Here is a 288,358-nt window from a genome sequence, read left to right on the forward strand (position 1 = left end):
GATGATGTTGATGGATTTTCAAATGTTGTACCATCCTTGCATCCCTGGGATGAATCCCACTTGGTCATGGTGTATGATCCTTTTGATGTATTTTTGAATTCGGTTTGCTAATATTTTGTTGAGTATTTTTGCATCTATGTTCATCAGAGATATTGGTCTGTAATTTTCTTTTTTGGTGGGGTCTTTGCCTGGTTTTGGTACTAGGGTGATGTTGGCTTCATTAAATGAGTTTGGGAGTATTCCCTCCTCTTCTATTTTTTGGAAAACTTTAAGGAGAATGGGTATTATATCTGCTCTGTATGTCTGAGAAAATTCTGAGGTAAATCCATCTGGCCCGGGGGTTTTGTTCTTGGGTAGTTTTTTGATTACCAATTCAATTTCTTTGCTGGTAATTGGTTTGCTTAGATTTTCTGTTTCTTTCTTGGTCAGTCTTGGAAGATTGTATTTTTCTAGGAAGTTGTCCATTTCTCCTAGGTTTCCCAGCTTGTTAGCATATAGGTTTTCATAGTATTCTCTAATAATTCTTTGTATTTCTGTGGGGTCCATCGTGATTTTTCCTTTCTCGTTTCTGATTCTGTTGATGTGTGTTGATTCTCTTTTTCTCTTAATAAGTCTGGCTAGAGGCTTATCTATTTTGTTTATTTTCTCAAAGAACCAGCTCTTGGTTTCATTAATTTTTGCTATTGTTTTATTCTTCTCAATTTTATTTATTTCCTCTCTGATCTTTATTATGTCCCTCCTTCTGCTGACTTTAGGCCTCATTTGTTCTTCTTTTTCCAATTTTGACAATTGTGACATTAGACTATTCATTTGGGTTTGTTCTTCCTTCTTTAAATATGCCTGAATTGCTATATACTTTCCTCTTAAGACTGTTTTGGCTGCATCCCACAGAAGTTGGGGCTTTGTGTTGTTATTGTCACTTATTTCCATATATTGCTTGATCTCTGTTTTGATTTGGTCATTGATCCATTGATTGTTTAGGAGCATATTGCTAAGGAAACCTGATTCTTTTATAATGGGCAGTAAGCCCACCTAAACTTTGGCCCTGAAGGAGACACTATCTTTGTTATACTGAGCAGCAAACAAATCTACCTTTGCCCTGGAGGTAGACACTATTGCTATCATCCGGCTACTTGCTATATACACATAGCATCAAAAATAGCCTAGAAAAAGACAGTCAGTGTCCCTGCCTGCAAGACAGGCAGATGTGTGAGAGACCCAGGAAGAATCTCCTGGTAATATCCTGTGACCTTGCTAAATTCACTTACTAGTCCAAGTTGTTTTCTTCAGGAATTCGAATTTTCAGTGTTGCCAATGTACGTGATCATGAATGGAGATGATTTTCTTTCTTCCTTTTCAATATTTGTCTCTTATTTTTCAGTTTTACTGCACTGCCTAGAACCTACAGTACAATGTTAAATGTAGTGAGAAGAAAGTTGTGCCTTGTTCTCAAGCTTAGGATTGAGTTCAGTCTCTTGAGTATAATATTCCTGTATGTATTTTGATGCTGCCTTTACCAAATAGAAGAGTTTCTTTCAATTCCTAGTTTGCTGAGAATTTTACCATCAATAGGGGTTCAATTTTTGTCAAATGTTTTTTATCTGTACCTTTAGAGATGATATAATTATCTTTTAATCAGTTATATGGTAAATTATATTGATTTAAAAAAAAAAGTTAAACCAACATCAGATTCCTGGAATAAGCCCCATATAGTCATATGCATCATGCTTTTATATATCATTGGATTTGGTCTGATATTAAGAACTTTACATCTATTTTCATGGGGGATATTGTGCTATAATTCTCTTTTTTTTGTAATGCATTGTTGGTTTTGGTAATACCTCATAAATGTTTTGGGAAGTGTTCCCAGAATTTTCTGAAAGTTTGTCTCAAATTGATTTTTTTAAAAAAAGAGTCTGGTAACATTTACCCGTAAAGTCATCTGTACCTGGACTTTTCTTTGTGGGAAGGTTTTAGTCAAGAATTTGATTTATGTAACAGATACAGAGCTATTCACATTTTCTATTTCAGTTCTAGCAATTTGGGTTTTTCAAGCAATGTCAATTTCATCTAAGTTTAATGATCTTTTTAATATCTGTAGGATCTATAGTGTTATCTCCTTGTTTCCCTGATATTTAATGAGTTTTTTGATCGGTTAGTCTGAATGTTTGTCAAGTATATTGATCTCTTTAAAGAACCAACTTTTGGTTCCATTGATTTTTCTCTATTGTTTTCTGTTTCATTTCCACTCTTTATTTCCTTTAATTTACTTTGGGTTTAATTTGCTCTCTTTCTACCTTCTCAATGTGGAAGCTCAGATCAATTTTTTTAAGCTGTTTTTTTTCCTCCAAATAAAAGCAATTTAAAACTATTGATTTGTCTCCAAGCATTGCTTTAGCTTTACATAATTTCGATATGCTGGGTTTCTATGATCAATTTTCTAATTTCCCTTGCAATTTATTTTTTAATCTATGATTTATTTAATATAAGTTACTTGGTTTCCAAATATCTGGGGTTGTTCAGCTATCTTTGTTAATGATTCTACTTTAGTTACATTGTGACTAGTAAACATAGACTATGTTCAATCCTTTGGGGGTTACTGAGACTTGTTTATGGCCAGTATATGATCCATCTTGGTCAATGTTTCATGTGTCCTCAAAAAGAGGTATATTCTGGAGATATCGGGTGTGTTGTTTAATAAATGTTAATTAGGTTAAATTGTATAATGTTTACATCTTTCAATCCTTTCTGTCATTCTGTCCCTTCTATTATTAAGAGAGAGGTACTAAATTTTTTGGCTACAACTGTTGATTTGTCTATTTTTTGCCCTTTTGGTCTGTCACTTTCTGCTTCATGTATTTTGAAGTTTTGTTATTAGGGATATAAACCTTGAAAATTGTCATCCTGAAGGATTGATGATTTTACTATAAAATGCCATTTTCAATTTTTGGTAATTCTTTTATTTTGAAGTCTACTACATCAGAGTTATGAATGCTTCAGTTAATGATCATTTGTTTTGTGTGAAAATACACATAACATAAAATTTACCATCTTAACCATTTTTAAGTGTATAGTTTGGTGATATTAAATACATTCACATTGTTGTCAGCCATCATGGCTATCCATCCCCATAACTCTTCACCTTGTAAAACTGAAAATCTATGCCTATTAAACAAAAATTCCCCATTATCCTCCAGCCCCTGGTAACCACCACTCTACTTTTGTCTCTATGATTTGGACTACTCTAAGTACCTCAAATGTGGACTCACACATGGACTCATACACTATGTCCTTTTATGATGGGCTTATTTCACTCAGTACGATGTCCTCAAGGTTCATCCATGTTTCAGCATGTGTCAGAATTTCCAGCCTTTTTAAGGCTGAATAATATTGCATTGCATGTATATCTACTTATACCTCAGTGGACAATTGAGTTGCTTCCACATTTTTAACTATTATGAATTATGTTGTTAGGAACATGGGTGTACAAATATCTCTTCAAGATCCTGCCTTTAACTCTTTTGGGACTGTACTCAGAGGTGGAATTGCTGGGTCATATGGAAGAAAATACTATTTTTAATTTTTTGAGGAACTTCCATCTTGTTTTGCATAGTGGCTATACCTTTTTATATTCCCACCAACAGTGCACAAGGGTTCCAATTTCCCCATATCCTTGCCAACATTTGTTTTCTGATTTTGGATAATAGCCATCCTCTTATGATTATTTGCATGGGATACTTTTTCCACTTTTAGTTTTAACCGTTTGTCTTTTTATTTAACATGTCTCTTGCAAACATCATATACTTGAATCTTGCTGTTTTATCCAATTTCATTTAGTTGGTCCTTAGTCATTACATTTAATGTAGTAACTATTGATATGGTTGGATTTAAGTCAACTATCTTGTTTTCTCTTTGTGCCATATGCTCTCTATTCATTTTTTTCCTTCCTGCCTGTGTTCTTTCAGATTAAACAAGCATATTTAGTACCACATTTTACTGCTTTTTTTTGCTTTGTTTTACCTTTTGATTTTTTAGAAAATTGTTTCTTTAGGAATTACAATATGTATGTCCAGTGACCTCCGTGAGAAGTCCACAGTCCTTATTATAGTTTATTTACAAAGATTCATGAGCTGACCCCTGCTCATATCTCCAGCCTTTCTCCCAAACCCTGCAAGTTCCAGTGGTGGTAGATTTGTTGCTGTTCATTTATGTTCTATACTGACTCTAATCTTCAAAGGCCAATACATGCTTCCTTCTGTTTCTAACACCCCACCCTTAGCTAACTAGGACTTATCCTTTAGAAATCAACCATCACTTCCTTAGTATTCAGGGTGAATGTGTGTATGTAGGCATAAAGGCTTCCTACATGGGGCATTGCATGTGTTTGTGGAGGAGGGGTTAAATTTCCCAGCAGCATGCTTCCATGGCACCCAGTAATCCTTATCTTAATAGTCATCACATTTGTATATCCACCTTCACAATCAACCATGCAGGCCCACTGTTTTGTTCATCACTATATCCCAGCACTTTGCAAAGATCTGGCACAAAGTAATCATTTAACAAGACTATTTATCAGAATTAAATAGAATGATATGACTTAAATGGAGAGAACTGCCTTATTTTACAGAACATAACATTGAGTTCCAAAAAAGTCATGAGAGCCACTCAAGGTCACAATGTTTGGGGCAAGGGCCAAATGAAGGCAAGAAGTGGAGTGGTCAGGAGACAGCCAAGTTTTCCCCACCATCTTTGCACTGAGGGCTCCTACTTATTTCTTTTCATGGAGAAAGGGGACGACTGTTCCTATTCAAGGCTCTTGGAGGACCTGTAGCTTGAGTTGTCTAGCTCACTTCCAAAACCCCAGAGTGTGTGGGGTCCACGTCAGAGTTCAACAAATCTAGTGTTTGTAGAAAGAAAAGAGGAGAAATTACAGACTCCAGTGAAAAACTCTTACAGGGGAAGGATGTTTTAACGATGCCCTCGCCTTAATCCAGAAATGGTTTTCCATCGGCCACAACCAGACATATATTTGCCAAGTAATCTCTGTAACTTTACCTCAAAATCGAGAAACTAAGGTCGGGAGGCCGAGGGCGGCGCCCCCACGTGCCCGGGAGGGGAGGGGAAGGCTGGCAGGCCGCCCAGGGCGCTCGGGCCCCAGAGCGCGGGGTGGGGAGTCGGCGGCCCGCCCCTTCCGCGCGGAGGTCTCAGCCCTGGGCGCCTTCCGTTTCTTCCGCTTCTCTCGCTGCTCCTCGGGCAGGCCGGCCAGTGGCGGGGGTCGGCGCATGGGGAGGGTCGGGGGAACCCCGGTGCGACAGCGTGTGCGCCCCCTAACGCGCAGGCCACACCGAGGCGGCGAACTGTGCCCGGGAGGCCGGGACCGGCGCGGACCGCCCCGCGGGCTTCGAGTCCGGGTGCCGAGACACGGTTCACGGCCGTCCACCCCCAGGCACAGCCTCACAGAGGAAAGGCCACAACGCACGATCGCCACGCGTCTCCTCCAGCTCGGCCAAGTAGGTGTGACCCCCGCTTTGCAGAGAAAGGAGTCCTCGGGGCCCCCTTTGTGCGCAGGGTCGAGGACCCTCTACAGAAGCCGCTGCCCTTCTGTCTCGAAGACCTAAGCGCCGACTGACACTTTCCGCTCCGGCAGCCCGGAGCGGCCTCTCGCCAGGTCTCTCGGGGGCCCGGGCGCTGCGAGCTCCCGGGCCCGGGTTCCAGCCGCGGGACCCGCCAGCTCTGCGAGCTCTCGGGCCTGAGGGCGCACGGGTGGGCGGTGGGCCCGCCGCCGCCATCTGCCCTTCGCTTCCGCCGCGCTGCCTCCCGCGGGCCCGGGCTGACGGCAGGGTCTGCCTGCGGCGAGCGCTCGCGGAGCCCCGCCAACTGGGGGACGACCCCACGGAAGACTTCGTGAAACAAAATTTAACAGCGGGGCCCCCTGGGTTTCTGGGCAGCCGGCTGGCTGTCACCCTTCATTTGGTGTGTGGGGCTTGTTCCTCAGGACTAGGAAAATCGGCGAGCAGGTGTGGTTTAGGCTGTGAGCTGAATTGTGGCTGTGAGCCAGGATTTGTTGCGAGTGCTTTTATCTACGTTAACTCATATATTTATATCCTCACTGCTACCCAATGAGTAGTTAAGGTTATATCTACTGTGCAGATGAGGAAACTCGCTTACAAAGTAGAGGAGCTCGTATTCGCTTGCAGGATGAGACCATCCTCTCCTGGCGCCCATGCTTCTCTCCATCCTGAGTGAAGATTGGCTTATGGAGCTCTGCCTGCGATGCCTGCAATTATGGAGACCACCACTCTTCCTCTTCTCAGTTCCCACCCATCATCTGCTCCAGACCACCAAATAATCTCATGCTGCCCTCTCCCCGTGTTTTCACCAGTCACCACCAGACCCCGGGGACTCGATGCTGTTCCTGTTTTAAGTCAGACATTTTTTTTTTTTTTGAGAGGGCATCTCTCATATTTATTGATCAAGTGGTTGTTAACAACAATAAAATTCTGTATAGGGGACTCAGTGCACAATCATTAATCAACCCCAAGCCTAATTCTCAACAGTCTCCCATCTTCTGAAGCATAACGAACAAGTTCTTATATGGTGAACAAGTTCTTACATGGTGAACAGTGCAAGGGCAGTCATCACAGAAACTTTCAGTTTTGATCACGCATCATGAACTATCAACAATCAAGTCAGATATGATTATTCGTTTGATTTTTATACTTGATTTATATGTGAATCCCACATTTCTCCCTTATTATTATTATTTTTTTAATAAAATGCTGAAGTGGTAGATGCAAGATAAAGGTAGAAAACATAATTTAGTTCTGTAAGAGGGCAAATGTAGATGATCAGGTCTGCCCTTATAGACTAAGTATTAATCCAAGCTAGACAAGGGCAACAAAACATCCACGGATGCAGAAGATTTCTCTCAAAACGGGGGGTGAGGTTCTAAGCCTCTTAAGTCAGACATTTTTAACCTAGCTTTTTAAATTGAGGTCAGCAAGAATGGAAAAAGAAGGTTGGTGACCCTTAGGCTGTGGAATGAAAAACTACCACAGAAGTGAAACAAGTTGATAAGCTATATATTAGCATCGTGTAACAGTACAACCTCTGGTACCAAACAGATCCTTAGCAGGATTTGCTTGCTGAAGCCAGTGCACCCATGGGTATGATTAACAAGGTACACAGGAAAGGGTGAGTGTGTAAGCTTAAGGGGGAGGCAGATAGAGAAGAGGGAGATAGAGAAGACTCCCAATTCATTTTTGATGCTATGGAAGGCCCTTGAACAGGCATTGAGTGCTTTTGTCTTTTTACAGATGTTCTCCCTCCCTCAGAAGGAACCCAAGGCACCTACTACCTGTCTGGGCCCAGCCTCCACACAGGACCTGGACAGTAACCATGGTGATGGTCTGGAAAGGGAATGCTCCAGAAGACCAGCCCAGAGGCGGCCAGAGGTCTATGGAGTCGGTGATCCCCTTGCCATGTTTTCCTCTGACAGCTCCCACCTGTCCTCTAGAGGAAAAATCATCAAATCGTTCTGGGATTCAGCTGAGGAGGGCTACAGGACCTGCCGCAAGGATGAGTACGATGAGGATAAGAACCCCAGTGTGAGTGAAGCTCCCCTCTGCTGTGGCACCTGAGAGAAGATCGTAGGGCGGGACACCATGACCAGTAGGGCAGCACCCAGCTTGCTCTTGTCAGCTTGGAGTTATGGTCCTTTGATCTCTAAGAGGCTTCTGATGTAGCTCAGAGAGGCCCCAGTTTACTGCCTGGATCAGAAAATGGCCTATTTATAATTAAGGGGATGCTGATTTGTGAAGGAGGAAATTAAGAACCATGGGATGTTCTTATATGAATTCTGACCCACTGCCCATCAACCATCCAACTTTAGAGCTGGGACAAAACTAGTGTTCAGGTCACAACTGTTTCACTCATGGGTTATGTATCCGTGAGTTAATTACTTACCCTCTTTGAACCTCATTTCATTTCTAAAATGAGATAATGATACTCATTGTATAGAAGAGTCACAATTAAATGAGATCAGGTTTGTAAGATTATTAGTACAGTGCTTCCACATAGAGCATTCAGTAACAGGTAGCTGGTATTGCCTGTCCTGATTTTAAGATCTCACCCTCAGATGTCTCATGATAACCCTTTGATAACCTTTATTTGTTGAGCACCTGATCAGGTGCCAGGCATTGTTCTAAATGCCATGGTCACAGCAATGAGCAAAAACAAAGTTCCTGCCCTTATGGAATTTATGTTCTAATGGGGAAGACAGATAGTGAACAGACCAAAAAAAAACACATAATATGGGGTGAAATGTGCTGTAGAGAAAAATAAAGCAGGGTAAAGAGGAAAAAGAAGGATAGGGTAGCCTGGGATATTGCTGTTTTATGTAAGGTGGTCACAGCAGGCCTTTCATAAGGGGACAGTTGAGTGGAGACTTGAAAAAAGTAAGAGACCGTATTAGTTATCTATTGCTGTGTGGCAAATTACCTCAACTCTTAGCAGCTTAAAAATAAGCATTACAATTTTGGGGGTCCAGGAACAGAGTCAAAATCTGCTGTGAAGTTGCAGTGAGGCAGGGCTGTGGTCTCATCTGAAGGCTTGACTTCGTAGGAGGACAGGAGAGAAGATCCACTCCCAAGTTCACTCACATGGTTGCTGGCAGGCCTCAGTCCCTCCCCACAGGGGCTTTTCTGTAACTGCCTCATTACATATCAGCTGCCTTCTTTCAGGGCTCGTGATCCAAGAGAGAACAAGAGATCATGAGTACCCAAGTCAGAAGCCACAGACTATAGCCTAATCTTGGAAGTGACACTTTTGCATACTCTATTCACAAGTAGTGGGTCACTACATCCAGCCCACACTCAAGAAGAAGGGATTCCACAGGGTGTGAATATCGGGAGCTGGGGATCACTGGGAGACCTGAGAAGCTGCCCATCACAGTAAGCCCTCTGGATGTCCCGTGGGGAAATGCTCCAGACAGAGGGAATAGCCAGCGCAAAGGCCCCAGGTAGAGCTGTGCTTACTGAGTTCAAGGACAACACGGGGACCCCTGTGGCTGGAGCAAAGTGAGACCAGCAGGAGATGAGATAAGAAAGGTAATGGGGTGGGGATGGTAATAGATCCTGCAGGCCCTCATAGAACATGCTAAGTTTGTGATTTTAGTAAAGTGTTCAGAGGAGGAGCAATGTGATCTGATTTTGGTTTTAGAAAGAATGTACAAAGTAAATTGGTGCTCAGGGTCATTGTGTGGAGATCAAACTTGCAGGGTGAGAGAGTGGGCAAGAAAAGAAGTAGGGAAGCACAGACATATACAAGAAAGTTGGGTGGCTTGACCAGGGTCTTAGCAGTAGAGGGTGAAGGGTGCTTGAACTGTGAATGTATTTTGAAGGTGTCAGTGACAGGATTTGTAGACAGAAGGCTGGTGGTGGAGGAGGCTACTGGTTCCACTGAGGCATGAAAGAGCACTGCCTTTTATTCAAGCTCTACTTTTATATCCTCCCTCCTTCCTCATCCCTGCCAATAACTCCGGGGTCAGGAGTTACAGTGCTTGGGTCTCTGGGGACTCTGCAGTGGACAGCTTGAGCTGTGTCTTCCCCTCTTCTCTTCTGAGAATAAATGCTGTAGAGGGTGGGATCAAGGTGTTGTGTGATACTCTGTGGGTCACCTGGGGAGCATTTCCACCAGCACAGGGGCTCCTCTGGTTCTACATTCACCCTTGTTCTTGCCTGAGCACCAATTTACTTTGTACATTCTTTCATCCTAAACTGAGTCCTACTGAGCCCCTTGAGAGTTACAGTGGCATCTCAGGCTTGCATCTACCCTGCAGGGATCTCACCATCTAGTAGGGGAGATAAAACATGTACACCAGTGCCTGCGACTTGGTTGCACAAACTGAGCCATACTCTGAAGGGTGACAGATAAAGAGCTTTGGGGTCCAGAAGAGGAAAAGATCTCTTCTAGATGGGGTTTTGGAGGCCTCCTGGAGGAGATGGCATTCAAACATAGCTTTAGAAATGGGAAGTTGGGATCAGGGAGCTGGGTGGAGGGCATGGCTGGAACAGAAGCAAAGAAGGGTGGTGGGAAAGGCAGGATTGCAGAGAGCTGCCACTTGGCTGCCCTGGGCTCCTCGGGCCTCTCATTGGCACTGCTCAGCCATGCTCACCCTGCCTCTGTATCTCTGTCTCCAGGGCATCATTAACTTGGGCACTGGTGAAAACAAGCTCTGCTTTGACCTTCTGTCCAAGCGGGTAAGTCCCAGTGCACCTCTGGGTGGTATCAGCTGTAAGGGGCTGTCTTTTCTGAAAGCCAGAACCCTTCCCGTATGAGAGCCTGCTACTTGCCTTGGCAGCCCTGGCCTGCCCCAGGTTCCAGGTCTGCCTTGGGGACAACTTTCTTTGTGACCTTGTGCAAGTCATTTCTCTGCTCTGATCCTGCTTCCTCATTTCATCAGGCTCCTCTCCTCACATAGTCCCTCCTGCCTGCTGGGTCCCTGCTCTCAGAGGGAAACCTCAGTACTGTATGGCCAGTATTTAACAACTGGCTGCAGGAGAGAAGGGACCCTGGCTTGTCATTTTTGCCAATTCCCATAGTGTAAATACCCCTACCATGACTGATTTCAAGCTGCTGATGTGACATTACTGCATGAGGCATTGGGAAGAGGTGCAGTGGCACTCATGGGGTGGTGTCCTGGCCCTCTGGCACATAAGAGGACATAACCTCAAGAGCATGGATGATAGTAAAATGTAGAAACATCATGAGAAGCAATGATGTTTGAGTTATTACCTTTATCACCTTTGTTTTAATGCAATTTACTTAATTTTAAGTTTATATAACTTAATTTTTTAAAATGGCTGCTTTTTAACGCAGCTTGCAAAATTCCTGAACATTTAATAAGCAGATTTCCTGAGCTGGTGGGAGCCATCGCTAGCAAATCACTGGAAATACCTGATCAATATGTCTCCCAAGGCCTTGGAGTCAAGAGTTTGGTGTTCTACAGGGAGCAATGCCTAATCCAAAGGAACATGTTTACAAAGGTGACAGATCCAAGCCCCAAGGGGAGAAGAGCATTAGGAGTGCATTTGAAAGGCCTGTTTTTCTTAAAGCCAGCCCCTGACTCACAGGTAGCTCAGCACCATCCAATAGGAATAAAATGTGAGCCACATATATAATTGAAAATTTTCTATTAAGTCAAAGAAACTGGTAAACGTGTTTTAATAATATGTTTTATTTAGCCCAATATATCCCAAATAGGATCGTTTCAACATATAATCAACGTGAAAAAATTAGAGGTATTTTACATACTTTTTTCCTATCAAATCTTTAAAATCCATTGTGTCTCAGTTCAGACTAGCCACATTCCAATTGCTCACTAGCCACATGTGACTAGTGGCTTCTGTGTGGGACAGTGCGGCTCTGAGGAATGAAGGGAGGGAGGGTAAAGGCTGGAGTTATAGACAAGTGGCTGATTATTTCTCTCCTTTTGGTCCCACTGCCCAAGGCCCCTGCCTTTGCTTGGCATTGGGTGTATGATGTCCTGGGATTCACTGAGCCAGCATCTAGTCAGGGTAGCAATGGTCTAGAAACTGCCATGTTTTCAAAGGTGTAAGGTCGGGTTATCCTGCAGGAAGACCCTCCAGAAGTCAGAACCATGGCTGAAGTGATGGGACCTTTTCTGTCACCCAATTGAGAAGCTGAGTAGCATGGTCTCCTATCACTGTTCCACAAACAAACCTCTTTGCTTTCTTAGGTGGCAGTATTATAGAAAGGGCACTGGATTAGGAGTTGAAAATTCTGGGTTTTGTCTTAGCTCTGCCATGTGCTAGCTCTGTGACTTTGGCTGAGTCACCTCACTTTTTTGGACCTAATTTTCCTCATCTTCAAAGTGGGCACAAAAATGCTGTCACTATCCCACTTTCTCTGAAGAGCAGACCAAGCCCTTGGCTTTGGAGACCCTGGTGCTGTGTGGACTCAGGGGGCAGCATGGGCCTCACTGTGAAGGTGCATGGCCCTCAGCCCTGCTCTTCGCTCTCTGTCCCTAGCTGAGTCAGAGCGACATGCTGCATGTGGAGCCTTCCCTGCTGCAGTACCCTGACTGGAGGGGACATCTGTTGTAAGTAATTGCCATAAGCTGGTAGCTCTCAGCCCTGGGTGGTTTTGCTCCTCAGAGGACATATGACAATGTCTGGAGACACTTTTGATTGTTATTGCTGGGAGGTGGGTGCTACTGGCATTTACTGCATGCAGATAAGAGGTGCTGCTAAATCTCCTGTGATGCCCAGGATATCCCCCACAGCAAAGAATTATCCCACCCCAAAAGTCAATCATGGCAGCTTGAGAAAGCCTGCCATAGGCTGAGGGCCTAGTCCTGGAGATCTGGCCTTCATGAGGCTTCCAGGAGCGTTTGTGGGAAACCAGTGCCTCTGCCAGGCCTGTGCTGGCTCAGGAGCTCCCCAGTTTGGTTTCTCTAGGTCTGAGGCAAGGGAAGGGCCTTCAGGTATAGAGTCTTTGTCCCTACTTTCTCAGAGCTTTAGAGAAACCAGAGTCAGCTTTGGGTGAGCTGGCTGGGGCCTCTTCCTCCTGGTAAGATGGGAGGTGGTACATAATTATTAAGCACTTGCAAGGGGCCAGATGCTATTCTAAGGGCTTAGTGGCCAAGCAAGACTTGATTCCAAAATACATGTTCTTACAGTATTTAGGATGGTGGCCCCTGAAATCAGACCACAGGGCTTGAGTGTGGACTCTGCCTCTTACCAGCAAATGACTTAATTCCTTCAAAGTCTCAGTTTCCTTATCTGTTAAATGGGTATAATAATAGTTATGGGTAATAGAATAGGAGTGTGATATATGGGTATAGTGTGATTGTAGTATAATATGACAGGTAATAAAATAGTAGTAGTTGTATCATATTGTGATGAGAATTAAATGAGTAAAATTCTCCAAATAATGCCTGCATAAATGCTCAATAAATATTAGCAATAATAACTATAATAGTTATTGTTATAATAACATGCTTATTATTTTTAAAAAATTTTTACTATTAGCTACATCCACATATAAAATGTTACTTTTGGTGTCCCTAGGTCTGCTGATTTGGTGGGGTGGGGTTGGGGTGGGGTGTCCTAGAACTACAGAGAATGAAGGTTTCCATGTGTGCTGGTTATGGTGGGGGCAGGAGGGAAGGTGGATGGCCAGGAGAGCCGCCAGAGGAGCTTTGGAGCAGACTGTGGGTTGGGGGCCCACTGACAAACACTGCCCACCTGTCTGTTCGATTTCTAGCCTCCGGGAGGAAGTGGCCAGATTCCTCTCTTTCTACTGCAAAAGCCCTGCACCCCTTAAACCAGAGAATGTGAGTAGCTCCCCGCCCCTGCTCTCTCCTGCTCTTCCGCCTACCTCACCAACTTTTGGCTGGCCAGGACTAAGGTGGGATTGGGATCTGCCTTTCACTTTGTTTTAATTTGTTTCCAAGTGGATTTAGGAATACCTCTCCCTTTTTTCTCCTTCATCCTGTATATTTAGAGTTTGGGTATAATTTCCGCCCCACTTTGTTCTGTGGTCCCTTTTTACCTCCCACGTGTGGGAAAGACCCTCAGAGTGACCAGCTCCCTCTGCCTTACTTAGTTGATCTCAAATAGGGTCCCCACGAATGAGCCATGTAAATGAATTTGGCTGTTAGGAAGGGCTGTCGGGTGCCTCTGGTGGCCTTGCAGTGATAGACCCCAAAGGGCACTGAGCTGGGACCTGGCTGTGCCCTGGATGGAGCCACAGGTCCTTGCTGCCTCCTGGAACAGATTTTCATCTTTGTCCCATGGATGTGTCACCCTCAGGTGGTGGTTCTGAATGGCTGTGCATCTCTCTTCTCTGCTCTGGCTACGGTGCTGTGTGAGGTGGAGGGTATGTGAAGTATGGCCTGCTTGGCATTGGGGGTCCCCAGTTGCCTGTCCTCCAGGGCTGCATCAGGGTGTTGTTGGTCTATTATGATAATAGACTACTAGACTACAGGGGCTTAAATAAGTGGCTTGAAAAGACACCCAGGGGTCAGCAGTTTCTGGGCAAGTCATTGTGACGCCAGGGTTCTGGGCTGCCTGGGATGACCTTGGCCTTTCCTTCACATTCACTGATGGCTGCTGCATCCACCCTTGACAGTGAGGCCTAAAGCAGGAAGAAAGGGATGAGGTGGTGTGTTGTCTGGTCTCTTTTTTAGCAGGAGTAGAAAAGGGGGCACTCTTGCTCAGAAAAGCCCCAGCAGAGCTTCCCCACGTCTTACTGCTTACTGGCCAGAACTGACAGACCCACTGCAAGCAGTCTCTGGCAAAGGGTACTAAGAACCAAACCAAACTTGTTTCATTCCCCAGGGCTGGGGGAAGGCCCACCTTCCTCAGACTTACTGCTGCTCATATCTGAAAAATCTGGCACTGTCTTAGCAAGGAACAGCATTGGAAAAGCTGCTGAATCGGCAGCCAGCGGTGCCCGCTATGAGCGTAGTCATTAAAGCCGGGGTTATTAGTTGCCAGGAACAGAGAGAGGCCCACTCATGCTAGCTCCACTAATACTGAAACTGTTAGTAACATTTATTGACCACATACTACATTGCAGGCACTGGCCAAAGGCTTTTCACATAGTCTGTCATTTACCCTCACAACACCTCTGTGAGGTGGGTTCTGTGGTTAGCCACACTTCACAGGTGAGGAGATTAAGGCACAGGTGTTAAGTAACTTGTCAAAATCCCAGAGAGAGAGAGTGAGCACCAAGGGTTTGAACCACAAAAGGAAGATTCATTGCAAGGATATGATAGGCAATTTCCTACCCATTCCAGGACAATGGAGAACGAAGTCAGCGTCACACTCTCCACCTCTCCTTTAGGTAGGCAGTTTCTACACCTGCCTCACACTTTTTTTTAATGCCGGCCTCTCTCTGGACTTTCCTCAGCTCCTCTGTGGCCCATTGTAGCTGCTCCCGCTCCAACTCTATATGACCTTTCAGTTCAAGAGCACAAGAACTTTTGTTTTTATCTTATGAGCGTCTGGATTCTTAGAGCAAAGTCCTGAGGGAGAGGGAGCATGTGATGGGCTTCTTAGAGCAAGGCCTTGAGAGAGAGCATGTGATGGGCTTCTGGCCAGCCAGTGGACTGACTCCCTTGGGTCATTGGTCTTCCTCTGGTCCTATCCTCCTGGCCAGAGGAGGGAACATGGAAGACAAAGGCTGCCCCTTTCCAGGCTGCAAGGGGTGTGGATTGTACTAAAGGGGCAGTTGGTGAGGGAGGGCAGCTTGACCTGTGTGTCCTCTTCAGAGCTGGAGGGATGCCTTGACCTCTGTTAAAGTAGATCTTGGAGGCCATCTCATCAACCCCTGCCCGCAGCTAGAGTCTTCTGCATGACATCCCCTCCACACCAAATAGTCTCAGCCTTTTGTTCAAATGCCCCCAGCGAGAGAGAATCCACTCCTCATGAACACATTCTATCTCTGGGCAATTCTATATGTTGTCAAGTGTCACTCTGCAGCTTCAGCTCACTGTATTCAAGTCTGCTTGGGGAGTGACCCTGCTTCAGAGGGATGCTCTAAGCTTCCATTCCCTCATCAGTAAAGCTAGGATGATAATAGTACCTACTTCGCAGAGTGATTGTGAAGAGCAAATGAGATAAAATGCAAATAAATGTTTTTTTAATTGGGCACATAGTAAGTGCTTAATAAACACTGGTGACAAATCATTAGAAAAGGGACTGATCTCAGTGGATCCAAGCTTTAGAAAGAGTTTGGGAGGTAAGAGAGGGAGGATGCCCCAAATGTTCCCCCCAGGGTGTTTAAGGCTTAGAGAGGTGTGGGGCTAGTAGACGGGGTGACTGGGCATTCAAGCTAGAGAGTAACAGGTCCTGGCCCACTTTTGTCCCCAGAGGCTTTCCTGATCCCTGCCCCTTACTATGGAGCCATCACACAGCACGTCTATCTCTATGGCAATGTCCGACTGGTCTATGTCTATTTGGACAGTGAGGTAAGAGTTCTGGGGACCCAGGTAGGACCTGGGCCATCCTGAGCCCAAGACTTTCGTGCATTGGTTTGAGGGTGGATATGGAGAAGAAATCCATGCTGAGGGCTCTGGGGTTACAGCTGAAAGTGGGGAGTAGAGCCTTCTGGGTTCCTGGCTGCCTGTGCCTGGCTTATCCAGGGGCTCCCATGTTCCCAGTTCTGAGATCCCTGGGGTTGATGTAGACACCAAGGGCAGCCCAAGGCAATGATAAAAATGGTGGGGTGAGAGCAGGGCAGATCAGACCTCAACACAGAAGTCCTTGGACCCCAATCAAAAGATGCCTGGGGGCTCTCCCTGAAACCTAAGAGTGATGAGGGGTATTCCTGATGGGATGGAATGGGGTAGATGTCAGTGAGAGAGGGGACACCCCACCTGTGTCTTTCCAGAGCCTGTTATAAGGAGGCTGGAGATGCTGGGTGGGAGAGGTCCCAGAAGTTCAGGTTTGCAGGATCACTGAATTTGGCTGGTGGTTTCTGTGCATCATTTTTCAGGTTACTGGGCTGGACACACGCCCCTTCCAGCTCACAGTGGAGAAACTGGAGATGGCCATGCAAGGAGCCAATTCTGAGGTCTGGGGATCAAATCAAAGCCAAGGGTGGGAGTAGGTGGGTCTAAGCAGGTCATGGACTTCCTGTGGTTGGTCTCCTCCAGCAAGTAGGGTTAGCCCTCTGTGATAGGGGTGGGGTATAGGGTGGTAGCGTGGAACCATTCTGAGGGTCAAGAAGGAGCCTGCCCACGGAGGGGCTTCCCACTAGAGAAAGACTCTGAGACCTCGTTGTACAAGGAATCAACCAGGGAACTTGATCAACAATCCCACCCCTCAATTCTGATTCATCAGGTCAAGTGTAAAGCTTAGGAGTCTGTAGTTTAACAGTCTCCCTGGTGGTGTGGGAAGGTGGTCCTCCCTCACTTTGAGGGGCTCTGAGCCTCCTGAGGAAGGGCAGAGACCAGCAGTACTCCAGCAGGTCCTTTCCAGTCCACTTTTCAAAAATCTGTCAACCTGTTTTTTTTTTTTACCATGGTCATTAAAGCTGTACATGTCCACTGTAGTGAGTTTAAAAGTACAAAATCCCTCCCTGTAATTCTACCAACAAAGGCAACCTTTCCTGGTGTTTGGGCCTATTTCCCTCTGGGTTTTGTTCTGTGAGTTACTTTATTTTGTAGTTGACATGGTACTGCAGATGTGATTCTCTGCCTTGTTTGCATTGTGCTGGGTTCATGTCACATTTCCCTGGGAGCCCACTCAGTGGCTGGCCCCATCCAGTGGGACTGTGTGGCTCTGGCCATTGGGAGGAACTGAGGTCCTCCTACCCCATCAATGGTTTTAGGGTGTGAAGGTCAGAGGCCTCATCCTCATTAACCCCCAGAACCCACTGGGTGACATCTACTCCCCAGGAGAGCTGCTGGACTACCTGGAATTTGCCAAGAGGTGAGACACCCCACACTCACCAGACAGAGCTATGGGAAAGTCAGGGTTCTGATGCAAGCCCTTATGACTGCTTCTACCTGTTCTGGCCCCTGCCCTGCAGTGAGGTGGGGGTGAGGATTTGTGGAAGGCCAGGGCTTTCTCTTTCCCTCTCTTTTTATAACAACAGCTATTGTTTAGTGTACACTCTAGGGGCAGGCTCAGCACTTCACGTGCTGTATCTCATCTAAGCCTCCCAACAACCCAATGAGGTTGAGATACTGTTATTATCCCCAGTTTACTGAGCCTCAGAGTGAGGGCTGGAGCCAGCCTTGAGTCTGAGTCTGTCTGTATTTCACTGTCTTGCACTTGACTGTGACCTTCCTCCCTGGAGGTGCCTGAGGGCTCTGTCTCCCCCGCAGTGCTGTGAAAGCCCCACTGTTACCTGCTTTTTGTGTGTGGCTTCCTGTTAGAAAAAATAGACAAAAGAAGGGTGTCTCTGGAAGTTTGCTAACCCTGGGCTAGACTGGGGTCCATCTCGATTTCTAATTCACTGCTACCCCACCTTGCGGGACATATTTGGCCTACAAACCGAGTTCTTTTCTCCCCGATATCTGCAATTCAGGCATGAGCTGCACGTGATGGTGGATGAGATCTACATGCTGTCCGTGTTTGAGGAGTCGGCCAGGTATCACAGTGTCCTAAGCCTGGAGAGGTGAGCTGTCCTGCCAGGGCTCTCTGCTGAGTCCCTCCTGCATAGTGCCCTGGCCCCTCTGTGGCTTGGCGCATAGGACATGACCTGCTGTAGGGTGATTCCTCCTCCTTCAGCTGATCCCTGTCCTCACACCCTCTAATAAGAAGATGGCAGGGCTAGGTTGGGTCAGTGGTTTTCACACTGTTCTGTGGGGTTTCTGAGAGCTCCAAGGAATAGCCTTAGGATTCCTTGAGGGAGCACTGTGTGTGGGGAAACTGGCCTCCTTTGCTGTTTTCTTCTTTACCAGAGTAGCTCCAGTTTCATTCATTCATTCATACAGCAAAAAAACTGCTGGAGCCCCTTGTATGTGTCAAGCATTTCTGGCTATTTGGGCTTTTTCATTAAATTAGGTGAACTAAGAATTTGTGGCCAAAACACCCTTGGAAACACATGGACTAGATAGTCTTAAGCCTGTGAATCCGACATTCAGAGATTCTAACAGTTGCTGATATTTGTTCAGATCTTTTGACCCTGCTACATCCTTCTTGTTAGTTTGTTCAGCCAGTCCTCACAAAGACCTGCCAAGCAGATGAAGCCTGTGTCATTACTCCTCTTGACTTATGCATCAGGAGAGTGAGGCAGAGAAAATGTTAATTTTCACCTGCTGTGCTCCAGACACTGTGCTAGGTGTTGGGGATTCAACAGTGAACAAGAAAGGCATAGATCCTTCTTATGTGGAACTTTTATTTCCAGCCAGAAAAAAACATTTTAGCAGCTAAATACACAGCTAATCATTTGATGACAGTTGTGTTAAGCACTAAAAAGGGGAAATGTGAGAGCCATGAGACGACCTGCTTGGGGAACCTGGTTGGCCCGGTCTCCAGGAGATGATCCGAGAAGGGTGTTTGAGGAAGTGACACTTGAGCTGTACTCTAGAGCAGAGGTTGGCACATATTTTGGGATCAGATGCAAATATTTTAGGCTTCATAGGCCATATGCTCTCAGTCAATTCTGTCATTATAGCATGAAAGCAGTCATAGAGAGTACGTACACAAAAGAGCATAGCTGTGTTCTGATAAAGCTTTATGAACAGGCAGCAGGCCCAATTTGGCCTGTGGGCTGTAGTTTGCTGCTCTAAAGGATGCACAGGAATTGGTGATTCAAGAGGTGAAACCAGGGCTTGACACAGAACCAGAACCAGATTCATACATGCATCTCCTCATTTGTTCAACTAAATACGTGGGGTGTGAGCTCCTGTGGGTCTTTGTGGCTTCTGCTCCCATGCTGTGCTCTCTGCAGGCTGCCTGACCCCCAGAGGACCCATGTGATGTGGGCCACGAGCAAGGTGGGTTCTTGGCTGGCCTCAAAAGTATCAGAGAAGTGGGAGGGCAGAGATGTGGGGGTGACCGGTGTCCTCCAAGGAGGGCCGCCATGGGTGCCTTTCTCCTGCAGGACTTCGGGATGTCCGGGCTCCGCTTCGGCACGCTGTACTCAGAAAACCAGGATGTGGCCACTGCAGTGGCTTCCCTCTGCCGCTATCACAGTCTCAGTGGCTTGGTCCAGTACCAGATGGCACAGCTGCTCCGGGACCATGGTGATTACCTGGGCCTGGTCACTTGAGAACGGGGACAGGGTGGTGGTCAGTCTGGGACTGGCCGGGGACCAGGAAAGCTTCCTGAATGAGAATAATTTAGGGTGGTGGTTGAGGGTGCCAGCCCTGGGCTCAGGCTGGGTTCATCAGCTACTCGGTCAGTTCCTGGCTGGATGGCACATTCCTTCACCTCCCTGAGCTTCAGTTTTCTCATCTGTGAAACAGGGGTCATGACAGTACCTGTCTTGTATGGTTAGTGTGATTTGTCATTCAATTAGTACCTGCCATAGAATGGTACTTGGTCAGCGTGAACTCATTATTAGCTGTGAGCACTTGGAAAAAAGAGAGTAGAAGCTACAAAGGGAAAATTATTATAATGGAAGTGTCTCTCTCTGTGTGATCTATTCTGTTCCTAGGTTCAGAGAGTTTAGATAGCAAAGGTTACCCATAATTGCCACCATTTATTGAGCCCTGCTGGATGCTCTCAATATACCATCTTTTTTGCCCCTCCTTAGAACCATGTTCCTATGTTTTCCCCATTATTTTATAGATGAGGAAAATGAGGACCAGATACTATATACCTGCTACAACAGTAAAAAAAAAAATAATGACAACATCAAGTATTGTTAAGGATCTGGAGCAGCTGGAATGCTTATACACTGCCAGTGGGAATGTAAGATGGTACAGCTGTTTGGGAAAACAATTTGGCAGTTGTTTAGAAAGTTAAACATGCATACCAAATGGCTCAGCAGTCCCAGTCCTAGATATTTACCTTTATGGGTACACAAAAACCTCTATGTGAATGTTTATAGCTACTTTAATTGTAGTCACCCTAAACTGAAACAAACCAAATGTCCTTCCACGGACAAAAGGAGATGCAAACTCTCGTCCATCCACACAATGGATCACTGCTCTGCAGTAAAGTCCATGACTGCACAGTAATCTCAAAAGCATTGTGCTGAGTGAAGCAAGCCAGTTTCAGAAGATTACTGCATGACTTCACTTATAGGACATTCTGGAGAAGGCAAAACTCTAGTGGTGGAGAACAGACCAATGGTCATGTCAAAGGGGATGATGTGACTACAAACAGATAGCACGAGGTGCTCTCTGTGGCATGGGAGCTGCTCATATCTGCCTGTGATGGGGGTTACATGAATCTATATACATGTTAAAATTAATTGAATGGGACACCCGAAAATTTTTTTTTAATGAGGACAAGGGAGGTGAAGTTGCCCAAGGCCTCACACCTTGTCAGTGGCCACGCTGGCATCTGAACGTCAGCCTGTGTGTCTCAGAAGCATCACTTTATGAGTGGGTCAACCTTTGGTGAAGGTCTGCATCCAGAGGGAATTTGTGTCTGTGGGGACTGAAGTTGTCAGGGCCAAGTATCTGGATTTCAGGTGCTTTACACCGAATACTGAATGTTCCCATTGCCCCCAGTCAACCAACCTCAGGGGGTGGATCTTGGCAGCTCATGGTCTTTTTCTTTTCATCTATGCAGGACAGAAGGGAGAGTTGATGGGATATTTATCTTCTGGCTTATCTTTCCCTCAAACAGACTGGATCAACCAGGTGTACCTGCCGGAGAACCATGCCCGGCTCAAGGCTGCCCATGCCTATGTCTCAGGGGAGCTCAAGGCCCTGGGGATCCCCTTCCTGAGCCGGGGGGCAGGCTTATTCATCTGGGTGGACTTGAGGAAGGTAATGCATGTGGAGCTGCAGGCTGAAGGGAGGTTAAGCCCCACCAGTAGGGGAGGGCCAGGGGTGTCTCGTCTGCATCTGAGCCCCTTCCACCCTCCCAGTACCTGCCTGAGGCCACCTTTGAGGAGGAGATGCTGCTCTGGCACTGCTTTTTGGACAATAAGGTGATGCTGTCTTCTGGCAAGACCTTTGGGTGTAAGGAGCCTGGCTGGTTCCGCTTGGTCTTCTCAGACAAGGCCCCCCGGCTTAGTGTGGGTGAGCAACCTCACTTCCTAACTGCATCCTTCATTCTGTCCCCCTCCTCTGGTGCTGCCCAGGGGCAGCCTCAGCTGGTTCACCGCCCACCCCTCCGCCCAGCCACCAGTGCTGATGGGACTGTCACTTCCCCTTCCCAGGGATGCAGAGGGTCCGGCAGGTTCTTGAGGGCAAATCCCAGGTGGCAGAAGACCCGCCTTCCTGTCAGATCCAGGAGCCACGGGCCAGCACAGGTGAGCTGGTGGTTGTATCGTGAGAGGCCCTGGCAACCACTGCTGACCGGGCCCTTTTGAGGCCGCAAAGACTGACAGAGAAGCCGTTGGCCAGGAGGCCGTCCGGTTTGACCTCGGCTCCTGAAGAACTGTTCCCTGCCTCTCAATGGCAGCAACAAGCTCCTTAAGCTGAGGTTTGACCACACCCATCCCCCTTCCTCTCTATTAAATAAAACTGGAAGAAATGAGAAGTCTGTATTGTGGTGATTTACAGAATGGAGGAGTCGTGACTGCTCCTGAGCACAGCATTCAGCCCCCGTGAGTATGTGAAAAGAAAACAAACAACCTGTACCCGCTTTTGCTAGCGGCTTCCTGCCTCCTCTGTTGCCAGGGAAACAAGTCAGAAGAACAACACATAAGAAAGAGTATGTCCCCTCCCCCGCAAAAAAGCGTGATAATTCCCAAACTACAAGAAGAAAGGAGTACTTCTGTACAGGTTGTACGTATGACGTGTGGGCCCACAGCACCTCTGGTACCTAGGACCTGGGACAAGCCTCTGCTTGGGATGTGGTAAACAGGAAGCCATTGCGGGAGTCAGGAGGGGCCTCTCTGACTCCAGGATGCTCTTCCTCCTCCTCCCTGGCAAGGGGCTGCCAGGTCACTGCTGATCCTGAACCAGATGGCCTGTCTGTGACAGGGGCAATGGTCTGGGGCTGCAGCCCGAACCAAAGCTGCTGTGGAGAGGAGCTGGCATTTCCACCCTAGGCATGCAAAAGCTGCCCACCCCCTTCCCAAGGGTGCATTCGTTCAGAACCTAAAAGAGCTTTTTGAACGAAGCTTAAAACTTGCTGAGGACCCTTCTCTGTTGCCAGCACTCCTCTTTAGAATAGCTGTCCCTTTCCTTGTTCCTCTTTAAAGAGAATGTCTGTGAAATCAGTGTTTACTTTCTGTAAACCAGCTATTTGGTTCAGGATTTGTTTTCCTTTTTCTTTCTGCCTTTCATTCTTTCCTTTTCCCCGTCTTTTCCTGAATGCCTTCCATGTGGCAGACACTGTGCAGGATAATTTACATGCATTATTTCTAATTCTAATAACCCTGGGAAACTGATATTATGCTCCATTCTAGAGATGAGAAAACTGAATATGAGATGGAATGATGTTCCCAAAGTCATGTAGCTAAAAAAGTATCAGAGCCAGGATTCAAAGTCAGAGTAGTTCGGTTCCACGTTGTATACTCTTTCCACTCTGCCGAAGCAGGTACCAGCAGGGTCCTTGCCTCTTTCCAGTCCTGAGACTCAGGCTTCGTGTTGTCATCATCATCACCTTTAATTACTTCTCCATGTCCTTGGCTAAGTAGCACTCCTTTCTAACCCACTTCCAGGAAACAGTGGTACAAGGATTTGTTTTGCTGGGATGCCTTCAGTTCTTACAGTGGGTGAGAATGGGACATCCATGTTGTGAGCCCTCTGCCTACTCTCCAAAAACCCGCTGCGCCACTGCCATTGTTATTCAAGCTCCCACTAGAGGGACCCATGTGATAAGTTCCATTTGGAATTCTCAGAAGAATGACTCCTGGTTCTTCCTTAGAGGAAACCCAAGCTGGCTTCCCTGCAGAGGCTGTTTGAACCAGGAGTCTGGGCCTGAATTAGCTCACCTGTTTAAAGGGGCAGGAGGAGTCCTTCAACCCCAGCTGGCTTGTGCTCTGCTGAGTGGATGTGCCCCATATGATCCCTTTATGGAGTATAGATCAGACTATTCCACACCTTCCATCTCATATCCTCTCTGCTCACCTTTCTGCTCTGCCTGTTACTGCAGCCAGTCAGCTAGGTGTGTGTGCGGCCCGATAGCACCGCACCTGCACTGCACGTAACTTTCTGTCCCAGGCTTCTCTCTTGCAACACCATGGGATATGTGCAGACTGGGACTCTAAGGGTGTTTACAGTTCCAGGCAATCCCAAAGCAATGGGGGACAGGAGCCAGTGGGTAAATAGCCCTCTCCTCTGTGCAGGTAGATGGCTGTGCAGTAGACAATTCTGGCATTCTGCATGGCCCCTCAAAGATCTCCAGTGGGTATGACTCTGGTGTCCACAGCAGTAGCCAGCTCTGTAACACACCCCTGGATTACCTTGCTCTTTTTTCCTGGTTCACTCATTCCCATCTTTTCATTTTTCCTTAACATTGTGTCCCAGCTTAACTACATGCATCAAGCTTCTCTCTCAGGGAACTCAGCAAAACTCATAAATGATAGGTGAAGAGCATCCACCAGGTTTCCACCAGGCTCGAGCTACTTGCCCTAACAACCTTGAGAAGCAGTGCTAGGTTTGCACATCAAAGGCAGCAGATGCTTACCTAGTGATTTCTGTGAATCCTTGCAAGAATCTTCTACTACTGACAATTACAAAGGAAATGTTTTCCATAGGGAAAAAATGTTCCCTTTTTTCAGTGAGAATCCCTAAGCTATCATACTACTTGAGACTCTTTTGTTTGCAGATGAACTAAACTGGTAGAAATATCTCATATTAAACAAAAGCAGAGTTGGAGGATTTACCAAATTAACTAGGAAGGGAAAAGATAGATGTTTCAAGCCAGTAGTCCAAATGATGCTGTCAGATTTTGTGTTCTCTTCTTGTTTTTTTCTATATGGCTTCATTTCCAGACATGTTCCATTCAGGTGATGGAAAGATGGCTTCCAGATCGCTCCAAGTTACATGGTTCTGACAGCAGACATCTACAGGATATTAGAAAGATAACCTTTCTTACTCTGCATTCATTCCTCTCTTCCCATAGGAGGCCAACTGGCCTTACCTCAGTCATCTGCCCATCCAAGGGAATGTGGTAGTTGGAACTCAGGTTCTATTCATCTGTGTTGGCTTTTCTCCTTCAAGCTTATTTCCTCATGGTCTCAGTCTGGCTATAGAAGCTCCAAACATCACCTCCTCACCAACCACTTCCACAGACACTCTGGCAACCACCAATTTATTCTCTGTAAGTTTTGTTTTGTTTGTTTTTAGATTCCACATATAAGAGAGATCATATGGTATTTGTCATTCTCTAATGATAGGCTTTATTTTTGGCAGCATGATGTCATCAAAGTCCTCTCACGGTGTTGCAAATGACAAGACTTCATTCTTTTTTATGGCTGAATAATATTCTAGTGTGGTGTGTGTGTGTGCCACAATATCTTTATCCAGTCATCCACATATTGTGACTATTATAAATAATGCTGCAGTGAATATGGGGGATAAACACCTAGTTTTAATCTCCAACTTTGTTATTATTATAGTTTTATAGTCAGTATTTGCTTTGATTTATGCATGAGTTTATCAGTTTCATTGTTTGCCATCCCTACTTCATCTCAGTACTTTCTTCTGGTTTAATATTCTTTTTCCTGAAATACATCATCAAGAAATTCTGTTAGGAAGGATTTATTGATGGTAAATTCTATTTGTGTTTATCTGAAAATGACTTTCTTTTTCTTGAAAGATAGGTATACAATTGTACTCTGACTGCTATCTGCTCTTGGCATTTTTCCCATGATCTTATGATTTCTGTTTCGCTTTTGTTGAGAAGTCTGCTGTTAGTCTTATTGGCTATCTATTATAGGGGCTCATCTCTGCCCACTAGTGGAAAATTCTTAGTTGTTATCTGCTTGGATACTGCTTCTACTTTATTTTCTCTGTTCCCTCCTCTGGATATATGCCATGCTTTTTTTCCTTTACCCTCCCCCTCTTTTAACTTCCTGGTCCTGTATTCCACCTCTTTATTTCTTCTCTAATTTGCATTCTGGGTAATCTGTTCAGTTCTATATACCAGTTCTTTAGTTGTGTATTGTTTAACTTATGCCTTGAGTTTTTAATTTTAATTTTTATATTTAGTACTTTTTGATTCCCTCAGTCTTTTGAAAAAACATATCTTGTTTCTGTCTAATGTTTACCAGTTCCATCTTTTGAACACCATAAACTTACTTATTTTGTATTTAATTCTCAGAATCCAATTATCTGTAGTTCTTGGAGAGTTCTTAAATTTCTGCTGTTTGTATTTTCTGATGACGGGTTTATTTTTCACATTCTTTGGCATTCCGGACAGTGAGCTTCTGTTTGTCAGGGGTTTATCTGCAGGATCCTGGGTGGCTTCTACTGAGGGTGTGACCGTCCAAACCAGATTTGTTTCTTTCCTTCAGTTGCTTTCAGGTGCTACCAATCTGGGTTAGTAACACTTCATGATACTCTCTAGGCTTGGAGCTTCCTGGACCAGGCTTGTAGTATAAATTAAAATCCTACATTGTTGTGAAGCTTGATGTTAAAAATTCTCAGCAGGGCCTCTCCTTTTTCCACTCTCTGAACAAGAGAGACAGATTTTTTTGTTTGTTGCAGTTACTAATGTGGAGCAAATTTTTCCAGCCATCTCAGCAGCCACACTTTACCTATGTTTCTCTGTATCAGCTCTCACCTTATAGACCCAAGCTGTAGCTTCCACACTGAGTTCTCTCACTTCAGCTTCCTTTTTGGCTCCTGCATATTTTCTATATGTGTTTTGTGAACTTAGCTGCCCATTTGAGAGAATGTTCATTATACTTTATCTGGTATTGATGGGTGTTTTCTAGTCCACCAGGCCACCTTCCAGTATTGTTTGAGCTGAGGCAACATAAAATACCACAGAAGAATTCTTTCTTGGGGCCTTTTTCCTTGAAGAATATACCTTTTTCCATCTTAAAAACTGTTATTAAAGAAGTGGTAGATCTGGGATTTAATTCCACAGTAGCAATTCCTCCTAGTTGTAAACTTGCTTACCCCTGAAGATGCCACTTTCCTTGAAAACCATGCCTTTTCTAACCCTCATGCCTCTCTTGCTGACTTACTGGGTAAATGTGTATCTCTGTGGTCTTTGCTTTGTCCTGTAACTTCAAAGTGACTAATGAAACATCTGTCTACAGCCTCTCCTGTTTTAACTACTGACTACCAAGACTTTTCTACCTTCTGAGAGACTTCAGATCCTGGCTCATAATTTTCTTTCCCACTCTTTTGCCATCATCTTGAGCTACTTTAGCATCAGGTATCTTCTAATATCACAGCTTCTACACTTTCTCACCTCCAATTACTTCATGATTTCTACCTCTAGAATGTAGCTACACCATTTTAACCACATTGCGTGAAAGTCATCTTGCTCTTTCTTCTTCCTTCTTTATCACATCTGTGCCTGGGCTCCTGATTTTTCCTCTGCCTGGAATGCCCTATTCAACTCTCCATTTGTCAAAATCCTAAATATTGTCCAGGATCAGCAAATATATCAACTCTTACATCAAATCTTCTTACATCTTTCCACTGGATGTGATTGCTTTCTCTTTTGGACCCTATAGCATTTTGTTTATATTCTCTTATGCCACTCTTAACTCTCTATTCTTGCTAAGCTTATGTGTGAAATTATCTTCTTTCTATTGAGTTCCTCCCAGTGTCTAGGCACCCTTTATTCATTCAAAAAATAATCATGGAGCTCTTACTATGTGCCAGGCACTGTGCATGTTCAGGATTATAAAAAGTGAATAAAATAGGGACCTCAAAGGCTTTGACACAGGAAGTTCTTGTTTAATGAAAGAATGAATAATTTATGTATATATATATATATACTCATATATAAATAAATATTTATACTTAATACAGAGAAAGACAAAGAAGAAAACAAAATGCTCTATACCTGTCTAGTTCTCAAATGGAGTGCATACATGCTAAATTTCCCATCATTTTGGGTGTGTGTGTGGATTTGGAGGGCAGAGCCAGGCTGTTTTGGATGTGGAGAAGCAGAATGTGGGTTTCTCATTCCAGAATACCCTCGTCCCAATCTTCCTGGATCTGTCTCAAGTTGACATTAACTGACAGGAATCACTGTTGCTTCTGGACGCCCCTGTGGGTCTGCAGACTCAAGCATCTCTGTTAGTATTTAAGCTGCGGAGCCTCCACCAGATGGCGCTAAGGTATGAAACCAGAAAGAATTGGGATTCTGTAGCCAGTCTCTGCAAACTGCATAGGGTCAATGGGGTCATTTTTATTTATTTATTTGTTTATTTTTTAATTTACTTTTTATTATTTTGGTATCATTAATCTACAATTACAGAAAGAACATTATGTACAACACTAAACTATGTTTTCTACCTTTATCTTGTATCTACCTACCACTTCAGCATTTTATTAAAAATAATAATAATAAAGAGAGAAATGTGGTATCCACATATAAATCAAGTATAAAAACCAAATGAGTATTCATATTTGAACTGACTGTTTAGAGTTCATAATGCATGAGCAAAACCGAAAGTTTCTGTGATGACTGCCCTTGTACTGTTCACTATGTAACTTATTCATTATGTAAGAATTTGTTCTACATGTAAGAACTTGTTTGTTATGCCTCAGAAGATTGGAGACTGATGAAAATTAGGCTTGGGGTGGATTAATGATTGTGCATTGAGCATTGACTCCCCTATACAGAAATTTATTGTCGTTAACAACCATTTGATCAATAAATATGAGAGAGGCCCTCACAAAAAAAAAAAAAAAAAAGGACAGACTTCCAATGGTAAAATAAATAAGTAACCGGGATGTAATGTATAGCATAAGGAATATAGTCAAGATATTGTAACAGCTTGGTAGGGTGATAGCTAGAACCTAGAATTATGTATATAAATGTTTTACCACTGTGTTGTACACTTGAAACTAATGTAATGTAATACTGTGCGTCAACTACCCTTCAATAAAAAATAATTATTAAAAATAAATAAATAAATAAATAAATAAAATGGAAAAAAAAAAAAGAAAGAACATTATGTTTACTAGGTTCCCCCCTTCACCAAGTCCCCCCTACATACCCCTTCACAGTCACTGCCCATCTGCGTAGTAAGATGCTGTAAAATCACTACATGTCTTCTCTGTGTTGCGCAGCCCCCCGTGTCCCAGTGGGGTCATTATTTTAACCTCTCAGTAACAGTCTGCATTTGGATGGGATGTTCAGACTTCACTTACTGCCTTATGACAGGGGTTTTACTGTGCACGTATAAGGCTAGATCAGGTAAATAATACAGAAAGAAACGTAATGAAAATGAGTCTCTTTCCCTCACGTCTACCTCCAGAACTACTCCCCTTCAAACTGTTCATTGCTTCTTGGATTCCTTCCAGAAAAAAATATTATACATATGCCTGAATGTAAATATCTACGTATGTATTTTCTCTCTCCTGTTTTTGCATACAAAAGGAGCATACTTGTCCACTTTTTTGGACTATGCTTTCATAGTAATATGTCTTCGAGATATTTCTGTATATATGTATGGTATTATTCCATTCTAATCATAATTTGATTATTATAAATATTTCCATAGTTCATTTTGTTTCCAGTTTTTCGCTATTGGAAACAATGCTATAATGAATATTTGTGATAAATGTCGTTAAGAATACCCATAAGGGTAAACTCCATACAGAGGGATTGTTGGGGGTTTACCGGCATAGCCCGTACCCAGGAATGTGCCACGCTCACCAGTACCGATTATAATAAAACATTTACATTTTGTCCGTTTGTAGCAGTTGTATAAGCGTGGCATGGTGCCCCGTTGTTTCGGTTTGCAGTTTCGTTAACGAACCAGGCTGCTGCTGGTCTTAGAGTCGCTGTGGAGCCAAGAGCTCAGCGCTTGCTCGGCAGAAACCTGAAGCGGTGCCCTTACTCCTCCTGTCCAGCAGGGGCGCGGGCCTGGCCCGCCCCCGCCTGCGCAGTGCGCTCGTTGTCAGACGCCGCCGAGCCCGGTCGCTGGCGCCGTTCTCCCTGCTCGCTCGCTCAAACCCGGCGCCGGCGGTGGCGGCCGGCGACTCGGTGCGATCACGCCCGGGCGGCCGTGGCCCGCGCTCTGCGGCATGAGCAGGTGACCGCGCGCGGGGCCAAGCGGGAGGCAGCCGTGGCCGAGGTAAGCGCGGCGCTGAAAGGCGGGGCGGGCGCCGGGTGCGGGTTCGGGCCTCAACGGGTCTCGGCGGAATCGGGCCCCGGCAGTCGAGGAGCGCGGGCCGCTCGGAGGCCCCCCGGCCCTCGGGGGGCAGCTCGCGGTGACTTCTCGCTTTTGGAGCGCTTTGATTGTCGCACTCCTTTTCTCTCCTTGGTCTTCCGGCCTGTCCCGCACCGTGCTTCCCACCTGTCTCCCTTGCCCGCTCCTACCCCGGTCCGCTCCTTCCCTTTCTCTCAGGAGCCCGCAGCCTCCTTTCCCCTCCAGGCCCACTCTCCACTAGGGTATAGCTGGGACCTCTCCCTTCCCGGGAACTGCAGGGATCTCTTGCCGTCAGCGGGGATTTCTTGCGCTCTGGGCTCTGCGAAGGGCGGGACTTGGTGCCCTGCGTCCCAGCTCGGGAAGGCTAGGTGGGCAGTGGCCGCGGGTGTCTTGGCCCTGGGCACGCACTTGAAGCTCAGAAGCATTTGGAGTTTTACTACGGGCGGTGGGAACCATGTCTACGTATACAGTTTTGAAACTAAAATAATTGCTTTGGTGTAATTTGAGAAGTTGCAATCTAAATGGTCCTTGACTTATTTGTCTGAAGATGTCTTGAAATAGAAATATGTCAGTTTTAATTCTTTTTTGAGTCATTTGATTACTCTGTGGACTTAAGACTGGACCTGGTTTGTAAATTTCAGAGTTTAAAGGCTGTTCAAGGTAACGCATGAATCAGTTCCATCATTCCTCTCTTGTGTTGATTTAAGCCTCCTGGTTGCGTATGCTGGTATGAATGGATAGATTTGGGTCTGTCAAGTTACGTTGGACTCTGCTAATTGAGGAGTGAGAAAGGTAATTACTTTTAAAGGTAATGAGGAATGGCAGCTTGGCATGGGGTTAAGAGCTCAGGCCCCAGAGCCAGACTGCTATCCTCTACATCCTAGCTTTGGCATTTTCTAGCTGTGTGACATTGGGCAAGTTACTTAGCCTTCCTGTTGCATGAGGGTAATAATAGCTTGTCACATGGCACTATTAGGAAGATTAAATGTTAACATGAAGTACTTAAAACAGATCCTAGCATGTTGTTAGTTCTCAGTAAAGTTCAGTTATTACTTAATTATACACATTGTACTAATTATAGTATAATTCCCACAGTCAAAGGAGCACAGATTTTTTATTTGTGTGTGTGTGTGTAAATCATTTTTAGGGGTGGCCAGCTGTAATATAACTTTAATTATAAAGAACTCTTATCAGGTAAAGCAATGAAGATGTTCCTGCTTTTGCTAATGTTTGGGTTCTTTGTTTTCCGGCCCAGTTGGGTTAAGTTCCAGTGTAGTGATGGCCCTGGGAATTCAGCTGTGCAGGCTTTTCTAAGAAGGTTAGTAAGACAAGAGATTATGACTCAAAACATTGGATTAAATAGATTGGTGATAGTCTGAAGCATCAAGGAAAGGTTATTCAAGCAAATTTTAGGAACAAATAATTCCAGGAACAGAAAATGCATCTCATCCTGACTGTGGAGTGGAGTTAAAATATTTTTCCAGTGACTCAGTGCTTGACATCTAGCCAGATGATTCCAGCGTTCCACAGGGGCAGGTTTGATGTGTTTCAAGGAGATAAAGTTTGTAGGGCTTTGTGGTGAAATTCTTGTTTTGATTCAGGTTATATTATATGGAACATTTGATTAGTAGAAGAATCCTTTTGGTTAATCCTCTTCAGGGAAACTCAGTTTAACATGGTGTCAGTGACTGTCCCCCTTGGATGGTCTGATTATGACTTGTGTCCTTGGATGAGGGTTTTGGGGCTCTCCATCTTTCTGTGCTTCAGCATGTGAAACTGCTGTGGGAGGATTGGGTCTGTGAGTTACAGGGTTGAAGTCAGAGTGTCCAGAGTCAGGAGCACTGTCCCTTTAGTCTTGGCTGGGAGTTAAAGGGGTAAGGTTTGGCACAGGTTTCTAAAGGCAGGGGTGGGCAGAGTAATGGTGCTCTGTGGTTGGGTTTGTATGGGAGGGTGTTCAGGGTGAATATAGAAAACTCAATTTGTGGAAGTACCTAGCTATTTTCTTTCCTCCTTGAAACTCCAATTCAAGAAGTAAAATAATCAGAGCTTGTCACCTTATAATAACTCAAAATTTGGTCCCTGAACAGTGTTTGCACTGCTGGGATTGGGAATGGTAGAGACATTCAGTGAACATTTATGTTTATATGAAATGTGTTCTAGACATGGTTTTAGATGCTGGAAAAACTGAGCAGAGATGCGAAACTGCCAGAAAATGACAACCAGTAGAAGAGACAGACTTGCAAATACTTAACTAATTACTATACTGTGGCAAGTGCTGTAATGGTGCAAAAGGTATGTGGATACTCACCAAGAAGGTTCTCTTTCCCCCTTCCCTAATTTTTTATACTTTTCTTTTTCATTTGAGGCTTTTCCACTCATTTCTTTTATTAAAAGTCCTTATTATAACTCCAGTGTTCACCATACCTCTCAGCTGTTTGGCATGGACTTGTGGGAGCTTGCTGTGTCTCAGAAATTGTTTGGCAGAACATAGACTAAGATGGTTGGTATTGTAAGTGGTACTACAGTCTCTCAGGATTTAATGACCCATGTAGGGCACCTGGAGCCCATCCTAATATGCTGTTGGGTAGCTTCCTTGAAGCTTGGACATCACAATGACCTATACCATTGTTTCTCAGCTGGGGATATTTGCCTCCCCAGGGAATATTTGGCAATGTTTGGATACATTTTTGGTTGTCACAACTGGGGGTTGCTTCTGGCTCCCCACAAAAAAAGAATGATCTGGTTTAAAGTGTTGTAGTGCCAAGGCTGAGAAACTGTGTCCTATAAAAGTAGGTGGGGGTTCCAGAGCTCTCTTGGCAGAGTATTGAGGAAGGGATCAGAGGGGTAGGGAGTTAGAGATTTGAAACAGATTTATTACTTGAGGCTGGAGATACTCCACCTGTGCATGTTGCTGGGAGGGCTCACTCCACTCTGGATATATGGAATGCCCATTGAGGAGACCAGCATCTTTGAGAAACTCAGTGTTGGCTGTCCTCTGTAGGCCAGGGTTGATTTGAGGAGATGTGCCCATGGAACTGGGTTCCCATGTATCTATAAGAATGACAGCATTCTGAAATAGCGAGGCTAGGTGGTGACACTAACCATCAGAGCCAAGGGTAGACACAATATCTGTAGTGGGCAAGAGGGCCTGACTCAAAACCGATGTGACTTAACCTACTATGATGCTAACAGACCATGTTGTTCTAAAGGGCAGTATAGATGGGCAGTCAGTTAGGGTATTGCTTGACTTTTATAACGAGAAAATGAATCAAGAGCTGACAAGTAGAAGGCTGATGTCAGCTGTTACAGTAGAAAAACCACTATCACGTAGTTTTCAGACATGAGTTCTCAGACCCATATCCCATGGATTGAAAGGGAGCCCGGATCCCTTTGAAGAAGGACTTCTCAACATTCCTGCAAGTGTAGACAAACGTTCGTCTACTTCTTCCTTAAGGGACTGCACCTCTTTATCAGACTATGGTACCTCAAGGAAAGGATAATATCAAGTCCTTTTGCAGGCTCTTGAGTCAGGGTCTGAGCTAATAATAGTACCAGGCGACCCTCAAGCAATTTTTGATAGGAGCTGGGAGATAAAAGCCCTAGCCTCTCATCTGTCTCAGAGATAAGGCATAGTCTCTACATGGTTCTTCAGAGGGTTCCTAGCACTTCTAAGGCCCCTGTTGCCCATAGCAGGAGCTTAATAACACACTCCTTACTGGCTTTTCCTGGTTCCCTGTCTCTCTCTTCTTGCACTGTCATTCTACCTTTCTGAGATCACCTCCCAAGTATGTGAACTACATGTACACTCATCCTTGTGTTGGCTTATATTTATATTTTTCAGGGGTTGGTGGAGGGAAGGGAGGACCAAACTATGACAGGAAACAAAATGTGATGCCTAGGACTCTGACATAGGGGTGATAGCCCCTCTTCTTTCCAGCCCTACTGCTGACCACTTAAGGACTCTGGAACCATGGCATACACCTACCAGGGGAGTTCCTGTGGCTGCAGGTCCCTGTCTACGCTTGGTGGTGCTTGACTCTTAACATTTCTCCTTCCTATGCTGGTGGGTAGAAGACATTTCATTCTGGTTTTACTTTCTCATTAATGAATGAGACTAAATGTCTTCTCAGAGGTTTATATGCATTCCCAAATGTTTTTCTTTCCTTTTTTGTGAGATTCCTGTTTCTGCCTTTTGCCCAGCTATTTTTTGTTTGTTTTTGTTGCTCTGTAGGACTTCTGGTTGCTAGTTCTCATTGGTTGTATGTATTGCAAATATCTTCTGGTTCGTTGATTCTTTTTTTTTTTTAAATTTATAGTGTCTCAGTGAACAAAAGTTTTTAACTGTAACACAAAATTTATCACTTTATCTTTTTATGGTTTGCACTTTTTGTATTTTGTTTTAGAAAGTCATTTTCTGCCCAGAAATCATAGATATTCTCTATTATGTTCTAAATATTTTCTAGTTTGCCTGTTACAGAAAACTTTTTAATCTGTGTTGGATAGATTTTTCTAACTGCACTTTTATTTTTCTTTGGCTTTCTTCTTAGTGGTTTTACTTTGACATACCTAGGTGGGGTTTTCTTCATATGTATTCTGTTTGGACTTGAGCATCTTGAATCTGTGGGTTGATACCTTTAATTACATTTGGAAGACAGCTGGATTCTCTTTTCTACTTCATTAGTCTTTGCAGTAACATTCTGTAGCCTCTGGAAAATTAAAGTGACAAAATAATATCAGTATTAGTATAAAAACATTTCAGACCCTTTGAAAGGGTCATGTGGACCCCTTGGAGTCCCCAGACCATGCTTTGAGAACCATCTGTCTAAGGTTTTGGTATCAAGGTTACACTAGCTTCCTCAAATAAGCTGAGGGTGTTCCCCTCCTTTTTCTGAATTCTGTAATAATTTGTGTAAAATTGGAGTTAGTATTTCTTGAATGCGTAGTAGAAGTTGGAAAAATCTTTGGGTCCGGAATTTTCTCTATAGGAAGATTTTTTAACTTGTGATTCCTATAGATTTTTTAACTTGTGATTCGGTTTCTTTAATGATATAGAACTATTCAGGTTTGCTATTTCTCCTTGAGACTGTTTTGAGAAGTTACAGTTTTAAAGAATTTTTCTGTCTAAGTTTTCAAATGACTTGGCATAGTATTATTGATATCATCTTATCTTCTAAATATATGCATATTTAGATTTATGTTCCCCTTTTTATTCTAGATAGTTGTGTTTTTTTCTCTTTACCTTGATTAATCTTATCAGAATTATATCAAATATCAATTTTATTCATCTTTTAAAAAAAACAACTTTTAGCTTTATTGATCCTTTTTTGTTTCTTAACTAAATAATTTCTGTGTTTTTATTTATTGTCTCCTATTATGTTTGGGTTTATTTTTTGTGATAACACCTTTTTATAGGTAATCTGTAATTCATGAAAATTTGTAAAGCTCATCCTTGCATACTATTTTTGTTCCATTAATCCTAGTTTTATCATATGCAAAATCAGTATTTTTCAAACTATGGGTGACCCATAATTGGGTGGTACAATTGATCAAGTGGGTTTGGACCATCATTTTTTTAAAAAAACAGTAGACAAACAGAGTAGAAAAATATAGTGTCCCTCACACTTTTATGGCTTAGGTCACACATTGTCTTGTGAAACTTTTATTTCAAATACCTACCTGTATACACATACACACATATCTGTGTTTGTATTGAGTCACAATATAAAATGTATTTCTTATTGTAGGTTTTAGTTAAATAAAAAGAGCTTGAAAGCCACTGTGTTTACAAGGTAACGGTTTGTCTAATTTTAGTAAAGATTCAAATCTGATTGCACAAAATAAACATCTGAAAAGCCTGCTAAAATGACAAATTCTGTGACCCTATTTTAGATCTGCTAATATAAACCTTCAGTGCTGGAGCCAAGGACTCAGTGTTTTAGCAAGCTCTCTGTGTGAAACTTGCCCTTTGGGCGTTCCAGAAGCATGATTCAGGATATAATAGTCCTAGAGAGCCTGTTAGGAAGTTCTAACTTGGGGCAGTGTAGGGTACAGTTCCTTGCCTGCATTTGTCCTGAGACCTCCAAGAGGGACATGTAGGTGGCAGGAAAGCTATGGTGGGGCAGGGGCGGATGCCTGGAGGTAGGGAGTGGGGGCAAGCTGGGAACATCTTGCTGGTTGGTAGAATGAAAGAAAGAAAAAGTGAAATAGCCCACATTTCTGTCACAATCATCATATATTGAATGGCTGATGCCTATACCCCAAAGATGATAATCGATGAGCTTAAAATGTAATGAACTTTCATACATTAGACCAGGACAAGCAGATTTCTTATGTTCCAGCTCATGGTTTCAGTGATACATATTGAAATCATTCATGACTGTCCAGCACGTTTTATCCCAAAAGCTGATAATGACTGCAACATTCAAGGCTTGGCAATACCCTGCCAGCTAGACAGGATACATTTTACAGTGTGGGCAGTGATTGGGCAGAGCTCCATTTAACCAAAGTAAAAATGGTTGATAAACCTTAAAATGGCCTATGAGCTGTTATTTCCCTTTAATATTAAGAGCTTTTCTGAAATATCATTGAGTAGAATGAGACCATTTGGTAGACTGGGACTTTGACATGTGGAATGCCAAAGTAGCTTGTTGCAGTAATACGGCTAAGTTCATCGAGTGTGACACGTGATGCAGGTGCACTCAAGGCTCTACTCACCACCCCCTAAACACACACACACACACACACACACACACACACATCTAGGTCTCAGAAGGAGGAGGTTTGCTGAGGGCTGAGAATTTTCTTTAAATCAGGTAGTGATGCTCCTTGACTGTTTCATTTATCTACTGTTCTATAAGAAAACTTGGTGCTTGCTTTTGCACAGCTTGGTGGTGGTGGTTCATGTCTGTACCACATGGTTTCCACTGGGGTCTGCCTGAGGCTGCCTTCAGCTGGGAGCTCAGCGTCCTTACAGCGTGGCCAGTGGCAGGGGGGTTCCAAGAGAACAAAAGCAGCACCTATAGGGTTTCTTAAGGCCTGGGCTCAGAAGCCCTAGAATATCACTTCTGCCACATCTCTTGGTCAAAGCAAGTCACATGCTAGTCCAGATTCAGGGGGATGGGAGATAGAGTCACCTTTTGATTGGAAAAGTGGCATGCACCTCACTGATGAGAAGACCTGTTGGTAATTGACCCACCACGCTGGCCATTTTTCTCTTCCTATCTCCCTATTCCTTTCTTCATTCCTTCCTTCCATTAAATGTGTCAACTGTCACCTTCATTACAAAATGTCAGTGTATATTTTTTCTAAACATTAAATATCAATCTTTTCTTCTTTCATACCCCTTGGCATTTTATTGATACTTTCTCAGTTGTATTTTTACATTTTGCATTTTTTTTTTAGATAATTATTTTTTATTGAAGGGTAGTTGACACACAGTATTACATTACATTAGTTTCAGGTGTACAACACAGTGATTCAACATTTATATACATGATAATTCTAGGTACCAGCTATCACCATACCAAGTTGTTACAATATTTTGACTATATTCCTTATGCTATACATTACATCCCAGTTACTTATTTATTTTACAGTTGGAAGTGTGTACTTTTTTTTGTTGTTGTTGTGAGGGCATCTCTCATATTTATTGATCAAATGGTTGTTAACAACAATAAAATTCTGTATAGGGGAGTCAATGCTCAATGCACAATCATTAATCCACCCCAAGCCTAATTTTCGTTAGTCTCCCATCTTCTGAAGCATAACAAACAAGTTCTTACATGGAGAACAAATTCTTACATAGTGAATAAGTTACATGGTGAACAGTACAAGGGGAGTCATCACAGAAACTTTTGGTTTTGCTCATGCATTATGAACTATAAACAGTCAGTTCAAATATGAATACTCATTTGATTTTTATACTTGATTTATATGTGGATACCACATTTCTCTCTTTATTATTATTATTTTTAATAAAATGCTGAAGTGGTAGGTAGATACAAGATAAAGGTAGAAAACATAGTTTAGTGTTGTAAGAGAGCAAATGTAGATGATCAGGTGTGTGCCTGTAGACTATGTGTTAATCCAAGCTAGACAAGGGCCATAAAACATCCATGTATGCAGAAGATTTCTCTCAGAACAGGGGGGGTGAGGTTCTAAGCCTCACCTCTGTTGATCCCCAATTTCTCACCTGATGCCCCCCCCTGAGACTGTGCCTGTCTTAGGTTGTTCCTCCCTTGAGGAATCTTACCCGTCTCTGGCTAACCAGTCATCTTCCGGGGCCATACAGGGAAATGTAAAGTTGGTAAGTGAGAGAGAAGCCTTATTGTTTGAAAAGGTTAGCTTTTTACTTCTTTGCATATTTATGCCCTGTGGCTTCTATGCCCAGCATTTGTCTTGAGGTATCTTTACCACTTGGAAGAATTATGATACTCGGTAAATTTGATATGAGGCACGAATTCTATTTAAGGGTTGTAATTAGGAAGGAAGAAGAAAAGCTATAGAAGTAGCAGGCGGAAGAAAACATGGGAAGATTGATTATTTCTTTGACATATCTTCTTGTAAAGTAACTTCAGCATGTATAGGTTTTAAACTACTACTTAAATTGCACACACACATTAACATAATAGGAGTATAGTTACATAACCAAAGCGTACCTGTAATTACCATCCATCTCCAGTGAAACCAAGAAAACCAGTTAGGCACCTTAGGCATTTGTGAAAACTTATCTATGATATGGTGGATATTGTCCAGCTGAGCTTGAACAGTCTGAGAGAAATCGACAAATTAAAACAACCCATTCCTGGGGACTGTTCACATCCCATATGTTCTTTTAACAGTAAATAGTCTGTAGTTGTAAGATTTTGGAGTGCTACAATTTGCACTTCTCTTAATTCTTGGTTGAGTTCCAACAGTATAGATCCAGTAAAATTTGTTGTTTTACTGTATGCACAGGCCAGCTTAGATATCTCCTTCTTCATTCCCATGGCAAGTCCAGGAACTGGTGGGATGAGTGCATCTACACCTGTAGCAGCGCCTGGATCTTTGTTGGGGTTTTTTGGTGATCATCTTCTGGCATGAGTCTTCCAGAGAGTGCTGATGTTGGAAGTTCTTTTTCATATGGTATCTTAGTTCATTTTTGGGGTAGCCCAATTAGGCTTTGATCCTCTGTATAAACACAAACAGACCCTTTGCCTACACTTTTATATGCCCTTTATACCCTTGTGTAGGACTCATTGGAGGTCTCCACACAGGAACTGCCTTTTTTTTTTTTTTTTGGTATCATTAATCTACACTTAAACATGATGAATATTATGTTTACTAGGCTCTCCCCTATACCAGGTCCCCCCTATAAACCCCTTTACAGTCACTATCCATCAGCATAGCAAATGTTGTAGAATCACTACTTGCCTTCTCTGTGTTGTACAGCCCTCCCCTTTCTCCCACCCCCCCATGCATGCTAATCTTAATACCCCCCTTCTTCCCCCCCCATCCCTCCCTACCCACCCATCCTCCCCAGTCCCTTTCCCTTTGGTACCTGTTAGTCCATTCTTGAGTTCTGTGATTCTGCTGCTGTTTTGTTCCTTCAGTTTTTCCTTTGTTCTTATATTCCACAGATGAGTGAAATCATTTGGTATTTCTCTTTCTCTGCTTGGCTTGTTTCACTGAGCATAATACCCTCCAGCTCCATCCATGTTGCTGCAAATGGTAGGATTTGCCCTTTTCTTATGGCTGAGTAGTATTCCATTGTGTATATGTACCACATCTTCTTTATCCATTCATCTATCGATGGACATTTAGGTTGCTTCCAATTCTTGGCTATTGTAAAAAGTGCTGCCATAAACATAGGGGTGCATTGGTCTTTCTTATACTTGATTGTTGCATTCTTAGGGTAAATTCCTAGGAGTGCAATTCCTGGGTCAAATGGTAACTCTGTTTTGAGCATTTTGATGTACCTCCATACTGCTTTCCACAATGGTTGAACTAATTTACATTCCCACCAGCAGTGTAGGAGGGTTCCCCTTTCTCCACAGCCTCGCCAACATTTGTTGTTGTTTGTCTTTTGGATGGCAGCCATCCTTACTGGTGTGAGGTGATACCTCATTGTGGTTTTAATTTGCATTTCTCTGATGACAAGCGATGTGGAGCATCTTTTCATGTGTCTGTTGGCCATCTGTATTTCTTTTTTGGAGAACTGTCTGTTCAGTTCCTCTGCCCATTTTTTAATTGGGTTATTTGTTTTTTGTTTGTTGAGGCATGTGAGCTCTTTATATATTCTGGACATCAAGCCTTTATTGGATGTGTCATTTTCAAATATATTCTCCCATACTGTAGGGTTCCTTTTTGTTCTATTGATGGTGTCTTTTGCTGTACAGAAGCTTTTCAGCTTAATATAGTCCCACTTGTTCATTTTTGCTGTTGTTTTCCTTGCCCGGGGAGATATGTTCAAGAAGAGGTCACTCATGTTTATGTCTAAGAGGTTTTCGCCTATGTTTTCTTCCAAGAGTTTAATGGTTTCGTGACTTACATTCAGGTCTTTGATCCATTTTGAGTTTACTTTTGTATATGGGGTTAGACAATGGTCCAGTTTCATTCTCCTACATGTAGCTGTCCAGTGTTGCCAGCACCATCTGTTGAAGAGACTGTCATTTTGCCATTGTATGTCCATGGCTCCTTTATCAAATGTTAATTGACCATATCTGTCTGGGTTAATGTCTGGATTTTCTAGTCTGTTCCATTGGTCTATGGCTCTGTTCTTGTGCCAGTACCAAATTGTCTTGATTACTATGGCTTTATAGTAGAGCTTGAAGTTGGGGAGTGAGATCCCCCCTACTTTATTCTTCTTTCTCAGGATTGCTTTGGCTATTCGTGGTTTTTGGTGCTTCCATATGAATTTTTGAATTATTTGTTCCAATTCATTGAAGAATGTTGCTGGTAGTTTCATAGGGATTGCATCAAATCTGTATATTGCTTTGGGCAGGATGGCCATTTTGACGATATTAATTCTTCCTAGCCACGAGGATGGGATGAGTTTCCATCTGTTAGTGTCCCCTTTAATTTCTCTTAAGAGTGACTTGTAGTTTTCAGAGTATAAGTCTTTCACTTCTTTGGTTAGGTTTATTCCTAGGTATTTTATTTTTTTTGATGCAATTGTGAATGGAGTTGTTTTCCTGATTTCTCTTGCTGTTGGTTCAATGTTAGTGTATAGGAAAGCCACAGATTTCTGTGTGTTGATTTTGTATCCTGCAACTTTGCTGTATTCCGATATCAGTTCTAGTAGTTTTGGGGTGGAGTCTAGGGTTTTTATGTACAGTATCATGTCATCTGCAAATAGTGACCGTTTAACTTCTTCTTTACCAATCTGGATTCCTTGTATGTCTTTGTTTTGTCTGATTGCCGTGGCTAGGACCTCCAGTACTATGTTATATAACAGTGGGGAGAGTGGGCATCCCTGTCTAGTTCCCGATCTCAGAGGAAATGCTTTCAGCTTCTCGCTGTTCAATATAATGTTGACTGTGGGTTTATCATAGATGGCCTTTATTATGTTGAGGTACTTGCCCTCTATTCCCATTTTGCTGAGAGTTTTTAACATGAATGGATGTTGAACTTTGTCAAATGCTTTTTCAGCATCTATGGAGATGATCATGTGGTTTTTGTCTTTCTTTTTGTTGATGTGGTGGATGATGTTGATGGACTTTCGAATGTTGTACCATCCTTGCATCCCTGGGATGAATCCCACTTGGTCATGGTGTATGATCCTTTTGATGTATTTTTGAATTTGGTTTGCTAATATTTTGTTGAGTATTTTTGCATCTATGTTCAACAGGGATATTGGTCTGTAGTTTTCTTTTTTGGTGGGGTCTTTGCCTGGTTTTGGTATTAGGGTGATGTTAGCTTCATAGAATGAGTTTGGGAATATCCCCTCCTCCTCTATTTTTTGGAAAACTTTAAGGAGAATGGGTATTATGTCTTCCCTGTATGTCTGATAAAATTCCGAGGTAAATCCATCTGGCCCGGGGGTTTTGTTCTTTGGTAGTTTTTTTATTACCACTTCAATTTCATTGCTGGTAATTGGTCTGTTTAGATTTTCTTTTTCTTTCTAGTTCAGTCTTGGAAGGTTGTATTTTTCTAGGAAGTTGTCCATTTCTCCTAGGTTTCCCAGCTTGTTAGCATATAGGTTTTCATAGTATTCTCTAATAATTCTTTGTATTTCTGTGGGGTCTGTCATGATTTTTCCTTTCTCGTTTCTGATACTGTTGATAAATTTTGCATTTTGTGATAGTTTCTCTTATCTCCCTCATTAGACTCTATGCTCCTCTAAAGTAAGGTCATTGCTTTCTTCTGTGTTTCCCTCAGTGCATGGTAAGTGCTCGCACAAGAGAGGGTTGAATGAATAAATGAATGAAAACAGATATTAGAATAATCAAGCATCAGTTTGTCCAGATGAAGCATCAGTTTATGTTAGACAAGTGTTTAAGAACAAAATGAAAGAAATCTTCAGCTACTCTACTTTTGATTTTTCTTCCTTGATCAGCATCCCTCTCCCTAGGCCCCACACATGTTTATGCTTATGTTTTCAGTGATTGTGTATTTATAGAATATAGTTATGTTTCTATGTTATGTGTCAATATTTATATTAAGTAGTATATATAGTTTAATATTAAATATATAGCATATGTTCATACATGCAAATATGTAAGGATCAAAAATCCCTTTTTATTCACCAAACCACTTAATGGAAAGAAATACGTATATTAAAGTTAAATTATCCTTTCAAGTGTCATTTTCCACCCTGCAGACTTTCTCATTTCTCCCCCTGGTGCCCAGGAGTGTGAGGAAGAGGCTGTCTGTGTCATTATGTGTGCGTCGGTCAAGTACAACATCCGGGGTCCTGCCCTCATCCCAAGAATGAAGACCAAGCACCGAATGTACTACATCACCCTCTTCTCCATTGTCCTCCTGGGCCTCATTGCCACTGGCATGTTTCAGTTCTGGCCCCATTCCATTGAGTCCTCCAATGAGTGGAATGTAGAGAAACGCAGTATCCGTGATGTGCCCGTGGTCAGGCTCCCCACCGACAGTCCCATCCCTGAACGGGGTGATCTCAGTTGCAGAATGCACACGTGTTTTGATGTCTACCGCTGCGGTTTCAACCCAAAGAACAAAATCAAGGTGTATATCTACTCTCTGAAAAAGTATGTGGATGACTTTGGTGTCCCAGCCAGCAACACCATCTCTCGGGAGTATAATGAACTGCTCACGGCTATCTCAGACAGTGACTACTATACTGATGACATTAACCGGGCCTGCCTGTTTGTCCCATCCATCGATGTGCTTAACCAGAACACGCTACGAGTTAAGGAGACAGCACAAGCATTGGCCCAGCTCTCCAGGTACCTAGCACTTTCAAAGACCAGAGCCAAGTCCTTCGGGGAACTGAAGGAAAGGACAGGGAGAAGAAATGGTTCTTTTGAGCTGGCTTCTAGCTGCTCTTTTCCCATAGGAGGGGGTGGGGTCCATGCTGTAAGCATCTGGCCTCTGTTCCAGTGACAAGCAGCCTGCTGTTGGTGCGACTGCTGTGGGCTCTTGGCTTCTTAGAAGGATGGCTAGTCTTCCCATACTTCTCCTTTTTTAAATTTAAATACTTTCCCCCCTTTGATTACTTACATTATACATGTTCACTATAAAAAGCCTTAAAATAGAGGTAAGCAAAATAATGTAAGATTCATTTCATAATCCTATCTCTAAGAGATAATAATTAATATTTTGATGTTACTTTTCAGTCAGTTTTTATATGGAAAATGCTTACTGTGAATGTATATATATATTTTGTATAAAAAAATACAAATGCATGTGTATACTTACATTTTTGTCAAGAATGGGATCATATAGTACATACTCATTTGCTGCCTTTTTCCCTTAATATATTGTAAGTATATTTCCAATAGTTCATATTCCTTACTGTATAATTTTTACAGGTTTTGTAGTATTCTGTAGTATTCCATTTTGCATCATGTTCCATGATGTATTTAACCAGCCTTCTATATTTTATTTCTTACTTCTTTAACCAAATGGTGAACATGCAGACTGTTTTCAGGTTTTCATTATTCAGAATGCTTTCATTCTGAAGAGCAGTTCTGTAGTGGACAAGCTTGAAGTACATATCCACCCATTTTTCTTTTCAAGAGCCAGGCTAGTGCCTGATATGCTGTTGGGATTTCTAGGAGTTCCCTTTGCACACCTGAGAAGTGGCCCAGTTTTGGGTTGGGGATACTTGCTACTTACCATCCAGTAACTGACTCTTGTTTTTGTTCCTTCATAGTTGCCATGTGAATTCTACATGTTTACTTTCTTACTAGGTGGGATCGAGGTACAAACCACCTGTTGTTCAACATGTTGCCTGGAGGTCCCCCAGATTATAACACAGCCCTAGATGTCCCCAGAGACAGGTAGGTGTAATGGTGGTTGCCCTGTGATGGGTTTCTGAAGAATAAGTAGATGTAAGACCCTTTTGTTCATGTGAAATCGTATTCCTAAGCCTGCTGGGACATACTTTGTCATCAGAATTGTTTGGCAAAATAAAAAAACTGTCTTGGGCATTTCCTTTCTTAAAACATCGAAGTATTAAGACCTACTTAATGGGTGGAGTATTAAGACCTACTTAATGGGTGGAGAACCCATTAGAGCTTATGTTCTAGCAGCATCTTAAAAAACTATCTTTTTTTCTTAGTCTGGTTATGCCCTCCTGAATGCAGCACTCTCACCCTCTAAGGCCTGGCTCATGATTGGCGGGTGTCCGCTCTCTCTGAATTTGGAGCATTTGCCAAGAGCAGAGCTTACTGAGGAAGAGGGCCTGGGTGTAAAGTGATACCAGGAGCCTATAATGCCGGAAGGAGGACACTGTGATTATCATGTGATCTCTGTTGTTCATTCAGTGGGATTCTTCTCTCCCTTCCTTTCTTCCTTTCCTTCTTTCTCCCACTACCCCCAACTTCTTTCCTTCCTTCCTAAGAAAACCTTCCAGACAGGCAGATGTGGTACGGGAGCCACCACTGCATGATTATGAATTTGAGTTCACTTACTGTATTTATCAGCCGTTTTACACACTGACTGAACCACTTGGGCTGGAGGCGTCCTACACCTGGAGGAATGAGGTGCTACCTACGGCTCCTCTCCTGGTACTTGGTTTGGGGCTTTGAGGAGAGCAGAAAGTTTGAGCCCAAGATAAGGGTGCTGAACAACACTCATAGTATAGGGTTGTCATAAGTTTATGTAAGAACTCATTTATAACCAAATTATGATAGTTGATGTTTAACTCTTAAAATCATTGTTACTGAAAAAGGAGAGACCAGCTGTATTCCCAGTGTTGGAAGCCTCCCTTGTCAATTAGGAAAATTTACACTTAGTACTACTTTTCCCCAGAAGATTAAGCCTAAGCCCTCTTTGCTGTAAGTGATTATCTAGAGTCAGTGTTGTGTTTCTATCTGGAAATATAATTAACAATAGAGATGACATATACCCCAGGCCCACTCTTCGACTTTGGTGTAGGAGCCATTTTGGACGGTAGAGGGCAGTCAGGTCACACACATTCTGTAGATACCAGCTAAGCACAAGGTGATCCTTGATTTGGCTCTCAGCCCCAGTGTTCCTGAGTGGGCTACTGTTTTGTGGATTTGGTTGTTCTGGGAAAGTGAAATACTTTAGAGAATAGCAAAGGGAGGGAAAAGAGCTGTTAGGAGTGCAATGTCTTCACCTGCTCTGGGTTTATTTTGAGAAGGGCTTATTTCTGTTCAGGACATATCACTTTTTGCTGACATTTTAGTATATATATATATATCTGCATGGAAGAAGGATTTTATTTTTATCAAATACACATGTTAAATGGGGCTTCATTTCTCTGCAGGAAAGTATCAAGTAGTTAGGAGAAACTTTTGTTCTTGCTGGTGCTTAGGTATTAAGGATCAAGAAGGCTAAATCATTTTCCCTATGCATGTAGTTTTGTAAGTGATTATAGGCAATCCTATAGCAAGTAATAAATCACCATATAGTCCTCCTTTATTTTGCACATGGGAAATTTCATTTTGAAACTAGGTGGTCTCCGGGTTGAGGTAAGGAATAGATTTGTTTGTTAACTTTTCTTATTCTTTGTCCCTGCCCCTGGATTCAGAGGAGGCAAGAACCATGAGTACAGAATGGTTTTAGCAGGTGCTGCATATAAGATTATTTGAAAATCAGAGAACAGGCTAGATTAGATGCTTCTAAGAGCTCATGAACTCTATAGTCCATAGTTGTGATTGCTTAAGAATCATTTTACTCAGAGAAATGCAAGGACCAAGACTGAAGGAAATGTCTGCTCAGCACATATAACTTTTATGCTGCTTAAATCTGTTTTTATTTCTCTTTTAGTTTTAAAAAATCATACACATAATACACATACACTTTCTTTATACAAATCAAAAATGTACAAGTATATGAAGAATGAAAATAGCTTTCAAAACCTCTATTTTCACTCCCTTACTGAAAAGGTAATTACTGTTCTCAAATACTGTCATATGTATTTTTCTAGGCTTTTTTCCTATGGACTTATACACACACAGACACACACACACACACACACACACACACACACACACACATACACATTTTATTTTAAGTGGGAGAAAATTATACCTTTTCAATGCCTTACTTTACTGATCTTTGTTTTCTCAGATCTGTTCTGTAGTATACTTACTATCTTGGGTTTTTATTATCCTTTCTTTTCACATATCTCTCACAAATTGCTATAAATTGTGTGGGTCTATATTAACTTATTTAAATTATTATGGAAAATTTCAAACCTCTGTAACAGAGATTAGTACTATGCTCCCCTGTCAGCTTTAGTAATTGTCAACTCAAGGCCAGTCTCCATTCATCTGTATTCCTACCCCCATGTTGGCAACAGATTATCTAGAAGCAAATCCCAGGTGTTGTATTACTGTATCTGGAAATATTTCCACTTGAATCTCTGCATGAAAAGGGCTTTAATAAAAATACAACTACAGTACTATTACCATAGCTAAAATATTTAGTTATTCTTTAATATCATCAAATATCTAGCAGTTGTTCAAATTTACCTGTCTCATAAATATGTTTTTACAGTTTGTGTGATTCGGTAAACAAATAAGGATGACCAATAGAATTGGTCAGCTTTTTTTTTTCAAAACCTGAGGCTTTGTATTTCAGGAATTTGCATTACATGCCTGGTTTAAAAGAAAGCAAAGAATAAACCTGCAGATGAAATGTGTTTTTTAGGCACTGTGAGTACTCAGATAGGAGGAGGACAGCTGTAAGAACATCTGAGGAAAGACCTCAAGTAGAGGTCTCAAGTCACGATGGTGGAGCGCATGAGGCCATTGCGAGGGCTTGGACGCAGAGGACATGTTCTAGAGTCAGGAAGTCCTGCAAAGTGCTAAAAATGCTGCAGGATATTTAGAGTGACAGAACACTTGACCTGGCATGAGTCTGATCATCAGTTAGTACTTTTTTAGCAGCAAGTTTTCTATTCAGTCTCTTGCAACTTTGGAACTGATCTCTGATTTTGAAATATATAATGGGAAAACAGAATGTGCCTCTTAGAAATTCACTCTTCAGTCAATATAAAACATGTGTTCAGTAAAGAAAGGAATCCTTACAATATTTTCTCCATTATAATTTTATGTGGAAACTTTGGCAGAAGAAGATACAGTGACTTGAAGTTGAAGTCTTGTCAGTAGCAGGATTGGTGTGAGGCCTGTTGACTAATTGCAGTCTTGGCTCTTTCTGAGATCCCAAATGGTGATTGCATGTGTGTGATCTGTGACATAAGGCATGCTTCAGATGGCGTGTTTCCCTACTACCAGTGCAAACCCCCCACCAGCACCCTGGGACAGAATAACAGTTTGGGGCCCTCAGGAGAGAACAACAGTAAAAGCTGGCATGATCTACATCTGCTTCCTTTTTTGCCACATAGGCACACCGCTCCCTTCTGGGGCTGTGGGTGTAATTACCAATCCCCCACTGCCCTGGCTTACCTGGATTGTGTGGTGCCTGTGTATTGTATCCGTGTCTGCTTCCTGCATGTAGGTCGTGGGGGCCCATACAGTCTGCTTGCCATCATGGTCATGGAACCTGCCCAAATCCATGTTGGATGGATTCATTGCTGAATGCTAATCAGGAAATATAAGACTGTATGTTGGCACTAAGGATAGTCATTAACTTTTACAGAATAGACTGGCAGCTGGAGAGGTTTTTAGCTTGCACATTACCTTGCTAACCAGCTCTTGGTTTCATAAAGCTTAAACAAATAGATTGGGATTTCCAGGGGTGGTTTGGAAATCTTTGAACTTAAACTGGTCATGTTCGAAGGGAATGCAGGCTGTCATCAGGTCAGGGAGGGGATTGGTAGCAATCAATATTGAAAAAAATGTGGTTTCTCAGTTCAGACATTTTGGCTCAGAGTGTGCAGTGCATGGAACTGGCAAACCTTGCCCCAGTAAGTGATTTTGATGGGTTTGGGGCCCCAGGGACAGAATAACAGTGAAAGTTGGTGTGATGTACACCTGCTTCCTTTCTCTGATGAAGTGCCATCATACTACTTGCTGGATCCAATTAAAGCAATGTGCTCTTGGCTTTCTCATTAAGGAGAATAAAAGTAAGTGCATGCAAACTGTTGGAGAAACACTACAGGTCCAGTTCTGGTTTCTGCTTCCTGTATAGGTAACTGGGTTAACAAGACTGAGTAGCTGGCATGGGTGGTGCAAATTGGTAAAGGCTGTCAGATTCACAGGTAGCTCTGGGATGGCAGTGGAAAGAACTGCTTGGGGCAGGAATTGAAGAGGAGTGAGGGTATATGCAGTGTGAGATGCAGTGCTTTGCCGTCACGCTGCCTTCATGTGCCCATTGGCTCCTGAGATTCCAGACAGTAGGCTGGTAAGTGACTGCCCCAGCCAGTCTTCCTATGCAGACCTATTTTTATTCCTTTTATTGTAAATGTGTTTAAAGAGTAGGATATGACTTTTGGGAAGGCTCAAATGGGATCTGAATAAGGTAGCATAGGAGCTGTTTATAGGGTATCCTCTGGGCTGTGATATATTTTAAAAAATGGAAATTAAGAAAAGGCTTCTTAGGATCCTAGAGGAAGGGACTCAGGGATAAACTACAGCTGATGTCCAGGAGATGAGAACGTAAATCATTTAGTACAGGGTTTTAATAGAAAAGTGACTCAGTGAATATTAGCTGTTGTTGATATTATTAACACTCAAGTTACTTTGATCCCTTTCCACTGAGCTTATCAGAATGAAGACCTTTCTTTCTCATTATTTGACAAAGTCCTTTGCTTTCAGGGCTCTGTTGGCTGGTGGTGGCTTTTCTACATGGACTTACCGGCAAGGCTACGACGTCAGCATTCCTGTCTATAGTCCACTGTCAGCTGAGGTGGACCTTCCAGAGAAAGGACCAGGGTAAGGTGCCATCAGCATGGCCAGGTGTGCTGTGAGCTGCCAGCCAGGTTCAGCATGTGGGTATCACAGCAATCAAAGCATCGATTATGGGCCAGGATCCTTGCATTTACCATGTTTTCTCCTCCACTCCAATTCTGTTTATCCTTCCTTTTTCTCTATCTCAGGAACTTACAGGGCTATCCCCCAAGCTTTCCAAATCAGAAATCTATGGGGTATCCTTAACTCCTTCCTCTCCCTTACTTCTTATATCAAAAAAGTAAGTCCCCTTGAGTCTACATCCTAAATATTTCCTAGGTCTATTTCTTCATCTCTTCTGTCCTCTTCTTCCACTGGTTTATTGTCCTCCCTTCCTTGGATTAATGAAACAGCCTCCTGTGTGGCTTCCCTGCCTCCTGTCTTGCTGCCCCCAAGTCTGGTCATTGGCTTCACATTGCCTGTAGAATAGAGCCCAGACTCTCAGAGTCTTTCAGGACTGTCAATCATATGACCACTGTCTCCATCTCTAGCATGTTTTTTCTTTCAGGTTGAAACTGAAAAACCCTCTGAGTTTTCTGGGCTGTAAATACTCCATTGTCTGGAAATCTTTTTTCTCATTTTCTTCAGACTAATGATCTGCTTGTACTTTAGGTTTCAACTTGAATACCTCTTACTTGAGGGGCACTTCTTAGCCCCTGGAATGGCTCTTCTGCTTTATGCTCCCCGAGCAGCTGGCACATCTAGTGTACCACTCACTATGCTCTGTTGTAACAATTTGCTCAGAGCTGTTCTTTGGATTTTAGATTTGTAAGTGCAGTGGAGCTGGTGCTGGGTCTGTTTTAACTGCCCTATCCTCTGTTCCTGGCGCTTAAGTGCTCATGTTTTTGATATGTGAGTGAGTAGATGAAAAGAGCTGATGGCATGGATGTGCAGATATTTTGTCTAACCTGCAGTAGTCTATTTAAAATTGTCCTAATTCACAGTGAGAATCTCAATAAGCATTAACAAACATGATGACGATAATAGTATTCCTTTGTGTGCCAGATGTTCATGGGTGAAGGTGACCGATTTGTGTATTGCCATGCTAGAAATGTAATCCTGGGTGAGATTTAAAAACTCACACATAGCATTGGTCTCAGAAATGAGTCTCAAGGAAATAGTTTGCTTATAAAACCTTAAAACGATTCTCAAAATATTTCAACTTCCGTTAGAAACCTTTATGGATTCTTTGAGAAATAAGAGAACTTGTCCAAAGTGAAGACATTTCTCTCTAATGCATTTGTGTTCCACAGTGTGGCCAGAGACCAAATTCTGGAACTTACATTAGACATAGACATTTTTGTTATTTGGAGAATGTATAAAGCCCAGGTGAGATATGGAAACATTGTTTCTTTTACCCTGAGGCAAATGCAAAGAAAGATTAATTTATTCAAGAACTTGTTGCTTAAGTCAACTTTTGGATTTTTCTCTGTTAGTGGACTCCTGTAGTTGACTTAATTTTTTTATTAAGCTACAATTCATATATCATAAAATTCATCCTTTTAAAGTGTTCAATACAGTGTTTTTTTAAAAAATTGAGATGTAATTGACATATAATATTTAGAAATTTAAGGTGTACTGTATGTTGATTCAAGACAATTCAGTGATTTTTAGTATATTCACAAAGTTGTACAACTATCATCATGACTGCTGTCTAATTCCAGAACATTTTCATCTAGGCCCAATACCTGTCAGCCATCATGCCCATCCCTGTCCCCTGTCTTCACACCCACTGCCCCCAGCAATAACCTGTCTCAATGGATTTGCCCATTCTGGACATTTCTGATAAATGTAATCATACAATGTGTAGCCTATTGTGGCTGTTGTCAATTAGTGTAATGTTTTCAAGGTTTATCCATTTTGTAGCATGGAAGCAGTAATTCATCTCCTTTTTGCCTGAATAATATTTCATCATATGGATATACCACATTTTATTTGTCCATCAGTTGATGAACATTTGGGTTATTTCCATTTTTTTTAGCTATTATGAATAATATTGCTATCAACATTTGTACAAATTTTTGTTTAAGTACAAGTTTTTAATTCTTTTGGATGTATATCTAGGAGTGGAATTGCTGAGTCATGTGGTCACTTTATGTTTAACTTTTTAAGGAACTGCCACATTTTTACCAAAGGAGCTACACCATTTTACAATCTCATCAGCAGTGTTCCAGTTTCTCCATATCCTCGTCAGCACTTGTTATTGTCTTTCTTTTTTATTCTAGCAATCCTAGTGGATGTGAAGTGGTATCTTATTGTGGTTTTAATTTGCATTTCTCTAATGACTAATAATGTTGAGTATCTTTTCATGTGCTTATTGGTCACTTACATAACCTCTGTGGAGAAATGTCTATTCAAATTACTTGTCCATTTTTAAATTGAGTTTTGTTTTCATTATTGAATTGTAAGAATTCTTTATGCAGTTTTGGTACTAGACCTTTATCAAACATGATTTACACATTTTTTTTGCCCATCCTGTAGATTGTCTTTTCACTTTCTTTTTTTTTTTAATAATTATTTTTTATTGAAGGGTAGTTGACGCACAGTATTACATTACATTAGTTTCAAGTGTACAACACAGTGATAAAACATTTATATACATAATTCTAGGTTCCAGCTATCACCCTACCAGGCTGTTACAATATCTTGACTATATTCCTTATGCTATACCTTACATCCCGGTTACTAATTTATTTTACCATTGGAAGTCTGTCCTTTTTTTTTTTTTTTTTTTTTTTTTTGTGAGGGCATCTCTCATATTTATTGATCAAATGGTTGTTAACGACAATAAAATTCTGTATAGGGGAGTCAATGCTCAATGCACAATCATTATTCCACCCCAAGCCTAATTTTTGTCAGTCTCCAATCTTCTGAGGCATAACAAACAAGTTTTTACATGTAGAACAAATTCTTACATAATGAATAAGTTACATAGTGAACAGTACAAGGGCAGTCATCACAGAAACTTTCGGTTTTGCTCATGCATTATGAACTCTAAACAGTCAGTTCAAATATGAATACTCATTTGGTGTTTATACTTGATTTATATGTGGATACCACATTTCTCTCTTTATTATTATGATTTTTAATAAAATGCTGAAGTGGTAGGTAGATACAAGATAAAGGTAGAAAACATAGTTTAGTGTTGTAAGAGAGCAAATGTAGATGATCAGGTGTGTGCCTGTAGACTATGTGTTAATCCAAGCTAGACCAGGGCAATAAAACATCCACGTATGCAGAAGATTTCTCTCAGAACAGGGGGGGTAAGGTTCTAAGCCTCACCTCTGTTGATCCCCAATTTCTCACCTGATGGCCCCCCTGCGACTGTGCCTGTCTTAGGTTGTTCCTCCCTTGAGGAATCTTACCCGTCTCTGGCTAACCAGTCATCTTCCGGGGCCATACAGGGAAATGTGAAGTTGGTAAGTGAGAGGGAAGCCTTATTGTTTGAAAAGGTTAGCTTTTTACTTCTTTGCATATTTATGCCCTGTGGCTTCTATGCCCAGCATTTGTCTTGAGGTATCTTTACCACTTGGAGGAGTTATGATACTCGGTAAATTTGATATGAGGCACGAATTCTATTTAAGGGTTGTAATTAGGAAGGAAGAAGAAAAGCTATAGAAGTAGCAGGCGGAAGAAAACATGGGAAGATTGATTATTTCTTTGACATATCTTCTTGTAGAGTAACTTCAGCGTATATAGGTTTTAAGCTACTACTTAAATTGCGCACACACATTAACATAATAGGAGTATAGTTACATAACCAAAGCATATCTGTAATTACCAGCCATCTCCAGTGAAACCAAGAAAACCATTAAGGCACCTTAGGCATTTGTGAAAACTTATCTATGATATGGTGGATATTGTCCAACTGAACTTGAACAGTCTGAGAGAAATCAGACAAATTAAAACAACCCATTCCTGGGGACTGTTCACATGCCATATGTTCTTTTAACAGTAAATAGTCTGTAGTTGTAAGAGTTTGGAGCGCTACAATTTGCACTTCTCCTAGTTCTTGGTTGAGTTCCAACAGTATAGATCCAGCCAAATTTGTTGTTTTACTGTATGCACAGGTCAGCTTAGATATCTCCTTCCTCATTCCCATGGCAAGTCCAGGAACTGGTGGGATGAGTGCATCTACAGCTGTAGCAGTGCGTGGATCTTTGTTGGGGTTTTTTGATGATCATCTTCTGGCATGAGTCTTCCAGAGAGTGCAGATGTTGGAAGTTATTTTTCATGTCGTATCTTAGTTCATTTTCGGGGTAGCCCAATTAGGCTTTGATCCTCTGTATAAACACAAACAGACCCTTTGCCTACACTTTTATATGCCCTTTATACCCTTGTGTAGAACTCGTTGGAGGTTACCACACAGGAACTGCCCTTTTTTTTTTTTTTTGCTTTGTTTTTGCTATCACTAATCTACACTTACATGACGAATATTATGTTTACTAGGCTCTCCCCTATACCAGGTCTCCCCTATAAACCCCTTTACAGTCACTGTCCATCAGCATAGCAAAATGTTGTAGAATCACTACTTGCCTTCTCTGTGTTGTACAGCCCTCCCTTTTCTCCTACCCCCCCATGTATGTTAATCTTAATACCCCCCTACTTCTCCCCCCCTTATCCCTCCCTACCCACCCATCCTCCCCAGTCCCTTTCCCTTTGGTACCTGTTAGTCCATTCTTGAGTTCTGTGATTCTGCTGCTGTTTTGTTCCTTCAGTTTTTCCTTTGTTCTTATATTCCACAGATAAGTGAAATCATTTGGTATTTCTCTTTCTCCGCTTGGCTTGTTTCACTGAGCATAATACCCTCCAGCTCCATCCATGTTGCTGCAAATGATTGGATTTGCCCTTTTCTTATGGCTGAGTAGTATTCCATTGTGTATATGTACCACATCTTCTTTATCCATTCATCTATTGATGGACATTTAGGTTGCTTCCAATTCTTGGCTATTGTAAATAGTGCTGCAATAAACATAGGGGTGCATCTGTCTTTCTCAAACTTGATTGCTGCGTTCTTAGGGTAAATTCCTAGGAGTGCAATTCCTGGGTCAAATGGTAAGTCTGTTTTGAGCATTTTGATATACCTCCATACTGCTTTCCACAATGGTTGAACTAGTTTACATTCCCACCAGCAGTGTACGAGGGTTCCCCTTTCTCCACAGCCTCGCCAACATTTGTTGTTGTTTGTCTTTTGGATGGCAGCCATCCTTACTGGTGTGAAGTGATACCTCATTGTAGTTTTAATTTGCATTTCTCTGATAATTAGCGATGTGGAGCATATTTTCATGTGTCTGTTGGCCATCTGTATTTCTGTTTTGGAGAACTGTCTGTTCAGTTCCTCTGCCCATTTTTTAATTGGGTTATTTGTTTTTTGTTTGTTGAGGCATGTGAGCTCCTTATATATTCTGGACGTCAAGCCTTTATCGGATGTGTCATTTTCAAATATATTCTCCCATACTGTAGGGATCCTTCTTGTTCTATTGATGGTGTCTTTTGCTGTACAGAAGGTTTTCAGCTTAATATAGTCCCACTTACTCATTTTTGCTGTTGTTTTCCTTGCCCGGGGAGATATGTTCAAGAAGAGGTCACTCATGTTTATGTCTAAGAGGTTTTCGCCTATGTTTTCTTCCAAGAGTTTAATGGTTTCATGGCTTACATTCAGGTCTTTGATCCATTTTGAGTTTACTTTTGTATATGGGGTTAGACAATGGTCCAGTTTCATTCTCCTACATGTAGCTGTCCAGTTTTGCCAGCACCACCTGTTGAAGAGACTGTCATTTCGCCATTGTATGTCCATGGCTCCTTTATCAAATATTAATTGACCATATATGTCTGGGTTAATGTCTGGATTCTCTAGTCTGTTCCATTGGTCTGTGGCTCTGCTCTTGTGCCAGTACCAAATTGTCTTGATTACTATGGCTTTATAGTAGAGCTTGAAGTTGGGGAGTGAGATCCCCCCTACTTTATTCTTCTTTCTCAGGATTGCTTTGGCTATTCGGGGTCTTTGGTGTTTCCATATGAATTTTTGAATTATTTGTTCCAGTTCATTGAAGAATGTTGCTGGTAGTTTCATAGGGATTGCATCAAATCTGTATATTGCTTTGGGCAGGATGGCCATTTTGACGATATTAATTCTTCCTAGCCACGAGCATGGGATGAGTTTCCATCTGTTAGTGTCCCCTTTAATTTCTCTTAAGAGTGACTTGTAGTTTTCAGAGTATAAGTCTTTCACTTCTTTGGTTAGGTTTATTCCTAGGTATTTTATTTTTTTTGATGCAATTGTGAATGGAGTTGTTTTCCTGATTTCTCTTTCTGTTGGTTCATTGTTAGTATATAGGAAAGCCACAGATTTCTGTGTGTTGATTTTGTATCCTGCAACTTTGCTGTATTCCGATATCAGTTCTAGTAGTTTTGGGGTCGAGTCTTTAGGGTTTTTTTATGTACAGTATCATATCATCTGCAAATAGTGACCATTTAACTTCTTCTTTACCAATCTGGATTCCTTGTATTTCTTTATTTTGTCTGATTGCCGTGGCTAGGACCTCCAGTACTATGTTAAATAACAGTGGAGAGAGTGGGCATCCCTGTCTAGTTCCCGATCTCAGAGGAAATGCTTTCAGCTTCTCGCTGTTCAATATAATGTTGGCTGTGGGTTTATCATAGATGGCCTTTATTATGTTGAGGTACTTGCCCTCTATTCCCATTTTGCTGAGAGTTTTTAACATGAATGGATGTTGAACTTTGTCAAATGCTTTTTCAGCATCTATGGAGATGATCATGTGGTTTTTGTCTTTCTTTTTGTTGATGTGGTGGATGATGTTGATGGGCTTTCGAATGTTGTACCATCCTTGCATCCCTGGGATGAATCCCACTTGGTCATGGTGTACGATCCTTTTGATGTATTTTTGAATTCGGTTTGCTAATATTTTGTTGAGTATTTTTGCATCTACGTTCATCAGGGATATTGGTCTGTAGTTTTCTTTTTTGGTGGGGTCTTTGCCTGGTTTTGGTATTAGGGTGATGTTAGCTTCATAGAATGAGTTTGGGAGTATCCCCTCCTCCTCTATTTTTTGGAAAACTTTAAGGAGAATGGGTATTATGTCTTCCCTGTATGTCTGATAAAATTCCGAGGTAAATCCATCTGGCCCGGGGGTTTTGTTCTTTGGTAGTTTTTTGATTACCGCTTCAATTTCGTTGCTGGTAATTGGTCTGTTTAGATTTTCTGTTTCTTCCTGGGTCAATCTTGGAAGGTTGTATTTTTCTAGGAAGTTGTCCATTTCTCCTAGGTTTCCCAGCTTGTTAGCATATAGGTTTTCATAGTATTCTCTAATAATTCTTTGTATTTCTGTGGGGTCCGTTGTGATTTTTCCCTTCCCGTTTCTGATACTGTTGATTTGTGTTGACTCTCTTTTCTTCTTAATAAGTCTGGCTAGAGGTTTATCTATTTTGTTTATTTTCTCAAAGAACCAGCTCTTGGTTTCATTGATTTTTGCTATTGTTTTATTCTTCTCAATTTTATTTATTTCTTCTCTGATCTTTATTATGTCCCTCCTTCTGCTGACCTTAGGCCTCATCTGTTCTTCTTTTTCCAATTTCGATAATTGTGACATTAGACCATTCATTTGGGATTGCTCTTCCTTTTTTAAATATGCTTGGATTGCTATATACTTTCCTCTTAAGACTGCTTTTGCTGTGTCCCACAGAAGTTGGGGCTTAGTGTTGTTGTTGTCATTTGTTTCCATATATTGCTGGATCTCCATTTTGATTTGGTCATTGATCCATTGATTATTTAGGAGCGTGTTGTTAAGCCTCCATGTGTTTGTGAGCCTCTTTGCTTTCTTTGTACAGTTTATTTCTAGTTTTATGCCTTTGTGGTCTGAAAAGTTGGTTGGTAGGATTTCAATCTTTTGGAATTTTCTGAGGCTCTTTTTGTGGCCTAGTATGTGGTCTATTCTGGAGAATGTTCCATGTGCACTTGAGAAGAATGTATATCCCGCTGCTTTTGGATGTAGAGTTCTATAGATGTCTATTAGGTCCATCTGCTCTACTGTGTTGTTCAGTGCTTCCGTGTCCTTACTTATTTTCTGCCCAGTGGATCTATCCTTTGGGGTGAGTGGTGTGTTGAAGTCTCCTAGAATGAATGCATTGCAGTCTATATCCCCCTTTAGTTCTGTTAGTATTTGTTTCACATATGCTGGTGCTCCTGTGTTGGGTGCATATATATTTAGAATGGTTATATCCTCTTGTTTGACTGAGCCCTTTATCATTATGTAGTGTCCTCTTTATCTCTTGTTACTTTCTTTGTTTTGAAGTCTATTTTGTCTGATATTAGTACTGCAACCCCTGCTTTCTTCTCACTGTTGTTTGCTTGAAATATGTTTTTCCATCCCTTGACTTTTAGTCTGTACATGTCTTTGGGTTTGAGGTGAGTTTCTTGTAAGCAGCATATAGATGGGTCTTGCTTTTTTATCCATTCTGTTACTCTGTGTCTTTTGATTGGTGCATTCAACCCATTAACATTTAGGGTGACTATTGAAAGATATGTACTTATTGCCATTGCAGGCTTTAAATTCGTGGTTACCAAAGGTTCAAGGTTAGCCTCTTTAGTATCTTACTGCCTAACTTAGCTTGCTTATTGAGCTGTTATATATAGACTATCTGGAGATTCTTTTCTTCTCTCCCTTCTTGTTCCTCCTCCTCGATTCTTCATATGTTGGGTGTTTTGTGCTGTGCTCCTTCTAGGAGTGCTCCCATCTAGAGCAGTCCCTGTAAGATGTTCTGTAGAGGTGGTTTGTGGAAAGCAAATTCCCTCAGCTTTTGTTTGTCTGGGAATTGTTTAATCCCACCGTCATATTTGAATGATAGTCGTGCTGGATACAGTATCCTTGGTTCAAGGCCCTTCTGTTTCATTGTATTAAATATATCATGCCATTCTCTTCTGGCCTGTAGGGTTTCTGTTGAGAAATCTGACGTTAGCCTGATGGGTTTCCCTTTATAGGTGACCTTTTTCTCTCTAGCTGCCTTTAACACTCTTTCCTTGTCCTTGATCTTTGCCATTTTAATTATTATGTGTCTTGGTGTTGCCCTTCTTGGATCCTTTCTGTTGCGGGTTCTGTGTATTTCTGTGGTCTGTTCGATTACTTCCTCCCCCAGTGTGGGGAAGTTTTCAGCAATTATTTCTTCTAAGATACTTTCCATCTCTTTTCCTCTCTCTTCTTCTTCTGGGACCCCTATAATACGGATATTGTTCCTTTTGGATTGGTCACACAGTTCTCTTAATATTGTTTCATTCCTGGAGATCCTTTTGTCTCTCTCTATGTCAGCTTCTATGCGTTCCTGTTCTCTGATTTCAATTCCATCAATGGCCTCTTGCATTCTATCCATTCTGCTTATAAACCCTTCCAGAGTTTGTTTCATTTCTGCGATCTCCTTTCTGGCATCTGTGATCTCCTTCCAGACTTCATCCCATTTCTCTTGCGTATTTCTCTGCATCTCTGTCAGCATGTTTATGATTCTTATTTTGAATTCTTTTTCAGGGAGACTGATTAGGTCTGTCTCCTTCTCTGGTGTTGTCTCTGTGATCTTTGTCTGCCTGTAGCTTTGCCTTTTCATGGTGATAGGAATAGTCTGCAGAGCTGGGACGAGTGACGGCTGGAAGGACTTCCTTTCTTGTTGGTTTGTGGCCCTCCTCTCCTGGGAGAACAGCGGCCTCTAGTGGCTTGTGCTGCGCAGCTGCGCCCAGACAGGGTTTCTGCTTCCTGCCCGGCTGCTATGGAGTTAATCTCCGCTGTTGCTGTGGGCGTGGCCTGGCTCGGGCAGCTACTCCAAAATGGTGGAGTCGCGTTGGAGCAGGAGCGGCTGGGAGGCTATTTATCTCCGTAAGGGGCCTCCCTGCTCCCTGCAGCCCAGGGGTTAGGGTGCCCAGAGATCCTGGATTCCCTACCTCTGGATTAAGTGACCCGCCCTGCCCCTTTAAGACTTCCAAAAAGCACCCGCCAAAACAAAACAACGCCCACCAAAAAAAAATGAAAAAAAAATTTTTTTAATTAAAAAAAAAAAAAAGTTTTTAATTAAAAAAAAAAAAAAAAAGGTGGTCGTTCGTTTTTCTTTATTCTGCGGTGCCAGCCTCAGGCCTCTGCTCACCGGTCTTTCTGCCCTGTTTCCCTAGTATTGGGGTCCCTATCCCTTTAAGACTTCCAAAAAGCGCTCGCCAAAACAAAACAGCAAAAAAGCAAAAAAAAATGGTCACGCGCTTTTCTTATGTCCTCTGTCGCCCAGCCTCCAGTGCCTGCTCACTGTTCTTGCTGCCCTGTTTTCCTAGTATCGAGCGCCCTGCACTCTGGCCCGGATGGCTGGGGCTGGGTGCTCGGCAGTCCTGTGCCCCGTCTCCCTCCCGCTCTGCCTGCTCTTCTCCCGCCGGGAGCTGGGGGGAGGGGCGCTCGGCTCCCGCGGGGCCGGGGCTTGTATCTTACCCCTTTCGCGAGGCGCTGGGTTCTCTCAGGTGCGGATGTGGTCTGGATATTGTCCTGTGTCCTCTGGTCTTTATTCTAGGAAGGGTTGTCTTTGTTATATTTTCATAGACATATGTTGTTTTGGGAGGAGATTTCCGCTGCTCTACTCACGCCGCCATCTTCTGCCCCTCTCTCTCTTTTCACTTTCTTGATGGTGTTCTTTTATATACAGAAATCTCTGATTTTAATGAAGTCAAATTTGTCTGTTTTTCCTTTGGCTGCTTGAGCTTTTGGTGGCATACTTAAGAAACTATTACCCTATCCAGGGTCACAAAGATTTATGCCTGTGTTGTCTTCTAGGGATTTTATAGTATTTTCACATGTTGGTTTTTGCTCCATTTTGATTTAATTTTTGTATATGGTATGAGTTATGGGTCCAATTTCATTGTTTTACCTGTGGCTATCTAGTTGTCTTAGCAACACTTGTTGAAGACTATTCTCTTCCCCTTGAATGATCTCTGCACCCTTGGTGAAAGTCAGTTGACTGTGGATATGTGTGTTTGTTTCTGGATTCTTAATTCTATTCTGTTGGTCTGTATGTCTGCCCTTATGCCACTACCACACTGTCTTGATTACTGTAGTTTTGTAGTAAGTTTTGAAATAGGTAAGTGTAAGTCCTCCAACTCTGTTCTTCTTTTTCAAGGTGTTTTGGCTATTCAAGGTCCTGTGCATTTTTATTTTTAAAAATAATGCAACTTGAATAGGCACAAATAAAAAGTCTCAACTCTCTTTGAGTAGTTGCTTTACAACTACAAAACTAGAACAAACGTACAAATTGCAGTAGCCCTTATCCTTGGTTTAGCTTTCTACAGTTTCAGTTGCTTGCTGTCAACTGTAGTCTGGAAGCATCAGAAGGTCAGTAGTAGCCTAATGCTGTGTCACAGTGCCAATATCCTTCCCCACTTCATCTTATCACGTAGACATCTAATGATCTCACCTCATCACAAGAAGGGTGAGTACAGTACAGTGTACAGTAAGGTATTTTGAGAGAGACATTCACATAACTATATCATGGTTATGACAGTATATTATAATTGTTCCATTGTATTAGTATTGTTCTATTTAATTATTAGTGATTGTTGTTAATCTCTTACTGTGCCTAATTTATAAATTAAACTTTATTGTAGGTAGGTACATATAGGAAAAAACAGCAAGCATGTCTAGGGCTTAGTACTATCTATGGTTTCAGGCATCTGCTAGGGATCTTGAAAAGTGTACTCTGTGGATAAGGGAGGACTACTGTAAATACAAACAAATGGACAAAACAAATAACCTTTTGATTAACATAATGTGATAGCTGAGTCTTTTGCTTTGAAATGGAATTGCATCTTTTAAGGTGAATATGGAGTTAATAATGGCTTTTGGGTTTTGGCATGCCTATACTGTTGCATGCTGAGTGATGTACTCCTCCCTACCACTTTCTCTATTTGAACAACTAGACAGCTTCCCTTTTTCTAGCATATTGTGCCATCATTTATCTTCATTTAGAATAGAGTCATTATTTATGTTTTTCCCCAACATTTTGCTATGAAAATCTTCAGACAGCAAAGTTTAAAAAATTTTAACAGTGAATATGTGTATACCCATCACTTGGATTCTGTCAGTATTTTATTATACTTGTTTTACATGATACACATTTTAAATCTTCCTCTTCTCTCATTAGTCCACTAAGTACTAACTTGGACATTACAATTTTTTTAGTAGTATTCATCATTAAATTAATGAGCAAAAATACGCCTATACTAATATTTTTCATCATCATCAAGATGAAAATACAAAAATAATTCTTATAGAGAGCTTGTAGACAGGAGAAAGTGCTAAAGTTCAATGCCATGTTTCAAGGCTGGATTTCCCTAAATTGAGAAAGGGTGATCTGTGGGCCCTGCTGGTACCATTTGGGGCAGTGTAAGTTTCTGCCATGTACCTAGGATCTTAATTTGGCATACTTGTCTCACTAGATACGAATAACTGTAGTAAGTAGAGATGTTGAATGAACTTGAAAAAAGTTCACTCCTCTGCTTACTGCTTCTCTGGGCATTTACTTAAATTTAAGTCAGTCATGTAATTTTTGAAAAAATTTTTTTAAACCTTTGCTTTTTTTCCCCTTAAAGTTGTTCTGGAAATTGTTTAATTTAGTTGAAATCAAACCTTCATTGAGGGTCTATTTGGACTAAGTATGGCTAGACTGCTGGTTTGCAACAGGGGAGGGGGTTGAGTTTGTTCCCCCAGGGAATTTAGCAATATATGGAGTCATTTTTCACTATTATGACTAAGGGTGTATGTGTCAGGGTCCCCAAGACCACCTCCAGTTTTGATGTTTGCCAGGAGAGCTCAAGACTTGGCATATAGTCATACTTGTGGCTAGGATTTATTAGTGCAAAAGGATACAAAGCATAGTCAGCAAGGAAGAGGGCGCATGGGGTTAAGTCCAAGGAAACCAGCTGCAAGCCTCCAAGAGTGCTCTCCCAGTGGCGCCATACCGAATGTGCTTCATTCCTCCCCCAAAAAGTGTGACGTGTGTGAAATGTTGCCCCCAGCACCCAGAGTTTTTGTTAGGGGCTCATCACATTGGCAGCCCCTGCTTGGCATGTGCCAAAATCCCACACTCTCAGAAGGAAAGCAGGTGATCAACACAAGCCATATTATTTGTACAGACAGTCAGCACAGTATGCCACTCTTACCGGTTCTGGAGATGGTGGAAACTCTCTCAAAATTGAAGTTCCCATACACCAGCCCAAGGCCAGTCTTTCAAAGGAGAGCAGCCAGACCTGCTATAACTGTTCTGCACAGGGTGCTTCTGCCTGGTGGAAGCCCAGGATGCTGCTCAACCTCCATAACGCACAGGGCCACCTCCCATGACAAGGAATCACTGGGTCCAGATGTCAGCAGTGCTGCGGTTGAGGAAGACTAGGTGAGGCAGAGAGAACCAGTCTGTTAGGTCAGCTTGGCTGCCTCTGGGCCTCTGTCTTTCTTAAGACTGCTAGAACTAAATCTCTCTATTATCTGATCTCTCCAGTATAATCTAGCTCTTTTATATTGGTTTAGGATTCTTAATTCCCTTCAGATTTAATGCAGGGAAGAAAACATACTGAAAAAGAAAAGATTTAGTGAAAACAAAGGAGAACAAATGACTGAACAATAAAACGTATTTTCAAATATTTAGTTTCAAAAATTTAAGCTAGTGGTGTTTTCTAAGTAATTTAATCTCAATTTTTTTGGTGTAGACTTAAGATCTTTAAGTAGATTGCTTAAGGTTTTCGTTTCTGAAATTCTTGGTTCAGTAACTAGATAGAGTAAACATCTGTCTTCAAGGGCAGCAGGAGGAAGTGAAAGGCTGCAGTGGGCATGACCTTCCCTCTGTTGGCTGGTTGGTGGTTTCTGTAACTCAGCTTGGACCCCAACTCTCCATGTCCCCTCCAGCTTGCAGTTTGGCCCTACAGATGTGATGTTTTCTTTTATAAATAACACTCACCTCCCTCCGAGAAAAAAAGAAAAGAAAAAAGGCCAAGGCAGGCTCCAGACTCACCACCCTTTTTAGGGACTTGGGAGGAGGCAGGGTGGGTGACTTCATGACAGCATTTTGGATGTGCTGCTCTTAGTGAGAGTTGTTTCTTAAGGGAATTCCCACATCTCTTGAGGGCAACATAAGAGTAGTGAGAGCTTTGTTTTTATTTTTATTTTAAATCTCTCTTGGTATTTTTTCAATGTGAAGCTGAGGATTGTTGCTATTGATAGTTTCTTCTCACAGCTGTGTTGGCCTCAGCTGGAATTCTTGTCATTTTTCTCTCTGAAAGGAACTAAATTGGGAGTGTACAACTGTTACACTTGAGGGATACTTCAAGTTCTCAGCATGATTTTACTTAAACTTAGCTATCAGCACTGCTGGGAGGAAACATGAAAGTCATAGCTAGTAATTTTAGTCTTTAAAAGAAAAACAAATCCACCTTTAAATTTTGTTTTCTTAAAACTAAAATGGGGATAACACATTCACCATCTGTCAGATTGGGGGGAACCACCATGTATGCAGGGGGACCATTATTGGAATCTTGTTTGCATCTGCACATTTATGTTGAAAAGTAGTGATAGAGTAGGGATCCAGTGATCCTGGTGACTGAATGTCTAAAATAGAACTTTGTTTCTTCATGGGAAAATCTAACCCAGAGTCTTCCTTTACTTAAGAGTTTTGTTGAGCACCACACATTAGGTTCTGCATTTGTTTCTATATCTGTGTAGATGCATTTCTCTCTCTCTGCATGTTGAAAACTGCATTCGTAGAGGTAGCTCCAGCTCCCTCCAACACCACAGGAGCATTCTAGTTTTCTCCCTTGCTGTGTGTGTAACTGCTTTCTCTGACAGAAAGAAATCTGGCTCCGATTATCCTCAGTACTCTTATTTATCTTGCCAACCCTCTTGCATGTAACTGAAATTCTGTTGGCCGCCCCCCGCACAGAGGCCCTCTTCACCCCCACTCAGGCTCTGGTCCCCTCACATAGTGGTCCTGCTGCTCTCTCCTCCCCAGGCCCCCTGGCACAGATATTCTCACCCTTCTTGTTTCAGCACCCCATGCTTGGATGAGATCACCATTGCCATCACCTATCCCACAAGTTGGGCCCTGCTCCAGCCTGCCCAGGCTCTACTGCTCTGTGCTGGGACCCCCAGATGCCTCCCTGACCTCACTTGGTCTCCAGCATCCCAGCTGGGTTGCCATCACTGCCTCTACCCCTGCCCCCAGTGCAGAAACCTTAGTCACCCAAGGGCTCTCATAGTCTGTGTGGGCCCCCTCCTCACTCTTCCCCAGCTTGCAGCTCTCATCCCACACAAGGGCTTCACATTCCATGTGTGCCACCTCGGTCTCCTCCTTCCCCATGCAGAAATGCCCTTTTCTCTCTAGGACTCCAACACTCTACTTTTCCTGCGCATGGACACTCATGGATGCCAATGTCTATTCTTATTCCAGGCAATGAAGAACACCAGTTTTATGTTAGCAGCTCTACTTACATAGGTCTCTAGAAACATCCAGCAAATACCAGTGCTCCATGAGATCCATCACAGAGCCAGTTTCTTATGAATGAGAAAGACCATTAAAGGCCATTTAGCCCTAACTTGATACATGACTTTTCACTATAACTTCTTAATGAAAAGTTTCCTAATTTGTTGTAAAAAATAGCCCATTTCATTTTCAGATAGCTTTAATTGTTAAGGTTGTTTTTCTGCTTGTCTTGTGAGTTTGCCTATAAATCCTTCTTCTGTTTAAACAAACAAGTTTGATTACAGAACTACTTTGAGATGATCCAAGAGTGCTGCCGATGTGTAATCTTCCCATCTAAAAGTCATCCCTCTGAAAATTAATGGTTTTACAAAAGAAAAATTATTGAGGAATCCAAGTGTCTTGTTTCAGGTGTCCAGAAGGGATTTGTTTGGCTCTGAATATTCATTATATTGTTCAATAAATTGTAATTTAGGGGGAGATTGTTCAGGATGAGAGGAACCAGTCTGTACAGCTGATCCAAACTGTCTCCTTGATGGGCTGCTATTCTGTGTCTTTCTTATCTGCACTTACTACACCAGCCTCTGGGTCTGAACTAACAGCTCCATCTCATAGAGCTTTCTGTGGTGTCACATGCTCACTAGCCACATATGGCCCTTGAGAACTTGAAATGTGGCCAGTGTGACCGAGGAACTGAATTTGAAATTGAATTAAATTTAAATTTAAATGACCTCATGTAGCTAATTGCTGTTAGAAAGTGAAGTTCTAGGGAATCTGCTTACCCCTTTTTTCTTAACTGTAGTGTGGGAAATACTCTGTACTTTTAGTTGAGCTGTTTAAAGAAATTACCAAAAGAAATGGTTCTGAGGCTTTAAAAGCAATCTTGCTTTGGTATGTGTTGTTCTGTTTTCTGGTTTATTTAGTTGATCTGGCTGGTTTCATGAGTGTTCACCTTCTTCACTCATTGTCCTATGTGTTTTAACCTGAAGCTTAATCCTTAGTAAAAGATGTCTTTCAGTTAGAGAATCATTATTCTTTGGCCATAGATGTATGGTTAAGGTGTCCCCCAGGTAGAATCTCCAAATAAGCCTAAGAAACTAAAGGAAAATAAAACAATTATCCTTTCTTTCTCCCCAACGCAAATTTTTTAAAAAGTGGGGGGTGGGGGTAGGGAAAGAAAAAGACGGGTTCCCAGAGAACAGGTTTTTGGTCCCTTCCCATGGACAGAATCCTATCAGCTTGCCTATGAGATGCAGGATCCTCTTACGTTCCCTGGTCTCTACTGGCTGGAGGTAGATGTAAGTGAGTACTGGTTCTTAGTCTGATGGTCTGACGGGTGTTTCACTTCTTCCTGGAACCTGCTTTATATGATTCCTTTCTTTGATGGTGATTCCCAGTGGCCCCTCAGCCTAGGTGGTGTTAGAAACCTCTCTGCTTTATGGGAGTCTTGCCTTCAAAAGGGAATTAGTTGCTATCTGGTCTCCCCAAAATTTTCTCAACTTCTGGCTACTCTCATTGTGTTCACATTTTTGTCTCTTGTGGAGATCTTAAATGGTATTAAACCCTTGGAAATCCTTTCTTCACTCCATAAGTTTCCTTGCTCTCCAGATGTTAAGACTGGTTTTATCCTTTCATGAAGATAATTTTTTCCACTTGTTCCCAGCTACCAGTTTGGTCTTCCTAGTGTCTGGGTGGACTTGATGATGGGGGCTATATTTCCCCGGACTTCTCCATAGCGTGAGGATGCCATTCAACAGCCAGAAGCAGTCTTCACCTCTTCTGATTTTACAGCCAATGTGTGCCTGTTAACTTTCTCTCTTTATCTTTTGGGAAGATGCAACCAGCTCTCAGTTCCTTTCAGGTCAGAGAACTCAGCTATAGTGAATGATAACGTGTTGATGTTTCTTCTGAGTAATCAACAACCAATCACTCAGTTTCTCTCTTTTTCCACATGCACGCGCACATGTGTAAGTGTTATTTATCACATGTTCTCTAAGTTTGGCATATTACAAGCATTTCCTCAAAACATCAAGAGCTTTTCCCAGATAAAATCTTTAATGATTGTGTAATATTTCAGCACGTGAATGAGTCATGCCTTACTTTCTTACAGTATATAATACTTTAAATAGTCAGCAATGCTACAGAGTATATTTCTAAACACAAGGGTTGTGAAAACTGGTGAGAAAATACTTATTGCCATCAGTTTAATATCAAAGTTTGTCTTATTTTGGCTAACATATCAGCTGCAACTTGCCAGTCACTTTTTTTTTCTCCTTTGTAGTCCACGGCGATACTTCCTCCTGTCATCTCAGATGGCTCTCCACCCCGAGTACAGAGAGGACCTGGAAACCCTCCAGGCCAAACACAGAGATTCAGTGTTAGTCCTAGACAAATGTACCAACCTCTCTGAGGGTGTCCTTTCAGTCCGTAAGCGCTGCCACAAGCACCAGGTCTTCGATTACCCCCAGGTGCTGCAGGTGAGTGTCATCATTACCTCTCTCAAGGCAAAGTAGAGGTCGTTTCCACGAGGTAAAATTGACCCCCACAAACAGGAGTTGCTTTCTACATGGGACTAGAAGGATTACCCAAGGGGAGAAGAAAATGTAGAATTGTTTATACTGGATATGTAGACTTTACAGGTGCTTTGATGTCTGCCATACTGTTTGTGCAAAGCTGCTTGGCCTATGAGTGTTCATACTCTACTCAAGTAATATTCCTCATACTTTAAAAACACAAATCTGATAGATTTGCAGAAAAGCCACATAGACAACACAGGCAAATGTATTTTGCTTTTACCCCTGTATTCATAAGCCAGTCTGGAGAAATTTCCTTCCTTAAGGTGCAACTTATACTCTCTGACTGTGCTAGCCCACAAGGCCGTAGTCAGCTTTTCCTGGGAGTGGAAGTTTGTGTTTTTTTGATACTATTTTGTCTTGGTATCTTTGCCACCCTTAGCATATATCCTACTGGTAGAACGTCCTTTACTTAAAGGAATGGCAGGACTTCCATAGGCACAGGCAGAGCAATCCTTTTGGGGATGTTTTATAAGCAGGGTGTTTGACATTTCAAGGGCATGGGGGTGAGAAAGGATAAAACAAGTTTTGTTTACTTAAATATTTAAAAAACAGATTAGTTCGAGAAGAAATATCAAGGAGCTGGTGTGATTTTTTTTTTTCTTTCCTTTGCTTTTTAAAAAAATCTCCAAGGAGAACTGGCCCATGCTGAGATTGTTAAAATACTTTCCCCCAAAAGTGCTGTATCTCCTCTGGAATGTCTGACTGATAACAGTGGTGATGTGAGCAGGAGTATTTATAGTAACCTTTGTCTAGACAGGAAAAATGGTTATCAGCACATGTGCCCACATCTGGATGCCGACTCTCCAGGCTGGCTGAGCCATCCACCTGCACCTCCAGGAGCCATGACGGAGTCTCTTCTTTGGCCCTTGCTGCTTTCACATTCCTCCTCAAAGGAGTTTGGCATATTGAGTTTCTTCATATTTTTTCTGAACTTATCTTTTCTCTAGCTTTAAAGATTAAACAGTGTTTTTTCTTTCTTGTCTTTTTTTCTCCTGAAGAGGAATTAACTGGGAGAAACACTATTAGAGACATAGTCTTTTCTTACTTCAATTTATCTTATTGCAACTGTTTTTTCTCCATACATCTGTCACTTCCCCCTAATTGTTTCTCACATTATGTGAGTTTGAGGAAGTGAATGGGGGAGGACATTTTTTGAGATTTTGCTTTCTGTTCAATTTGTTGTTTCTAAATAGAACATACCTGTCTTAATGTGTTTTCAAAGACACTGCATTCATGAAATGAGTATCTTCCTTATGCAAAGCACACTGCTAGATGTGTGGGGAATGGAAAGATGAAAGGAGATTTGATCCCTTTCCTTTACAGAGCCTGATATGCTCAGACAAAATAATTGTATTGTAAGGTACTCTGAGGTAAGTCCTATAAACAGTGTTTAGCCACTGTGCTATGGTGTGTTTATGTGATATATTAGGGCTAAAAGAAACCAGTCTGTGGGGGGTCATTTTACTGAGTGGCCAAAGGAAGACTTGGACTTTGGTTTTGAACATTTTCAGAATGCCAACAGTGAAGTAACACTGAAGAGTGGGAATATGAAATATTCCAACCAGTTAAGCTTTTATGTTTTATTGGTGTGAGCTCTTGTCTTTCAGCATTTTTGTGTCAGGATGCCTCAATATTGCTTGGCTTCAGCCCTTGGGAGGACTTCATGGCCTGCAGAGGTCAAAATAAGTGGATCAACAAAATTGGTTTGTAATCTCCTACCTCTGCTTGTGTCTTCACAGGAGGCTACTTTCTGTGTTGTCCTTCGTGGAGCTCGGCTGGGCCAGGCAGTACTGAGTGATGTATTACAGGCTGGCTGTGTTCCAGTTGTCATTGCAGACTCCTATATTCTTCCTTTTTCTGAAGTTCTTGACTGGAAGAGGTGAGTGTTAACTTCTAATAAACTTTACACAGTTGTTCTGCTTGTATTAGGTTTTAACCACCCCCCATCCTCAGTAATTGGAATGCATACCTATGTTTGAGAACTATTTGTTTAGACTCTTTTGCTATATTTCCTGAGCAGAGGTTGGAAAACTGAGACCTTTGGGCTAAATATGACAGGTTGCTAGTTTTTATAAATAAAGTTTTATTGAAACACAGCCACACTCATTTTCTTTGCTGCGTTTGTGCTACAATGGCAGAGTTGAGTAGTTGGGACAGAGATTATGTAGCCTGCAGAACCTAAAATATTTATTCTCTGATGCTTTATTATCTAGAAAATGTTTACCAACCCTTGGCCAACTGCAGTGGTTCTCAACTATGACTGCAGAGTATATTCACCTGTAGAACTTAAAAAATTCCTGGGCCTTATCTTCAGGAAAGCTGAATTTTAAAGCTCCCCAGGTGTGGTTTATAGCTACAGTTGAGAGCCACTGCTCTAGAGTTTCTCTTGAATTTTCAGTGTTGCTAGATGTAGGTGGGGTGCCTCCACATGAGTGACAGCTGAGAAACATGCCCAGTGTACAGATGGACAAATGTAAGCTCTGCTTGGCTTATGGCTGTCAGTGCTATAGTGAACAGATAGCCCTCCAGTCTCATGCTGTTTCATTTCCCTAGGACTTTAGATTATTGAGAATTAGGTCTTTTATATATGCCTCTCAGGCCTGACTTTGCCTCAAATGCTTACTTGCTTTCTTTTCTTCCAACCTGTTTGATATTTCTGTCCAAGTCTGATCACCACAGGTATTTGAACAAATTAAGTGTATACTGATTGATCTCACATTTATTGAAAGCCTCTGGTGAATAATACAGCTTCTGCTCATAAAGAGGTTAGAATTTGGTGGAGAAGACTAACCAAGAGTCCTAGTAATGTGTGCTAAGGGCCATAAAAGATATATGGACGGAGGGCGGTGGAAGCCCAGAACAGAGGAGGGGTCTCATGCAGCCTGAAAGACGAGGGTATGTAATTCTTTATCCCTAAAGAGAGGTGGTGAGCCCCTTCCAATCATGTATTCATCCACGAAAACCTTATTGAGTGCCCTTTATTTGCCAGGTACTGTGTTATGTATGGGGATACAAAGATGATCAAGGTCAAACCTTGCTTCCAAGAAGCTCAGTCTAGTGGTGGAAGATAGGCAAGTAAACCAGCTGTTAACCACATGCCTTGATGAGCTACATCTCTGGCTGGGTGGGATGCTGGGAGAAGAGTGAGAAGGGGTCACATACCATTGCTGACAGTGGAGTTGAGGAGGGCTTCTCAGAGGCAGGGATCCTGAGCAGAGTCTGAAAAGATATTTCTATGAGAATGTAGATTGGCTTGGGTGGTTGTAATAATGGATACGTGGTAGAAGGGCTTTGGATTTGGAGCCAGAAGCCCTTGGTTTGGATGATCAGCTGAGTTACTGGCTAGCTTTGTGGTCTTAGAAAATCATTTAATCTTTCCTGAGTCTTAGTTTTCCCATCTGTATAGCAGACATCATTTACTTATTTAACAAATATTTATGAGGTGGTAACTGTATGTGCTAGGCAGTATACCAGGTGCTCAGAGGATGCTGGTGGTTTAGGCATGGCTTCCATTCTAGTGACTAGTCTATTGGGGGAAGGGGCCTCAGATTTTAATAAATTGTCTTATACAAAAGGATCCCAAACCCTGCTAAATGCTGAGAGGGGTTGGTGCTCATTGGGTGCTTGCATTCCCTTTCCCACTGTATCTAATCCGTTCCCAAACCTTGTTGGCTGCTCACTCTCCCCTGTGCTCACTGTCCGTCTGGCTGGCTGGCTCTCATCACTTCCATCAGATTCTCCTTCATCATTCTCTCTTGCCTGGGCTTTGCGATGGTCCCTTGCTGTTCTCCCTGCTTCTGTTCTTGATTTCTGGAGTTTCTTCTGACACTGCGGGCAGAAGGACTCTCTTGGCCTGTTATCATACCATGCCATGCTTTGCCTAAAACCTTCTAATGGCTATCTCAGAAAAGGCCCACATCCTTACAGTGGGCTGCAAGACCATCCACCCTCTCTGGGACCCTCCTTCCCCATTTCTCATTGTCCCTTGGTATCTGAAACTCCTTTACAGCACCCCAGCCATGCTGCCTGCTCACTGTCGCCTGAGCATCCCTGACATGGTGCTTCCTCAGGGCCCTTTGCTTGCTAGTCCTTCTGCTCGGAATGTTCTTCCTGCGGATATTTGTGGGGTTTCTCACTGCCTAGCCTTCTTTGTCTGACTTGGTCACTATTGCATCCAATTAACCAGAACCCAACACAGAATAGGGGCTCCATAAATATATGCTGGATAAATGAAGGCATTGAGTAGATAGCTAAAGGAGAAAAACCATGTTAATTCAGAGTGGGCAGAGAAAAGGCAAGAAAAGTATATACCAGGTACATGGAATGTCACACACAAAGACCCTGTGGTGGGGCAGGATGAAGGTGGCTGAAAGGGTAGCAGTGTGGCTAGAGTACAGCGGTGGGGTGGAGGGAGGGAGAAAATGGAGCTGGTGAGAGAACTCCTTTGAGAAAGCTGGTGGTGAGAAAGGGAGGAGGAGGAGGGACTACTCACTGGGGCTGAAGGGGGTTTGGGTTCTTGATTCTGCCTGTGAGAATTCAACAAGACAATGAATCTTGAGGTGTCTTGTGTAAAGGGCTCTGTGTATAAAAATTGTTTCGCTATTGTGTCTAGAGCGTCTGTGGTGGTGCCAGAAGAAAAGATGTCAGATGTGTACAGTATTTTACAGACCATCCCCCAAAGACAGATTGAAGAAATGCAAAGACAGGTAAGAGGCCAGGCAATCCTCCTGGAGAGATGACATGGGAGGTATGAGAAGGTGGCTTTGACAGCCTGGATACAGAGCGACAGCAGCTGGATGCGTGAGTGGGGTTTATTTCCTCCAGTATATCAATGGACCACACTTAAAAGAGGAAAGCAGTGTTAGGTGACTTGCATCAAACAGGTTTGAAATAATATCAGAGATTTAAAAACTCCTACGGTAAGCCTACTATGATTTGAGGGTCATACCAGAGCAGTGTGTTCAGGAAGCAAAGCTGAACCTCTTCGGAAGGTTGCGTTCATCGCAGGTGCTAGTTCTAGTGACTGGGAGCTGGGATGCTTCAGGGTGGTGCTTCTGAGCAGTTGGCACTAGGAGTGTGTTGTATCGTGTAGGTTCCCTGCTTGCAGGATCTCTGTAACTCAGTGGGCCTCCCCTCACCCTGGGAGCACTGCCACACTCCAGCCTCCCATTCCAGTCCTTCAGCCTCGACGCCCCTTTCTCTGGGCTGCGCTCAGCCTTCTAAAGCATTCCCCTGTGTGTCCTGTTCAGCCCTGCTTCCCTTTCTTCTTCTTGAAAGGAATTTAGTTGGCCTAAATATCAAGCAGGTTTTTATGTTTGTTTGTTTGTTTGTTTTTTTAACCAGCAAAGATTTTAATGAGAAGTGAAAAGGTTTCTAATCATGAGGGGCTCCAAGAGAGGATGCAGCTAAAAACGACGAGTCTAGGAGTTTATATAACTTCTTGAAAGGAGCAAGTCCCACTCAGCGGACCTAATAAACAGCTGAACTAATGATATCACAACACACTGCTGATTGGCTGAAAGTACAATGCTTCATTTGCATAGGGCATAGCCAGTCAGAGCTCAGGTTTATCTAAGGGTACTTTTGAATGGCTGAGTTGGACTGGAGCTTTTTTTTTTTTTTTTGAAATTTACAAGGGCCTTGAAACTACAGGGTCCCTGAACTCTCTTATCTGCCTGCTTCCCACAATCACCAGCCTCACACAAAGGGATAAAAATCCAAACACATTTAATGTTTTTTTACTGTTATTCTTGGACATCAATCAGAGGACTGGTGCCAGGCCTCTGATCCTCTGATTCCTCAGGAGGAATCAGATAACGAGCTGACTCTGTGTGAGAGTTCCCCATTTGTTTAAGTGGAGGCAACTCATTCCCATTTTCTTTGTGGGCTGCATAGGAGCAGGTAAAGCTGTTAGGAGCTGCATCCTGTTCACTGAAGAGTTCTTCACAGATGCATTAGAATGTAAATATATATAAAATTTTCGGCATAATCTCTTTCTCCACTGCATGCTTATTCATGCACAACATGGCTGCAGCATAATTTATTTCACTGTTTGCTGTTGATGGAAATTTAACTTGCTCCCAATTTTCACTACTGCATTATTGCTGTGGCTATGTCTGTACACGATCTTGCAAACTCCTATGAGTATATCCATACCATAAATCCCTTAAAGTGGATTGCTAAGTGAAAGCATATGTACATTCTACATTTTCATAGACATTTCTGATTATCGTCCAGAACGTGGTACAAGCTTACACACCTATGAATAATCATGAGAAGCAATATACTCAAAACATACCATCCATTAGAATCACTGAGAGCTTGTTGGGAAAGGCCATTGGCTTGACCCCACTTGCCCAAAGTTTGAGGTGGGCCCTGTATGTGTGTTTTTTGTTTTTGTTTTTTATTTTCACACAGTAAGTTTGACTTTTAGGGAGGTGGAGTGTATAGTTCTGTGAGGTTTAACACAGATAGCAGATCTGTGTAACCACCACATCCAGCACACAGAAGGTTCCATCACCTATTAGGCACAGGTGATGACTATAGCAAGCTCACCCTACCTCAAACCCCTTGTGAACACCAGTCTTTTCTCTGTCACTATTGATCTTTTTCTTTGTAAGTCGGGAATCACTGGGCATATAAACTTTGAAATTGGCTTCTTTCACTCAGAATAATGCCATTAAGATTCATCCAATTTGTTGCCTGTACTGATGACTGTTCCTTTTCATTGCTGAGTAGTATTCCCTGGTGTGAACTTGACACACTTTGTCAGCTCAGCCATTGAAGGACATCTGGGTTGTTTCCAAGTTTTGCTGATTGCCTTTCAAGTAAACCCACTAAATGGTTCTGATGAAAATTGTCTGCAGGTCATGCTTAGAGAAACAATGCCCAACATTTCCACAAAAGTAATAGATATTAGCAATATTTTACATTTTTTGCTGATCTTATACATGGAAATGCTGTCTTGTTATCTGATTTTCAGGTCCTTAATCCTAAGGAATCTTTAAAATCCTTATCAACCACTTCTAATTCTTCTATGAACTGTCTACTCATATCCTTTGTTATTTAAAAAAAAAATTGAGTTGTTTTTGTTTATCATGTTTGGGGAGCTTTGTATGTTAAGGATTTTAACCATTATTGCATTTTTTTAATGGAGTCTGCTGGGGTTTTTTTACTGTGTTTTGATCTGTTGAGGAATAATTGGTGGCTCACGCTGACCAAACTTCCTGGAACTGTGGCCTCGGATGGAATTCCAGCCAAGCACTGGCAGTCACATAGTCTATCTGGATGACTAAGTGGACCATTTTGAAACATACCGCCTCATCCTTTTTTTTTTTTTTTTTTTTTGGTATCATTAATCTACAATTACATGAAGGACATTTTGTTTACTAGGCTCCCCCCTTCACATCCCCGTTCACAGTCACTGTCCATCAACATAGTAAGATGCTGTAAAATCACTACTTGTCACCAAGTTCACAGTCACTGTCCTTCAACATAGTAAGATGCTGTAGAATCACTACTTGTCTTCTCTGTGTTGCACAGCCCTCCCCGTGCCCCCCCAACACTATACATGCTAATCATAATGCCCCCATTCTTTCCTTCCCACCCTTATCCCTCTCTTCCCACCCGTCCTCCCCAGTCCCGTTCCCTTTGGTAACTATTAGTCCATTCTTGGGTTCTGTGCTTCTGCTGCTGTTTTGTTCCTTCAGTTTTCTTTTGTTCTTATACTCCACATTTGAGTGACATCATTTGGTACTTGTCTTTCTCCACCTGGCTTATTTCACTGAGCATAATACCCTCTAGCTCCATCCATGTTGTTGCGAATGGTAGGATTTGTTTTTTTTAGGGCTGCGTGATATTCCATTGTGTATATGTACCACATCTTCTTTATCCAATCATCTACTGATGGACACTTAGGTTGCTTCCATATCTTGGCTATTGTAAATAGTGCAGCGATAAACATAGGGGTGCATCTGTCTTTTTCAAACTGGAGTGCTGCATTCTTAGGGTAAATTCCTAGAAGTGGAATTCCTGGGTCAAATGGTATTTCTATTTTGAGCATTTTGAGGAACCTCCATACTGCTTTCCATAGTGGTTGAACTAATTTACATTCCCACCAGCAGTGTAGGAGGGTTCCCCTTTCTCCACAAGCTCGCCAACATTTGTTGTTGTTTGTCTTTTGGATGGTAGCCATCTTTACTGGTGTGAGATGATATCTCATTGTGGTTTTAATTTGCATTTCTCTGATGACAAGCGATGTGGAGCATCTTTTCATGTGTCTGTTGGCCATCTGAATTTCTTCTTTAGAGAACTGTCTATTCAGCTCCTCTGCCCATTTTTTAATTGGATTATTTGCTTTTTGTTTGTTGAGGTGTGTGAGCTCTTTATATATTTTGGATGTCAACCCTTTATCGGATCTGTCATTTTCGAATATATTCTCCCGTACAGTAGAATATGTAGAACCTTTTTGTTCTATTGATGGTGTCCTTTTCTGTACAGAAGCTTTTCAGCTTGATATAGTACCATTTGTTCATTTTTGCATTTGTTTCCCTTGCCCGGGGAGATATGTTCATGAAGAGGTCACTCATGTCTATGTCTAAGAGATTTTGCCTATGTTTTTTTCTAAGAGTTTTATGGTTTCATGACTTACATTCAAGTCTTTGATCCATTTCGAATTTGCTTTTGTGTATGGGGTTAGACAGTGATCCAGTTTCATTCTCTTACAAGTATCTGTCCAGTTTTGCCAGCACCATCTGTTGAAGAGACTGTCATTTCCCCATTGTATGTCCATGGCCCCTTTATCGAATATTAATTGACCATATATGTTTGGGTTAATGTTTGGAGTCTCTATTCTGTTCCATTGGTCTGTGGCTCTGTTCTTGTGCCAGTACCAAATTGTCTTGATTACTGTGGCTTTGTAGTAGAGCTTGAAGTTGGGGAGTGAGATTCCCCCCACTTTATTCTTCCTTCTCAGGATTGCTTTGGCTATTCGGGGTCTTTGGTGTTTCCATATGAATTTTTGAACTATTTGTTCCAGTTCACTGAAGAATGCTGTTGGTAATTTGATAGGGATTGCATCAAATCTGTATATTGCTTTGGGCAGGATGGCCATTTTGACGATATTAATTCTTCCTAGCCAAGAGCATGGGATGAGTTTCCATTTGTTAGTGACCTCTTTAATTTCTCTTAAGAGTGTCTTATAGTTTTCAGGGTATAGGTCTTTCACTTCCTTGGTTAGGTTTATTCCTAGGTATTTTATTCTTTTTGATGCTATTGTGAATGGAATTGTCTTCCTGATTTCTCTTTCTATTAGTTTATTGTTAGTGTATAGGAAAGCCACAGATTTCTGTGTGTTAATTTTGTATCCTGCAACTTTGCTGAATTCCGATATTAGCTCTAGTAGTTTTGGAGTGGAGTCTTTAGGGTTTTTTATGTACAATATCATGTCATCTGCAAATAGTGACAGTTTTCGAATGTTGTACCATCCTTGCATCCCTTCCCTGGATTCCCCTTGTATTTCTTTGTTTTGTCTAATTGCTGTGGCTAGGACCTCCAGTACTATGTTGAATAACAGTGGGGATAGTGGGCATCCCTGTCTCGTTCCCGATCGCAGAGGAAAAGCTCTCAGTTTCTCTCTGTTCAGTATGATGCTGGCTGTGGGTTTATCATATATGGCCTTTATTATGTTGAGGTACTTGCCCTCTATACCCATTTTGTTGAGAGTTTTTATCATGAATGGATGTTGAATTTTGTCAAATGCTTTTTCAGCATCTATGGAGATGATCATGTGGTTTTTGTCTTTCTTTTTGTTGATGTGGTGGATGATGTTGATGGACTTTCGAATGTTGTGCCATCCTTGCATCCCTGGGATGAATCCCACTTGGTCATGGTGTATGATCCTTTTGATGTATTTTTGAATTCGGTTTGCTAATATTTTGTTGAGTATTTTTGCATCTATGTTCATCAGGGATATTGGTCTGTAGTTTTCTTTTTTGGTGGGGTCTTTGCCTGGTTTTGGTATTAGGGTGATGTTGGCTTCATAGAATGAGTTTGGGAGTATTCTCTCCTCCTCAAATTTTTGGAAAACTTTAAGGAGAATGGGTATTAAGTCTTCTCTATATGTCTGATAAAATTCCGAGGTAAATCCATCTGGCCCGGGGTTTTGTTCTTTGGTAGTTTTTTGATTACCGCTTAAATTTTGTTGCTGGTAATTGGTCTGTTTAGATTTTCTGTTTCTTTCTGGGTCAGTCTTGGAAGGTTGTATTTTTGTAGGAAGTTGTCCATTTCTCCTAGGTTTCCCAGCTTGTTAGCATATAGGTTTTCATAGTACTCTCTAATAATTCTTTGTATTTCTGTGGGGTCCGTCGTGATTTTCCCTTTCTCGTTTCTGAATCTGTTGATTTGTGTTGACTCTCTTTTCTTCTTAATAAGTCTGGCTAGAGGCTTATCTATTTTGTTTATTCTCTCGAAGAACCAGCTCTAGGTTTCATTGATTTTTGCTATTGTTTTATTCTTCTCAATTTTATTTATTTCTTCTCTCATCTTTATTATGTCCCTCCTTCTGCTGACCTTAGGCCTCATTTGTTCTTCTTTTACCAATTTCAATAATTGTGACATTAGACCATTCATTTGGGATTGTTCTTCCTTCTTTAAATATGCCTGGATTGCTATATACTTTCCTCTTAAGACTGCTTTTGCTGTATCCCACAGTAGTTGGGGCTTTGTGTTGTTGTTATCGTTTGTTTCCATATATTGCTGGATCTCCATGTTGATTTGGTCATTGATCCATTGATTATTTAGGAGCGTGTTGTTAAGCCTCCATGTGTTTGTGAACCTTTTTGCTTTCTTTGTACAGTTTATTTCTAGTTTTACGCCTTTGTGGTCTGAAAAGTTGGTTGGTAGGATTTCAGTCTTTTGGAATTTACTGAGGCTCTTTTTGTGGCCTAGTATGTGGTCTATTCTGGAGAATGTTCCATGTGCACTTGAGAAGAATGTGTATCCTGTTGCTTTTGGATGTAGAGTTCTGTAGATGTCTGTTAGGTCCATCTGTTCTTGTGTTGTTCAGTGCCTCTGTGTCCTTACTTATTTTCTGTCTGGTGGATCTGTCCTTGGAGTGAGTGGTGTGTTGAAGTCTCCCATAATGAATGCATTGCATTCTATTTCCTCCTTTAGTTCTGTTAGTATTTGTTTCACATATGTTGGTGCTCCTGTATTGGGTGCATATATATTTATAATGGTTATATCCTCTTGTTGGACTGAGCCCCTTATCATTATGTAATGTCCTTCTTTATCTTTTGTTACTTTCTTTATTTTGAAGTCTGTTTTGTCTGATACTAGTATTGCAACACCTGCTTTCTTCTCTCTGTTGTTCACATGGAATATCTTTTTCCATCCCTTGACTTTAAGTCTGTGCATGTCTTTGGGTTTGAGGTGAGTCTCTTGTAAGCAGCATATGGATGGATCTTGCTTTTTTATCCATTCTGTTACTCTGTGTCTTTTGATTGGTGCATTCAGTCCATTTACATTTAGGGTGATTATTGAAAGGTATGTACTTATTACCATTGCAGGCTTTAAGTTTATGGTTACCAAAGGTTCAGGGTTAGCTTCTTTACTATCTTACTGTCTAACTTAACTCACTTGTTGAGCTATTATAAACACGGTCTGATGATTCTTTATTTCTCTCCCTTCTTATTCCTCCTCCTCCCTTCTTCATATGTTGGGTGTTTTGTTCTGTGCTCTTTTTAGGAGTGCTCCCATCTAGAGCAGTCCCTGTAAGATGCCCTGTATAGGTGGTTTTTGGTAGGCAAATTCCCTCAACTTTTGCTTGTCTGGAAATTGTTTAATCCCTCCTTCATATTTAAATGATAATCGTGCTGGATACAGTAGTCTTGGTTCGAGGCCCTTCTGTTTCATTGCATTAAGTATATCATGCCATGCTCTTCTGGCCTGTAGTGTTTCTGTTGAGAAGTCTGATGATAGCCTGATGGGTTTTCCTTTGTAGGTAACCTTTTTTTTTCTCTGGCTTCTTTTCATACTTTGTGCTTGTCTTTGATCTTTGCCATTTTCATTATTATGTGTCTTGGTGTTGCCCTCCTTGGATCCCTTGTCATGGGAGTTCTGTGTACCTCTGTGGTCTGAGAGGCCATTTCCTCCCCTAGTTTGGGGAAGTTTTCAGCAATTATTTCTTCAAAGACACTTTCTATCCCTTTTTTCTCCTCTTCTTCTGGTTCCCCTATAATGCAGATATTGTTCCGTTTCGATTGGTCACTCAGCTCTCTTAAAATTCTTTCATTCCTGGAGATCCTTTTATCTCTCTCTGCATCAGATTCTCTGCGTTCCTGTTCTCTGTTTTCTAGTCCATTAATGGTCTCTTGCATCTTGTCCATTCCGTTTTGAAGTCCTTCGAGAGCTTGTTTTATTTCTGTATTCTCCTTCCTTAGTTCTTGCATATTTCTCTGCAAGTCCATCAGCATGTTTATGACTTTTTTTTTGAATTCTTTTTTCAGGAAGACTGGTTAAATCTATCTCCCCAGGTTCCTTCTCAGGGGAAGATGTAGCAGATGCCGAAGCTGTCTGGGTTAGTCTTGTCTGGTTCAAATTTTTTGCCTTTTTATGTTGATAGGTGCAGTGGAGTGCTATTGACGTGTCTATCAGCTTTCCCCTTGGCTCCTGGCCTTTCTTTACTGGGACAACTGCGACCCCTAGTGGCTTGTGTTGGGCAATTGCGTGTAGACTGGGTCTCTGTATCTTGCCTGGCTGGTATGTAGGAAGCTCCCTTGCTGAGGGCGTGGCCAGCCTCAGGCTGCTTCTCTGCTATGGTGAGGCCCCGGAGGGGTAATAGACAGGGGGCTGTTTGGCTGTTTACCTCCGTGAGGGGTCTCAGAGCTGTTGCCCAGGGGGTTAGTGCGCCCGGAGTCCCCTGGAATTTCCTGCTGCTGGACTGTGACCTGGGATGTTTCCTTCCAGCTGTGGCATCCCTGTCCCTTTAAGACTTTCAAAAAGCACTCGCTTTTCTTTGTCACAGGGGCATTGGCTTCGGGACCTGCCCAGAGGCCTTGCTGTCCTATTTCCCTAGTTTCCAGCCCTCCACACATGCACTGTGTCTGCGCTCTGGTGTGGATGGCTGGGGCTGGGTGTTTAGCAGTCCTGGGCTCCCTCTCCCTCCCTGCTCCGACTCCTCTCCTCCCACCGGGAGCTGGGGTGAGGGGTGCTCGGGTCCCGCCGGGCCGGGGCTTGTATCTTACCCCTTTCACCAGGTGCTGGGTTCTCGCAGGTGTGGATGTAGTCTGGCTGTTGTCCTGTGTCTTCTGGTCTCTCTTTTAGGATTAGTTGTATTTGTTGTATTTTCAAAAATATGTATGTTTTTGGGAGGAGATTCACACTGTCCTACTCACGCCGCCATCTTGGCTCCGCCTCTCAAGCAGGTTTAAAAAATTAAAAAGACTTAACAAATTGGTACTGTGCTTATTGTTTCTGTTTCTTTTTTTTCTTTTTAAGGGATTTAAGTGTTTTAATTTTTATCAAAATTAAATGAGCAGAAGAAAAGGTTTGGAAGGTTTGGAAGTCACATACATTAAGTATGTGACTATCCCATGCGCCCCCAGTTATTGGTTTGGCACCCCCACCTTTGGTGGAGAGCCTGTATGTAACCTCTGGAAAACGGGTCTCAGGCCTCTTCCAGGTGAGAGCAGGGCAGTCACCTGGCTGTAGAATTGAGAGGGGCTCTGGGCTTCTAGCTGCTGCTTAAATACATTTTCAGTCCGTCCTCCTGTTTTGAGCCCCATCTTTGCCCCCGCCTGCGGTTCTGCACTGTGACTCAGGGTTTCTCAGCTGATTCAGGATGCAGCTTTCTAGGACTTAGTCAGCTATCTTGTCTCCTGTCGCTTTTCAGCTTCCACATTTTGTTACTCCCATTCTGTTTACCTTAGAGTGATTATGCCTTTATTTTTTAAAATTCGCTTTGTCCTTTTAGGGTCTTGGAGGAAGTGAAAGTTAGTGGATGTGTTCAGTCCACCCTCTTTATTATTATTACTGAGCTTTTTAAACCCAGTGGCATGGCTATCATTGAATAGTTAAGTCTGTAGCTTCTTACCTCACACTGCCTGGGTCAGATGCCATCTCTGCTGGCTACTAACTGTGCTATTGGCCAAGGATTTGCCTTCTCTGTACCTCAATCTCATCTATAAAATATTTTGGCATTCTGATTTGAAAACAAATCACTAGTTGATTTTAGCTTCCCCATTGTGTTTCATAGCATACTCATTCATTTTGTTTCTGGACTTCTCAGTTGTGACTTAATTGTTGACCGCATCTGCGTTCTACTGAATCAGAAAATCAGTCTTACACTTCTAGATTCTTGACCTAAACCTGTGGTTCTCACAACTTGTGTAGAAGAAAATGTTCCTTGAAGAGTCCTGGTGTTTGTGCTCTTTGTGTTTCTCTTTATGGCATCTAGATTTACTAACATAACTAGAGAATCATCTGTTAAATCAGATACCATTTCTTACTAGATTCTAGTTTTAAAAAGCCAAGAAAAACCCAACACCTTCATATTGGTAAAGAGAATCACCTGGTTTTTGGAGCAGAGCACCTACACCACCTTAAAGGTTACTGCCTAGCTGGTCATCAGCATGGCAGGCTCAGAATCATAGAACCATTGGGGTGGAATAAGTAAATTATTGGTTATTTAAAACAGTGTACTTTTAGGTTATTTGAGTTCAAAGGAACACAGTTGGAGTCAGAAGACTTGGATTTTAACCTGTCTCTGTCCTATTAATTGTACAGTAATGACAAGTCACCAAAGCTCCCCTGGGCTTTCATTTCCTCATTTATGAAACGAAGGGGTTGGCTAGATCATCTCTCCAGTTCCATTCAGCTGTTTAAAAACTCTATGAAACTCTTGTCTTTAGCAAGAATTTCACTCTCCTTGACAACATTAATGATTAAGTGGTCATCTCTTCTCCCTCTGCAAACCTCTTTCAGGAGGACCAGTTACCTCCTCTGGTGGTGAATGCCCCACATTATGTCAACTTGCAAAAGAAAAGCAGTCTAAGCACTTTCTTGCCTCCCTTTCTAAATCTCTCTCCTGCTTTCTGAGCCCTTTTCTCTGTACTACTTTCAGCCCTGCTAAAACAGTCCACTGCTGTGCCCCCATGTTTCCCTTCTCCCCTGTCTGAATATTCTGTGCTCCAAAAATGACGTCTTTTCTTTTCCTGACTCCAGATTTCTAGACTGGACTGATCTCAGTTAGAGGTGAGACTGGCTGAAGTGATAGCCAGATTAGTATAAAGGATGAATGGATTCAACTACTAGATACCAATAGCATACCCTCCTTCCAAAAATCTCTAGACATTGCCAAATGGCCCTTGTGGACAACATTGTTTGCTTTGATTGATTGAGAACCACTATTCTGTTGATAGTGAAGGTCTTATCTTTCTTTTGTTCTATAGGAAGCTTTCCAGAATATGCTTGTCATTTTGCCTTCTCTTTGCCATCCATCAATGTAACCTGACCTTGGCAGGAATCACTGAAAAAATAGCATACGTCTGGTTTGGGTAGTTTTTACACCTTAGTGACTTCTTAGGAAAGTAAAATGGGATCTTCTCATAAGACATGCATAAACTTTTAGGGGCAAACATGTTGCATCAGGAGCTGATACCTAGGAGCCCCTGGTTGATAGTCAGAATGAGCTGAGACTGAGGAATAAGCAAGCATCTGTTGCTGAGCAGGTCAGAACTCGCTTTCGGAGATGCATGGACAATTGTAACCAGCAGAGGTCTCCATCCACTTTTAAGTGACTTATTTTCCTTCTGACTGTTTAACTGTTTCCAAGAAATCTTAAATGCTGTGACCTCTTGTGCTTCACACTAATGTTGTCCTCATAGCCAGTCTTGAGAGACTGGTTCTTTCAGATGTGGAAGAAATAGTGTTTAGCACAGGATTTTGCTTTCCCTAGCTGGAATAGAGCTAGAGTTTCTGAATTGATCCGAAAATGTCGGGTAGCATCTTGGTGACAAAGGCATTGCAGCCGCAGTTTGCACCTTAGAGTTCAGGATCCGAAAGTGTGCGAGCTGACTGATGTACACAGTGGTGAAAGTCCTTATCAGGACTTGGGGATTAGGATGCACCAAGGGGGGAGAGACATTTTGCCTGATAAGGGTAAGTAATTAAATTTTCCTCCTGACCTTAGATTTGATAGTGAAACAGCCATAAAGTTAAATACAGGGCTAAAGCCTAAAGTAAGTAAGAGCTGTACTTAAGCTAAGATTTTTGAAGAAAAGTGTAACCTGTGTCTCTGTTATGTATTCCTAAAGGTCAGCAATGAGATTGCCAGCATATGTGGCATAGAACAAACTAGGAGTGGCTGATAGGGTTTTTTTGTGTGTGTGTGCAGGTAAGTTAAAAAACAAATTCCTTCAATTAGGAGAGGATAATAGTTATAACGGTTTAAAGCCAATTTACCAATTGGCCTTTTATTGTCCTATAAGCTAAATTAACTAGCTAATTAATTTAGTGGAACCTTAATTAAGTGCTTTTTTTCCAAGGGGAAATGATGGGAGATAGTAAGAAACCTGTCTCCCCCACTCACAAAGGCCTGACAGTCATCCTGTGGATACATGGGTATATATATAAGTCGAAGGAAAGTCGAGATGATTGTGCAGATTTTCCAAAGTATTTTAGGGTCTGAAATGGAAGTAAGAAGGTATGGGCTGAAGTTGTCAGGGACAGATTTAATGGGAAGGTAGAACTTAAAGATTGAGAGTCACATCAATTATGTTTCTCATTTTGGAAAGTAGGAAGAAGTATGCAGAGTAATACTTTTCTATAGTCAAATGGAATATTTGTATCCCCATCTCCCTTCAGTCACAATGGAGAAGAAAGCAATTGAGGATCTCAGAAGGCTGGATAGACACTGGACTAGTGTAGTTAGAAATGTTTGTGTGCATAGGGAGGAAGGTGTAAATGGATCTCCAGTTTATCTGTTGAGCGGAGTTCCCAAACATTCTTTTATTGGTCAGTGGCTCCACCATTAGTGACCTCTAACCTCACCCACACTAGGTGGTGGAAGCCAGGAGCCTGTTTTGCCTTTGAACTCTTCTTTGTACTCAATTGACTAGGAGCCTTTGAGGTGGTAGAAACATTCAGCATCTTCTTTTCTCTCTTGTCTTTAATGCTTGGGTGAGTTAAAATACCAGTTTATTTCCAGTCTATTACACTGACCCATCTCAATTTGCCTTTGTATTTTCCTACTAAGTGTAATAAATATTTGTGCTGCAGAGGAGTACTCAGATATAATGGGCTGATTAGGAGAAAGACAAAACACTTCTATTTAAGAAAATAAAACCCCAGGTGTGTGGTCCCCTCACCTACCAGGACTACCCACCAGATGGGCCTGGCTGTAATGAAAGAGAGCAGAAACCATAGCATGGCCATGTGTGTGAGCACACCGGAGTTCATGCACTTTATTCACAGGAGAGCCCCCAAAATGAGGTCCTTATTTTATCTTATGTATGCATAATTCAACACATTGAATTATCTGGTTTCTGAAGCCATGGTGGTATAGAAGTCACAATTTGAAGGGGAGAAACTCTACAAGTGAGGATCTCTGAGATGGGTCATCTTCCAGTCTGGCATGAATATAGAGAAGATGGAAAAGTTATTTAAAAAATAGAATTCTTGGCGCATTGATTATATGGCAGACAACGTTGCAGGCTTCACTATATCCTGGGTGTATCACTGTAATGTGGCAGAGTTCTTGATTCAAAGAAGTACATATGTGTTTGTTTTTCATATTTTGGACTCCTGACATCTGAATGTAGTTTTTTTGTATTTCTTCCCCCTAGAGCTATTATTAATGGGACATCTTGAAATTGAGGAAATACAGAAATTGTTTATTCTTGGTGATCGCCCTGAATCTTTAAGTGAAAATTAAAATTTTGTTTAGCATGTGTATATTTTTAAGTGTAGGTTCTTAAGTAATATATTTTATAAAATTTCTATCTAAAATGTTGTATGTTTTTATTAAAAAAAAATACTTTGTGATTCACTTAAAGGTATAAACCTTTGGATGCCTGGGAACCTCAGCAGCCCAGACAGATGTATTCTCTGAGGGTTCCCTGTGCTTGACTGTTCAACAGGCTTGACTGTTATGTCGACTGACAGTTATATAGCAGTCTGTGTCCATTTCCCTCACTCCCCTGCCGCCAACACACACACCTTTAAAAAGCAAAGTCTTTAAACAGAGCAGTGAGATAGGCAGTTAAAAGAGTAATCTGAATTTTTTAATGTGAAGAAACTGGGGGTGAAGAGAAATAACTCTCCTAAGACCACCACATAGTATGTGAGGGACAGACAGGGGGCACACTTTATTCTGCTGCCCACAGCTTCATTCACATTGCAGAGCTGTGTGGACTGGATTGAGGCTAAAAATCAGAACAAACTTCCCAATAATTCAAGCCTACTGCTTATTGGATAGTTTTCTAAAAAAAGTAGATGCCTGAGACAGTTAGGACTGGACACATCCCTGGAAATGTGTTATGAAGAATGTGGAAAGGATTTCACTTCTTATTTCCAGGGTCAATATTGTAATGTCTGTCATTTTATCCCCACACTGTGAAACCGAAAATTTGTTTATATACATAAACTGAACTCTCAGAGCTGTAAAAAAAAGGCTGAATATTCCCTGCCTCTTTTCCTCCCCCAGCTCTCCAGGCCCGACATGCCACTCCAAGCTGTGTTTCTCAATCTCTGCTTTTGTACTTGCCCTAAAAAAAGCTACTGGATCACTTACGCTTAATCAAAACACACTGACCTGGCCCCTGGAGCCCCTCCTGTGAAGCAGCCAGCCACGGTTCTGATACACAGCCAGGCTCCTTGGCTGTCGGAAGAGCCTCAGGGATGATAGTGATTACCTTGTAGGGAATTTTGAATTTCATAATTGTTTTTTCAATAGCACTGGATACTCTGCGTTTTGAGTTTTCCTGAATGTATAAATCCATGTGAGGAGACTGGTCAATGTATGTTGAATAGGATAAAATAAGGACTCATTTAATTGGAGCTTTTAAGGAAGAATATTTTTATGTGTTTAACTTTTTTTTTCAACTTTAATATTAAGAACCTTATGGGGAAAAGTCTTTTGCCAAGTATCTGATGGGAAGCCAAGAAAAGCATTTTAATAGAACTGTCTCAAATTTATAGTGCACTAGGGCCTGTAAATAAATTTTCCTGTCTTTAAGGTTTGGGCTGATTTGCAGTTGCTTTGTATAGTTTCTGAGATTTAAATTCTCACAGCCCAGATGGAGAGACCATAAAGCTGCTTTCCTTGGCAGCCATGGCATACCTTGTCCACAGGCAAACATAAATGAGTAGTACATGGAATGTCATCTGCAAATGCTGACTTATCCTATTGTGATGCCAGTTTGAATTGATTTGCCGACTTTTCCTAGAGCAACCCACCTAAATATTCTCTAAATTTAAGAGAACTAGAGTCCTTAGTTTCATAGTGCAAACCAATCAAGTATGTATTTAACATCTGCTTTTGTTCCTAGTATCATACAAGCAATTGAGGAGAGATTAAAAGAAAAAGTGGAGGACACAGATTCTGTCTTTAAGAAAGGTCATCAGGTTGCTGGGGAGTCTACTTTTGCTAATACAAAAATTTAAAGGCCAGTGGTGCTGTCACTCAGTTGTGCTGGGATGGATCAGGAGGTGGAAGGAATCTTCACGACTGGGGAGTCTCAGATGGGAAGAGAGGGCACTCTTGTGAGGTTATCAGCCTCCACCCGGAGGTTGGCTTCTGTGAGAAAGACCCAATAGGGAAGATGGAGCAGACCACGGGGCCTTTGAATACTAGCAGCAGAGAACTTTGTAGAGGCTTAGCAGAAAGGGAAGGTAAATGACAAGTGGAGAGTAATGAAAAGATGTGTGATGAAAGGGAAAGCAGTATCAATTTAGGAGATTTAGGGGAAAAAACAGAGTTGGGAAAGACCTTAGAAATTATTCAATACTTCCTCATGTTTTGTAAATGACAAGTAAGCCCTAGAGTTCAAACAATGAATTGTTAGGGCCAGAGTTGAGCCTTGCTGGAACCTAGGTCTCCTGACTCCCACTCTGACATTTCCTTTATTTTTGGCATTGTGTACTGCAGTGTTTTCCAAACTGAAGGTCATGACTCACTAGTAGATCAGAAGGTCAATTCAGTGGGTCATGACTGGCATTTTTTAAAAAATGAAATATAATAGAAAGGAACGTATCAGCAAGTTACGCAGGGTAAACAATGTTTCCAAAGCTTCTGTTTTAGTTACATAGGCATATTGTAGTGAGTTGCGGTATAGAATGTGTTTATGTGTTTCTTAGTGTGGTTCCAGTCCAAAAAGTATGAAAGATGTTGGTAGTGGAAAGCACATGGGCTTTTGAGATGGAGAGACCTGAATTTGAATTCTAAGCTGTGCCATCTGTCTACCAGCTTTGTGACTGTGAGCAAGTTACTTCATTTTTCCAAGCTTCAATTTTCTTATCTCAGACCTGGGGCTAATAATATCATAGACCAGTTGTATGGTTTAAATGAAATCATTTACTTGGAGCGTCTTGGTTCTGCTCTGCCTGCTCTGTGCTGGCAGTCGTTTGGGAGAGTGCCGCCTGGCTCTGTGTTTGAAAACTGAACGGAACCTCCTGGCATGGAGCTTGGTCTTAAGGAACCACAGTGAGTTACCAACACGAATGTATTATGCATTTACTTCTGGACTTGGAAACTGAAAACAGAATTTATTCCTGTGGGTCTGGTGTACTTTCTACATCTTGGCTTGGAAGGAGGGTCACCTCTCTGTTTTTCTGGTAGGATCAGAGTAGCTTATTAACATCAGTGGTTCTCTAGCTGGCCTTAAAAAAATTCATTGGCATATTTGGTTAAACTACTATTACTTTTTCCCCTTTCCAGTGAGAAAAAGTTTTATACTATCTTTTTCCTCTCTTCTAATATATTTTTTGCCAAGTCATGATTTTATTCATTCCTTGGACTGAAAAATTAAAAAAGTAAGTACACTTAAAGAGAAAAGTTAAAATCAGAATTGGTATTTGGTAAACAGTTGAAGTAGAGTTTTCCTGGGTATGAACTAAAAATAAGGGCAATTTTTGCGTGAATTTGAGAGGACTGGTCAGATAGCTTTTAGAAATAGCTTGTTCACATCCTCTGAGACGAGAATGAGTTCTATTATAAGGTTTTCCTGGTATGCCTTCCCTTTTCCTCTCCTCCTCCTCCTACCTCTGCCCCCTTTCCCCATTCCTTTCTAGCAAGCTTCATCCCATATTTAAAATCCCACTGGAGAGCAGAGAGGAGTGCTTCATCCCTGAGGTGATTTGGGCCAGGGGCTAAAACACTTGCCATAAATCTGCAGCTCATTTTAATGCCACGTTAAAACAGTGTGAGCGGCTGGTTTCCGTGGCCCCTGCCCTCTTTCTTTATGGGCTTCTTTGGCTCTTCTTTATAAACAGGCCCTGCGGAGTCATTTGAGAGTTCTTATCAGTCTGCTGACAGCTATATGGGCCTTTCTGCCGAGTCCAGGAGCTCAGGCAGGCGTGTGAAACTTCTGATATTAAAATTGAAGGAAAATGCCAGGCAGAAGGGATTGGGTAGTGCAGCCTTGATGTGGAGGTAAAAGACTAGCAAGATAATTAAGCTTTGCAGGTCCAGGACCTCGCCGTTGGCTGGACACATATCTCTCTTGGTTGGTGGGGGCAGGGCAATAAGGGAGGGTTAAGCAAGGGAGAAGTTTCCAAGGGCTTTTATTTTTATCCTCTGATTAGAAATGCCATTCCATTGACAGCCTGTGCTTTCAAGCTTCAGCAAGTGAGTTGGGCAGCCCAGAAGCATTAGGGGAGCCAGGTTTACAATGTATTTTTTTCCTAAAGGCCGTCTAATGGGCTAGACCTCTGCTAGCACGTTTTTTGCCGGCTCCAGCTTGCTGTCTCTGTGTCCACGGCATCAGTTAGTGAATTTAAAGGGACTTTCATCCATATGCTTTGCTGCCCCTTTTAGTCCGGATTGCTAACCCCCAGTAATCCTTGTGGAGGGCTTCATGGAAAAGCCAGGCATTCTACAAATGTCAGCCTGTGGTGCTTGGCCCTTTTACCCTCTCAGTCCCAGAGAAATGGACTGGAAGCTGCTGCTCCTCCTCTTCCCTGCCACTTTTCCTTTCTTTTTTTTTTTTGCTGGAAAACTCTTGCTGCAGACAGCTGAGGGGACGGAAAAGCCATTACCTGGATCAAGGCCAGCATTTGATGGGAGCTTCAAACTCTCTGGCATCTCCTGACCAGAATGTTTTTCCAGGCATTTCAAAGAGTGCATCCTTACCCTCCTTCTCCTTTCAGTTTTCCAGCCTTGATTTCCAGTGGGGCTCGGTGGATGGAATATCCCCCAGAATGTACTTTATATCTGCCTGCTCTTCTTTTCTTAACTAAAGCTTTCAGGAAGAGGTTATTAGAGATAAGCAAAATCTATTGGATATATATTTTTTAACTGTTGTTCACCCTTTTGGCACAAACACATTATTTTTCCTTTTTCAAACAGTTTTGAACCTAAGCACTTTTGCAAGTGTGCTCAATTTTAAAAAGCTGTTTGATTTGAGGTTCAGGCAAAAGCAAGGAATTTTCATAGAAGTTAGTCAGATTATATAGCTATTGATGTAGGTGAATGATTTTGACTGAACACACAATAAAAACTACCAGTTTATTTTATTGCTCATGTAGCTCCTTTGGGGAAAGTCATTAGGTATAAAAACCAAATGGGCAATAAAACAAAATAAAATGCCCCAAAATCCAAAGCAATAGGACTCATTTTAAAATACATTTCTGGGGCTAAATCAGTATCTTGCAATTAGTTAGGTTTAAAGAACTAGTTGTTATTGCTTATAGTATAATTTTAACAAACTTGTTAGAAATATTTAACAAATGATTTATATTAGAAGTTCTTAGTAAACATATGATAATGAACAGTCTTCACTGCATAGTCTTTTCAAGGGGTCAGAGTTGATGGGATGGTCACAGTTTCCTCTTTGGCCATCTGTTGGAAAGCTGTGTCTAAAGTTAACCATGGGTTAATCCCTTATAATGAGTCCCAATATGGGGCATTACTTCAGGAAATGGCCTCTCTAATAAACGTGTTAAATATTAATTTGCAGCCTACCTAAGAATTGTCTGATTCTCCGCGGCTGGTTTCCCACAAGATGAGACCGTTTGTGAAGCATTTCTGAGAAATAGTTGCTTTACAGGAAACACTGTACAGGTGAATTCATTATATACCTACTTAGAAAAATATCTATGTTTTTTTACACAAGAGTAACTTGTAAATTATCAAGTGTTAAAATGTTTGGTAAAGAATTCACTGTTTTGAAGTCTTCAGTAAGGGTTAAACTGATCCATAGGCTTTCTGACTATAAATATTAATATAGATTATTATGTATTTATATATATTCTGTCTCCTTCAGCATTATAGAGGTTGAGAGAATTTGGAGTAGCATAATTATATTTGGCATGGTATAATTTTGGATTTATAATAACATAATTAATCTTATAATTCCATGCTACTGTTCTTGGGAATGTAGCACAACAACCACATAGATTAATTTATCTTCGCCTGAAGACCTTTAATACTGAATCAGACCAGGATTGGTTCAGGAGTAGCTCCATGTAAACCATTTCTGATAAGAAAGGTATTTCTCTCCTTGTAACTTAAAGGCTAATCTGTTATATTTAAATGTGTCCTTCTCATTTTGATAAGAACTTTAATAGGAGAACAGTTCACCTATTATCTTTCAGATTCCAGTACTTTTTGTTAAAAGGAGGAAGTGGTTCCTCATAAGTATTTGAAGTCCATATGGATATTGAAGTATTTTCAACTTTCAGGTGAATTTGACCAGGTCTTGATGATCTTATATATGTATCATTTGTATTTTAGAAAGATCTTTGAGGGTTTTTTTTGTCTTCAGTTGCAGACTGAGGGTTGTGTTCAACAGTGAGGCATTTTGTCATTTGGTGGGAATGAGAAGACCTAGGAGCTGGTGGCACACTGAAGGGTTTGAATAACATACTCAAGGATTGCAGTGCAGTGCATAGGGAACAGTGGGCTTGACTGTACTCCCTTTAGCTTAGAATAACCACACATCAGTGTTACCCTAAATGTCTTTGCCTAGTAAGTTGTAGATAGCTACATATCACATAAAAGCAAGTAAAGATTTTGGGAAATCTTCTTGGTATAACTTGTGGCTTGGAAACTATAGAAGGGAAATATTTCAACTGTCTAATCAGCTACCATAGCAATTTTTAATTGCGAAATAAGGGAGGGATCAGAATGCCCTGTGGGGATTTTCAAAGTTCACATACCTCTGTCGCTCCTACTTACATTCTTAAATGCTTTCTGGGTGGAGGATGGAGACATGGGTTTCTCTGAGAATCCCTGCTGTGATGAACCTCAGTTACCCTTACTCATAGGCGTTTGTCTGCATCAGGTGAGAAGGGGAGGGGTGAAAAATTGAGAATCACTGATAGAGCAAGTGTAGCTATTTCAAGCTTTTCTCCCTCTGTTCCCAGTCCCAGTTTGGGGAACGTACACTGGGGTTTCCACTCAGGATCAACAGGAGAGCCTGTCTTAGTAACCCTCAATCAGAAGGTGGAGCTTCCCAGCAGCAAGCACTTGGTAGAGGATGCATGCCTCTGACCAGGTGGAACAGCGATAGCAACCTTGGCACCACACTACGCTGTTTCTCCTTTTCTGGGAGTGTGTAGGGATAGTGGAAAGCGCTCACATGTGACCTGGCTGCTGAGTTACTGTCTATGGCCCAAAACCAAACCAAAACAAAAAACCCTGCCACAGAGTATCTTGTTAGCCTTCTCTGGAATTGTTATTACATGGGAAACAGAATAGAGGAGAGAACATCACCCTAACGTGTCCTGACATGCTGATAGCTTTTTCAGAATGAACTAAGCCTTCAAATGTGTACCTTAATTAAAAGGGGCAGGCCTTTCAAGTGTGCCTGTTCGGAGTGAGGCTTGTTTTTTATTTACCTTCTCTAAATCAAACAAAGTTGTGCTTGCCTTCTCTTGGTTTCAGCGTAGCAAACATGGGAAATCTCACCCCAGGCAGATTCCTTTACAACTAGTGACCCAAGTTGTGCTCTTATTTATTTATTTTTGATGACAGAGCTTGATTAAAGGTTTCCAATCCACCCTTTAGCCATTCCATGCAACCAGCCAGGAGAAAGAGCTGGCTGCTAATCACTAAAGAAGCTTCCGCATCTGACCTAGGGAACAGTGGGATCCAGAGGCGTGGATAACTCTGAAGACTGGGCACAGCAGAAATGAATCACTAGTCTCTTTGCTGAGAAGGTTTGACCAAGCATAGTTTTATTGGTCAGTGGCTCCTGCTTTAGTAACCTTTCACCCCTGTGGCTCTTGGAGGTGCGAGCCACTGACCGGCCTTGCCTTTGAACTCCTCATGGCTCCTGCTGCCTCAAAGGCTCCTAGTCAGAGGCTTGTGTTTTGCTTGGGATTTCTCCTCACAGCAGGGTATCAGCAGTTGAGAAAAATGATCCACCCTTAGAACACTGACATATTTGAAGGTGATACCCCTGAGACTTGAAACCTATGGCTTTCTATTTCGGGAGCTGTCTGTCATATGTCAAGAACATGGCTCAGGCTACCCCTTCTTCTTCCTGTATCTCTTCTTGTTTCCCACAGGACAAGAGATTGTCACATTTGAGCATTCCCTACAAATATTCACACAGTCCTCCCCTGTCTTTGAGCTCTTTTACCCTTGTTTCTTCTGACTCACCCCAAATAGCATCTATTTTGGAAGAATTTTTCTTTTAAGTAGGGCTAAAACATGAAAATCATAGCTATCTGGTGTCTGGGAGCATGATGAATGGTGAACATGGCATAGCGCAAGTGTCATTGGGCTTGTGTGTTCAATCCTAATGCTGCCAGATCAGATGAGCCTTCTTTGTACTTTTCACTGCCTTCTTCTAGAAAAGCTAGATCTTGCAAGAAGACAGAAATAACATAGATTGCCTCCCACATCTGCCTGGCTTCCTGCCTGAGGAATAGGAGCGAAGACTTTAGTCTTGAGAAGCAAATGCAGGTACCCATAGATAGTAGATGACTTCAATATAGCTTCTTTGGCAAGAAATCAAATTTCTCTTTCAAGAATATTGAGTGGAAAATATCTTTTCTGCTCATGATACTTTTAGCTTAGAAAAGGAGCAAATGATTTCCATTGAGGTCTTCTGCTTTTCTAGAATTCAGACAGAGAATTACTGATAATAGTTAGGAGAAAGGACACTCTGGCAAGGTCTTTTTCTGCCTTAGCACAAAGATTGAGTTTTTAGTAGGTACCCAGGTATGCAAAGAGCCATGCCTGACTCCACTGCCATTTTGTTCTGTGTTCATGAGTATGGTAAAGGGAAAGGGAGAAGTAACATTTATTTTAACTCCTGTGTCTGGTACTGGTAGGGGCTTCCTCATGAAGACCTGATGAAGTAGCTGTTATTTTTCTCATTTTTATAAAGAAGGACAGTGAACCTTCTAAGTTAATAGATGGCCCAAGATTACAAAGCAGACTTCCCAAGTGGCATACTTGGGAAGAATTTGTGATGTATCATTAAAATGTGTGAAGTTTATTTATAAAGCTTTATCTTTATTTGTGTAGAACACCTTTTGAACTATCATAATCATATAAAATAGAAAATACCTGTGTTGAGTAAATACTGTACATGATTCAGAGCCTTACAAACTATGGTCTTGTTCTCAAGCAGCCAGTAGTCTTGAAGGGGCAGGTATGTAATTTCTGTATTAGTTTGCTAGGGCTGCTATAACAAAATACCATAGACTGAGTGCCTTAAATAATAGGCTTCTATTTTTTCTCCTGGTTCTAGAGCTGGAAGCCCAGTACTGAGGTATCAGCAAGGTTGGCTTCTCCTGATCCCTCTCTCCCTGACTCACAGATGGTCACCCTCTTGCTGCCTCTTGTCCCTCTGTGTATGCATCCCTGCTGTCTCTTTGTGTCCAAATCTCCTCTTCTTATAAGAACACCAGTCATACAGGAATAGGGCTTGCCCACACAACCTCATTTTACCTTAATTCCCTCTTTAAAGATCCTGCTTTCAAATACAGTCACATTCTGATGTACTAGGGGTAAGGGCTTCAACATAGGTATTTTGAGGGGACACAGTTCAGCCCTTAACAGTGTCTATATAGGGTATAAGAGCCAAAGTCAACAGTTGTTATTTAGTGGCTCCATTGAGACAGAGTATCACTCTCTCTAACTGTGGGATCCACTTCCAAGGTGTTTTTTCCTAACCCCATTCTCACTTCCTTCACAGGTATAAGCAGTGGTAATAGTGTAAGTCCAAAAAGGGGGTGAGCGAGGGTGAAGAGTAATGCTTTAAGCCCTACCTCATTGCACTGCCCATCAAAACACTGAAAATTGGCCTATTGTGCTAACCTCAGGATGTATAAGGTAATTCTGCCCTAGACACCACTCATTGAGGTGGGACTTATGTTATGGTCCCTAATCACACAAGAAGATGACAAGTATATTATTAAAAGAGTTTATTAAGCTCTATAAAATCTTAGTTTTTATTTTATAAGTGGAAAGATTCTTAGAGGTGAGACTTTTTTTCATTGAAATTGGGAGTGTCACCATTCATGTTTTAATTACAGAAAGTGAAGGTTTAAAGTATAGGGTTATGCATTAGATTGAGAGGTTTAGGACTTTACAAATACTTGAGACTTTTAAAAAGTAATGCAGAAAACCTCTTGTTTGTGATAAGAGTCATTCTTCATTCTGAAACCTATGTTACTCAAGATGTATTGATTCGGGGGTAGGAGGAATGGAGTTTGGTAGAGGAAATAGATACATGAAAATAATATGTTCATGTTCCTAAGGAGAGGTTTATTATTTTATCCTTGTAACTGTACATGCCTACTATTTGTTGCCTCCCCTAAGTACCTCATCTGAATCAACCCCACCCCCTACCCCAACTCATATGTGGACACCCTGGCCCTTGGAGTCAGGTTGTCTGTTAATTCAGTAGTGGATTATAATAAAGAAGAAATCTGTTGAGCAATTGTTCTTTCACTTTTGTTTTTGTTTTTAATGACAAAAGCCTTGTCTCCTTGGCCAAGGTAAGTTCATTGCCTGTAACTACTTCGTCAGATTTTTCTTGGCTAATAGCTAGAGCACAAGTTCTGTAGAAAACTAAGGAGGAACAGAGCTCCTAAGTTTATCTTTTGTAAAACATATAGTCTCCTCAAAAGTTTTCTCTATTGATCCATTAGTAAACCAGAGTTTACTACTACCACACTTTGTCAACAGCAAGCCACAATATGTGCACTGATTACTGATGGGTTAGGCCTTGGAGAAGGGGATATCTGTCTCTGGCTGTTTGGCTTTTTTTCTTGTACTGTGCATTGTTTTTCTTTCTTTTTTTTTTCTTAGAGGGTCCTTATTTCTTTTACTTTGAAGTATGGGTGATATACAATATTATTATCAGTTTCAAGTATACCACAAAGTGATTCAACACTTAACTATCTTATTAAATGTTCACTCCAACTAGTTTAGTTACTATCTGTCAAACTAGAAAGATGTTACAGAATTACTGACTACATTCTCCATGCTGAACTTTCATTCTGTGACTAATTTATATATTATGATTGAGATTTTCTGCCTCTTTGTCCCCTTTGCTTATTTTACTAACCCTCACCACCCCTCCACCATGGTAACCATTGTGACTTATCAGTGTCTATTAGTCTACATATAATATGTTTGATTGTTATTTTCTGTTTTCTTAGACTCCACATGTAGGTGAAATCACATGGCATTTGTCTCCCTCTACCTGGTTTATTTCTGTTCTGTTTTCTTAGATTCCACATGTAGGTAAAAATCACATGCCATTTGTCTTTTTCCACCTGGCTTATTTCACTTAGCACATAATCCTCTAGGTCCATCCATGTTGTTATAAATGACAGGATTTCTTTCTTTTTTTATGGCTGAATAATGTTCCATTGTGTCTATGTTCCATCTTTTTTTATCCATTCATCTGCTGATGGTCATTTTGGTTGTTTCCATATCCTGGCTATTGTAAATAATGCAGCAATAATCATAGAGGTTCTTCATAATCTTTTCAATTATGTGATTTTGTTTCTTCAGGTAAATTCCTGGAAGTGGAGCCTCCGTACTGCTTTCCACATGGTTGCACCAATTGATTTTCCCTCCAACAGTGTAGGAGGGTTTCTTTTTCTCCACATCCTCACCAACACTTGTTATTTCTTGCCTCTTGGATAGTAGTCATTCTGACTGGTGTGAGGTGATACCTCATTGCAGTTTTGATTTGCATTTCCCTGATGATTAGCCATGTGGAGCATCTCTTCATGTGCCTGTTGGCCAACCATTTGTCTTCTTTGAAGAAGCATCTCTTCAGGTGCTCTGTCATTTTGCAGCAGTGTTGTTGTCAAAGCAGTTGTTCTGCATCTCTCTCCACCCAGCTGCAAAAGCGTGTGCATTGTTTTTCTATAACAAATTTCTTGACATTATTGGTGCATTTAACATTTTATATTTTTGGACCTGAGAGATGAAATTTCTCTCTAATGATGTAGTTTCTTTAATTTGAGGAGCTAAGCTACTTTTCAGGTCATGTGGGACCCTTTCCCCTCCAAAGAAATAACTCCCAAAGTAATTGTGAGCTGAGCATCAAGCCCTAAGAAAGGCACATCTGAGTACCAAAAACAGGCATGAAAGGTGATGGGATGGTAGTTGTATGCATCTCTTTTCATCCTGTCCTTTTCCCTGATTCCTAGTGTACGACTTAGTAGAAGTCACTTGCTTCAGATAGCTTCCATTTTATCACCTGTTTGTTTTTATAATCTCTAATAAGGACTCAGTCTTAACTGTATTGTAATCACCAATGAAAAAGATCAGGGGTGAAGGTGGATATTATGTTGTCTAGACAACTATTCCTTAAATGTTGTTGAATATAGTTATTCTCACAAGGGCCTTCCAATATCACTCAAGATAAACTTGTAACAGTTCTTCCCACTGTATTGGGTCAGATTTTAAATGCGTCTCTTAAATTGGCAAAAGGCATTGTCTTGCCAATGGATTTCAGCCCCGGCCAAGTTCATTATGGATTCAATGTGACCAAAGGAATTGACAGCAAAACGTTCTTGGGGTGAAAGCGTTTTACCCAACTTTATTTCCAGGTGGCAGGTCAGTCACTAAAATCCCGTTCACTCAGAGCGACTCAGCATGCAGCAAGCCGGTCTCTGCCTCTGGGCCCCTCTGTCTGCACAGCCATCCTCCAGGCCTTTCTGCCCAGTCGTCCCACACAGCCATCCTCTGGGCCTCTGTCCTTGGAGCTGGCACCACTCCAGCCTCTGCTCTGCTCTCCTGCAGCCTTGTAGCTGTGCCACCATGTCGTGCCCAGAGCACTGGGCAGAGAGCTCTTTATATAGAGTCAACAGCCATGTATTGCCCACAGGTGTGCAGTGAACTAGTCAACCATGGCCAGCTGAGAATCCTGGCCACAGAAACTCTCATTTTATCCACAGGCATACAGTACTATGGTTGGGAAAGGGAACCTTCTGGAAATGTTGAGCATCCTAGAGAGGTAGGAATCTTGAAGTCATTGATTGATCCCTTTCGTAAGCTGTGAGAAACCACAGCTCAACACTGAGGTAAATCAGGAAGTGTAGAGAAAAGCAGGACCAGTAAACCCCCATGAACCTTTCCATGGCCCCATTTTCTCATCTGTAAAATAGGGATAATGTCCTTGGGCTATGAGGATTAAATAAAATAAATAACAGGTTTCTATAAGTTAATTAGATGAAGCACTTAAATACTGCCTAGTACACAGTAAGTGCCTAGTTTAATCAAATATTTATTGAGTGCCTGCTTTGTCTTAGGTACAGTTCTGAGTACTAGGGATGCACCATTACCAAAACAGATGAAATCCCTGCCTGCATGGAGCTTACATTCCTCTGGGAGGAATGAATGTTAAGTGATGATGGTGGTAATGTTGATGATCAGCATCATATGGGGTCAGAAAGGTTAGGAGCAGAATTAACTGTAAGCATTGTTCACTTTGCTCACCCTTTCCCATGGGCGTTTGTCTTTTACATTGATGTAAGTATGTCTTTCAGGACATTTCTGTATTGATGATGATTTATAGATTGTTTCTCCTTGCCTTCATTTTATTGAACATTTGCTCCTCCCATTCTAAACTTATTGCATGACTTAGGGAAAGAAAGGAATTTGAAAAAAAAATTTTTTTTGAAACCCCATTCTTTATTTGCCTCTCTTTGTCCCATGTTCTAGTTCTTTCTCTGTATCTTTTCTCTAATGATAAGTCAAGTTTTTAAATACTTTATAGGAATCAGTCATGTAACATGCCTTGTGAGCTTATAAGGAGCTTGTAAGTATGTACCAGTCCTTGAAAAAAACACCTTGTCTAATTGAAAACTCTTGTGGAATTTAAGTGAGCACACTATTTTGCCATCAGAAAGTATTGGTCTGCACTTCATCATTCAGACCTCTTCCTTATATGTTTGTGATTATTAAGAAATATATGCTGTAGTTATTTTCTCTGGTTAACTACAAGTGGAACTGTCTGCACGTTAATTCTTTAATCACTCCCCATGAATGTAATACTGAGACTGGAAATGAACAGAAGGAAATCTTTGCTGTGAAATGGGTGACATATGCTTATGGGCTTTTGGGAATTTTCTACCCAGCTCTGTTTCAGAATAGGATTTGAGTATACTGGTCCATGCACTTGCTTGTTCTCGTAACCTCTGAGAGACTTAGATGAAAGAAAAAGAAGTAGAACTCCTATAAGTAAGCTATACGAAGGGGAAGTTGTATACTCAGCTATTGATATGAGGATGGGGCTGCCGCTGGTGTTGAGAGTTCATCAGAAATTCTTGTTAACATGCTAGGGAGGCATGGCCTGGAAGGCTGCATAAAGACTTCTTCATCTAAGCGCCAAGAAAATGGGATTAAACTGGGGGAAGTTAATTTTTGCTTAACAAAAATGCCAGGAGTGGAGAAAGTTAGGTTTAAAGGACTAGGTCCTCTGCAGCCAGTGAAGGGCAAATGTTATAAGCAAGGTCTCAGAACCCCGAGAAGGGTGAGAAAGAAAAAAGGGTCCACTTGGTATGGCAGAGTTTTGTAACTGTGTTTGTTAATATTAAGGTGATTTTTTTTTCTTTTTACTACCTATGTGCCAACTTGGTAGAGACTATTTTAAACAAGACAAACAATAACAACAAACATATTCTGGATTCTGAATTCTAGTATATTTTTAGAGAGCTGGGAATAACGTAAAAATACAATTGAGATTAAATCCTAGGAGAGACTAATTCCTACCAAGAATTATTAGACTCTATATGCAAAAAAAAGTCCAAGAAATGGGCAGGGTTTTGCAGCTGTGTGCTGTTGAGGAAATCTCTCTTTGATTTCCTTCCCTGCCCTTATCCTTCTCAAGAACATCTGGCAGAATACAGCCTGGCAGAACACAGGCTCCTCTTGCATCTAGAACTTCCAAACTGTCCTGCTAGCCCACACTAATTCATTAAATTCTTTAAGAATTTATTAGAATAATAGCTGGTTTATTTTGGCGGCTTTTACAGCAGCCACCTCTACTTTCTGTGCCTTTCTGAAGCTGAAATAATTTGTGGGTCCTGTTGCTCCTGAAGGAGCTTATCACACTTTGAAATTTGGTTCCCTTGGTTGCCTTATGACCACAGCTCTCTTGATGAACCCAAGATAAGTTATGATGTTAGTGGGTTATCCAGTTGTTTTTTCTCATTGTTATGATGGATTCCACGTTCTTGTGTGGTTTTCTACATCCTAAGCAGAAGCAGATACTTTTATGTTGTGACCAGCCAGTGGTTTGGGGAAGGTGAACAGAGCAGTATGGGAGCAAGTACTGATACACAGTTACATGCCACTGTCGATTGTTTGGACAGCATTACCACTTGGAATTTGGGACAGAAGCATAGCTGGCTAGTTTAATGTTTTGTTTTATTTTGTGGTTTTCATTAGAAAGATCCTTTGATATAGTAAAATGAAGCCCATTGATCTGAATCACATTCAGGAGGTTCTGATGAAAAGTTCAGTGCAAAGTTGGCCGACTGATTAGAGGACATTGGAGAGCCATCATTGTGCTTTTGGGATCGAGATGCTCTTGGACTACTCTTAGATAGTTGGGATTCTTATGTATAGTATTTTCACTGTTATATATCCTGACCACCTCTAGTTAGCAGACTTTCTCAGCATAATTTTACCAACTGTTGATTTCTCTCATAGCCTATACATGCATACCATAAGGGGCACTCTTAGTCTCATATCTGCCTTGCTGTTCTATCCAAGAACAGAGTGTCCTTCCTCTCTCTCAAATCCACTTCCCCATCTTTCACCTTTTAAAATTCTGTATATGAGATATGATCATTATTATTAAATGATGGTTTTCCCCCCTTTAACTATGTGGGTTGGTACTTACAAGATTGGGTAAGTTCCATGAAATGTCTCTGGTGCCTGTGCCACCATGTGCCTGTGAGGGAGTGTGGTTAGTTGGATTCGTTCTTCCAGCAGCCATTTGACTGCCTACTCTTTGACAGGCACTGTGCTAAAGGCTGGAAGTTCAGTGGTGAGCAAAACCAGATGTACTCCCACTGTCATGGTTTCTGGAGAGGTACTGTCCTCTTCCTTGGAAGCTTGGAGATTAGAAGAGACATGTTATTGGTTGCTCTATTTCTAAGTATAAAGTTCTGTCATACTCCCATTTGATGTATTTTTATTATTTTTAACTCTTCTCTGACCAGTTGGATTTCTTTACTATCTTCAAGAATTGAGAAGAGTGGAGTACAACATTGAGATCCCATTCTCTCTCCTCTTTCCCGTCCCCCATCCCCACCCCAAAACATTGTTGAATGAAGTCCATTGTAAGTGACGAAGACCGTAAGGGGACAGGATGGATGTGAGTGCTGAGGGGAGAGCTAACACTTTCTGATTGTTCTGCACTAGCACTGATCAAGGAGCTTTATAAACCTCATTGGATCTTCACAGTTCCATGAGGTAGGTGGTGTGATCTCCATCTTAGAGATTCAGAAAACACAGAGAAGTTAAGTAACTTGAAATTGTGCAAGATGTTCATAGCCATGATTCTTTCTATAGGACTTCACTGGCTTCTTTTAAACACTTGCCATTGCCAATCCTGCTGGCTTTATGTTACCGAAAATTAAAGAAATTAATCACATTTAATTGATATATAAACTAAAGTCATATTTTCAATTTGAAGTACCTGTTTGGCCCACTTCCTACCTTTAAGGAGCTTTATAATTCTCCTGTTTGAAAGCATCTAGGAACTTAGTAGTTCTTATGCTTTGAAATCTGCATGTTTTATAAAATTACAATGGTATATGTTTAATGAAGAAAGGTAAAACACTTTGCTCAAGGTTATACTGGTATGACCAATAAATATGTGACTTAGCTCTTCAGCTTAGAGTGACTGGGGATTTTGCATAGCTGCTGAAGAATCCCTTATTTAAACTTTTCAGATGGAGGTAAATATAGCCCATGTTTTAGGGGAAAAAAACACTCCAGAACATAATAAGCACTTGCATTTGCTCACTGGATGAGAACAGTGGTGCTTTCGTGCCTTGCCAGCATAGCTGAAAACTCCTTTCTCTCTGCTGACAAGTAGCTGACACTGAGTCTTGGAAGGGCTGTAAATTATAATGCCCTCTAAACACTTTAAGGTGTTACAGAGTCCTACAGAAACAGTTAAGCCTAAGCAGTTCACTATCCTCTGTCTGAGATACTTACGCTACGATGATTAGCAAAGCTTTCTTCCTTTGAGTGAAATGCAACTTGGTGGACAGGGTGAGATGATTTGAGACATTTTAAATTAGATGCTTTGTCCTGCAGTTGTGCCTTTGGCTGGCATTCTAGGTAGATTTGTTACCAATCATTGTTTCCTATAAATTCCCAAAGCTGCTGTCTGCAGTGTGATTAAATGTGAATAAAGTTTTACAATGCTTCGGTTTTGAGTATTGCTTAATTTAAGTATGATTTAAGCTAAAAGAACATATGATGAGGCACCCATTTGGGGAGGAAAGGAGGTAAGTATTTAAGATGTGTGTTCCCATATGTGATGACTGCCCTTGTAATGTTCACCATGTAACTTATTCACTATGTAAGAGTTTGTGCTCCATGTAGGGACTTGTTCGTTATGCATCAGAAGATTGGAGACTGACGAAAATTAGGCTTGGGGTGGATTAATGATTGTGCATTGAGTATTGACCCCCCTATACAGAATTTTATTGTTGTTAACAACTATTTGATCAATAAATAAGAGAGATGCCCTCAAAAAAAAAAAAAAAAGATGTGTGTTCTGTTTGGGCTCATGCTCCTTAGTGAATTTTTATACCTTTCAATTTCTAGAAAAAGAATAATTTCCTAAAACTCACTAGCTAGTACTTTTACTACTCTAGAATGGGGTGGGGAAATGTCTGAATTTAGAGGTAGGGATCATGGATTTGAGTTGTGACTTTGTATCTTGGTTTACCCACATATAAAATGTCCCAAATAAGTGGCAAGCTGGTTATAAAGAGCAGATGAGATCATGGAGACAAAAGTGCTTTGCAGCAAGTAAAACATTGTAATATCTACAAGGATGCCAATAAAAAGTGCCAATTTCTATACCCAAGGAACTCATAATTTAGCTGGAGAGAAAAGTGATCATCTGAAATAACAGTGAAACAATTACAGAGTGCTGTATAACAGATCCACCCTATAAGGTAAAGTATCTACTGTGGGATTCCATAGTTAGAGGAGATGTTGATATTTGAGGTGATCGGTAACGTTTTCACAAAGAACATAGATTCTTTTAGGTTTCATGTAAATAGTTTGGCTGGATGACTGGAGAGAAAACTGTAGTATGACTTTAAGCAGGAATGAGACTGGAGTGTTAGGGTATATTTAAGAAGCAGCAGGCAACCAGCCAGCCATCAGGCTGTCCCCAGATGATAAACTATAGGACAGCTTAAGTCAAATGTCATTGGAAGCTAAATCTGTTTCAACTTTTCTTTCAGTAGGAGAAATTCTCATTGTGATACTTGGCCTTTTCCTTTTTTCAAATGAATCCATAAACTTTCTTTTTTTAAAATATATTTTTATTAAGGTATCATTGATAGATACTCTTATGAAGGTTTCACAAGAAAAACAATGTGGTTACTACATCCACCCATATTATCAAGTACCCCCCCATACCTCTTTGCAATCACTGTCCATCAGTGTAGTAAGATGCCACAGAGCCACTATTTGCCTTCTCTGTGCTACACTGTCTTCCCCATGATCCCCTCCCACACCATGTGTACTAATCATAATACCCCTCAATCCCCTTCTCCCTCCCTCCCCACCTGCCCTCCCCCACCCCTCTCCTTTGGTAACCGCTAGTCCCTTCTTGGAGTCTGTGAGTCTGCTGCTGTTTTGTTCCTTCAGTTTTGCTTCGTTATACTCCACAATGAGGGAAATCATTTGGTACTTATCTTTCTCTGCCTGACTTATTTCACTGAGCATAATACCCTGTAGCTCCATCCATGTTGCAAATGTTTCTTTCTTATGACTTTGCCTTTTTCTTATAATTAGTGGAGGGAATAGTTGTCACATCACTCAGAAGTTATCCTAGGCTTTGAGTGAAGAGTGGACTTGCCCAGGAAACAGAACCAAAGTTGGCAAGTCATGACTAGAAAGTGTCTTTGCCTCCACCTCTTTTCAGTTATGCTTTCAGTTTCTTATGTTAAATTTTCATATGTTCACCCCCTTACATAAAATAGCCTTTGAATTCCGAGTGCAGTGATAGGTCTGAGTGAAGCTGAAGAGGTCATCTAGATCAGCATCCTGCCCTTCTTAGGAAATGAGTTTAAACTCTGCTAGGGTAAGGAACTGTCTTCTTTCAAAAGATTATTGGGCTAGGATGGAGTAGCTAATACTAGAGTAACTCTCCTGCCAAAAACAGAAAAGTATAAAAGCTTATTAAAATAGATAAAACAGCAGTTGAGAGTCACTGAAGAGCCATCAATGCAGTCCGTATGCTTAAAGAACTATACTCCCTCCCTGAGAGAAAGGAAGCACACTGAGTTTGCTCTTTTTCCCTGAGGGCATTTTCTCATTTACAGCCCAAGGGTATGGCATCCTAGCAGAAAGCTGCAGTCCCACAGAGCTGAGAGGTTGGAGTTAGGGATAACCAAAATATTCGATTTGAGGAGCAAAATCCCGGGAAAAAGGGAACCCCAGGGAGGTAGGCAAAAAATTGGCATGCAGTCTTCCCTTGAGGTGTTTGCCTTCCCTTGACATGTGATCAGAGCAAGACTCCAAAAATCCCTGCAGAAAGAAGCAGCTGGGAGTCTAAGTAAGTTGTGCAAACATTCCAGCAACTGTATATAGTACTGGGAGCTGGCAGTTGGTGTTCAATGCCTACTAAGATGTAGGGGTTCCTTGTAAACACCCCAAGCTTCACTTGAAAGCCCAGAGGACCACACCTTAAGAGTAAGGGACAGGTGAAGAGTTGGCCCTGACAAAACTTAAAACCAGCCACTGAAAGGATTACAGTGGTATGACTGCATTCTTTGCCTGCCAGAAGAATGTTACACCCTTAGGAGGAAGATAATCCAATCATCCAGAGCCTCTACAATTTTTAATACAGAATGTCTGGTGTCCAATAGAAAGTTAACAGGTGTGCTAGACATTGAAAGCAAATAACCAAAATGAAGAGGAAAAATAGATGGTCAAAAGAGGCCCACAGGTGATTCAGATATTGGAGTTATCAGTCAGGAACTATGTTCAATAAAATAGGAGAATTTCAACAAACATGAAACTTCTAAAAAATCAAATGGAAATTCTGAAACTGAAAAATATAAGAACTGAATTGAATTCAGTACATGGGTTTAATAGCAGTTTAAACACACAGACACAGACACAGAAGGATAGAGGATTGGTGGGATAAGTACAGAGAGCCACATCTAGGGATATAATAGTTGAATTGCTGTAAGCTAAAGACAGAGAAAGGTTTAAATGCAGTCAGAAATAAAAGGCATATTATCTTCAAAGGAGCACCAGTAAGGCCAACAGCTATGTTGTTAGCAAAAATTGGATGAAGCTAGAAGACAGTTAGAATTTCATCCTGCATGTACTGAAAATAAGTAATCGCTCACCTAGAATTCTCTACCTGGCAAAAATATCCTTCCAAAATGAATGGGGAAAGAAAAGAAACTTTCAAATGTAAAGACAATTTGCTGCCAACTGACCTGCATCCAAAAAAAAAAAGTTCTTCAAGCATTAGGAAGATGATTTGAGATGGAAGCTCAGATGTGCATGAAGGAAAGAATACCAAGAAGGGTAAATATATGCTAAATATAAATGCAAATTTAAAATCAATAATGATGGCTTGTGGGGTTTAAAATATGTAGAAGAAAACTACTCTACAGTAATAGCACAACAGATGGGAGAGGATAAATGGAGTTTCTTGCATTGCTTGTTAAGTTGTAAAATTACTAATTTGAGGTATATCATAAATCAGTGATACTTACTTTAATTGCTAGGATAGCTATTAAAAGAATAACAGAAGACTAACTAACCAGTGAGCCAATGAAGGAAAAAAGCATGGAGTAATAATTGGATCAATTCTAAAGGCAAGAAAGGAGAAATGAAGGAATAAATAGATGAAACAAATAGAATGAGCATACACTTAAACTCAGTCAAACTCATCAGTAGCTATATTATATATAAATGGACTTGGTGTACAAAAGCCAAACATTTTTGGTTGGGATAAAATATTAAATTCATTTTTAGTGATACAAGAAACAATCTTGAGACAAGCTTTGAGAGCACAGATTTGAAAGTAAATCTTTGGAAATAAACACACACAAGCAGAAAAATATCAGGGAGATGTAGAATATTTAAGCAATACTCATAATCAATATACTCTGCTTGACAAGTGTAAAGCATTACACTGTCAAAGCATCATCAACTGCAGGATACACCTTTTTAAATGCACATAGGTCATATACAAAGATAAGCAATGTGCGGGGCCGTAAATCAAGTTTAAATAAGTTGCAAAGTTTTTAAATAACACATGTATTCTCTGAGCACAGTGCAATCAAAGTAGAAGTCAGTAACATAAACAGAAAATCCCAAAATACTTATAAATTAAACACTATACTTCCAAATGACCCATGAGCCAAAGAAGCTACCACAATGGAAATAAAAAAAACAAATGTTTACCCACATTGTAGTTAAAATGATATATAAATGTATAGGATATGTTTAAAATAGTGCATAGAGGTAATTTATAGCTTTAAATGCATATATTAGAAATGAAAAAAGGTAAAAATCAATTATCTAAACTTGAATCTCAAGAAGCTAAATGCAAGATGAATTAAAGTCCTCCAAAATAGAATAAAATAAAACAATAACAGCAGAAAGGAACAAAATAGAAAAAAAAATATGATAATCAATAAAACCAAGCACTAGTATTTTTGAAGAGATTAGTACAATTGATAAATCTCTAGTAAGGCTGATCAAGTACAAAGAGAATACAAAATTATCACTGCCAGGATTGATAAAAGGTATGTTACTATAGATCGTACAAGCATTAAGTAGATGTTAATGCACATGTTTAGTCTAGTAAACTAAAAAACTTAGATGAATGTATTCCTTAAAATACTATAGATAAAACTGACACAAAAATGAGCATATGCATAATCCTATGTCTATGAAAGAAAATTATTTAAAACCTTCATACACCAAAGAAACGCATAGCCTAGGTGACCCTTTGATGGATTCTTTTAAAACTTTGAAGGAAGAAATAATGCCAACCTTGCATGAAATTTCTTTGGGAATAGAAAAAGAGGGAGAACTTTTCAATTCATTTTATAAGGCCAGAATAACCTTTACACCAAAACCTGGTTTAAATATTAGAAGTGTTGAACAAACGAAGTTAGAGACGAAAGAGTAAATACTGTTTGATTCCATTAATATGAAGTTAGCAGAGCAGGCGCAGGAACAGTCAGAATAATGGTAACTCTTCAAGGGGTGACATACTGCTTGGGAAGCAGCATAAAGGAATCTTCTGTGGTGCTGGAATGTTCTATAATGTTATCTGGGCAGTAGTTACAAGAGTATGTACATATGTAAAAATTTGTTGAGTTGTACACTTAAGATTTATGCACTTTATTGTATGTATGTTTTCTGAAAATATTATAAAAGTGCTCTGGTATAACAAGTTGATATTTTCATCATCACATAGTTTCTCTTATATCTAAATTGAATCCAGTGTGCATTTCACTTGCTTACAGTCTATTTAGACTGCATCTGATTAGTGCACACTTCTGATGGAGCTGGCTTGAACAGCAGGGAGCATTTGCTGTCGGTTTCCCCCTCTTTGGGAATAAAGTAATTGCCCAGACCCGAGTTGGCTTTGATAAAGCAACTGTTCTTCCATTCTGTCTCACTTGCTCACTTAATACTGTGTTGTTTTCTTTACAGGCACGGTGGTTCTGGGAAGCATACTTCCAGTCAATTAAAGTCATTGCCCTGGCCACCCTCCAGATTATCAATGACCGAATCTATCCATATGCTGCCATCTCCTATGAAGAATGGAATGACCCTCCCACTGTGGTAAGTGAATTCCAGTGCTAGCCATGTCGATTCCAGCACAGTCCACAGCTTGTCAGGATGACCAAAGGAAAATGTACTACATTTATAAAGGTTATTTAAATTCTAACTTTCTAAGATGGGAGTGTGGTGTTAAACTTCAGGTCTGATACAGCCAGCTTAATTTTGAAATGATAGCAAAAGTAAGAAATACAGAAGCAGCATCTTCCAGTTTGTTTAAAATGGGCTCTGGAAGACAGTATGTTTGTTTATTGCAGGGATAGAAGGGGAGGCCTTGGTCTTGTTGGAAATCAAAGACTTTCCGATGACTTTTGCTGTTGTAGTGCTTAGAACTCTTGAAAAGATTCTGTAAGCTACCTAATAATAACATATTTTGAGTGCTTACTTTCCCAGGGACTGTGCTAAGTGCTTTACGGGGATTGTGTCAATTAACACTTCTAACACCCTGTGAAGAAAATAATGAGCAAAAGTGAACTAGAGGAATTATAGATTGCTAAAGTCAGGACTTGCTCAAGTGGTGGCTGAGGCCCCTGGGTATTTCCAGCAGAGGGATGGGGTGGTCAGAAGCAGCCCTCAGGGCTTCTTCCTTGCTCCAAGGAGTCACAAGGCACTTGGCGGCACTGTAAGGATTGTGGCGATAGCGGCACCTTCTTTCTCACTGAAAATACCTGAAGTTCTTGGGTTGGCAGTCATTAATTCTTCACTGCTCTGAGCACACCTGGCTGTCTTACTTGCAGCCCTCAAGGCTTTCGTGTGAGAGAACTCTCCTTGGCTCTTCATTCTGATCGTTGCTCTCTTGCCTGTCAGCGCTCCTTGTCTTCTGCCTCTGCCTTCTCGGGATAGTGCTGTATACTGCCACCTGGTTCACAGTCTTGTAGGACCCTCCTTCCCTCTATCCTTTATTAAGTGGTTACTGTGTGTCAGGCATCCCACCAAGATGCTGAGAAGGCCGAAGAAGCCGGACTGTCTTCAGAGCAATGCTCCACCAACGTGGGAAGCCAGCAAGTAAGGCAGCAATTGTATGAGAAGTCCTGTGATGGAGCGGCATACAGGGTGCTGTGGGAGAAGGGGAAAGGCAGTGCTCCCCGCTGGGAGGGGTCAGGGCGCTTCTGTAACTGGGTGCCTGAGAAGAAGTATGTGTGTGTTTTACAGTGAAATCAAACAAAGCAACAACAAGCACCTTCTGTTTTGCTTGATGTAGTTTTCTTCTGTGCGTCTCTTCTCTTGAGCCCATTCCCAACGGTAGCCTTCCAGAATGTTTCTGTTCATGTAATTTAAAATACAAATGGATCATACTACACATATTGTTCTGCATTGTGCCTTTTTTACTTAACAGGGCATGGACTTACTTCCACTTCATTCTATACAGGCATATTCGGGTCTAGGGATGGCTATATAGTGTTCCATCGTTTATGTATATCTTACATAGCAGACATGTTATTGATAGAGATTTACATTGCTTTTTCTTTTTCTATTTTCAAATGGTAATAAAAGGGATATACTTTCATTCATCTTTGCACATAAATGTGTGGATATATCTATAGAACTAATTCCAGTTGAGAAATTGCATGAAGAGTATGTACATTTTGAATGTTGATTGATATTAATTAATTTACCTTTCAAAAGACTGTACCAGTGTATAGTTCCACCAGTAACATTTTGGTTTTTTTGGTTCTCCATGCCTTCAGTAATACTGAGTACTTGAATTTTTGCTCTTCTGCCTGATAAAAAATGATCTTACAGGTGTGTATTTTTCAAGTGGAAGATTGATACCTCTTAACAGTTTTCCCCAGAATACAAATACAAATCCTGTTTGTATTTTGATTGGTCAGGTTGGATTGTAGATTGCTTGAGACATTTATTCATTCAGTAGGTATTTCCTGCATGCCTGCTGTGTTCCAGGTAGTATACTTGGTACTTGAGATATATTTGTCAATAAAGCAGAGAAAAACTCATGCCTTTGGGGAGTTTACATTGCAATGGATCTTGCCATCTGGAAGCAAGATTTGTCTTTTTAGTAGAATTTTGAAGTTTTCTTTATGTAGGTCCTTCAGAAGTCCTGATATATTTTTTCTTAGATATTTTATCTTTTTTATGTTCTGATAAATTTCTGATATGGGTTCAACTGGTTATCATTTGTATAAAGACACATTACAGGCTTCTGTATGTAAATTTTGTAACTACTCTTTTACTGAATTCTACAGTTGTTTCACCTTTTTTAAGTTGGTTCTTTTGTGTTTTCCAGATACAGAATCATACCTACAAATGCTAATTTTGCTTCCTTTTTCCAAAATTTGAACCTTTTATTTTCTCTTATCTAATTGCTTTGGTTAATACTTATGGAACAATGTTAACTGATGATCTGAGTATTAAAAGAGAAGGGTAGGTATTATCCAGTCAGAGAAAGGGGGAACATTAGGATCCACCAAGAACTAACAGCCAGTTCAGAGGTACAGAGGAATAAGACAGCATGGTGATTTAAAGAACTTCAAGGAGGTCAGTGTGGCTGGAGTGAAGGAGGCATGTGAGGGAGAGGCAGAAGATGAAGCCTAGTGAAGGCCCAGATCATGAAATAGCTTTTATCTTACAAGAGGTGTTGGAGTGTTATTGGTGGGTAATGGGAAATCACTGAAGCATTTAAACAGGGGAGTAATGTGGTGAGGTTGCATTTTAGATCAGTCTGACATCAGTGTGGAGGATGGATCAATTGCAGTGGGGCAAGACTAGAGACAGGAGGCTATTTCAGGAATGCAGGTGAGAAGTAATAGAGGATAAATTTGAGTGATACCATGGAGAATTGACTGTTCTGACTGGCAAATGAGGGAGTTTTTAGGAAGAATGAAATATGTGATGTAGTTTATCTGGATAGAGAATGTGGATGCAGGGGGTCATGGGTGAGGATGGTATTGGGGTCCAAACTCACTCTAACTGCAGGGCCTTCTGCAGTCTGGCTTTAGTTTACTTTTCTATGTTTATTTCCCTCTTCTCCTTTCAGGGAGTTCTAGGTTTCTGGCAACACCACTTTGTCCTTCCCATGTAGACTCCATGCTTTCCCCTCTCTGTGCCTTTGTGAAATGGTGGCCCTTTCACTGAGAGGCCTTTCTTCACCATCACCTCCAAGTACACATTTTATCCATATTTCAGTGGCCTGCTTATACACCCCTTCCTCCATGAGGAGGCAGGAAATAAACTTTCCCAGACCCCCTACCCAGGAAGTAATCTTTGGTTTTTGTAATTCTTAGAACGTATTATCTGTATTTCTTTCCTGTCACTTAACATGCATAGAAGCATAATTTCCTGGAAAGTTTTAAGCTGCTTAAGGGGATTTCTGAGTTATCTTGGTATTCCTCATAAAACCTAGGACAATTAATTCAAATTAATTCAGACAGGACAATTTAAGTCAGACTGTTTAATTCAGCCCTTGATACATAAAGGAAGGAAGGAGGGAGGGAAGGAGGAGGATTGGGGTCCCAGGCAGGGCTTGATCTGTCCAAGGTCCCTTCTTCACATGCTGAGTGACATCCATTGTTTTATTTGGCCCTCACCCTGTTGGGAAAGTGAGGAAAGTGATAGATTCTTTCTCATCCTTAAAGTGGACATACTGAGATTCACTGTGCCTTATGACTTGGCTAAGTTCATATAATTGTCAAGTCATGTAAACAAGTGAAAACTTAGGTCTTCTACCTACAGACTATTTTGAATTGCTTATGGAATTTTATGGGAGCCGTTGAGCCACCTCTGGGCTGAAACATTTCCACTATTCCAAGCATATGGTACAGGTTTGAGACAGAATATCACATCTGTTTCTCTGCAGGAGAATTCATACAGGTGGGATGGTTATGATGCGGTGTAGAAATAGTGAGACTTTATTCTGTGCCTTTACCTAAAGCTCTAGGGAAAGTTTAATAAGAAAAAAAGGTTGGAATTTTGGTTCTCTGTCTTTCATAAGAATATAGATTAGGAGGAAATAGTACATGAAATTTTGCAGTTTTGAAATAGATTTGTTTCCATTTAGGGAAAAATGGTGAAAGTGCTGAACTTTATCAGTTTGGGAAAGAGCGTAAGAAGTGTAAAAAAATCTGGATATGCAAGTAGAAAATATATTCTATACTTTTTTCTTTAAGTCTCTCTTAAGTAGTCCTTTTTAGAGTAATTTAGTGTTTACCACATTTTTAAGAGCTCAGGTGATGAGAGCCTTGATTTAAAGCACTGAGTTGTATATTTCTTCATCTTCAGTGAAAGCAACTGACAGGAGGCTTGAGTAGCACTGATTTATTTATAGTTAACTTTCCTCCTCCCCTTCAGAAACATTTAACCTACTCTAGATGTGATTACCATGAGTGCAACTGCAGGGGAGTCTCCCTTCTAGATTTCATCAAATTTACAATATCAGACACCCCGAGGGGGGAGTAGGTGTGGATTTTGGTCAGCAAATGAAGGGATGGTCTGGCTTGTTCAAGGATGTATGGTCAGGGCCTCCAGCCATGCATTGAGCTTGCTCAGACTGGGTATGAGTGGGTGAGAGCAGTGAGCCTGATTTTGGCCAGATGTTGCTACCTTAGTTTAATGTAAAAACAAAAAAAAAATGGCCTGTGTGTGTGGATCATGAAGACTGCAAGGGGTGGCCTTGCAGAAACCAAGCATTTAGGGCACCAGCTGCTTTGCCATTCTTACCTGTAACTAGTAGGAGGCCAAGTACATTCACCACGTTTTGCGACACCTTAAAACTTGAAAAAGCTTGATAAAATAATTCTTTAGCATAACTTTAAGGCAGCAGATCTGTCGGTTTGGAGAGATTGGCCCTTGTTTTGAGTCTTCTCTTTGGAAGGAATTAAGATTCTTCTTGCAGGAATAACAAGTTGGTGTTTATCATTAATTTCCTCCTCATGTCAAGGCTGCCTATATTTTACTACCCTTTTAGTCTCTCCATCCTTTCTCTCCCCTCCACCCCTTTTTTTTGCAGATATCAGCAAAACTTGATCATCTCCCCAAGTACTCTACACCTTTATCACTTCTAATGATAGTGTCATTTCTGGTCTCACCCCTTGGCAGGCCTCATCTCTTTTTCCGGGACTAGCCTGTTTAGCTAGTGATCTCCTTGGACAGCTTCCCTTGCCTTATCTTTGATTCTCTGCCAGAGGTGAGCATAACTGGAAGACAGAGACTGAGACAAGTGAGTATTAAATGTGATATTGGGATGGAGTGGGCCAAGAACTGTAAATTTTTGGATTTCTGGCATATGCCACCAAAACCATATCCTCTTAGTGACAATATTTAAACTGAATAATATATTCCTAAAATCATACAGAGTGGAATATTCTCCCATGTTTTTCTACAATATGATTTCAACGATTTTACCCCATCTTATCAGTATGTCATAATTTTATTTACCCAGTTCCTTTTGACACAGTTTTTTCAAATTTGTTATCATAGATAACACTTATAAAGATACCCCAGATTTTTTTCTTTTCTTTATTGACCATACCAGACCTAGAACAGAAAGGGGAGATAATGGGTCCCATGACCAGTGACAAAAGTTGATGTGAAAAATGGGGAAGTGATTTAAGATGGATTATCGTACCCAGCATAAGAACATAGTTAAAGAACAAGTTTGTTCCTATGAAATCTAGCCAGAGTGGCAGCTTAGCTGCAAGTGAGGCCCCAGGTGAAGATTATGTCCTTACCTGGACTTCCTATAAACCTCATCCAAGTCCAGTTTTTGAAGATAGGAATGGCAGGGGATTGGTAGATGGAAGTATTGCATAAGAGCCCTTAATGGGCAGTTACCACCGGTGAGGAGCAGGAATCAAGAGTTCTGGGTTAAATGTGACAGAGCTTGCTGTATCCCCTAAGTTTTTCAGGAAGTGGCTTTCCCACTTTAGTATGCACCAGAATCTTCTGGAAGGCTTGTTTAAGAAGACTGCAGCTTCTCCATCCCAAGTGGAGGTTGAGTAGGTCTGAGTGGTGTCCTAGAATTTGCATGTCTAGCAGGTTCCCAAGTGGTGCTGATGCTGCCGGTCCAGGGACCATATTTTGATGTGCTATTGATTCACTGTGTATGTCCCGACTTCCCGACTGGAGGAGGCTCTCCATCCATCCCCATCTAGTTCCTCTCTGGACCCCTGGGACTTGGATGAGAAGCATCCAGAGACTGGGTTCAGGCTACATCTGTCTCAGCTACATGAAGAACTCAGGACTGGCTGTACTTAGATGTCCAGATGGCAGCCCTCCCTCCTAGAGGTTGTGGTTGTACCTGTGGCTGAAAATACCACTCTGCTGTAAACACTAACAAACAGTAAATCACTCTACAGACTGAAGAAGTGCCAGCTCAGATGCATGAAGAACTCTAAGTTGAAAAGATACCAGGTCTGTTTAACTCAACTCAGTGCCCTTTAACTTCCAGGCTGTGGAATGTTTCTCTGGAATTTGAAAGCCTACCCTGCCCCCCTAGGAGGCCTTCTTGGCCTACTCTCCCCTTCTTCCTCCCACTGCCTAGATATGACTGAAGTATGTATGGAATTTAGAAATTTCAGCTTGAATTATAAGTTTAGGCTTTTTGAAGTCTTTTGTTTTTTAGAGGTATCACATTTATAGGATCACAGTTACACAAGCAGTCCAGTATACTACCGTAAATTCCAAACCTTTCCTTGAGGAGACTTTGCCATTGAGTTCTGTCATTTCTGTAGTTGCTTCTGTGGAAACAACCTAGAAAGCCTCAGGTCATTAGTAGCTAGGGAATAAAGAAAGCTGACATGTATCTGTGGATAGAGAGAGATGCAGGAAGGGCCAGAGAGTTTGGTCTGCAGCCCCAAGCAAAAATGGCTGATTCTGATGGTGAGAAAGAAAATGTGACAGACGAGGTCACACTCCAGCTCCAAGTGGGGGGGATATATAAGGAAGATGAGGAGACAAACCTGGGGGTGCTGTGAAGATGATTGTGTCAATCAGAGCTTGTGCATGAGCATCCTAGATCCTCCCTACTAGACGAGTTTACCTGTGTAACACACATCCACATGGTGACACCAGGGCTGGTGGTGGGTGAGTCTGCACATTATTTCCCTGGATGTGACCCTGCCTCCATTGCTTAATATGGTCCACTTTTATGGCTCTGGGTTTCATGAGTCAAAACCTGATTGCTTCCTTCCGTCACAGCTTGCAGTTTTTTGGAGTCTGTGAGAGCTCGATCTGGCAGCAGATTAATTAAGAACATGTTCAGTGTTTTGGCAGACTCATCCTTCATGCTCCAGCTATCACTTAGCACATCAAATTCCCTTTCCCCATGTTCCAGGGGCCATTTTAATTCTTCCTTGAGGTTTGCTTATATGATCCAGTAGCAGAAGTTACCAGGAAAATGTAGTTGTTATGTCTTATATCAGGATATGAATTTTGTTTCCATTTCTAGTATCCTATTAGTTACATGTCTCCCAGTTAATTAATATTTGAGTGTAATCTTCTAATAAATGGGTTGTTATAGCTACAGAGTAGAAAAATTTCTATACGGTTCCAACTAGAGGTTGATTCTTGATTTTTGTTTTTTTCTTGTATCTCAGCTGTATTTCTTAATTTTATATTTAAAAAAATACTATGGCTTAACACGTGTGGTTTAAAAATTTAAATAGTAAAGCAAAGCATAAAACTAAAATTAAAGCCTGTTTCCAGGGGCAGCTGCATTCAACTCTTAGCTTATCTCTGATACATATCTTTTTATCTACCCATAAAATATTTACAGTACTATTTTTTAATTTCTTAATCACAGACATTTTCTTTTCACTTCTTTGAGTTAGATCTTTGTCTCCTATTCTCTCTTCTTCCTCTACACACTTCTCCCATCTTACCAGTAGGGCTGTGTCATCATTTTTCATTAAAGCAGTATTTATTGTACACATTATTAGGACTATATAAAGCTTGTTTCCAATTGAACCAAGTCATAAACCATGACTGTTTCCTTTCTTGTATAACGTTTTATTTTCTAGAGAGTTAATAACGGCCTCTTTTTTCCCCTCTTAGTTTCTCATGTTCCTGTCACTAATTAATTTTCGCTAAATTATCCAACAGAAGAGTAGGAAGGTCAAGCACAAGTAAACTGTAGGATTTTTCTCCCTCTCTCTTTCTTTGTCAATTTCTCTCTTTCTCTCTCTCTCTCTCATCTTTCTTCCTCTTTCTCTTCTCTTTCTTTCTTTCGCTCCTTTAATGTCTCTCTCTCTCTCTCTCTCTCTCTCTCTCTCTCTCTCTCTCTCACTCCTGCCTCCCTCCCTCCCTCCTTTCTGCCTTTCTTTTGTATAGGTTTCCATCTCCGTCTTAAGCTCCAGTCTGGGTTGTTTGCTCCCTAGGTCTCCTATACAGTGGTCATCCCAAATTCTCAGTTCACCATTATTCTAGGAATTCTCCTTTTCTCTCTTATGTTTCTAAGTTCTAACATCTTTCTCTTTTTTGGCTTATTTTTTCCAATAGCTACCCAAGAAAATTTATTGGGAGATAAATTTGCTGTCATTTAGCATGTCTGAAAATGTATTCTATTTCACATTTGTTTAATAGTTGGGCTAGTGTAGAATTATGGTTAAAGTAGGTTTTCTTCAGAATTTTGAAAACATTGCTCCATTGTCCTCTGGGCTTCCCATTTTAATCTAAAAAGTAAGATGTCATTCTAATTCCTAATCCTCTTATGTAACATTTTTATCTTCCTGGGAAAGTCTTTGTTTTGAAATTTTATGATGATATGCCTTGATACAAGTGTTTTGTTTTGTTTTGTTTTTTTACTGGATACTGATTTTGGTCCTTATTAGCTGGAAATTCATGTCCAATTCTGAGAAATTTTTGTGTTTTGTATCTTTGATTCTTTTTTTCCTGTTTTCTCTTTTGCCTCTATCTGGAACGTCTGTTACTTAGATGATGAATTTGCTGGGTTTTTCTTTTCTGCCCTGTTTATCATTTCTTTTTGTTTTAATTTCTTAGATGTTCTTGCAGTTTTATCTTCTGCCCTTTCTTTTGATTTTAAAATTTTTGTTGACTTTTAATTTCTAAGAGTTTTACTTGACTTCTAATTAATCTCTTTTTCTAGCTTCCTATTTTTGTTTTAAGGATACGGCACATTCTCTCTGAAGATATTTGTGGTTTTATTTTTACTTTAGCTCCTTGTATTATTTGTTTCCTTTGAATTCTTCTGTCAGTTCTTTAGTTTCTATTTCATATTGGAAACTTTATTCAAATTCCTGATGTTTCTCAAGAACAAGGCAATGAAAGCTTATTGGTAGTTCCATGTACATGGATAAGACTTGTCAAGGGATGGGCTTTATGTAGGTTAAGAGGTTGGGGACCCAGTTGCTTAAATGTCAGTATTCATGGGTTATTTTGTTGGATTGATTCAGAGAATAATCTTTCTGCTCTTGGCTGTGGGGTAGGGGTAGATAATAAGGGCTGTAAGCATTCTGGAAACTAAATGGGGAAGCAGATGGTCCTCATCCTTCATGTTATAGATGATTTGATTACTTAATCCACTGTATTCAGTGTGGTGTCTCACCTTGCCTTCTGTGCTTGATGATTCTGAGTATGGAATCTCTCAAATTCATTTTCTTCAGGGAGTAAACCTCCTTGCTAAGGTGCAGGGGAAAGGGAGGATGGAATGAGGGTTGGCCTGCCTGTGCACGCTGGTTTCAGGGATCTGGGGACTAGTGTTCCTGACTCCTGCTTTCAGAGGCTCTCCTTCCCTGACACCTAGTACTTCCAACTTACGAGTCTTCTCAACCTCATCCTTGGGTCATCCTTGGAAGGTTTAGGTTTTTTTGCTTTGCTATGTTGTTGATATTCCACCACCTGCTTTCTCATTTAGCTGCCTAAACAGACCTAAAATTCTTTATGCTTTTATTTTAACTATATATTTTAACAATTTCAGGCTTAAATTTCCAGAAATAGTACAGAGAGTTTTTATACATCCTTCAACCATATTCCTTAAATGTTAATATTTTAAACACATTTCCTTTGTTCTTTTCTGTGTGTATGTATGTGTGTGTGTGTGGAATATATATATATATGTATTTAGATTTAGATTTTTTTCCTGAGTCATTTATAAGTTGCAGATAGGATTCACCTTTACCCCTAAATATTTCTCACATAGAATCACTGCATAGTTATCAAATCATCTGGAAATGAACACTGATACAATATTATTACTTAATCTACAGCTTTTATTTAGATTTTGCCAATTATCCTAATAATATCATTATAAGAAAAGAAAGTTTCAGACCACGCAATGCATTCACTTGTCCTCCAATATTGTTGCTTTAGCCACATTTAGTCTAAAACAATTCCTCAGTCTTCCTTTTTCTCACATGACATTTACATTTTTAGAGAAACATGTCAGTTGTTTGGTAAGATGTCCCTTGAATTGGGTTTTTCTGATGCTTTTGCATCAAATTATGCATTTAATTTCAAATTGTTTATCAAATTATGCATTTTTGTGAGGGCTATCGTGAAACTAATGTGTAATAAGAACACCTCAGTTCACATATTGGAGGACACTGTATGTTGGTTTGTCCCATTACTAGTGATGATGACTTCAATCATGGGATTTGGCTGGATTCTCCAATGTGAAAAAACTGTTTTTTCTTTTACTGTGTTTTGTGAGGAAATACTTTGAGATTATGTGAATATCCTGTTACTCCTCAAACTTTCACCCACTGGTTTTAGCGTCCACTAAAGATTTCTTCCCTGATTTAGAATGGTTGCTAAATGGTGATTTTCTAATTCCATTCTCTATCTGCTTTTTTTTTCTGACTTTTTTTTTATTAAGGTATCATTGATATACAATCTTATGAAGGTTTCACATGAGCAACATTGTGGTTACTATGTTCACCCATATTATCAAGTCCCCTCACCTCCCATTGCAGTCACTGTCCATCAGCATAGTAAGATGCTATAGAGTCACTACTTGTCTTCTCTGTGCTATACTGCCTTCCCCATGACCCCCCTGCATTATGTGTGTTAATCATACTGCCCCTTAATCCCCTTCTCCGTCCCTCCCCACCCATCCACCCCAGCCCCTTTCTCTTTGGTAACCAACCACTAGTTCCATCTTTGAGTCTGTGAGTCTGCTGCTGTTTTTTCCTTCAGTTTTGCTTTGCTGTTATACTCCACAAGTGAGTGAAATCATTTGGCCTGACTTATTTCACTGAGCATAATACCCTCTAGCTCCATCCATGTTATTGCAAATGGTAGGATTTGTTTTCTTCTTATGGCTGAATAATATTCCATTGTGTATATGTACCACATCTTCTTTATCCATTCATCTACTGATGGACACTAAGGTTGCTTCCATATCTTGGCTATTGTAAATAGTGCTGTGATAAACATAAGGGTGCATAGGTCTTTTTGAATCTGGGATCTTGTTTTCTTTTTTTTTTTTATTTTGGTATTATTAATATACAATCACATGAGCAACATTGTGGTTACTAGATTGCCCCATTATCAAGTCCCCACCATATACCCCATAACAGTCACTGTCCATCAGCGTAGTAAGATGCTATAGAGTCACTACTTGTCTTCTCTGTGCTATACTGCCTTGGGATCTTGTTTTCTTTGGGTAAATTCCTAGGAGTATAATTCCTGGGTCAAATGGTATTTCAATTTTTAGTTTTTTGAGGAACCTCCATATTGCTTTCTGCAGTGGTTGAACTAATTTACATTCCCACAAGCAGTGTAGGAGGGTTCCCCTTTCTCCACATCCTTGCCAGTATTTGTTGTTTCTTGTCTTTTGGACATTGGCCATCCTAACTGGTGTGAAATGATAATCTCATTGTGGTTTTAACTTTCATTTCCCTGATAATTAGTGATGTGCAGCATCTTTTCATGTGTCTGCTGGCCATCTGAATTTCTTCTTTGGAGAAGTGTCTGTTCATATCCTTCACCCGTTTCTTAATTGGGTTTTTGGGTGTTGAGGTGTGTGAGTTCTTTATATATTTTGGGTGTTAACCCCTTGTTGGGTATGTCATTTACGAATATATTCCCCCATACTGTAGGATGCCTTTTTGTTCAACTGATTGTGTCCTTTTCTGTACAGAAGGTTTTTAGTTTGATGGAGTCCCATTTGTTCATTTTTGCTTTTGTTTTCCTTGCCTGAGGAGATGTGTTCAGGAAAAAATTGTTCATGTTTATATTCAAGAGATTTTTGCCTATGCTGTCTTCTAGGAGTTTTATGGTTTCATGACTTACATTCAGGTCTTTGATCCATTTCGAGAGTTTACTTTTGTGTATGGGGTTAGACAATAATCCAGTTTCATTCTCTTACATGTAGCTATCCAGTTTTGCCAACCCCAGTTGTTGAAGATGCTGTCATTTCCCCTTTGTATATGCATGGCTCCTTTATTGTATGTTAATTGACCATATGTGCTTCGGTTTATATCTGGGCTCTCTGTTCTGTTCTACTGGTCTATGGGTCTATTCTTGTGCCAGTACCAAACTGTCTTGATTATTGTGGCTTTGTAGTAGAGATTGAAGTTAGGGAGTGTACTCCCCCCAACTTTATTCGTCTTTCTCAGGATTGCTTTGGCTATTTGGGGTCTTTCATCCATATGAATTTTAGAACTATTTGTTCTAGTTTATTGAAGAGTGCTGTTGGTATTTTGGTAGGTATTGCGTTGAATCTGGATTGCTTTAGGCATGATGGCCATTTTGACAATATTCATTCTTCTATCCATGAGCATAGGATACATTCCATTTATTGTTGTCTTCTTAATTTCTCTCATGAATGTCTCGTAGTTTTCAGGTATAGGTTTTTCACATCCTTGCTTAGGTTTATTCCTAGGTATTTTTTTAAATTCATTTTGTTATCATTAGTCTACAATTACATGAAGAACATTATGCTTGCTAGACTCCCCCCTTCACCAAGTCCCCCCCACAAACCCCATTACAGTCACTGTACATCAGCATAGTAAGATGCTGTAGAATCACTACTTGTCTTCTCTGTGTTGCACATCCCTCCCTGTGCCCCTCCACATTATACATGCTAATCATAAGGACCCCTTTCTTTTTCCCCGCCCTTATCCCTCCCTTCCCTCCCATCCTCCCCAGTACCTTTCCCTTTGGTAACTGTTAGTCCATTCTTGGGTTCTGTGATTCTGCTGCTGTTTTGTTCCTTCAGTTTTTCTTTGTTCTTATACTCCACATATGAGTGAAATCATTTGGTACTTGTCTTTCGCCGTCTGGCTTATTTCACTGAGCATAATACCCTCTAGCTCCATCCATGTTGTTGCGAATGGTAGGATTTGTTTTCTTCTTATGGCCGAATAATATTCCATTGTGTATATGTACCACATCTTCTTTATCCATTCATCTACTGGTGGACACTTAGGTTGCTTCCATTTCTTGGCTATTATAAATAGTGCTGCAATAAACATAGGGGTGCATCTGTCTTTTTCAAACTGGGCTGCTGCATTCTTAGGGTAAATTCCTAGAAGTGGAATTCCTGGTCAAATGGTATTTCTATTTTGAGCTTTTGGAAGAACCTCCATGCTGCTTTCCACAATGGTTGAACTAATTTACATTCCCACCAGCAGTGTAGGAGGGTTCCCCTTTCTCCACAACCTCGGCAACATTTGTTGTTGTTTGTCTTTTGGATGGTGGTGATCCTTACTGGTGTGAGGTGATATCTCATTGTGGTTTTAATTTGCATTTCTCTGATGTCTAGTGATGAGGAGCATCTTTTCATGTGTCTGTTGGCCATCTGAATTTCTTCTTTGGAGAACTGTCTCTTTAGCTCCTCTGCCCATTTTCTAATTGGATTATTTGCTTTTTGTTTGTTGAGGTGCATGAGCTCTTTATATATTTTGGATGTCAAGCATTTATCGGATCTGTCGTTTATGAATATATTCTCCCATACTGTAGGGTACCTTTTTGTTCTATTGATGGTGCCCTTTGCTATATGGAAGCTTTTCAGCTTGATAGAGTCCCACTTGTTCATTTTTGCTTTTGTTTCCCTTGCCCGGGTGATATGTTCATGAAGAAGTCGCTCATGTTTATGTCGAAGAGATTTTTGCTTATGTTTTTTTCTAAGAGTTCTGTGGTTTCATGACTTACATTCAGGTCTTGGATCCATTTCAAATTTACTTTTGTGTATGGGGTTTAGACAGTGGTCCAGTTTCATTCTCCTACATGTAGCTGTCCAGTTTTGACAGCACCATCTGTTGAAGAGACTTTCATTTCCCCATTGTATGTCCATGGCTCCTTTATCGAATATTAATTGACCATATATGTTTGGTTAATGTCTGGAGTCTCTATTCTGTTCCACTGGTCTGTGGCTCTGTTCTTGTGCCAGTACCAAACTGTCTTGATTACTGTGCTTTGTAGTAGAGTTTGAAGTTGGGGAGCGAGATCCCCCCCCCACTTTATTCTTCCTTCTCAGGATTGCTTTGGCTATTCGGGGTCTTTGGTGTTTCCATATGAATTTTTAAACTATTTGTTCCAGGTCATTGAAGAATGCTGTGGTTAATTTGATAGGGATTGCATCAAATCTGTATATTGCTTTGGGCAGGATGGCCATTTTGACTATATTAATTCTTCCTAGCCAAGAGCATGGGATGAGTTTCCATTTGCTTGTGTCCTCTTTAATTTCTCTTAAGAGTGTCTTATAGTTTTCAGCGTATAGGTCTTTCACTTCCTTGGTTAGGTTTATTACTAAGTATTTTATTCTTTTTGATGCAATTGTGAATGGAATTATTTTCCTGATTTCTCTTTCTGTTAGTTCATTGTTTAGTGTATAGAAAAGCCACAGATTTCTGTGTGTTAATTTTGTATCCTGCAACTTTGCTGTATTCTGATATCAGTTCTAGTAGTTTTGGAGTGGAGTCTTTAGGGTTTTTTATGTACAATATAATGTCATCTGCAAATAGTGACAGTTTAACTTCTTCTTTACCAATTTGGATTCCTTGTATGTCTTTGTTTTGTCTAATTGCTGTGGCTAGGACCTCCAGTACTATGTTGAATAACAGTGGGGAGAGTGGGCATCCCTGTCTTTTTCCCAATCTCAGAGGAAAAGCTTTCAGCTTTTCACTGTTCAGTATGATGTTGGCTGTGGGTTTATCATATATGGCCTTTATTATGTTGAGGTAGTTGCCCTCTATACCCATTTTGTTGAGAGTTTTTATCATGAGTGGATGTTGAATTTTGTCGAATGCTTTTTCAGCATCTATGGAGATGATCATGTGGTTTTTGTCCTTCTTTTTGTTTATGTCGTGGATGATGTTGATGGATTTTCGAATGTTGTGCCATCCTTGCATCCCTGGGATGAATCCCACTTGGTCATGGTGTATGTTCCTTTTGATGTATTTTTGAATTCGGTTTGCTAATATTTTGTTGAGTATTTTTGCATCTACGTTCATCAGGGATATTGGTCTGTAGTTTTCTTTTTTGGTGGGGTCTTTGCCTGGTTTTGGTATTAGGGTGATGTTGGCTTCATAGAATGAGTTTGGGAGTATTCCCTCCTCTTCTATTTTTTGGAAAGCTTTAAGGAGAATTTGTATTATGTCTTCTCTGTATGTCTGATAAAATTCCTAGGTAAATCCATTTGACCTGGGGGTTTTGTTCTTGGGTAGTTTTTGATTACCACTTCAATTTCTTTGCTGGTAATTGGTTTGTTTAGATTTTGTGTGTCTTCCTTGGTAAGTCTTAGAAGGTTGTTTATTTCTAGGGAGTTGTCCATTTTTTCTAGGTTTTCCAGCTTGTTATCATGTAGGTTTTCATAGTATTCTCTAATAATTCTTTGTATTTCTGTGGGGTCCGTCATGATGTTTCCTTTCTCGTTTCTGATTCTGTTTATGTGTGTTGATTCTCATTTTCTATTAATAAGTCTGGCTAGAGGCTTATCTATTTTGTTTATTCTCTCAAAGAACCAGCTCTTGGTTTCATTGATTTTTTTCTATTGTTTCATTCTTCTCAATTTTATTTATTTCTTCTCTGATCTTTATTATGTCCCTCCTTTTGCTGAATTTATGCCTAATTTGTTCTTCTTTTTCCAATTTCTATAATTGTGACGTTAGACTATTCATTTGGGTTTGTTCTTCCTTCTTTAAATATGCCTGGATTGCTATATACTTTCCTCTTAAGACTGCTTTCACTGCGTCCCACAGAAGTTGGGACTTTGTGTTGTTTTTGTCATTTGTTTCCATATATTGCTTGATCTCTATTTTAATTTGGTCATTGATCCATTGATTATTTAGGAGCATGTTGTTAAGCCTCCATGTGTTTGTGAGCCTTTTTGCTTTCATTGTACAATTTAGTTCTAGTTTTATACCTTTGTGGTCTGAAAAGTTGGTTGGTAGGATTTCAGTCTTTTGGAATTTACTGAGGCTCTTTTAGTGGCCTAGTATGTGGTCTGTTCTGGAGAATGTTCCATGTGCACTTGAGAAGAATGTGTATCCTGTTGCTTTTGGATGTAGAGTTCTATAGATGTCTATTAGGTGCATCTGTTCTAGTGTGTTGTTCAGTGCCTCTGGTCTTTACTTATTTTCTGGCTGGTGGATCTGTTCTTTGAAGTGAATGGTGTGTTGAAGTCTCCTAAAATGAATGCATTGCATTCTATTTCCTCCTTTAGTTCTGTTAGTATTTGTTTCACATATGCTGGTGCTCCTGTGTTAGGTGCATATATATTTATAATGGTTATATTCTCTTGTTGGACTGGCCCCTTTATCATTATGTAATGTCCTTCTTTATCTCTTGTTACTTTCTTTGTTTTGAAGTCTATTTTGTCTGATACTAGTAGTGCAATACCTGCTTTTTTCTCCCTGTTGTTTGCATGAAATGTCTTTTTCCATCCCTTGACTTTTAGTCTGTGCATGTCTTTGGGTTTGAGGTGAGTCCCTTGTAAGCAGCATATAGATGGGTCTTGTTTTTTTATCCATTCAGTGACTCTATGTCTTTTGATTGGTGCGTTCAGTCCATTTACATTTAGGGTGATTATCGATTGGTATGTACTCATTGCCATTGCAGGCTTTAGATTCATGGTTACCAAAGGTTCAAGGTTAATTTCCTTATTATCTAAGAGTCTAACTTAACTGACTTAGTATGCTGTTACAAACACACTCTAAAGGTTCTTTTCTGTTTCTCCTCCCTTTTCTTCTGCCTCCATTATTTATGTATTAGGTATCATATTCTGTACTTTTTGTCTATCCCTTGATCGACTTTGGGGATAGTTAATTTAATTTTGCATTTGCTTCGTAATTAGCTGTTCTACTTTCTTTACTGTGGTTTTTTACCTATGGTGACAGCTATTCAACCTTAGGAACACTTCCATCTATAGCAGTCCCTCCAAAATAGACTGTAGAGATGTTTTGTGGGAGGTAAATTCTCTCAGCTTTTGCTTATCTGGAAATTGTTTAATCCCTCCTTCAAATTTAAATGATAATCTTGCCAGATAAAGTAATCTTGGTTCCAGGTCCTTCTGCTTCATGGCATTAAATGCATCATGCCACTCTCTTCTGGCCTGTAAGGTTTCTGCTGAGAAGTCTGATGTTAGCCTGATGGGCTTTCCTTTGTATGTGATGTTATTTCTGTCTCTGGCTGCTTTTAACAGTCTGTCCTTATCTTCAATCTTTTCCATTTTAATTACTATGTGTCTTGGTGTTTTCTTCCTTGGGTCCCTTGTGTTGGGAGATCTGTGGATCTCCATGGTCTGAGAGACTATCTCCTTCCCCAGGCTGGAGAAGTTCTCAGCAACTACCTCCTGAAAGACACTTTCTATCCCTTTCTCTCTCTCTTCTTCTTCTGATATCCTTATAATGTGAATATTGTTCCATTTGGATTGGCCACACAGTTCTCTCAATAATCTTTCATTCTTAGAGGTCCTTTTTTCTCTCTGTGCCTCAGCTTCTCTGTAGTCCTCTTCTCTAGTTTCTATTTCATTTATTGTCTCCACCGTATCCAACCTGCTTTTAATTCCCTCTATCATGCTCTTCAATGATTGGATCTCCAACCTGAATTCATTCCTGAGTTTTTGCATGTCTTTCTGTACCTCCATTAGCATGTTGATGATTTTTATTTTGAACTCCCTTTCAGGAAGAGTCATGAGGTCCATATCATTTAAATCTTTCTCAGGAGTTGTAGTAATAATTTTACTCTGGACCAGGTTTCTTTGACATTTTGTAGTTGTATATGGCACCCTCTAGTGTCCAGTAGCTCTATTCTGGAACTGCTCAGCCCCGGAAGCAATGTCGGGGGTCACAGGGGAGCGGTATTGGTGCCTGGGGGAAGGAAAGAGCTTGTTCCCTGCTTCCCGGCTGCTGTGCCTATCTCCACTGCCTGAGCCAGTGGGCTGAGCACACAGATATAAGCTTTTGTCCCAGAGCAGCCGGATATGGATCCCTGCTTTCCCCAAGCGGCTGGAATCCCAGTCTCCCCAGGAACTCCACCTGTCCCTGCTTTCCAACCCCATTATCAGAAAAGTATGATGAAAGCACCATGAAATGTAGGTTTGTGCTCCCAGCGCAGATCTCCAGAGCTAGGTATTCAGCAGTCCCAAGCCTTCCAGTCCTTCCCTGCTCTGTTTCACTTCCTCCCACCAGTGAGCTGGGGTGGGGGAAGGGCCCGGGTCCCACAAGCCACAGTTCTGGTACTGTTTGGTGAGGTCTGCTCTTTTCTCCAGGTGTATGCAGTCTGGCGCCATCCTCTTTATTGTTGCTCTTTCAGGATTAGTTGCACCAACTATATTTTCTAATTGTGTCCAGTTTTAGGAGGAAGCCTCTGTCTCTCCTCTCACACTGCCATCTTTAATCTGCATAGTCTATTCCTAGGTGTTTTATTCTTTTTGTTAAAATTGTAAATGGAATTGTTTTCCTGATTTCTCTTTCTGCTAGTTCATTGTTAGTAAATAGGAATGCAACAGATTCCTGCATGTTAATTTTGTATCCTGCAACTTTGCTGAATTCAGTTATTAGTTCTAGTAGTTCTGGGGTGGATTCTTTAGGGTTTTTAATGTACAATATCATGTCATCTGCAAACAGTGACAGTTTAACTTCTTCCTTACCAATCTGGGTGCCTTTTATTTCTTTGTGTTGTCTAATTGCCGTGGCTAGGACCTCCAGTGCTATGTTGAATAAAAGTGGTGAGAGTTGGTATCCTTGTCTTGTTCCCGCTCTTACAGGAAAAGCTTTCAGCTTTTCGTTGTTAAGTATGATGTTGGCTGTGGTTTTGTTTTATATGGCCTTTATTATGTTGAGGTAGTTGCCCTCTATACCCATTTTGTTGAGAGTTTTTATCATGAATGGATGTTGGATTTTGTCAAATGCTTTTTCAGCAACTGTTGAGATGATCGTGTGATTTTTGTCCTTTTTGTTGATGTGGCATTTGATGTTGTTGGATTTTCAAATATTGTACCATCCTTGCATCCCTGGAATCAATCCCACTTGATCATGATGGATGATCTCTTTGATGTATTTTTTAATTTTGTTTGCTTATAATTTGTTGAGTATTTTTGCATCTATGTTCGTCGGGGATATTGGTCTGTAATTTTATTTTTTTGTGGTGTCTTTGCCTGCTTTTGGTTTTAGAGTGATGCTGTCCTCATAGAATGAGTTTGTAAGTAATCCCCCCTCTTCTACTTTTTGGGAAACTTTAAAGAGGATGTGTCTTAGGTCTTCACTTAATGTTTTGTAAAATTCAGCGGTGAAAGCCCAGGAGTTTTGTTCTTGGTAGTTTTTTGATTACCAATTCAATTTCATTGCTAGTGATTGGTCTGTTCAGATTTTCTGTTTCTTTCTGGGTCAGTCTTGGAAAGTTATATTTTTCTAGAAAGTTGTCTGTTTCTTCTAGGTTATCCAGTTTGTTAGCATATAATTTTTCATAGTATTCTTTAATAATTCTTTTTATTTCTGTGGTGTCTGTAGTGATTTTTCCTTTCTCATTTCTGACTCTGTTTATGTGTGTACCCTCCGTTTTTCTCTTGGTAAGTCTGGCTATTTTTTTTTTAAGAACTAGCTCCCAGTTTCATTGATTCTTTCTATTGTTTTATTCTTCTCAGTTTTATTTACTTCTGCTGTGATCTTTATTATGTCCCTCCCTCTACTGACTTTGGGCCTCATTTGTTCTTCTTTTTCTAGTTTCATTAATTGTGAGTTTAGACTGTTCATTTGGGATTGTTCTTTCTTGAGGTAAGGCTGTATTGCTATATACTTCCCTCTCAGAACAGCCTTTGCTGTGTCCCACAGAAGTTGGGAAGTTCAGTTGCTGTTTTCATGTGTCCCCATATATTGCTTGATCTTTGTTTTTATTTGGTCATTGATTATTTAGGAGCTTGTTGTTAAGCCTTCATGTGTTTGTGGGCTTTTTTGTTTTGTTTGCATAATTTAGTTCTAGTTTCATACCTTTTTGGTCTGAGAAGCTTATTGGTACAATTTCCTTCTGAATTTATGGAGGCTCTTTTTGTGGCCTAGTATGTGATCTATTCTGGAAAACGTTCCATGTGCTCTTGAGAAGAATGTGTATCCCGCTGCTTTTAGGTGGAGTGTTCTGTAGCTATCTTTTAGGTCCGTCTGTCCTAATTTGTTGTTCAGTGCCTCTGTCTCTTTACTTGTATTCTCTCTGGTTGATCTGTCCTTTATTGTGAGTGGTGTGTTGAAGTCTCCTAAAATGAATGCATTGCATTTTATTTCCTCCTTTAATTCTGTTAGTATTTGTTTCATATATGTAGGTGTTCCTATGTTGGGTACATAGGTATTTATAATGGTAATATCCTCTTGTTATCATATCCCTTTATGATTATGTAATGTCCTTCTTTGTCTATTGTTACTTTCTTTGTTTTGAAGTCTATTTTGTTTGATACAAGTACTGCAACTCCTGCTCTTCTCTCCCTATTATTTGCGTGAAGTATCTTTTTCCACCCTTTCACTTTTAGTCTGTTTATGTCTTTGGGTTTGAAGTGAGTCTCTTGTAGGCAGCATATAGATTGGTCTTGTTTTTTTTTTATCCATTCTGTAACTCTATGTCGTTTGATTGATGCATTTAGTCCATTTATATTTAGGGTGATTATTGATAGATGTGTACTTATTGCCATTGTAGGCTTTAGATTCATGGTTACCAAAGGTTCAAGGGCAGCTTCTTTACTACCTGACAGTCTAACTTAACTCACTTGTTACACTATTTCAACAGCAATCTAAAGGGATTTTTTCCTCCCTTCTTTTCCTTCCTCCTCCACTCTGTATATATTAGATGTCATATTGTGTACCCTTTGGGTATCCCTTGACTGACTTTGTGGTAGCTGATTTAATTTTACATTTGCTTAGTAACTGATTGGTCTATGTTCTTTACTGTGTTTTTATTTTCTCTGGTAACAGCTGTTTCTCCTTAAGAGCAATTCCATCTATAGCTGTCCCTCCAAAATACACTTTAGAGATGGTTTGTGGGAGGTAAATTCCCTCAACTTTTACTTATCTGGAAATTGTTTAATCCCTGCTTCAAATGTAAGTGATAATCTTGCTGGGTAGAGTATTCTATCTGCTTCTAACAGTGATTTTTCTTCTTTAACCTGCAGGTTCATGTCTTTAATCCATTTTGGAAAATTCTTAGTCAGTTTCTCTTCAAATATTATATACCTGTCATTCTCACTAGTCTTTCCTTTTGGAGTCCTATTAAATGTATGTTAGACCTTTTTCATTCTGTTGTTACATCTCTTGAGCTTTTTTTTAACCTCATGTTTTCCACATTTTTATCTCTGTACTGTAAGCTGGATAATTTTTTTCACATCTGTTTTGCTGTTTTCTTCAGCTGTGACCAATGTGTTTTTTACTCATTCATTGATATTTAAATTTTGGTTATTTCCAGAAGCTCTATTAATTATTTTTCAAATCCGTCTAACTGATCCTTTTTTTTCATGTTTTCAATCCATTCTTTAATAACTTTAATTATTTGAGATACTTCATATTCTCCAATTACCCAACTTTTAAATTTCTTGTAAGGTCTAATCCTGTTATTTGTCTCTGCCTGTTGCTCTGTTGTGTTGTTTCCTTATATGTTTTATGATCTGCGGATGTGAGTTTTCTGTGGAACTCTTTGCCCCCTTGGGTAAGGGGGTATTTCTCCAGAGAGTTTGTTTGTTCTTGTTTTTTTGCTTCACTACTAGGTAGGTGTTCTAGAGGTATCACAGAGGTAAATCACTTTTTAACACTGATTACTCAGTAGGAGGTTTCCATACTACACAGGTAGAGTTCATTTAAACCTCAGTCTGTGTGAGGGCTTGCCTCTATTGAACACAACCCGAACCCAAACTCAGCTTGGAAATGATCAGTGGTTTTGTTACCTCTATGTACCTCTGTGTGTTAGGGGTGATTTCCTGAACCACATTTTCACTGACTGCAGGCTTTATGTGTAAGCCTCATTTCTAGCTCCCTTACTTCCTTCTTGTGCCCAAAGCCATGTCCCTCTTCCAGCATGGACGCTAAAACCCAAACTCGACACCACCCAGCAACAGCCTCCTCCCTCCCCAGCGCATCACAGTGCCAGCCAGTTCCTGCGCCTTCAGCTGCTGTCGCAGGTTTCTCTTCACTTTTGGTCCCTGGGGAGTTCCCATTTCCTGTGACCCCAGCTATGTATTTAAGAGGATTTTTGTTACATTTTTATCTTACATTTCTGTGTGTTGTATAGCAAGAGTCTCTTGTCTGTTTCACGTCCCCAAACATATTGAACTCTTGTCCACTGTTGTCTCCCTGCTTGTTCTCTTTGCTCTTGTGGATACCTGCCCTTTTCTTTTCAGGAGGTAGCAGAAATAAAATATAGTAGACAAAACATATGCCCTATTGGAATTTCAGAGAAATTAAGAATTAAGAAACGACTACATTTTAGAGGTTATGCTTTCCAGTTTGTATCAACTTTAATGGTGGTGTTACACTCCCATCAGCTCAAAGCTTTATGAAAACTTTGGTTTTCTTGGTCATAACTGTTGGTGTTTGGGCTTTGATGTCACAAGCTATAACTTAATCTTTCCCAAGAGTTTCTGTTTCCCTAGCCAGTATAATACAGAAAACATTTTTATGCCTGGGCCAGAGAATGAGCCTCTCTTTCATACTGTCAGAATATTTCAAGTGTGGGATAGTGAGATGAAATTGTAAACTTGTTTTACGTCTCATGAGAAGTAGTTTTAAGTCACATTAACAGTCTTGAACAATTTGGATTATAGATCAGCCTTGTTTGTTTGAATCAGATAAGTTACTAGTTTTTTCATGAAGCATTTCTTTTAATATATTTATTAAGTAATAGATCCAGGGATGATGACTATGTATTTGAGTTTCATGTTCTAAGAATAATCCAAAACTTTTGTACTGTCAAACAACTGAACCATTATTTTATCAGATCAAATAAGCTCCTTGATGTGTTATTTTTGCCCCTACTTTATTGTATTCACCCATTGAATTGATTAGACAGTATCTTGAACTATCTTACCTGAGCTATATTTAGAGAAATTTATTACTTGCAGACTGATATAACTCATGAATTATTAAAAGCATCAGCATATGGAACCCGCTCTTTCCTCATTCCAAATTCTTTTAATATGGCTTATGTTGAGCCATTTAATTGGCTTCTGTCCATCCCACTTATGGAAGCTGCAGCCAGACAAGGGTTCTTATAAATGATTGGCTTCCTTTCCAAGCAAGAGGAGGATGAAATGTCATCTTTTTCCTCTACTACCTGAAAAGCAATCGGTGGCAACCCTTCCTGCTCTTCCTGACAGTAGTTTGGCTTTATAGAAGGGTGGGCATTTAGCCAAATGTGAACTTCAGTGCTATGTAAAGAAAAAAATTTAAGTAGATACAACTCAGATAATAACTAGGATTTTCAGAAAGATGTTCAAATGGATTTAACCTGTGAGCCTTCAGTAAGCTAAATATAGCTCAGAAATGTCTGAACTGCATGTTTTAGTCCCTTCTTGAGGGACTTTTAGTCCCTAACTTGAGGTTACTCACCAAATCTCTCTTTGCAGCAATTTGCTCCTCTGTAGAACTGGGTTTAGGGAGTTTTAGAATAGTGTAGCAATTAGTGGCTGATTACCAGCTACTAATCAAGGCCATTGAAAAGGACATTTTGGAATTAAACCTGAGTTCAAAACTATTTAATAAATAGTTTGACCTTGTGCTTTCTTATCTGTTTGAAATTTGTATCCTAATCTGTAAGATGGGGATATTTCTTACTTCATGGGATTATTGTGAAGTATTAATGAAGTATTTAGGAAGTAGTATAGTAAGTGGAAGTATGTACTGCTGTAAAAAGTAAAATGTTAATGTTGCTAGTATAAGGCTTTAGGAAACACAAATTTTAGAATTGGATGGGATTTTGGAGGGGAAAAGTGAAATTTATAGGAGGGTGTATTTTGTACTAGATAGGCTCCATTATGTATTTTCTGTAGTTTAGTCCGTGCAACCCACAGAGTAACTTTCTGTTAGCTCCATTCTTACAGATGAAGAAAGTGAGACTTACTCATTTTTAAGATCCCCCTCCCCATGATCCTATTTTATAAATTAAGAGATGGAGGTCTGAAGAAGTATGGTAACTTGTTTAATGCAGAGATTCTCAGTTCCTCATTCAGTCTATTATAATATACTGCCATATTCTCGTATTTTTTTTATCTTGTGCACAAACTTGGCACCAAAATTAAATAGGAAACACAATAGCATGTAATTAGATTGACGGTGTAAATATAGTAAGACCTCTGTCACTGACTTTGTGATGGGTGAGATATGCTAAATGACCTTCCCAACAGAACAACTAAAATACTGAATGATTACAAGGCAATTTTTACAACTAAAATATTAAAAGGCAATTTTAGCTTATTGCTAAGCTGGCTTAAAAGTAAGAAATTTGTTGATTCCATAAATGAAGTGAAAGTAGGTATCCTGGAAGGTGAGTGGGAGCCACAGCCTGCTTTTGCTGTGTAGATTTTTACAGAGTTTGATGATGTGGAGTTTCTACCTGATAACTGAATGAAGTAGGGGAGCAGAACTGAAAGCCTGTGGCTTGTGCAAGTTGGAGAATCTAACCAGCACTTCTCAGATGAAGCCGGTATACTCTAAGACTTATCTGAAGTGAAAGGATAAAGAAAAGTAAGTCTGTGTTGACGTCACTGTTGAGAAATAGTCATAAGCAACCTTCACATGGTTTGTGGTCCAAATTCATAGTATAAGCGTGGTCCCAAACCTTGAGAGGAGAATTTCACTGAAAGTGTCCCTGAGTTGATTAGGACCAGCAGAAGTAGACACAAACCCTCTCTTAAGGAATTCTTCTTCAATGTGGGTTGGAAATAATTCTATAAAATGAAGTGCCTAAGGAAAATAAGCAGCTTACAGTTAAAAACCACAAAACCATAAAGAAAAAAAGGCAATAGCATGAAATATCCCTGCAAGGACTTCAGATTATTACATTAAGGTAGATTATTGATTGAAAGAAATTTGTCAGAATGCAGCCCAAAGAGATGGAAAATATGAAGGAGTAATGAAGTATGTGGAGAACAGAGAGACAAGGCCCAACATATGTCTAGTTGGAGTTCTAGAGGATAAAGTAAGGGAGAATGGAAACAGACCCTTTTGAAAGGATAATAGCTTACAATTTTCCAGAATGATACCAGACCTCAGATCCAGGAAGACCAACAAACCACAAGCAGGATAGTCATAATGTAGCTGCAGTACACCAAAGAAAAAGAGAAGCTGTTAATCACATCTAGAGGAACAAGACAGAGACCAACAGTAGGAAGATTTGGCCTGCTCCAGCAGTCCTCCGATAGTCTCTACGTCTCAGTTTATTTCTATGTCAGAGTCACAGTGCCTGTTACTCCAGCCAGTACCCCCAGATGCAGCTGTCCTCATTCCAACTCCACTGTATAGAAAACTTATTTATGAACAAACTACTATAAATACGTTGTAGGAATGCTAAGTTGATAATTTGCCATCTCCTTTAGTGGAATCTGCAGCACTGAGGGGATTTCTAGCCTTTGATTTTCTTCATTGTCCATGTGTTTGTTTAATGTGAAGTCGGTGAGGCTTAGCCATCAGTGTTGTGCTTGTTTTTCAGAACAGTTATTTTTTGGAGTGAAATGAACTAAAGACATAGTGCAGCAAGTAGACTTCAGACTTGTCCCAAACCTTTTCTCTTTCTATCTAAGAGCCTGCCTAAAGATATCGTTAGGTCTCTATGATTCTTTGGTCTCCCAAGTCAGTGCATGCCCTTGAAGTGTGTTGCAAGCATTTGGGGCTATAGCGATTTAATGGTTAAGGCAACATGGGCCACATTACTGATTACCCTTTTTAAATCTCCCAGTAACCATTAACATAAATATCATCTCACCATTTTGGACAGGGGACAGCACCCTTATGCACATTAGTAACATGATGCCAACACTTAACCCGTCCATTACTGTGTTTGCTTTAAAGATCTTGCCCTATATTCATTGATAGGGAATCTGTTTGAAGCTAGAAGAGAAAGGAAAGGGTTAACTCCTTTTGGTTTTGCCCTTTGACCACTTCAGGATGAGAGGCATGATGAAATACTTTTCAAAATCTTCAGTGGAAACACATCATGCATAATTGGAGCAAAAAAGAATAAATCAAAGCTTTTTTCCTCCTTTTAGTCTATAATTCATAATTGAAACCACATTGAGGTAAGGGTTGATAACTTCAAAACAACCAAGAAAACTGCCCTTTCTATCAAGGTAGGGATAGGTGAGGCTGCTCATTAGCAGGGGCTCAGCAGCTTCTGTGTAGCAGGCCTGTCCTGTCTTCTCTTCCTCTGTTTGAATTCTCACATTTCTGCTTAGGCAAATACCTTAATTTAAACTAAATATGGTTTGACTCAAATATCTGCTTAATTCTCTTCTTGTCACGTGAAGTTATACATAGTGACATTAAGAAAAAAATCTCTGATTTAGTGAGTAATAGGAATTAAATTTTCAATCATCCTGCTTTGAGCTTAGTTTCTCCTGTCTGGAATTTAGTTGGTTTAGGTTGAAGGAGTCCTCAAGTTGGTGATGGAATATGGTTTTCCTTGCCCTTGATTTTATAATCCTCAAGTAGTTCCAGCAGGAACATTCAGGATGGATAGCAAAGGCCATTTGCTTACATTCCTCTGCTTTCTGTATGGTAGGTAACCTTGGCTAGAATGGTTTTGGTTAGGCTCATATGGGGCTACCATGACCTTTCAACTAAAAGAAAGCAAAATGAGATTGCAAGAAGGACCCAGACAGCTAAGTTTATGTGAGGTTGCCAAAAGCACACCTAATTGTTTGAGTATGAATCTGTTTCTTCAAGGAGAAAAACCCCTTTGAACTAGTAGTTGACTTTAAGTCTAGTCTCCTAAGGCCTTTTCTTCAGGGCATCTTGAATCTGAACTCCTAACTCCATCTAGTTTGTCTGCTCACTATTGGCTCATTCATCAGGACTTTCCACAATAAGCCATCTGAAAGAACTTTGCTGAAGCTAGCGATGTGAGCTGACAATTATCATGGTTACTATGGATTACTTTTATGTGATTGCAGTTTAACAATCTGGATATCTTATTGAAGTTTCTATAATGAATATTCATTGTAGGAATGAGAAATAAAGGGTAGGAGGATGAGCAAGAGATGAACAAGTATTTTGGCGAAATGCCAATACAATACTCTGTCTGAATGATACACACTTCTCTTGGTATCTCCTCCCATCTTTGAGTGAACAGTTTCACGAGCACACTTAAAAGCTGCACTGATAGCCAAGATTCCAAAGGTGCAGCTGCAGAGATGGGCTCTGCCTTTTTTCAGGTATCTATTGCCTGGTTTTGTGCCCTCTGTTGCCATGATGCAGACTTAATCAGGCCAAAGAATTAATTGCCAGCATTGTTCGCCTTTTCCTTGGCAGAAGGCAGAGTCTTGAGTAAATTATGGAGATTTAAATTTGCTTGATTTCCTGTAGAAAGTGGGGTCAAGAGGTCCCAGACTATAGAACACTCTCTTTGGTCAGCCAGCAGGAGGTCGGTTCTTAAAGGTATTTCTGAGGTGACTAAATGCGTTTTTGAAATATCCTTTCCCAGTAAGTTTTTTCTCTAGGGGCTAGTTTGTTGACCTTACCCCAGTGGAGTAGAGTGTCTGTTTGAAGGCATACATCCAATTAAAGCTGCCTTTCTCCATACTGTCACTGTGCTCCAAAGGCCAATGGGATTGTGTTTGTGGAGGGAAAAGCAATTGGCACAGAAATTGCAGATCAGCATTTCCAACTTTTGACCATTTGAAATAGGGCATAAAGGTAGCCATGTGAATTTATCAGTAAAACAGTACTCAGGAAAAGGACATTTCAAAAGAAATCCACAAAAAGCTAATTATATGCCTTAAAAAACCTTGTTATACCCGGTTTTTCATGATGTGGCTTCAGCCTGTCTGACGTTTGAGTTCCTCTCATTCCTTCCCTCCTCCTAGCTGCTGTATCGTGGTTGGAGTCTATTCCTGTCCTGGAAGCATGTCTAAGCATGTGCTGCAGAGTGTGCCCTTGGGCTTCTTCGGCCAGCACTCTGCTGCTTATCCCTGCAAACTACTCAAGGGCCGGCCCCCCTGCCCACCCAGGAGTTGGAGGTGACTGCGGACCTCTAGTCCCCCAGGACTTCAGTACCTTGTTTTAGTACTTGTTATTTTGTGTTGCAGTTTGTCCTTGTACCTGGCTGTCTTCCCCACCGGATTATGAGCATTTTGAGGGAAGGGATTGTATTTGTCTTTGCATCTTTAACACTGTTCTAGGATTATGGCATATACTCAGGAATTGTTGACTGAATAAGCAGCATCAGAAATAGTATTGATAGGAATGATCACTGAATTGCTAATATCAGTGTTTTAGCAGGCAAGAAGACTATGAACTGGGGAGAGCTGGAAGTTTTTTGTATTTGTTTTAAACTACTGTTCATAGAGTTCTGTGTTGAGCCATCTGCAAAATGCTTTTGTGCAAAATCTCATTTAGTCATCATCATCCCAGAAAATAGGTACTATCATGCTCCTCAGTTTACAGATGAGGAGGTAACTACTGTAGGAGTAGCTTCACGTACCACAAAACTAGTAAATGGCAGGGCCCAGATTCAAACTCTGTTGTGTACCCTAATCCCACTTCTTCAGAATACTTAGCACAATAAGATTCTTGGTAAGTACTTTAAAATGAATACACTAACTTGGAAATCATTTCAGACCTCATGATGTCACTCATTTCTGTGTCTGTCAGCCATTGATGTCCACACAGAAAGAGGACAACCTGAGAAAGAGTACGACCTGGATCATGTGGGTTTAACTTACTCATTTGTAAAGTTTTTCTTGAGTAGTGCTAGGCACTGTGCTGGGCACTGGGTGTTACAACAGCTATGGCTCCCACTTTCATGGAGCTTTCAAGATGGTTAAAATATAAAGAATAGGAGGGAAAAGAGAAAATCATGAAAATAAAAGCAGTGTATTTGGAGAGGAAGTGGAGGTAGAGAATCTAGGGAAACCAGGATCCTAACTCCTGATAAGGTACAGGTAGAGAAGAAGGATTTTTGTTTAGAATTCTTGGTGCTGGAAGGAACCTCACCACTGCTTAGGCTATCCTCTCCCCCACTTTTGAGCCATGTGGAAAGTAAAGCCTAGAGGAATTGTTACTCCCACAAGATCAGCCATTGGCTACCATTTATCAAATGCTTATACATGTCAGGTACTTTACATACATTATATAATTTACTTTTATCAATGACAAATATTACAGGTTGTTAAGCAAATTTAAAAAGTGTTAATAATTAAGGTAATTGTGTTAAGCAACACTACCTAGAAAGTGGTAGCATTGTTACAATTTTATAGGTATGGAAACTGAAGTGTGTGAGCAGTTTACTTTGCTTAGCTCACACAAGCTGCCAAGTGAAAATCTGCATTCAGATTAAAGGACCTATGATTCCAAATCTGACCCCAAACATGCCGACTCACTTTCTGAAGTCATTTGCTTTGCTTGCCTAGAGTAAAGCATCAAGCCTGTAGCATAGTGAATATATATGCTCAGCAGCTTGTATATGTCCTCTCTGCTTATCTCAAAATCTGTATTTTATGGGAAAGTGTTGGAAAGATTTCAGCCCTTGTTATGCACCTTTCCATGCTGTCTCCTCATTATGCTGCCTTTTCTGCCTCTGCAGTTTTCAAGCCCTGTTTGGTATGCAACTGAATAGTGTGGAAAAACTGAACACCAAGACAAGTTACTGTCTGCCTGCCACTCCCTCCCCACCCCCATTGCTCCTTCCTCTTCTCTCCCCCTTATGGACATCTGCTTCCAGAGTGGAGCTGGCCCTCCATGAGAGCAGACCTGTCCTCTCCAGACACTCGGGTTCCTTCTCCTTGGCTGCACCTTGAGATGAGAGCTGTGGTGCTTTTTGGGGTGCTTCTGTTTAAATTCCAAGGGATTTGTTTTCTGAACCAAGCCTTGCATCTCTCAGGGAATTTTCCTCTCCTTTTAATGTCATAAAGGCATTCAAGTGTATTGGCATTCCCTGCTTCTCCCAAAGAACAGACCTCATTTTGTTAGAGTTTTAATAGTTTTTCCTTCTGTGTTAGAGGTGTATTTACCTTTTTAAATTTATGTACTTCCTTTGTGTCAGTGTTATATACTTGGTGTGTTTTATTCCATGTGCCCTCTGAAATTAGACTGTTTGGAGTGGGCTCTTGCTTATTGGCTCAGATTTTATTATCAAGGATAAAGAACTTTCAGAACTTTTGTGTCAGAGAAGAGCTAGAAATAATAAACTCTGGAGTTCCCCACAGTTCCAGTTGTCAGAGTCTATAAAATGGTGATACTTATTCTGGACTCAAGAGTGGGAGGGCATGAACCACCCCCATCTGGTGTTGTGGAGTCAGAAGGTTTGGGTCTCACTTCCATCTCTTATAATTATGTAACCTTGAACATCATTAACTCTGCCTGCCTTCCTCCCTCCCTCCCTCCCTCTGTCCTTCCCTCCTTCCCTTCCTTCCTAATAAAGCAAATGATTAGATGTTATTCTCTACTTCTAATCCTACAGTCTCATCAGCTGTAAAATGAGAGTAATAACTATATCTTAGGAGTTGTTGTGAGGCTCAAATGAGATAATAATGAGTAAAGCACAGTGCCTAACACTTAGAAGTCTCAGCTATCTTTCAACATCACACATTCAATTATTTTGCACATGCTTTAAAACATTTTTTTTCTTTTCCACTTAAAAGGTGTTTTCCAAGCATAACAGAGTGTGGTTTGGGAGGAGTAGATGAGTGGGTTGGGATGGTGATGGCAGAGAGACCATGAACCTTAGGGTTTAACTGTTAACTTCAGCACAGGGCTTCTTATGATGTAGTCTCTGTTAAAGAAAGATATGAAGAACAAGATTTGGCTTAAAAAACCAGTAAGAGGTTCCTACAAATGTAATCAGATGCTAGGGTACAAATACTAAAGTCCAGGCACTTACCTAAGACTACAGCTTTATCGTGGAAACAAAGTCAGCATTGAGAAGATAGCCTTTCTTACTGTGCCTCTTGGTTGTGAAGTATAATTATGGCCTGTTGTGGACATTTTGGCTGTAATATCCTGATTACATTAGGACTCCAGGAATCCCATTCAGTCTCCTTGAGTTCCCATCCCATGTGTAACCCATGTGTTTGTATACATTTCCTGTCCCACACTGTTACATCTGGCAAACAGCTGTTGTCATATATGTGACGATGGCTGTCCATCAGTGGTATGGATGGGGTTTGATGGGGACCTTGGGAATCACAGAGTATGAAAGACTCAAGGAAGTGTAAGCAGCCAGAGTAACATATAGGACATTTAATTTTCAGCCATCATCTGGCAAAGATGAAGGTCCTGGGCTTTTCATATAACAACATATGAATGTAAATTTAATTAATGCTACTGAAGTGTATACTTAAAAATGGTTACAGTGGCAAATATTTTACCATAGTTTTTAAAAATTAATATAATATACCAAAAACCATTATATACTTTAAATGATATGAATTATATCTCAATAAAGAAATTTAAAAATAAGAATGTTTTAACATTCTTTTCCTATTATCAGTGTAAAAATATTTCCTTACTTGCTGCATTAAAATTTTTAAAAATATTTTAATGATAGCAAAGAAACTGAATTTCCTTTATTACTTTTAAGCAGTATTTTGAAAAAATTTCAAACTTTCAGAGAAGTTGTGAGAATTATATAGTAAACTGCTTGTCACCCAGATACACATAATTTATTTATCTGTACTCTTTATTTCCAGTGTCATAAGAGATGTACTTTGATGTGGCAGTGGTTTTTCTTTCATTGATTTGTTTTCTTTTCTGTTTTTGTCTTACTTATTTTCATTCAATGTGCTGATTACTTATTGGGCCTTTTAATCTGGAAATTAATGTCTCTCACATCTTCTGTTCTCATAATTTATTAAATTTCTTAGTTGGTTTCATTTCTTCCACATTTTGTGTTTCCTTTTTCAAGAACCTCCTATTAGATGGTTGTTGGACCTCCTAGATTTTCTCATCTTTTCTATCCTGTTTTTCATCTTTGTCTTTTTGCTTACCAGACTCTGGAATATGTTAGTTATCTTTATGTTTCAATCCTGCCTTATAAGAGAGTTTTAAGCTATCATATTTTTAACATCTAGAAGTTCTTTCCTATTCTTTGATAAATCTTTTAAATAAAAATAACAACGTGTTATTTCATGGATGAAAAAATCTTTCTCTGAGGATGTAATTTGTTGTTGATGTTGTTTTAATTTCCTTCTGCTACTTCTGTTGTCTCTCTTTCCTCCAAGTTCCTGTTTTTTCTGTTTATTTCGTCTCTGTCATTCGTGCTGAAGATGTTCTTGAAATATCTGTGATTCTACGATCTGTTCATGATTAAGAGGGAAGCACTAAAAACCTGATCAGAAGTTCTGTGTGTGAGGACAAGCTTACTGCTTGGGGCCTCCGCTGTAAGATGATGGAGTGCCCAGCTAGCTGCAGGGCTGCCAACGTTTAGGGAACTGGAGGGTGAAGAAGGCTGTAGGGCTCATCATTCAGATAAATGACTTTAACCTGTGTTTCCCTCTCAACTCTGTCCCTTTTTTTGTGTCTGGAGCTTGAGGTTCCTCAGAGGATAAACTTCCCTTCTCCGGCTGGGGTGGTGAAGAAGTTTTCTGGCTGAGTGGGAGGGAGACGGGAAGGTTCGTGAATCTGGGTCTCTTTTGCTGCTTATACGTATTTTTAACCAGTCCCCCTGCTTTCAACCCTACCCCTCCTCTCCCTTCATGAGACACCCACTGAGCTCCATTCCTGACCCTCTGCTGCATTCAGCAGCGTGAGCCTGTTTGCCTGGCTTGTGCCCTGCATGGAGAGCCTTAGGTTTCAGTGTGCTCTCTGCTCTGTCACCACTTCTCCAGCTTTAAGAAACTTAGTCTTTAAGAAACATGTTAAAACTGTTCACCAGCTGTTGTTGCCTCTTCTCCCATCTCATTGTCATTGTAGTTTTGTAGCTTGTATCTATTAACTGTCATTTTAGTGCTTTTGGGGAAGGAATGGAGACAAATGCCTGTGTTTAATCTGCCATGTTTAACTAGAAATCTCTTCACAGCAGCAGAAATTCTCTGCTCCTTTTTCAGTGGTATCAGAGCCAATGTTAATTAAAGTCAATGTAAATTTTGAGGAGAGGGAGGATGACTTTCAACAGTTGCTTAACTCTTGGATTGGTCATGGTAAGAGCTGCCAAACATTCCTTGTTCAGGTATACTGGTAATGTTGGGAAAGAGATCAACCCCAGTGTTGCTAGATCCTGCTCTGACCCACATTAATCTCTTCTCTTACAGAAGTGGAGCAGTGTGAGCAACCCACTCTTCCTCCCACTAATACCACCCCAGTCTCAAGGCTTCACAGCCATCGTCCTCACCTATGACAGAGTGGAAAGCCTTTTCCGGGTCATCACTGAAGTGTCCAAAGTGCCCAGTCTATCCAAGCTGCTGGTCGTCTGGAATAATCAGAATAAAAACCCTCCAGAAGGTAAGAAGAGTGGGAAAATAGTGTGTTCAGGAAAGGCCTGATTTGGGCATTAGTGCAGCTCTCAGGTGGGATGATTTTGGATGGCCAAATTATTTGTGTCTTTGTTTTAAATGAATTTTCTTGCTTTGTCCACAAAGCTATTTCTGAGGCAGCATGACCCCAATTTTCTCAGTCATCTCATTCTTGTTCTAGGGTGGCCCATTTAACTCAAGCCCATGGCATGCTCTGTAGCCACAAGTGTTTGAGGGCTTAGGAATCGATAGGATCAAAGACCCTCAGCCTTGGGAAAACAGATCTCAGCTTTCTTCAGCCATCTGAACTGATTTGTTTACATGAAAACTCAGTTTAAAAGGCATTAGTTTTCTCCTTCCTTATCTCTGCTTCTTCATAAAAAAAGGATGGCCTCACCTCCAGTGGGGAAAGTCAGCAAAGCAGCCCTCTCCAGGCTTTGAATCAGCTCCTTAAAGTGAGCACTTTTGGAAGTTCCCGTGGGCTCTTCCTTAATCACTTTGTTTCTTGCCTTGAGCAGTCCTGTAATCTGTGGGCTGGCAGCTAGGGTTGAGGACTCTTTGATTAATTGGATTTGTTTTTAATTCAGGATTCATAGAGTATGTTCCACCTGCATTTAGTTTCTCATTCAGTCTGTCTATTACTGATCCTAATCCCAGGGACTTCAAAGCTCTGGCCCTTTATAGCCTATTAAAGCCAGGAAGTTTCTGATGGATTAGAGCAAAGAATGAGTTTGAAGTTTGTAATGTGCACCACTATCACGGATAAAGTCTAGTTTATTGCCTGACAGTAGTATCTGCACTTTTTATGGCTATTCCCTTTTAATTGGTTATACTGAAGTCAGGATAGTCAATTCTGGAAACTACCAGTAATACATCTGTAGTTTAGGCTACAAAAACGTATTTCTGTCGGGCAAATTACAATTTTGCCTCAAGAAAATTCTTTAGTTCCTCTTGAGACATTTAAAACTTTTACTTAGTGGGATTTTGGTCCTCTGAGAGAATTATATGCTTTCTTTTTGGACTTAGAGAGCCAAGGTTTGAGAAAACAAAATAGCTATTTTAAATGAAGGTCCTATATTATGCCTTGAAGCATACTGCATGTTTTCCTAATTTTTTTATGCCAAGTGTTTTTTTCCTCCCAACATCTCATGTTCTGGGTTTCTGTTTTGTTTGTTTGACTCTCAGTAAAGGAGAAAGAGAAGGGTAAAATAAAAAGGAAGGTGTTGGCACATCATCTATGAAAGAAGAGGAAGAGACAGGAAGAAAGGAAGGAGAAGGCAGGGAACATGCAGGAGCTGTAGGGGTTGTGGGAGGGCCTCTCCCAGTGGGCTTGGCTTCCTCAGTGCTGGTGCCTTTCCCGGAGTGAAGGGTGTCAGGTGGCGCCGTGCACAACTTTGCTCACGGTGTCATGTTCTAAGAAGGAAGGCTGTGCATCCCTCATGGATCTGGAATAGCCCATGGTGTCATACTGCATTCACATATGCATTTGCTCCTAAACATAAAGACCACCAGCCTTCAGAGAGAGCCTCTCAGCCTCCCCTCTCTACTTCCCACCCCACTTCCTATCCATATAGGCAAATTCTGGTGCTAAATGCAAAAGAGGCTTTTTAAGAAACCTCGGTTAGTCACTTTGAGCTTAAGATGAGTTATTTATTGTATATTTGAGTCAGTTATTTTGGGCAAGTATTGTAGCAAACTATGAGAAAGGAGAAATATTTTTCTTCTGTCTTGGTCTAAGCCTCTACATTGGTGTATCTAAAAGCAATAGTTAAAACCTAGGTTTTAGTAGGGCAGTCAGTTTTAATTTTTGGTAGACCCTACTAAAATGTAGTGGTTAATTTTATGACCAAGAGTTTAGCTTTTTTTTTGAAATATTTTGGCTCTAGGGAGGAAAGAGAACCCTCAACTGATGAGGCCCTAGTTTTGACACGTTTAGAGACTGAACCAGCTTTTCTCTAATAGTGGTTTTTGGGTCTGGGCTCTGGTGCTGGTGATATGGTTATTTGGGGAGAACATGAACCATGTTCTGTGGGGTATTTGTTTGGTTGGTAAATGGGGCTGTCATGTCAGGCCCTCATGCCAGCAAAGGCATCTGATTTTTTATGTATGGCATTAGTAACATATATATATATTTAAAAACCAAGTCCAAGGCTTTGAAACAGTAGAGGCAAAAGTGATGTTTCTCACTTTCTCTACATTTACTAAAATAAATATTATGGTCAACATGTCTGCTGCTGGAAGAATTAGAGTAGCAGAAGTCCTCCCCCCACACATACTTTTTTTCACTCTCCAATTCGACTAGTTTTTTCTTTTTGGTTACATTTAAGTCTAAATTGCTGGGTTTTTTGAAGTTTAAGTAAATACTTAGACTAAGCAATAGAAATTTCCAGTGAGCTTTCATCACATTGGTTTTGAGCTCTGTCAGAAAAAAGGGCAAGCCGCTGCCTTCCTCCTCAATTCTTCAGTTTTCAGGCCTGTTGGATATAGAGGTTATTGGCTTGGCCCCTGTCCTCAGTCTGAAGGAAGCTGTTAACATTGTGCATTTCAGATAGGTTTAACTCAGCCTTCTGTTTTAACTGATTTCAATTTTAAATTTGAATTGATCTCAGGACCTCCCTAGCTTCAGGTAGTGACTTCTTATAGTTCTTTGTAGGCAGGACGGGATTGTCTGAACAGGATCAGGATGGTCAACTCAGAAGAGGCAACAGAGAAGTAAAATCAGCGTCTACCGTCTTTTTGAGCTGAATTCTGAATATATGGGAATTAGGGTCATATATCCAGCTGTACACCAAGCAGCTTGATCACTCCTGAAGTGAGTTCAAGGTTTATGTGGTAATAATCTGATCGCTTATTTTGTGGACCTGTGGTTGTGTTTATGACAGTGATTTCCGGGATGGGTTTGGGGTCATCTCCAGTCAACCTGAACATTTTGTGGTGCCTTTGCCAAATTGGAGAAAAATTCTCTTTGCTTACATCTCTGTTGGCATCCAACATGAAAAAGACCATTAATCAATACACATATTTTAGAAGCTTTAACACAAGGAGTCCTTTTTCTCCCTTGAGCTGAACTAAGTTCATAACTGTGAAGTTGTTTTTCATAAATTCAGTGTGCTTGAAAAATCTCATTTTTCAAGGACTGCTTTGTGTGAATGGAAAGTGACATTTTTATTTTGCCACTTACCGATTCACAGGATGACATACAAGACAAAAAGACATGCTGTTTCATTTAGAATTTAAAGGAATAAGGAAAAAGGCCCTGGCTGGGCTAAGCAATGGAATTAGAGCCTGAAGATCTCTGGCCATGAGACTGTTTCCTTCAGCATCCTGAGGGCTCACCCTATATCCTTCTGTCTATACATTTTTAAGTTATCAGTAGAGAAATGAAATTCTTAAGACATTACAAGAATCATTTGTGATGATGATAATGATCCGATGTTATTATAGCCATGTACTGTGTACCTTTTATATCCCAGAAATAAGACCTGTGCTAAGTGCTTTATACATATCATCCCAGTCCTTATGACAAACCTGCAAAGAAGCTGTTACTATCCCCATTTTCCAAAGGTGAAACTCAAATTACGTGAGTAATTTGGCTGAATCACTAAGCTGCAAATGGCAGAGCCAGAAATAAACACAGGTCTTTCTGGATCCAAAGCTTGTGCCCTTTGTACTAAGCCCTACTGTATCTATTTAGATTATCATTTAGCAGTGGGACAATCCTCATGCTTTGCCAGTTATCTGATTTGGGATTATGTTGAAAAACTAGGTCCTTGCCAAAGACTCAAAAAGAGATAGAGAAAGTATATCTCTTACTTTGAAAATACTAATGGAAAGAAAAAAAAGGCTTTATTCTTTCTCTCCTATATTCTTTCCTACCTCATGCTCTGTCCTAATTTTTAAAATAGAATCGAAATCCTATATAGGAATTCCCTGCCTTAGGGCAGTAAGTAACTATAATGTTTATTTGATTGCTGCCCTCCACAGAAGGGATGGTAAAACCCAAGAGAGTGGTGGTTCTCTCTTGGGGGCCTATTTCATTTGAAAATGTGAAAACAAGAAACAGGGAATTTTTGGAGTTCTGACTTGTGGTAATGATGGTTCATAGACAACTGGACATTGGGACGGAAACTCGTTTTGCCAAAGCTGACTTTGGGCTTCAAAAGCCTAACTCAGAACAGGTAAAAATAATCACATTTCCAAAAACCACCATGATTCATTCTGCTTTGTCATTTGAACCCCATTTCATCCTCTTTGGTCTTCATCACTCTCTAAAAAGTCCCCATCAGAGACTTTATAAGTTAGTTCTTCATGGGCCTTGTCTCAAGTAATTCTTTGGATATATACAGGCAAATAATACAGAAAGCTGTAGTGGGTTGAACATGCTGTACACACTCTGCAGGCAGAAGTCCAAGTCTCCTCCAGGGTAGAGGAGTGTTTATACTTAACAAAAGCAGCTAGCCTATTTTCTATACCTATTGCAGAAAAGAAGAGCTGTTTCTTACCTTGTAAAATGAACATGGCAAAAGTTCCAAGCTTTTTTGTTTCATTGGTGTGTTAGATTTTCTCAGTACTAGAGGATTAATGGCAGGGATTTTGTTTAAAGGAAATACAAGCTGAGGGCATGCCACTTGGTTGTCAGATTAATGAATCAGATTGAACATATACCACTTTGCTACCACTTACCTAAAGTAAAAAAAAAAAATCCTTTGATTCTATAAATAGGTAAGAACTTCCAAGGGAAAGCACAGGTAGCATTTAGTGGGTGTCTGCCATGGGTTCATGTTCAGTCTCATGGTCAGTCATGAGAAGGTGGTGTTCACTCCGTCTTCACAGTCAAAGAAACAGGCTCACAGTAATTGACTTGTTGAAGATCATATGGCTAGTAAGGGGTACACCTGGGATTCAAAACTTTCCAAAGACTGTGATATTTCCATGATACATTACTGCCTCATGTGATCTGAGGACCTCAGAGGCATCTTGTTTGGTCTGTCATCTGATGTTTAGTAGAAATCTGAGTCTTACTACATTTCAAGTAAAAGGGCACATTGTGTTGCTTAAGGTATTTCATTCCATCTTAACACAGTTTATACCATCAGAAGAATCTTGTCTATTTTGAGCCTAAATAAATTTCCCCATGACTTTCACTCAGCTCTTGGTCATGGTTCTAACTTGAGAGGCCACAGAGAACAATTCCCCTTTTGTCTTACAACCCTTCTGATATCCCTAGTGGACAGTCAAGGTCCAGGTAGGAAACAGAAACCACATAGTAACTTGAACAGGAAAAGTTTAATATAAAGAATTATTAACTAGTAATAGGAGATTAGTGACTAAGGGGTAAAACAGACTCTAAAGATTACAGGAAATAAATTCGAGAGAGCCCCTTCTCCAGTTAAGTCAGAGATTCAGACCTTGTTGGAGACAGTGTGACTGTAGCCCACTGCCTGGTGAAGTTTGCTGAGGTGCCACAGCCAAGTCTGTATGCAAGAAAGCAGTTGCCCTCTTAGATACCCATGGAATTCAACAGGAAGCTGCCCAGAGAGTATTATTGAACTTGCTGGGGGAACATGAAGCTCACCCCAAATCACCTGTGGGGAGAACTTAAGCTGAATTGCTTTTGCAGATATTGGCAGAACTTGCTGGGAAGCTGCCTGCAGAGGTGTGGTTGAACTCACTGAGAAGCTGGTTGAGTATCTGCAGAACCTGCTAGAAGCTGCCCCTTGGGGTGCCACTTAAACTTACTGGGGATAAGTGCCACTGGCCAAGTACTGAGGCACACAGAGCCAGGAGGAAAAGCCCCTTCTTCCAGAAATGTCCTTCCAGCACCCTCTACTGGTAGAGCTTAACATTGTGCCAGCAGGCAAATGTTTACAAGGATCCAGTTCCAGTTGCACAAATAGGGCAATGAAGGGTGAAATTGAAGTTGAGAGGCTGTAAATTGACAACTGGCGCTTTTAGTTTGTTTGAACATTCTATAGAAATCCTGGATTCAAGTACCTACGCTATCTTCTTAACTCCTCTCAAACTATTTTCCAGTTTGTTGGTAATTTTCTCATATTGTGATACTCAGATCTGAACATGAAGTCTGTTATAGAGGTTCTCAAAGTGTGGTCTAGGGATCCCTGGACACCCCTGAGATCACTTTGGGGGGTGGTCTGCAAGGTTGAAATTATTTTCATAATAATATGGTCACCTCCCTTTCCCACTCTTTTATTCCTTCATAGTGGATAGTGAAGCTTTCCAGAGGCAACGTGGGATGACATCATCTCTCTAATGACTATGGAATGTGTGCTTCTGTATTCTTGTGTTTTAAAATTTGTGATTTCTCATATAATAAGTTGTGTATGTGTATATCTCATAAACAAAATCTCTTTTGGGTTCTCAACAATTTTCAAGAGCACAGAGGAGTCGTGACACCAAAAAGTTTGAGAACCACTGTTCTAGTAGGTAGGGCTACAACCTCTTTCATTTTAGATATTACAATTAATTTATGTTTTTTAAGGATTTGGACAGATTCATGACAGGAATTTTATTGTTCGGAGGAGGGAGTAGGAAGCAGACAGGAGTAAGGATGATTGTTGGAGAAAATATTGAACTTCATTGTTTTGTTCCAGATCTAGAGGAGCATGAGATTTTTCAAACTACAGTAAATACTACGGGTTCCATTTGGTCTTGGATACTAAACAGACTTGAAATACTAACCTTATCATATATTCTGTAATCCCAGCCAAATTACTTAACCTCTCTGAACCTTGTATATACTACTTGGTAAATAATTCTGCCCCACAGAGCTCTCAGGATGAAATGACATTGCATTTATAAAGTGTCTGGCATATACTATAGAAATCCTGGACTATGAAGATAGTGCAGGTACTTGAATCCAGGATTTCTGTACGATGCCAGTTGCTTTATTAAGGTTCCCTTCTCTCTCACTCTTTTTATTCTTACTCTGAGAAGTGACTTGCCCAAGACCCCATAGATAATACAGAACTCAGGTTCCCAGTTTCTCAGTCCTCTGCCCACCTATTTATTCCAAAGATATCTATTGGTTATCTAATTTTATGCCAAGAATGAAACTAATTACCTGTTGTTATTGATTAAAAGACAGTGGCTTGTAGGATCATTTCTTTGGTCTCTGGTTCAGTCTATTCCCAAACATGCTTCTTTTGGAGTTGACCACTCTTTTAGGCTCTGTGCTTATTAAAGACTGAATATCTTTCTTAATTATAGGGCCTCTCACTTGCACAGGCTTCTTCCAAGACCCTTATAGTGTCCCAACAATGTGCTACATGGATCTGTTGTAAAATATATAGAAATAACATCTTTCATCTGCAGTCAGTTAAGAGAGCCTTTTTCCCTTCTGATGTTCCCTCTGTCATACTTCTCTTCAGTTCAGTGACTTTGGAGTGGACACAGGCATTTTTGGTATTCAAAACCCACAAAAACTCGATCTTTCCACAATTACATGATGGACTTTTTGGAAGCAGTATGATACCTAGCTTTCCTATTCTCATTTGACAAATGTTGATGTATGGATATGGGTACTGTACCAAAATAGTACTAATTTCGTGCTATGCTGAATGCAACATTTAAAAATAAGGAACCTGTGGTTGAATTGCTTCAGTCATTTCCAAGTAGAATGGGATAAAAATGTAAGGCAAGTCATGGGTTGGTGTTTTTTCAGTATATTAGAAAATCCCACATAATTGGACCTAGAAATTTGATATTTACTCTGTAAATTGGTCTTGAGGAGAAACCAAATGCAGTGGATCAGCAGTGAGGGACTATCGCAGGGATAAAGTGCTAAGTGAAGAGACCATGCTCACTTAGACAGTAGCATTGATAGCTGCCTGTGATGGCATTCTGAGGTGGGCACGTTGGAGCAGACATCTTCAGCATAAGCATTGTATTTCCTGGCGGAGCTGAGGCAGGTTTTGACTTGGGGTGTCCCTGCCTGACAGTACATTGCAGAGGTGGCAGTTTTCTGGAGTTAAACAGTGGACCTGAGAGGGAGCAGTCCAGACTCACTTTTTGTGCTGTGATCTTGGCCAAGTCATTCTGCTTCCCTCTCTCTCTCTCAACTGTGAGTTGGTTATTGACAGTATTGAGTAGTTCGTAGTACTGTAAGAACTTAAAGAGGATGGAAATATTTATGATATAGAATATTATAAAAAGGCACTTGTAAGACTCTCCCCTTGCACAGTTCAGTGTGTGGATTTAATGAGAGCCACAGACGGAAGCTGATCCATCTCATTTGTGATGTGACGCTTTCACCACATAAGCTCACAAAATTTAGAAATGTAATAAATACCCTTATTTATTTTTTTCAGACTCTCTCTGGCCCAAAATCCGGGTTCCATTAAAAGTTGTGAGGACTGCTGAAAACAAGTTGAGTAACCGTTTCTTCCCTTATGATGAAATTGAGACAGAGGCTGTTCTGGCTATTGATGACGATATCATTATGCTGACCTCTGATGAGCTGCAGTTTGGTTATGAGGTAAGGAGGAGTTAAGCAGTGTATTTACATATTCAATATTTATTGCCTTTCCTAATAAAGAGTATTATATTACATTCCCTAACATCATAACTTCTAAACTCTTGTATAGAGTTGAAAGCTGTGCATGCAAGTGTGGGTTATGAAGCTGTTCTATGAAGCTTTGGGGAAACCGTATTCCAAAATGACACCTATGCCCTCCACTAATTTTGGGAACTCCCAAGGAGAATCCCAGGAGACATTTTCAAACGAGCATCTATAGCATTTAACAAGCACTTAATTGATGTCTCCTTGAATATCACTCCCCCTGACTCAGGCAGCCAGCATGGCAACAATAAAAACATCAGTAAGTGAAGAAGCTGGCGACACTGACAGACGGAAAGCAGACCCTGTTGATGGCTTTCTTTTTGCGTTTTAAGTGGAGAGGCTGGCTGCCTGTCTTTAGGGAGAGGCATTCTCTATCACAGTTCATTCAGTGCGGCTGATGGATTAGGCTGGGTTCAAGGGTTAAGTATGGAGACCAGTAAAGGTCTCCCCAGGGGAAAGTGCCAGAGCCAAGGCCTGGTGAAAAGCAATAGGAATTGATGAGCTCTGTCAGAGAGGATGTACGTGAGATGCATGACGGCGACAGCCCGAGGCCCGGCTACAGGGCCTAATGGTGGCATTAGACCTAAGCTAAACAGAGTGTATAAATCAATTAGCTGCAGCTGGTACAAGGGAAAGTGGTGAAATTTGTCCCCTATAGTTATCCTGCCTTTGGGAGAGAGGTAACCGTCTTTAGTTGACTCAGAATTTGTTGAATTTGATGTTCTAAGAAATCATAAAATTTTGTTAAATGAAGCCATATTTGGTATGTATATAAAGAAATATATATATTCTCCCCTTTAAATTAAAAGTGGATTTTAAGGGGAGGAAGTAGGAATCCCTTTACCATCACCATCACCAAAAATTAAAAGCTCAAGTTTCCCAGGTTTTTTTTTTTATAAGCACATGTATCACTCCATTTGGGTGTAAGAGAAAATGTTGTCAAATAGTCAGTGTAGTTACTGACCAGCGAAAGGCATGAAAGTAGCTGATAAAACATATATTCATCTTTTTGGATATATTTTTACTCATAGAGATGTCTTTTACTTCATCATGTCCTGGGTGCTGGATGATTTTAAGTATGCTGTCATTCCCCTTTTTTAAAAAAGCAAATTACCTTCTTGTTTCTCCCACCAACTTATAGCAAAAAAGCCAATTTTTTCTGTTTTCTCTCTTAATTGAATGTAGTGATTTCAGACTATACGCAGTGTTTATTTTTGTGGTAAAAGGAGGTAGAAAAAGGGAACATTCAAAGTGAGATAGCCAAGATGGACAGAGTGTTGCCTCTTCAGTATTTTCAACTGATCTAAACTAAGTCTAATAAGTCAATCTTGAGTCAAAACCTTGAGATCTCATGAATATTGAATTCTGGGGTCTTTTTCAACCTTGAGTTTGTTTCAAGCAACAAAGAATGTGTTTGTGAGAGCAAGTGCGGACCTCGAGGACTGGAGCTTGACTCCTCACATCTTTCCTCTGATGATCTGGTTTTTGATTCCACATTGCCTCTAAAGAAGCAATTATTAGGAGTGGTGGGCAGGAAAACACCTTGTTTCCAATAATTGGACTCTTCTCCAGATGCTGCAAAAAGAACAACTTTCATAACTACCTTCTGTGTATAATTTACTGTGTTCCTTTCAATATCCTGGATGTTTGCATACATATTATCTTTTCCCAAACCTGCAAGGCAGTTATTGTCTTTCTTGTTCTCTAAAGACTAAGCAAGGTTAGATAGCTTGCCCATCGTCACACAGCTAATAAATGGAAGAGTTGAGGATTTAAATTTAAGTTTTTCTGACACCATCCTATTTTCCCTGAGGATTTTACACTGTCAGAGACTACTATTCCTCAAAAGTAGTACTTGGAACCAATTGTCCATTCCTTAATTATCTTGGTGCTAAATAAAACAATTTCTCAGGTATCCCTACCTTTGGTGCTTAACAGTAACTTTGTAAAGTTATTTCTTGCATAGTGATTAATATTATGGACAAAGTAGGATAGCTCTGGCCCATGTTTCTGTTCAGTCACTGACAAGTTTGTGATCCTGGACAAATTATTGAATCTCTCTGGGTCTTAGTTTGTTCTTATATAAAACAGCAATAACAATATCTTCTTCACTAGGTTATCATATACACTGGATAAAAATACCTAGTGCCTACCACATGGAAAGTGCTCAGTAAGTACATTTTCTGTGTGGTGAGCAATATGCTATGCACCTTACAAGGCACCATGTTGGCTTCTGCTAACACAAATTCTCTTACTCTTATTTTTCCACTCATGATTCTGCTGTGATCCATGAGAAAGGTTGTTTGTTGTTTTGACTATTCAGAAGGGACATTTCTCTCCTGTAGAGGGTACCTGGTTTTGTGTTGAATCAGAGCACAGAAGATGATGATGCACCTAAATGCTGTTCTTTATGCCAAAGCCTCAGATTATTTCATGCAGGAATTGGGAGCAGACTTGGCTAAATGAACAAACAAGTAACGAAAATACATGTTCCAGGAAGTTAAGCTGGAACCCAGAGCTGCTGCTTTGTCACACTTATCACAGTGTTAGGATTATATCTTGTTAATTGCTTCTCATCCTTCAACACTCAGTTTAAATGTTGAAGCTTTCAGAGAGTCCCCAGACAAAGTTAGGTTCAGAGCACTTTGGACCTCTTTGTAAGCAAATAATTAATTGTGAAATGTGTTGTTTAGTGTCTGCTTTTCTTCTATAATGTAAGCCCCATTGGGGCAGGAACCACAGCTGTCTTGTTCGTGCCCTATCCTCTATGCCTAACCTAGCACATTCCATTCAGTGCTTACTCAGTAATATTTGATGATAATTTGTTGCTGAATAAATATTATCTATGAGCATGCATATGAACTATATGAAACAAATTATTCTGGCCTGCATGCCTTTTGACTTACTATGATCTATAATCTAGATCCAGACATTTTGCAAAAAACAGTTTGGAATTTAAAATGTTACACATGTCTACCGTGTGACCCCACCATTCTTCTCATGGAGATTTACTCTAGAGAAATAAGAGTATATGTATACCCAAATACTTATACACTATTTTCAAAGAACTTTTATTTGTAATAGCCAAAATCTAGAGGAAAAACCCAATGTCTATCCTAAGTTGAATGAATAAAGGAATTGTAGTATATCCATGCAATAGAATACTACTCAGTAATAAATAGGAATAAGTTATTGATACATTTAGCAACATGGTTGTTTTTAAAAATAACGATGAGTGAATGAAGATGAAAAAGAGAACATATTTTATGATTCCATTTATGTAAAAGTCTAGAAAATGCAAACTAATCTTAATGAGTAAAAGATTAGTTGTTACCTGGTGAAAGGGGGACAGGGTCAATCTGTGAGGGGCAGGAGGGAACAGTAACAAAGGGGTACCAAAAACTTAGGAGAAATGGATATGTTCATTGTCTACAATCAGGATGATGATTTTACTAGTGTGTACAGATGTCAAAACACATCAAATTAAACACTTTAAAGAGATTCAGTTTATTGTATGTCAACTATATTTCCAAAAAGCTGTAAAAAAAATTCTATTTACTCTTGCAATAGCATGAAAAATTTAATGAACCGTACGCCAGATACACTATGTTTAATAAAAACTACAGAATGTTTCTGAGAGAAATTGAAGAACAACTTCACCAGTGGCCCCTTATTTGGGCCTTAGACCTTTGAGGAGGCTGTTGTTCGTACTTCTGAGAGGTCAGGATGAGGCAGATTCTGGAAAAATTCCAGATGAGGCTAGAGCCCCTGCTGCTGTGGGGTGGAATGCCACACTGTCAGGAGCAGTGACGAGACAAGAAGTACCGCCCTCCTCCGGTTCTGCAGTTTTCCTGTCTCTTTCTAGTGCCCCCTGTTGGCAAGAGCTAATTGAGAGCCATCCAGCCAAGGTGAGATACAGTCTTAGTTCAGCATCTAAAGCAGAATTTAGGAGCTGTGTTGTGGCTGCAAGATGATAGTATAATAACCAGCACAGTCAACCCGCTTTGGCTGCTCAGCATTCAGCACACCTTCTACACCTATTTGGACTTCCAGACAGTAATAGAAACAGCTTTATTCATATAAACATTGCTCATTCTCTCCACAAGAAGGGAAGACACAAGGTCCCAATAGTTATAATATCAATCTCTGGGTAATTATTAATTCATTCTTTAGTCCCAGGATGTAAATATTCTGACTTAAATAATAAATTGTAGACTTCCAGTTCTGGGTAAGATTGAGGTTCTACCCTATTCTTGGAAAAAGAAGACAGACTGACTGGGGACCTCAGGACTTGAGGGATGGCTCAGCAGTGGGTTCCCTTGGATTTTTTCCTCCCTTCCACCCTTCCTCCCTCTTTGCCTCCCCAGCTTAGTGCTAGAGAAGGTCATAACACTTAGAGGCACAGATAAAAACAAAAAATAAAACCAAGAAAACCCCACTTTACCTTGCCAAAGGACTGGGAAGAAGGCAGCTTTGCAGATGGAACCTTTCTGTCCATACACATTTTACTCCAGGCAAACACCAGGAAAGAAGCCATACATGCCCTGCCAACTAGAGGCTGTAAGTGGAGATGGCCATGCAGTCCCATTGACCGTTCCTGCCCTGCACTGCCAGGAGACATGAGCAGAGGTGGCACACGTCCCCTACCCCTCCACTGTGGAGACTGGTGGAACCCAGCTGACCCTCCACACCCTGTGCCAAGTAAAGGTCAGCAGAGAGGCAGCTGCACAGACTGCTGGGGAGAAGTCCTATCCACCACCTCGAGCCTGTGTCAGGCAACAGCAAGGAGGCAGTACCTCATCCCTTCCTGCCTTGGGAGTGGAGGGAAGGTCATGGGAAGGAGAAAGCTGCAAGAGGGATTCTCTAGATCTGTGTATGAATTCCTGGGTGCACTCCCTCACCTCTCCCTTCAAAGCAGCCCCTGCATGAAACTGACTAGAATCAGCACGGCCAAAGCTTTAAGATATAAACTATGGTATAGAATACTATCCACATTTCAGAGTAGTCTCTGGGTAGCACACAAGTTGGGTAGACTAGAATAGCACTATAAAGTCTTTGAAAACTAGATTGTTATTCAGTTCACAGCCAGTGGGCCAGGATATGCATTCTGAGCCTAAACTTCCTGCTAAATAGAAAAATTAAGAGGAAGTAGCATCACACAGTAATACTCAAAATGTTCAGGATATAAATCAAATTGCAACCTTAATGAGAAAAGATAACACCAAGAGAACACAGATGCTGGAATTCTTTGAAGAGGATTTTAAAATCACTATCATAAAATATCCTGTACTAAGCAGTTTTGAGCACTGTTGAAACAAATGGGAAAATAGAAAGTCTCATCAAAGAAACAAGATACAAAAGAAGAACCAGAAAGAAATTTCAGAACTGAAATTATAGTAGCTGAAGTTTAAAACTCACTGGATGGGCTCAATAGAATGGAGATAACAGGAAAGAATTGGTGAACTTAAGGATAAATTAATAGGAATTCTCCAGTCTGAACAACAGGGGAAAAAAATAGATTAAAAAAAAAAATGAACAGCCTCAGGGACCTGTGGAACAATCACAGAAGCTGTAACATTCACATCGTCAGAGTCCCAGGAGAAGAGAGAGAAAGTGGCGCTGAAAAAACACTTGAAGAAATAATGGCTGAAAATTTCCAAAATTTGGCAAAGGATATTACACTTACTGACTCAAAAAGCTGAGGAAACAACCAACATCCAAAGTATAAGTTGTATTAATTTATCTACACTGTATAAAGTGAATAAATTATAGCAGTAATTCTTAAATAGTAATTGGAAAAGGAGACAGATAAATTTGTCATACACACACATACATACAAGGAAAGGAGAAAATGCAAAGCTGCTACAATATTTGCTTCTGTGGCTTGATCATAAGTTCATAGTTGACATTTATAGCTTTCTTCTGATACTACCAATCCATGTTCACTTTGTTCTCAACCAGCACTCTAGCATATTTATTAGAGACCCCGTTTCTTTAATGGCTCCAGTACTAGTCATACTTTCTGTGTCTTGTTTAGTTTTGAGAAGTTGTTTTTCAAGGAATCTGTTCATTTATACTGTAGAATGTATTGCTTATAAAGTCATTCATCTATTGTTTAAAGTCAGCAGGATTTGGAAAGATGTGGTCTTTTTCATTTCTGATACTGGTAATTTTTTTTCTGCCTTTTTCTTGATCAATTTTGTTAGAGGGATTCCAGTGTCATAATCTTTGCAAAGAATCAACTTTCGATTTTGTTGATTTTTTCTTTATTGTATATTGTTTTGTATTTCATTAACTACCCTTGTTGATTAATTTCTTACTCTTCTTTGATGATTTTATGTTGCTGTTATTTTTCTAGACTTTTAACTTGATATCTTACATCATTTATCTTAGTACTTACCTAATATATGCATTTAAAGTTGTAAATTTCTCCTTAATTGCCAGTTTAGCTGCATTCCCAAATTTTGATTTGTCATATTTTTATTATCCTTAAGTTTAAAGTATTTTCTAATTTCCATTGTAATACCTCCTGTGACCCATAGTTATATAAAAGCATGTTGCTTACTTTTGTCAGTTTCTAAAGTTATCTTTCTCTTACTGATTTCTGATTTGATTCTGCTGTGGTCAGATAATATACTTGATATGATTTCATTATTTTGAAGTTTATTGAGACTGTATAGCCCAGAAAAAGGTCTACTTTAGAAAATAAATGTCTGCATGCCCCTAAAAAGAGTATATATTCTGTAGCTATAGATATAATGATTTTACAAGGTCTCTTAGGTAAGGTTAGTCACTTGCACTTTTAATTTCAATGAAATCAAATATCTGCCTGCTTGTTCTTCTCTAAAAATAGGCATCTCCATTTCTTCTGGTTTTTTTTTTTCTATAGCCTTTAATTCATAGTAATTAAACTCATTGTCCTAGTTTAAATTAATAGTAGTTTAAACAGTATTCGATATGTGAGAATCAAAGAGAAACCATGCAACAGATCTTTCTTACTGTGGTGCCAAAGAATTTTTAGAGGAATTTGGAGAAGCAGAGGGGTCTCCCCATTTGGGAATTTTTCGGAAATGGGAAACCAGCAGTCTTTCAGTATTTAAAGTGGCTTTACTAATCCTTTTTGGAGACAGAATAGACCAGATGACTTCCTGAAATCCCTTCAGGTGTAATGAGTCTAAAGGATCAGAAGTACAGGCACACCTGTAAGGTGTGGTTCCACAAGAAACAGAATCAAATTTCTATGTAAGAAAGGCGTCAGACGCCTTCACTTTCCTGCAAAACCCAGAATGTGTTGCAGAGATCCAGGGACGTCTGGAGGGGGTGGCCAGCAGCACAGTGGTTGCTGTGGGAAGAATACAGCTGGTCCTTGAGTGCAGGACTCAAGGCAGCATGGTAGGCTGGCTCTGCTGCCTCTTCTGAGGCCTGCAGGTGAAGTTGGGCACCAGAGTTCAGCATGCTGTCTGCAGATGGAGGTGTTTTAAGATGGCGCTTTTTTTGGAGGGTTGGAATCATTAACGTACAGAGACCATATTAACGCAGTAGGCTCCATGGTTTGCTTCAGGAACACTGAGCAGAGCCTGAAAGGCAGCTTTCAGATTGCACACTTCCCCAAGGATGAGAAGGAAGTGAGGACCTAATGTAAGCTGCAAGAGGCAGTGAACTCCAGAATCCCTTCCTAGGAGGAGGTTTATTACTGCTGCAACTCTGCTTTCCCCAGCCTTAGTCAAACCATAGCGCAAACAGGCAGTGTTAATCCTGTGTACTGAGGTGCATAGACAACCCCGCCCATCCTAAATGTGGCTTACCACATGCTGTTCCTGCTGATCTGGCTGAGAGAGTCAGAACCTCTGCATGCCTGTTAGCCATTCATAACACTCCAGTTGGAAGGCTGTTTGAAAGAAGCAGTGTTTTTCAACATGAAGGGACCTAGAGATCATTCTGTCACTTCATGCTTTATTGCTGAGGAAACTGAGAGCAAAGAGGTTAAGTTAGTTCTCTAAGGTGTTAAATGGACATTGACTCTAACCCTTAAAGGTACACCATAGCAGTTCTTGGGAGGGAAAGGCCAGACCATGTAGGAGCAGCCTTTTTTCTTCCAGTGTCTGTGGCTTGAGCACACAGACATTTGGGTTTGAGACCTAACAGTGAGTATCATTATTTATTTAATTGGAAAAAAACCCAGGGGTCACTTGCCTGTTTAAATTGGTCCTATTCCCTGTTGGAAGGCAGAGAGTTTGGGGGAAATGTTACATTCCCTCTCCAGCCTCAAAATCAGGAGCTAAAGAATGATCTTCTCTGGCCTTGCGTGTTTCTGACTTGTTTGACAAGCTCTAGTGAGCTACCAGATGTGGAAATTCTTTTCAGCCTGGGATAATTTATTTATCTGTTTATGTATTTTACCAGGAAAGTATCTATTGAGTTCTTGATACTCATTTGTGAGGAACTCCTGAGGGAACAGTAGCAGTGTATAGTGTTACTTGAATGTTTGATTTTTTTTTCATGCCTGTCTGCTTTTATTTTAGACCTAAAGAGCTGGGAAATAAAATGCAACTTGTTTCTCCTCCCCTCCCCCTCCTTAAAGATAGACAGTTTAAAACATGTGGCAGAAAATGAGCCATGCAGACTTGGCTGAATATATGAACCCATGAATTTATTTTTCCTTTCATACTTTGATCTTCATTTCCAACCATAAAAATTATTAGTAGCACTTAAGTGTTGAACATTTTTCACCTGGGAGATGTGAAACACTCTTGGCTAATAACACTGGTTATAAAGTCAGTACTTCATGTGGGGATGGGAATTGACTAAAAGCAACTGTGTTGCTGCGTGCACAGAATGCTGATGCCTTTCTTTTACTGCCTGGGCATCCTGTAGGTGGGGGAGACTGGTTAGATCTCTTGAGGGCTAATAAATTAAGAGAACTTATTTGTATTATTTTGTTGACAGCTCCCTAAGGTAATGGCAAGTATATACTCAAAAGAATCATGGGAAGAGAGCAAAATATCATGGAATGCCCACATTTTTTCAACAGTACATGCAACCATCTTTGAGTGGGTTTTCCTAGTATAAGAAGAACCCAGAGGAAAGGGACCAAAGTGAGAATGAGCTTACTCTGTGTGGTCACAGTCATAAGCAGATTGATGCAACGAGGGTGGAAGTTGTGTTTAGGTTAACAATGGAAGCTAAGGTGGTTAGGCAATATAGGGCCAGCTATGGGGCTAATTGGCCAGCTAAAAAGTTCAAGGTGGTGAAGAGGTTTTGTAGGTTTATAGAAAGCTATATGGTCAAAGCAGTCAGATCACAGGATGAATTAGAGCTGACAGAGAATGAAGGCAGGGAAAGCCAGTTAGATAGTAGTAGTGGAAAATCTAGACTTAATGTTCAAATAGATTGAAAAACCAAGGAGAAGGAAAAGACAGACTTACCCATAGTTCAGTTTTATTTGGGATGAGGGAGCTCGGCTGGGGCTCTATGTAACAGTTACATTTTCAGAAGAATTAGTAAAATGTATAGTTATCTATCCAGGGCGAGTAGGAGAGATGATATAATCTGTGATTCTAAATAAACTATTCCACTTTTTCTCTTCTAACTAGAAGAGCTGAAAGGTGAAAATAACCTATCATGGAATTAGACTTCATAATAACCTCTTTTAAAATCTAGCAGATAACTGTAAAAACAAGACTACCTCTGTCTTTCTGTTGTTACCTCTCCAAGCCTTCTGCCTGTGCAAGTGCCATGGATACCCAGTCTGAGGAACAAATAAATATCCAACAAGTCTTAGACTGGCTCTGAAGGTTGTTTCTCACAGACTTTTGGGGATGATCCTTCTGATAGGAAATTAACTGCTTTCTTCCTTGGATTTAAGCCAGAACCCTAAATCTGAAGATGTACTCAGGTTCATTGGGAATCTAGGGAGGGTCTCTTCAGAAAGCTTTTCCTTAAGGGGATATGGGACTGCCTAGTCTCATCCTGCCATGTGCTCTAGGGCAGGCTTACCCTTTGAGCTCACCTGTGGCTCGGTTCTTACATAGCCAAGACTAATAGAAGGGTGCATCCCTAAAGGAGGGCCAGAATGCAAGGGGGCATTCCTGCAGTGGCTGGATAATGTTGTTACTAGAGTACCTCAGCCTTCAGCAGTACCAGCACTTCAGATTTCCGTCCCTGGACCTCTTGGCTAACTCAGATCCTTGAGCCTTTACAGGGTCTGACCTAGTGGGTGCCTGGGAAGATTGGGGATTCAAGTGTGTGGATGATGTACTGTGGCAGGAATGCACCATGGATCCAGTCCAGGAGTTAGCCCACATGGCTGCCGGCCGTGGGATTACAGTGAGCCAGTTCCATTTTTGGCATGCACTTAAGTCAGGCTTGCCAAAGCTTTTCTGGATCAGCATTTGTGTTGGGTCTGACACTAAAGCTTTAAAAGGTAGCTAGAACTATTTTGCTAAAGTTGAGCTTTTTGAAAACTATAAATTTCTTAGGACTTGTATGCCTTCTTCATTAAGTATATGAAAAAGTACATGGCTGTAAGCTCCCTTTGAGCCTTGTATTGTATCTGAGTGAATGACAGTACCCCTCTGAGTACCTTGCCTGGGCCTGGCCATAATATCAATACAGTATTGAATTTGAAAAGCACACCTGTCTGTCTTTACCTCTGTTTTTCACTTTTCTTAAGCACAGTTGACCTTTGAACAATGAAGGGGTGAGGGACAGCAACCCTCTGCACATTTGAAAATCTGTGTATAACTTTTGATTCCCCCAAAACTTAACTAATACCCTACTGTTGACTGGAAGCCTTACTGATAATATAAACAGTTCACACATACTTTGTATGTTACATGTATTATACATACTTGTACTCTTACAATAAACTAAGCTAAAGAGAAGAAAATACTTTTTTAAATTGTCACAAAAAACTTTCCAGTATATTTATTGAGAATACCTGTGTATAAGTGGACCCACACAGTTCAGACCCATGTTGTACAAGGCCCACTGCACTTGCAGAGTAACATAGAGACTGTTGTCCTCAGAAGAGGGAGCGGGTCAAATGGCACATTTCTGACAGTGTCCTTGCCTGTGAGGTATAGTCAGAGCCTCCCTCAGAGGAGACGTGTGAAAACCGGGATGGGGGTCGGGCGGTGTGAGTTGTTCTTTCTTAAAGCATTACCTCGGTGGGGCGTTCTCCACTGTGCTTTAGGCTACCTACTTTCAGCCCGTAGGAGAACGAGATAATCTGTTAGATGTGTCCTCTCTCCAGCTTGCATTGATTTACACCTCCAAGACTCACGGGACCTGGAGGAAAATAGTTCACGTGGGCCGCTGCTGCAGCCAGACCTGCTGAAAGAGGATCCAAAACAGCCGGCCAGGAACCCGTGGAGGCGCTGAGAGACGCCGTGGTGAGGTTTGACCTCATGAGCTCTTCTGAAGCACCCAGTTCCCATTGGAGAATAAGTCAAGCAAATATTAAGCGAAGGAAATCGAATCAGTATGCTGAACATTGAAGTAACATCTGATGTTTAAAAAGCACCCAGTTGGGAATTACAATAGAATGACACTTTTTTTCTTTCTCACTGAGCAAATTAAAATAACAAGCTCAGAACTTATTTTCCCAGCCATTAATGAAACAGCAGATGCAGGCTTGGGCCTCCCTATCCTAAAGAGGAAAAGCATGCTTCCTGCTGGCACAGCCTGCCATGTGGGTGTCTCCTCCTTAGACCCCTGTCCCAAATAAGTCAGGTGAGTTGGTTTCACTGTTTTCCATAAGTGCGTCTTTTGTGCCAGGCAGTGCTGGTGTGGAATCTCCTGACCTTACCACTCCTGGCCCTGTGCGCTCCCCACTATGCCTCAATGTCTTTTCTGTCTGCAGCACTGTCAGGGCCACCTGGCTTTGTAGCTCCAGGCCTCAGGAACTAATGCTTATAATGTGGGATAGTTATTTTAAAGAGGTGTTGGTACACTTGATGGTTTAAAGAATGCATACTTTCCCTCCCTCCATTCAAAAGTAGATATCTGCCGGGATAGTCCAACCTTGAAAGGATCCATATGTTTGGGAGTTATTGTTCCAAAAGCTGCTTGTTGCCTCATTGGGATTGATTACAGGCTTTGACTGCTCCAGGAATTCAGAGCTTCAGAATTTGGCTTATGATTTGGGGATATGGGGAATTTGTCTTGCATGGGCTGCTTATCTGCCTTGATTTTGATAGAGATGCTTAAAGGAGGTTGTGGGCAGGCCTTGGCATAAGGCCAGGGGAAATGAAAGCCACAGCAGCATCCAGGCCCTGAACCTTCCCAGCAGCTTTCAGGAGGGCAGCATGTAGCTTTGTTAGGAAAGTTGTGTATTGTTCCCAAATGTGAAACTGCACCATTCTTGCCTTTTGTAAAACTCCTTGCAAAATCATGCGTTTGAGACATGGTTGGTGATTGCAGTTGAACTAAAGATAGCAACTCCATGTTTTGGAAGAATAAAAGGAAAACTTCAAGGATCCTCACCGTAGCAATGTCATGACTGGGAAAATGGGTCTTAAGAAAGCAAGGTGAACTAGTCTGTGTAATATTTACATCTCACCTCTTAGATCGGATTTATTTCTTGGTGCTCAAAAATTGGTACCTAGGGTTTACATTAATTGTGATTGCTGTATATTTGCTACTGTCTTTTGGCTGGTTTAGATCAAGAGTTGGCAACCTTTATTTCTAGTTTCCCAAGAAATCTTGGGTTGGGCTGAAGTTTTACGGGTTCGGGCAGAGGTCCTGATCAGATGCTGACACTGCTCTTGGAGAGGAAATGAAGGGGCTAACTTCTCACAAGCAGGGTCACTAAATACATCCACAGCATAGATCTGGGGCTGGATTGAAAACCTCCCCTAATTTGGAGCAGTACATTTGGCAGGATTGTGTCTGCCTTGTTTACTACTGTGTGTTTAAACATGTGGCACATAGTGGCAGAGTGGCTCAGTAACTATTTATTGACTGAATGAATGAACTTAATGTATTTGGGCATGAATTTTTCTACATATGGTTTCTGTTAATAAAATTACAAGGAGTAACTCAAGCTTAAATTATTCCATATTCTATATTCAATGGGAGAATCCTGGTCTTTTACTCACTGGCTTGTTGAACGGATAAAGAATAACTGTATTCATCACTTACCTGGTTAAGTACAATGGGGATCTCAATTCTCACTTTGTAATTTAACTTCCTTCTCTTAAAATGAAATCTGTGATGCTTTTCCTTTATTCTCTGCCTCCCCATCCCAAACCCATGGTAAGTAATCTTTTTTTTGTACTTTTTCCTGCATCTTTGCTGTCTTTCATCTCTAGCTTTTATGCATAGATGTTAGCTTCTCTAATGGTAAGCTCCTTAGTTAACAAGATAAATGCTTTATTTTTGTATTCTTTCTCTGTAGTGTAAGACAGTCTGTTAAAAGTAGTTGGGAGCAGCTTATTTTTGACAAAAAGTACAAATGCAGTTTGATGGAAGAAAGCTTTTGTTAACAAATGGTGCTGTACGAATTGGACATCACAGGTAGAAATTTAATCTAGACCCTAAACCTAACACCTGATAGGAAAATGAACTGAAAATGAATCATGAGTTTAAATGTAAAGCATAAAACTACAAAACTTTCAGAAAAAAAAACTTTTAAAGAGAAAGTCTTCAGAATGTAGGGCTAGACAGAATTTGCTAAGTCTGGAAAAATTGATAAATTGGACCTCACCAAAATTAAAAACTTTTGCTCTGTGAATGAAACACTCATGAAGACAATGAAAAGACAGGCTACCGGCTGAGAGAAAATATTTGCAAACTACATATCCAACAAAAGACTAAGCATTTAAGATACATAAAGAACTCTCAAAATTGGACAATACAAAACAATCCAATCAGAAGATGGGCAAAGGACATGAAGAGACATTCCACTGAAGAGGATATACACATGGCAGACAACCCATGAAAAGATTTTCAATGTCAGTAACCATTAAGGAAAAAAGTACACAGGGTCACTATGCCTTACATCTTACAACTGATTTTGAATCTGCAATTACCTCCAAGTAAAATGTTTAATTTAAAAAATTCTGGTAGCTCAATAAATATCTGTGAATTGAATGCATACATGAATTAATAAATAGAAATACTCAAATCTGCCAATCCCTCAACTCTATGACTTTAGCTTGCTGTTGGATTGCCTTTCTAGAACGTAATGTCAGGATTAATATATATATTTTTTTATTTTGTTATCTTTAATCTACAATTACTGAAGAACATTATGTTTACTAGGCTCCCCCATTTACCAAGTCCCCCCCACACACCCCATTACAGTCACTGTCCATCTGCTTAGTAAGATGCTGTAGAATCACTACTTGTCTTCACTGTGTTGCACAGCCATCCCCATGCCACCCCCCTACATTATACATGCTAATCGGTAATGCCCCCTTTTCTTTTTCCCCACCCTTATCCCTCCCTTCCCACCCATCCTCCCTAGTCGCTTTCCCTTTGGTAACTGTTAGACCGTTCTTGGGTTCTGTGATTCTGCTGCTATTTTGTTCCTTCAGTTTTTCTTTGTTCTTATACTCCACAGGTGAGTGAAATCATTTGATACTTGTCTTTCTCTGCCTGGCTTATTTCTCTGAGCATAATACCCTCTAGCTCCATCCATGTTGATGCAAATAGTAGGATTTGTTTTCTTATGACCGAATAATATTCCATTGTGTATATGTACCACATCTTCTTTATCTATTCATCTACTGATGGACACTTAGGTTGCTTCCATTTCTTGGCTATTGTAAATAGTGCTGTGATAAACATAGGGGTGCATCTGCCTTTTTCAAACTGGGCTGCTGCATTCTTAGGGTAAATTTCTAGAAGTGGAATTCCTGGGTCAAATGGTGTGTCTATTTTGAGCTTTTTGAGGAACCTCCATACTGCTTTCCACAATGGTTGAACTAATTTATATTCCCACCAGCAGTGTAGGAGGGTTCCCCTTTCTCCACAACCTCACCAACATTTGTTGTTGTTTGTCTTTTGGATGGTGGCAATCCTTACTGGTGTGAGGTGATATCTCACTGTGGTTTTAATTTGCATTTCTCTGATGACTAGCGATGTGGAGCATCTTTTCATGTGTCTGTTGGCCATCTGAATTTCTTCTTTGGAGAACTGTCTGTTCAGCTCCTCTGCCATTTTTTAATTGGATTATTTGCTTTTTGTTTGTTGAGGTGCATGAGCTCTATATATTTTGGATGTCAACCCTTTATTGGATATGTCATTTATGAATATATTCTCCCATAATGTAGGGTACCTTTTTGTTCTATTGATGGTGTCGTTTGCTATACAGAAGCTTTTCAGCTTGATATAGTCCCACTTGTTCATTTTTGCTTTTGTTTCCCTTCCCTGGAGAGATATGTTCATGAAGAAGTCGCTCATGTTTATGTCCAAGAGATTTTTGCCTATGTTTTTTTCTAGGAGTTTTATGGTTTCATGACTTACATTCAGGTCTTTGATCCATTTCGAATTTACTTTTGTGTATGGGGTTAGAAAGTGATCCAGTTTCATTCTCTTACATGTATCTGTCCAGTTTTGACAGCACCATGTGTTGCAGAGGCTGTCATTTCCCCATTGTATGTCCATGGCTCCTTTATCATATATTAATTGACGATATATGTTTGGGTTAATGTCTGGAGTCTCTATTCTGTTCCACTGGTCTGTGGCTTTGCTCTTGTGCCAGTACCAAATTTGTCTTGATTACTGTGGCTTTGTAGTAGAGCTCGAAGTTGGGGAGCAAGATCCCCCCCCCACTTTATTCTTCCTTCTCAGGATTGCTTTGGCTATTCGGTGTCTTTGGTGTTTCCATATGAATTTTTGAACTATTTGTTCCAGTTCGTTGAAGAATGCTGTTGGTAATTTGATAGGGATTGCATCAAATCTGTATATTGCTTTGGGCAGGATGGCCATTTTGACTATGTTAATGCTTCCTAGCCAAGAGCATGGGATGAGTTTCCATTTGCTTGTGTCCTCTTTAATTTCTCTTAAGAGTGTCTTATAGTTTTCAGGGTATAGGTCTTTCACTTCCTTGGTTAGGTTTATTCCTAGGTATTTTATTCTTTTTGATGCAGTTGTGAATGGAATTGTTTTCCTGATTTCTCTTTCTGCTAGTTCATTGTTAGTGTATAGGAAAGGCTCAGATTTCTGTGTATTAATTTTGTATCCTGCAACTTTGCTGTGTTCCGATATCAGTTCTAGTAGTTTTGGAGTGGAGTCTTTAGAGTTTTTTATGTACAATATCATGTCATCCGCAAATAGTGAAAGTTTAACTTCTTCTTTACCAAGTTGGATTCCTTGTATTTCTTTGTTTTGTCTAATTGCCATGGCTAGCACCTCCAGTACTATGTTGAATAACAGTGGGGAGAGTGGGCATCCCTGTCTTGTTCCCGATCTCAGAGGAAAAGCTTTCAGCTTCTCGCTATTCAGTATGATGTTGGCTGTGGGCTTATCATATATGGCCTTTATTATGTTGAGGTACCTGCCCTCTATACCCATTTTGTTGAGAGTTTTTATCATGAATAGATGTTGAATTTTGTCAAATGCTTTTTCAGCATTTATGTGGTTTTTGTCTTTCTTTTTGTTTATGTGGTGGATGAGGTTGATGGATTTTCGAATGTTGTACCATCCTTGCATCCCTGGGATGAATTCCACTTGGTCATGGTGTATGATCCTTTTGATGTATTTTTGAATTCGGTTTGCTAATATTTTGTTGAGTATTTTTGCATCTATGTTCATCAGGGATATTGGTCTGTAATTTTCTTTTTTGGTGGGGTCTTTGCCTGGTTTTGGTATTAAGGTGATGTTGGCTTCATAGAATGAGTTTGGGAGTATTCCCTCCTCTTCTATTTTTTGGAAAACTTTAAGGAGAATGGGTATTATGTCTTCTCTGTATGTCTGATAAAATTCCGAGGTAAATCCATCTGGCCCAGGGGTTTTGTTTCTGGGTAGTTTTTTGATGACTGTTTCAGTTTCTTTGCTGGTAATTGGTTTGTTTAGATTTTGTGTTTCTTCCTTGGTCAGTCTTGGAAGATTGTTAATTTTTCTAAGAAGTTGTCCATTTCTTCTAGGTTTTCCAGCTTGTTATCATATAGGTTTTCATAGTATTCTCTAATAATTCTTTGTATTTCTGTGGGGTTCGTCGTGATTTTTTTCTTTCTCGTTTCTGATTCTGTTGATGTGTGTTGATTCTCTTTTTCTCTTAATAAGTTTGGCTAGAGGCTTATCTATTTTGTTTATTTTCTCAAACAACCAGTTCTTGGTTTCATTGATTTTTTTCTATTGTTGTATTCTTCTCAATTTTATTTATTTCTTCTCTGATCTTTATTATGTCCCTCCTTTTTCTGACTTTAGGCCTCATTTGTTCTTCTTTTTCCAATTTCGATAATTGTAACATTAGACTATTCATTTGGGTTTGTTCTTCCTTCTTTAAATATGCCTGGATTGCTATATACTTTCCTCTTAAGACTGCTTTCGCTGGGTCCCACAGAAGTTGGGGCTTTGTGTTGTTGTTGTTATTTGTTTCCATATATTGCTGGATCTCCATTTTAATTTGGTCGTTGATCCATTGATTATTTAGGAGCATGTTGTTAAGCCTCCATGTGTTTGTGGGCCTTTTTGCTTTCTTTGTACAATTTAGTTCTAGTTTTATTCCTTTGTGGTCTGAAAAGTTGATTGGTAGAATTTCAATCTTTTTGAATTTACCGAGGCTCTTTTTGTGGCCTAGTATGTGGTCTGTTCTGGAGAATGTTCCATGTGCACTTGAGAAGAATGTGTGTCCTGTTGCTTTTGGATATAGAGTTCTATAGATGTCTATTAGGTGCATCTGTTCTAGTGTGTTGTTCAGTGCCTCTGTGTCCTTACTTATTTTTCTGTCTGTTGGATATATCCTTTGAAGTGAATGGTGTGTTGAAGTCTCCTAAAATGAATGCATTGCATTCTATTTCCTCCTTTAGTTCTGGTCGAATTTGTTTCACATATGCTGGTGCTCCTGTATTGGGTGCATATATATATTTATAGTGGTTATATCCTCTTGTTGGACTGGCCCCTTTATCATTATGTAATGTTCTTCTTTATCTCTTGTTACTTTCTTTGTTTTGAAGTCTATTTTGTCTGATACTAGTACTGCAACACCTGCTTTTTTCTCCCTGTTGTTTGCATGGAATATCTTTTTCCATCCCTTGACTTTTAGTCTGAGCATGTCTTTGGGTTTGAGTTGAGTCTCTTGTAAGCAGCATATAGATGGGTCTTGCTTTTTTATCCATTCTGTTACTCTGTGTCTTTTGATTGGTGCATTCAGTCCATTTACATTTAGGCTGATTATTGAAAGATATATACTTATTGCCATTGCAGGCTTTAGATTCGTGGTTACCAAAGGTTCAAAGTTAGCTTCTTTAATATCTTGGCTGCCTAACTTAACTCACTTATTGAGCTATTATAGACATAGTCTGGTGATTCTTTATTTCTCTCCCTTCTTATTCCTCCTCCTCCCTTCTTTATATGTTGGGTGTTTTATTCTGTGCTCTTTTGAGTTTCCTTTAACTGATTTTGTGGGTAGTTGATTTTATTTTTTGCCTTTAGTTAGTATTTGGTTGATCTGCTTTCTTTGCTGTGATTTTATTTTCTCTGGTGACATTTATTTAGCCTTAGGAGTGCTTACATCTAGAGCAGTCCCTCTAAAATACCCTGTAGAGGTGGTTTGTGGGAGGCAAATTCCCTTAACTCTTGTTTGTCTGGGAATTGTTTAATCCCTCCTTCCTATTTAAATGATAATTGTGCTGGATACAGTATTCTTTGTTCAAGGCCCTTCTGTTTCATTGCATTAAATATATAATGCCATTCTCTTCTGGCCTGTGAGGTTTCTGTTGAGAAGTCTGATGCTTGTCTGATGGGTTTTCCTTTGTAGGTGACCTTTTTCCTCCTCTAGCTGCCTTTAAAACTCTGTCCTTGTCCTTGATCTTTGCCATTTTAATTATTATGTGTCTTGGTGTTGTCCTCCTTGCATCCCTTCTGTTGGGAGTTCTGTGGACTTCTGTGGTCTGAACAATTATTTCCTCTCCCAGTTTGGGGAAGTTTTCAGCAATTATTTCTTCAAATACACTTTCTATTCCTTTTTCTCTCTCTTCTTTTTCTTGTACCTCTATAATGCAGATATAGTTCCTTTTGGATTGGTCACACAGTTCTCTTAATATTGTTTCATTCCTGGAGATCCTTTTATCTCTCTCTGCGTCAGCTTCTATGCGTTCATGTTCTCTGGTTTCTATTCCATCAATGGCCTCTTGTATCTTATCCATTCTGCTTAAAAATCCTTCCAGAGGTTGTTTCATTTCTGTAATCTCCTTCCGGACGTTATCCCTTAGCTCTTGTATATTTCTCTGCAGCTCCGTCAGCATGGTTATGACCTTTATTTTGAATTCTTTTTCAGGGAGATTGGTTAGGTCCATCTCCCCAAATTCCTTCTCCGGAGAGGATGTCTGGGTTAGTCTGGTCTGTATCAAATTCTTCTGCCTTTTCATGGCGATAGAGGTAGTTGTGGGGAGCTGGCGTGTGTGTTGGCTGGGAGAACATCCCTTCTTGCTGGTTTGTGGCCTTCCTCTCCTGGGAGAATGGCGACCCCTAGCGGCTTTTGCTGAGCAGCTGCGCGCAGACGGGGTTTCTAATTCTTACCCAGCCACTGTGAAAGAAACTCTGCCCTGCTGCTGTGGGCATGGCCAGCCTCAGGCTGCTGCTCCACTATCGTGGAGCGGCATTGGAGGGGAAACGGGCGGGAGGCTGTTTATCTCTGTGAGAGGCCTCCGAGCTGTGCTGCTGCCCAGGTCTTACTGTCCTGTTTCCCTAGTATCCAGCACACCACTCACTGTGTGTCTGCACTCCGGTGTGGATGGCTAGGGCTGGGTGTTTAGCAGTCCTGGGCTCCCTCTCCCTCCCTGCTCCGACTCCTCTCCTCCCGCCGGGAGCTGGGGTGTGAGGCACTGGGTTCTCGCAGGTGTAGATGTAGCCTGGCTGTTGTCCTGTATCTTCTGGTCTCTCTTTTAGGGATAGTTGTATTTGTTGTATTTTCAAAAATATATATGGTTTTGGGAGGAGATGTCCGCTGCTCCATTCATGCTGCCATCTTGGCTCCACCCCTCCAGGATTAATATTTTTAAGATAGAAAATCTCAGGATTTTTTTTTTAATGTTGTTGAGGACATCATCTGTTTTGAGAGTTTGCACTTTATTCTTGTTTTTGCCTTTTATTGTTAACCACCCCAAATAGTTTTTCTAGTAGAGTTAGAATATAAATACATAATCTTAAAGAGTCCCTCTTGATGCTCCTTGATGTTCCACTGAAAGATTATGGGTTTAAGGGCATAGATAGGGCACCATGATGAAATTAACCGATTAAATAATCATTTTGGAACTGCATACATGCTTCACAGTTAGCCAGGATTATGAATTTATGGTCAATGCCAATTTCTGCCTTGCCCAGTAAAAAGAACATGAAAATTTGGCCAGTTTTGCAATAGCATCCTGACTGCAAACATAAGTCACTAGGGCAGTGACTTGAAGTAAGGAGAGCTCCTCATTGCTGGACAGAGCCAATAGCTTTGGTCCTCTGTCATTTAAATTGGGTCTCACCAAAATAACTTGAAATTTTGAATGTTTAATGATTATTTATAAAAACGGAACTCTCTTATTTCTATTTGTGTAGAATCGTATTAGCTCATGATGACTGTTCTTCTTTTAGCTATGTTAAACAATCCCCTGGAACCTGGTTTAATGATAGTATGCCCACCCCTGGAGTTGAGGTTATGGAAATAAAAATGATTTCATGTTTAGTGGGTCTTAAGAAGCATAAAATTAGAAAGCCCATGACCCCATCCTGACCCATCTCTTCCTCCTCCCATCCCCTCAAACTTGTGTCTTTTCTTCCCTTTATTATCTCTCAAGAGATTCATTGCCTCCTGAAAAGTAGTAGTTGAATTTAATCTTTCATTCAGCCACTTTTTGCTTCTATTTCCTTCTCTGTCCCAAAGCCTCACAGATTACAAGATTCCAGTAGGCCCTCGGATGTCCTATGTGGAATCTTACAAGTTTGCTACACAGCTGATAGGAGTTTTTCTCCTGTGTGTGAGCATGTGGCTTTCTTTACTAAATGGAAACCACACGCATGAAGAGCCTTCAGCTTTTAGAAGACAAGCACTGAGGGGAGCCAAGAGCCCTGTCATTTTCCGCACCTTGCCTCGCTCTGTCCTGTGCCCGACCGGCTTGGTCACTCAGCATCCGTGTGTGACTCTGCTACCTCTGCCACTAGCATCTAAAGAACACTGGCACCAAATGTGATTTCAGAGTCTGACTTGTTTTACAAGTGAGGAACTGATGCTGGGAGAGGAGGTGCTTTTTAGAATCAGATGAGTGGAAAATCATATGACCTCATGAACAAAGATGTGTGTGACTGCACGGGGAGGTAGGAGCCAGCTTAGGGTTGAACCTGCCAGGTCACCTTGGGAGAGCCACATTCTCTCCAGCCGTGCCTTCTCGTGTACAGTGGGAAACTGGGCCGAGTGAGCTCTGCCTTCCAAGTGACCTCTGGCTGCAAGTCTGTGAGATAGCGTGGGCAGGGGTCAGGGGCTCAGACTGCCAAATTGTGAGTTTTCTCCTTACCATGCCTGGAAGACCATCTAGTGAGATGGTACAGATACAGGAATGAGGCAAACGTTTTAAAGTCACCTTTTTCAGTATTTGTCTTCTTAAAAATGGTAACTGTTGGAACATTTAATAGCACACATTCCTCTGTCAACTATGGCCAGCCCTGTCTACCTCTTTGCCTTCATCACTGCCTCAGGCATGAAGAAAGAACTTGGAAGGAATGGAGATCATATTCCCCAACACCAAGGTACTAACCTCCAGCCAGATTGGGGCAATAGGATTGCTACCAAACCCCAAGAAGCTTTCCTATGAATACTGGTCTTCCTACTTGGCTTATTTTAAGCAGAAACCTGCCTTGGGTTGGCAAGTCCGTCTCTCAGACAGACTGAACTGAGCTAACAAGTAAATCTTAATACATAACATGACATGTACGACATGTACATAGATTTGTCAAAACCAGTCAGCTTTAGGGAACTCCAGGTGACAACTTCAGGGCTCCCTTGCTCTAGATGTCTAGCATTAACATTTAATTGTGTCCCAGGCATGGACACAGGCTCTTCGGCTTTTTGCAGAGCATTCCCTTGACAAAACTACCAACCAATGTGATTAAAAGCATGAGTTAAAAATGAAACCACTCAGTCTCTCCACTTCATTTTAGGAAATTCTAAATATAAAAGGTGAGCTTTGTTCCCAGGGGGCTGAGAGTGAATCCAATAAATGGCTCATCTGTGGAAACTAGCTAGGAACTGGAATCCAGCCAGCTAACCCTTTCCCATCTGGGCAGCATGCAAGACAAGCCTGAAGGGAAGAGGGCCACTAATTCAAAGATGTTTGCAAGTTGGATCCCTTGCAGCTCTGCCTTGTCTGACCTGGACATGTGACCACAGGATTTGGGCTCATTTGTAGAGTTCTGGTCTATTTCAACGGCTGGGGAGTGACAAAACCCAGGGGGCATGTGCAAGGAGAGGAAAGAAACCCTGGCCCAGTGGGATGTGCCTTGGGTCTATATGCCCAGCATTTCCCTCAGCACGTCTTAGTCCATCTCTTGGCTCACAAATCCTGATACATGTGGCCTCCCTCTCGCCCAGTAGCAATATCCCTGTGGAACTATGCCTTTGAAAGTGTGGTAACTGTGGCAGCCACTTCAGAGAACTACTTTTTCTTCTAGAGCTGACCCTTGATTTCATAACTATATATCCCAGATGGGCACCACCTGTTCTTACACCTTCCCCCTTCTCCCCCCAGTCTGTTTCCTGTATCTAACTGTGGTTTGCACACACCCTGAGTTTAAAATGCACTCTCTAAACTGGCTTAGAATATAGTGCATTATTCTCTTTTCAGGAACATTTATTGGGTACCCATATGTGTATGACCTTTTAAACAAGTTAAATAATGCAGACCATGCTGTTTAGAAACTTACAGCCTGCAACTAATCACAGTTGATGAGTTAGTTTCCTTGGTACTAGGTTAGTGAGGAAGAAGATAAAAGATTTTAGCCCTCAAAAGACATTAGAGGCCACTTAATTCAGCTGCTCATTCTGCGGATGGCAGAGTAAAGCAGGACATGAATAGGTCAGTTGCACCCCTCCCCCATGGCAGAGCTAGTTCTGGACCTACTTTAACCATGTCTTTCTGTGTACTTCCTGTAGAGGTAACCTAGGCCGCCTTCTGTGCCTTTTAGACAAAGGTAGAAGATCTTAGTTTGATCCTCTAATATTCGGAAGCCTCAAAAGAGCTCAGAAAGTTTAAGAAAGAAAAAAGAGTAGCTAGACAACTTCAGAAATAGCCAAGTGAGCACAGCTTGGAGTCCAGAGAGGAGGAAATGCTCATAAGCCAGGTAAGAGGCAGTTAGGGCCAAGATTATAGAAATTAGAATGGAAGGGAATTGGAGGATACAACTGGAGGATGGTATTATGTTGTTAGAATCCCTGAATAGTGCTGTGGAATAGGCCCCAAATGTAACAGCTGTTAAATTATTGCCAAGACCCTAATCAAAACGTAGAGTTTATTGTAACAGACATAGGGTTCTGTCTTAAAAGATGTGTGTGATTAAAAATAGGTTAGAACACCATGTATGGAGGACTTCAACAGTATAGGCAAACAATTGAATGATGGCATTGTGACTTGAACATTGCAGTGGAAGCACTCTTACTACAACTACAGGGATATAAGGTGAAGTTTCAAATGCCCACACTACAATATATGAAGGCATCTGTTAGTAATGACAAAAGGCTGACCCCAGATAATTTCCCTAAGGTAAAAAAAAAAAAGTTGAATTAGAATGGGAGGTAGGTAGCCATGAGGAGAGGAGGCAGAATTTGAGTTCTTGCTCTTCTGGCCAGGAAAATGCTTTACTACATACATAATCGATTTTGTACTACACTGGGGCTCCATTAGAGCAGACCCATCCCATTCTGTTCCACTTCGTTTTGATTCTGTAGTCAGCTGCAGAGTTATAGATGAAGTGACAAGGATGGTATCTTGATTGTATCCAGCTGCCTGGAATCAGTCAGGCACAGAGAGGCCCCGCATGAGGAACAGTACTCACTAAAGCTCCAAAGGAATCTGAAATTCAGGACACCTCTGATGCTTTTAGAGCAGCGTAGTTTTAGAGCATTCTGTCACCCAGTCTCACCAAATTAAGAGAAGTGGGTAAGTGGCTTCAGTTAGCAGGAAACAGACTGAAATCTTATCAGCACTCAACCCTAAAACTGAGCCAATATTATTGTTGCTGCAAACAGGGGCTTGAAAAGAACTCCTTGGGGAAGTGATGTGAACTTCTGCATGGGTGAGGGAGCTGTGTTGACTCAGAGTAATACAGAGTGGATGGGCAGTGCATCTTTCATCTAGTGCCAACTGAATGGATGCCTCCCTTTCCCACTCCTTCTCCACTTCACCTGTCCCTGGTGTTTACCCTAGTTACCTGTGCTTGGAGCCCTTCAGAAATCTCTCCAATTCCATTGAGGTAAACTGGTGACTGTGGTCCTGGTGTGATGTGAACAGGCAGGTAGGTGCTTGGCATTCAGAAAAGGAAACTGGGCACACATTTGTCTGCCAGGCCCACAGACCAAACCAAAGTTATGGCTCATATCCTGTGTTGTTGCTCTGGGCTCTATAAAATTGTACTAGTATCATATTTTAATCTGCTAAAATACAAACCCTGGAATAGAGAACACAGCAGCAGCATTACACATCTGAGGAAATGTCTGACATGGATTCATTTGTCTGCAGCTATTACAGTGAAGCCTGTGGCTGATTAACTCTGTTGGTTACAACACGGTGTTAATGAGGCCAAGGTTGTGTGTTTGGGAGGCTTGTTAGGTGAGCTGGTTGCACACATAGGGAAGCTCTGAAAGCTCTTTTCACAGCCCCAGACCATGCTTAAGACCCAGATCAGACATCCCATAAAAGCATGTAGGTGATCACAGGGAGGACTGAGCAAGATAGAGTAATGACTTAGCCAATACACCTTTCCCCACTTGTGGGAAAGCAATTTGAAATCTGTGCGTTTGTGAGGGTAATTATTATCGTGGTCTCACACACAGAGGCTATCACAGTGTCATTAGTGGTAGCTGTTGATCAGTACTGTTGTAGACTACCTTTCTAAACTAAGGAGTCTACTCACTCTGGCTGTGAAGAAAAGAAAAAGGATCTTTGGTCCCCTCTTTTATTCTCAGTATTTTGCCCACTGAGATTCTGCCCATTCATGTAGTTCAGCAGGTGTATATGGAATGCAGTCATGGGCCAAGCACTGCTCTTTGATACCTTAGTGAATAAGACAAAGTGTCTGTCCTCTTGGTGTTTAAATTCTTCAAGGGGGAAATAATAAATAAGTAAAAAATAAATAACCCAAACAGTTACAAAAAATGAAAGGGTATTGAAGAAAAGCATGCGGAAGGGGATGTGATGAAGAAAGGCTGGTTGGGAGATATTGTTTACCTTGGATAGGAGGGTTTGAAAAAGCCTCTCAAAGTAGGTAACATTTAAGCGGAAACCTGACTGATGAGTGGGAACTAGCCTTTTGAAGAGCTGTGAGAACACTCTGGTCAGAAGAAATAGCAGGTGCAAAGTGTTGAAGTCCGGTCACGGTAAAATAACAGAAAGGCTGCTGAAATGTGGGGAAACATTAAGAGAAGAGGTCGGATAGTAGGTAGGCCCTTTAGAACATGCTTAGGAGTTTGGAATAATAGCCAAACATAATATTCTTAGTCAATAAAAAGCCATCTTTTTTTGTTGTTCTTTTATGGGGATCAAACATTTCTTAAAGATTCTGAGGAAAGGGGTGTTAAGACTTGAATTGTGCCCTTCAAAGAAAGGTATGTTGAAATCCTAACCCTTAGTAACCTTTTTTTGGAAATAGGTCCTTTTCAGGGGTAATGTAGGTAAAATAAGGTCATGAGGGTGGGCCCTAATCCCATTTGACTGGTATCCTTATAAAAAGGAGAAATTTGGGCACAGAGATACACAGAAGAAAGAAAGCCATTCGAAGATGGAGGTTTGGAGTGATTTGATTTTGGACTTCTAAATTTCTGTTGTTTTAAGCCACCCAGTTTGTGTTACTTTGTTACAGCAGTGCTAGCACACTAAAAGGGGTAGTGGTAGCATATTGGCTGTGCCCTTGGGAAAGCAGTGACGCATCCTCCCTGGCCTCAGTGACACTTGTATGCTGGGGAGTTCTCTGGTTGCTGTAACATATGACCATATGCTTTATCTATGGATAGAGCCTACTGGTTGAATTACCCTGTACAGAATACCCTAATACTCTATTAGGAAAAGTCCTTTTAGGGATGCTCTGTAAATAGTGGTTTGGAGTAGCAGGAAAATGGAAGCAAGGAGATAAGTTAGAAGCCTGGTAATCTAGGTGAGGGATGATAGTGGTTTGAGCTAGAGAGAGTGGTTATAGGAATGGTAAGAGGTAGTCAGAAGTAGAGCCAGAAGACTTGCTAGTGGATTGGGTTGGGTAAAAGGGAAAGGAAGGAATAAAGGCTGACTCCTAGCTTTGAGGCTTGAGCAGTTGGGTAGATGATTTATTGATAATGAGATGATTGAGAGAATGATTTATCTGGAGATAAGGAATCAAGAGTTATGCTTTGGACATGTTAAGTTTGAGATGCCTATTATTAATCCTGTTGAAGATATTAAGTAATTATCTCAGGAACATTCGGGGTAAAACCTAAATTTTGAGGTGTTTGGATTATAGATAGTCTTTAAATAAGTGAAAGAAACTAATGAGATTGCTTAGAGAGAGAGATTAAAGAAGAGAATAAGGCCCAGGACTGGGCCCTCAGGAACTCTGCTGTGTGGGGGTCTGGTAATGGATGAGAAGTGATGCCATGGACAGCTGGTAAATTGTCAATACTCATTAATGGGATGAACATCCTCTCCTTTAAATGGTAAACCAAATTATACAGAAAAACATGGGAAAGGGATTGGAAATACTTGCTCCCAATGTATCAAATTCTATTTAATAAAACTGTCTCTAAGAACCTTTCCAAATGGAAATCAAGTTTTTGTTTTCAATACATTACAGATGATCAAATCAGGCATATTCTCTATACTTGAAGTTTCCAGAAGGTTATAAAAATGGTGAAATGCTCTGGAGAAATAGATCTTTTTTTTTTAAAGAAACAAAGACTTTGTCAGTTTTCACAATCATTGAGATTTAAGATAAATCAGAACAGTTGAGTTGCATGGTTCCACTTATTCTTCATTTGTATATTCATTAAGAATGAAACTTCTTACCCTAAACGTATGTTAAGGGATTACCTACCTTGGGCCAATTCAGTAAGCTATTAGTTTACATTACTTGAAATTTCCATGCAAGCACAGGAAATTTTGGAGGAGATCAACATTTATCTTGAATGCTAGCAGAAGAACTGGCACCTGTTCATTTTGGCATCTTGAGAAGCCTATTCTGACCGTCCTTTGAGAAGACTTGATTGAACCTATGGAGTCTGTGGATACCACTTAGATAACTAAGCACTGTGCTTGGTTGCTGTCTGAACTGCGAATTGATTGATGTGTTTCTGTCCTTAGGTTTGGCGGGAATTTCCTGACCGGTTGGTGGGTTACCCGGGTCGTCTGCACCTCTGGGACCATGAGATGAATAAGTGGAAGTATGAATCTGAGTGGACTAATGAGGTGTCCATGGTGCTCACAGGGGCAGCTTTTTATCACAAGGTAAGGCAGGGACAGGCTTGTGGCAGGTGATTCTGAGTTGACAAAACTGAGAGTATTATACACGTTTTATTTGGCCCAATTTAATTTTTGCTAAGTTTAGGGAAGGTATTCTACTTAGAGGGCTTAGGAAGGCCATGTTGTATGATATCTTTTAAAAAATAAAGTTATTATTTTTTCTAATTATAAAATAATACATACTCATAATAGAAAATATGTAGAATTCAAAACACTGTATGAGAAGTCACTGGTAGTCGTGTCACTGAAAGATAATCATTATTATTGTGTAATGTTTTTTCCAGTTTGTCTTTAATGTATTTACTTATTCACACATATGCACAGACAGTTGTAAATATTCTCATTAGCCTGCTTTTTGCAATATTTATATTGTGGGTTTTTTCTTGTCATTAATATTTCTTCATAAACAATTTCTTCTTAACATAATTGCTAATAGACCATTTGTTAATATTCCATGAATCATGTATAACTATTCCTTTATCACTGGATATTTAGGTTGTGTCTTTTTTTCTATTTTAGATAATGCTTAACAGTGATGAGTATCCATTTTCATAACTGTTTGTACTTGTTATGATAGAGTTTGTATTATTATGATAGATTCCTAGAAGTAAAATTGTATCAGAGGGAATGAATATTTTAGGGAGGTTTTGATATATATATATATATATTTGTCTGTTGTTCTCAGTATTATTTGTGCCAATTTATACTCCCATTTTTGCCCACAAATTTCTACACTCTTTCATATAAAACTATCTTACCATAACCCCCTTTGATGAAATATATTTTAAAAATATCAAACTTAGCTATTTTGATAAGTGAAAATGGATTATATTGTTTTCGCCTTTATGATTGCTAGTGAGGTTGAAGTTCCTTTTGTGTCTCTTTTTAGCCTTTTTCATTTCCTTACCTGAGAATTGTCCCCTCATGTTTTGGACTCTTTTTTAACTAGGGAGAGATTGAATGGTGTGCATTGGGCTTTGGAATATTCAGTTTGAATGAGAGAGTGCTCCCTGGGATGTATGGTTTAATTAAACAGTAATAATTTGTCCACTGTCAGCCATGGCATAAGGAACTGCTGTCAGGAGAAACCTGTTCAACCCAGCACAGTTACATTCATTTAGCTGTTTTTATGTTGGTGGCTTGTTGTTTTCGTGGCACTGCTGCCTTGATATTTTTTAGGGTTCTAGATCCAGAAATGGGTTTTTGTTCTTAACAACAAATAAATAAATAAGGTTTCTAATTCTTGGGGTTTATGGTAGTAGACAGTGTACATTTTATTTTTTGCCCACAAATTTCTGCACTCTTTCATGTACATAGGTTATGATAATTTGAGAATTGCCTCATTTTCCTTTTACTTTAAAAAGTACATGCCTTTGCAATGTCAGTACATCATTAATTTATTTGTTTCTATTTGCAATCTATGGAAAAAATATAGAAAACAAGGTTGAGCTTGTAGACTCAAGGGGAAGGACTTAGTAAAGATCAGTATGTAGTGTGTCTCTGAACAGTATTTATTAAACACATCATCCATTAATCACTCCAAAGGACTTGTATCCTACAAGGGCTTTATACTCTACCCCTCTTCTGCTTATAGTAGGTGATTTTGAAAAGAATGACAATATTAAAGATGCTTGGTCACCTGACCAATAACATTCTAATACTCCCTTTGCCCTTTCTATTGATACAGCCTTGTAATTAATCTTGTGGGAAAGCTTGTCCTCACACCATGACTAAGTTGCTCTTTATGTATCAGCCACAGAGAGCTGCTATTTGAATGTTTCTTTTTTCTGTTTCACCTGACAGTATTTTAATTACCTGTATACCTACAAAATGCCTGGGGATATCAAGAATTGGGTGGATGCTCATATGAATTGTGAAGACATTGCCATGAATTTCCTGGTAGCTAACGTCACAGGGAAGGCTGTCATCAAGGTAGGAGGCATCCTTGTCCAGCTTTGCCACTAACTTGCTTTGTGATCTTGGGCAAGTCTCTATTTTTCTGAGCCTGAGAAATCTTCATAGCTGTAAATGAAGCATTGGATTAAGTGAACTTTAAGCTTCCTTTTAGCTTTAAGATTCTATGACTGACATTGTCACATTATAAAATTTAACATAGGCTTTGCTGACATATTTTCTTTTTTTATATAGTTTCTTTAGTTATAGTTTTTAACCTCCAGTGTCAGAGGTAAAGGCTATGATGATCAATCTGCAAACTGTATTTTAAGGAATTTTATTTTATTCTCAAAGCAGATTTGGAATCTGCTTGGGTTAAAGAATACAATTTATATCTTTTGTAAGGTAGCTGGTCTTTATTTTTTATAGACTTTGAGAAGATAATTTGTATTATCTAGGTTAGGATAGCAGCCTCCTCTGAGTTTGCTAGAAAAACCATTAGAAGTTTAAGGTTTGAGAGAGTAAGGGAAGAATCAGGGAAGAAGAGTCAGAGGGAGAGGGACTGTTGGATTTTTACCTCCTGATTCAAGAGAATTGCAAAATAATCTGGCATCTTCAAGAACATGGTGCTGTTCATAGCCTTTGCCATTAGCTGTAAGGAGGAGAAAGAGTGCCTGTTGGGACTAAGGTTATGGTGAAAGTCATGGGAAGCTGTATTTCATCGCCCTTATGGCTGCAAGAACAAATGGTGTTTATACAAGGACCTTGGCAGTGAGAAAACAGTCATTAAACAGGAATTAAGGAGCTTGTCATCACCACTTCTTTCCAGTTACGGAAGGCTAAAGCTCTCCAAGCCTTTTTATTGGGCCCTTGTGAGTTCTGCAATTGGCCGAGCCAGACAGAATGGAGATATGGTGAGGTGAAGTGTGTATGTGTGTATGCGGGAGAGCTTGTGCACACATGCATGGAAAGGAGGAGCAGGCATCTCAGTTTACAGAACAGAAACATGCAGAGTGGTGTCACAAGCATGATTTTATTGTCCTTTGTACTGACAGCCAGGTATATTTTTGTGCTCCTCTGGCAGGTAACACCACGAAAGAAATTCAAGTGTCCTGAGTGCACAGCCATTGATGGGCTTTCGCTAGACCAGACACACATGGTAGAGAGGTGAGTGAGCCTCTAACCAAGTCTGCCCCAACCTCTGATCCCCATTTCCTGCCTTGGACCTGTTTATGGTACTTGGTTGGAGATGTAAGGACAGCAGCTGGTAGTCATAGTCACCTCTATTTGCGCTGTGGGAATTGGGTTAGTTCAAGCCCAGGTCACCCAAAGAATTAATTTGGAATGCTACTCATTCAATTTGTAATGGCTGGAAAGGTCTTAAAAATATAGCTGGCCTTAAGCTCCAGAAGCCAGATTCTCCATGTGGACTAAGCAGTTAACTGTCCACAGTCATTTGAGTGGAAGCCAGTTAATTCCAAGGAAACACTGTATTATTTTGCAGGGTAGTATCTCCATGTTACAGTAAATGTTTGATTAGAATTAAACCAAACCCACCTGAGACAAATTTCCTTTGCTGACACTACTAAAACACCTACCAAGAACAGAACTGAAAGCCCAGCTCTTTACATTTGAGAAAGGAGCAGGGCAACTCTGAAAACATTTATTTCAATTCAGTTGATTACTCACCAAACACGCCTTTGTGTGGAATGTAGTACTAGACCTTGTAAGGTGAGTATAAAAGAAGGGGGAGGTGAACGTGTCTTCTCTTAAGACCATTATAGTTTTATAGCAGACCAAGTAGTTCTGACTTGTATCTCAAAGGTTCCTCAACTTTGAATCTCCCGAATCAAACCTTTCTTCTGAAAGGCATCTCCTTACACAAGACAGCAAGCTGTATCAAGGAACCAAGATGTACTCAGAGATGGGTATAGTAGCCTTACACAATGAGTTATCAAGTTCAAGTTTCTACAGGTCTCATATGTATCTGCTTGCAGCATTCATTTCTGAAATATGTCAGCTGCATTAAAATCCTTCAAGGCTGGAGGATTTTTATGCAGAAAACTGTTCTAGTTGACCTGAATTCTTCTATAATGCTTTACTCCTTCTGACTTTTATGTTTTACTATTATTCTCTAAGTAATCTCTTTATCTCTTTTGTATATAAATACTTTACCCAAATGACATGACTTTTACTGACTGACAGTGTGAAATAATATATTATTGTGATTTTGAAAATATATGTCATTGGTATCATAAGTATTACGTAGTCAAAAGCAGTGACATTAACTGTCATAGCTCATTTGGAAGTGACCCAAATTATAGTTCTATTGGAGTACATGAAATTGCTACTTAAACCTATCCCCATTGTCTGTTTATGGGGGGAATTCATATCATTAAGCAACTGGTTATTGATTGGGCTAATTAAATATAGTAGGTTTATATGGTCCAAAAAAGGAATTTTAGGGAGAAAAGTTGACCTGATAATGGCCCTGAAGTTCATCCTAAGGCTAAACAACTCTCCTCTAGCTCCACTGAGATCATAACAAATGAAAAGAGACCTAAAATGCAATGAGAGAGATTTAAGTAGATATAATTATTGTTAAACACTGAAGAATATAACTAAGGGACATGTGGAGGCTTTCTCCTAGGAAGAGGCTTTTGAAAACAGAACAGGCAACTGCCCAGATGTTTTAGGCTTGAATTAGATAATATCAGAGTATAATTAACAACAAACACACACATGAAAATTTAATCCAAAGCTACATATGTGATAACAGCCTTAAGGGAGGCTCAAAGTTTTTAAATTGATCAGAGGGAAGAGAGGTGACTTCTTGCTAGGTTGAGTTTTAGGAAAAATTTTGTAAAGCAGATGGCACCTGAGGTGAACCTTGAAGACCAATAGGATCCCAACCTGTGAAACTGGGCAAGAAGAAGAGATCCTTGGTAGGGGCCTGGATGGCTGCAGGTACCAACCAGCCAAGTTCAGGGTGTATTTTGGCAAGCAGTTAAGAAGTCCGTTTTGGCTGGATCAAAGACCTGAATGTAAGTCATGAAACCATAAAACTCTAAGAAGAAAACATAGGCAAAAATCTCTTGAATATAAACATGAATAACTTTTTCCTGAACACATCTCCTTGGGCAAGGGAAACAAAAGCAAAAATGAACAAGTGGGACTACATCAAACTGAAAAACTTCTGTACAGCAAAGGACACCATCAGTAGAACAAAAAGGCATCATACAGTATGGGGGAATATATTTGTAAATGACTTATCTGACAAGGGATTAACACCCAAAATATATAAAGAACTCACATACCTCAACACCCAAAAAGCAAATAACCTGATTAAAAAATGGGCAGAGGATATGAACAGACACTTCTCCAAAGAAGAAATTCAGATGGCCAACAGACACATGAAAAGATGCTCCTCATCGCTAATTATCAGGGAAATGCAAATTAAAACCACAGTGAGATATCACTTAACACCAGGAGTCAAGGAACAACAAATGCTGGAAAGGATGTGGAGAAAGGGGAACCCTCCTACACTGCTGGTGGGAATGTAAATACCCTTGTGGAAAGCAATATGGAGATTCCTCAAACATCTAAAAATAGAAATACCATTTGACCCAGTAACTCCATTCCTAGGAATTTACCGGAAAAAAAAAAAAAAAACAAGACTGTGTACCCCTATGTTTATTGCAGCACTATTTACAATAGCCAAGCTATGAAAGCAACCTAAGTGTCCATCAGTACATGAATGGATAAAGAAGATGTGGTACATATACACAGTGGAATATTGTTCAGCCATAAGAAGAAAACAAATCCTACCATTTGCAACAACATGGATGGAGCTAGATGGTATTATGCTCAGTGAAATAAACCAGGTAGAGAAAGACAAGTACCAAATGATTTCCCTCATTTGTAGAATATAACAAAAAAGCAAAACTGAAGGAACAAAACAGCAGCAGACTCACAGACTTGAAGAAGGGACCCGCGGTTACCAAAGGGAAGGGGGTGGGGAGGGAGGGAGAAGGGAATTAAGGGGCATAATGCAGGGGGGTCACGGGGAAGGCAGTACAGCACAAAGAAGACAAGTAGTGACTCTATGGCAATCTTACTACACTGATGGACAGTGACTGCAGTGAGGTGTGGAGTGTTCAGGGAGGACTTGGTGATATGAGTGAATGTAGTAACCACAATGCTGCTCATGTGAAACCTTCATAAGATTGTATATCAATGATATCTTAATAAAAATAAATAAATAAATAAGTCCATTTTTGCGATGGTGTAGACTTCTGGCCCATTGATGCCAAACTGCAAAGGGCCTTGAATGCCCATTTAAGGAGCCTGAACTTTTGTATTCAGGGTCTGGGAAGTTACAGAAGGTTTTTGAATAGGGGAGTAGCCTGATCAAAGTATTGTTTTGTAATTAATTTGGAAGTAGTATGTAGAATGGAATGAAGGTGAAGAGACTGAAAAAGAACAGTTAGGACGCTTAAACTAAGTTGAGTGTGGAAAGGGAGGGGCAATTAAATTGCAAGAGTTTTTATTTTTTCAAATGGAGATATGCCAGGACTTGATTTCCATCTGAATAGGAATGGGAAGATTATGGAGAAGAAATTGATAGAGATAACTTTTAGATTTCCAGTCAAGAAGAACAGTAGTACATTTAGCAGTGTAAATAATAGTTAGGAGGAGATGCTGCTTGTAGAGGGGGCATGAATGGTTGTACCTTTAACAGTATAATTAATAAAGACAGGAGGAGATTTAATCATGGGTGAAGTTGGAGAGAAATAAGGATAGGTGATTTGGAGGTCTTGCCCTCTGTATCTGCAGATGTGAATATGGAGCAAGCAGTTGGAAATGTGGAACTTGAACTTTAGAAAGAAGATTAAAATGTAGATAGCTATTTGGAAAACATCTGCGCAGAGATGACAGTTGACTGAAGAAAAGGCAAGGGTAGAACTTGAGAAATTCTGACATTAGGAGACAGAGAGAATCACTGAAACAGAAACAACCACTGGAAAAGCCAAGAGAGAACCAGGATCTACAGAAGCAAGGAAGGAGCAAACAACATGAAGACTGGGAAAAGGTCTTTGAACTCAGTGGTCGTTGGTGACTTTGAAAAAAATAATGTCATAGAGTGATGGGGTGAGGGTTATAGAGTGTAAGTCAGTGGCGAGGATTAGAGTTAGTGAAGTAGACTACCCTTTTGAGAAATACACCGGGAACAGAAGAAAATCAATCTTGAAATCAGTTAAAAACTAGGAGCAAAACTATTTGGATAAAAGATTGAATCACTTACTATTCAAAGAGGCACTTCAGTTGGGAGGCAGGAGGATATGATTCAAGCCATGGATAAACCATGGAGTTATGACTGTATAATTGTTCATTTCTTTATTTTTTTAGTAGCTCCCTTTGCAAATTAAGACCTCATGTTAGGTTTTGTGGTCCAATAAGCTTATTTATTTTTATGTTTGGGGTCTGGGGCACGACATCTCAGTTGTGTAGTTGCATAGCTCTTCCTACCCAGCACCCATTTCCAGGATCTGCTGTTCTTTAAGAACCAGGATTTGTAACTGTTCATTTTGACCAATAACTTCACTAAGGTTAAGGCAGACAATGTTAAGAAAAAATCAGGCCAGTCTTTGTTCAAGTTAGGAGTTTGCCACTTACTACTGTCTGATTTAAGGAAATTGACTTACTTTATCCTGAACTTCAATCTTTTCATCTCCTAAAATAGGTATATTAATATCTATCAAATTACATTGTCCATTCGTGGGTTCAACAAATATTTATTGAGTGTCCTTGTACCAAACACTGTGTTACAGGCTGGGGATAAATGAAGTCATAGTGCATGAAAGCCTAGAGCACAGTGCCCAGCAGGATTAGCTTCCTTCATAATTTCCCCAGCACTAGTCCTAAAGGCTTCTGGTAATTATATATGTTCCGAAGAAAAACAGAAAACCACTAGTGCTTTCTCCCCTTGACCCTTCCAGCACTTCAGAAATAGATGTTAGCAGTTCTTAGCCTGTTCGTATTTCATTAGAAAACCATCCCAGGGGAACAGTTGCTGCTGGCTAGACCCCTGACAGAGCAACTTCGGTGAGCCACCAGCAACCACCAGATTAGTTATCTGCCCTAACCTGTTGCCCACCCCAGTTCCCCTGGGTGAAGAAAAGTAGGAAACACTCAGTGCCTAGCAGGAGCATTAGGGGCCTTTGCCATTCAGAGCAGGCCAGCCACCTCTCCAGTGCCTGCTGTGTGGAGAGAAAGAAGGATTCACTAGACATGGGTTTGCTGGGGGTAGCTATCAACAAGTCAGGCTAGCCTGAGCCCCAGTGGCCTCCTGCCCGTGTCCCGGCCCTGTTGGCAGATCCAGTTACAGAGGAGGCGTTGTCCTCAGTACTCCTCAGGGGGCCATGGAGCCTCCTGCCCTCTGCTGAGAACCATGGTTCTTTAATCCATACTCGATGGTACTTGGGCGTGCATGCGTTTGGCTGGCCAGAGTCTACAGGCATAGTGATTGGGAACTAAAAGAACCTGTACATGTTTATAAGCAGAACAACTGCCAAAGTAAGACCTTGGAGAGATTTGCCTTTGCCTCCGCCTTGACTCCATAGTTTGAGGAGACAGAAGCCATTGTCCAGAACTTGCTCCATACCATTTTGTTGGAACTCCTCAGTCTTTTCCCCAGTCTCCCCTCACTTTGGAACCTAGGACTGCCGCCACCTCAGTCTCAAAAGACTACCCTTACCTGCGAGTTAGGGTAATGTGATGAGAAGAGGAAAGGCTATATTGCCTGTGCAGACCTAGGTTTCAGATCCAGCCCCACCAATTTCTAGCTCTGGGTCCTTGGGCAACTCACTTAACCTCTCTCAGCCTTAATTTCTCAACCCATAACAGGAAGCTACTATAAACCAACCCTTGGGTGTATAGAGGGGAATACTTTAAGGAATCAATGAAAGCATGTATGTAAATTATCTGGTACATAATAGGTGCTCAGCAGTTGTTAATTTCCAGCCCCTCTCCTTGGACCCTTCCTCTTGGAATTATGTTAATAAATAAATACATTTGTATCATCTCATAATTAAGACTTTATTTAGCCTCAGAAGCCAGAATGCCTAGGTTTGGCTCTGCTCCAAACCAGTTATTTGACCTTTGGACATACTGCTTAGCCTCTCTGTATCTCAGTCTTCTCAGTGTAAAATGAAAACAACAGTAGGACCTACCACGTAGGGTTGTGTGAGGATGAAGTGGGTTATTAACACATGTAAAGCACTTTTGACATCACCTGGAACATATAATAAATATTAGTTGTTTATTTGTGATGATGGACACCATGATGCTCTTATTTAGAAGAGCTCAAAATGAAATAGTTACACATTTTCTTAGAAACATAATGACCAAGAGAAAAGATTGATAATGACCGCTTCTTTATTAATTGGTTTCTTTCTAAAGCTCAAAAGACTAGAATAAAAACTTGTTAAACTGAAATAATTTGAAACGAGGATTATGTATTTCTGAGAACGGAAGAGACTTCTGGTCTGTGTTTTGAAATTAAGCTCCTTCTTGGTAACTGGTTCTGCCCCTGGTTAGTTTGTTCTTGTTGTTGCTCTTGGTGCCATGGGCCTGACTGAGGAAAGAGTACTCACCTTCCTGAAATCTATCCTTGAGGTCCCCTTAACTTCAAAAGTGGTGTTTATAGGCTTGCTTTTCCCCTCTGGTCTGAAGCTGAGGTGTCCTCATTACCCAGCTGTCACACCCAGTTGGCCTGATTCGCCAGAACCATTTCCCACTGACATACCTGACCTGCTCACCTCTGAGGGGGTCACTCACCAGGCTCAGGGGGTGCAGTGCAGGTAAGGAAACAGGGTTTTCCCCGCCTCCAGCAGTGCTGGGCTGTTCTGTCACTGGGTTGGCCATCACTGCTCATTTTAACATGGGAATGGCTAAAATTATGAAAGCTGTCCTATGTGAACCTCAGCTTTCATAGAAGAGTTTGTGGAAGTTGGCTGAAAATTCCTAGAGATTGCCACTTATAGGCCCTCAGTAAATGTGGGTTGAATCAAGCATGCATTGTTTAAATTGAGATCCACTGCCCCATTATCTTCTTTTGGCTTCCATCACTCAATGTGTAAGATGCTCTCTTCTGCCTCTTAAGCTTCAGTAAGTTTAAGTTCAGATCCAAGTGGCTTTTTCCTTGTCACCCTTTGTCTCTGTTTAGCTGGCAGAGATTGGGTTAAGAATTGTTGGCCGCTAATCCACCTTGGTTTGAGGCCTGCCTGTACTGAGCTGGAAGAATGACTGGAATTTGAGGGGGAGGGGTAAAGATATCTTGACCTCTGCAGGTCCATGGCCTCCACACAGCATCTCCCATTCACTTTCTCCCACTGAACTAACAGAGGGTCCCAGATCACTTCTTTTAGCCACACCTTCCCAACCTTTTCAAGAACCAGGGGCCAGACTGGGGATGCCTGGGTTTCTTTTGTTAATGTTGACTATTACGTCTTTTGCTCTTATCGCTCAGCCTCTTGAACATTTTCTGTTTTTTCCCCACCATCACTCTCATCTCTCAATTGCCCTCCCCGCTCCCCAAACCCCACAGGTCTGAGTGCATCAACAAATTTGCTTCAGTCTTTGGTACAATGCCTCTTAAGGTGGTGGAGCACCGAGCTGATCCTGTCCTGTACAAAGACGACTTTCCTGAGAAACTAAAGAGCTTCCCCAACATTGGCAGCTTATGAAACATGCCATCGGTGGAGGTTTGAACATTAAGCTTAGACAAAGGAAGAGAACACAGCCTCTCCAGCACTCTAATATCAGATGGGGGACTTCAGAGTGGAAGACTGACATGTTGGACAAGGCATACACCCAGCTAACCTACTTGTTCAAGAACAGGAACCTAGAGAGAGTATCTAAGCACCCTGAGCTGTGCATCCTCTGCTCTAGTGTTTCTTACGATGTCTGATGGGTTCTTTGTGAAAATGCCAAATGGAATTCTTTGTGGCATGTTCCAGGTTTAAGTCCAGCTCAAGCTCCCTTTGTTTGCAGTTCCAATATGACAGTCTGAAAGGAAACTTCACTGACTAAGACTGCTGAGAAGCCCATTTTAGGTCTGGGGAATAGCATGAAAGGTACCTGTATCTCACTTTTAGTTATTTCAAATCAGTGAGTTCTTTGGAGGAAAAGCCAAGTCCAGATTTGGTGCAAAATCCAAGCATCTTAGTGGTATTTAACCTGTGCCTTGGGGTCTCGGGCCCTGGGCTCATGCAGAGGAAGAGCACTGACTGCTGAGTTGGGATTCTATAAGTTCCATGAACTATTCCTCTTTTGTTTGGCTTTTTGATATGATTAAAATTGTTTTTTATTCCTTCTTATACTATGTCTTAAATACTGTTTATTGATAATCCAAAGACCTGTCTTTCTGTTTTTGTATATTTGACTGTATCTTCTGGCCGTAACTCCAGCCTACTGCCCGCGTCTGGGGACATAAAGTCAGGAGGACTGTCTGGTGCCATGTGCATCATCGAGCAGAGAAAGATCCCCAAACAAGCAGAAGAGATGTCTCCCTAAACCTCCAAAAAAATCTGTTTGCTTCTGGATTAGATCCAGTCAATCTTCCACAGGTATTCTTTGGGATAAACCGAGGGCTTCTAATAGTCATGCACGGAGTTGCCACAGCTAGTGCCGTGTTGTGAAAGTTGAGGGAATTGTAACCCCAACCCAAGAGGACGCCAAAATTTCCCTCATCCTTTTGGTATAAAACTTAATGTAAGCCAGGGAGGTTCTGGCTAATGTTAAATGCCATTATAACAACTGCTTTGCAATAGCTGCTGGTATATTTAAATCATTAAATTTTAGCATTTAGTAATACTGCACATGTGTGAATTATACCGCTTTAAGCCCCGTTGATGAACAAATCTACTCTGGCAAATGTTAGATGTTATGGATTTGAAACAGATTTATCTGGCTCTAATATTAAGATTAGCCACAGTTTGGGCTTTAGCCATAACATATGTCCCCAGAACACAAAATACATAACAATTTGCTTGGAATATGGATATAATTACTGAAACCTAGTTGTGTGCCACTCGAAGTCACTAATATACCACCCATTGTTCTGTAGAGTGACAGGAAGGTGAGCAGTGATTATGCTATAGTTTTTAAACTTCTAGTTTTAACAAGAGTCCTTTCAGACACGTTCCCAACGACTTTGAGAGGTCAAAGAAACCTTTCAGAGGTAGGAAAGTTGAAAGTGGAAATCGTGAGAGTTTCATCTTCTTTCATATCAAGGAGTGATAGAATTGTGGATTGTTACTGGTGGAAAGGACAAGGTACCATCTCATCCAGGCCATTCATTTTGCAGATGCAGACACTGACACTGTGATTTGTTCCATGGTGCAACTGCATGCCCATGTACTTCATAAATACTTCCAGTCCGGATAACTGTGCACTAGTCAATAAGGGGTGTGGGAGGGCACTCTTGTCTCATAGTCATAGTCCTGGGCATGGTATGGTAGAAACCAAGACAATGTCCCCTAGATAACAATTGCTGACACAGACAGGACCTCTAACTTTTCCAGGGCTTCTCTAGCTTGATTTCCAAGATTTGGGGGAGGGGGAGGGAAGAACCTTACATGTAAATTCCTATTAAAAGCCAAAACCTGTGCTAACATTGTGTGTGTGTCATATCACCCTCAGCATTGTTCCCTTAGCCTAGCTTCTTCAAACAGCTCTGTTCTTTCTCATATCACTGAACACACTACCTTAGTGGCTGGTTTCTGATCCACTCTCCCTTGCAAAGGATAAAGTTTTCTTTTTTCTTTTTTAACCTTGTTAGCACTTTGATTTTGGAAGAGGAATACTTCAGTCTAAGATTACTGGGAAACCCAGGGGGCTGTGTTAGTGTGACTTTATCACCTTCTGAGTAGTCATTGACTTCCAAGAGAATTAAAACTCCATTAAAGTAACTCACTACCCCCAGAAATATTGGGGGTTATATCTTGCAACATGGCATGAAATAATTTGTAGAATGAGTTTTATACTGTAGGCACTTAGACCTCGAAGTCTCTAGCCTATGTACAGACAGGTGGTGTAGGTCACAAGGAGAAATTCAAGACAGGAATGTAGCAAGTGAACTTTATTCATGGATTCAGACTCCACCCCCTTATTCGTATAATTCTGAGCTGTTCATCAGCAAGCCTCACCCATAAGCTTGGGTTGGGATCATCTGCCCTTGAGATGCCACAGAGCCTGGTTTCAGAAGCGGAACAGTAATGCTAATTGAAATGTCATGTTCTGGCCTACAGCAGACAACAGCTGGTTTCAGATTAAGAAATCTTTTTTAAGAAATTGTATCCTATTGGCCTATATAGAAGATGAACCTGAGCTGGCCCTGGCCCTGGCCCAGTGTGTGTACTAAGTCACTTGCCTTTGTCCCCAGGGACCTAATTGGGATGAGCTGGCTAGGAATGCCGAAGTTGGAAAAGCTTTCTTGCTGATTAACCTTAGATAGCTTTTAATAGTTTTATCTTACATGTTTTTACCAAGCCACACACATTTTAGGGAAAATGTTTAGGGAAAACCTCTTTCTCTGGAAAATGAAAAGAGGAAAAGCAGCTTTGTTCTCAGAATCTGATTCTTTCCTGCAAATGATACTATACTGTCTCCTTTTATTCAGTGTCATAAAGCTCAAAACTGTGACTACTCTGGCTTTTCTGCCAGCCTTATGTACTTCCAGCTGTGGTTCCAACTTGTGTCTTTTAGGGGCCAGTTTTCCTGCCTTTGTAAAAAACTGACCATCATATTGTCTTGTGCTGACCAGGACAAGGAGCTGGAGAGAGGCAAGGTGCCTCTTTGCTCTCATTCACTGAAGGAGTTGCTAAGAATTCCGTGACCCCAGCTGCTTCCTAAGATGGTAGTCTCTGACTGAATGGCCTTACCATTAAAAGATAACAGGCTTCTAGCCATGAGTTCTGAATACGTGATTGCTGGGTTAAAATCCAGACACTTGAATGGTAAAATTAAGTAGATGAAGCAGAGACCAGGCTTGGGATGTAGTTCAGCTTCAGAGAGACCTTTAAGCACTTTGCTGCAACCAGAAGATCGCATGGCAACACTGCCGAGAGAGGAAAGTTTTGGGTGTTGAAGGTTTCCCATCAGCCACCTATCCTGAGCCTGGTGGGTTTTCTTTGCTTTGGGGACAGTAGCTTCTTTTTGGATAGACTGTTTTTTTCCATTTCTCTTGGCCCAGGTAGTCTTCTGTTGCAGCAAAAGAAGTCATAGTAGACTGTTCTCCATAGTAGACTGATCCTATCTGGCAAGACAGAAAATGCTAACCTGGCCCCAGGCCTCTTCAGCCACTTCCTGAGGAGCAGTCTGGCAGGAGTGCAACCATGTTGGCAGGCAGCTGCCATGCTGGAAGACTTTGGAAGCAACTTAAGCTTTCCACTGCAGGGCCTGCAGGCACTTGAAACCTGTAGGGCCTATCTACTCACCTCACCCCAGAGCTCCATTCCAAGCTCTGGGGCTCCTGTCCTAGGCCAGTGTTTGGTAGTCACTGTTTTCTGCTTCTGAGTAAAATCAGGGACATCTTTGGCCCTATTTTGGGAGCCATGCAAGGTCTGACAATGTGAACGGGCTTCACTGAGCTACTCATGGCAGAGGAAAGCCAGGCAGGCAGGACTCCACTCTTAATTTTAAGGTTTTGCCCTCTCTTTAGGTGGAGAGCATTCTAAGCTCTGTAAGTATTCTCACCTCTCTTCCACCTCCAGTAAATGGACTACCAGAGATCCCAGCATCAGCCTTTGTGACTTCCAGGTTCCCAGGGAGTGGCTTTGGGTCTGAACAGGCAACTTTGTGCCATGGCTTTTTAATCTCAGGCTCATCATTGCTGGCAACACAGGGAAGAAGACTGGGCAGAATTTGGCCCCCTCTCCCAGGTTTCCAGGCCTATTTCCCTTTCAAGAAATAGTTGAGTCACCAGCATCTGTGTCTGGCATTTTGTTCCCACAAATTCATGACCTTTACAGGGCAGACGTTTTTCCTTTCCTCTGCTCCCAACTGCTTAGGCCCCTGCTTGCATTTCTTCCCAGTTTCTCTGAAGGGGAACACTGCTGTCAGGCAGAAGAAAAAGAAAGGGAAGGATGCTTGGGTGACTCTAGAGAGGGACCAGGCAGCTGCATCTGCTAGAGGTTTCCTCAGCACGGGGCACCATCTCATCTACTCCCTCTTAGGAGCTGCACGTCGGAGGAGAGCTGCCTACAGAGCAGGGCATGGAATCCATATGTCCTAGACCCAAACCACCAGTCCCTCATGCCACCATAGAGAGCTTTCCCTTTGGAATATATCTATCTGGGCTTCTATTTATAGCCACCAACTTACATCATCAGGTACTATGCCTAAGACTAAACTCAAGGAACATCTGCTTTTCTGGTAATCAGCTGAAAAACAGCCAACTGGTCCAAGTGAGGGAAGAGAACATTGATTCAGTCATTTAATTTTTCTAATTGTTCATTCATTCATCAAAATATACTCTTTGCCTGATCCAGTGCTAGGTCCAGGAGAGAGAGAGTTGAATAAAACACCAGCCTGATCTCATGGCACTCCAGTTTTCATGGGTATTCTTGAACCCATCAGTGGCCTAGGAGTCTATGCACATACATTCTAGTCCCAACTGTGCATGAGTATTCTTTTCACTCCATCTAATCTGGTGCCCAGAGGATGTAAGGACTTTTTAATTTCTTCTTCTCATAGCACCTTCCCTTGAGGTGAACGCTGGATTTCCCTTGGCCTTAAGGGAGTAGTCCACTTCCATGCCTTAGTTTCCTCAACCAGAAATTGGAGATAGAGCTCTTAGGCCTGGGTCGGTGAGGAAGAATGATGCATTGGATCTCTTCCCCTTTCTTTAACTAGGGCCCTATAACCAAATTATATCTGGTGATGCTGGCAGCCAGCCCTCTTCCGGCCCCTATTTCTACTCACCCTGTTGCCAGAGAGCTTGGGGGTCTGGATCCTATCTGGCCCCGTCAGGGTGGATTACCAAATGAGCAGTTCTTTTGCTCCAGTCCCTTTCCTGTGCTATAAATAAGCCCCATGTTTATTTTCTTATGTTATTGAAATGAGCACTTGGGATTTGAGCCTCTTGACGAGTCCAGAGAGCGTCCATCCGGCGCTTGGTGAGGGCCCTGCATGGCTGGCTGCTGTCTGAAGCTATTTGGAATCCTCCCACTGTGTTTTGGATGTGGCTTAATTTCAATAGCAAGGGCTGTATGCAGCCCTGTATCTGCTGATTTTCAGGTTTCAGCTTTCTGCCAACTTCATTGCCTGCTTAGAAGTGAAGCGGTGTTTCTCATTAAGGGATAACAGCCACAATTGAGGTAATTAACAAAAATTGTGCATTTGGTGGCAGCAGCTCCCATAGGATTTCCAATAGTCTTTCTCCAGTAGATCCTGAGGGGCTTACCTTCATCTCCTCCCTTCTGCCTGCCCTGTGCCCAATCTCTATTCTTGTTATCTGGATATAGTCTCAATAATTTCCTAACAGCCTTGTTCTTGTCACCAGTTTGGTTTGATGTATTGACAACTTGGCCAGATGAGGGTTCCGTTAACTCCATCTTCTCCAATGCATGGCAGATGCAAGGTTTTGGTTTTTTTTCTTTTTTTCTCTTCTCATAGCATCTTCCAGTTGCCAGTACCTTGGCCCTTCTTTAGAAGTTAGAAGGGTGAATGTCCATTCATAACAGATTAATGCTCCTTTTAGTCCCATGGCTGCACCATCTCAGTGGAGAGGGTGATGTAGGACAGTGTTGAGATCAAAAGGAAACATCTGGCGGCTCAACACAGTGTTTTACAGGCTGTGTGGATGTCTGGAACTAGGACCTATCCTGAGGAGAAAGGATTTCTGGCTCCTTTAACCTTTGACAACACATCAAAAGTATCCAGTGAGACTATAAGCAGGACACAGAACTTGGGCTAAAGATCATTATCTCCTTCTCAAGATGGATTAATCTGGCAAGTCACTCAGTAGAGAAATCTTTCTGTGGCTACAACCTGAATCTGAAGTCTGTTAATGGAGAAGTGCATCTAACAACCAGATTGAATTCACTTTCAGAGAAGGGATCAGGAGAAAGTAAATTTTCACTCAAAAGTTTTCAGTCTGTAATCTCCTAAAGTTTCTTTTCCCTTAAAAATTAAAACAGCCTGACATGATGGATTCATTCAGTTAATAAATATTTATGAGCACTCACTATGTCCAGGTACTACTCTTAGTGTGAAGATGCTACACTGAACAGAGTACCTGCTCTCATCAAACTTCCTTCCTGAGAAGGAAGACAACCAAAAGAAGTAAATGAATATCATTGCAAATGAAGAAAATAAAGCAGAGTAAGAGGAGGTAGTGACTTGGGTGTAGGAGGTATTTAGATGGGTTGGTCAGAAGTGACATTTAAGCACAAATCTAAATGTTGAGAGAGTGAACCATGATGATAGGAGGCAGAGAGAGGAGCTAAGGTCCTACACAGAAACAAGCTCAGCTTGTTTTAAGAAAAGCAAGAACTATGTATTGAGTGTGGAGAGCATGGCAGAAATGATGCCAGAAAAGTGGGCCAGGGCCAAATTGTGTTAGGCTCATGTAGGCAAAAAGGATTCTACATTTTTATAGGGTGTGATGGGAAGACACTGGAAGTTTTTAAGCAGAGGAGTGATAATCTGAATGGTATTTTTTAAAAGATCATTTCATCTACTGTGTGGAGAATAGGCTATAGGGTTCAAGAAAGAAAGAAAGGAAATCAGGAGGCTCTTTTGGGAAGCCGAGTAAGAGAGGATGGTGGCTTAGTTAGACTAGGATGGTAGCAGCACAGGTGTCAGAACTTATATTGGGAGTAGTGTCCATTGGACTTACTGATAATTGAATATATGTGAAAATAATAGAGAATTCACAGCTAATTCCTAGGGTTTCGTCCAAAGTAGCTGAGTGATACCACTAACTAAAGTGTGGCAGACTGGGCAAGGGTGAGGGCAGGGAAGTGTTGAGAGAGAAAATCAAGAGCACTACTTTAGACATGCTAAGTTTGCAATGTCTTTTGGACCTCTCAAGGGGCAGTGTCATTGAAGCAGTTCAATAGAGCTCAGGGGAAAAGACTGAACAGATGGGATTCAAAACCATAGGACTAGATGAGATTACCCAGAGATACAATATAGATAGAGAAGAGGAAAGGACTGTAGCCTGATTACTGTGCTTACTCTAACATTTACAAGTAGAGAAGAAAGGAGGAACCAGAAAAGGAGACTGAGGAGTTGCTAGTGAGGAAGAAAACCAGGAAGATATCTGTAAAATAGGCTGTGATTAAAGTTAAAGATGCACATTATAGACCCTAGAGCAACCATTAAAAACATTTTTTAAAGAGGTGTAGCTAATAAGTCAGTACTGGAGATGAAATACTAAAAAAATAATAATAGGAAGGCAAGAGAAGAAGAAAGAGTAAACAACAGACATGACGAATAAAGAGAGTAGACTTAAACCTAAACATATCAATAGTTACAGTAGATGTAAATGTCTAAACATTCTAACTAAAGGGCAGAGGTTATCATTCTTAATCAAACAGTATGAATAATTACTATCTACAAGGAAAACACTAAAAGGGTAGAAAAAGATACACTAGACAAACATGAATCATAAGAAAATGGGAGTGATTATATCAATAAAGGATAAAGTAAACTTCAAAACAGGAATACTGCCATGGAGAAAGGAATATTTTGTAATGATTAAGGAGTCAATTCATCAAGAAGACAGAACAGATAATCCTAAATTTGTAGGACTGAATAACAGTGCTTCAAAATATATAAAGCAAAAGCTAACAACTGAAAGCAAACTAGAAAGTCCACAGTTATATTTGGATGTTTAAACACTTCTCTCTTGGTAATTGACAGAACAAGTTGATAGAAAAGCCAGAAAGGTACAGGTGTTCTGAGTAACACTATCAGCCACATTAACTTAATTGCTTCATACAATAACACATTCTTCTCAAGTGCATATGCAACATTCACAATTGTGTTCCACAATATATAAAATAATTCTTAATTTTAGAGGAAATAACAAAAAAATATGTTTTCTCTTCACAATAGAAGTCAATAACAGATATCTGAGTAATTCCTCAGTAGTTGGAAATTAAGTAACATACTTCTAAAAAATGGATGGATTAATAAGGACACAAAGAAAATTAGAAAATATTTTGGGCTGAATGAAAATGCAAACACATTGTATCTCAATGTGTGGGGTGGAATTTTAGGAGATCTTTAGCTTGAAGTGCTTGTATTAGAAAACAAATCAATTATCTAAGCTACTACCTTAAGAAAGTTGAGAAAAAAGAGAAAATTAAATCCAAAGTAAGTCAAACAAGGAATAAAAAGATAAGATTGGGAAATCAACAAAATAATGGGGGAAAATCAAAGAAAAACTGGTTCTTTGAAAAGATTAGTAACTTTAGATCAAAGCTCTAGACTGTTCAAGGAAAAAAAAGAAGATATAAATTACCAGTATCAGGAATCAAAGGGGGCATTCGTACAGATTCCAAAAACATTAACGGGAATGCATATGAACAACTTTATACTATTAAATTCTGTAAGCTAGATGAAATTGACAAAATACTTGAAAGATGCAATATGATAAAACTGCCTCAAGAAGAAATAGAAAATATGAATAGCTCTGTATCTGTTAAAGCAATCAAATCCCTAATTTAAAACTTCCTGCAAAAAAAAAGTCCACATAGTTTTACTGGCAGATTCTATTAAATGATTAAGGAAGAAATAATATCAATCTTATACAAATACCTTTCAGAAAGCAGAAGAGGAAGAAATATGTCCTAACTCACTTTAGGTGTCTGTTATTACCCTGATACCAAAGCCAGAGAAAAACATTACAAGAAACCTGCAGACTGGTAGCCTTCTTGAACATAGACACAGAATTGTTATGAACTATTAGCAAATTGAATCCATCAACACACAAAAAGGATTAACAGAATAAAAGAATAACCATATAATTATCTCAATAGATATAGAAAAGACATTTGAAAAAATTCGGCTCCCATTCATTTATGTTAAAAGAAAAAAAACATACATCCACAAAAGACTTGTACACAAATGTTAATAGAAGCTTTATTTATAATAGCCCAAACTGGAAACAACTCAGAATGTTCAACAACAGGTGACTAGATAGACAAATTGTGAAATATTCATACAATGGAATACAGCTAAGCAATAAAAATAGCAAAGTACTAAGACGCACAACATGGGTAAGTTTCCAAAATAGATGAGCAAAGGAAGGCAGACTCATAAAGAGTGCATACTGTACATACATACTGTGTGTATACAATATGTACTCTTACATATATAAATATATTTCACCTGTATGGGGTTTTACAACAGGCAAAACAAGAGTGGCATAAAGTAGGTGAGCAGTTGCCTGGGAGTAGGATTGACTGGGAGGAGGCACAGGGAATTTTTGGGGTGAGGGGAATGTTCTCTGTTTTGATTGTGATGGTTACATATGTGTGTGTGTATAGATATATAGATCTGTATTTGTCCAAACTCATCCAACTCTACACTTACAATTCATGCATTTTAAGTTATATAAATTTTACTTCAGTAAAGATGATTTTAAATGGTTAAAACCTGTCCTCTTTCAAAGTTCCTTGGTTTTGTCATAGACTGGTATCCTTTTTTCCTCCTTAACCTGGGTGTTTGCTCAGGGCTTCAGGGTCTAGGCTGCCTCCAGTCCCATTGCCTCCATTTAGTGTTTTCTGTTGTGTTCTTGATGTGGAATGCAGACTTGCCGCCCTCCAGCTGCCATTTATTCACTCCTTGCTTGATGCTCTGCCAGGTGCAACAGGTTAAGTAAGTGACAAAAGATACCCTTACCTTCCTCAAGGATCTTACAGTGGAATTAATAAATACAGGAGCTAAGTCTCTTATAGTCCTGTCTACTGCATGGGAGAGTGAACAATAAAGGGTGAATTGCACACATTCCCTGCTGGGAGAGTGTGATCACTTCTGACTTGGTGAAGGAGGTGACACTTGGGCAAATTAATAGGTGGAGATGGGCAAAGGGGTGTGTTGGGAGGTTTCTGCAGGCAGGCATTGTGACCTGAGGGGAGTGAGAGGGGACAAGGAGACGGGAAAGTGTAATGGATGTCCTGGGTTTGCAGGAGCACCGAGTCCAGGTTGCACACTAGAAACAGTGAAGCTGGATAGGAGTTCAGGGCTAAGTAAAAGAGCTGAGGTGTCTGACTGTAAGCAGTGTGAAGACTTTCAGATGACTGTTCTGATTAGGGGTGTGATCAGAGCTGGTCTTTGGCCTCAGTATTGCTGGTGGAGTAGAGCAGGGAAGGCCTAGGAATGGGAGGTAATCAGTAGCCTAGGTAGAAAGTGAGAAGGCCCTGAACGGAGTGGTTGCTGGGCCCACATGAGAATTGGCTGTGATCTGCTGACATTCTCTGGGATGTGGGAATGGGAAGAGAAGAGCAGCTGCTTGTCTATTTCTGCACCTTCCTCTCACACATATAACACATGCCATCCACCCTGCTTGTTACAGACTTAGTTGTGTCTCCCCACAAAATTCATTTATTGAAACCCTCATCCTCATTGTGACTGGGGATAGGGCCTCTTAAGAAGTAATAAAGGTTAAGTGAAGTCATAAGGTCTGGTGTCCTTATACGAAAAGGAAGAGCCATTAGAGCTTGTTCTTCCTGCACAAGCACAGGGGAAAGGCCATGTGAGGACACGGTGAGATGAGGGAGAGAGGCCTCACTAGAGACCAAAGCTGCCAGCACCTTGATCATGGACTTCTAGCCTCCAGCACTGTGAGAAAATCAGTATTATTTAAGCCACCCAGTGTGCAGTAGTTTGTTAAAGCAGCCTGAGCAGACTAATACACTGCTCCCCACGGATCCCATGCTGCCACCCGTGGCCAATCCCATAAGTATAATATTGGAGGTTCCCAGTGCTTCCCTATATGTACCACACATTGAGAAGCAGTACCCCAGCCTTTGGCTTCCTGCCCTTACCTACTTTGATGGAATCCAACCTGCGTGGCCCTTCCCACCCAGAGCGCATAATGTCTCCTGTCTGTATAGCCCTTCACTATTTTCAAATGTTTTTAATTCTTTTGGACATAACCACTTTGTGAGATAAACAGTAAAGAGTTGGTTATCCCCATTTTACAGATAAAGAAATTGAATGAGAATTTTAGTGGTTTGCCTAAGATAACTGGGCCAATAAGTTACAAAGTCAGGCACCACCCAGTTCTTACTGTTCCACCTAGGTCTCCTGACTCTCACTTCACGTGGCTTCCTGGCCCGTGCTTTTCCATGCTCTCATCTGAACGGCTTTCTGTCCAGACACATCCCAGAGAGGAGATCTGGGCTGCCTTTGTGTTTCATCCTCCATCAGGCCCTTACCTCTTCCCTTATCTGCCCAACACACACACTCATTTTCATTCTCTCTCCACAGTGTAGCTTGGCCTTAATGTCATAGCGATAGGGAGCTCCTCCCCTTCCCACAGAACCTGGAAATCAGATCCTTTGTGGGTAGAGGACAGAGAAGCGATGGGAAGAGGGAGGATCTCTTTTGGGTGTGAAGCAACCAAAAGAGAAATCCCAGGAGGTGTGGCAAGAGTAGTGCAGCCTCTGCCCATCTGAAACAGCCTTGACCAGGGCCCCAGCGAGGTCGCATGCAGGCCCCACAGTGGATTTGTTCCCAGCTAGTTAAAGCAACACCTTAACACATGGTGTGCACATGGTCATACAATGAAGCTCCTTTCGGATGTTTGCCCTTCCTCAAGCCTGTTGGTCTGTGTTGAGCTGAAAAAACTGTGGAATCACAGAATTCCTGGGAAAATATCAGCTCTCTCATCCATTGTCTCTGGAGCTAGCATGCCTCTTCTCACTTCTGAGCACACCGACAGTTTGCAGTCAGCCCCATCTTAGGGAGCTAGCTGTGGTGGAAGCCTGCTGTCCCTTAGCTTCTGAGTGTGCCCATGTGGGCCTGTAGGAAAAAGACTGCCACTACTGAGCACCCGCTCCCCACCAGCCCCAGGGAGGGTTGCTGATGAATGCTCCAGCCAGCTCAGGGGCTACTCTTCCTTGTAGCAAGACCTGAGACAATGGGGTTGGTGAGAAACTGAAGGTTTCTGCTGGGGCTGGAAAGCAGCTATCTGCAAATGGCCCCTGAGTTGGGGTGGGTGTGTGGAGGGCTTAGGGGCATGAGGACTATGCAGGGTCATTGAGGCAGAAAGCAGGGTTGGAGCCCAAGACAAAGTGGAAAAGCTCTGAGATGAGCATCTCAGACACAAGGCCTCTCGGGTCCTCTTGGGGATCTGGCTATGTGCTGGAAGTGATCTTCCTGTCCTGACATGGCCGGTCACGGATGCACACAGCCCTGGAGGAACAGGGTGGGCAGGGTCCACGGCCAAGCAGAGGCTCCAAGCTTACTGCTAGGGGATCTCTACTGGCCTGAGCCAGCTTCTGGCTTTCTCTAACATGAATCCCTGAGTCCTCTCTGACCTTCCTCTTACCATCCTGAACCAAAAAGCATCTCCCCATTCCCACCTTCCCATTCATTCACTCAGTTACTCAAGTGAGCACTTATTTTCTGAGGCATGTAGGTGTGAACAGAACCAGCCCATCTCCTCCTGGGGCCTTTTAGGCATGTAGGGCAGTCAGGCAGGTAAACAGGTAACTTAGATAGTATTATGTGCTGACATAATATTATGAACAGTTCTGTGGGACACAGAAGGGGCAGCAATTGACCAGGGGGTGAAGCTGGGGAAGGGGCATGGAGTCAAGCAAGAACTTAGCAAGGACGTTGTCATTTGGAAGAAGCCTCAGAAAATGAACAGTTCTCCTGGTGCAGGGGGCAAGCGAGTGGGTACAGGCATTCTAAGCAGACAGATGGCAAGTCCAGTAATGTGATCAAGTGGAAGACTCAAGATGGTTTAGGAAGTGATCAGTGCTCCTGGCCACCACTGATGGGCTGAGCCACCATCAGTATTTGAGGAAGCCCAGCTGGCCTTGTCCTCCCAGAGACTCTACTTGAAGCTGAGTCACCATGGAGGCCTACAGGACCTTATCAAGCCCTCCTCCAGTCTGGCAGTAGCATTCATCTGGACTTGGGGGCATTGGGGTTGCTCAGAGCCCACAGACAAGAGCAGGGGCACAGGGCAGACAGCATCCCATGCACAAGGTGTTTCCCCCTCTCCTCTTCGGCTCCTGCCCCAGGACTTGACAGTGTCTTGGAATGGGGAATCAGGTGCTACCATGATACCAAGCCCTAAGAGATGAGAGGGGTCATTTTTTAAAAATTAAAGTATCATTGATATCCAATCTTATGATGGTTTCACATGAATAACATTGTGGTTTCAACATTCACCTATATTATCAAGTGAGAGGGGTCATTTTAAAACACTAGTAGCCAGCCCAGGACAACCTAAAACCCAGCTGGGCCTCTACTGAATTGAACTTACTGCCCCACTGGTACCAAATCTGAGATGTGGCTCCAGGAAAGGAACATTTGAAGAATTGGAAAGAGCGGATGAAAGGAGATTCTTATCAGACCCACAGCTGGTAGCTGGAGGGAGATATCTTTCTTTTGGGAATAATCATCATCCTTTATTTTGTCCATTGTGCCACATCAGCTTACAAAAGCCCATGCATGTGTGCTATCCATATAATCTTCCCCCCAAGTTGGTAAACTAGTCAGAGACAGGCTTTACTCCCCTTATGTGAACTGAGCAACAGGTGATTCAGTAGATAAAGATGACTCCCCACCCCACACAGTGGTCCCATGGAGGCTGACTGCCTCTTCCATGAGTTACCCTCATGCCGGAAAGCCAAGAAGCACCTATTCTGTAGCAGAACCTGGGCCCCTCCCTGCTTCATGATTTGCTTTGGAGTTTTGCTTTAAAGGCCATGTGGTTATACCTCCTGTAAGTTCCATTGGTCAATTAAGTAGCAGAGGCAGGACTGGGCCTGCCTCCCTTGGAGGCTCATCCTGTGCTTGGTGCCAAGCAGCCAGGCCTTCCTACCCAGGACCTCCATGTCCTGGCTGTCCCTTGCTTTTGGAACAGCCCAAGGAAGCACAGACTGGTGTTCAGTGACAAGGAGGGCCTGGCCATTCCCGCGGTGAAGACCTGGAGGCACAGGCTGTGCTGAGTGCACCCAAGATACAGGAGCCCAAAGAGCTGCTGCGACCCTTTTTGCTGCCTGAGAAGTGGACTCTGGTACCCCCATCTTTCCCCCAGCTTGCCCGCTGTGCAGGCAGGTCCTCTGGGATAAGGGGGGCTATATCCCAGCCCATTGCAGGCCATGCACACCCTCTTTGTGCGGGAGCCCTGGCTGGCCACCTGTTGTTAATCTAGCCCTGGTAATCTATTCTGTACTGTGTCAGCAGTTCAAAAGGGCACTGTTAGTATTTTTTGCCGACTTCAATTAATGTGAGATTTCAGAGGCCCCTCTGATCACATTTCATCTGTCACAAGTCAGGAACAAAACAGACAGGTTCCAGTTGAGAGAAGGAAGGAGAAGGAGTTTATTGCAAACAACAACCAAACAGGCAGTCGGGGCCGGGCCCCTTGAAGGGTGCGCTCTGAGAGCGTCCAGCAGCTCCCACTCTCCACTTGGCCCCATGCCTCGGCCCCCAGGTCCCCTTCTCCTCGATGTTCCTCCCCTCACCAAAAAGATGTAAGTGCAATAACTTACTTTAGAAGGCAAGAACGTTTCTTTTAATATTTTGCTATAATGTAGTTACATGGTGGTATAGGCAGTAAAACTTTATGGAACTGACCTCATTTTTTTAATACATTTTTCTGAATTTTTAACGTATTTTAATATATATTTTTAAAATTCCACCCCAGGCCATTAAGCTAAAAGAAAAGTTGCATTTATACAGGTTAAAATATCTTACAATGAGAACAGTCAGTATTGGTTGAGGTTCATGTTCTTTCTAGCACTCCACTCAACCACTGCACACCCAAACAGAATATTTGACACTGACAACTGTCCTTCAAAATCAGTAGTATAAAGGCCTAGCTCTATGTGTGTAAGTGACGGGGGAAGGAAGGAGAGGACAAGATCAGGTGATGTTTTGTTCACTGGGATACCTTACCTCCCTACAGCATCCTTACTGAAGTACCTTCAGAGGTACAGTTTTGTTGTCTTCATCATTTTTCTCTTTTGTGGTCACAGATCATAATCCTGGGGGTCAGTTGACCAACCATCCTCCCCCAGCTAGGCCCATTTGCCTTTGCACCTGCCAGTCAGGGCCCTCCGGCAGACCAGAAGCCCCAGAGTGTCCTGCCCAGGGAGAGTATGGCTGTGGGAGCAGGCGTGCTACGTGGTGGTTCGGTGGAAACGCTCCTCCCGTCTACCCAGATGAAAGGAGGGCAGATGTGGCCCTGGGGCAGGGCCCAGTGTGGCCACAGCAATGTATGCTGGGGGCCCCCATATGACTGCTGCCCCCCAACCCCTCACAGTGTCTGAACTAACCTGGCTGCCATGCTTCCCACAGCTGGAGGCACAGCAGTAACAGACGGCCACTTCTCCATACAGGCAGAGGTCTTCTTAACCTCTGTGTGGAGGGACTGGACTGACCAGAGGGTCTTTAAACTCCCTCCCAGGGAATCAAGTATAGTTGGAAGAATTCAAGGCAAGTTTCAAAGCCCGTGTCCTCCAAGTGCCATTGAAGACTTGGGGACAAGTCTCTGTGTGTCCCCAGAGCCCAGTAGTGATGGCACCTGGGGTTGGCAGCAGCGCCTTAGTGTCAATCCTTGGCCACTGAGACTCATTCCCAGCGGGGATCAGAGGCTCCCAGTGTCAGGAAGGCTGCCCCGTGATCTGCCAGCTGCCCGTCCTGTCAGGTTTACAGTGACGTCTCTGATGAGATCTTAGGCCAAGAGTCAAAGGAAATCCTCACCTCTTTCAGCTTATTTGCTGAGCAGTGCTCCACAGAGGAGGTGGAGTCCCCTCTTGTCTGCCTTCCTGAGACCTCGCTCCTGAGGAAGCCAGCCAGCTCGGACAGTCACCTAAGCATGCTTAGTCCTCATGGGAGCTGCTGGGGGGATGCCTCCCACCGTCGGGAACAGAAGGCCTGGGCCTGGCCACTGGGCTGGGAAGGACCCAGAGAGAAGGCTGGAGAGGGGGAGGAGCTCCAGCAGAGCACCCAGCTGCTGAGGATGCCAGGCGCCGGGGCAGCTCCACATGGCACGGTGCCCCAGTGCCAGCCAGGGCCGGCCCACCGCAACCTGGGTGCCAAGTCCCAGGCTCCTCGCAGCTTTGCCTCAGGTGAAACCCGGCTCATGGCAGCCACTTCTCCACTCAGGCAGGGGTCTTCTCACCTCTGTGTGGAGAGACTAGAGGGTCTCTAAGCTCCCTCCCAGCCCTGGGATTCTGGGATTCTCAAAGTGCTGGGCAAGCCTGGGGTGCTGGGACAGGGTGAGGACAGGCCTGGGGGTAGGTAGCTGTCTTTGGGGACATGAATACAGACATTTTACACTGACATTTTAATCATAAATACTGTCTGTGTTTGTGGAACAGGCAGCCAGAGCTACAGAGCCTTCTGTTAGAGGCCTTTCTCCTCAAGCTTTTTGTTGAAATTTGCCCCACTTAGGTCTTGCCCAGCTGGAAAGGAAATCTGTGCCAGGGCCCCTTTCAGAAGAATCCGCTTGCGCCCCTTCCCCCTCCCCACCTCCTCTGGGACTGTCCTGTCTCTCTCTCAATACTGACTCTTGCCCAGGTGAGGACAACCTCTGGTGGAAGTTCCTCCTATACCATCCCAGCCACTAGAGCACTTGAGTGAGACCGTGCCCAGCCTCAAGCTCTTGCTTCCTTTCCCTTCCTAGATTCTGGGGAGTCTGAGTTATTTCAGCGAACCTCAGAACTGGAAAAGGCTTTCAGGAGTCATTCCAAGACCCTCAAGTATTTGAGACATTTAAAGCCAAGCCTTCAAGAACATTTAATTCAATGTCCAAGATGTTTTTCACTTCCAGAAGATCAATTTTAGAGCTATGGTTCACAGAGAGGTCTGACTCTTATCAAGGAAGGCCAAAGCCAGATCCTTCCCTGGTCTTGTTTCCAGAGCATATGGGAACATGAGGCAGAGGTGGAGGCTGTAATTCCTCTACACCTCCAGCACCTCAAAGGCAGAGGATCTCACTCCTCTCCACCCAATCCAAGAGGCTATCCTGTGTCCAGGACCTGAGCCTGCTGGACTGGCCCTCCTGACACAATCAAGATAGGAAGTTGAGAAGGCGAGTACTTCTCCCCTGGGGTACCTGCTGGAGGGGCCTCCTGGGGCTCTGAAAGGCCTGCCTTGGAGGACTGGTACTGTGTACCACAAGCTTAGGTGATGGCTGGGACCTGGTGCCAAAACTCAAGTTTCAGGTCTCAAGTTAGACAGGAGTGGAGCCCCCCCGCCCAAGAGAGAGGCCCCTTTGTGCATGCAGGGAAACTGCTTCTGGAGAGCATCCTGTCTGCCACACCTGGAACAAAGCAGGTGACCCAGAGGAGCTCAGCCCGAGAGCCCTTCCAGAGGCTGGAGAGAAAAGCTGAGATTTCTGAATTCCAATCCCCTAGGAAAGAAGTGCAAGGACAAGCTCTCTCTGCCTCATGCCTGCAGGAACATGGGGCATGGCCCACCGTGGAAAGCCCTGGCAGGTGTGGAGGGACCAGCAGTCTAGGCAGCGTAAGGGCTGACCTACCTGTCCTGGAGCTGAACATGGACAGGTGTCCTCTAGCAAAGCCTGCATGCTGCTCTTGACCCTCTGCTGTGACCTCAGGCCCTAGCTTGTGGGTTCCAAGGGGTAAGCCCTTCCATGCCAGGACACTGCTCAGCAGTCCCAGCAAGTGACCAGAATGGGGCAGGGAAAGGGAAAAGGGCCTCCAGATCCTCCTGGATGGAGAACTAAGCTGCCAAGAGCTGCCCACCATAACGGGCACCCTGTCAGCAGCGGGATGTCAGGCAGGCTGTGGAGTGGAAGTGTGTCCACGGGCCCCTGCCCCCTCCCACACGCCTCCCTGCAGTTCTTCCCTCTCTAGAAGCTTTTCTTCTTCCAGCGTGTGGGCACTGGGGTGGTTGGCAGCCTCCTCCTGCAGCATTCACCTAGGTTCAGTCTCCAGGGTCTGAGGGAATTGGAACATGTCCCCTGGGGACTGTCCATCCCCCTAGGCCAGGATTCTTCTGCTCCAGCTCCTCTCCTCCTTGGCCCACTACCCCCAGGTGTGTCTAGCACAAGGGACAGGCGGGATGGGGGCTCCTTGCCAATCAGGGTGAAGGTGAGGCCAGTGCCTTGGGTCCAGGAGGTTGGATTCCATAGGCTTTTAGTAAGAGAAAAGGAAATGGAAGGGCAGGAGGCCACTCTGCAGGGTAGCCTGTTCTTCAGACAGTCATCGGCCTGGTGACCAGGAGACCCAGAATAGAAGGAAGGACAGACATGACTTTCCTGGTGCCCTTGCTGGGTCTGGATGGGAAACTGTCCTTGACTCAACAGACAAACCTGGCAGGGTGGAGGAGCAGGGGTGGAGAAAAAGGGTCTTCAGCTTATAATGGATGCAAAGCTGCAAAATTTGGCTATCTAACTTCCTCCATTGCTTCTAGCCAGGACCAGGGGTGTTGGCCTCAGTGCCAGGGAAAGACAGAGGCCTGTTGCTCCCTCCCTCCCAGCAGTCCATGGGGTCTCAGACTTGGGGTAACTGAAAGTGCTGAGGGTCAGGCCCCTGGCCCAGGTCAGATTCCCAAGAGGAAAGCCAAGTAGGAGGCTGGGGGCCTGGAAAGCATGGACGTGGCCAGTGCCCCAAGGCGGGGGAGGGCTTGGGAATGGGTCTGAGGGGCCCTGTCATGTGGCCCAGGAGATGGCTGCACTGTGCTCCTTGGCCTTCATGCGGAGGGCCGCAATGCTCGAGGTCTTGCGGTCCGGCTCACCATTGAGCTCGTAGCCGTTGAGGCCGGGGCTAAGGCCCGCCGCTCCAAACAGGCTGCCCATGTGCGTCTGGCCCACATGACTGCCAGCCCCAGAGACACTCAGGAAGTCGGTGACGCCGCTGGCCCCAGAGCCAGGGGGATGGGTATGAGGGGACATGCAGGCAGGCACGGGGTCACAGGGAACCACACAGGCTGGCACTGGTGAAGCAGCCCCATTGTTGCCGATCCAGGATGGGTTCTGAATCTGGGGAGAGGGAAGGGAGAGATGTCACTGGGGTCGGGGGCAGAGGGAGTACATGTGGGGCTTTCCCTTACCCTCTGGATGGCCTCTCATCATCATTATGGAACCATTCTTGAGTATTTACTTGGGGGCGTCTCAAATTCGTTATGGCCATGCAGACCCCTATTAGGGTTTGGATTTTATGCTTTGGCTCTTGTGTTCTCATGGAGAGGCTAGCAGCACATAGAATGTCTGTTTTAAGGACCGAAGTTCAAACTTCCTTAAGGGTCCGATACAACAGCTGCCCTGAGGGTGCAGCTGACCAGTTGGGGGCAGCGCCTGCCTCCTCTGGCCGACTTCTGGCGGGAGATGCAGTTGCAGACTTTCCCTCTCCATCCTTAGATCAGTGACTGTGTCTTACCTCTGGCTCCTCACCAGGCCTGGTGCACGCAAGGTGTCTGAGAAATGGGAGCTAACCCACATTCAGAGCTAATTCATGTTGGCGCTAGGAACATGGGCTCTGGGTGAGTCGGTTGTGGTGTGGAGGGGGTGGCAGTGGGTGCCTAAATCTCCCAGAAGCCAAGAGTAGAGGCCAAGGTTCCAGGGCCCGGTGCCCAAGAGGCTTCAGAATTAACTTCAGAAGAGGCGGAAGGGGCTGCCTCAGGAGGTGATGAGTGCCCATGGATGGATGGAGCCAGGCTGGGTGCCCAGGGTGTGTGTGTGTGTGTGTGTGTGCGTGTGTGTGTGTAGAACGCTCAGGTAGTGTGGAGTTGACCTAGAGGCTGACCTGGGTGTGGAGAGGTAAGGTGAACAGGGCAAACTTCAAGGAGATTGCGCACCTCTCAGCAGCTATGCACGTGGGATTCTCCGCAACCCTCATGCACTGCCTCCCCCATCCCACCAGTGTTTGTGGTTTGCTCAGGGAAGGCTTTTAAAAGCAGAGTGGTGGTAGTGGTGGAGTGGACCTAGAGGCTGACCTGGGTGTGAAGAGGTGAGGTGAGCAGGACAAACTTTGAGGCATTTAAAAGCAGAGTGAGGAGGGAACTCTGGCCCCATAGCACACAGGGCATTGTCAGCAGCAGGAAGGGCCGACAGACTAGCCTGGCCACATCTCTCCCGCTGGTGCTGGTCTGGTTCTGGTTCGGGTGATGGGGACTCCGCTGGCCTGTCCCCACCTCTTTTCAAGATTTCTGGGGCATGTGATATGTGATGCTACAGGTAAGACGGATGAGCATGGCCCTGTGTTGTGTTTCTCCCTCCAGTGAGTGGGCTCAGGCAGCGGAGATCAAGCACAAGGAGCCAGGCTGGAGGTCCATCCTCCTGGGGACAAGGAGGCTGGGTTTGGGGAGGGATAGAAGGATGAAGGGTGCAAGAATGTAGCAGGAGCTGATGCAGATGGTGTGTGTGTGTATGAGACCCCTGCCCCTCATTCCTCAGCCTCACCCCAGGCCTGACCCCTGACCCCTTCCGCATGAATCCTGGAAGAGCTTGTCTGAGTGGGGACCATGTGCTAGCTCTACTGTGGGACAGCTAGAAGTAAAGGAGACTTAGGGGGCCTGCTCCACTGGCTTTCTGCTGGACAGAGCCAGGCTTGGAGCTGCGGGTGGGCAGCCAGGCCACAGCAAGGCCTGAGGGTGAGGAAACAGCCACCTCTGCCAGGCACATGGAGGGCTGTCTAGAATGGACCCCACCAGGCATGTATCGCCCCAAATTACTGACACTACTCATATCATTTCTTGTCCCTTTGCAACTCACTGAAGACGCACAGGCCACTAGAACAGGGGATGGGCTGACAGATGTCTAGGAAGCTGCTGTGGGGGATGGCAGACAAGAATGGACACAGACTCCTGGCAGGGCAGGGAGCACACAGTGACCTTTTTGGAAATGTAAGGCAAAGTACTTTTGCATTATCTAGCTCAGACCTTTCAACAGCCTCACAAAGGAGAAGGGGTGGGTGCTTTTACAACGTCTTTATAGGTGAAGCCCAGGTTCCAAGAGTTTGTGACCTGCATCAAGTGAGAGAGGTCTGGAGCTGGGAAGACGGCCAAGTCTTGGGATGTAGAATCCCATGTTCATTCTAGCCTTGCCTCAAGTCCTCCAGATTTTAGGATTTCCTTTCTTAGGAGACACCTGAGTGTTCCTGATGGCCTGGCCTCCAGAGGAAGAAGACACTCCCATGGCCCCTCTGTGCCCCTGCCTAAAATCCTGCCAAGCCTGGGTCAGCACTTCTGTGGGACAGAAATGACTCTGGGCCTCCTGCCGTCTGGTATAAACAGGCGCACACCTGGAACGGGCCTGCAGGGCACCTCGGGGTCATGCATCCCAGCTCCTGGGAAGGTGCCCATTCTCAAGCATGCGGGGCAGGGTACTGGAGCAGGGGCTTGGGCAGGGACTCACCTGGGCATAGTTCTCAGCTCGGGTGAGGAGGGGCAGCTCATAGGCAGTGGAGAAGTGGGTTCGAACCTGCTGCATCTGCCCAAAGCGCTCTCTCTTCCTCCACTTGGCCCTCCGGTTCTGGAACCAGACCTGCAGGACAAAGCAGTTGTCCCTGGCTCAGACCCAGGGCTGAAGCCTCGCCCTCAGGCAGTGCTGGCTGCTTCCTTGAGCCCCACCCACCGCAGTGCTTGCTTGCGGGGTGGGGATGTGCCCTGGGGCTACAGAGGAGCATCTGCCTCATCTTCATCCTCAAGACCTTACAATCTAGAATGATGGATGTGGAGAGTCGGAAAGGCAGTTTACCCAGCTGGCCACATGCTTGGTCTTGGGCCAGCAGCTTCATCTTTCTAAGTTTCAGAATCTAGAGCAAAGCGTCACATACACAAAACATGTCACTGGTGTTCTGCTTAGCGGTCATCTAACCCATCCAGCATAGGTGTGGCCTACTCTGCTGTGGGCCACAGACTCCTTCTGGGGAACCTGATAAAAGCCATGAACACTTCTCCAGAAGTCATCTCCTAGAGATCATACACACAGTTTTGCTACATTTTTCCAAAAACTCTATGGCTCCCTGGAGCCTGTCTAAAGGCCTGGACTTAGAATCTCTATCTTCCTGAATCCTCTTGGAAGCCTTCCTGTTGGTAACAGTCTCCCAGCTCAGAATCCCTGTTAAAGGTGCTGTGGCAGAGCTGGGGTTCAGCTGGGCAGCAGAGGCAGTCAGAGGAGCTTTGGCATTGGGCAGGGTTGGGGCTGGGCCTCGGTGTCGGCTGGAGGGAGGGAAGTCCAGGCCCAAGTGTAGAAACACCACACACGTTCAGAAGACATCCAGGCCATGCTGCCCAGCCGGGGGGACGATGGGAGAGAGAGAATCCTGGAAGTTGGAGTCTGACTATGGAGGGCCTCGCATACCAAGTGGAGGGGTTTGCTCTTGGTGCCATTAAGAGAGATGGCCCCTGCAAAAACTCAAGCAAAAGAGAAGGCTGGTGCTGAGGAGGAGTGGAGGCCCCCCCGTCACTGAGTGTTGGGTTGGGTGTTGGGTTGACTGGGAACCAACAGGATGGTGGTCTCTGAGACTGGTGTGTAAGCTGGGGTCTTTGGTCCTAGGAGTGGAGTGGGGCCCTTTAGTCTTTTCCTGGGCCTTTCTGGTGGGCTCAGGACTTTCCCAAGGCTCATAAGCAAGGGCTTACCTTGCGATCTGCTAACCCTGCCCATGAGGGCATCCGAGGAGGGGGCCAGGGGAAGAACAATGAGGAGGGATTGGCTTCCAGGCCAGAAATGGCTTCAGGTTGAGTCAAAGGCAGACCTTCCCTGGAGGGAAATTTCTATCAGCCTGATGTGCTCCTGCCAACTGACTCGGGGGCAAGTGGGCACACCTCAAAGAGCATACCGCCAGCACTCTGCCGAGAGCACCCAGCTTCCTTGAAGGAGGGAGAAGCTGGGCTGAGGCATGGGCAGGCTCCCCATGGGTAGCACAGAGGCTGCTCAGCCTGTTTGGGCTTCTAGTGTAGCTGGGGAATGGAGTGCCCATTCTAGCACTGTCATTGCCCATGGCCTCAGTTTCTGCATCTGGAAAATGGGGCCAATATCCACTGACATCCTCACAGAGTAGGTGCCTCAGGGCAGGAGATAGATGTTGTCACAGATTTTGGAGTATTTCACACTTATTTATAGCTCCTGACCTTTTTTGCTATCTTTCATTAAAGAATTTTTTTAAAAAGCCAGGTATGTATGTGTCTGGTTAGTGTGAAGAGGGAGAGAGTGAGGAGGGTGCATGGGGCTGTACCTCACTTTCCCAAATCCCAAGTATTCATATGCACGTGCACATGAGTGTCCACACACCCATGCACATGTGCACATTGTGGGGCCTGCATGCCTTCCAGACTCGCTCTCTTTCCCTGTCTTGACTCTGGAATAGGAGAAGCGCTCTTCCTGTGTCCTACCTGGAGATGGGCCCTCTCCTAGGCTTGGGGTCTCAGCCTCTGCCCCAGGGCCCCCTGAGGGCTCTTCTCCTCCCGGGCTCCTGAGGTCCAGGCTGAGGCCGCCTGCTGGGAGCCCAGGGTGGATGAGGTCTTCTCTCTGTGCTGCTGAAATGGGATCCCCCTTTATCAGTGGCCTGGGATGGGGGACTGGGGACAGGATGAGAGAATGAATCAGAGGAGCTTGTTTTCATTTCATGTTTAATTTCCTGCAGGCTTAGCTCAGTCTTTCCGCTCCTTCCTCAGCCTCCCAGGGCGTTCTGTGGGGAAGCCTGTGGAGAGTGCGGGAAGAAGCCCACTGGAGGCATCAAGATATATGCCTTTCTTTCTCTGGGGGTGGGGAGGTGAGAAGGGCTCATGCTGGGCCACTGCAGGAGTTTCCCATGAGTCCCTGCATGGGAATGTGGGGGTGGAGGGATGCTTGTAGAGTGTCAGTCACACAGGCTCCCAATGGGCTGGAGGGTTGCAGCCTGGGGAAGCAGGAGGCCATGTCTGAGAAAGGGGCTGGAGCTGGGAGGAGCAGATTGGGGAGATGGAATGTGGGGGCCCAGGCTGGGTGTTGGGGAGGTGGCGGCCGTGAGAGGGGAGGCCTGGGTTATCTAGGAAGATAGATGAGCCGGCGGGGGAGAAGCCGCAGAGATAGCACTGTCTTTGGGAAGAGTGTGGAAGAGGGTCAGGCTGAGGGATTTATTTGAGGGCCTGAGATGGAGGCTGTGGGAGGCGGCAGCGGCTGTGGAGGGGTGGTCCAGTGGGAGCAGAGCTGCCCACTCCCCCTCCTCTCCCTCCAGTTCCTTCATGCCTGGGGCCTTACACTGTGTGCAAGATGGAGCCTTTCTGCCCAGGTCAAGGCTTGGCTATGTGAGCCTTGCTAGTCATCAATCTGCTCGCTCATAAACTGGGTGGTGGCAGGGGTGTCCTCACAGGCCCCTTCTGTCCTCATGTTTGAGGCCCCTGACACTCAGAGCATCCTTCCACCTCTGACCTTGGAGTCTGGGGCTCCAAGAGGCCCCAGCAGATGCTCTGTGTCCCGGGCTCTCCGGCCCTCAGCCTGCCTCCTCTGTGCAGCCCCAGAATAGCGGGGACTGAAGTCCAGCCTTCCATTCTGCATGTCGTGCCCCAGGACCACCCCACTCCCAGCCCACCCCAGCCTGGGCCCACTCAGCACAGTCCTCTCCCCAAGAAACTAACTGTCTTGGCGGAGGCCTCACTAACCACAGCCCATCTGGGGCCAGGGTGGGGTGGCCTCTGTCTTACTGTCTTCAGATACCAGCTGCAGAGATCAGAATTCCAGACAGCAGAAAGAGGCCCCTGCAGCCCCCTGGAGCAGGGCCAAACCATAGGCTTCTTCCCAGCCAAGGTCCATCTCAGGGCTCACATCACCCCCTCGCTGTCCCTGCCACCACCTTTTACCGGGCACATCACCTCCCACCAGCTGAGCAGGGCCCTGAACACACTCAGCAGAAGCAGGCAAGGGGTTTCATCACCAGATCCCCAGGCCCCAGGGCACTGCCAGGCTCAACCCAGAGGTCTGGCGCACATGAAGATCCCACCCACCCTGCTGCCTTTATACAAAGAAAAGGCTCAGAACAGTCTGACTCATGTCCTGATATAGCAAATGAAAGGCAAAGAATTTGGGGTTGGACCTCAGGAGTCCCAGATCTAGTCTCAGCGCTGCCACCGAGTCCCTCCTCCTGAGTCACCTGGTTACAGGTAGTTGCTCCTCACCTCTGGGCCTCTTCTTTCTCATTATCAAGTGAGAAGACCAGGGGATCCTTCCCAGCACTAAAATTCTATAATTCTATGACCCTCCCCTTACATATGATAAGATACATAATACATCAAGGTTTCTCCCCTTCTGCCTTGGCTGTGGGGAAGCCCAGGAAATTTGTGCTCAAGTGGCAACCTTATCCTTAGCTTAGATTTTTGACATTATTACCTTCCCATTTCATGACATTGTTCATGTTCTTAGAAGAAAATAAGAAATCTTTGATTGTAAGCTGCCTCAACTCTTTCTGGGAGTAGGCATAAATGTGTGCATGTGTGTGTGTGTGTTTGTGTGTAGAGAACACTCCATTTTAGCCATACAGTCATGCCTACGTGCTCCAGTGTCATGTCCATGTTTTGTACTGGAAGAGTCATCCTTCTTTTGATACTAAGTGAATTCCTCTCCTGGGCACTCCCAACCCTTTGTTAGGGACACACACATGCACAGAAAGTGAACCAGTTTATGCCACACCAGCACAGCACCTGCAGGGATGCCCCATAACCAGCCTCCCCTTTCTCCATCTACTCTGTTAGCTCCTCCCAAACCCATCAGCTAAGCGAGGCTGATTCTGGGGTTCCAGTCCAGATTTTGAGGCTGTGGGGCTGGTTGTCCTGACTCAAATGAGAGAGTGGGTGTGACAGGGCTTCCAGAGTCACAGTAAAGACTTGGCTGCCCTGCCTGCTTTCCCCAAACACCCCCGGGTGCTGGAGAGGAATACGCTGGGCAGCAGGCACCTGCCCTGGGGAATTTATGGTTAAACCACCCGACTGTCTGGAATCGCTGCGAGTTCCTGCAGTTTCCAGGTGACTACAGATATACTGATCACTGGCAGCTCTTTTTCACATTAGCCATTTTAAATGAAATGTGATGGACTCTATTCCAAATGCCTCTGCCATATTAAACAGAGTATGATTGAGGCTGAGGAACCTTTAATGACACCATAGAAACATTCCACTGAAGACTCCTTAGTGAACTAGTGGGACAGGGGGTGCCCTTGGGGTCTGCTGAGTAATGAGGGCTCTTTGCTCTGCTACTCAAAGGACTGCTGGGCTGAGCTGAGCTATGCCGCTTTAAAGAAAATTCCTCTTTGCTCTCAAGCTGTTGATTTCCCTGGCCCAGTGGAGGGGGGAAACTGCTCTGTAATGATACCTTACTTGCCATTTCTAGCATGTTCTGGGTTGGAAAAGCAGTCTGAGTAGGGTATTTATTTCATGTTAAGCTGAAGTTTGAGCTTTAGTGCATAGAGTTCTTCACCTGTGTTTTGGGTAGTCAGTGGCCTTTGCTTCCTTTATGGTTCTTTCTTTGCTGTAATTTCATGAATGGAGTGGGGACACACCTCTCTGGACAAAGGAGGTTAATCGATCCACAAATATTTATTTTTTGCCCTTGTTGCTTTGAGTTCAGCCTTCTCTAATTGATAGGAATACAGTGATTAACATTGGACAGTACCTGCCCTCCAGGAACTCACCTTCTAGTGGCAGGAGACACACAGATAAAATAACTTCAATCAGTCATAAATTCTAAGAAGAAAATAAACTAGGACAGCGTGGTAGGGGTTGCCCTGGTTTGCCTGTGTGACGTTGCATTGGCCTCGGTTGCCTCAGCCTGTGTCGGGTTGAGCTGTGCTGGTCTCTGTTGGGCTGTGGTGTGCTGGGTGGCTAGGTGGTGGTAGGGGACTACTGCCTCAGCCATGGTGGTGAGGAAGACTTCTCAGAGGAGGTGTACTGAGTTGGGACCTGGAAGATGGAGGGGGCAGCCATCCTAGGCAGAAAGTAGAGCTGGAAAGCTCTGTCCATTGGGTCTTTACGTATATCCTGTTTCCTTCCTAAGAGACTGGACTTCCAGAGCAGAGACCAGTCATGTCCTTCACAAAAGGGCCTGGACTCTTACACCAGGGAGAGCCCAGAAATACAGCTAAGAGGCTTCCTGCCCCTCCACAGGGGGCCCTCTTTTCTACCCTGCTCCAGCCAGAGCAAGAAGCCTAATATTAGAGTGGATAAAAGCAGTCTTGCTGTGGTTGGAGCAAGGATATGAGGGCCAGGCTGGGGGCCTCTCAAGAAAGCCTCCCTGGACTGAAGGGAAGAAAGCCCTGGTGTGGCCGAGGGGCAGTCAGGTGTCCCTGCTCCAGTCCCCAGCCCAAGGGCAGGCCTGAACCCCTGGCCCTGCCCCAGGCGACCTCACTGACCTGTACACGGGCCTCGGTGAGGTCCGTCCTCATTGCCAGCTGCTCTCGCGCGTACACGTCGGGATAGTGGGTCTTCTGGAAGACCTTCTCCAGCTCCTCCAGCTGGTAGCTGGTGAAGGTGGTGCGGTTCCGCCGCTTCTTGCCCTTGTTGCTCTCTGAGTCGGCCTTCTCCAGGGGGCTGGGGAGGTCAGCGCCGGCCCGGTCCTGGGGCCCCTTCACCCCAGCTTCCTTCGCACTGAGGTAGGTGCTGTCCATCCCCACGGTGTCAGAGTCAGGCGGTAGCTCTGGCTCACCTAGTGAGCTCTCTTTGGCTGCTGGGGGGAGGAATCAAGGTCAGAAAGCAATGGCTGAACCAAGTCAGAGAGGAGGGAGGCTGGGGAGAGCCATCCCCTGCCATTTGCCTCAGAGTCGCACTGGATAAGAGGCAGGAGGCCCAGGTTCGAATCCCGCCTTGCCGTTGGCATGCTGTGTGACCTTGGGCGAGCCTCTTTCCCTGTCTAAGCCTTTTTGCCATCATCTCAGAATGGGCCCCTTTCAATACCAATATTACATGACTCTGGGTGAGTCAGTCTGACCTCTATGGCCTTTAATCCCTACCCCACTCACCCTGGGCTCCTCCCTCTACAAAGACCCTCTTTGCTAGAACTTCTTTGGGCATAAAGAATGTTGACCCAGTGCCTTGGACTCCCAGGGTAGCATAGGAAATGCCTTCAGCAGCTGTCTGGCCAAGTGGGCTGGGGCAAGGAGGTGAGGTTCAGCACTGAGGCAAGCAGGAATGCCCCTCTTTTTCTTACCAGGTCCTGTTTGGGGTTCAGCGGGGACAGGGGAGACTCTACCCAAGAATCCAGCATGAGGCGGTCACATCCCCTTGCTCTCCACACTGCCCTCACCTATTGTCCAAGCAGTGTCCTGCCCCCTCCAGGCAAGGACTGTATTTCCTAAGGAAGCTGGCAGGCACCTGCATCCCCCTGACATGTAGGCCCCAATCACTGACACAAAGCTGGTACCCTGCCATCTGATGGCATGGGGCTCCACCGGCTGGTTCCTAGATCCTTAGACCTGGAGAGGACCAGTCAACCCATGTAGGTCAAGGATGAGGAGGCAGAGGCCAGGGTAGGAGGGTGGGTGGGAAGTAACTTGTCCACATCCAAACAGCTCAGTTAGCATGCAAGACTCTCCAGCTCTGTGTGTTGGACAACTCACTTAACTGCTTTGTGCCTCAGTTGCCCCTTCATAAGATGGGGATGAAGATACTGGTAGGATCTTCTTCATAGGGCAGTTGTGGGACTAAAGAGGCCAACTCATAAAGCCCTTAGTGCCCTGCTGGCTGAGGGGGCTTCTGCAGTCACGAGCGGTAGAGAATTCTGGTCCTGGAGAAGTCACCCAAGTGGGCAGGCCGGCCCCAAAGCATCCGAGTGCAGGAGCACATGGGTGCTGTGGAGAACGGCGGAAGACGGGTCTGGAGACAGGTGTGAGCCCCTCTCTGAGCCACATTCCCTTCCTTGTCTGTGACTCTTGTGGTGAGATAATGTGTAATATTAAAGTAGAAGATTAACAAGATTTGTAGGGAGCATTTCACAAGACTTTTAGATACACAAGCTCTGATCAACACAAGCATGTATGGTTGGTGTGAGCACCAACCGTTCTGACCCTCGGGTTCTTCTTCTGGGAACTGATCCAAGCAGAGGGCATTAGGTGTCAGGATAATGTCTCCTGACTGTCCAGGGCCTGAAGGCTGAGGCTTCAGGTTGTCTCTCATCCCTTTTTGTGTACACTGGAGGCTCTCTTAAGGCTGGAAGGCTGAGAGGGACATGTTGCCTCCATCATCCTCACCTCCCTTTGTAAGGCACTGAGGAAAGGGGTGGAGGTGAGCGGCCAGAGTGGGCCTGCAGGCAACTTTGGAGGCCATTCCTAAGAGCCACAGACAGTGCCGATGATGCTGGGGTGGAGAGCCAGCACCCAGGCATCACCTATGAGACCCATGTGAGCCCAGCACACACAGACCTCCAGGCTCCGTGACAGTGCTGTGCAAACCACAGCTGGCAGCTCTGCCAAGAGCTTTCAGCAAAGATATTTATCTTCCTGGCAGACAAATAAGTTTTATGTTTAGGGTTTTTATTAAGAGAAGAAATCCCACCCAGTCTCACCAAAAATAAACATCTCTGTTATGCAACTTCCTGGAAGCCAGATTTGGGGGGGCAGCCCTGGCCCCTCCTGCCCTAGCACTGCCCTCCAGGCCCCCATCCAATGACCCCATTGACCCTTCCAGTATCCTTTGGCATCCAGCCTGAGACTGGGACCACCCCGCACGGCAGGAGGGGCTGTGCTGAGCAGGGGAAGCTCCGTGCTATAGAAACTGAAGGTGGGTAGGGACCAGCCCAAACTCCTGGTTTCAACTGGAGGGGAATGGAGACCAGAGAGAACACGGAATGTGCACTCATCTGTGACAGAGTGTGGCCTCTACCTTCTGGGTCAGCCCCCTACTTCTACTCCATGGTCTTGGGACCTCTTTCCAGGAAGAGAGGTAGGGGTAGAAGAATCCTGGGGCCTCACAGCTATCAGGGGGTCCTGCTTGCTCCTCCTGGGGGCAGAAGGACCAGCCTCTGAAGACGAGGGAGGCAGGATGTGGCCCCTGAGAGAAGCTGCTCAGCACTGAGCTGGTTCTAGGCTGAGCCCACGGGGAGGCAGCAGAACAAGGTATCTTCATGGTGAGGAGTAAGAGTCCAGTATTTACCTACCTCCAGCCACCCACTGAGCCTAAGCAGTGGGGGAGCAAAGGGAGGCTGCACAGTGTGTGCCAAGAGCGCCAGACCAAGAGGTGGGGGATCTGCTGTCATGTGCAGCTCCCCCATGGTCTGCCCATGACTTCAAGTGATCATTTCATGTCACAGCGTCTCGTCTGCACCTGGGAGCCCTGTCTGGAATGGTGAGAGCCAGTAAGGGTGGTGTCACTGCCTCAGATCAACGCTCCTGCCTTAATGACCAGTGGGACCCTCCCTTAGGGTGTCGGGTGGGAAGGAGAGGGGAGAATGATGGCGGCATGTCTGTGCTCAAATGTCAGCTAGTCGCAAAGGCATAGGATAGAAGGAATTCTAGCAAATGGATGTTTCTGGCTCCTCGAAGAAGAGGGAAGATAGCCTTCTAATCTCAACCTTCATTAATGGTCATCTTGCTTTAAACCCTGTGACTGTGTCTCTAATTTAGATAACAAAGGAAAATTCTCCCAGGTTCTGTGGCCCACCAGACTGGTCAGAATAATAAGTCAAGACTTTCTGGTACTGAGTCCAGAGATCCAGCTGCAGGGGCATCTATGTCCACCTCCTTCCACCTGCAGTCTCTCCAGCAAGGACCATCATCCAGGCTCTGGGGACTGACTGCCCACTGCCCCCAGGACAGTGGGTCCATTCAGCCTTGGGTGCAGCCTATGTCCTTTTCCTGCAGGTCTGGCCCCCACTCCTGGTTCTAACCCTCAGGGCCCTTCCCCAGGACAGCCCCAAAGAGTTTGCAGACAGCTGCCCCACCTCTCTGAGTCTTCCATTCTGCTCCATGAGTGGTTGCAGCTCCCACCTGTTTCTCAGGGGCCTCGAGTTTTACAAGCCTGTTATGGGCCAGGTAGGTGCCAGGGATGGGATGGCTGGTGGTGCTGGGTCCTGGGCAAAGCCAGCATGTTGCTTTCCAACTAGATGATCCCGATGGGCCAGGTGGAGAATCAACAGGGGCCTGAGGCCTGGGTGTGGGCCAGTGCCCTCCTCAGTAAGACAGCCACTGGAAGCAGGAGGCCTGCAACTCAGGCTAAACTACCAAAAGATAGCACTGACCTCTAGGTCCACCTCACCCCTACCTCTGGTCACTGCCTGGGATATCCCTTCTTTCCATCTGACCACTGCCAAGATATAGTCAAGCACCAGCTCCTCCAGGCAGCCCTCCAGGCCTGTGACAAGCTTTTAGACCCCTTTGTCCCCTGCTCAGCCTCTCCAACTACTGCCCGTGTTTCTGACTAGTATATAATCAAGCCCTGAATGTCCATCTCCTCCCATAGAATGTTAGTTCTCCGAGGTTTGGGACCTCATGTCATTTGTCCCTTCTTAGTCCAGGGCTCAGGACAGGGCAGGTATAAGAAGTTGCTAAAGAATAAATGAAAAAGTTCTGACAAACACTGCTGAGCTCTCACTCTGTGCCGCTACCTTTGTGTGCCAGCACCCCATCCTGTACATGCAGGAAATACTTGTTGAACAAATAAATGAATTCTGCTTGATAACGAGGAGAGAGGTGGATCAGATATGTGAAGAAGAGGCATGTGGTAAATACTGCCGCCATTAACAGCTGATGGCTGCAGTCGGGGGAGGGGCTGAGGTCACTGAGGGAGAGGGCATGGAAGGCCAAGACACACACTGGAAGATTCTCCATGAAGGGCACAAGAGGGGCACAGATGGGCAGAGAGGCAGAAGAAGCAAAGAGGTAGGATTCAGAGCGGGGGTCTAGAATTTAAGTGTCCAGTAAGCTCAGTCCATGGTCTGCCGGGAACCAGCCCTGCACCCACTGGGCTCCCACACTATGGCAGAGAAAAGGCCGTGGAGAGGCTCCGGGCTTGCCCAGCCTCAGAGCTGGCCTCTCTAGGGCAGTGGCACCCAGCGCTAGTGTGAGCCTGGGTGGCCACAGAGTCCCTGGTCCAGGCCACTTGCCTGTGGTTCCAGCTTCCCTCCACCCTCCCTGGGCCAGCTCCCAAATGGACTCAGGACTGGGCTACGCTAACACCTCCCATAGAGGGGAAGGGAGCCCTGGGAGGGCTTTGTCTCAGGTTGTGGGGCCCAAGGCAATGTAGTCCTGACCTGCAGTGGCCCAGAGGAATATCTTGATCTGCAAATAAACCGCCAGCTACCGAGAGGAATCAAGTAATGTGCACACATGAGACATCAGGAGCCATCAACGCCTGCCTCGGAGAAGGGACGTAAGCGACAGTGGCTGTGATGGAATCACACGCCCTTCACACAAACCTAAGTAAATATTTCCCATCGACAACTTTTGTTGAAGTGGAAGCACTCGATTCAAGTCATATTCTTAATCAGAAGCTACAGAAGGCCCTTCAACCTCTGCCTGACCCCCCCCACCAAGGAGGAGGCCTGCACCTCTCCCAGGAGTCACTGATCTGCTGCTGGACAGCCCTGGCTGTTGCATTTTGAGAAATGCAAGGAATAGGAAACCTTTCTTCATTCCCTTTACCTCTGGTAATTTATACTGGTTCAACCCAATAGCATTATTCTAATCTAGTCTAAACTTTTTGGGACATGAAAGCCCTAGAGACATTTTCAAAGGTGACTGTGATCCTTTTAAATGACTGATTTAAAAAGAAAATAACTTCTGAAGACATTTGGTGGGAGAGTGCTGCTGGAGGCCTCGTTGTGCGTATTCCTTCTGTGTACACGGCTGTGCCCCTTGGGCATGTGGCACAAGCCTGCAGTTGTGGACAGGTGTGGGGACCACATGTGCCGTTGCCTGTGGATGGCTCTGTGGGGTGTGCATGCTTGTGTGTCCAAGTGCAGGCGCGCAAGTGGTGTGTGTGTGTGTGTGTGTGTGTGTGTGTGTGTGCGCGCATGTGAGAGAGACAGAGCACGACCCTGCAGACACTTGTGGGTGAGTAGGGAAATGGGTGGTGTGTGTGTGTTGTGCATAGGCCCGTGCATGTGGAGTGTATCTAAGGGGTCTGGGTAATTTTATCCTCCATGGTTTTGATTACATCTATTTTTCCTCCAAACATCTGCTTTGTGGGGGACATGCCGCTCACTCTGTTTTCGGGTGAGCTGGCCTCACACACCCTGTGGCAGAGTGCACAGTGCCGATGTAATCTCCTTAAACAAAACAGGCCAGCATGAGGCCCTTTCATGCTATTTAAAGGACACTGACTAAACCCACTGCTGTCCAAACAGTCGAGTGGGGGCAGGGTGGAGGTTAAAGTTTAGCCATTGATCATGTCCCCAGCCCACCTCATCTGCCACTGGCCTTCCAAAGCTCAGCCTGGAAGTCCCTAGTTTAGCTCCAGGCCCAATAAATAATGCCGAAGGGGCAGCAGCAACTGGGGTGACATTTCAGCAAACATGCATGTGGTCCATCTGTGTGTACTGAGTAAAGACAGACAGACAGGGTCTCTGCCCTCGAGTAGCTGCCAATCTGCAGAGAAGAGTTGGGGACGGAAGCACAGGTGCTGGGCCAGCGGCTCTCAAGGTGATGTAGGTGCCCCGGCTCACCAATGAACACCAACCGAAGCCCTAAAAATGCTTCTCAAACAAAGGACATCTGAGAAACTGCCACAGACCAGGAGGCTAAAGGGACATGAGGACGAAATGTACTGTGGTGTCCTGGATTGGGTCCTGGAACAGTAACACGACATTAGGGAAAAGCTAGTGACGTCTGAATAAGATCTGGAGTTTAGTTAACGGTAATGTTAAAAAAAAAAAGTGGGCAAAATATTTGAACAGACACTTCACCCAAGAAGATATACAGGTGGCAAATACTGACATTATCCAGTGTGGAAATGCAAACTAAAAGCCCAGTGAGATATCACTACACACCTGTCGGAATGGAAGTAAAATAATTGGAAATAAAAAGCCTGACGATGCCAAACCATGCTGAGGATGTGGAGCAGTGGGCCCTCTCACACACTGCGGTGGGAAAACACTGCGGTGAGGCCATGCAATCCAACAGAGGCTTGCTGCGGGACCCGGCATTCCCGGTGCCAGGCATTCACCCTAAAGAATGAAATTCACCCTACTTCTCTTCAGGGAGAAAAAAACACCAAACCTGCATGCAAACATTTCTAGCAGCTTTGTTCATAATCGCCCCATACTGGAAACAACCCGAATGTCCTGTGACAGGTGAGTGGGTTAGCCAAAATGGCCACGCAGCAGGGTGCCATCCGGAGATAAAGGGAAGGGACTACTCACACAAGCCATGACACGGTGAGCTCTCAAAAGCAGCATATGGTCTGTACAAGAAGCCAGTCTCACACTGACATGGCGTGTGACTCTACTTATTTACCGTGTGATATTCTGAGAAAGACAACAACAGTATGGGGACAGAAAACAGATTGCTGGTGCAGAGGGAGGGGGAGGGGAGGGCTTGACCACAGAGGGAGTGTGGGACTCTCCTGTGTCCTAGTTTTGGTGGTGAGCACATGAATCTATACCACGAGTGCATTAAAATGCATAAAACTATCCAGCCCCCCGAATTTAAATTTTACAGCATGCTCTTTTAAAAATAAATGTAAACTATAGAGGAAACACAAAACTGTGTCTAAATATACTGAAGATAAACTAAGAAAGTAAAAATTTGTATGTCTTCACCCAGAAATCCCATTTCTAGAAATTTATCCCGAAGAAATAATTATGGCATCTACCTACCACTTCAGCATTTTATTAAAAATAATAATAAATAATAAGGGAGAAATGTGGGATTCACATATAAATCAAGTATAAAAATCAAATGAATATTCATATATTACCTGATTGTTTGTAGTTCATAATGCGTGATCAAAACTGAAAGTTTCTGTGATGGCTGCCCTTGCACTGTTCACCATGTAAGAACTTATTCACTATGTAAGAATTTGTTCACCATGTAAGAACTTGCTCGTTGTGCTTGAGAAGATCGGAGACTGGTGAGAATTAGGCTTGGGGTGAATTAATGACTGTGCATTGAGTCCCCTGTACAGAATTTTATTGTTGTTAACTGTTAACAACTATTTGATCAATAAATATGAGAGATGCCCTCTCAAAAAAAAAAAAAAGTAAAGCATTAAAAGGAAACAGAGGAATTCAAAAAAAAAAAGAAAAGAAATAATTATGGTTGGACACAAAGAATTAGCTAGAGAGAAAGTTCATGAGAGCATTATTATTTAGAAAAACTGAAAATAACAAAAAGATCTAGTAAGAGGAGATGGGTTAAATAAAGGATAATATTTCCATAAATGGAAGATCTTCCCTGATAGTCTTTGTTCTGTAGACTGTTTCTTTCTTAGCATTTAACATATATTGTTATATATTTTGTCATGTTCCCCTTCTGTTTATTGTCTCTCTCTCCCTTCCACAAAACAGAATATGTTGGAATATATTTGTTTTGTTTATCCCTATTGTCTAATGCCTAGTAGTGTGGCTGGCACATAGTAGGTGTTCAGTAAACTTTTGGGAACAAATGTATGAAACTAATGTTACAGAATAGTATTTTGGTACCTGGAAAGATGTTCATGTTCTATCAAGTAAATCTCATCTTGAAAAAAAGCAGGGGTGGTGTATCTGTCCTTGGAAAATACCAGAAGCTTGAGGTGGGAATATGGGAATATGGATTGATTTTGTTCCTCTTTTTCTGGTCTGAATTAATTTTCTATTTGTCCTACCCTGAACATGAATTACCTTTATTATTTAAAACACTTTGAAAGCAGTGATTAGAATCCAGATGATGCATGCTTTGGGAGGGTGCTGGACTCTGCTGTGCGCTTTTGGGAGGCAGGAGATAAGCACCACTTGGAGGCGGGTTGAGGAAGGGTAGGGAATCTCAGAGAAAGCCTCCTTTTGCTGTGGGGGTTGGCCACGATTCTCATGAACTGGGCCTCCCGTGACTCTGAGGCCTTTTGGATACTCCAAAGCTCGGGGTTAAAGTTCAGACCTGGTAGGTTCTTCTGCCTTCAGGCTCACTACCCTCAAATACCTCCAGAGAGGGTGTCTAAGACACACACATCTGCTCACTCTGTGACCCCCTCTAAAGGCTTACACTGGCTCCCAGAGGCCTCACTAGGATCACCAGATAAAATACAGGGTGCTCAGTCACATCAGAATTTCAGAGAGACCGTGAATAACTTTGTAGTGTAATTAGTCCCAAATACTGCGTGGGAAATACTTATGCTAAAAATTATCCACTGTTTGAAATTCAAATGCCACTGAACTCCCTGGCTATGTTGTTAGTTTTTTGCTAAATCTGGCAACTTCACAAACCAGGTTCCCGCTGCATCCAGGGTTCCCCAGGAGGCATGGCCCCACCCGTCTTGTAAACTTACCTCTGCCCACACCCGCCTCTCTGCTCGCTTCCCACCCACAGACCTGCTCACACCCCCTCGTGTGCTGCCCGGGCAGCCGCAGGCTTCCGCGTTTCTGTGTGTGCCCTGCCTCCTAACTGTATCTCCTCGTCCCTTCATTCACCTGGCTAACTGCCACTATCACCTGTATACCTTTCCCTGGAACTTTTGGGGATTTTTTTCTCATTACACATAGTGTCTATGTTCTACATGGAAATTAAAAAGAAATCAAGACAAAGCGAGAGAAGAAACTGTAGCACATGCACAAGGGGATACATTTTTTTGATTAAAAAAATTTTTTTTAAACCTAACACTCTATACACTCTATCCTGTGCATCTTTCCATGCTGTTCTATATTCTTCTAGCACATCATTTTTAATGTCTTCATAGTATTCTACTGCATGGCCAAACTCTATCTTCTATTGTTGGGCACACAGGTTTCTGATTGTTGGAAATTATAACAGGCCTGTGATAAACATTCTTGTAGTTAAATCCCTCAATATGTTCATGATGATTCCCTTAGAAGAAGCTCCAAGAATTAGAAATACTCAATTAGATCATATTCACATTTGAAGGCCTCCAATAAACACAGCCAACTGTCTTCCAGAAACGTGACAATTTCCTCAGCTGCCAGCAGTGGGCCACTTGTTTCAGGGCCAGTACCACGCATTATAGTGTTTTAAAAATCTTTGCCAGTGTGATGGTGAAAGGGAATCTTGTTTGAATTTACAGCTTTTTGTTGTCGTTACTAGTGAAGTTAGATTCTTTATTGTTGGGTTTCTTCTTTTGTGAATTCTTCTACTGGGCTTCCAAGGTTCAGTGCAAGGGCGACCCCTCCCTGACTCCAGGGCTGGGCTTACCTCTGAAGCACTGAATTACCGGCTTTGGAGTGCTCCTGTCCAGGCCTGCCCCCCACTAGACTGTGAGCAGCTCAGCGCAGGGCCTGACACATGGCTGCATCCTCAGCCAGGCCTGGGTTCCTTCTGCCTTTGGCAGCACTGGGGAACCTCTGTATGTCCTGCTGAGAGTGACAGGGTTCCTGGAGAAAGGGACCCAGGCCACAGGGCTGGGCTGCAGAGTGAGGAGGGCCTCATTCCCTCAGCCCACACTGCCGTATGGGGTGGCTGTGGCATGGGGGGCAGGAGCCAGCCTTGCCATGTGAGGGAGCTCAAAGAAACGGACTAACCACAGGGCAAGGCATGAAGAACCAAACGTGGCCCTGGACAAAACTTTTGGCCTGTTTCCTCAGTTCAACAAGTATTGCCCAAATCCCTGCCAGGGGCTGAGGAAGAAGGGGTTATGGAGGGGGCACAACCCCTATGAGCAGCCAAGACTGAGTTGGAGCCACAGGGCCCTGGGCTGCTCTGTTCATCCACTGGGAGGGTTCCTTGGGTCCTACCTGAAGTGTGGGGCCCCGCTGACGCTGGCCAGGATCATGACTGCAGGTGCTCACAGTGGCCACCAGAAGGCACTGCAGTCCCAATTACGTTCCTCAAAGCTGCAGATTGTCCCCAGAGCCCCAGTCCCCAAAGAGGTTTCTGGAAGTTTGGTTGAAGACCCACAGCCTACCTGGGAGAGTTTGCCAAGCAAGCAGTTCAGCCCTACTATGTGTCAGCCCCTGTACTAGCACTCCAAGGGACACGAATGAGGGGGATCCCTGCCCTTCCCCGCAGAGCTCTTTCCTCCTCCAGTTCTGAGGGTTTTATGTCCTTGACTCATTTCAATCCCCTCAAAGTTCTCGCTTAGTGGCTCTCTGAGCATCCTCATTTTACAGATGGTCAAACTGTAAAGACAGGCTTAACTTGAATGCCTTTTATTCCCTAAAGTCACCTGCCTCCGTGGAGACCCTGGGAAATCTGTGGCCCTCCAGCTACTTGCAAGTAAGTTGTGCAAATGCCCCCCCACCCGCCCCAGGCTCTCTGGAGTTTTGCCCAGTTGCTTTTCTGTATAGCTGGCAGATTTGTTGCCAGCTCCTCTGTGGGTTCTTTTGAGGGAGGCATCAGCAGAGGCAGGGGCTGCAGTCCCCTTCTCCCTTATTCCACCCTCAGACAGAAACTCACTCGGTTCTTCCCACATAGTGGAGTGGGGGTCTTTCTCTGGTCCGGAGGATAGAGAGGGCTTCCTAGAGCCAATGAAGGAAAAGGAAGGAACCTTGAGCTCTCACTAAAAACCAGCAACTGCTTTGTGCCTTACCCAGTTCTAGAACATCTTTCATGCCCCCACTGCTGCTATGGTTATTGACTTTACAACAACCAAATAAAACATCTCCATTTTATAGCCCCATAAACTGAGGTCAGAGGGAGTAAATGACTTGTGTAAGAATATACAAGGAGGCAGAGCTAAGGTTTGAACCCCAAACTTGGGGCATTTTCTCTGGACCCTCCTGGGGTGAGTGCACTGTGTGGCACCCAGGGGACAGGGTCAAGGAGGAAGGGAAAAAGGCTGGAAGTCACAGGAGAGTGGCTCCTCTTAGATGCCTCTAAATCAGTCCCATCGCACCCCACCTTCAGTGCTGATCCTGAGAGAACTTCACTGAACATCTGGGTCCACAAATGTGGACCAAAGCCTTTTCTCAGGACCCTGTTTTCAGGCTTCCTCCATGCCCCAGCTTACTCCCAACAATTCTTTGTTTTCTGCTCAGCACTGTGTCTTGGTTTTCATTCATTCTCCACTAAACACTGAAGTCTTTAGAGGTAAAGAGGCATATGTCTGTGCCATACTCTGAAACAGTTCAGAAGGAAATCACATGTGTATGGGTACATGCATATAAATCAGTACATGCATGTACATATATAGAGAGAGCATGTAAGAGAGATTAAGAATGATAATGCAAATATGCTAAACTGTTAACATTTGGGGACTTGACATAAAGGGGATCTGGGAATTCTTTGTACTTGTAACTTTTCTGTAGGTCTGAAATTAGGTCAAAATAAAAAGTTTTAAAAAGAAGAAGAATGTGGATAATACTGTAGTGCATATTTGAAAGTTGCCAAGAAAGTGCATCTCAAAAGTTCTCATCACAAGAAAAAACATTTTTTAGTAACTTTGTAAGGTGAAGGATGTTAACTAGACTTACGGTGGTAATCACAGTGTACACAAATAGCAAATCATTATGGTATACACCTGAAACTAATATACTGTTGTATGTCAGTTGTTTAATTAAAATTTTTTTTTAATTTGAAAAATTATGATAAAAAAAGAAATATGTGGGCAAATGGGATGAAGCCACCTTTTGCAGGAATCTCTGTTCTGAAGCCAGTGTTTGTAATCATTTGAAAAGGACCTGCACTGGAGTTTAGCTGACTACCACCTGCCTGCTCACAACCGTCATAGTGCCTGCAAACGGGCTTGGCACTGTAATCAAAATCACAGGGCAGATGCCAGCTCTGGGAATGAAGCTTGCTTCTCCAGCCTTTTGGAATCCATCACTTCCACAGAAGCAACTGGTGACCCAATTTAGAGCCCATAGTCCCTTATTAGGTCCTCCAAAGCCTGTAGAAGGCAGGCTTTTGTTAGCTGAGGTCAACTACCCTTGGAACTTAAAAGAAGTACTTGTAATTTCAGCCTTGTACAATTAGCCCAATGAGTGAGGTTTCCTTGTATCCAAAAGAAAAGAGATTAAAAAGAAAGCCCACAGATTAGCTAAAACACGGGAGCAACCCAAGTGTCCCTGGTGGATGAACAGTTAAGAAAACTGGTCTACACCTATAGAGGAATATTATTCAGCCTTTAAAAGGAAGGAAATTCTAATACATGCTACAACATGCATGAACCTTGAGAACATCAGGCTAAGTGAAATAAGCCAGTCACAAAAGGACAAATACTGTATGGCTATACTCACATGAAGTCCCTAAAGTGGTCAAGTTCACAGAGACGGAGGGTAGAGTGGTGGTTGCCAGGGGCTGGGAAGAGGACAGGGAGTTCATGTTTAATGGATACAGAGTTTTACAAGGTGAAAAGAGTTATGGAGATGGACAGTGGTGATGGTTGAACAACATTATTCATGCAGTTAAAACTACTGAACTATATACTTAAAAATAGTTAAGGTGGTATACTTTATGTTACGTGTATTTTAACACAACTTCTAAAAATTGGAAAAAACGAAGCGAGCCCTCTAGCCAGGGGCTTTCCGGGCCTCCATCCTGCCTTCGGCCCCGTGCCCGCTCCGTCGGGGTCAGGTCTCCTCTACCTCCCAGCCTTTGCTCTTGCCCTCTCCTGACACTGTGCCTTGGTATGCACCTATTCGTGTGCTCATTCCTTGGTTCACTCTTTCGTTCATTCATAGAACACCTCCCTAGAGCCTCCCCGGAGTCACAGCCTCACGGAGGGGACAGACAAATTGCAGTGCGATCAAGTGTTATCGGGCACAATGGGCAATAGCACTGTGTCCCAGGGACAGTGAGGCCCCCAAGGAGGACTGGTCATTCTGCTTAAAAAGTCAGGGGAGGCTTCAGTGATGATGTGGCTTTGAACTGAGCATTGAAAACCAATAAGGTCTTGGCAAAGCATTTTACATTTTATGCTAAAATAGGACCCCCCAACTCCTCAAACTCTGCTGGCCCTAAATTACCAAGTGAGAAGACTTAGACAGAGGCCTTCCACCAGGGCTGGTGACAATAATAAAAAAACAACGATAAAATAATCCCTTGTGTGAGCAGTACAGACCCATGCACTCTCTTTTGATCCTCCCCAAACCCCAGGAGGTCAGTGTTGTCAGCCTCATTTTACAGATGAAGAGACTGAGGTCCAGAGAAGTTTAATAACTTGGCTCAAGATCATATAGCTAGGAAGGGGCAGAGCTGGGATTTGAACCCGGATGGTCCAGCTCCAAGCCTGGTGTCCTGCCTATTGCCTCTCAAGGCAGTGATGTATGTCTTTCTTATGTACACTGGCTCTTGGAGGGAGTGCATGCAGGCTTCACCTTGTCACCAGGACACACAGTTGAACCATATGAGCAGTTTCCATCTCAGGACCAATCTAAACTGAGCTTTATGAGGAGCTCCATTTATGAACTAACACATGAACATCACCTCCTAATGATCACTGGGGTTGGTTGGGGTTGGTGGGGGGCATGTCTTGACCTCATTCAGGGACTCCAGCTGCCCCTGTTAGCCACTCTCTTCAAGGAGACTGGAAGTTTCTGAGACACTGCTTTCCAGGCCCAGCCCAGGTCTTATCCCCAAGCTCTGCTCAGGTGGCTGGAGGAGATCCCGGCCCCTTGCAGGGGAAGGAGAGCTACCTGGGCTGGGCCTTCTAAGAAGCAGAATTAGCCTCCCATACTCTCCCTGTGCCCCAACAATAAACCTCAGGGCTCAGGGACCACATTAGGCCCCCCTCACATTATAGGCTGGATGTGCAGACACTGATCGATCACATCCTGTCCATGGGACTGCATTTCCCAGTGTCATATTAGCCCTGTGGTGCCTCTGCCCATTGCCTCTCTGCTGCCTCCAAACTGGGCAGCCTTGGGCAAGTCCCTGAACATATCTCATCTAATTCGTCTGAGCCACATTCCTCCTCTATAGCGGGGAGAGGCCTGCATTCCCCCAGAGACACTGTAATTGTACTTTGGACCCAAAGAGCACCAGCTATGTGCTGGGCAAAGTTTCAGATGGTGGAAATACAAACCCAATAAAGCACAGCCCCTTCCTTCAAAGGGCCCACCTCATGAGGGGGACGGGGACTGTGGCTGTGGGCAGAGCTGGGGCATCCAGGCCAGCCCTGGGGGAAAGAGTATTTTCAGGGCCGACTCCAGAGTTCTGTACAGGAAGGGCTTTGAGGCGGCACTCCGGCCAGAGGGGTGCGATGAAGCCATGCTTAGCTAGCACTACGTAAGACAAGGAAATGTCAGTTTCCTCCATCCAAGAAATGGAGGGAAGCTAAATATTACTGAAGAGGCACCTAAGCCGCCCCATGGCTCTGCCACTGAAGAGTGTCCTTGGCCTCCATGTGCCTCAGTTTCCTCACCCGTAAAGTGAGGCTGATGATATCCACATCCCAGAATGTTTGAGAGACCTGAATGAAGCCGTGTGCATGAACGCCTGCCCTGCCCAACACACGGCACACTACCAGTGTGAAGCCTCCATGATGCATTAGTAAGTTGTCATCTGGGAGCCAGTTAGGCCAGGGCAGCTACAAGAGCAAAGCAAAGTCACTCAACCTGCAGATGTCTCATCCCACCCACCCTTCCCTCCACAGGTGCACACTCTTTTGCTCAGGTTTCCCCAGCTCCAGCTGCCCAGAATGGAATTTACAAACCTCTGTCCAAAGTAGCCCCCAGGGTCCCCTTCCAATCGGGGCCCATTTCACATATGTATAACAAAGCCTGCAAATGGGCCGAAACATTTCAAATCATTATAAAAATCAAACGTGAAATTAATTTCACTATATATATTTTTAACTTTCAGTTATTTTAAAGATATATATAAATACATTTTAACCTAAGTTAGGTTGTATCACCATGAAATGAAAATTGTCATTTTAATCATTACATTGAACAGAGTGGCTCACAACCATTTGACAGAGTTCAGGTCAGTTGGGAACTGCTTATAAAAACCTTGCTCCTACTTATATTCTTGGTGCCAACCTGGACAACAGTTTGATGCAGGCAGACCGATATTTAACTAACTGCTCAAGGAGAATTTTCTTGGTGAGGGCATCCATTCCCCCTGGTACATCATACCACCTGAAAGGTATTAGGGGGGCACAGAGTGGCAAGAGGGGCCATTCCAGAAAATACCGCTGCCGTCACCACCACCACTGTCATAGAGACACTAACCTCAGAGATTCAGAATAATGTCAGGGCCCTTTCCACCTAGTGAGCCCAGGTCACCTTCCCAGGATAGTATCACCTCCTCCCTGTGGGTTCCTCTGAGCTCCCTTAGTGGCCGCTAATAACTAAACTGTTTATCGTAAAGCATCCCAAGAGTGGATTTATGGCAGCTTCTGCCATTAGAAGGTACCCTCACCAAGGGCAGAAAAGTGTCTTACCAAGTTTTGTTACCCTTGTCTGGCACTGCACAAATTCCTGTTGAACTGAATTAGTCTTGTTAAACAACTGAAAGTCTCAGCCTGGCAGAAAGGACACATTAGCCTGGAGACAATTTGCTTCCTTCACCAAATCAAGGGCTCTCTTCCTCCAAAGGTGTTCATTCTAACCTAAAGAATTGTTTACAAGCTAAAAAAGCAAGATTTTTCTCCCCTTGGATAAGAAGGGAAAAATGATGGCTGAATTGCAAGGCTGCCAAAGGTTTCTGAGGGTAAAAAGGATGGATAAGATTATTCAATATTTGCTTTATAAAATTCCACCTTTATAACTATCAACTGGTTACAAATTCAAAATTTCTAGAACATAATTATATCTAAACTGTGAGAGTTTCCATCTAAATGGCTGGAATTTGAAGGAGGCAGCTTCCAAGTATTTTTCCCATCACATATCGTAAGTATTTAAGCATAAATAACAGCCAATATTCCTATATTTACAATTAACATTTTTGTTGAAAATGATTCTTTCATTGACTCCTGCTCATCCAGACTGAAAAAAAAAAAATCAAGTAAGTCTCTACTTTAAAGTGCATGGTGTGTACCTTCTAGAGAGAAAAAGTCTGCAGAGTTTGTGTGACAAGCACAACTCTTTCAACCTGTGACTATTTCTTGAGGGAATGCACCATTCCAAGAAACAGTGAGGATGCACTTTGTATAAAATGAAAACTGGCGTCTGCGGCATCTCCTCTGAGGGGCTGAGTCTTGTGGGAATCATTAGGTGAAGCAAGGGTTGGGTGCGTGCCTTCACGGAGGGAGCCAGCCCTGGCTGTCTACTGGCTCAGGCTCAGACAATGTGGACCCTCATGCCTGGTCCAGATGCTGATGCTGAGCAAACGAGGGAGTTTGGTCAGTTCCTCCTTCTGCACCCATGGAGCTGCTCCCACATGTGGGTTGGGCTGGTCTGGTTCTGAGGGTGGCTCTGGCAGGAGGAGGGAGATAGTCCTGGGCAGTCAGGACCTGTGGTCATTATTTCAGTGAGTGAGAACACAGTGAGCTGTTTACTGAAAACCCCTCCCAGCAGCACCCCACTGCACAGTGTACAGAGCTCTTTCATGTGCTTGGATTTGTATGATGGGCACACAGGTGTGAGGCCTCCAAGGTGGCAGGCATTAGCTCCAAGGGCAGAGGAGTGGAGAGGAAAAAGGCCCCTTGGCTTCAGGAGATCTGGGCTCAAATTGTAGGAGGGATACTGGGCAGGGTCCTGGCCCTGTCTGGTTCTCACCTTTCATCCATAAATTGGGAATAGCAATACCTCCAGAGAGGTCTGAGTGCAAGAACCCAGTCCAGACCTGGCCCATTGGCAATACCCTCCAGATGCTCCTTTAATCACAGATGGGCAAGCTGGAGCCCAGAGTGGGCACAGAACTTCTCTGACATGCCCCAAGCCAGACATTCTCTGTGCCCAGCCCTGTGGCCATGCAGAGATGAACACAACAAAAACCCCACCCTGGAGGACCTCCTAGTCTGAAGTTTGGGGTCAGATGAACACAGACAACAGACTTTAGGAAGGGAAAGGAGAATGATCTGCCCTAGCTCATGGTGCCTGGGTGCAGCAGCCTGTGGAGACATGGCCTGTAGGTTCTGAGGGGCCCGGGGTACCCTCCTTAGCTCCCCTACCCCCATGCTAAGCAGATGGCCAGCCTCTACCTACAGTATAGATTCAGCAGTAATTTTTCCTTTTCCAGTTTGATGCCAACGCAGTCAACTGAAAATGCCTGTCAAAGTTTCTGACCAGCCTGACCTAGGGCTCCAGCAAAATCCTATCAACAATAATAACTAATATTTATTAAGTACTTACTCTGTTTCAGGAACCTTTTTAAGCTATTTGCCTGTATTATTTAATTATCACACCTCTCCTAAAAGGTAGATTTTTTTTTTCCCACTTCACAGAGAAAGAAATTGAGGCAAACAAGTCAACCAGTTTGCCTTAGGGCCCTCAGCCATACAGGCTGAAATCTGTTTCTGGGTCCTGGCTACACAAGCCCCTCCAAACCAAAGTCATCTGAAGCCTCAGGCAGCCTGTGAGCCAAGCTGTGGGTTGAACAGTTTCTACAAGATTCTAAGAACACTAGAAACTGTGCCTGTCACTTGCCTTTGGTTCCCCACTTGCCCGGAGACCAGTCCTCACCAAGCCTCCGGTTAACCACCTGGGCTGGAGGACTGCAAGGCAGGAAGTGCTGGCCACACAAGGGGCTTTGGCTGCTCCCATTTCTCCTCCAGCAGTGACAGCTCCATCTCCACAGCCTCCTCCCGTCTGGTCACTGACTAGGGGCACAGAATCATGTCTAGCCCCTGGAGCCCTAGCTTCTGGCAGCACCCCTCACTGGACAGCACTTGGAGTGGCCAGGGTGGAGGATGGGGTAGACAGCAGGCCCCCCTCCTGGAGCTCCTCCTGGCTCCATGGAAGGCAGCTCTGGGATCATCCTGCTGAAGGGAGTAGTCCATATTTGGGCCGCTCAGGAGGTGGGTGGTGTGTGGACCATTAGTGCATATGAGACTTTCCCCAAGGCCATGTCTTTACAAGAGAGTCAGCTAAAGTACATGGGGCCTCCTAAAAGAGGCAGGGGCCTAGCCAGAGGTCAAGGTCATGGTTCTGGCACTCTCACTAATAGCTCTGCCCTCTACCCCTTCTCACTAGCTCTGGTTCCTAGAAAACATATGTGTCCCTGAGCTAAATCTCTTTGGTCAGTCAGTCGCTGGCCTGGAGACAAGGGGATGGACAGGATAACTTGCAAGGTTCCCTATATTCTAGGATTCTGGATTTAACCTAAGGAGGCCTGCAAGAGACAAACAGACCAATGAAACAGAAGAGTGAGCCTAGAAATAAATTTTCAATTATATGATAATTTGGATTCGACAAAGGTGACAAGACCATTCAATGGAGAAAGGGCAGTTTTTTTCAACAAATGGTGCTCGGAAAACTGAATATGCAAATGAATCAAGTTGGACCCTTATTTTATACCATATACAAAAATTAACTCAAAATGGATCAAAACTGAACTTAAGAGCTAAAACAATAAAGCTCTTAGGAGAAAACATAGGGAAAGCTATGACACTGGAATTAGTTATTTCTTGGCTATGATGCTGAGAGCACAGACAGCAAAAAAAAAATTTGGTAAACTGGATTTCATCAAAATTAAAATAGTTTGTGTATAAAAAAGACACTATCTGGAGAGTGAAAACACAACCCACAGAATAAGAGAAACTATTTGCAAATCATAGACCTGACAAGGGTTAATATCCAGAATATATAAAGAACTCCTACAGTTCAACAACATAAAAACAAGAAACCCAATCAAAAAGTGGGAAAAAGACTTGAAAATAGACATTTCTCCAAAGAAGATACACAAACGGCCCATAGGATACACAAATGGCTCCCCACAAAAAGAAAAATATTGTGTAATTCCACTTCTATTGAGGTACCTAGTGTAGGAAAGTTCACAGAGACAGAAAATAGAACAGAGATTTCTAGAGGCTGTTGGGAGAGGGACATGGGGAGTTACTTAGTTAATTGGTCTGTTTGGGGTGATGGAAAAGTTCTAGAAATAGACAATGGTGATAGTTACACAACATTATGAATGTACTTAGTATCACTGAATTGTTCACTTAAAATGGTAAGTTTTATTTTATGTGCATTTTACCACAATAAACATTATCCTTAATTAAAATAAAGACTTTGAGTTTTTAAAAAGAGGCTATCTTGAATAGCAAAAAGAACATTTGACTATGGTCACTGCCCTGCTCAGTGGCCTCCAGGCGCTTCCCCAAAGTCTGAAGCCTTCCGCAGAAAGTGGACAGCTCTTCCAGCTTTGCCCCTGCCATTCCTTAGGTGTCATCTTGCCTGTATCCAGCATGCCCCTCTGCACACCACAGACTGCTCTTTCCCAGACACTCCAGGGACTTTCCTGCCCCCAAAGCCCTGTTCATGCTGTTTTCTGAGTCTACAGGGCCATATAGCTCCTTCAGCTAGTGAGCTCCTATTCAGCCTCCAAGGTCCACCTCAAATGCTCACCCATGAACCTCCAGTCCATTTGCACTTTCTCTGGTGACTACCACTTCTGCACATTCAGCTTCCTGAGGGCAGGAATCAACTCACTGCCAAATTCTCCATACCTCCCTGGTACAGGGGCACAACCCTGCAGGATTTGTTGGATGGGAGGAGAAGCCTTTGGCTGGGCATTTCTCAGAACTTTGGTGATGCCCAGTTCCTTCTCTGAAGTGGAACAAGGGAGCCCTTCCATCAGTGTCTCTTTCACCTCTCTGTCCACACTGTCCCCCACAGTGCCTGGCTCACTGTAATCATGGCCACCACCCTCTGAATGCTGACTACATCCCAGGTCCATGTCCAAAATGTTTCATCTCTCCTGGGCTGTGAGCTCAGGACAGAATCCTGGCCAGAAGAGAATGCTGCATGCCATGGCAGTGCAGGAGTTGTCTCAGAATCCCAGAGGGAGGCAGGGCCTAGTAGATGGGGTGCCCAGGGGGAGCAGCAGCAGCTCTCAGGTGGCCCTTCAGAGCAGGCAGTGGGAAGGAATGTGGGGCCCAGGGTGAGGCTGGCAAGGGGGGACTACAGGTAGGAGAGACCTTGAACTCACTGCAGGGAATGAAGGAGACCTGAGGAGAAGGGTGTGTGTGTGTTGGGGGTTTCCCATTTGACTAGAACAACCGTGGTGTGGAAGCTAGACCCTGGCTTGCGGCCTCCTAGGTGGCAGTGAAGGGGGATCAGTGGGAAAAGAGGTGTTCCTCCAACCGCCAAGGATTCAGAGGACTCAAGATGGATGTGAAACAGAGCTACGCAAGGTCTCCCTGCTCCCACACCTCATACCCCACAGGGATCCCCATGGGAAATAAATTATTTTCCACCAGGGTGTAAGAACACTAGAAGTTGGATTCTCACCCAGTCCTGGATCCAAAGGAAGGAGGAAGGAAGAGGAGATAGAGTTCCTAGCATATTCATGTCTTGTATCATCCATTCATTCACTCAACAAAACACCTACTATGTAGATCAAGCCCTGTTCCAGGCTGTGGGAAAACAGTTTAAAACAGAACAGACAAAAGCCTCATGTGGTTTCTTGTCCTCCCTAGAGGAAGGTATTGCCCCATTGTTTGATCCTACACATGGTCTACCTTGCACTGACTAGAGGTTCTGGCATGTTCCTGGGGCCTCTGGACACTCAAGGAGTAATCCCTTGTAACCGTTATGAGGAACCTATGCCATGCCTGGACCCTTGTTCTCAATGTAGGCCAGCAGGATACCTGAACAGGTGAGGAAGCTGTACCCAAGGTCAGAGTCCAGGTCTAGAAGAACTCTGACCAGCCAGATACCAAGCTGCCCTTGACTGCCCCACCCCTGCTTCCCTGGATATAAATAAAGCTGGGAAGAACTTTCTGGGGGCCATGTTGTGAAAGAGTCTTTCAACCTCATATCATCTGCAGTAGGATTAGGATGACTTCAAGTCTAGTTAGGTTCATCCTACAAAAGGATGCCTTGTAGGTTCTCAGAGCCTTTGGCCATCAAGAGCTTGCCTTCTCCCTTCTTATTGGTCCCACCTTGGGCAAGTTACTCATTTTCTATGAGTTTGTTTTCATCCACGAATAGGGATGATAGGATTATCTTCTAGGGCTGGGATTGTGATTCAATGAAATCACACACAAGAAGCACTTGGCATATTGCCTGGAGCACTGGCAGGAATGCTCAGTAAATGTGGGCTATCGAATGGCGTCATCGGCTCAGAGGCTCTTTGTCCTCCCAACTCAAACCCCCTTTGGCCTTGCATCCCATCAGCTGTCACTATTGTCCCTGTCCTGCTTATGGGAAAACTAGGACAGGAGGGCATGCCAGACTCTTCTTTGGCAGGTTGAACCCACCTTCTGCCCCCCAAGTGACCTCTCTTGATGCAGTGAGATGGGCAGAGTGGTGGGCTCCAGAGGCCTCCTGATGATCCTGAGAGACCCATCCACCTTTCTAGGGGCCTGGATCCTGAGCCTGGAATACTAAGAACTCCGGGGCCCTAGAAATCTAGTGCTATGCAGGGTTTTTATAGGTGGTTGCCTGAGGCCCTGAATGGGGACCTATGTCCTATGTGCTTGCTTGTCTTCCCCGCAAGACAGTGAGCACCCTCCTTGACATGGAGCCCTGTTGTTTTCCCAGCTCAGTGCTGGAACATGAACCAGATGTGAGCTCATGTGGCTGAATGGTAGGACTGCAGACAGGGCCAGGGAGATCTTTGGATATTGCAGAGGCCCACACATCTGGGAGTGCCCCAAAGTTTCCCTCCCCACTTGGAAACATGATCAGACCCTGACCCCCACCCTCACCATCTGCAATACCCTAGCAACTTCAAAAGGTAGATAGCATGAGGGGTGAGGCTCTTAGTCCTCCCAGGCAGAGAAAGACTGTGAGGGGTGTACCTGCAGGCATGCTACCTCTGCATCCTCACACCTGCTCACACTCTCCCCCTCATAGGCAGGACAGGCCCAAACAGCCCTATTTTGCCAATGAAGAAAACTGACTGGAACCACAGAGATAAGGGGACTGTTCCAAAGGCACATTTCCATGGCAATGTCAAGACTTGAACCCAGATCTCTTGGTCTCTGGAGAAGGCAGGGAGGGAGAAACGGGGAAAGGAAAGAAGCAGTTCTTGGGCTTTTCAGCTGCCAGAGAAGTTCTAGCAGGTTTGTGGCAACTTCCCTCAACATCTATGAGCCCTTCCCTTACTGGACAAGGTTACGCCCACCTGGGAGTGGGGAGGGGGACTTCTAATGAGCTACAAACCCCATGGACAACCCTTCCTGCCACCACACACTGCACAACCTGATCAGGGCTTCCCCGTTCCAGGATTGGCCCCAGTGAACTGGAATCACCAAGTTACTGGTCTTTCTCCCTCTCTGAACCTGAAGGCAGGGGCTGTGTCCAGAGCTTCTCAGAAACCTCCACAAGGCCTGGCACAGGGGCAGGCAGTTCACGGGGTGATGAGTAAGTAGAATCAGGCATCTCAGTCCCCATGCCTGTGAAATAGGACGTTTGGGCCGGCAGACATCTCATGTGTCTTCCATCACTGACCCATGGTGTGTCAGGGATGGAGGGGGTACCAGGGCTCCTGGAAGTGAGCAGTGCCCTCAGGCCTGGCAGATGGGTTATCTGAGAGAGGAGGAGGACTTCAAGTGGCCTCAGCCAACTCCCTTGGGTGCACACCCACATGGTTTCTACCACTTAGGAAAGAAAACCTGGCCTAGGGAGCAGAGCTGAGAGCAGGAGTCCCAGCCCTGCAGGGCCACTCAGGGATAAGTCCCTGCAGTCCCACGGGGAACTCCACAGGCCTTCTCTCATTGCCCCTGCGGCTCCCAGGAGCTCTTGCTGAGACCTGCCTTACTTCTGAGGAGAGTGGGACTGCCGGCCTCTGCCCTATTTGATGCTCAGAGTGTGCAGCTAACCAGAGGGGTTACAGCCAAGGAAGAGTGGGTGAGCCAGAGCACATATCCGCCAGCTGCTTCCTCCCTCACCCCCAGGAAGAAAACCTAGCAACCATTCCACCCTCCCATTAACCCCTCCCCGGGGCCCCATTTCTCCATGGGCCTCAGTTTGCTCATCTGTTGAATGGGATATGCAGAGTGCATAAACAGAGTGCAGATAATAGGTTCTCTTCAGTGAGCCACACTGGACAGAGGGTACACTCAAGAGCTGGGGACTGGGGGAAGTCTCTTTGAGGTGTGGGTGGGCTGGGTGGACCCTGCCAGAGTCCGGGAAGACTCTGGGGCTCAGTGCCCACCACCTACTGGCCAGAGGGGGACTCTGCATGCCACTGGGTGAATCAGCCTCCCCAGGGAGCTGCGACTGCGGCAGGCAAGGCCACAGGCTGCGTTGCCCAAGTGCTTAGTCACCTTCTCTTAAGGCAGAGGGTGCACCAGGGCTAGCCCAGAGGGCTGTCCCAGCCACACGCAGGTGCTCGCCCTCCTGTGCACCCAGCTCTCCTACACCGGGTACATAGCAAGAGCTGGAGTGCGTGCACATCTTTTACACAGGAGCGCACACAAGCTAGTACACACAGCCACTCCCTGAAAGCCACTGGACAGCAGAAGGAGGACACGATGTGTATGGGTGGGCCCCAAGTCTTCTTGTTCACCCTGAGCATGTGCTCACACAGACCACTGAGTCTCTCGCTCACAGGGACAAGGGTACTGGGATGTGCCTACCGGTGGCCTTAGCCAAGCTCAGGCAGCACACTGAATGAGACACCAATCATTCATTCATCCTTCCAGGCAGTAAATATTTATTATGCCCAAATGTATATAACCTGGAAGAACATGAGCTGTAAGATCATAGGCAGGCACTCTGTTCTGCTAGGAGAAGGTTTGGCACGTAGAGGTGATAGGGAAGACAAGCGGAGACAGAGAATGTGAGCAGTCTGAAGGGACCAGGAACCCCAAGGCCTCGGCTTGAGCCTGGTCACTTGTGGACACAAAGACACTCCGTGGCTGACCCCTCTTCATATTTAGCACCCAGCCTGAAGCCTGGAGCCTCCATTCAACAGTCAGCCCACTTGTCCTGGGACTGCTGCCTACTTTATCCCTGTGCCCCTTGGCTCACTCCAGGGAACCCTCAGGACATTTCTGCTTCCAGGAAGTGTTTTCTGTCCACTCTACCAGATTTTTTCTGGACAAAACTATATGTAAGGATGGGGAGGGCAAGGAATGGGATGAAGGCAGGTCCAGACTGGTATCAGCACTGAAACCCCCAGAGGGCCTTTGGAAATTGTCCAGACTCCTGCATTTCACAGAGCTAAAATTCAGACCCAGGAGGGGAAGTGGAAGGGGCTTTCCCAAGGCTACACAGGGCATACAGACCACCACCGGGAAACCCGCTGCATATATGCTCGGATTGAGCACCCTGACGCACACATGTGCCAAACTGGACCTTAGCGTCATATCCCAAACCTGCCACAGCCTCTCAATCTTCTCCCCTACGGCGCGCTTGACGTGCGGGGAGAACCAGCTGCTTTGCCCCAACCCAGTCGCCAGCAGTCCACCTGAGTGGGGACAACACCAGCGCTCCGCAGCACCCAGTCTGGGAGAAGACTCCCCGGGAAGACGGTCTAAGAATACGGAGGAGTGTGCTCCAGTTCCTTCTCTCCAGCGTGCAGCCCCTGCCGTCCTAAGTACACACGGTGTGGTCTGAGGGGGAAAAACAGGTACTTAGTGGGTGGTGGTGCCTGCCTTTGTCTCGTCTGTCTGTCACACACACATGCACACACACAGAACCAGTATCTTACAGTAACTCTCCTCTCCAAAAAATACTCCAGGTGCAGCAGAGCACAGTAGTGACCCTTCTAGCTGCCTCTGGAGCCAGAATCTAAAATTTACCACTGCCCCGAATCACCACCCAACTCACCAGCCTTTCCCATCCTCTCAGCCTCCCCTTTTTGCATCCCTTTTCCTATCTGCCCAAGCCTCAACTCCATTTGCATTTCCCCTCTCCTCTTTGGTGCAATGAGGAGTGGGAGTGGGGTGGGGTGGAGAAAATCTTTGCTAAGACAACAGAATGCCCTAGGAATGGGGAGCAGATGGACAGGTCTAGTGTCTAGGGTGTCCACCACATCTCCCTGGACACACTAAAGACTTCTGTCACACCACTAAGTCAGACTTTCTGGGGAGACTGGCTTTCAGGAAGCAAAGCATTTGCTGCTCAGAGGCTACCCCACATCCCTGTACTGGGGGAAAGAGCATCTGGCATGGAGGTGGGGGTGTCGCCCATTTGCACATCCGTAGGTGAGAGAGAGGAAGACACCTGATTGCACCTCTGGAAGGAAAGTTCTTGGGAGCTACCAGTAACTCTGATCTCTCAGAAGTACCAACTTGTGACTGAGAGGGCTTGCCGGCCAGAGAGAAGTGCCTCCCTTTTCCACAAAGGGCCGTGTTTGGAAGACGGGCCTCCTTTCACTGTGTAATTCAGATCTGTGTGTGCTGCTCCAGCTCCTGAACAAGGGGGACCCTGTGCCTTTCGGGAGATACCACCATGCAGCTGGGGCTTCACTGTCACGGTTTCCCAATCTGATGACCCGCCTTGTCATCTTAGCAATGCCTGTGAAAGCCCGTAGCTGCAGGAGTAAGTGGCCTGGTGGCCTGGCAGGCAGCCACCGTACCCAAACAGTGCCTGGACCTACGTTCTTGGGGGAGTGGGGTTGTAGGAGCCGAGGATGCTGAGGCTTTGGGTGCAAGGAACTCTCAGCCAAGCATTCTCCCACAGTTCCTTTTCCTTCAGTGAAAGGAGCTGCTGCTAAAGCATGGCCTCCCTATTCCCCAACCCATACCCAGGGAGCCAGAATCTGAAATTTACCACTGCTCTGCAGTTTCTCCCTTCTTTCCTCGCCTGCTGCTTTGGGCACTCCGGTCCAGGGATGGGTGGAAAAGCCCCAACCCCAGACGAACACGGGGACTCCAATCTTTCCTCACTCCCATAGCTTGCAAGCGCCTCTGTATTCCCATTTCCCATTTCGATGTGCCGCTGAAACAAAGATGCGCACAGAACTGTGCAGAGCAAGAAAGGAACTGAGGCCGAGATAAAGGTATATTCTGGATGCGCGCCTAGTTGCTTTCCAAAACGAAAGTCCTCGGGGACTTTGGCGAAATTATATATATGGTATTTCAACTTGTTTTCCTTTACGGCCCCGCTTTACAGCACGCACAGCCAGGGGCTTGCAACTCCAGAATAGCCTGACACAGTGGGTAGTAACTTCACTTTCAGAGTCCAGATTGTGCAAATGCCTGGGCAGACAACTCAAGACCCAACTCAAGACACACCACTTTTCGGGGACAAGAGGAGGGGGTGTTCTTAGCTCTCCATAGTCTCTTTCGAAGTTCTCTTAAAACAACTCACAAAAAAAAATTTTCCCCAAAAGTTTTCGTGTAACAAACATGTCTGTATCTTGATCCAAGTGGTAAACCAATGTACCCACACGTAACAATTCTTCGAACTTTCCACTTGCTGTGACTTCACTCTATATAAATTATAATAAACAACAATTTATGCAAATCGATTGACTTAAAATACTAGACTTTAATCCAGGCCTTCTGTTTTTCTATTTAAGAACGTATGTGTTTAGGTTGACTGAGCAGGCTGCCTGCTATAGAAATTAACAAAGTAAAAAATTAAAAGCATTTTTCTTTCCTGCCCGCCCCTCCTCCAGAATCTACCAGGAGTCGGGGACATCTCAGCTCCCAGGCTAATTTTCCCTCCATCATCCCACAATGGCCCATGGGGTCTGCTTCTGCCCGCCGCTCATTTCTCGCTCTTTTTTGGTGGGGTCTCTCATACAAAAACACGTCCCGGTTCTTGGACTAAATTTGAATACTAACCGGGCGGAGTTTACACATTTTGTGTCGGTGCGGGAAAACAAATACCCCCTGCAATCGCTGCGCCTAATTTGACAAATCAGGACCAGCCCCTCGGCGGCGCCGCAGGGGTCTCCGGCCTGGCCCCACGTCTCCCCAACTCCGCGCTGAGTGCGCTTCTTTAGGGGGCGGTGGATGGGAAGGTAGCAATCGACTAGCAACGAAAAGCTGCGTGCACTGAATCGAAAGCGAAAGAGGAGGTAGCAGGGTTGCTCCCCGAAGCATCCCGGGGCGCGTGACAGAGGCTGGAGCACCCGCGGCGGCTGGGAAAGCGGCCACGGGTTTGTGGGGAGGCGCCGGAGCCCTCACTCTGGCGGCTCGGAGGCTCTCCGTGCCGTTGAGAAACGTCGTGTCTCCACCCTGGCGTGCCTCCTGGGGACCACGAGACCAAGGGCGGGCCAGGGCCACGCAAGGACTTGAGAAGGCCGAAGTGCGCCCCCGGAGCCTGCCGGGGTCGGGATTGCGGCAGGCGAGAACCGGGTGCGGCTCGTTCGTGAAAACGCAAGGCTCCTCATCCGGAGGGGACTGCGGAGTCATCTTGCTCGTCGTCCTTTTAGAGGCCCCGGAAGGGTAGGAACGCCTACAGCCTGGGAGGATTTCTCACCTCCACTTTGGGCGAAGGGAGAAGGCCGGTCGGCGGAGACTCGAGGTGGATTCCCGGCCCCGCACTCCCCAGTGTGTCCTGGCGCAGCCCTCAAACCGGTACCTCCCTCCCCGCCGCGGCCGCTTGGACGCGGGGATTGGCTGCCGAGGCTGAGGTCCGGGAGCCGGCCTCGGAGCCTCGGTGTAGCGATACGGATCAAGGAACTAGCTTCAGCCCTCGGACCGACCGAACTGGGGAGGAAGTTGCAAGGTCGAAGCTACGGGCGGTGGGGACCCAAGTCAGCCAAAGCTGAGGCTAGCGCGGAGGCCAATGCCGGGTCCGCCTCCGCCGTTCTTCGAACTCCTGGGAACATACCACGGCCTTTTCCTTGAATCCTAATTACCCCCTTTTGAGTACACACTCTCACAAAGGTGGGAGAATGCCGCCGTCAGTGGATGCCTCAGTTTCCCTGCTTGCTGGCCACCTAGAGAGCCAACTCCAGAGTATCTCCTCCCAGCTGCCTCTGTAAAGGGCACAGCCTCATCTCTTGGATTCTTAATTTGGACCTAATGTGCTGAATCTCTTTTCTACCAGGGTCAGAAATCTCCTGGGAAATTTAGCGGTAGAGAGAAGGAAAAGAATAACCAGAGCGGTTGTTTGTGACTTTCCCCAGAGCAATGCCTCCATCGTGGGCAGCAGGGGGTAGGGTCCTGTTAGTGATTCCAGCTGCCGTTTGTCCCTACCTGCAGCTTATGGCTTTGCCCCAATAGCGGCAGAGGCTGCCCTTTCTTCAGAATTGGGGGCTCACAGGTTACTAACAGCACAGAGGCTGATGATAGAAATGTGGAGGAAGGTAGCAGGACTCCTGGTCTCTCCGCGGGCTGGAGAGGGTGGGGATGGACATTTACCCCCTTGAGGCTTACTATTATCTCTGCTTGATGCAGATGAGGAAAAGGGGTTTAGAGAAGGTACTTGATCTCAGGTCACGTTGTATGTTGCCCCAATGGCAAAAGCCAGTAAAGAAAGGGCTAGGCTGGTGTGCGGGTGCCCAACAAGGCTCAGAGAGGGCGCTCAGAGGGGGCCAGTCCCTTTCCCCTTTCCCTCTTGACCTGAAGGCATCTTCTAAACAAGAGATTGGAAGAAGCTTGGGATCTCTGCTTACCGAGTATCTCAGCCTCCTCAGAAGCCTCACTGGTGAATTTGCTTAAAACTTGAAAATGCAGTGCAGTGGGGGAGAAAACACGTGAGTCTCCTGCCTTTGCACAGTGAACCTCTATGGGTCTCCCTGTCTGTGACTCACTCTCACCTAATAGTCTGGAATAACTGACAAGGAAGGGCCTGGATGAGGCCAGGAGGTAGAAGCCTGAGCCCCTGGGGTGGCAGACTGTACACATGGACAGGGCTCAGGTCCCAGGCTGCAGGCTGCGGAGAGAGCACCTGTGTAGAGCTGTGAGTGTCTGTGATCTGATCTCATTCCATCAGGAAGGTGGAGGAAATGGGAAATGGCTGCTGGATGTCTCTAACTCTGCTCTTAGTCCTGTGTGGTTTGGGAGTATGTGACTATGTGCGAGGCCACACGAATGAGTATATTTGGTGTGTGACCACACTGGCTCATGAGGAAGAGGTTGTGTGTGTGTGTAGACAACTGTGTGATTGTGTGAATGTTGTGTGTGTCAGCGACCACCTAATGAACTAGTTCTGAGACTGTGGGAGAGCTGGTCTGAGTGTAAGCAAGTGTCTGCCATGAGCTATTTTCCTGAGGTTATTCTAGCTGCTAAGGCCTCCACCATGTCCCACCATGACCCCTGGCCTGGTGTCTCTCCATCCAGCCTGGAGCAGCACACCCAAAGTCAGGACCAGCACATCTCCGGGGCCCTGCTGGAAGACCAAGGCCTCAAAGAAAGAGTGTGTACTCAGGGTCTCTCTCCTCCCTTCTTGGTTGCTCTCCCCGTCAGCTTGAGGCTCACCAGTCCTGATTCTGTGGAAGAAAAGGCCTAGGCTGGCTGCTCTGGTATCAGGCGGTTCTTGAGAGGCCCACTCCTACACTGGAATCGCTGAGCTTTGGGGGCCTTGGCCAGCAACCTGCATCCACGGTCAAGGGGGTTTAGAGGTCATTTAGGCTTCTGATTCCCTGTGGGCCCAAACCAGGACTCAGATCCTTCTCTCTTTCTCCCGCACTGCCCCCACCTGAGCTTGGCGGCTTCCTGCTCTCCTGCGGAGTCTGTCCTACACCATTGTTCTGAGGCCGGCGGCCTCCCAGGTCCGCGGACGGAGAAACGCTCGGGAACTCAGGGCAGCCTGACTCCGCGGGTTCGAGTAGGGGTGGGGGAAAGGACTCGGGTCTTCCGTGCCCCCAGGAGTCTGGCCCCGCACCCTCGTGTGGCGTCTCTGTTACACGGTATTCGGGGCACGCTCAGCTGTCCGCGCTCCGGACTCGCAGGCGGACTCGGCACCTGCGACGCTCCCACCTGCGGCGCCTCCCAAAGAGCCTCCACGCAGGGCTGGGACAGAGGACTGCGCAGCCCCATCGCCCTGCGCTGGAGCGGTACGCCGCGACTGTTTCCCGCCGCCCGCCTTGAGCTTGTGAGAAGCATTTGCTTCAAAGCCGGTTCCACAGAGAGAGCAAAACGAGTAGTTTGGGTAACCGGCAAAGAGAGGGAGAAACAAACTCGAGGTCCAGTTCAATAGCCATACGCTCCGAGCTCTTGACCGGGGGATATGAAGGAGGCAGGACGGATCCCTTGGCCCCCTTGAAGCAGTCGATCCCTTTTTTCTGACCCATTGTCACCCACTGCTCGGCCCCGCGTGTTTTACAGCCCGCCAATTCATGCTTCCCACAAGCCAAATGGGTTTCGGAGGCGCAGAAGCCACGGGCCCTGAGTCGCCAGCCCTGAGGGACCGGCACGTGCACTCACCGTAGCAGGGGACCTGCAAGGCCGCGTTGTGGCCGCCGCTGCCTTCCTGGAGTTTGATACTGCCGTCCGGGGGCGTCTTGCAGGCGCCTCGCTGCAAGTAGAGATGCGGTTGCTGCGCGGGCGGCTGCGGCTGCTGCGGAGCCGGTGGTTGGGGCTGCGGCTGGGGCTGGAACTTGTTAAAAGAGCCCCGCGCCCCGGCGCCACTCTCCAGGGGTGCCGCCAGGTCCTGTTGCCCTGCTCCGTAGCGGGCCCGGCTTTTGGCGTCCCCGAATCCCTGCCCTTTGTTGGCGGCGGACAGGAAAGTTGTGCTGAACTTATCGCCACCGGGGTATGCCCTAAAAGGAGATGAGCCCTCCCGGCTCTGCGACACCGGGCTGTAGTAGGCGTCCATGGCAGCAGCCGGCGACTCGCAGTAAGAGACACACGTCTCAGCATTCATGCCTGGCTTGCGGGCGACGGGCGGGGGCTGGAGCAAGAGCGCGAGGACGCCACCGCGCGCCTCGGCCGGGAGTTCGGAGAGGCTGGGAGGCGGTGGCCGTGCGCCCCGCGCGGGCCCGCTCACTCTCCCTCCTCCCTTCCGCACCTCTCTCTCTCTCTCTCTCTCTCTCTCTCCAGCCTCCTCCTCTCTCCCTTCTCCCTCCCCACAGCTGGCTCAGAGAAAGAACCGAGGACTGTAAAAAGATTCAGATGTTTCGGAAAGTTGACCAGATCTCCCAAGCCCTCTTAAGGTTTTTGAGGCGAAAAAAAAGAGAGAGTGAATTCCCACCCACCCCCCCAACTGTCTTCTCCTCGCCTTCTTTCCCTCCTCCTCTCTCCCTATTCTCCTTCCACCTACCCTTGTTCCTTCTTTCCTTTTCGTTAGGAGATGCTACTAACTCGCTTTCTGGAGATGCAACTCGGAGGCGCCTGCGGGCCTTTCAGATTCTAGGAGGGGCAGGACCACTCCCCCACCTCCCTAGGGGCTGCAGGCGCGGGCGGTGGGGAGGTGGTGGGGGGCGGCTGTGCCTCCAGAGGCTAGGCCTGTAACTGAAGGGTTCAAGCTTTGGCCTAGGGCTGGGAGGCATGCAGAACTTTAGTGCCAGATTTTTAAAAAAATCGAACAGGTTTTCACATTCAGAGTCAGATGAGCTGCTAGGCTCTGGGTGCGGGCGAGTCGTTTGGACGTTTCTGTGCAGATCTGGCGGCGCAGTTGCGGGCCTTTCCACTGGTGCATTTCCCTCAGTTTCCAATCTCCCTTCCCAATTCTGGGTTTCTCCAGGAAATTCACACACACCTCAGTCGTCCGGTGTGTGGCCACTTTCAGGTTTTGTTGACTATTTCTCCCCACTATAAGGGCACTGGTCAGAGTGAAGCACTGTGTCCACTCAAGCACTGGAGAAAACGTCACCTGGGCCAGGTTAGGAAAGCTTCAGACCACGGCCCCATCTCCTCCCCTCCCAGGACAAAGCTGCACACGCCTGCGCCCATCCAAGGGAATTTTCTGGCTGGAGTGTTTGAAAGCAAGGAATTTGGAGACCCGCTGGCCACCCCCCATCGTTGCTCTGTCACCTGCTCACTGCCCCGGGTAGGGGTGAAGCAGTCTTTTCTCTCTCTAGTCTCACTGTTGCCAACTGTAAAAAGAATGGCTTGGATTCGATAGGTTGTGGTTTCACATACTGCACGTACCGCCGGGCACTGGGACTGGCCACAGCAAGGGAAGAGAACTTTAGGGAGCTTCAAGCCCCTTCCACAGTCTAGTCATCAGTGGCACCTCACAACAACTTGTGTGGTGGAGGCTGGAGTCCACAATTTTCTGATGATCAAACTGAGGCTCAGAGAGGTGCTGTCACTCAGCCAAACCCCTCCTTGGAACCCTTACAGAGACTACTCCCTCCACGGTTCTGGGATGGTGTTGCCAACAGCGAAAATGCAAACAACAGAGGAAACGGGTCTCCAACTGTGGAATGACTCAGTTTGAAGAAGCGCATTTGGAGCAGCCCTGGATAAACTGCAAGAAAAATCCGTGAATCAAGGCTGTATATCAGAGGAGGCTGGGAATGTGAGAGGTGAAGGAGCAAAGTGAAAGGAGAGAGGGCCTGAGTGCCCTGAACCCAGGGATGTGGGTCAGAAATCAATCTTTTGCACCCAAGGTCTCTCCCCGAAAAATATCGAGAGCAGGCCATGCTTCTACCTCCAACCTCACCCAGGCTAATCCTCACCCTCACCCCACTCCCTCGGTACTCTCCTCCTCTCTCTACCGCCACATCTGGTTTCCATCTCGGCTTACCTTGAAGTGCTCATTAATAAAGATATTCTGCAAATCATGGCCAGGGGTGTGCAGGCACAAACCCCTTTCCCCACCGCCCATTGGGACGCACACCTCTTTGGCCCACAGACCTAAGCCATCTTATATTTACTGAGCACTTGTTGCGCAGGAAGCCATCCACATGTCATTGCCCTATGCATCTCCAACAATCTGACAATGCATGCCTTAGTCATACCCATTTTGCAGATGGATAGACTGAAACTTAAGGGAAACCAACTAATTTTCCAACCTCAAATAGCAAAAAGTGGGTGAGCCTACATCATCCCAAATGCTCCTGCCCAGCTGAAGTTTCTTTCAGTTCTTAAAACCTGCCAAGTTCTGCCTGTACATTATAATAAGGGTTTTCCTCTACCTGGAATTCCCCAACCTCAACCCTGCACTTTGTCTTCCTAATGATTGGGGTCCAGCCTAGAGTTTGTTCCTCCAGGAAGCTTTCTCATCTCTCCGTTTGATTTGGTACTCCCATCTGCCACATCTCTGTCTTGGACCTTGGGGTTGTCTGGTTGCTGGGGTCATGGTACATTGAAACCTCACTAGTTGGTGGCTCCTGGAGGACAGCCTCTGCCATGCCTGGTGCCCCACAGATATTCATGGAATAAAACATAAAAGCTGGACCTGTTGGACCCTAGGTTCGTTCCACTGCCCAACGTCTTTGGTTTCCTTTAGACAAGGACAACCAGTTGCTTTCCCTCCCCCTCTATGGGAATTAAATGACAAAATTAAGAGCTTGGCAGCTTCTCCCCAGCTGCACAAGAATGGTGAGTTCTCAGAGTAGAGGCCAGGGCTGCCTCATTCACCACTGGTCTTGGCACATTGGAGGTTCTCATAAAATGTGTTTTGAATGAATAAATGCAAACACCATGTGGTCCGGGGGCTTAGAGTTGAATTTTTGCCAAGAAGTTCCAAGCAAGCAGGCTGCTTCAGTCCATGCACCTACAAGGTAGCCTGCAAGCACTTAGATGGTGCAGCCATCCCTCAACTCCCTACCCACCTCCAATTCCAGGCTAGACACAAGGGGAAGACTAGAAGAAGTACACTGCATGGGGTGGCGTGGTGGGTGGGTGAGAGGAAAGTCCCCAAGACAGGTACAATCACAATTGCACAATTCTCTGCACAGCTGCTCACTCTCAATGCAAAACAACAACAGCAACTGAAAATATTGTGTGGGGGCTTTCTTGCCTGAGTTCCAGGAAACTTCCTTTACGCACTGCTCTCACCACCTACCCACCCAGAGGTTTCATTACCTGTTTGATTACTGCCTCATTATTCAACCTTTTCTCAGCCACCAGGAGGAATTTCACACCCTGCACCCTCAAGGTGCAGCATTTGGTGTGATCAGCTGGAATCCCTCGCTGAGGTCCTGTGTCCTTGCAACTGGCACAAGGGCCTTTCACCTTTCCACCTGCTACCTTAATCAGTGGACTGAGGAAGAGTGAGCATGTGCCTGTGCGTGAGGAAGAGTGTGTTTGCCTGCAACTGCATGAGAACATTCTGTGCTTGTCATTTGCCTCACGAAAACTGTCACTGACCTCTTACCTCCTCTCCCAAGTCCCTTAAAGCACAACTTTCTGGAGAGAAGGCTAATAAGTGTAGCTTGTTATTCCTCTGTGCATTCAATCATTTTTTCATCTATTGGCCCATCCATCATCCATCCATCCCTCCATCCATAGCTGAAAGCCGACTACTCCCACCAAGTTACCCCGGAGGTTTGCCAGCCATCTGGCCTCTCCAAGAGCGTTGAAGGCCAGTTCTGGCCCTGGTCTGCTCCCCAGGAGCTATTTCTCCCACAGCTACGGGTCCTGCATGTTTGTGGGTTATCTCGAATCTCCTCTAGCCACCCTTGACAGGCACCTAGCTGCATCTCTACACTTCCAGTTATTTCACTACCTACCAGGAAAGGTGAGGGTTGGCAGGACCCGCTGCTACAAGTCCTGCACGCCCACTGCCTGGTAGGCACATCTCTGGCTGCCCCCTTCTCCCTCCCTTTCAAAACTCCCATTTGGCCCTCCAGCAAGCAGCTTCCCTCTCCTGAGGACAGCTGAGTAAGGCTAAGTGTGAAGTGTGAAGGTAAGGAAACTGCGAAGGCAAGTCTCTGTCAAGGCCAAGTGCCCAGTGTCACCCACTCTGGGGCCTTCCTTCACCACCCTTGCAACAGTTGTCACATCTGCCTGTTTTTTTCCTCCATAGCATCTATCCTGACCTGATATTATCTCCCACATTTTTTGGTTTACTTCATTTATTGTCTGTCTTCCTAATAGAATGTGAGTCCATGGCAACTGTCTCCCAGTAGGAAGTACAGTGTTTGGCAAATAGCACTGCTCAGTAATATCTGTTGAGTGAACGACTGAAGGAGTGAATAAACCAAAAAATTAATTAATGAACGAACACTGAAATGAATGAATGAACAAAGCATTCCTCCAGGTCTGGAGGGTAATTGCCTAGTCCCTGTGGCTCAGGGCTAGAGCTCTTGAGGCCACGGTGTAGGATTGAGTTGGTTAGAAAGTCCTGGATTGGGGAAAGGCCTAGCAGACTCTCTTTTCTTTCAAAGGGCACTTAGCCTTGACAGGTTCGGAGCCAGCCCCTTGGGTGCAAGCTCCCCTCCATGCCAGTCTCCCACTGCACTCATGCCAGTTGGATGGACAGTGGAGCTCAGCGCCTGGGCACTCTAGCTTGGGGGCAGCATATCTTCTATGTGACCTCCTGACTGTCCAAGTTTCAACTTTCAATGTGAGTAAAATCACCCCAGAGATTGCGTTCACTAGTTCAGTCCAAGTTGTCACTCTGTAAATGGAAGGAAGAAACAAAGACTGCTCAGAAGTTTGGGGCTGATGAAAGGACATTTTGGACACCTGCAGAAGGAGCAGGAAGAGTCAAGACATAAGCTGGGGAGGCCAGGAATCTTATAGCTCTTGCACAGGAGCCCTCCTGCCCTGTGAACGCTGTACACACTGAAAATAACAGCATATTATTAGCAGTCATGTATCAGACAACTGTTACAAGTCAGCTTTTGCACATTCAGATTTTTGTCGTCTTCACAAGATCCCCAGGGTGGTACTATTTATTCTCATTGTACAGTGATTGAAAAAATCGGAAGTAGAGAAGCGAAGTAATTGCTTACGGTCTCACAGCAAAGCAGAAGATTTGGGATTGGAACTCAGGTGATCTGACATCAGAATCCACGACACGAATCACTTCACGCTCTCAGAAACCTCTGCTTCCACGGCTGGGTCTAAGAGACCTCTGGGGACTGGCAGATCGAAAGGCTCCTGATGCTTCTCCGCCCGCAGGGCGCACAGAGACGCTGCCTCTTCTCCAGTGCCGCAGGCGCAGGGGCGATGGCTCTAGTCGGGGCAGGGACCCTCGGAGCTCGGCAGCCCTGGCCGCACGCGCGGACCGGCCGTGGGCTCCGCCGGGCGGGGGCGGAGGCCGAGGCCGCGAAGTAGGAGCCAGCGCTCGCCACTGGTTTCAGCCTCCCAGACCCTGCCCCATCTCCCTGGAATGCGGGCCCCGCGGCACCCTCTCGCGCTCGGCTTCCGCGCCAGCGCTGCGCTCGGGTTGAGCAGGGCTGCAGGCACTGCCTCCCCGAGGTTCTCCAGGCGCTGCGGGCCGCGCCGAGGGCTGGCGCAGGGCCCGGTAGGTCTGGGCAAAAGCGCGGCCTCTGCCCCACGGAGGGAGTAGGGGTCGCTGAGGTGCGTTGAGCCCGCGGGAGAACCTCGCCGGAGAGGCGCGGGACCAGGTCTGGGGCTGCCCAGCAGGGTCCCGGGAGCGCCGCGTCATCCGTCCCTCCTCCTCGCCCATGGCTCCCCATCTATACCCGGACCTGCACCCCGAATTTAGGTGTTTAGCTTTCCCGCAGCCCTGGCCCACCGTCGGCCTCTGGCTAGTGAACGCTCGGGAATTCGGCACGGGGAGAGGCCTTAGAGGGCATCCACCTCCGCCGCCTCCAGTTCTCTGTTTACTATGTCGGGGGAGAGGGGTGGAAAGGAAGCCTGCGTTCAGGGGCATATCTTCATTAATCTGGGAATATCGTGAACCCGTACCGAATAAACAAGGCGTTCTGGAGAGTTCTTGTCGTTCACACACCAGTCGGTCTTGAGCGTCAATGAAGCCCGAAGCGGGAGGGATAGAGGTTTTTTAAAATGGGCAACGCGCCGCCTGAGCCCGCGGGAGCGCACACCTTTGCCCACCCAGATGCGTTTTCGGGATCTGCTTCTCGGTTCGCCCGGCAGCCGCTACTTTTCCGTACGGGGCTGCGGTCCCTTCTGAAGACTCAGGCCAGGCGCGCGTTGGGGCCTGGTGCCTGGCCTTCCCTTCGCAAGCCAAGGCAAAGAGCGCAGGGCCGGGAGGAGCGTTCTGAGGACCAGAGCAGGCGGAACTGGGGTCTGCGACAGCTGACAGCTACAAAGCTCGTCAGGTGCCACTGCTTTAATCCTGGTTCTGGAGAGGAAGTTGTTGGAACCGGAAGTTCTCCTCGGGGTCTGGGCTGGTGCACCCCTTGAATATCAGTTACAGCTCCGGAGAACACAGATAATTTAAACCCATAGAAAACCCCCAAACGTCATTAGCCAATCTCCCAACTAGGTGTTTGGACTGAAGCCCCCTGTTCCTTGTCTCCTCCCCTGTCCCTTATCTCCTGCAAGTCGGTCCTTGAAGGTTTTAGAAAGTGGCTGGAAAAGACTGGCCATGCGTGGATGGACGCCCAAAAAGCACTACCTCACATATACATGGGCAGAAATGAGGTCTCAGTTTCTTGAGGTGCTTCCCAGGAGGAAAGGTTCTGCCCTTGTTCAGCCTTAGTTCTAGGGAAGCCCTAAGAACTTTCTACCCATTTCTCTGATAGGGAGATGAAGGCTTCAGTAACGGAGGGAAAGGTTTTGATGGCCAGAGGGATCTGCGGACTCCCTCATATTGAGCGTCTGTGTGTGCCTGTCTCTGGGGAGAGGGTTCAAAACTTTCATCAGAGTCTCAAAGGAGTCCTTGACCCCAGAGGGCTAAACTCCATTGGTCTGGGCAGAGTTGACCCCTCCGGACAAAACTGGGCTCTTCCCAAAGTCCTTTCTGTTCCCTCAGACCTGTACTGCACCCCCTCCCTTCCCTACACGCTTCAGTCCACAACAGAGAGGCTTACAAGCCCCGCCCCACCCCGGGACTGCCCAACCCATAGCCTAGAGGGTTACTTTCAGGTTTGTGGCACTTCTGTCTAGTAAGGGGTGGTCTTATCAATCCGACACCCATAAAACCAAGCTAGAGCCAGGGAAAGGTGAAGGGGCAAGCTTCTATGGCGGCAGGAAAGAGCTGGCTTCCTAATTCTCTCCTGCTGGGGATCCTTAAGCTCCCTCTGTGCCCCCCTTCCCTTCCTTTCCCCACTTCTGCCCACCAGTCCTCAAAGCCCACTGGCACATCAGCACTCCCTCAGCACCCTGGCCTCACTCCACTCCCATCACTGGGTGGGAGGAGGGGGGAACATGGCCCATAATTCCCTGTTCTTCTCCCCCACAACTGGGGCAACTCTTGCCTCTAAAAGCCCTTCTCTTCTAAGGTTTCACTTGTCCACTTGCCCCCTCCCCCAGCCCCAAGAGTTGTGGGCAGCCAGTAGCAGCTGTGTTGACTCTAATTCCAACACTCCTCTTTCACCCAGTGTTGTGCTCATGGATAGTGGAGGGGGCTTTCTGATTCTCTCTGGGACAGAGCTGGGCTGCAAAGTCTGTCTGTGGCAGTAGAAGCCTCTGGGGCTGGAAAAGGGAGGGAAGGAAGGAGGCAGTAAAATGCCCAACAACAATTCCGTTCCAGAGCCCAGTTTGACCACTTGAATCCCAGTTATGCCACTTTTTAGCTGTGCAATGTGGGCTGTGGCACTGATTTCATGGACCTCAGTTTCCTCTTCTGTAAAATGGGGATCATAATAGTACCTACTTCATATGATAGCTGCAAGGATTAAATGAGATCATGCTCCCTTAAGGGATTTTCTAGTAACAGAGCAAAATCACCTCCTTTCCACATCAGAGACTCTATTTTAAACATCATAGCCGAGCCTTATAGAACCAGAAAAGGTCAGCTGGGGTTCCTGTCCTTCAACTGTTGGGAAAATGGGTCATATTCATCCTCCTCTTCTGACCACAGCTCCTTCCTGGGTCAGAGTCCTTTCAGAGCACCAGAAGTGAAAAGGCCAACAGAATTCACAGCTCCATGGTCCTGCCCTTCTGTCAGTCGGTACAGCCAGAGGTGGAGGGTGTGTGTTGTGTGTGGGGAGGTTTTAGGGAGGAGGGTGGCTACTGCCTTCTTGCTCCTGGCTCTGGCTCCATTCCACCTCTACTTTAAGCAGTAGTGCCTTCACATCCCTGATTCTCTTTGTAAGCTCACCACTGTCCTGTGGAGTGGGGGTCTATGTCCCTATTTACAGCCAGGGAAATAGGAACGCACAGAGATGATGCCCCTTGCCCAGAGTTACATTGTGAGCAAGAAGTCAGGCTCCCTGGAGCTCAGGGTTCTCATATCTGTCCAGGCAGCCACAGCACTCATGGGCCTCACAGATGGGGGCTGGAGGAGTCTGGCATTAGCATCCCTTGCCTGCACCCCCTCACCCAGCCGCCTGCTCTGATGGGAGGGTTCCCGGCCCTAACACCTGTCATAGGAGGGAGCCTGTGATCTCATTCTGATCTACTTAATCCTGAGGTTAGTGATTGGCAGGGAGGAGGGCTGGAAGAAGAAAGGGTTGGGGGGAGGGCAGGGGGTGTAGAATGCAGGACAGAGGTGCTTGAGTAACCTTAGACAGAGAGACAGAAGGAGAAACAGATACAAACGGCACTTGACACAGTGCCTGGCACACAGTGGGTGTTTAGTTAGTGTCTGTGGTTATTATATTTCTATTGCCTCCCCCTCTATCTACCCCCCAGCTTTCTTTCCCACCCTGCCTGTAGTCTTTCCCTCCCTGAGACCTGTGGGCACAGAGCTGGCCCCACCACACACACTCCCCTCACTCCTGGAGCCTGGGCCAGGGCACACAGCTGCCGGCAGACTGAGGACCCTTCTCCAGTCGACCTTTCTGCCCTGAGCCGATGGGGGCGTGCAGGGAGGGGGCTGCTAAGAAGGTGCCTTGACTGCAGAGCTAAGAGCGGAACTGCAGCGCAGGGTGTGGTCCCCCAACCCCTAGCTAGCCCTTAGGGGAACCTGCCACAGCGCTTGTTCCAGGGTCACCCCGACGTGAGCGAATCCACTTAGAAAGCAAGAAAGGAAGCTGATGAGATAAAAGAAACAACCGAATCAATAGCCTCGCGCCAGATCTGAGCTGCCACTGGGTCAGAGCCGCGGAAGTCTCGGAGAGGTGGCACCTTCGTTGCAGTTCTTGCGGGCCGGTTCAGGGCCTCGTGCACCCCTGCTGATTCGCGCCAACACACCCTTCCTCCTTCCTCACCCAAGGGTTCCACCACTGAAGGAGGCAGGGCCAGTCCACGAAGAGGAGATGCCCGCTCGAAACACACAGGGAAATGCACCCCCTGCAGAGTAGGCGGTGGACCGTACTTTGGCTGGAGAGCAGGGCCCGTCTGTCCTCGTTGCATCTGCGCAGTGACGCGCTGTGGGACTTTGGACCCCGAACTTCCTCTCTCAGTCTATTTCTTCCAGCTGTTCTGCCAACATCAGGAGCGCAGAAACTCCTCGCTACTTTCTCTAAATTAAATTCGTTTCCAGGTGCCAGTCGAATTTTTCAAGCGGTAGCTGGAAACACCCGGGTTCCAAAACCAGTCAGAATTGGTTGCTAATCGGGGATCTGCGGATGTGCGATCTCGAGCAAATCTCTTCATTGCGCCTCAGTATCCTCATTTGTGAAATGATGTTATTTCTATTTCCTAGGAAAGTTGTGAGGATTAGAGATCACGTGGGTAGGCGCTCCTTTGACTCCACTTCTTATTCGCATTTGAGACAGCTTCGGGCTCTTCAGGGCTTGAAGGAACGTGCAATTCTTGCAGCCACTCTGACCTCGCGTTCGTGTGAACTGCTCCCCAGGTTTTTGGAATTCTTCATCCTGCCGTGGTCCTGAGGTCGCTTGATGGTGACCTGCAGTGCCTCCTTGGGTCCCCAAGTGTGGCCAATCCAGTCCTTTCAGGATTTGTCTCCTTCAAAATAATTCACCAGTCTCACCCTTGCCTTGCCACGCTGACACGGTTTCAATTTCTTGAGGATGAAGGTGGGGGGCAAAATAAATTTTGCTAATTACTGCACTTGGAGCAGCCATTGATGCCCATCTTCCTTTTTTTTTTAAAGGTGAAATCCACATAACAAAATTAGCCGTTTTAAAGTGAACAATTCAATGGTACTTAGTACATTTATAATGTTGTACAACCATTTCTGTTCTAAAATATTTTTATCACCCCAAAATTCCTACTTTCCTTTTTCAGCTCTGTCACCAGAACAGACTTGTCTGCAGGGCAGACAAGCTAATGCCCTGACAACAGGTCTTTTCAATACTTCTAAAAAGAGCTCAGTTCCCCCAAATAATTTGCAAAGTTGATCTAGAGAGGACTAGGGAGCCAAGGAGGTGCATGTAGGGTGCTCATCCAGAACCCAGAGAGAGAGAGTGTGTGTGGTAGGGGAGAGATTAGGGGAAAGGGTGCTGGAGAACCAGGGCCAGATAAGTTATAGGTACAATTCTCATCCTGCAGGAGTAAGGACTCTACAGATATAACTGCACACAAACATTTTATATCAGCAGCTTTTAACCATTTTAAGGGGGCCACTTATTTAATAATCTGATGAAAGCAGAAAACCCTCTTTCTGGAAAAATGCAGCTAGATGCTATATTAATTTTTCTGGGGAAGTCATAACAAATGACCACTAACTTGGTGGCTTATAGGAACAGAAATTTATTCTCTCCTTGCTCTGGAGGCCTGAAGTCTGAAATCAAGGAGCCAGCGGGCCGTGCTCTGGGGAACACCCTTCCTGGCCTTCCTGAGGCTGTGGGCTTTCCCTGGGGCTCGGCTGTTCCCGTCTCCATGGTTGTCTTCACATGACCTTCTCTCTGTCTTCTCCTCTTCTGTGTCTTATAAGGACACTTGTCATTTGATTTAGGGCCCATCTGGAGAAGCCAGGATTATCTTAAGCATCTTTTTTTCCACATAAGGTCATGTTTACAGGTACCAGGGGTAGGACCCGGAAATATCTTTTTGGGGGCTACCATTTAACACAGTATAGGTACATACAACCAATTTCACATACACAACTTCAGGGGCTCCCAAACTCCTGCTCAGGCCAAGAATCTCTGATTTAATGTCACAAAGGAACCTTTGGTGTTGCTTTTAGGAAGATGGAAAGAAAAGAGATCACTCCTATTTCCGTAGTCCTTTTTAAGCAAGGGCATGCCCATATATGGTTAAAAAGAGAAAATGAACCTACCAATCTGCCCCCAGGATACCATCTACCCTTCTGAGGAAGGACATTCCAGAACAAAAGGCTAGAGACAGAAACTGGTTGCCTTTTTACAAAGAAGCCCTTGAAAAATGCAACATCAGCCAGAATCTAAATTTGTGAAAAATGGACCTACAGGAAATTTCACCCTGACAGACAAAATTCATACAGACTCTGTAGGGGCTCTACTGCTCAGAGAGGCCTTTTAAGAAAATTGCAACTTTTAGTCAGACCCTGAGGGAACTTTCACAGAGATCTTCACACCCCTTAGTTGGCTTCTCTTCCTAGGGTGGTGATGGAAGCGACAAGCTTTTTTTTTTCCCAGGGAAAGGGAGAGGTGTGGAGGGAAGGAAAGGGAGCAGGGCTGGGGAGGGGAGAGCCAGAGCCAGAGAACAGGACGGCCCCAAAGATAGAAGTGACAGCTTCCTCAGCTGAGTTCCTGGGTCGCCACCTGTGTCCTTCCTGCAGATCGGATTTATAGGGTGTAACATTTTAATAAAAAACACACACACCTTCCCATTTTGGTGCATTAAGAGATTTCTAACAAAACACTGTAATGTTGCTATAAATTTTTCTCCCAGCACCCTCAAAAGTAATAACTCAGCTCTGGCATTTTGTATTTAATGTTTATTTTGATGGCTACATTCCAGCTGGAGTAGGGGCTCCGGGTGGAGAGAGAGAAAGCAAAAATGCCTCCTCTTCCTTATCCATTAACTGTGTGTTTTTAATAAAGTCCCCACAAATTGGAGAGCCAACACTTGGAAAGGAAGGAGGGAAATCATGACACCTTATCAGGAAGTGCCAGTGGCCTCAGCTCGAGGAAGTAGCCGGGGTAAGGCCTTGGCTGGGTCCTGCCAATATGGGTCTCTAGAGGGTTTTTGGAATGTCTCATTTGCCCATGCTATGCATTCTGCCTGAAATGCCCTTCTCTCTTTTCCTTAGCAGCTTCTGAGGCATAAAAGCCTCATCTTCCGGAATTTTCCCCACACCCTTTTTCTACCAGAGTTACAAGACCTTCCCCTGAACAGCATTCATTCTATTCTCTTGTCACCTATAATGTAGTTTTTAGCTGGAATAGACTCAGTCAAAAATGTTGAATGAATGACTGAACAAATGAACTCAGTAGAACTGGTTGGGGAATTCTGTTTCTTTACATCTGAGTTACTTCAATGAAAGCAGCTATTTCGGGAATGGTTATTTCCCCCTTTAAGAAAGGATTTGAATAGTTCGAAATCATATGGAAACCAGTGCACAACCCTCCTTTCAATCAAAGGTGCGGTATCCCAGTTGTCTTATGCCCTGGACACAGGTTAGAAGGGAGGTCAGTTGGGTCTTCTAGTTCATTCCTTTGCCTTTAGGTAGAAACAGAAGGTGGATGCAACTTCCAGCTGTCAGAGATGTGGGGACTACTTCCTGGAGTTTGCAGCTAAGAGTCCCGATGCCTGATGACTGATTAAGGCTTAGCCTTCCATGCTTTGGCCATGGGGCCTCCCCAGTACCCTCCTGCCACCTGCCTCTCCTTCTTAGGACCTGCCTATCTTCCCATGGAGCCACTGACCAAAACCTGGGTTCTGGGGGATGCCCTATTTCTGAAAGCAACGGTGGAGGTAATCAATGGAAAAATAAAATGCTTATTATTTTAAGAATAAAATAATAAGCTTCAGACTGCCTTGGACATGGAGATTAGCACTGAACATGGTGTGTGTTTGAGTGATGGTGAGTCACAGGGTTAGTGAGTGGGTCAGACACTGGAGTCAGAATGATTTGAGCTATGCCACTTATTGTCATGCGACCTCAGCTTTTTCATCTGTAAACCAGGGATAACTTTAGTAATTTGGTGCTGTGAAGGAGGAGAGAGAATTATTTGAGAAAGTTCCTGGGAGTGCTTGGCATAGGTAAGTGCTCTGCTCTCACTGTCCAGGATGGGAAAGGACCTGGTTGTGTACCTGCTACTCTGATCTCTGAGCATGATCAGCTGGCAGGGCAAGAGTCCTCTTCCTCTCCCCACCTCTACCCCATCCCCCTTCTCAGAAGGGAGGAATAGCTTCTTTCAAGCTACTTTATTTCTCCTTCTTTGGGGACAAGGGTTCTTTCATCAAGAGTTTGAACCATGCCTCTGCCACTCATTTGCGGGTCTACCTCGGGTGAGTTACTTAACCTGTCTCGGCCTGTTATTGATGAATGAGGATGATAATGCTAGTTTTGACACATTACTGTGAGGATTGAAGGGGATGATGGGAAGGCCTGGTACATAGTGAGCACTTGATAAATGTTTTTCTTTGTTACATTTCCCTAAGTAGATGGTGAGTAAATACTGTATCGGCTGCTCTGGGTGTCTGTCCTAAGGCCTACACACAGACTGTGCCTAATAGCTGCCGTGGATGGATGGACTGGTGGGCAGCTGCACTGCCCACGCTTGGGGGCTCTCAGGGAGGCCACCGCAATCATCTTGGCTCCATGAGGACCGTATGCATTTTTCTCTTGTACAGACTCTCAGCCTGGCCCATGGCATTTTAAAGCTGAGATAAACAGTTCCAGGGCAAAGCCAGAGATTAGGGCTGATCTTGGCTCTTTCTGAAGTGTTTTTGAGCCTTTTAGGCAGAATCCTAGCCCCAACCCTGCAACCCCTCTAGCTTTAATGGGTGCTGAGCACTTTACACCCTGTGAAACCTGTGGCAAATGGTGCTGGTCTCTGATGTGCCATCCAGGCCGGCAGCAGGCGCTGGCATTCAGCCTCTGTCTGAGGAAATGAAAGCCTGATGGGGGCTGGAGGAGGAGGTGGTGCAGAAGCGTCTGGGAACAGCATGGTAGCTGGAGCAAGCCAAGCTTGTACTCTAGCTGGGCCATCCCTCACACATCTCTTCCTTCCCAAACAGGGCAGCAAGAACTGCTCCATCAGGTGAGCCGTCAGCTTCCAGAGCCATCATGATCAAGCTGTGTATCTGACCTTTAGTGACAATAATTAACAGGTAGTATCATTCATTGGGTATGCATTATGAGCCAGAGCCACTTCTCAGCTTATGCCATAGATTCCCTCTTCTTGGCCACTCAAACTAAGTCAACCTCCCCAGGGACTCCAGGCACTTACCTTGCTTTTTCTTCAGAGCACTTCGCACTAGCTGTAACTGTCTGGTTTATTTCTAGGTGTGCTCATCTACTGTCTGTCTCCTGCAAGTCTACTGTCTGTCTCCCAGAAGTCTTGTGTGTTTATTCATATTCCAGAGGCCAGAGAAGTGCTTGCACAGAATGGGTGCTCAGTAAATTTTTTATTTTTAGTTATTTATGTCTGAACGAATGGATAACCTTCAGAGCAATCTTATAAGAGGGGACTATGTTTATTGCCATTGTACAGATGAGACAGCTGAGGCTGAGAAGAAGCTAGACTTCTTGACAAAGGGCTTAAAGTCAGGAAAGGCAGAGCTGGGATTTTGACCCTGGAATGTTTGACTGAAATCTGTACTGTATTCCTACCCCACCTTACTTTGCCTACCTGGCTTCCCTTAAGGTGAATATTCTGTTGGAAACAGCAGGTTTGCCAAAACTGGAAACTTGTGTCCCTTGTGTTTGAAGAAACATTTCCTAAATATTTGTATTCATGATCCTACAATATCTTATTTTCTTTAGTTTTCACAGAAACATGTCAAATTGTTTGCATTATATACTTTTTATAATGAAGAAATCAAAGCTCAGAGAGGTTGAGCACTTGCCAAAAGACACACAGGAAGGAAGAGGCACAGCCAGCATTTGAGCCTGGATCTGGCTGGAAAGACCTAGACATCTCACCTTTTAGGCATATGGACTCCCAGGTAATCTGAGTAACTCCTCTAGGCTCACACAGCCAGGAAATGGCAAAGCAGAAACTGAGTAAGGTTTTGGGAAGCTACACTCGCTTTTCCTCCTCGCCAACTAAATATTGCAGCCTGAAAGCCAGGTCGGCAGAAGGAAAGTATGAGGTCCCTGATTGAATACATGGTGTGGATGGCCTGAGGGCCAGGAATTGGCAAAGGATCCTGCACCTCTATCAAGGAGAATTACAAGATCGTGTGTGTGCATAAACTACTAACTAAATACAAGGCCTGAATATTCATGTCCTATCACCCCCACCCCCACCCCCACCTCAACCCCCGGATCAGAGTAATTGTGGAGGGAGGGCCAGGGCAGAGAAGCTAGAAAACCTGTAGCATTTACATGGGAAAGTCTGCAGAGACAGGGAAAGTAGAAAAAGTACAGAAAGGGTGAAGGTGCAGGCTGCGGTTGGAAAAATAAGATTTTGAGGATCTGGAGTTACAGAGAAGGGAGACTTAGAGGGAAATCGCCAGGTCTAGGAGCCAGGGGGCAGAGGGAGAGCAAGAGTCTTTAAGCTGTTTTTGGTGTCATATATCATGAATATAATCACCCGTTTCTTGTGAGTCTGCAGTAAACGTTTATTGGAATTTCAAGTTACTTCTGGATGCTGGCTGATGTTTCTTGGTTTGAGGCTCTATGTCTAAAAGGACTGTGAGTTGGCTTAGCCTTCAAGGGTTAACGTGCCTATGCACATGTGTTCTCTGCATGTGTGCACATGTCTGCACATGTGTGTGTCCATGGGTATGTAGGAGGTTGCTCTAACTGAATATGCAAGTGTATGTGTATGGGGAGTACCAACAACCTGTCCTTGCCCACTGCCCAACCCAAAACTATGAACACAGCCCCAACTCGGAGTGGAGTTGCATGGCCCCAGAGGATTTGGAAGGTTTGAATCATGGGCAGCTCCCCACCTCCACTTTTGGGGAACTGACATTTGTATGGGATAGAGCAAGATGTGGGGAGACCAATTTGCAGGGGCAGGAAACACAACAGGGCCATAGGGGGATTGAACTGAGAAAAGGACAGAGACCAGAGAAAGTGGACCCAGGCATCAGGCAGTGGTCTTGGGGCAAGAGTGCAGAGACTCTAGAGCTGGCAAGCAGTGCAGTCTGTCAGGTGGTCCTTGCCTTTCCTCTGTTCTCCTACCCACAACTCCTTGGAGCAAGGGGTGCTGGGGCCACTGATGAAATGACAGCAACAAGCGTGGGGCTCTGCAGCTGGGGTGCTGGGTGCAAGGAGAAAGTCTTGAACTTAGAGCCAGGACACTGGGTTCTCATCTTGGCTCTGCTCACACAGACAGGCTGTGTAGCCTGGGCAAGTCACTTGGCATCTCTGAGCCCAGCTTCCTCACAGTGATACCCACCTGTTGGGAGTTGGGAGGGCTACATGGGTTGGTGGGTGGGAAAGGGCTCTATGAGCTTCGAGGTGCTGGACGTGGGGGAGCAGGTTTGGGTTTCTTACTGTAAGGACGTTGCTCTGGCCCTCAGGAAATTCTGGATTTGCTGTTCAGGATGCTGGAGTCATTGGTTACCTGTAGGACTGTTTCAAAAATCCTCTCAGCCTTAATTTCATTGTATTTTATCTTCTTGAATTTAACAGAATCAGACTAGTTCTTTGAGTAGGCTAGTCTGGGCACCAGCCCAAATGTCCAGGCTGGGTGCCTGTTTAGCTGCCCTGTGATCACTCTTCCAGTGCCAGCCACTGACCAGTGGCTATGCCAGCTGCTTGTTACTCCTTTTAGCATGAATGTTGGGTTAAAAGGCTGCCCTCAGATCTAGCTCTTGCCTCTCAGCCTCTCCAGCTCAGACAGTATGCCAGGTGATCCATGCACAGAAGCCCCCTTGGCAGTAGGCATCCCAGGTGCCACTTATAGACAAGAAAATCAAGATTCACAACACTCAGATAGTAAGTGCTGGAGCCAGCAGGACTGACTCAGTGCCTTCTGTCTCCCAGTCCTGACTTGGCCCCAGACCATAATACTGTGCTGCTGATGAAGTTATTTGTCAACTGCCTTGTTCTTTGCAAACATAAATCATTCTCCAAGTTACATCACTTGTTAAATTGTGTTTTTTTCTGGCTATGTTAATGGCTGTACACTGTTCTGAAACCCACCACATGAAGGTCCCATACAACACAAGTTCCCAGGGTCTCCCAGCAAAGCAGTTCCCTTCACCACTGCCTTTCAGGGTGTGTACAGCGCTTCATACCTTGCAGGGGTGTGCAGACAGTACCTCCATCTTTGCTCCTCCCTGCCTTTTTCCTATGCAGTTTCCCCAGCCCCCATTTTCCTCGGACCCTCCCACCTCACCCCTTCAACCTGCCCTGCCCCTCCCCCACTCCCTACTCCAGGTTGGCCTCTGGAGCTGGAGCCTTGGCCAGGATGAAAGCTGCTGGCCAAGCCCATAAATCAGCTGGCCTGTGCCCCTTAACCTTTCCCATTAACCTCTCACACTGGCAGGCATTAGGTGTTACACTTGCCTGCCATAAATTACTTGCCAATGAATTTATGAGCGCTCACCCCTTAGAGGCTGGCTCCTTCCTCCCTGCACCTCCCCTCAGGAACATCCAGACATCCAGCCTCCAGCTTGCTGGCAGCGCCTGGTCCTGGCCCACAACTCTCCATTTGGTGCTCTGTACCTGGCCTCTTGCTAAAGACATGGACTAGAAGGCAGAGGGCTGAGAGGAGGGTGGGGTGCATGTGTCAGTGACCCCTTAACTCCACTACGTAGAATGCCCCTCGCCAGGGGCCAGTACCTGGGGCTTCCACATGTTTACCTCAAAAGGTGAGCTGCTTCTGAATAGTAATAACAACCTTCATTTACTGTGTTTCTATCATGTGCCAGACTTTCAGGTGTCCACTGTCCTTAATTCTCCCAACAACTCTGTGGGGGTACAAATGATGATCCCATTTTACAGGTGATCATACAGATGCAAGGTAAGCGATGTGAGGTGTGGAAGCTTCTGGGCTGACAATGACAGCAGCAATTGCTACATTTGCCTTTCTTCCAGACCTCAGTCTGTGATGGGAGGAGGCTCCTGTGCAGATGGGAAAACTGAGGCCCCCAGAAGTCAGCTGAATTGCCCAAGTGATGCAGTTCCTAAGGGGCAGGGCCAGGAACCAGTGTTGAGAGTTAGTGGATTACATTGCATCCCACGCTATGAAAACTGGGTCTGCAAAAATAATTCCACATGTGGAAACCATGATGCCTCTGTGAGCCAGGCTACCTGTCTCACTTCCCCTGTTGCCCTGCAAGGTGGTTTCAGTATACAAGGGCCAGCATGTGAGGGTGATGCAGTAATGATGATGACGGCTGACACCTAAGGGGCGTCACCATGGACCTATGATCACGCCAGGCCTTTTACGTGTAGAAACTTGCCTAATTTTCACCACTGTGTGGGGTAGATACTGTTGTCATGCCGATTTTATAGAATATGAAAGTAAGGCAAAGAGAGGTCAACTAATTTGTCGAATGTCACCCAGCTAGTGAGTGGCAGGCCTAGGAGGCAGACCTCTGTAGGCGGCCTCCAGAACACCTAGCCTTCCCCGCTAGAAGGATTGCTAATAACAAATGTGACAACACTGCAAATAATTACGGCAATAGTTGAAGAGGCAACTCCGGTGGCCAGTGGTGGTCAGTCTGCTGGCACCTGTGTAAGTGTGGGGGTTGGGGAGGAGTCTGCTGTGGGTTACCCAGGGAAGGAGGCCGGCCCAGTTTTCACTCTTCTGCTCTTCCTAGGTGGCAGCAAGGGCCAGAGCTACAAGCTCTAGCTCTGACCCCTTGACTCCTGAAGCCATAGGGCCCCCACCACAGCTTCCTGAATGTGTGCTGAGGAGAGGGGAGCCAGTGTCTGAGATGGCAGGAAGGGGACAAGAAAGGATGTGTGGAGAGGAAGCTGTTTTTATGGGACCTGCAGGAACAGCAGACTGCGGCTGGACAGCAGGAGGAGGTCTTCAGGCTGCCACCAAGGGCCATGCGCCCAGCCCCTCCTGGTCTCCCCTCACCCTGGAGCTCTGACACGTGCAACTCGGCAATGACTCCAAAGACGGGTGGACAGCTGCTTGTGCTCCCCTTGGTTGGGCAGAACCCTGACATAGGGGGAAAAGGGAGGGTCAGCCGGCAGGCAATACTACGACCCTCCACTTTATAAATGGGGGATGTGCGCCGGGTTACACTGGAAAGGGCAGGAGTGCTGGAGTCCTACCAGCCTGGTCTCAATCCCAGCTGAACTGGGTTGAACAGTGGGCCCTCCAAATTCATGTCCACTGGGAACCTGTGAATGTGACCTTGTTGGGAAAGCGGGTCTTTGCAGATGTGATTAGTTAGGTCAGACTGGATTAGGGTGGGCTCTAAACCCATGACCAGTGTCCTTATAAGAAGAGGGAAATTTGGACACTGACGCACAGGGGAGAAGGCCTGTGAAGATGGGGGCAGAGTCAGAGGGATGCATCTACAAGCCAAGGCGTTGCAGGGATCGTGGGCAAACACGCAAAGAAGGATCCCTTCCTTAGTCTTTGGCAAGCGACTGGCCCTGCTGACACCTTGGTTTTGGACTCTTGGCCTCCAGAACTTGAAGAGAATTAAGTTTCCATTGTTTCAAGACTCCTGTTTGTGGTACCTTGTTATGGCTGCCAAGAAAACTTATAATCTCCATCACTTATGCGGAGCTACCTGGTGTAGGTCACTTGCCCCTCTAAACCTTGCTTAAGCATCCTTACAGTGAGGATAATACCTGGTTCATAGGGTGTTGTGAGGATTAAATGAAATAACGTATACAAGCCTGAAGCAGTTCAGTGAACTGCAGTGGAATGTGACTCCAGTATGTTTAAATACAGTAATTCCTCAGAGCTGGGTTCCCCAATTGCTTTTGGAGGGACTGACAGCCCCATGTTATTTTTATGGTTAATTTTGGAAATTCCAAGTTAACAATTAGGTTAAAAGTTGATCATGTTTATGTACTCTCTATTAAAAGTTTCACAAGTGTTATATTCAACATTTTGAAGAAAAAGGGAACAAAAAGTCACATTTTTCCCTCTGTGCACACACAGATTACATGCTTGTACCAACTGAATGAAGTTAGTTTATACCAGATGCCAGCTGACTGCCTGATGCCAACTGGAAATAAAGTTATGTATGTATATAAACTCATGTAAACTGGTCTCTGACCTTGTATATAAAACCATATGTGTCTATCTCCTTATGCATATTGGATGCATATATATTCATAACAGATGCATACAGATATATCTCTTCAACAATTCTGTCCAGCAAATATTTATTCAGTGTTCACTCTATGCAGGGGTGTGTGTGTATATGTGTATGTGCAGATATAGAGGAATATGTGTTTGTCCATAAATAATATACACACATGGCTGATGTTACCAGAAGCCAATCAAATTTGAGATGCAGGGAGTGGGAACATCGCCGTTGGAGAACAGTATACTCCAAATGCCCTGGGAAACAGCCAAAGCCTGGAGGTGCACACCAGCACCCAAATGAGAGAGGAGGCAGCCCTGGGCAGAGGGTAGATGGGGGATGAAGGCCTTGGTCCCCTCTAAGGTGAGCAGGTTCAGGCTCGGACCACTAGCGCCTTTAGGTCAGTCATATCTAGGCTGTCACGGTCTCATCTAGGTGGGGACATGGAATGAAACAGCTTTTGAGCAGAGTACCATCTGGGGTGCAGTCACCTCTTCCTGCCTCCCGTGTTGAGCATCTCCCCCTGGATACAGGAGGACCAAATGTTCCCTGCACAGGCCTCCATTTAGGAGGCCAACCATGTGTTCTGCAAGCCACTACCTCCTCCTTGTTGGCACCTCTCTCCACACAGGGCCAGGCAGGTAGGGCTGAGGCAGAGCTCTTGCCACAGAGGGGGAAAGGGGAAGGTCTGTGCTGTCATCTTTTCTCCAGTGACCAAAGTGACTCATTCATCCCCTTCCTTCCCTGCTAGACTCCAAAGAGGGCTGTTGGGTCTTGTTGGCTGCTTCGCCCCCAAAGCCTAGCACAGAGCCTGCCCCTAGGAGGCCCTTAATACAATGCAGGGAATATGGAGGCTTAGAGCGCTGGAAGAGGCTTATCCAAGGGCAGCAAGATGTGCACATACACCTCCAACTGTCATGGAGTCACTGCTTTAGAAATGCACCAGCTCACCCACCTCTCCCAGACCTCACGTGCTGTTGGCCTTGGGCAACCTTGCCCACCACAGCATGAACCCCAGGGTGGGGGTGTGTCCTTACCTGGCTTGTTCACACCCAGATACTGAGTAACAGTACATAACTCACATAGTAGGTGCTCAGCAGGGGTTCACCGAAGGGATGAATAACTTAGGGGTCTGGGTACAGAGCTCTGGGCAATAGGAACTGAGGGGGCATAGAGGGGGCACCAGGTGGACAGGGAATTCTCTGGCTGAAGCATGGAAGCCAGTGCGATGTTCTGTGGGAGAGGGTGGTGGGCAATCAGCAAAGTGCAGAAATTGGCTGCAGGGTTAAATGAAAATGAATAGGATTTGCCTGTGACAAAGGAGCTCAAGTCAAGGACACTTCCTATAATAACTAAACATTTCTAAAAGAACTAGAGCTTAAACAGTTTAGATACAGGAGGCAGTTCAGAGGTGATTATTTCCAGGTGAGGCTGGGGATGGGGAGGGAAGGAAAAAATCTTTCTTTGAGTCCCTGTGAAGACTGATCACTTGGGACTGAACACACTTTATCCCATTACAGGTAGCTGGAATGATCCTTGTTTAACAGAAGAGGAAACTGAGGTTCAGAGAGCTAAAGCAAATTGCTCAGGGTCACACAGCCAGGAAGCAGCAACCTTGGTCTGACTCAACTCCCATATTGGGCCTTAAGGAAAATCACTGCTGGTCTCACTACTGAATCTAGGTAATAGTTACTGCCTTTTTTCTGACAGCATCCTTTCCCCCTTTTTTCTGTGAGGTTTAGTTATTCTCCAGAGCAGCAAGGATGCATTTGGGGCATTCAAACGTTTGGGACTGTTTTTTCTCTCTGGTTTGCCATTAAGAAGGTTTCTGACCTCCAAGAGCTGCATCAGAGCAACAGGGGCCTCTGGCAGTGTGCTCCCCTCCCCCACGAGCCCACCCTTCTTTGTCCTCTCAAGGGTGCTCCTTGGATGTAAGACGGATGGTCTGTGGAGGTGGCCCCCAGTCCCTGCCTGCTGGCACAAAAGCAATCAGTTTTCAAACTTAGGCGCTGGATAAATGAATAAAAGAACTTAAATTGGGTCCCACATCACTAATAACATGATCAACATGCACCTGGGGACTGATCCAGGATGTATAGGTGGACAGAACCTGTACCAGTGGGATGAGGTGAGAATGTGCCTGGGGGTGGGAGTTCACACTCACGTAGGCCTCCCCAACAATCCCAGTTTAGTGGTCCGGAGTCTAGGCAAAAAGCCTGGTCAAGGACATTTCCTATAAGAACTATACCAGGCTGTTTGCCTAGATTCTTGGCCACTAAGCTGAGATTGGGTTGGGAGTGGGGGAATTTTGTCACAACCAGATCCCGCTAAGCTTTGTAGTCTAGTGACCTCATGTGTAAGGTGCTAGATGCCCCTGGGCAAGTTGCTTCAGTGCTCTCTTCCTCAGTTTCCCCATCTGTTAAACTGGGATAGCATTCCTCTCCTCCTATATTTGCTGTGAACTTTTAGACAAAGCACTTGGGGCCGAGGCTGGCACCTGGTAGGCTCTGAATAAATGTTAGCTGTTATGACAACAGTTAGTTAACATCAACAGAGCAGCTGTAAGACTGATGGCAGGGCTGATGAACAGAGGCAAGTGTCTGTGTGTTGGGGAGGTGTGTGCCCACTCCTCTGCCCTGGAGATCCCAAAGTGGAAGCCTCACTCTAGAGGCACAGACAGCCTCCTGCCTCTCTGAGACCCTCCGGCAAGCAACCCTTTCCTCCTGCGTGGGCTGCCTCCTGCCATCTCTGTCCTTCGGGTTGGCTGCCTGTCCCTACCCTGGTAAAGAGGAGGCCCAGCCAGGGGGCCCTGGCCCTGGGTGGCTCATCCAGGCCAGCCAAGGACTCTCGGTCCTGGGAGGGGACCAGCCCTGGGTTGCAGCTGCTCCTACTCCCCTCTCAACTCAGGGGTTGGCATCCAGAGGGCCACAGCCCTGAAGACCCTCTGGGTCCCCTCAGAGCTGCTTTATCTTCCAGTTGGTTTGTCAGGAACCTGAGAAAATGAGCCAAGTCCTGGGGAAATGGGGCTCCAGCAGGGGGCCTGGCTCCCCGACCCCAGTGACTTCTGGTTGCCAGTGGAGTGAGTGGTTGTCTGTCACCTTGAAGATTCTCTCCCCATCTTACCCTCCCACTCAGGCCACGGGCTGCTTCTCCAGATTTCTCCCTTTCCCACACTCTTTCCCTCTTGCTCCTTCACACACCCAGTTCTTCTTAAAGGGGCTCTAAGAAGAACGAATTTTCTATGAACAGAACAATGCCCTATTAATCTTATGAGGGATTTGAGCTTGGCAACATTTCAGCCTTTGATTTAAATATCATTTTGGTAATGGGGGAATAAAAAGAAGGCTGACTTTTGGACAACACTGAGATTCCAATACCTTCCATTTGAAATGAGATGATTTCAAATATAAAATTAAATCCAACTCCCTCCCTCTCTCCTCCCTCCATCCCTCCCTCCCTCCAGCTCTCACTCACACAAAAGCTCACTTCCCACATACTTCATGGGGATATTTCAAGTTAAAGTTTTGTTTACCTTATAGAAAAGTTAATTAGTTCCTTTTGATCTCACAGGGAAAACCACACAGGAAATTTTTCTTCAGAAAGTGTACACACGAAGGCATGCTTTACCCTCATAACCAGAGATATTCATTAAAACAATTCGTTTCAATTTTTAATTTAAAGAAAACATTTTACATTTTCCCTATTTATTATTAAGAAAGTAGTTGTCCCTAGGGCAGAGCATACAGGGGGTCGGCGGCAGTGTTTTGCTGTGCTAGCAGCCAGCATTGGGCAGTTTATAATCTGTCCCTAGTTTGTTTTTCTACTTTGGATAACAAGAGACTTCTGCAGAGAGGCAAGCCTTCAAATGTGCCAGATTTCAGTCGCCAAAATATTAAAAATCCAGGGTTTTGGAGTCTGAGGTTGTATGGTTTAAATAAAGATATTTAAGTTCTGAAATATAAATAGTCAAGATCATGAAAAAACATATCAGTGCATTAAAATCTGAAACAGGCAATGGGTGAATCGAGGGGAGAAAATGTTACTTTTTTGAGGTTTATCTAATGAAAAATAATAAATAGTACATCATGCTCTTTTTTTTAAACCCTAGAGATATTTAAGCAATACCTGGATTTGTATAATAAGCTGCTTAGCAAAAGTCTAGAAGGAGAAACGCTTGGATTTTTGAAATGCGATTTTCAACCTTAAGCACATTTTCCACATCTTGTATTGTTATAGGATAGGGATGCCGAGGACTCTGCAAGTTGTGGAATTCATTTCCAGCCCAGACCAAGCAAAAAAGAAATAGTATGGCTTTCTTGAGGTTGAAAGAACAAATTAAAAGATACTGCTGATGGAGCAGCCAAAAGCTGTGGTCCCCATTACTGCAAGAAAAAAAAAAATCTTATACATTGATAGGGTATGGACAAAAAGCCCGTGAGGGAGATGTTTTTACGAAAGAAAAACCACAAAAGCATAACAGCTCCAAAGAATGGTGTTGACATCAGTATATAAGTTTGAGGGTATTTTGGGGTGCATATCCCTTTCCTGCTCCTGATGCAAATATTTGGAGATTGGGACTGTCATTGTTGATAAAAATTAAATTGATGCCACGTACAAAATATACATAAAAACCATGTTAACATATGGGGTGACTTTGATGATGTTCTGTACAGCAAGAGTGTAAGAATCTGATGACATTTTATTGTCACCCATTTGCATTTTAGTCTGCAACAACCACTGCTTTAAAAACAGAGCTCTTAATACAGATTTCTTTATGAAATTTTCCACCTGAAGATAAATTTTCTGGTTTAAATATAACCCCTTCTCCTTTTTGTTTTTGCTTTTGTAAATGGTGGAGGTGTATGACAATCCATTTGTGAAGTTAGAAAAGAATGCATATATTTCGAAGAGGGGCTTAAAAATGCTGGCTGAAGGAGCAGATTCCTGCAAACGAACAGCCCCAGGGAAGCCGGTTAGTAATGAAGGTTTCTGGAGTCTTTGTTCAAATGCAGAGTCCTAAAATCCTTTAAAAATGTGTCCTTCTATAACACAGTTATTTTCATTTTCTCCCCTAAGATACATTTGGCATTTTCTTCTAAAGAAATATTTGTTTTTTAGAATTGGAAATATTCTCTTCTTTTTTCTTTTATTCTTGCCTTGAGGAAAATGCTTTAACGTAAAGTTCAAGGGGAAGAGAGACTCATTTTTTCTGCAAATAGAAAACTGAAGCTTCAAATGGATACTCAATTCCCTCTTTGGATTTGCCAAATAACAACTAAAAATCAAATGCTTCCCTTAAGGTCGCTGATGGGATTCCTCCCACATAACTATGCATCTATTGCTATTTTCATCAAAACAAATAATTTTCTCTGTGGCTAGAAGTTTTGGGGGCTGGGGGCCCTCACTTCTCCAGTGCTTTCCATTGGGAACCTTGAGATTTCATTATATTTGTATATCTATAAAATTTGCCTTTCCATGAATTCCCATCAAATTGGTGTTCTTTCTCTAAGAGAGAGGTGGGCTGGGATGGAGTCGGGGCCCTGGGCTGACACTTCCTTGGCTTGAATGCAAGAGGGAAAGGTGAAAAGAGCTGAGAGAAAGGCAAGATCCAAAAGGAGAAAACGTTGGCAGAGTGATAAAAAGAACAAGACAAGTAAATATTTTTCTAGCACTTTTCCAAGTTCAAACCAGCCAAGCTTCCCAGTTAAAGAAAGGAAAAACAAAACTCGTCCCTACCTTTGTCAGATGCAAAGTAATGGGGACTTGTTTCCAGAGTGGTTATGACTTACACAGAGCTTCTTACCTTAAATCTATACATTTTGAACAAAAACAGCTTGGAGCAATTCTCTCCAAACAACCCCAAATGTTAACCATTCCATCTCAAGATCAGGTTTCTCCTTCTGCCTAGATGGTGATATCAGTTGGATTTTCTTTTCTTGCATCTTTTTTTTTTTTTTAAATATGTATTCTTATGTTTCCAATCCTCAAACATACTTTTTTCATCTTCGTTAACGCTCCTTGGGCCAAGAATGGCATGGGAGTTGTCAGGAGTCCTTCTCTTCGGGACAGTTAGCCTCCCACTTGATCATTTTAAGACGGAATGATTTGCTGCGGTCACTGAGTGGAGGCTTTCTCTCCCTCTGCTCTAATATTGTTGCTGATACATAAAGTTTACTGCGTGCTGTAAATATGTCAGCTTTTGCCAGGGAGTTTGCTAATAAAGAACTTAGAGGTATTATTGATGGAAAAGATAATGTTTTCAATAAGACTTGCCAGGACTGAAGTTCGAGACATTCCACACCCAGCAAAGCACAGGCATTTGAAACGCCGACCTGCTGGCTGTGGGTGCCGAGCTGTGCCTGCCGGCCACCGGCCAGCCTGCTGCCCATTTCGAGGCGGTCACCGTGGCTCTATTTCTCAGCACTGTTTTAAATGACTGACTGGTTTTAAGAGCTGTCTTTCTTCTTTTAATGGCCTTTCTGACCAGAAGTAATAACTGAGCTTATCAGAGAATCACAAGAGACCATTTTCCCAGAATGATCCCTTTTGGATTTATGAGCTCACCGGGTTGATGGGAGAGAAAAAAAAAATCCAAACTTTCACATTCGAATCTTTTTCATTTTACATGGCAACTTCTGAATGTAAACTGGATCCATTTTTTCCTTTATGTTCCTTTGCAGATGATACTTCTGCATTACCCCCTTACAAAGAAAAAAAGAGAAATTGCAGAAAATTTGGTCTCTGCCACGGTGCCCTGGTCTCACAAAAATAGTGGCTTGCTCTTGGTTTTTTGTCACATCGCCTCACATGACACTTGCATCTGGTGTTAATGTGGCCATCACATGGGTTGGCCCTCAAATTCCATGCTCATTTACCATTAATCAAATGCATCATTATGAATTGTGTATGCGTTTTAGAGCAGACTCAAGCTCTGACTCTATATTGAAGGGCTTTTTTCCCATTCGCGTATTCAGCAATGAAACTCCCCTCTGCTGTGAAGACTGATGGTGAAGCCAAAACGACCTTCTTTGTGTTTGCCTAGCCCAGAAATCAATGACCCTAGATTATTGGTTGGTAAACTATGACCAGGTAACATAAACTTTTCCAGGTAGATATTAATACTGATAGCTCATCACAGCTACCGCCAGCAAACTGAAGCTGGTGAGAGAGGGGCCAGGTGAAGCTACTGAGAGCACAGTGTTGTCTTCCAAGGGCTCGGGGTGGGGGTGGGTGCCTCCTTTTGACTGGGGGGATTTTAGTCTTAAATTGCATTTTAGTCAAAACGCGGACTGGCCATTCTAATTTGGAAGAATTTGAAGTATTTGCAGGCTGAGCTTGGGTGGGTGGGGGTGGGGGCCCAGGCAGTGGTACCATGTTACCGCTGTAGCCTTCGGGAGCTCGAGACTGTGCTTCCCTGGGACTCATTGGCCAGTTAGGGCTTGGGAGAGCATTCTGAGGTCTGGAACCTTCCCTGCAGGGCCTGTCTCCTGTCCGCTGATGGGGACCTGGAGGCTCTTGGGTGTATAAAGAGGGTTTTCACTGGGAGTTTCCAGTGATCAAAATCATTCCTGAGGACGGAGACCGTGTTTCAGGTAAAAAAACTTTCCTGAGTCATCACAACAGTTCCAGGAGTTGGGGCCTGAGCCTGGAGGGCCCCAGCCCTGACCTCTCTTCCCTAGCAAGGCTGGGGAGACAGATCTGACTTGGGGTCAGCTCACATTTTGATGTCTAATTGCCAACAATCCCCGGCACAGATCAGGAACATGGAAAGATGTCGGTCCCAAGGAGTGAGGAGGAGCTGTGGTGCTGGCTTGTTTTGTGGCAGCAATTTTTTCCCCTCTGAGCAGACAGCTGGGCCTGGCTTTGACTTGGTTGCCCTTCCCAGGGATGTAGGGACACTCTTGTCCCCAGTGAAAGGTCTCTGTTGTGAGACCTTCCTGGGCTATGCTGGGGCTCATGACATTAGTGAACTCTATAAAACACCAAGTGCTTTGAGGCTGTGCTGCTAGTGGTCTGCCTTGGCTGGTGGCTAGGTAGGCTTCAGGAGAGGCGGGAAGTCAAGAGTGGCTTGGTGGGCTAGGTGCCAGGGTGCTGGGCTCTTATGTGGCCTCCTGGACATGTTTCTGGAACTCTCCACTCTTGGAAGCCTCTGTCCCTGCCTGGAAAGTCTGGGCCACTTCTCTGTAGGGGTGATCAGAGGTACCAGAGCACAGATTTTCAACACCTCTTTCCTTCTTCTCTTGGTGGGGGGTGGGAGAGGGCTGGTGCAAACAGTTGGTGCAGAAGCAGCTTCTGAGAGCTGAACTGGATGGCAGCTGACAGTGGAGGGTTCAGGAGCAGGAGGTGGTCCCTCCACATATGCACTGGGGAGTGTGTGAGTGTGTGTATGGGAGGGGGCTGCCCAGACCCCCAGGCCAAGCCTCAGGCTCTTCTTTTGTCCTGGTTGGGCCCTCTTTCCCAGTGGGGAACTGGCCCTGATTTGCTGTCAGCTAGGCTGAGGCTGGAATCTGGAATGGGCAGCTTGAGGTCGGCAGGTGTGACCCCAGAGGGAAGGACAGCTGGGCGGTGCTGTTTTTCCTTCCACCCCCATGACCTTCAGGGCTTGGAACAAGGCAGCGGCATCCAGGCTCTGAGCCCAGGATTCAGAATGGCTTAGAAGGGGTCTGTGGCACAGGGCTTTGGGGGTGCTGCTATCCGATGCCTTCAGCTACTCTAGCCGGGTCTGTGGCTTAGTCTCAGAACCTCCTGGGAGGCTCACTCCATGGCCATTGCTTCTCGGGGCCCTCTTCCTAGGGTTATTCAATCCCACAATAGCCCTAGGAAGTAGGACTCTAGTGCTAGTGCCCGAAATGATTTATAACCCACTGAAGGTCACCAGGCCTTTCAGAGTCTGAACCTTGAGCCCAACCTCTGTGAATGATGCTCCAAAGTGTCACTAAGCTGGTGAAAACTCAGGGTCTTGAGATCTGAAATAGATCTTCTGAAAGATCTGAGAAATGTTCTAATTGAACTGCTTACAAAAATATAGAGGTTTGGTCCCACTCTGAGCAGGCTCATTTGGACTTTTAGGGAAATAGCTCTGGTTCCATTGACATTTTGGTTTTTTTAAAAATTAGGATTTAGGTTATTTTGGTTTGAGGTTCAACAACCTCATCTAGCTTTTTGTCTGCCACCTGGTCTGGTTCAGGGACAGAGACAAGTTTCTGTTTACAAAGCATGGGTAGATGTGGCCTCCCGCTGGTGGTAGTGGCATTTCTCTCTGCTTCGGCTCCTTTTCAATGAAGCTGATAGGTCTAGTTTTCTTCATCAGGGGCTGGTCATTAGATGACCTGGCCCAGGACACTGTGCAATAGAAAACTGCAGTCAGGCAGTAGCGGTGATGTGCAGATCGATATTATTTGATGTGGAGAGATGTTCACTACATGTACGGATTTCAACTCATTTTTAATTACAAAAGTAATACATACACCTGGTAAAAAACTAAAGCTCTGCAGAAGTATTTTTAAAGTAAATGAAATGTGTTAATATTTGTACCATGATGAGAAGAACTGTGCCTGGCACATAATATGTAGTCTAGAAGTGTTTATTAAATAAAAATAAATGAAATGAGAAATAACTTTTTTCCTCCCACTCTAGATCTGCAGCCTTCCTCTCCGGAAGCAACCAAATGAACAGTCCCTTGCATACTCTTCCAGAAATTTTGGTGCTTATGTAAGCATGTGGGCACACACAATAATTTTACATTGTAAAATGAAAAGAGTAGGTTACAAAACAGCCTGCAACAGAATGGTCCCATTTTGAAAACAAACATGCCTTGAAAATAATCTGGAATCAAGTATATCAAAGCAGTTACCGTGGGTTATCTCCCAAAGATGGGCCCCTGGGTGTCTTTTCTTCTTCCTTTTGTTTCCTTCTGCTCACCACTCCTTTTATAATTCTAAGAACTAATGAAAGAGATGTGAACATAAACAGATGAATGGGTGAATACATGGATGCTGTCTTCTCATGGAAATGTGTTCTGAGGGGGCTAACATCCTGGCTGGGTGTCCAGGCCTCCCATCACAGAGTTAGCACAGACCACCTGCCATTTGCTCCCTGGGCTCTGCCGCTCTGTTGCCCACTCTGAACCATGACCCACATTTGGCCCTGTCTAAAGCCTCCAGAACTCCCCTTGGACCCCCTGAGCTGATGATCCAACCGGGACAAATTTCCAGGGCCGTGCTACTCACGCTTCCTGGCTTTTGCTATTGTTTGTTTTGCTGCCTCCATATCTCTGCACCAGTTATAGAGAAGAGACCCTCTTCCCTCTCTGGCCCAGGCCTGGGGGTTCTGCCTGGTTGGGTCTGATCTGCACATCGGGGAATGCAGGGGAGACCTGTCTGAAGTGTATCTACTTACGTGTCCATCCTGAGCCCGAGGTCCCATGGCCTGAGGCCTTTGGACCTTTCTGGCATCCCTCTGTGGGTGCACCTTTGAGATCTCCGGAGGGGCCCAGCCCGGCTCTCCAGCTTCTGAGGCTGCCTGGAAGCTCAGTGTGATCCCTGCAGGGGCCAGTGGAGCAGGCATGCTGGGGGAGGGTCCTGAGTGGCCACAGCTGAATTCTCCTGACTGAACGCAGGTCTGGAGTCAAATAGGCCATGAACCAGGGGCTGTTGCTTACCTGCTGTGGGACCAGGGACAGGTCAGTTCACCTTTCTGAGCCTCAGTTTCCTGATCTCTAAGATGGGGGCAATAAATACCCTCCTCGTGGCACTAATGTATCTTCACTCTCAACTCACCCCTTCAGTAGATTTTTCTGAGGGCCTCCTGTGTGCCAGGTTCTTTACTGGACCTCGTGAGAGTTCCAGACATATAAATCTCTACACAGGACACCAGTTAGAACAAAAGAAATGCTTTCCATGGGTAAGAGCATGGGAAAAGCAAGGAAGGCTTCTTGAAGCATGGATAGGCACTCTGATGTGGTGGGTTTCCAGGTGCGACAGAAAGCTTAGGAACTTTCATGCCCTTCCAGTATATGACTGCCCACGTTTCTCATAGTAGTTTTAGAATTTGACTTTTGCTGAGGGGACATTTGATTGAATTTATTTTTCAGCCAGGTTGAATTGATAGGAAGAAGTAGGGAATGTGCTGGACAATACTGCAAGCATGCAGACTGCAGTCAATGTCCTGCCACTTTGGTCTTACCTGGTGGACTGGCTCCCCCTTGGCCTCGCGGAGAAGGGCTTGAAAGCCACCCTGAAGAGAGCTTTCCCCAGGAGACTTCCCTTCTACTTTTCTATTGCTGCTGTCAAAGGACTGGCAAAGACAAGATCTTTGGACAGAACCCTCTCCAGCCCTGACTCTGCCACGTGCATGCTGGAGGTCTTCGGCAAGCCTCAGTTTCCTCATCAGCAAAATGGGTATGATGGCTATGCCCACCTTGCCAAGCTGCTGTGAGCATTCCAGATGCAAAGCACCCATTTAATGCCTAGCATATGCCAGGATGTCTGAAGCAGGGCTGGGTTCTCCGGCAGTGAGGCCCGGTGTCTGGGCTCAAGACATTCTTACTACACAGTCACATGCTAGGTCATCTGGGGCCCATGTGAACTCTGGGCTCTGAGATAATTCATCCCCCTATTTGGCCTTTGTCTTCCTGACCCTTTTCCTATCCACCTGCCACCCCACAAGACCCTCATTGGGCAGAAATCGGTGGCCCATCAGAGCAGAGGAAGAAGGAAGTTATGAGTGAGAGGCCAGGAGCAGAGATGTGTTTGCAGACATGAGCTGCAGGGGTGATAGGAATCCAGACGCCATTTCTGGTGGAATCTTCTGAGCACCAGGGCCAAACAAAAAACCTGCCATAGTGCCCTCCTTCCTCCGACACTTTCCAAATCAGGAAGGCAGGATGGGTTTGGCTTTTTTTCCCTCCCTCTTCTCATCTGTAAAATTGAGACATTACTGTTCCAAAATGGGCTTTGAGCCTGTAGAAATTAATCCGGTCTGGCAGGAGGTCTGCAAATAAACATATTGTTTCGATTGGTGTTGACATTTGGATTGTGAGAAGGTTTGAAAATGTAACTGTAGTTGGGATTTTCCAGCCTATCCAAGTTTTTCCAGTGGAGGAGCTCAACAAACATAAAGTGGTGACTGGGTGAATGCCCTCTTTACACCAGTACTGGGCTGTGAGCAAGGCAGGAAGCATCAGGGCACTGAGCCTGGGCTCCAGGGACAACCTGTGCTTTTTTTGGGGGGCAGACATTTTAGGATGCAAAGTCCCTCTGTGCATCTGGGACAACTAACCACTCCAGGAGCAACCTAAAGTATTTAGAGCACCTACTATATGCTTTGCACCTTACACGTGTGCTCTATTAGCACTCACATTGTGCAGCAAAGTTAGTATGATTGCCCCCATTTCACAGATGAGGACACTGAGGAACTGAGGCATTAAGTAACTTGCTCAAACCACACAGGAGTAAAGTGAGGACCTGAACTCAGCCCTTCCTGGCTCTACAGCATCTACTTTATGCCAGGAACTTTCTGGAAGGTTATTTCACCAAGAGAATGTCCAGGGGAAAGGGCTGAGCCTGGACTGAAGTGACCTCAGTTGGCAGAGTGTTCAGTTGTCAAGATTGCCACCTCCATCCCATCTCTGGGACCTCATGGATTTAAGCCCCCCTCTACCCTCCTACCATCATGGAAGTGGGTCTTGACCCCCTCCCCTCACTCCATGTACTGGAGTTCATTCTTTAGTGGCCTCTGAGCCCCCAATGCCTGCCCCTCCCACTCAGGCCCCGCAGGAAAGCAGCTGTTTCTCTGTGGAAGGGTAGGAAAGCCCCCTGCTCAGGGCAGGGGCACAGAGTGTTTTCAACCATGAATTCAAGGTGTTGGCTGGGTGGGGCAGGCACTTCATTTTTGGGAAAGGCTTGATGTTTTCCACCCTTGGCAACCTCTGTGTGTCCCAGGCCTCATCTCCCAGCCTCCCAGCTTCTAAAACACAAAGACCAATGTCCAGTGGCTTCAATCGTGAGGGCTCCCTGCTCCTGCCTCTCTTCCACTTCTCTGCATCTGTCCCTGGCTAGGCAAACATGATCAGGAAACACGTATCCCACTACGCTGCCTGGCCTTGCTCTGACCTCACCATCAGGAGGCTTCGTGGCCCCTGCTGCTGACTGGCCATCCTCCTCCGTTTCCTGCGTCGGTGGGCCCTTTGGTCTCCCAGATGACAATTTCACCAGGTATCACAGTTAGACAGGATGTGGCAGGAGTCCTCAAGGGCAGGGCATTTATGCTGCCTGGGACGAAGCATCCACACCTCTGTCTCCACTCCCTCGTGGGGGTTGCACGATTGTGGCCCAGATCCGTGCACCCCAGGCTGTGAGGTAAGGTGAACCCCATGCCTAGCTAGGAAGATGTCTTCTCAGCCAAGGCACTCCTTGCTTCCTGCTGGGCTCCCTCCTCCCCTCCCTGGGGCTCTGGAGAGCTCCCAAGGGGAGGGACCGACCTCCTCTGTCTACCACAGACCCCTGAGGCTGAGAGAGGCCTTGTCTTTGCACTGGAACACACCAGGGCTTTCTTCTGTCTGTCTCTGTTCCCCAGTTCCCATTTGGTGTGACCCCTCAGCACCCTCATCACATTCAAAGGCTTGAAACCATGAGCGGAAGTGTGGGGGCACTGGGTTTGGCCTGACACCACTCGGAGCAAGTGTTTGAGACTGGATCTGTTTGCTGGCGGCTTTGCCTTCAGAAGGTGTGAGCCTCCAACTGGGTTGGAGGTTCTGGAAAGCAGGAAGGTTTGTGTTCATTTCAAGGTTCAGAAAATTACTGTGTTTTGGGTCACGGTTGGGTTTGATTTGTGTGCTTGGTGGCAGCGGTGGCTTGGGGGGCACCATGGTGGCCTCTGCAAGGGCCCCGTGGGGTGTGAGCCAGAGACACTCGAGTGTGTCCCTCTGGGAGGGGTTGGGGCCTGGGCCAAGCTGACAGGGCAGGTAGCTGAGGCCTGAGCGAGGGGCATGGCAGTGGTTCAGAGGAAGTGAGACCGAGAATGGGCCTTCCCTTTAAGAGTTCTTATCACAGAGCACGCCTGGATGTGATTTTCATGGATACACGAGAGGTGATTTCAGGAGAAAGCACGAAGAGAGAGCTGGACTGGGAGTCCGAAGGCCTCAGCCACTGGGGAGTGAGCAAGAAGCCAGGTGTCTGCTCCGAGGCCTGTGTCTGCCACACACCCGCTGGTGACTCGGGGCAGCTCCTTAACTTCTCTGAACTCCACTTTCCTCCTCAGGCAGTTCTGAGGCTTAAAGGGGATAATATTTATAGAAACTCACAGAGGAGGTCAGAGTATATTGTTTTTTGTGAGCTCTACAAAGGCAGGGCTATGCCTCATTAATCATGTTCTTCCCAAGTTAGCACAGAGCTTGGCCTTGGTGCTGTTCAATGAGCCTGTCTCGAAGCCAGATGGGAACCGGCCTTGTGGTTATTCCTGTCAGTTTTCACAAGTCTGTTTCCCATACTGGGGCTCTGAGTTGGAGACCTGTGCTGGCCTGACTTGCTGTGGAAGGAGGCCTTCTCTTTGGGCACAGCGATGGACACCAGCTTTGGTCACCTCCCCAGGGTGTTCCCCATGCCTGACAAGGCCTGTCGCCTCCTGCCTCTGGACTGACTCCATCCATTTCCATCTTCCCAGGCCTGCAGGAGCCGCTCCTCTCCAGTCACGGGGGTCCCCACAGTCTTTGGGTTTCAGGTTTGGGCTGAGTGTGCTGGAGCCTACATCCCTTGGCAGTGTGCTCCTGTGTCCTGGGTTCCCAGCTACAGCTGCACATCTTCCCTGCCACTGTCCCTGTGAATGTCAGCCTAGTAATCTTTAATTTTAGTCTGTAAATAATTATATTGGCCTCAGGTTGCTGACTTAGCCCACTTTCTGTTCTGGGCATTTATTTAATCCTCACTGTTGCCCTGGGGGGTGGCATTATACACTATTCCTGCTTTATAGATGAGGAAACAGAGGCCTAGAGAGGTTAAGTGACATGCCCAAGTTCACACAGCTGGTAGTGACAGAGCTGAGACACAAAGCCAGGTCCCTGGTCCCATAGTGAAACATCTATTCTGCCCCAAATATATGGTGCAGAGTTTGGAATGAAGGGGAACTGGTGTCCAGAGGACCCCTTAGCCTCTGACTCGGTTGATAACCCCGGATCTCTTGGGAGCCCTTCTTCATCTGGAACAGGGAGTATGAGGGACCCCCACCCCTGCCCTCACAAGCCAGCACCTGGCCTCCAGCCTTGGAAGACATGAATGGTTGGCTGCTTCACCAGGCTGGGTCATCACAGCCTGTTCAGAAGGTGCAACTGGTCATGAAAGGTGAACTGTTATGAGCAGAACCGCCCGGGGCTGTCAGAGGCCGCCTGCCCAACACTCCTCACTGATTAACTTGCTGTGGCCCCACTCAATCCCCCAGTCTGTTCTGCTACCAAAACCACCAGCCTCAGGATGACAGCCACACGCCCCCCTCTCCTGCTCACCCCTAGCCTTCCTCCTCCTTCACTGGCAGAGGAGAAACCCAGACCCTGGTCAAAGACCCAGTGTTCCACGGCATCGCCGGCATCAGGGTTACTTTACCATCTTCAAATAGCATCTGCTGTCACCCCATGGGCTTTACAGGCCTGGGGGTTCCTGGGATGGGAGCACAGAAGGCCTTTTGTGGCTGATTTGCAAAGGTCCTGCTGTCTTTGAGGATGATAAACAACCTTTGATGAGAGAGTCACGTTTGCATATGGAAGGACACAATTTAACTTGTCAAAAAACATTTTTGTTTCCTTTCACTCCTTTAGGTGGGAGTAAAACAATGCAGAAAGATTTCTGTCCCCTTTCTCTATGTTCTCTAGATTTCTTCCCCCCTTCTTTCTTCCCTTTTGCCGGCCGCATGGAGATGTCTCCCTTAGTCTACTGCCAAGTAGCTCTTGAAATGGGCTTGTTTCTCTCTGCCCCAGGCTCTCCTTGGCATCTCTCACCGAAGTGAGCCTGGTGCCTGTTCTCTGGGCTTCTGCTCCTGCCCACCTTGGATCCTCACAGTGACTAGGATGACCTTGAAAAACACCAGTCTGATCCCATTGGCCTCAGCTGCCTCCCAGTCTGTCTCCTCCCTTTTGCCCCTCGATTTTATGCCCTGGCCACTCTGGCCTCCTCCAGGCAGGCTTATGGCTCAGTGCCTTTGCATACACTGTTGCCTCTGCCTGCAATGCTCTTTCCCCAACATCCCCAAGGATCCCTCATCTCTAGTTTTCCACAGACCACCTTCTCAATGGTTCCTGGTCAGTCTACCCCATTTCAAATAGCATCCGCCCTCCCACGCTCCCTCTTCCTTTGCCCCCATGCTTAATATTTCTCTATCACATTTCTTCATCACTGTCTGAGCAGAGGTGGATTTTCCACGAAGTTAATGATGCTGAGCTTTTGGACTCCTCACCAGCAGGTTCCAAGGTCCTGCACTAAATTGATATTTATAATTTTTTATTCTTTTTTCTTAAGGAGTCCACCTTGCCCCAAAATTTATAAGTTCCAGGCCCCACAAAAGCCCCTAAATCTGAGAACTCACCTGTTTTTGTTTTTTTATTGTTTTTCCTTGTACTATGGAAACATAAGCTCCATGAGGGCAGAGATTTTTGTCTTTTTAAAAAAACTGTTTTACTTCTAGGATCCACAACAGGGACTACACACAGTGGGAGGTCAATAAATGTTGCTGTATGTGTATGCCAGTCCCAGGTTCATACTTCTTTCAGGGTTTCACATTTCTCTTGGGTTAAAGACTGGCCTACTTCACACATCCGAAAGGCCCTGCTGTCTGTATGCTCCCAGATGTGCTTAGATTCAGACTCAGGGCCTTTGCACATGCTGCTCCCTCTCCCTGATGTTCTTTGTCTCCTCGACTTTCAGGTTTCTACTTGAATGACACTTCTCTGTCTTGGCTCAGGCCAGCCCTGGAGTGCCCTCTTGTAGGACCTTAGAGTTTCTGTTGTTATCATCCTATGCCATCTGTGTGGTTGTTGATTTTATTTCCCCCTCAGGACTGTAAGCTCTCTGAGGGCAGAGCTGTGCTTGTCCTAGGTATGCTGTGTCCCCTGCAGCATGATGCCTGGCATGTGGTCCTTTTCACTGTCTTAGTAAATAGCTGCCGAGGAAATGAACAAAATAAAAAACAGTTGGGGAACAGGAATCAGGCATAGTAAGTATCAAAATAAACAAAATCACTGAATCTATGGCAAGTCAGAGCTGGAAGGGGATTTAGAGGTGATTTAGTCCATGATTTGCAGGCTGGGGGTTCTGTGGAGGTGTCTCACAGGCTGCTGCTGCATATGTGCACATGTATATGCATGTGCAGCACACACGTGCAAATATGTGCACATGCATGTATGTGCATGTGCTGCATACACACATGCATACAGGTTTTGGGGGTGGGGGTCAGGGAGGTAAAAGGAGTGGCAGATGGATAGCTCTCAGTCCTCCCCTTTCCACTTCAGACAGAGTGGTTTTACTTTTAATTGTGTATATATTAAGCTTCAACTTCTAATTTTGTTTGAAAATAAGTAAAGTTTGATTCCAGTCAAAATCAAATTTGGGCACTTCTGGTCTGATCACACTCCTCCATCCTGTTTTAAGATGAGTAAACTGAGGCCCAGAGAGGTAGAAGTACTTGCCCAAGATCACAGAACAAGTGAGCAACAAGACTGGGACCCAAACCCCAGTCTAGGGACTGTTCTCTGACACCCAGTCCACTTTTTCTGGTTTCAGCAGAGCATCATGTCATCTCAGCTGTGACCAGACAGCTGAGCACCTGAATGTCCTGGAGCTCATGGAAATGCTCCAGGGAACACAAAGTTTTCATCTCATCATGTGAATTAGGAATGATTTTACTTGCAGAAGACATGATTTTCTAAATGCATGCAGTTAAAATAATAGTGTTGAGTACCCGTACCAAGGGGGAATATCCTAACACAGAAAACTAACTTTCTTGTGAGTTTCTCAGTTAATCATTTGCTATTTGTTTATTTATATTATTGTCTGGAGGTGCTCTTAGCAAACACACAGACTTAAATGGGAAATTTAATTTTGTCCATTAGTTTTATGGTGTATGTGTGTGTATGAATATGAAAAAAAATGAAAAGGACCATTTCTCATATACTTTGATGCTGGAATGAATAACTCTGGCCAATGGGATCTCTGTGGAAGAAGAAGAACCATTCCTTTTCATTCTTTAAAAATACATCTTTAATGTTCTCTGGTTGCAAAAGTAATAGATGCTTCTGAAGGAGTAGAACATTACAGAAATACACACAACTTAGAAAGTGAAAGTGTTTCAAAATTGTTCTTCCCCTTTCCCCCCTCCTCTAACCACAGTTAACACTAATTTATTTTCAAACCTGCTAAGTGTCAGGTTCTATTTTAAGCACTCTGAGGCCACAGATGCAATTTGTGCCCTCATGGGACTTACAGCTGAATGGGGAAGAGATATGAAATTGTCACACAATTGCAAAAATTAAACTGTCTTTTACATTAAAAAGGAAAGATATGAAGGCATAAAACTGGGGAAAGGGACCTTGAGAAGGAGGTCTGGGAAAGCTTTGTTGAAGGAGTCAAGATGGAGTTGGGATCTGTTAAGTACGTGAAGGTAAGAGCAAAGAGTAGTTAAGGAAGAAGAGACATCTATGCAAAGGCCCTGTGGCAGGAGGAAGAAAATCAGTGCTGTGGGAGTGACTGGCTCATATTGAAGCAGCAGAGGATCTGGGGGTCTGTGAAGACCAGGGTGAAATATTTGGATCTTTGTCCTAATGAGGCCATAAACTATTTTAAATAAGGCTGGGTATGATTAAATTAGCACTTGGTATCTATTCTTTCTGATTTTTCTTGATGCATATATGCATTGATTAATACTTTAACAAGATGGCGTAAGCAAAAGATATTTTATTAGCTCATGTGGCTGCACCTTGATCTAAGGACTTGAATGATTCCCGGTTTCTCTCTGTCTCTCAGTTTTATCTTCTGTCCTGCTGACTCTATTTTCATGCTGCACATGGGGCATCCTGCAGTACCAGGAGCTCATACACCACCTTTCTACCTGCAGCACAGTGAAGAGTGTCTGCCACTGTCAGCATGTCGGTTTCAGCCCTGCTCCTCCCAGTACCAAACCTTAAACCAATCACTGTGGTTAGGGGAATGTGATGTTCTGATTGGCCAGATCTGAATCATGCGCTCCAAGGGCGACCTGGAATCAACTCTGCCCAGAACACATGGCCTGGTGCAAAGCAGATCTACGTGATGAAAGTGGTTAGCTCTGGGATTGGTGATGTAAGGCTGACTAAGAAATGGCAAGGGCATCCTTTAGGAGGGCTGGAAATCCTCTAGATCTCGATCTGCGGGGAGCTCCATGGGTGCATATGTACATAAAAATGTATGGAATTGACACTTTACTGTATGCAAGCTATACCAGATTTTAAAAGAACCTGGCCAGACAGTGGGGAAGACAGTGTTTCCAGAGAAAAATCAAGATACTGTTACCAAAAGAAGGGTTAATGGATGTATATTATGGTATACTATTATATATATATATATAC

At 43.7% G+C, this 288,358-nt stretch overlaps 3 protein-coding genes across 11 annotated transcripts; 2 read left to right on the forward strand and 1 right to left on the reverse strand.

Moving 5' to 3' along the window:
* The first annotated feature begins 5,204 nt into the window (after window positions 1-5,204).
* ACCS (1-aminocyclopropane-1-carboxylate synthase homolog (inactive)) lies at window positions 5,205-22,142 on the forward strand. Of its 5 annotated transcripts, none has more exons than XM_057507581.1 (15): window positions 5,206-5,510; window positions 7,317-7,607; window positions 10,200-10,259; window positions 12,051-12,121; window positions 13,288-13,357; window positions 13,836-13,902; window positions 15,900-15,997; window positions 16,525-16,602; window positions 17,362-17,462; window positions 18,064-18,153; window positions 19,432-19,477; window positions 19,585-19,726; window positions 21,225-21,424; window positions 21,526-21,679; window positions 21,820-22,142. In XM_057507581.1, exons 1-15 carry the CDS (start codon window positions 5,283-5,285, stop codon window positions 21,933-21,935), a joined length of 1,812 nt encoding a protein of 603 aa, XP_057363564.1. In that variant the 5' UTR covers window positions 5,206-5,282; the 3' UTR covers window positions 21,936-22,142. The 5 variants fall into 5 exon arrangements, with proteins under 5 accessions (XP_057363565.1, XP_057363564.1, XP_036747661.2 ...); XM_036891766.2 differs by having other exon boundaries at window positions 5,208-5,510; window positions 21,282-21,424; XM_057507584.1 differs by lacking the exon at window positions 5,206-5,510 and adding an exon at window positions 7,001-7,018.
* A 7,491-nt stretch (window positions 22,143-29,633) lies between these two features.
* EXT2 (exostosin glycosyltransferase 2) lies at window positions 29,634-190,371 on the forward strand. Of its 5 annotated transcripts, XM_036891598.2 has the most exons (15): window positions 29,703-29,826; window positions 32,062-32,193; window positions 42,730-43,295; window positions 44,262-44,351; window positions 49,263-49,379; window positions 67,174-67,369; window positions 69,208-69,347; window positions 72,081-72,174; window positions 108,060-108,191; window positions 141,973-142,162; window positions 150,501-150,667; window positions 178,441-178,584; window positions 180,403-180,531; window positions 181,577-181,659; window positions 189,101-190,371. In XM_036891598.2, the coding sequence occupies exons 2-15, from the start codon at window positions 32,182-32,184 to the stop codon at window positions 189,237-189,239; spliced, it is 2,199 nt and encodes a 732-aa protein (XP_036747493.2). In that variant the 5' UTR covers window positions 29,703-29,826; window positions 32,062-32,181; the 3' UTR covers window positions 189,240-190,371. The 5 variants fall into 5 exon arrangements, 4 of the variants coding, with proteins under 4 accessions (XP_036747497.2, XP_057363568.1, XP_036747496.2 ...); XM_036891602.2 differs by lacking the exon at window positions 32,062-32,193 and having other exon boundaries at window positions 29,634-29,826; XM_057507585.1 differs by lacking the exon at window positions 32,062-32,193 and having other exon boundaries at window positions 29,688-29,826; window positions 42,701-43,295.
* A 15,873-nt stretch (window positions 190,372-206,244) lies between these two features.
* On the reverse strand, window positions 206,245-248,738 carry ALX4 (ALX homeobox 4). The gene is made up of 4 exons (XM_036891864.2): window positions 248,032-248,738; window positions 217,044-217,354; window positions 211,079-211,207; window positions 206,245-208,705 (listed from the first exon to the last, which is right to left on the reverse strand). Exons 1-4 carry the CDS (start codon window positions 248,468-248,470, stop codon window positions 208,376-208,378), a joined length of 1,209 nt encoding a protein of 402 aa, XP_036747759.2. The 5' UTR covers window positions 248,471-248,738; the 3' UTR covers window positions 206,245-208,375.
* Between the last annotated feature and the right edge of the window lie 39,620 nt (window positions 248,739-288,358).

Source organism: Manis pentadactyla, chromosome 9 (genome assembly GCF_030020395.1).
Source record: "Manis pentadactyla isolate mManPen7 chromosome 9, mManPen7.hap1, whole genome shotgun sequence".
Classification (NCBI taxonomy): Eukaryota; Metazoa; Chordata; class Mammalia; order Pholidota; family Manidae; genus Manis; species Manis pentadactyla.

What these genes read in the sequence shown, in the direction of transcription:
- ACCS (XM_057507581.1), top strand. Translation starts at nt 5,283, where the DNA reads ATGGGGAGGGTCGGGGGAACCCCGGTGCGACAGCGTGTGCGCCCCCTA. An exon ending in TTGACCTTCTGTCCAAGCGG is followed by an intron (nt 10,260 to 12,050) that starts GTAAGTCCCAGT and finishes CTCTGTCCCTAG; the next exon opens with CTGAGTCAGAGCGACATGCT. An exon ending in GGCCCCCCGGCTTAGTGTGG is followed by an intron (nt 21,680 to 21,819) that starts GTGAGCAACCTC and finishes TCCCCTTCCCAG; the next exon opens with GGATGCAGAGGGTCCGGCAG.
- EXT2 (XM_036891598.2), top strand. An exon ending in GGAATGACCCTCCCACTGTG is followed by an intron (nt 108,192 to 141,972) that starts GTAAGTGAATTC and finishes CTTCTCTTACAG; the next exon opens with AAGTGGAGCAGTGTGAGCAA. An exon ending in AGCTGCAGTTTGGTTATGAG is followed by an intron (nt 150,668 to 178,440) that starts GTAAGGAGGAGT and finishes TTCTGTCCTTAG; the next exon opens with GTTTGGCGGGAATTTCCTGA.
- ALX4 (XM_036891864.2), bottom strand. Translation starts at nt 248,470, where the DNA reads ATGAATGCTGAGACGTGTGTCTCTTACTGCGAGTCGCCGGCTGCTGCC. An exon ending in TCACCGAGGCCCGTGTACAG is followed by an intron (nt 211,208 to 217,043) that starts GTCAGTGAGGTC and finishes TTTGTCCTGCAG; the next exon opens with GTCTGGTTCCAGAACCGGAG. An exon ending in GAGCTGAGAACTATGCCCAG is followed by an intron (nt 208,706 to 211,078) that starts GTGAGTCCCTGC and finishes CCCTCTCCCCAG; the next exon opens with ATTCAGAACCCATCCTGGAT.